Here is a 249,127-nt window from a genome sequence, read left to right as displayed (position 1 = left end):
CCGTCCCGGGGTTCACGCCCTTTTCCGCAGTGACTCAGACCGGGATGTTGCTGCCTTGCTCTTGGCGCAGACTCTGTAGGAGCCGAGGCGTTCACCTGCTGGTCTGAGCTCCTGGACTCTGGACTCGGAGTGGGTCTGTCGGAGCCGGAGACTAAGGCTGGCGCGGGAAGGAAGGAAGTGGGAACAGGCTTCCTAACGCAACGTGTTTTGTTTAATGTTGGAAGCGTTAAAACATATGTGTGTGTGCACCAGTTGTTGGAATTCCCCTACCCCTATTTCTTGATTGCTTGTAATTGCTAAAGAAAAATCCATGACTTTCTTGTGAACCTATGTGGATAGTGCATATCCACTTGCTTGTTGATGTGCCAAAAACTTTTCCATATCATGATAAAGGAAAAGTATAATGAGCTAATCCTTGCAATTACAAATATAAATAAGGACAATACCTTGTATGTGTACCTTTTCAGACAGATCTGTTTATAATTTCATTATTGAGGATCTTAATTTGGCTTTCCTCAGAATCTACTATCTTAAGCAACACTGCTTTCTGCAGGATAAAAATATAGTATTTTTATGGTTTATTTCTGTTATGAAAAACTCAAATGGTAATGTCAATATTATGAGTCATTTCCGGATTTAGGAATCCTGTGTCGGTAATTTTTACATTTGAGATTAGATATTTGCTGTCCCCACTTTTTTTTTCCTGCTTCAGAGGCTCCCAGAGCTCACCTAACTCCTGATAATTCTGCTGCTGCTAAAATTAAGCAGTCTATTCAAGAAGATGCTAGAATGACCTGGCAAAATGCGAGCTGCAGTTGTCTGGCCCCTCCTCGAGTTTGTCTGGTTGTTGTAGGAAAGTGAAATAAGGAGACAGGAAACATGCGGAGGAGACCCAGTCTTTGTACCCAGAGCCTGTGCTATTCCATTGGTGAGCTCTATGGGGGAAAGGCGGGTTGCCCAGGCTGCCTGTTGTAATAAATGGCACAGAGCATGTGCTTGAACACGTTAGAGGCAATAAGCTGCTCTGCAGCGGTGATGATATTCCTCCCTGCCGCAGTCACCCTTGTTTTATTACTCCCACATAGTCCCCCCTACTGACCCAATTGTAACAGTTGGGAAAATGCCAAAATACTTAGCAGCAACCATATGGAAGACCCACCAAAAGTGCACAGCAGGAGGCAAAGAGGAAGCTCCTTCATTACAATAAAGATAAAATAGAAATATGCACTGTTTAAACTCAGCACCCTGATGGCTTGATTCTCCCCTACATGGAGACAGACTGATATTTAACTGATACGCATCAGTCTGTCTGGCGTCCATTCTGACTGGTCGGGGCTCACATTGTTCTCAGACATGCCTTCACTCCTTAGTTCAAGGGAGTGATAGGCTTTTTAAATAGAGCTGAATTCACCAGAAAATGTAAGCCAGAATACAGCAATATAATAACCTTCATTTACTTATGATCAATATGATCACTTACAAATAGTAAGTCACAAATACTAGAAGATAAAGCATGTTCTCTTAAAAATGTTATTAAGAAATAAACTGGCATCCAGTGATCATATCATGATGACCAACACTCTTCTCTAATCTGCACAGACAGTAAAAAATACATATAACGGATCTCAGGACACATCCCATGTTATGCGTTGGGGTTATGCCAGTGAATAAAAAAATACAGTTCCTCTCACTTTTTATCATAACTAAAGTGACTATCAGCTCTTTTACTTAATCTTTATTCACTCATCTATCCATCTCAGTGTAGGAAAAGAGCTCTCAGAACTAGATGTGATCTTAGAATTATATGATCAGTTGGCTCTCTGATTCTATATACTGCTTCTGGTTGTATACTCTGAAAATACATAAACAATTTTCACAGTAGTGTATATTGAATCACATCAGACTTTTTGTTAAATAAAGCTTTCAGCATTTTTAACTTGAGTTTTTACTCAATCCCTCCCACTAAATAGTTGATTAGAAGGTAACTTAAATGCAAATGCAGAACTTTTTGTTTATCATATAAAGATAGCCACCAAGGCACCAAGCCACTTTGGTATTGATATAGAGACTTGTAAGGCGTTACATCTTTCTAAGAACACATTGATGGGAAATTATCAAAATTGTATTTAACTTTCAAGTTTAAGAGCATTCTGAATATTTCCTAGACAAATGAGCTTTTTTTAAAATCAATGTATGGTATACCTATATTATGTTCATATTCTTTCAGTTGTAGCAATCATAAAGATAGAAAATGAATTCAGTTTGGCATGATTCATGAGGAAATAATATTGAATATGATCAATATTATAACCATCTGAAACTTGATGATCGATTCTGTTTTTTGAAAAGCTGCAATATTTCTCTTGGTTCAGTCTTAGCTCTCTTGGGTTAGCATTTGAATGGTTCTAAATCTCTGTTTTGATACTTGTGAAATTTGTCCACTTTATATAAATACATTTCAAAAAATTTGGTAGTGCGTCTTCATTTTTTAAGATTGTATTTATTTTTTATTGGAAAGTCAAACATACAGAGGAGGAGAAGAGACAGAGAGGAAGATCTTTGGTCCGATGATTCACTCCCCAAGTGGCTGCAATAGGTGGAGCTGCGCCAATCTGAAGCCAGGAGCCCAGAGCCTCCTCCAGGTCTCCCATGCGGGTGCAGGGTCCCAAGGCTTTGGGACATCCTTGACTGCTTTCCCAGGCCAGAAGCAGGGAGCTTAATGGGAAGTGGGGTTGCCGGGATTAGAACCAATGCCCATGTGGGATTCTGGCACGCTCAAGGTGAGGACTTTAGCCTCAAGGCTACAGTGCCTGGCCTGGTAGTGCATCTTCTTTTGTCTTGACCATGTCACACTTGAGAAGACTGGATTATGGACACAAACTGTCCATAACCAATTCTGCAGTTTCTAGTTACTAGACATGGGGCAAGTCATTAACGGTCTCCGTGTCCACAGCATCCCTTGGGTAATAGGACTGACATTCACGTTAATCTGATACAGCCATTGGAGAGACTGTCAGTTACTACTTAAGTATGTGTCTAACACATCTCGTAGAGTATTTGTGCTGCTACAGCAGAATGCCACAAATACTACAGATAATTCATAGGCAATGGGATTGCATTTCTTACAGTTGTGAATCCTGAGAAGTCCAAAGTGAAAATGCTGGCTGATTTCTTCTATGGTAAGGGCAGCTCTCTCCAACCATAATGGTATCTCATTGCTTTGACCTCTGAAATGAGGAAGAATATGTGTTTCTGTGGTGGGAGAGGACAAAGACAATATAGAGGGAGGCCACTTGTTCTATGACTCCCTGATCCTGGGAGGCTGTGCCCTGATGACATAGTCATCTCCCCAAATCCATACCTCTAGGACTAGCACATCGATGGTTTAGTATCAACATATGGATTCGGAAACACATTCAGACCATGATGCATGCTAAACATTCCCAAAATATTAGCTGTTATTGTTTCCAGCTCTCTCACGTTTGTTTTCAGGAGAGTAATCTCTCTTTAAAATTCACTCACCTCTGCTAGATAAAATGTTAGTTGAAGATTTACATTTTGTAGTTCTGATATTGGTTGGTTCTATCACACATCTCTTCCCACAAATTAGGCCATTGATTTCTTCTTCTTAATTAAAAAATAAAGTCTGTTTTTCTTGTTCTTGAATCTTGTATGAGTTGGCTTATTATAAGAATGTGTGACTAACATTGTATTTGTTTTATGTGGAGGATTCATTTTTAGTTAGTTTGTATTGGTCTTTTCTGCTCTAATTGCTAATGAATCACCTTGGGTTCAAGGAGATTGTCTTATCAGACTTTTCAAATGTGTTCCTACTGGAATATTCACATCTAGTGGGGATTTAACAATGTAATAGCATTTTATATTGCCTGTTTTTCAATATTTTAGTTGAAAGTGGCATAATATCCAGTAGTATACATGTATTGAACTTGATGAAACATTTTACTCAAATATATGTATATCTTGGACTGGCATTGTTGTTCTGTTGGTTAAGCTACAGCCAGTACGCAGGTATCTTATGAGGGCAGTGTCCCTGTTGCTGTTACCGGGAAGGTGGCCAATGATGGTCCTTGTCCTTGCGACCCAGCTGCCCACAGGGAGGCTGTACTGGAATTATCAGCACCTACTTTCAGCTTGGCCCAGCATAGACTGTTTCAGCCTTTGGGGAAGTGAGCATCTTTCTGTCTCTCCCTTCTTTCTCTGTACCATTGTGCTTTTCCAGTAAAATAGTTTTGAAAAAACATATGCTTCTAATATGTGAAAGACTGCTAACATTACCTATTTTGATGAGCAGTATAAGTCCAGGGAGCTTAAATCAAAGTCACCAAGTGACTCTTGGCTCTTTTGGAGTATTTATTGTGGTTATCTCCTATTTGTTTGTTTGTTTATTTATTGTCAGCTTCATGTATGTCCAAATTTGAGCACAGTGGAAGTTATTTGGCTGTTTTACATACACTTTACAGCATATCCTGCTTTGTATTTAATACTTCTATGGTACAAAACATGACTATCGATAAATAAAATTAAGAATAACACATGTATTATATCGCATTTTCAAGTGGACTTAGGGATCTATGACAAAAGAATCACCACTTTCAAATTGTAAAAATCTCTCCTGAGGATGACCATTTTGATTATAAGATGCCTGCATCCCACATGTGAGAATATGAATTTGTTTCCCTACTCCAGCACCTGCTTTCGGCTTCTTGCTGGTTTAGAACCTGGAGACAGTGTGATGATCTGAGTAACTGGGTCTCTGCCACCCACATGGGATGTCTGGATTGAATTCCCAGCCTTTGGATGCTGTGGGCATTTGGAAAGTGAATGGAAGCTTTCTCTGTCTTCCTCTCACATAAATTTTAAATAAAAGGAATTGTAAAATTTAAAAAATAAGTATCTCTTTTCTGACAAGAACTATCATAGCCTAATTAGGCTGCTTTAACAAAATATAATAGACTGATTAAACGAAATTTGTTGCTCACACTCCTGGAGGCTGAAAGAACAGAATCAAGGGGCCAGATGCGTCTGTAATTCCTCACAGGCTGCACCATCTATGCAGCCTCATGTGCCTGGAGGTGTGATCAGCCTCCCTCTCCTACAAGGGCACTGCCCACTCATGATGGAGCCCTCAACTCCTTCTCTGCTCCCCAATTCCACACAGAAATTATACAGCTATGACCTCCCAAATGCTACAAATTTATTAAGGTGTTGCATCCAAACATCTGAGGATAGACTGTCACTGTGTCCATACGTCACAGCCAACAATAGTGGCTCAGACAATTCCCTTGTGATTATGACTAGTATAGATGAGACTCAGGTCAGGACAGTAAACGATATGCATCTACCTAAAGTTACCATTTGCAACATTAACTTAGTGGAATATAAGACTGAATTTTCAGAGAAGTTGTAAAAGAAAATCTTGTTGGACCTTCTTTTCCTATCTCCTATCTCTTTTTAGTATCTCAAAATAACACTTCCATGACCTTCTCTGAATTTGAACTTTAGAGTACATCAGCCACACTTTTTCTTCTGGACTGACTACCCTTAACTAAGGTCATGGCAAACATGTGTGTGATGTTTGTACTTTGACAGGCAAATATTGTCTGCAACATTTTCTCATGTTTCAGCAAATAAATATCAAAAATGGAAATTTTTCCACAATTTTGACATAGAAAGTCAGAAAACTAGTCTTATTTTTCCCTTTGTCCCATCTTGCTTTCAAAAAGCACAAGCCATAAAGAGTGAGTCAGACTGTTGAGACACTTAGTCAGTGAGGAGCTAAATGAGTAACCTAAATGTGTGTGGCTGCACATCATTGATTTTATAGTCTCAAAGACTTTATGTGTTATTTGGTACATGTAACAACATGATCCTTCTTGAAAAATAAACTAAACTTTGCCCTGAATTCCTCTCAGTGTTAATAGGAGTTGCACATGAGCAAATCAAAGTAGAATTTGTGCCCCCTGGCACAACACAGCATATGTATATATTTGCTCTTCCATTCAGTAAGGACTCTAGCGTGCAGAACTACTACCATTACAAAATAGAAATGAACTTAAATATGAGGGTAATAGATTTGATTCTTCAATAAAATAAATCTGTAATAGATATATCACTTTATATTTTAAATGAATGGAAATTAAGAAATGCTTTGGATGTTAAATGTTGGTAAATTAGTAAGCATGAATAATTTACTAACTAGTGCCATGGCATTACATTTTCTTTACAAATAGGATTGCTTTTTAATAATGATACCTATTTTCAAGCTACATTTAGGTGGCTTTCTGGTTTCTGTATTCAAGTCATGTAACAAATCCTCAAAAAGTGTCTACCATATGACATTAAATATGTAATGCTAGCTCATTACTCTCAGGTAACTAAAAATGAAATAGACATGGATTCTATTCCAAAAATATTAGACATCCATTCAATTTATTGGAGTTAGATCATCGACTACATAACACAAGGCCTCTTATAGCTTTACAACTTGGAGTCACCAACAAAATTAATTGAATATATGAACCCAGATTTTATTATGAAATCTTTCTGATCACAATCAATGCATTTATAAATACAAATTTTAGAAAGATGTCACTTCAATTTCTTTCTCACATAGATAAGAAAATTATTACTATGCTCAAGGATGTTTAATCTCATGTGAAAATTTTAAGCAATTAAATATAAGAAATATAAGAATACTTAAAATGTTTAAGTATGAAATTAATGATAGGCATAACAGTAATGTAAGTAATATGCAAATACACAGGTGATATTCACACTCTGAGAGAATATTATTTTTCAAAGTTCAAAATTAAATGTGTATTTGCACATTGGGTGAAAATTGAAAAGCTGAACATTACTTTTGTATTAGTAACTCATAAACACTAAATTGAATATTGCATTTATATTCTAAAAGTTTAACATAATCACTCACAAACACCTTAGCTGTCGGCTTGTTACAATATTGTTAATACATATTTACCACCATTGTGCATTGTTCTCTGCATAAGACTATTTTAAAAAGTCCTTACGATGATGCACAAATATATTTAGTGATGGCCTATTCTGTGTATAACATACGGAAGTATAAAGTAGTGTTAAGAGTATCCACCAAATGAAGAGTAATCTAACCACCAGCGCCAGCTAGCCACCAAAACATCTTGTACTAAGAAAATTATATTTGCAGCTCACAGTATTAGGTTTGTACTGTCTAAACAGATTCCGTGGGTTAAAACAGTTTTTATTGCAAGAATAGCTGCATTTGAAGATGTGAAGCGTGTGGGATGTCACTTTTGAGTTTAGTTGGAGCAGGGTAATGCTTTTTAAAGGAGGCAGTGTATTGTTTGTCCTTACCTCCCTCTTGAACCACTTCCTTTGCTTTTCTACAGAAGCAAGCTGCTTCAGTTTCCTGTTGCTGCTAGATAACAACACGCATGATGTAAAACACCCAGCTTTCTAATGTTGTAATCATGTCAGTCGAAAGCACAGACTTGGCCTCACTAAGCTAAAATGAATGTTTTCCCAGGACTGTGATCCTTCTGGGGCCAATCGGCTTCTGCTCTTCCCAACTTCAGAGATGTTCAGGAATTCTTCTGCATTCTATGGATGCTTCCATCTTCAATGGGAACAGCGTACATCTTCAAATCTCTTTTTGACCTCTGAATTTCTTCTTACCATTAAATATAATACCACATCCCGAGAATAGTCTGTGTACATCTCTGAGTGACAATATTGTGACTACCACACATGAGACAAAATTGATAAATATGAATTCATTGACCCTGGATAGCATACCTGGGGTTTAGCCAGTTAAAGCTTGCTTTTAGTATTTCTCCTATGCTTGAATAGGATACTGTCAAACTTAGTGACATGAATAAGCTATATTTTGCTATTCTGTACATCACAGATATGTCCAAAATATTTACCTATCCAACTTCATTTAATAGCGGCATTAAGCCTGATGGACTTCCAGAAAATTGAATAAAAACCTTTTGGACAAATACTGACATGGAATTTTTCATTGAAACAAAATGGATTTAATGCTTCATTCCAAATTCTGCTCTATAGATAAATCATTGATATAAAATAGACATTTCATGTAATTAATATTAAATTTTGAATTCAAGTCAAATTCATAAGACTGATTATCAACATATTTAAAGCATTTTAATAACTTTCTTCTCTGTTTTCAAAGAATATATTTTATGTTTTTCTTTCTTTTTTTTAAGATTTACTTTATTTTTTATTGGAAAGTCAGATATACAGAGAGGAGGAGAGACAGAGAGGAAGATCTTTGGTCCGATGATTCACTCCCCAAGTGGCTGCAATGGCTGGAGCTGCGCCAATCCGAAGCCAGGAGCCAGGAACTTCCTCCAGGTCTCCCACGCAGGTGCAGGGTCCCAAGGCTTTGGGACATCCTCAACTGCTTTCCCAGGCCAAAGTCAGGGAGCTTAATGGGAAGTGGGGCTGCCAGAATTAGAACCAGCACCCATATGGGATTCTGGCACGTTCGAGGAGAGGACTGTAGCTGCTAGGCTATTGCTCCAGACCTTCTTTCTCTTTTGTGTTTCTAAGGTATCTATAAAAAATTTTCAATGGGGGGAGATGGAAAAAGATGATAAAGAGAAACAGTTGCAAATATCTGTTACAGGTATGGCTGGGCCAGGCATAAGTTCAGACCTTAGAATTCAGTGAGGTCTCCTTCAGCTGCTGCCCCCACAGCTGGCACATTTGCATTGAGCTGATTGGGAAGCAGAGCCAATAATGAACACAGGACTTCTAGGAGAGGACACAAACACCCCAAGTAGCACCCTCACTGCTGCAGCAAACCCCTGCCCCTGTGTATGTATGGTCTGCGGGGTCAATTAACAATTGTTATATTCAACCTATATTCAGTTTACACTAAGCAAAAACTATAAGAAATCATTCCTGTATAATACCACTAACGTTTATTGTAAGAAAGAAAAACTAGATAGAACTAGACAGTATTTCTCAGAGATCATCTTCAGCCATTCATTTGTCCTTGCACTTCTGTCAGGATTCCAAGGGTTAAAGGGATAACAGACCAAGAAGACTTTTCCAACATAGAAACGAGAGTCAGCTAAGAAGTTAAATGAATACAAGCGCTTATTATGGTCATTTCACTCATTTTAGGAATTTCTGACATTAAGAAGGAGATCATATTTTTCTCCGTGTTTTTTTATATAACCTATTATGTGCAAAAGCAGATCCGAGCCCAGGGTGGCGCTACCAAGGGAGTGCTATGGACTATGTCCTCAGGGGTCACAAATAGTGCCTCCCATCTGCCCCAGACAGTTTAGGTGAAACAGGCCTAAAGTCAGGGACTGCATCAGATGATCTCTGGGGGTCTCTTCCAGCGTTTAGAGTCTCTGAGAGTAATTTCCAATCAGCATGTTAATGAGTACTTTAAATTTGTATTCTGGTTTCCTTGAAGGTAATTACCAGGAACACTAAGTAGAGAACAGTGTTTCCTCCTGCCTATTTAAAAGCAGAAAAAGAAGAAAGAAAAAGAAGCAGGGGTTATGCTGAATACAGATGATAACAAAAATTGACCCATTTGATATCTGAGAAAGCAATTAATTACCTGGGAAGTTAGTACATATGGTTCAGTAGTCTCGGTAAACTCCACGGGAGGGCAAGGCCACCAGACCCTGTTCTTGTCATGTCTTGTGATCTCAGGAAAGTCATTTGACCTTAGTTTGCTCATCTGAGAATGTGAGAGCGCAGGAGTTGTGCTTGGTTGACTAACATCAAGCTACATGAACTGAATGAAGAAAGGAATATCACCCAGGGATTTGACACTGCTGTCCTAATGACAGATGGGAATCATGAATTAGGTTGGCCTCTGTGCTTTGTTAATTGACAGAAAGATCCAATTTTTGAAAACCCTTAAGCATCGTAATTTTAGATATTCTATAGGTGACAACTATGGCAAAGGTTTATTTTGATTATTACATTCTGAAAATCAGTTGGGAGATATTACTGTATATTCAGCTAACTTAGTCATTCTAAAATTGGTACTGGAAGTAGGGGGAAAATACATACTCATTGAAGACAATAGTTTTCAGTGCTCAGTTTTCAGTAAGGAAAATAGATATCGATGTGCAATTGCTTCAGAAATAACATAGAAAGTGGGCCTGGCGTGATAGCCTAGTGGCTAAAGTCCTCACCTTGCACAAGCCAGGTTCCCATGTGGGCACTGGTTCTGTCGCTGCGGCTCGACTTCTCTTACAGCTCCCTGCTTATGGCCTGGGAGAGCAGTTGTCGAGGACAGCCCAAAGCTTTGGGGCCCTGCACCCATGTGGGAGACCCAGAAGAGGCTCTGGGCTCCTGGCTTCAGATCAGCACAGCTCCAGCCATTCCGGCTACTTGGGGAGCGAATCAATGGACAAAAGATCTTGCTCTCTGTCTCTCCTCCTCTTCTGTATATCTGACTTTCCAATAAAAATAAAATAAATGCTAAAAAAAGAAATAATATAGAACGTGTATCATTACTTTTTTTTCCTCTTTCTGATATTCCATTCTTTATTGGTAGCAAAGCAAGTGAAATTTGAATTTTCAGGTCTTTTATAATAAACAGACTAAGGTTTCCTAACCTGGCATGTGGAATTAAATTTTCTAAACAATACACTTTTTTCTTTCCTGCCAGAGAACTGTGCTGCTTTCCTAAAATGACTTATACAAGAAATCAAACAAGAAAGGCATTAAATTTAAGCATAACATTGAAAATATTATGCTGTGAAATCTTCTAAAATTATATCTGAGACAGTATCTATAGATTAATAATGAAAAAACAATATGGCATATGAGTGAATTGATGTTTTGTTTGTGACAAAGCCTGGGTAACGGATGCATCTTTCCAGCATATTTCAATAATATCTCTCTGTGTTTGAATATTACTTAAAATGAAAGACTGAAGCCCATTCAAAAGATGCGGTTGGCACTTGTATTTGAGATTGGAATTACATTCAGCCTTTTGTTCACAAACATTAAAGAGAAGACAAAGATATAGAACATGATGTTTTGCATGAGGTTTTGGGAACCATAAATTCTGGCGCCAACTCTGCTATCCACTTTCAGACAGCATTATACCTTCCTCTCACCATCTGCACAGTATGCATGATCATATTTTGCTTATTCACAGGTGAGCTGTAAAAAACAGGCAATGAAAGTCAACCGAATACACAACCACGCTCAGAGTCGAGACAATAAGGGAAACAAATGGTTAAGAGGTAAGGTTTCTTGGGTTGAATAGTCTAATGATGCACTAAGAGAATCATGTTTAACGTGAAGACAGAAATGTGTTCCAACAATATTTACCTGTCAAAAATTTCAGGTTATTTAAATTTATGCACATCCCAAATTCCATGTGGAACAACAAAGGAAAAAAGCCACATCCTGATCCTACGGTGTGTTTGGTATTTTACATGAGGGATCAGTTAATGGTAATTTCTTGGTGATTTTATGTTGTATGTAATATTGGATTGCATCTTTAATTAAAAGATTGAACAATATACTGTAACTGAAGATCAAGGACTAGGGCAACTGTAACAGATGTGATAAACTCTTTTTCTTCAAATATTGAAATTTATTAACAATGCACAAGTTAAATAAGCAGCAATGTATTGTGTGCATGTCTCCCTTATAAATATCAAACTCTAAGGATACCAAATTTATAAGTCCAACTTTAGTAAACTGTTTATCATCGTATATTCAGGTATATTCTAGTGAATTCACAGTACAAACATGGCCACTTAACACCCACTTTTGCTTATACAGTGGCTATTCCCAGATATGGAAAATAAGTATTGTGAAATCAAGAAATCCTTGGTTGATGGCTTCTAGCTAATAAAGTGTGGTAATCCTTTGGCACACAAGAAAAAGCTAAGCAAGCATGTTCATTTTCTTCTCTTTATGCTTGAGAACATATTTAGACCATTGACTGCCTGATAAATAACTTTCCATCTTAACCCCTTTACCCTCCATGGAAGAAAATGCTTTTGGAAATGCAGAGTTGCAAAGTTGTGTGCTTCCAAATGCCTTCCATTGTGTGACTTTCTGGGATAATCTTGCTTTCAAAATTACTGCTTTCTTTTACCACCTCTCACCCCCAGCCAAGACTCTTTGCAAAATTTGAGTTTCTCACCAGAAAAAAACCCAAGTAAGTATTTTATGTGCATTGTTTGGTGTTTGGAAATTCAGAAGGAAAGAGAATTTCAAGGATGGTTAGTCAAAACTGTTAGAGTGATGCAGAGTGGATGAGAAATCTAAAGCAGAGAAAGGCCATTTTGTTTTTTGATTATCATTGGTGACCTTCAGAAATGCATTTTCATTTGAGTAGGGGCAGAAGGTCAAATTACATTGAGCTAAGGAGGAAAGAATGCTAAGAAAATGGAGACAAGTAAAGAATACACTTCAAAGTTTTGAGGCTGAAATGAAGAGAATAGATTGTTTCCAAGAAGTTCCCCTTTATACCGCATAATTTCTGATGGCATGCTAACACTAAGAACACTTTTTTAAAGGTCTATTTATTTATTGGGCAGGCAGGCATGGTTACAGAGAGAGAATGAAAAAGGGAGAGAGTAAGAGAGAGAAAAGGAGAGGGAGAGAGAGAGAGAGAGAGAGAGACCTGTCATCTACTAGTCTACTCTGTAAATGAGTGTAATGGTTGAAGATGGGCCAGTCTGAAGTTGGATTATGTTTCTTCCAGGTCTCCTCCATGGGTGCAGGTGTCCAAGGACTTGAACTATTGTGTACTGCATTCCCAGACATATTATCAGGGAGCTGGATCAGAAGTAGGGCATCCTGGACTGAAACCAGTGCCCATATGCAATGCAGACATCACAAGCAATGGTTTTATGCACTATGCCGCGGTGCCAAACCCAGCAGGAACACTGTTAATTGTCAAACCCAAATAAGTACATAGCTTATGAAGAAAATAAACTCTCTTAGCTTTTATCCACAGTTGCTTTAATTGCATACACCATTAGTTTTAAATGGATGTCCTTTTATCATCTGTTATTTTCTCTTTCTTTTTTTTTTAAGATTTATTTATTTTTATTGGAAAGGCGGATATACAGAGAGGAGGAGAGACAGAGAGGAAGATCTTCCGCCCAATGGTTCACTCCCCAAGCGGCCGCAATGGCTGGAGCTGAGCCAATCCACGTGGGTACAGGGTCCCAAGGCTTTGGGCCGTCCTTGACTGCCCTCCCAGGCCACAGGCAGAGAGCTGGATGGGAAGTGGGGCTGCTGGGATTAGAACCGGTGCCTATATGGGATCCCGGCATGTGCAAGGCGAGGACCTTAACCACTACGCCATCACGCTGGGCCCTATTTTCTCTTTCTTATCTTTGTTCTCATTTCTCTGATTCTCACACGTTCCAGGTTAGTAGAGTACTTTTCAGTACAGGCAACCAATCCTGTTGTTTAGACTTTTGCTCAATTGTTTGGAGCATCTGAATAATTTTGAACATAATTTTAAAAAGGTAAACACCTCATTGTTAACAACAAATACCTTATGGGAAGTGAGCCAAAGAAACAGAAAATGTGTCTTCTCCATAGACATCTTTTTAAAATTGTTATTATCATTTTCTATGATACAATTTTGTAGGCATAGGGATTCTCCCCTCCACCTCCCCTCCTTCCTTCCCATTTTCACCTTGCTACTATTTCATCTCGTATTATTAGAAAAGCATAGCTCTGCTTCAAGAATCACAAGTCCAACATTCTGCTATTTAAGTGTATCATAGCATTGTAGTGTAGACAATGCTGGAAAATGTAGTATTATGCTGTCAAAGTACATTTAACAGCTTCATTAGGAGGTTTCCTTTTATTACAGAGTAGAGATCTTACTGCAACTTATCTTCACTTCCTGATATGCTAGTCTCCATCATACAATTCATCTATGAGAACATATGCATATACATGCTTACCTTTACATATATATACACATGTATATAGTATACATATGTATACTAGTATTTTGTATTACTGTTGCCATATATCAGAGAGACTATATGATATTTGTCCTTTTGGGATTGGCTTATTTGATTGAACATAACGTGTCTAGTAGGGACCATTTTGTTGCAATTGGTAGAAATTCATCTGAAATCTACTAACACCTGCTGGCATGGATGTGGGAAAAAAAGGTAATCACCATTTTTGGTGGGAGTGTAGGCTAATGCAGCCACTATGGAAGTCTGTATAGAGAATGAATCCTTAGACAACTGAAAATTGATCTATTGTATGATCCAGTTATTCCCCCTCCTGGTAATATACCCAAAGGAAGTAAAATCTGCTAATGAAAAAGTGACCTGCTACCCTATATTTACAGCAGCACAATCTACAATAGTGGAGACATGGAAACAGTCTAGATCTCTGTTGAAAGAGGGATGGATAAAGAAATGTTGGTACTTCAGCTCCATGGAATACTACACAGCCCATGGACATCATTCTAGCACATGCAACCCCCCAGTGGAAATGGGGGGTTGCTGAATTCCCTAGCAATAAGCAATATTTTTTCTGTTTATGAGGCACTCTTTTTCTAGAATTTTAATAGCTGATGGCAACTTAAATCATTTCTGGCTAAATTTTGATATAATTGCTGTTTTCAACACATATGGGAACTTCATGGCTATTCACATTGTCACTTAAATTGAGCTATGTGTATTGTTGAAAATGTCATCAAAGAAATTACTCTGTGATTATACATTGAAATAATAAGTTATTTTGCCCTCAAAGGGGCCTGGCAAAAGCAGCGGGGGTATAAATCTGATAATAATGAAGCAGGTATTCATCAGAAGAGAGATGGATATAACTTCCTAAATTCTTGCCCAACCCTAAAAACAAAAACAAAAACAAACAAGAGCAAAAACCAAAAAACCACAACCAAACCTTTAAGAGGATCTGTTCATAGAAGATATTCACGTTTATCATTGAGATTTTATTTATAATAGTGGCTGTCACACAACAAATGATGTAGCTGAAGTAAAAAGAAATTACTGCAAAATTGATTCATGAGTTTTAAGACATTGAAGAAGCCTTTGTGATCAATTCAGTTGTACTACAGGATTATTAAACTTCCAGTTAACTGATTAGTGCATGTTTACTTACAGCAACATTTAATTCAATTGGGGTTATAGTAAATTCAAGCATAGTCCAACAGGATTCTTGAGGAATCCTGGAACATTTTGCAGAACTCTTGTCCTGTAAATGCTAAGGCCACTAAAATGATCATGATCATGTATGTGAATGCAGAGAGACAATGCTGTCATGTAAAACTATGTGTAATTGATAATGGCAGAACAATTCCTCCATACTGAAGTTTTAACCTTGTAACACTTCAGAAGAGCATCTTTTCTAAAACATTACTCTGTGTTTGCACAAATACTCATTAACACACGAACACTAGCAAATACAAATACAATAACTGGGCTCATAGATTGGGTATAATTATCTGAAAAGACACCCAAGATCACTATTTAAAAGGAGTCAATATTTTCTTTTTCATCTTGGTAGACATACATCAGTTGTGTTTAGAAACAAGTTTACCAAAACCGAACAGCTGTTAATTTATTTTTCTACTTACTTGTTTTAGATAGAAAAATAAAACCAGGGAGGGGGGAGAGAGAGAGAAAGAGTGTGTGTGTGTGAGAGAGAGATGGAGAGAGAGAGAGAGAGAGAGAGAGAGAGAGAGAGAGCACTCTCACTCACAAGTTCGTTTTCCAATGTCTGGAGATAAACCATAGCCTAAACCGGGAGTGCAGAACATCATCCTGGTCTCCCACAGGGATGGCCAGAATCCGGGTACTAGAGCCATCACAGTTGTCTCCCAGCATCTACATTAGCAAGAACCTGGAGCTGGGAATTGAAGCCAGATATTCTGCGGCAGAACAGAGCATCTTAATCACTAGGGTAAATGTACCTCACATCTAACAGTTTTAAATCAACAAAACTTTTTGGGTTCATTGAAAAATACACGCTCGTTTGGGGAGTGAACCATTGGATGGAAGATTTTCCTCTCTGTCTCTCCTCTCTGTATATCTGACTTTGTAATAAAAATAAATAAATGTTTAAAAATATATATTAGTTGTGACTTATGGGAAGCTATCTGTTGACATCTTCTAATAAGGTTGACATAGTGTCAGATATTAAAACCTATACAACGGAGGCCAAAATACAGATGAAAAATCTGAGCAAAACAGTGAAGCAATGCAAAATGACTGCATCATCAGCAGATGGAAGCACAGGGAGTGATCAGCTTTAAGAAAATATGATCATTAATGAGTGAATCAAAAAGATTTGTAAGGTGGGACTCAATGTGAGTGTAATATAGGAATTCCATAATCAATTGAAATGGACATTTAGAAAGCACTATTACCTTTCCAAGGTTATACATTTTACCTACAGAAAGTGTTTTCACAGCATTCACGGAAACATGTAATGTGGAGAAACACCTACATGATTTCAAGTTTTTTTGCACCAAAATGAGCTTCTCTTCTTTTTTTTCTGCAAGATTTTTGAAATTCACTCGTGTTTTCATCTGAATTACAGTTAGAAGCTTTAATGCATCTAAATAAATCTAAAGGAATTTCTCATTTAAACATTTTATTTATTATTTATTTGAAACACATAGGACCAGATAGCTCATCCACAAGTTCACTAACCAAAATTTTGGAATAGCTGGTCTGGGTCAGTCAAAGCTAGGATTGGAACTCAGTTTGTCTCCTTCACATGAGAGGTAAGAGCCCAAATATTCAAACATCAGCTGCTGATACCAGAATTCATATAATTAGGAAGATAAAAATCAGAAGTGGAGCTCAGACTCCAACACAGACAATCTCTCCCAGAATACAAGCATTCCGACTTACAGTTTAACTGCTGTGTCCAACTCCTGTTCCCTAACAACTGTTTAAATTTTCAAAGAAATAAATCAATAAGTTAATTAATTAATTAATTAATCATCATATATAAACCTATAAACAAATACAAAAGTAGAAATTATGTATGTGTGCTTTTGGAAAATAGTATGTTACAGGTTAACTGACAGACTTTTTTAAGTAAAATAAAATCATGTTACTTGTGAGAATTGATGGCCTCTTAGATTAAACAAAATACTGTAAATTTTGTGCTTTCATTTTTCACATTTCTTCTTATTCATTGTCACCTTTTAAAAAAATTTTTACACTCAATAAGACATCCAAATGCAACTCATAATAAGCAGAGAATCAGTCTAAGATTTCTATTAAAGAAGAGGAATACAGAGGTTAAACAGTTATGCTCTTGCCCCGTATTAAATAATAAGAATATAAGTCACAATTTTGCCATGAATGTGTTCACAGTCTTGCTGGGGAGAAAAATCACATGACCAGTGATCAGCTGTAATAGAAGGTGATACCTGCTGTGGCAAAGGTGCGTATGGACTAGTAGTACTGAACTGTGTACAGAACAATTATCCTGGGAAAGTCTGTGTAAACTTAGCAAAGGAGAGATTAGAAATTGAATCATCAGTAAGATTAGACAAAATAATAAAAAAAAAACATGTTTTGGGTAAGGGAACAACATAGACAGATTCAAAATGTCTTGCAAAACATAATAGTGTGAGGGCCTGGAGCAGTAGCCTAATGACTAAAGTCCTCTCCTGGAGTGGGCCGGGTTCTCACATGGTCACTGGTTCTAATCCCTTTGACCCTGCTTCCCATCCAGCTCCCTGCTTGTGGCCTGCGAGGGCAGTCGAGGACGGCCCAGGGCCTTGGAACTCTGTATGTGTGTTGGAGACCCGGAAGAGGCTCTGGGTTCCTGGCTACGGCCATTATGATCGCATGGGGAGTGAATCATCGGATGGAGGATCTTCTTCTCTGTGTTTCCTCCTCTCTGTATATCTGCCTTTCTGATAAAAATAAACTAAATCTTAAAAAAGAAATACCTAATAATGTGAGGATCAGAAGACAGAAAACACATGGCAGAGGAACTTAGAGAACCAGTGGAGAACCAAAGACTATGTTATTTGTAATTATGAAGAGATGATCATCTTAAGAATCACTGTACAAATTTTCCTTGGATTTAGAATCCTTTATTTTATTTTTTATTATAGAAAAACATGCATGAAAATGTATAATTTATATATGTGGAGTTTCGTAACATTAAGTAAATTTCTTGTTGTGGCGTCAATCTTTGTTTTCTGAGAACATAATTTTGTGGAAGATAAACTGGGAGTAAAATACCACTCTAAGTTATTACATATTCTAGTATATTGATGTTGAACAAACATGAAGAAAAGATAAATGGTAAAAATACACTTTCAGACTTTAGATATTTCAAGCTGTTATGGTTAATAATACTATTTAAATATAAGTATATATTTAGGTTTTTCATTTCATTTTATGAGGAATTTTATATTGACTCCAACTGATATGTTAAATTCTTAGATGCTGCTATTGTTTTAAAATTCTATATTTCTAATGAATGATCTTAGAAACATTTTACCTAGAATATAGTCCTTGCACGACTTAAGAAAGAAAAGAGTAATATAGCAATTTTAGAATAAATACAATATTTTTTAGTATAAAAAAGGTGAATTAAATATTTCAGTGGAGTTATGGTCAGTTTAAACTTAGAATTGGAGAATAATAAATAGAGACATTGGGTAAAATATGCAGGAGGAGGCAGATTTGAAGGGGGAACACCAATGAGTTCCACTGTATTCATGTTTTCATATATGTATTTCATATATATATAATGTTACACAAATATATGCATAAAATATATTATATATTTATATAAACATATATTTATAGGCACAAATATATGAAATATATGTAACATATCTACATATAATATTTATACATTCATATTATTTATACTACAAATAAGTAACATAAATAGATGAATAGCTACATACATATACTATATACAGATGTATGATATATGAAATATACGTGAATTTGTTCATATATATTTATGTATGTGAATATATATGTGAATATGTTAGTATATATTTATATAATATATAAGGATGTATTCATATACATACACATAAATATACGCTTGTGTATGTGTATATATATATCTGAGACATTTGAGTGAAGCCCATCAGTACACACCTGCAAATACAGCTTGGCATTCAGGAATGTTAAGAAACTACAGTCATTAGCTTTGTTGAAATAAACTCTTTAAAGCAACATGCACGAAACCGAAGGAAAAAAAGACAGAGGGATGGAGGCTGAATGAGAACTAGTATTTCAAAGCACTCCAGGAATAAGGAGTCAAAACATAAAGCATTAAGGTAGTAAATGATGCTGAAGATGTATAGAAAAATGAAAAAGGGATTGAATTCAAAATACAGCTGAAATGACCATTTTAAGGGATTTCAGCGTGAAGTTGTTAGAAAGGGCAGGGTTAATAATCAAATTGTTAGCTGAGGTTAAAAAAAAAATTCAGTGTTGAGAGAGAAATCAAGAAATACAAACCAAAAGTTGATTGTGTGACAACCAGAAGCTGCAGTTTTTATGTTTTCCATGTTCCCTCTTGAAAAAGCTTTGCTAGGAATGAGAAAACTCCCAAGTTGAGTCATAAATAGTAACGTATGTCGGAGTTTTAAATAATTTGAATGTTTACTTCTTTTGAACCCCTGGATACTATAGTAACAGAAGAAAATGATTGTTAAAATGCAATTACACCTGCAACACGGGTATACTAAGCCAAATGCTGATCTCATGTTGTGACTAGGACCGGGAGCAGGAGCAGTTTCTCTCACTCCTGGTGTTGGAGTGTGCATATTGCTGCCACATTGTAGCAGCACCCTTTTGTCTCAGGTCATGTCTAGAGTTTACCACAAAGCCATCACAGTACTCCAGCACTGGTTATTCTATTCATGGTCAGTCACTGATGATTGGGAATCGTTTTTGAGTAAATTCTTTCATGTTTTTTGTGTCTGTTACTAAGACCATATTTAAGAATTTATCTAGCATCAATTTGCACAGCAGCATTTGCATGTCATTTTATTACTTTCTTTTTTCTAAAGCCTTCTTGCTCCCTGCCTTTAATTGCCTTACTTTTAAAAGGCTTATTTCCATGGCAAAATGCATAGTTGAACTTTTTTTTTTTTTTGCATAGTTGAACTTTAAGCAAATATCTAAAGCAACTCTCACAATGTTAGACAAAGTTCTGGGTAAAAAGGTATTAGGTTCATATCTCTGTCTTAAACAACCAACCAAACAAAAAAAAAAATGAGAGAGAGAGAGAGAGAGAGAACTATGTGAAAACTGAAACTAAATATCTGCATTTGTTGGTTTTCTTCAAAGTTAATTTACCATGTGATGACTCATACGTAGCAACGTGAACCCATACCATGCTTCCTCATTCAATATAAATGCAACTTAGCACAAAATCTTCCCCAATTTCCCTGGGTACAGTTAATTATTTCATTGTCTATGTTTACATAGAACTCTGCTCCTGTATGTCATTTATTGCTTGTGTTGTGCAGTTGGTTTACAGATCTGACTCTCCTTTAGACTTTGACTTACTTGAGAGTTATTTGCGAGGTAAGGCTATCTCATTTATCTTTAGTACAAAAGCATTGCATTCATGACTCATAACAGATGCATGTAACTGAAACTCCTTCATTACATTATGAAATATATAAACACAAAAACCTTAGGTGTAAAACTTCATGGATCACAAAGTAGATCCAACTGTGGCAGCGAAATGATTCTTCAGAAAACTCACTTCTCATTCCCAGGGTCTCTGCCTCGCTTTTGCCACCAGAGTCACTATGCCTAAAAATAATCTCACCGAGGCTTTTAACCATAGATCAGTTTTGTAGGAACGTGTAAAACACTATGTCCCACAATTCTTGGATTCTATGCATTTTTTAAATAAAAGTTTTTGTGATTTTATTGCTTCTTCCTATTATATGTACATATGAATAAAATGCCAAGCAGGCTGATTTTGAACTCAGCATGATATAAAATTAATCATATGATAAAATATCAAGGAGTTTTAATACCTAACTTGAAGACAAGGTGAAGAGAGACGTATGTGATATACAAAGAGTGATAGTAATTTCTCTTTTTTTCCAGGAAGGTAGAAACCAAAAATTTTCTCTCATCAGTCAATCAACATCCAATTTCTATGTAGAAACGTAATGGTTGTTATGAACTGAATATTGTATTCCTCAAAATTCTCTTGTTGAGGACCCAGCACCATGGCATAATCAGTTAAGCCTCTGTTTATGGGTTTGAGTCCCAGCTGTTCTGTTACTTGCAAATTAGTTTCCCACTAATGTGTCTAGAAAAGCAATGGATGACTGCCCAGATACTCACTTTCCTGAACCCACATGAGAGACCTGGAAGAAGTTTTGGCTCCCAGCTTCTAACTTCAGACCCACCACTTCCTGTGCTTGTAGCTATTTGGGGAATGAAACAGCAAGTGAAAGATCTCTCTTACTTTGTCTCTCCTTCTCTCTCTGTGAATCTGTCTTTCAAATAAAAAAAAAATAAATCCTAAAAAAATTGTTTATTGAAAACCTAGCCCCTAATCTGTCAGTATTTAGAGTTGAAGTCTTTTGGAAAGCAATTAGGGCTGAATAACTTCATCAGAGAAGGTCCTCCTAGTTGGACTGAAGACCTAGCAGGAAGACACTCTAGTCCGCTCTCTCAGCACTCCCACCTCCTGCTCATGTGAAGGGGTTCACTTGCGCACACAGCGAGGAAGGGATCATACAGGAGTCAGCAGATGAGCCCTCAGCAGACCACAACCATAGAATACTTAACTTGCACTTCCAGCCTTCAGAAACAGGAGGAATTAAAATTTCTTTTGTTTATTTCTTCAGTTTATGATATTTTGTTATGGCAGATTGAACAAAGAAAATGATAATTAATCATTTGTATTATACTCAGACTGCATGTTTTTCCATGTACTTGTCAAAAAACTTGATTTATTAGAATGTGTGCGGGAAAGACATGAGAAGCCCACTTCTGTCTTACTCTAGATGGTATATGTATTACTTTCTTAAATTAAATATTGCCATTTCTCTTCCAATTGTTAATGGTGTAATTATAATATTGCAAAATTTAGGTTACTTCTTTTGCTTACAACAATAGTTCTCCAAGAAAATAATGTTGCCCCACAACATTTTTGGTTGTCGTAACTTGTGGGAGTGTGTGAGAGAGGTAAGGAAGGGGACAGATCAAATTAGAAGCCAAAGAAGTTTTAAAATATCAGACAATGCATTCAGCTGTCCCTTCATAACAAAGGACTATATAGCCCTGACTCTTTATTGTGCTGATGTTGAAAATAATATGATAAAGGAATATCTGTAGAAAATATAAATTCTGCCTTATGTTAACTTTCTATGACCTAATAAAATTGGTTGGATTCTGTGATGTCTAATATTCAGAAAAAATTGAATGATGTGTGCACATTAATTTATTTAACTTTAATTTTAAGGGAGTGATATAATTTTGATGGAAATTTAACTAGAAATATCTGGAGAAACTCAGGAACTAAAAATGCTCAGACATCACTTCTGATTCTTTCTGTTTCATGAGTTTCCAGGAAGAGACTGTCTGGGTTTAAATATGCAAATATGCTTTGGGCTAAACTCCATATTAAGTAGATATCATTATGGATATTCTGAATCAGAAAGATGAATTCTCCAGCACTTACTGAAACAACTGTATTTTATTTCCTAAGGTATCATATCATAATCTATATATCATTTTGATTCCTTGCCTGTGAAAATTAACAATATTAAAATATCTTCTCCAATGAAAGGATACCAGAAAGCTTAGTTTCCAAAGTGTAAGTCATGGATTTTCACTGTTTGGTTTCTCTTTTAGCAAACGATACTACAAAAAGTGTGATTTTTTTTTTCATATGATTTTGCCAAGATAAAACTCCAACCATTGGTGTCCCTTTAGTAGTAAAATACTGCTGTTTACCTCTTATCATGATTTATAATAAGGCATGTATATTACTGGAAAAGGAGGGGAGGACAGGAGGCAGCAGAGGAGACAGGATTACGCAGGGTCTGTATATATTATCACCCCAAGTCAGTAGGGAAGGCTGCTAAATGCTCTTACAACTGTAATAGCCTATCTCATGTTAATTCTAGCCTGAAGGTTTTGACACTTTTTGTTCAGAGATAATGGGGACAAAACTGCTCAACTGCTCTGCTGCTTTTTTTTTTTTTTTTCCCAAGGATGTCAAATAAATTAAGCAGCCTATGCAAACAGCAACACAAAAGCCTTTTGCTTTGTGGGAATTCCCAGTAATAACATGCAAGAGTTATTACCCTTGATACTTAGTGGATTTTTTAATGGCTAGTAATAATCATTTTGATTGAATATTGGCTTATAATAGGCTTGTAAAGGAATTTAAGCACCCTTAACTGCTTTCAACCTTAGTTTCATATGCCTAGGGAAATCCTCAAAACAATAGATCTTGGAGTCATTAACATGGAAATATTTTATAAAAATGAAAGTTAATAATACCTATTGACCTTAATAGTGAACCAATTAAAATTGACTGTTTATATTAACTTTTATTAATTCATTATATTATTGATCTTTCTTAGTAAAATGCAATTTAATGTTCTTGGGTGTTCAGCTCCATCCTATACAAAGGTATTAAAAAATTTTACAATTTTTATATAAATCATATGGGACTATATTTAGTCAATCATGATTCCAAGTATTGTAGACTTTCTTAACTAGTAGGGGGAAAAATCAAGATGCTTATCAAAAGAAATTAATATCATTTGAAATATTATAAAACAAGATCATTTTGTTGGATATTTATGTCTCCTTCACCAGAATGCTTCTAGGCTCTACTGTATTTTACAAGATGCTCTGAATCAGAAAAACATCCCCCAGACTCTAATCTACTGAAAAATATATGAAGTGATTCCACTATGAGGAAAAGGAATCCAGTAAAGCTTAGCTTCCATGGCATGAGTGGACGGTGAGGGAAGCCAGTTTGAAGTTAGATTGGACTCTGAAGAATCATGAAAAATGATTTCTTACTTGTTATTTTATTACTTGCTATCTGTCAGAGCATGATGGTATTAGTAACTGAAAAAATACTGGAGACCCTGGAGTCTTATTGCCCAAAGGAGACCATAGTGTAGAGCTACGGCGAAGATGGCTATAAATTGAAAGGTCTGAAGCTGCCACTCTTTCCCAACTTTGTAGCTACTGTAGATAAAACTGATGAACTATCCTGCAATGCCAAGAATTTCCACTATTATATTTTTTTAGGTGACTATTAAAAATACTTATACATTACTCTTACTACTTGCTCATATATATTTTAATATTTCTTCAGCTTCATTGGTTCATGATTCTGATTCTATTCTTAAGGTGCAATACTGGAATGCTTACTATGTCTTTACATAGAGAAAGAATCTGATGTTTTCTAGCACATCCACAATATCGCCAGAACGTTAGGTTAATTAGGGTAGAAAATCATGTAATAGGCTTTCATTTAATAGTCACTGCATTAGTAAGGGTATGCCTGCATACTCTCACATATTTACACGGACTACTTGCTCAACATAATGCAAAAAACTAAAGTGGTAAAAAAACAATTGGTTATAATTTTAGGGCATATTTCTTAACTAACAAAATTAGTGGTGACGATCCACAATCAACAAACTACGAATGCTGAATTATGTACATGCTCAGACTATTAGATTGAATAAATCAAGTGTTCCAATATATTGAACCCAAAATGGATTATGCTTCTTCTATTCCTGATTACAAAAGCACATTTGAAAATTGATTCTAGGGCTGTTGGCAAGGAATAGGTCTCAACATTTATCCAGTGGGATAGGAAAGAAAAACTCAATGCACAATTTCACCTCATTAGTAACGTATTCTAAGCTTGGACTTAAACATAGCAGCAAATTTCATATTGCCCATAAAATGCATATTAATAGGTGATCACCTGTTTTCAAATATTCTTTCTTGGCCAGTTGTGCTTCCCCCACACCTCGTTAATGGCTTTTCCCTGCCACCCTGTAACTATCCTGTGACTTCAAGCCTGCCTTCTTACCACACAGCCTTTTCATGAAGTCTCATACCAGATTCTTGGCTGACACCTGACTAATAGCAGGGTTGATTATCAGCTCTTCTTAATTATCTTTCCCACAGCTCATCTCCATTAGCTTAGATAATTGGCTGTATGTGTAACAATCATAAGTGGAACAATGTGCTATAGGGAAAAAAATTCAGGATGAAAAATAAATCTTTTATTAGTATGAATTTAGCTGTATGGTTGTCAGATGTTGTAAGGCATCTGGAGTTTGGGGGAAGCATGTATTTTGCTTTGTTTGGGAAAGTCATTGTAAATTCATTGTGAGATTTTTCAAAGGATAGGAGGAAACATTGAGTGCATTTTTCATTGAGAACTATTCAAGAAAAAAGAGTTTTGATGAGGGAAAATTATTCTTTCATGAATGAAGCAGCAAATAATCATGAGAACTGATGAACAAAAAGACTGATCAGGAGTTTCAGAGCTGCCTGGAGGTCCAGATGAAATGACGCCAAAAATGCAGGGCAAACTGGCTCACAACAGAATCTTTAACAAATAGAAGAAAAGTCTCTTATCTACATTCCATGAGTCAGTTTTATAGATTTTTTTTTTCACAACTTTTGTCTCTAAGTCAGGTGTTATGCTTTCTAAGTGGACTCCGCCCACTCCCCCCCAAAAAACAAGAATTAAGTAGATATAAACATTTTTACTTTTATGATAAATGATGAGATTTAAATCCAGCCAATATGACATTAAAAGATGCTCTGGGATCCAGTATATCATTTGCATCATTTAGTCCAGATCCACTATGCCATTTACATCATTTGGGCTATCTCAAAAAGCATAGTTCACAAGGGTTTGCACTTTGGGATAGTAAGCTAATCCTCCGCCTGTGGTGTCAACATCCCATAAAGCACCAGTTCATACCCGGACTGCTCCATGTCTGATTCAGGTCTCTACTTCTGCCTGGAAAAGCAGGTAAGAATGGCTCAAGGCTTTGGGCCCCCACACTCACCTGGAGGATCCTGAAATTCCTAGCTCCTTGCTCCGGATCATCTCATCCCAGTTGCTGCACCCATTTGAGGAGTGAACCAGTGAATGGAAGATCTCTCTCTTGCATTCTCTCCATGACTCTGCCTTTCAACTAAAAAAAAAAATGACATAGTGTTTTTTTTTTTTGGACAAAAAAAAAATCTCCAGTTGTATTTCCTTAGAAGTAAATACACATCAGCCACAAAAATTTAAAAAAAAATCTTAAAATTTTTATTTATTGATTTTCATTTTACTTGTAAAACAGAAAGATAAATAAACAAAGACTGACTTTCCCAAGGCTTTTAGTAGGGAGGGCTGAGCCAAACCAAAGCCAGGGGATCCATAATTTAACCCAAGGCATTCAGATATGGGATGTGGATTTCCTGAACTGAGCCCTAACCACTGAGTCCCAAGGCATTCTGACATGGGATGTGGATGTCCTTAACTGAGCCCTAACCACTGAATCAAATGTTCACTTCATACATGAAACTTTTATTAACTATCTGTAAATAGTGAAATACCAGAAATAGAGGAATCGATCATGAAAAAATGTTGACTTAATTGCCAAAGCTTTTTCGTTAGTAGTCAAGATATCAGATAATTCAGAAATTTCCAGATAGAAACAGAATGAGAAAATTGTTAATCTGTAAAATAATACAAAAAGTTTAAGCAAAATAATATAGCAACCAAATAGTACAGCAAATAATAACAGCAAAAAAAAAATTTTGTTTTTCTGTTAGATTAAATAATAATGTAATTTTCTTTTCCACAGTATGATTTCACTAATATAATTAGGCTTTTAAAAATCTGTTACCCCAGCATTTAGATGGCCTACTAAGACTGCTTGGAATTTTATCACTGTGATACCAAGAGGAAAAACAGAACTTTGCTCTCAAACCTGTGATGAGTTGATGTTGAAAACAAACAAAAAAACATGTACTAAAAAAGAAGCCTACTTTGAAGTGATTTATTAACTATGCTTTGTAAGAGAGAATTTTAAAAATGCAGGCTTCATCCTGCTTTATTCACTTTCTGTTCTGGTTGAAGTGTTTAAAGTGGAAAGGTTTTCATTTGTGTTTTTGCTGACTCTTACATTTCATACAATAGGCCTTGTTATTAAGGGCCTGATCATGGTCACTGTAATTTGCAGTGTTAGCTAATTTTGAAAGTACTAGCAAATTTCAAATTAATTAGACTATTTTGGGTTCATTAGTGTCCATAAAGGATTTTATGCCTGTTCATTTGCTTTTAATTCAGTTCAGGGGACAAAATGTTTAAAAATGCTGCTTTTGTTCAACTTCAATAATAAAGTGGTTTCACTCTTCACCTGAAACATGAAGATAGTAATCACAAAGACAATAGAATCATAATTTAGCCATGATGGAGCATAGACTGCTATCCTATTTGTTTATATGTAAATCCCAAAGTATGGAGTAAGATCAATGTCTAATAAACCCTCCTCCTCACCTTCCCTTGCCGTCCTACAGAAATAAAAAAAAAAAAAAAAAAGCCCACAGGTTTTGTAATTTCATGCATCTTTACGTAGAGAGGTCAACATTCTCAGCATTCCTTGTAATCAAATAATCTATTAGGTTTGTGAGGTTAACTGCTTACAGCTACACAACTTGTAGCTTAATTGCTTCTCATAGTACAGGAGTTAGAAATGTCTTTCTGGCCCTTATCCCCAAAGCGGGAAACCCAGCCTGAGGCACAGAAAGTGAAGTACAGGAAACAGTAGGTAGCATAATTCAACCATGTCAAATTAATGTTGCTATCCTGGGAAAATAGATAGCATAATGAAAGAAGGATAAGGACATTTAGGAGAGGGAGTCCTTCGGCAGGACAGCCTTCTGTCTTCTATTCCTGTGCAGAAAATAATGATTTGTTCCTCATTAAAAACAATATTCTGGAAACTACCCCTTAGAGAATAGATGCACAATTTGGAATCATCCCTTCATTCTTCTTCATTTTAAATGTATGCTTTCCTTCCTATCATAGCTGTCTATGTTTTCAAAAAGTAAAGGTGTGTAACTAGAGGAAGGAAATAAATTGAGGCTGGCTTCAGCAAGACATACACTAAAATTGGAATGATGCAGAGAAGATTAGCATGGCCCCTGTTCACAGGAATCAATTGAATATATTTCTTCTGTGAAGTCCAATTAATAAATCTCTGTGTGTGAACTCTGCTCCTATGGTTGAAGTCATCCTCACTCCTGTTAGAAGATAGATTATCAGCAGAGAAAAACAGCAAGTTTCTGTTTGCAATGATAGATTAGGGGTTGGATGAAAGTATGCCCTGAACTTGGTTGAACAACCAACTAAACACATTTAAAAATATACTAGGTAAAGAAAGAGAAAATGCCCTTCCAGTGGAATCTTTTCCTTTACGCATAATCTGTATTTTCCAGATTTTGCTTTATATGAAAACAGGAACAAATGGTGTACCAACAGGAGTAGGAGAAATCTTTTTGTAGCTTAGAAATGAAGAGCTGAGAATTTAAGTGAGAAGCAAGCAAAGACGGTCTGTCTGCCAACACTGGGCCTAAGCAGAGGAAACTAGGATGGGTTCCATTACATCTGTTGCCCATCACTTTTGTCTGAGCAGCTGAGGGCACACATACAGTGTTAAACATCATTTGAAACTGTTTTAACTTGAGGAGGAAGCAGAGTCTTGGCCAAATAAGCAGGAAGACATCTCATCCACTGGTTCATTCCCTTAAATACCTTCAGGGTCAGGCTGGAACAAGAAGCCAGGGATTCAAGCCAGGCTTCCCATGTGGGTGGTAGGAACCAAAGTGCTTCTGAGGGTGCACGTTAGCAGGAAGAGGTGGGAAGTGTAACCCAGATCTTCTGATATCGGACATGAGCATTTGAATTAATGTTTTAATCATTTAGGTCAAATGTCAGCTCCTTTAATCATAATAGTTAAAATTTACTGAACATGATAGGCAGAAAGGGTAAGTGATGCCCATGAGTATAGAATGATCTAGGATAGTGAATAGAGAGAATTTTCCATTTCTATAATTGAAGAAATCATATTTTGTCCTGCCATGACAATATGTATGTGAATGATCTCATTACATTCAACAAAGTGCTTAAAATGCTATTAAATGAGAAATTATAAATTACTATTAGAAAACTACCTAAAGACACAAATTTCACACCAAGTTTTATACGATTCATACAACTTAGAAAATTATAGCTATTCAAGTATTAAAGTATTAGCTCTATTCCTGAAATAAGCTGGAATATGAGTGCAGAGATTATTAAAAAACAAGATAAAAAACCATCTTATCCATTATTTGTTTTAATCAGCAATAGCAAATGAGATATGACCTGTTCCAGATATTTGGACTCCTTAATGTGTTGTAGCAAACAGATTGTTGTTCATATTATAATAGATTGGACTCATTGACGGGAGGAGAGATTGCATTATAATTAAAATGTTGTTGAAGAGGTTATCAAACATTTCTCCAATGTTCTCTCAAGTTCCTCTAACAGGCCTGTACAGTGCTTTTCATAAACATTTTTTGTCATTATTGAGAAAACTTTTCAGTGTTTGAATGTTTGATTTCCTTTTCAGAGGGAAACACTTTTTTTTTTTAATGATCTATTTGAATGCAACTAATGTCTATAGCTAACAGGAGCTGAATTCTAGGATTCAAGGAAAAATCCAATGCTACAAGTGTATTGCATGTGATTCTTATACATTTCAGAGTAGTTTATTTCAACATTTAACTTAGAAAACTGCCTATTCAGTTTCTGAAACAGCAAAGTTACACTAAAATAACACATACACGCTTATTTATATTCAGGGAACTAAGGAGAGGCATTTGGAAGCATTTCTGTGTTTCTGGATTAAGTAACAAAGTAGAAAGTGATGCTACTATTACATTGAGACAATATGAAGAGGAGAAACCTTCAGTGGAAGATGGTGGTCAAGGATTCTATCAACTGCACAGCAAGACTTACATGTGCTTATACACTTATATGCAAGGAATCTATACTGGATTTACTGTATTCGTAGCATTTATTCTCTGTTTCTGTTACTTTTTAATGGATTTTTAAAACACATTGAGAGAAATGGATTTCACTTAAAATTTCAGGCAGGATTCTGCCCCTCAGGACAGAAAGCCGTAACAAACATTCTTCGAACATTTGTACAGACTTGACTGGCTTACTATGATTACAGACACATAGTTGAAACACTAATTTTATTTCATTTGTTACAATTTTTATTTGATTTGATTTCAAAGGCAGAGTTACAGAGAAAGGTGGGCACACGCACATACAGAGCTCCCAGCTGTTGGTTCACTCCCTAGATGACTGCAGTAGCCAGGGGCTTTTGCTAATTCTTCCACATGGGTACATGGGTCGAAGCACTTAAACCACATTCACTGCTTTCCCAGGCATATTCACAGGCAAAGAGATTGTAAATGAAGCAGCCTGGACTTGAACAAGCAGCCATATGGGATGCTGGCGCCGCGGGTGGAGCTAGCCCCAAACACTAACTTTGTAACACATGTTTATGCTGAAAGTTAAGAAATCAAATTAACTGAGTTCTACAGGTTGTTTAAAATAGATATCACTTTGTTTACTTTTGAAGTGACTACTCCCATTCAACTCACTAAAAAAAGGTAGAGGGAAGGATGTGATTTGCTGACATAGAACCAACAGGGTTCAGTTTGAAAATCTTGAGAATTAGCAAATGCTTCCTGTTATTTGTGACTGAAATTTTCTGGTTTTCTAAAGCCAAGTAGATTGGTTACTCTTTGTGCATTTCCATGTTGTAACTAAAACTAAATAGGCAAGATCTCAGACGTACGAACAGGTGAAAAAATACCAGTTAGTCAATGTTCTTCTCATATGTACATAGATCCCTACATTAGGTCTCAGTACAATTAAAAACAGTAAATTATTCCTAAATAATACTTCGTCCTAAATTACTCAAGTGGTTGTGACGTTTTACAGGAATGATCATTACTGTACTAATATATTCATCCAGAGGTAGAGTTTGTCTCCATTCGTTGGATCTAAGCTGACCTTCTAATTTACTTTGGCCAATACAAACGTAGAAATTATATACTCATTCTGAAACCAGCATCAAGTGGACATAAATTGGTTGGTTTATTTGCTTGCTCCTTTTTTTGTTCTTCATCGCTTTTGACTACTATGTGACTAGGTTAGGTTACTCTATACCAGGATGATAGAATGGTTCATCTCTCTTTGTTGCCCTGAGAAGACAGCTGATCAACATCCAGACGTGTGCTGTGTCATCCCAGATGTCAAGCACATGGCCTCTCCACTAGCTCACCAGTACATGCACAAAATCAGGCAAGATCAGCCAGGGCTGTCCTAGATCAGCAGAGGCAGTAGATCCAGTTGACCCCTCTGAATTTTGGAATGATCTAAAAGATAACTGACAGAGGAACAGTTTTAAATAAATTGTTATCGAGCAAAATTTGCCTAAAGATTTTACATTTGCTGTTTATGGAGTAACCGCAGATATTTAAAAGACATTTATGGGAGTCAGTGGCTTGGTCTGTTTTGTTCTGCCGTAACAAAATAATGCACATGGGTTTATAAGCAACACCATTTCTCGGCGCTCTAAAGGTGGAGAAGTCCTAAGTCAAGGAGGTGGCATCTGGTGGGAATCTTCTTCCTGGGTCATCCAGGCAAGAAGAAGTGGGGTTCAGGGACAGTAATATAAACAGGGTTGGAGTCCTGAGATAAAGGAATTAGTCCATCCAGTCACCCCCACTATCACGCTCTGGTCACTAATCAGTACTACCTACTCTCCCCTTCTTGCAATAGAGACTAATTTGCCATTGCATTCCTTTGGGGAACATTTTCAAACCATAGCAAGAAAAATCAAAATAAGTATGTAGTTCCAGTTATCCTATAAGCAAAGTACCCACATTTTAACCACAATCATAGCTTTTTTAATTTATGTTTTTCTTATATTTATGATATTTGGGATTTTTTTGATTAGAAAGATCATTTGGCTATTAAAGAATAGCAGTGTTACTATTGTTAAAAAGGGAAGTGGGAGGATTTACTCCGCAGTGGCTGGAGCTGTGCTGACCTGAAGCCAAAAGCCGTGAGCCTCTTCCAGGTCTGCCACACGGGTGCAGGGTCCCAAGGCTTTGGGCTGTCCTCCACTGCTTTTCCAGGCCACAAGCAGGGAGCTGGATGGGAAGCTTGGTTGTCGGGATTAGAAGTGGCGGCCATATGGGATCCTGGCACACGAAAAGTGAGGACTTAAGCTTCTAGGCTACTGCATTGGGCCCGCCTGTCCAATATTAGTGGTTCAGGTTTAGCCAGTTTCTACTGAGAGCTGCAGAGTAAAGTATAACTAATTATTAATCTACACTTCTGGGGTTGAGGTCTTATGGCTTTAGTTCAATTGAAATTATTTACTTGCAATAAAGAATGTTTTAAAATTGTTTAAAATTATCTTTGGACATGGCACTGTAGCTACTAGTTAGAGTCCTTGCCTTGCAAGTGCAACGGGATCCCATATAGGCACTGGTTCGTGTGCCCACATCCCTGCTTCCCATCCATCTCCCTGCTTGTGGCCTGGGAAAGCAGACAAAGATGGCCCAAAGCTTTGCGACCCTGCACCTGCGTGGGAGACATGGAAGAGACTCTGGGCTCCTGGCTTTGAATTGGCTCAGCTCCAGCCACTGCGGCCGCTTGGGGAGTGAATCATTGGATGAAAGACCTCTCCTCTCGCTCTCTCCTCATCTCTGTATATCTGACTTTCCAATACAAATAAACAAATAAGCCTTTTAAAAAAATATCTTTAATAAATTGACTAATTGAAACACTTCCTCCAGGCCAATGGGGCTAGGTCATAGCAACTGCCGGCGAGTGTTGGATTGGGGGCAGCCATGTTGGACTTGTCTGTAGCACCCTCCAGCACTTGTGAGGACTGGGACTGTGGCTGGGCCTTTTAGGGTGTATCTGGGGGTGCTTCTGTTAAACAATAGTGATCGCTGGTGCACAGGAGAGTCTGGGCTGTTTACAGTCCAGGCTGGGCTAGGCTGTAGCACTCACAGATGAGGACTGGGCTAGAGGGAACAGGCCAGGCAAGGCCAAAGCAACTGCCAGAGAATATCAGGGCTGGATGCAGTCAGAGTAGGGCTTCTTTGGAGTCACCCCGACTTATGCCACAGCCAGTGCTGGACCTAAAGGCTGGCTCAGCTGGGCTGGGCTGGGCCAGTCTGCAGATCTCAAACATGTCACATGAGAGCCAGGGCTGGCACAGGACTGGCCAGGCAGCTGTATACACTCCTATGTGCATTGGATGGCACAGGGGGTAGACTGAAACCACCCTGCAACAGCTCGCACACCCCAGAGCAAGGTCTGAGGACCTTCCAGGTGAGGCTCTTAGAGGGTTCCTCAACAAAGACCCTTGTGCTCAGTCCCTGGTACGGGGGAAGATCCACACAGACACTTGCTCTAGCCCTAGACCTGTTGTAGGACTGATTGCCTCGTTACTGGGCCAGGAATTAGCCAGCTGATCTAGAGCAACAGAAGACTCTGAGTACTTCATCAAAGATGTAAAGACGTTGAACAATACTAGGCTCTACAACAAGCACGCAGGCTGGGGGCACACTGATCTAAGCTGAAAACTTCTCAGAGCACTTAAGACCACTCAGGTAACACCCATGGAACATTTTTTCCGCACATCTGGGCTTCAAAGGCATCAAACAACCCCCTCCATCCTTGGGCATGCTGAAGTGGTGTGACGGTGAGCAGTGTGGTTTCTCCCACCTCATCGCCCCACAGACAGAGGAGGGAAAAGCGAAATATTGTCTCACCCAGCTTCTCCCTGTCCACCCCTCTCCATTCTAGTAAGAGGCCCCCATGGGTCTGCGACTGCCTCACCCTTGTTAATAAATTTTTAAATGATAGTAAAAATGAAGCTACACACTAAAACAAAAATCCAAAACAAGAAACACTTCCAAGCAATAATGGCTGATATTAAAATAAATACCCTAATTTTAATGAAAAACTATGTCTATTTGTGATAAAATGGGTAGTCCAATGGATTCATTATATTGATATTTTTAATATTTAGTAAAACTATTAATAGAAGGGTTTGTGCATAATTAGCATGAACATGTCTATTGCCATTTTCCACATTTTCAGGGTCAAGTGTCGTCAGATAAGTATAGTGTGTTTATTCCTCCTACTTTATTTAGCAGATACTGATATAATTGCTCTGTGGCACATAGTGTCATGAATTCTCAATGACTATTAGCGCCCGTAATCCTCATCATGGCTCCAGACATAGTGCTGGATATTCAGGTCACACATGTCAAATTTGAGACAAAGAGAGAGAAGAATGATAAAGAAATTTGATCAGATTACATGTATAATAAATAACAGAACGTGGATATTAATACAAGAAATCTAACGTTTGTATTTTATGACTATTCTATAAAATGTCTTCATTTTTGTATCAATCACAATAATTTATTTTATATTGAAGCAATATTAACTATTTGATCTTATCTTACATAAAATTGATACTATTTCTTTTCCAAAACTGTAGAATAATTCACCTTTATCTTTTATATGACATGACACTCACGGTATCCAGGGCTGATTTTCATGGCTTTAAAGGTGTAACAGGATATTAGATAAACCTTGCAAGTGTCTTTCAAATATCTCGATGTTAACTTGATAAGTAAGTGTTAGGTATAGAAAAGTTCTCTAGTGTTTGAGTCAATAACATTATCAGTTTGCTGTAGTATATGATATATGTATGAAAATACACCTTGATTTAAAGTGAAGTTTCACAGCACTGGAAACACTGCAAATGCTTAATATTCTGGAGCCTGAGACTCCAAGGGAAGCAACAGATGGAAAGGAGGATACAGACACCATCGCCAGGGGTGCTTGCTAATTACCATGTTCTACAGTATGCCCCAGTAGTGTATGTAAATTGTCAGTTGTATATAATATTTATCACTAATGTCATCCTTTATCTGCAGGCTATTTTCAGAAGCTAAGTACTCTGTCCAAACTATTAACCACTTCATTTAGCTCAAAGTGGAAAGAGGGCTTTTATGAGTAGAAATGTATGGAGGTGGCAAATTCATAATTTAGTAATGCATCATGAATCCTTAACTTTTCCATTTAAATATTCTACTTTGTGGGGAAAATATAGGTTCTCTTTCAAAAGGTATGGCTATAAAATATTATCTACAGAAAATAAAAAATTATCCTAATGTGGCATAGTATCAAGATATTATTTCTCAGTCAACTTTTAGCTATATTTTTCCTTAGGGCAATATTTATTGCTGCCATTATAAAGTATTTTGACAGAACATAATTTGTGTAAAGCCAAATGCTGCAAGCAATTTTTTAAAAGGTAAGCTCAGCTTTATTGCAGACAAAATCAAATTGGCTTTTTAAACATAGGAGGCTATACAAGGAAATTTGGCTTCTATCTAGACAAAATCAATGCAATTTGAGTTGAAATAAAATGAGCTATTCAATAGTCTATTAAGAATGCATTCAAATTGTGTATGTTCACATTGAAAAGGTAGCTCTGTGATGACTAGAAATACAAATGTATCATTTGGAAATTTAGGAATGAAAGAGGTAGTATTTCAGAACATCTGGTATGCTGGCAAGTGTTTGACACTCACTGGGTCACAGTAAGAGTGGGAGTAGGGGGTGAACGTGTGGCAGCAGCACAGTGCTGTTCTGTGTGTGGCAGAAACAGCCTCGAAGGGGCCGTGTTTGTCCCTGTGGCTTCTCTCCTGATTTACAGCTTTGAGACTAGACTCATGAGGAAAAAGGGAGGCTTGCTTATATTTAGGAAGATTATAAATTACAATAAGAGAGGAGTTAAATGGATTATCGGTGTTTCAGAGCACAGATTTCTATTTCTGGAGGTTTCTGTTGGGTACACACGGATCAGCTGTGGCATGTATGAAGTCAGGGAGACTTATTTGGAGGGCTTATGAGCTTATGATCTGCCAGAGCAGTCGATGACAAGTAATATAAATTCCCTACAACATTCTGGAAAGAAAATAAAAGCAATGTTATGAAATGCTTCAAGTGAAGACCTGAACCAGTATTATGAATAAGGCAGAGGGGAAGACTTTGGGTAATAAGGCAAAGTGAAAGTTTGATGAGTTATCAATAAATGCATATTTATGTGAATATTCTTTCTCTAGTTTTAATTTCTTGTAGTTAAATGAGAGAGCGAGAGAGGGAGAGAGAAAGAGAGAGAGAGAGAGAGAGAGACTACTTGCTAATAGATTTCCTAAATGTCCACAGCAACTAGTGCCTGGACATGCTGAAGTCCAGACTTGAGAACTCCACCTGGTTCTCCCACATGGCTGTCAGGCACCTAAGTACTGAGTTCTCACTGCTGAATCCTACGGTGCACTCTAGCAGGGAGCTGGATGCAAACGGAGCCAGAACTCAAATCCGGCACCCAACGCAGAAGAAGGTTTGCAAAGCAGTGTGTAAACTGTTGCACCAAACACCTGAAGCTAGTTTTAATTTCTAATATAATGAATAAGTTCACTGGATGTTAAATGGTCTTGACACCAAGAAGATTGAGAAATATTGGTGTAGTTTTAATGAATGCAAACTAATTTGTCTTTTGGGCAGTGCAAACTAATTTGAATCAAGAACCTTGAAAACAATTGTTTCCCTGATATTGAAATTGATCTTATGGACATCAAATCTAAAATAATTATCAGAGTATGTACTAAGTATTATTTGTAGTAATTTTTAAAAGATTTATTTATTTTTATTACAAAGTCAGATATACACAGAGGAAGAGATAAAGAGAGGAAGATCTTCCGTCCGATGATTCACTCCCCAAGTGAGCGCAATGGCCAGTGCTGTGCTGATCCGAACCTGGGAGCCAGGAACTTCCTCCAGGTCTGCCACACGGGTACAGGATCCCAAGGCATTGGGCCATCCTCGACTGCTTTCCCAGGCCACAAGCAGAGAGCTGGATGGGAAGTGGAGTTGCTGGGATTAGAACTGGTGCCCATATGGGATCCTGGCACATTCAAGGAGAGGACTTTAGCTGCTAGGTCACACCGCCAGGCCCTGTAGTAATGTTTAAATAAATATTCCAACATTTATTAAGCATAGGATACACTACATTTACTGGTTAACATACCACATGGGATATTACATCCTGTACCTGGGTTCAAGCGCTGACTGTACTTGCTACTGATGCTGCCTACGAAGCAATGCCTCAGGACATTTGGGGAATAAACCAAAGGATGGAGAACCTAACTTTTGCCTGTCAGTCTCTGCCTTTCAAATGGAGCACATTAAATAAATAAGACATTTTTAAAATCAAGGAAATGAATGGTTTCTGTCCTTGATCTTCCATTTTTTTAAACCTTAAAACAACTTAAATTTGAAGAAATTATATGGGTTATTTCCAGTGATGGAAATTAGATTCTAAAGATTCATGGTGAGCACGAACATAGTTACTAGCTAACCTTTTAAAGTGTAAAGCAAGAAGAATTAAAATAATTGTGATATCAAAAATAAAATTAAGAGGTAATTCCATGGTCATTAAATGAAAGTCATATGTCTGATTAAATAAATGACAGTGTTTCAAGCTTTCTGTAAAATAGTTTTCAATATTTGGAAGACAAAATGTTTCTTTATATCTCTGACAAGGTAGTTTTACTTCCAGAAATCTGTGACAAGAAAATTATCAGAAAAGTTTGAATGCATTTACACAAAAAGTTTTATCAAAAAACTGGCTACAAAGAAACAAATAACAAAACCAGAAAACATAAACTGATTGTAAGATAGCCATACAATAATCTAATGTTAAGAATTAAATTACATTTAATGACCCCCAAGGAATATGTGTAATAATAGGGAGATATTTATGATATAATATTAAGTAAAGCTTAGGCTGCAGTTGGCACAATTCATTGTCCAGGGACTTAGACATATGTATTCATTAACCATCCTGTTCCATATGCTGAGAGAAGCCCTAGAATGAAACACAGCAGCATTTTTATTTTCAGGCATTTTAACATAAGCATATATTATTTTAAAATTTGAACCAATAGAAACAAAATGGGAATAATGGTGGATGCAAAATTTGCCAGGAAGAATGTGATGTGATTTGTGTTCAGACTTAAAATGATCCAGTTCCAGTTCCCAAGACAAATATGGTCTCTTCAATCCTTCCTCCCTCCCTCCCTCCCTCCCTCCCTCACTCCCTCCCTCTCTCTTTCTCTTTCTCTCTTTCTCTCTTTCTTTCTCTCTTTCTCTCTTTTCTTTTCTTTTTTCTTTTTCTCCCTCCCTCCCTCCCTCCCTCCCTCCCTCTCTCCCTTCCTTCCTTCTTTCCTTCCTTCCTTTCTTTTTCCCTTTCTTTCTTGCCATTTGTCATTTATTTCTTACTTTAAAAATCAGGCTACACAGAGAGAGGGAGAGACAGAGAGCCTTCTGTCTGCTGCTTCACTTCTGAGGTTGACGGAGTAGCTGAGCTGGGGTATATTTTATCAGCTCTCCCATGTGGATAGAAGCAATTCAAGTAACTGGCTTGCGTTTCACTATATTTTCAGGCCATTAACAGGGAATTTGATCTGAAGTGGAGCTACCTTGACAGGATCCAGATCCCATTCAAGATGCCAACATTGCTGGAGGTTGTTCTCTCCCACCGTATTGCCAGGCCAGCTCCAATCCTTCTTTCATCATCGTCACAGCTAACAAACGTCCTGTAATAATCTTTCAAGTGTCTTCAAAAAGGCTTCCAATTTGTCCGCTTGCCATCTTGTGTTATCCTGTTTGCATAAGTTCATGTCCTCAGCCTCTCTCATCTTGTGGATTACAGCCAAGCACTCTCCCAATCACCTTTTCTCCCATTATCATCTCCAGTATGCGCCACAGCGTACCTGACGTGACCTAAGACACTTGCCCACTCACGATGCTGACTCACTTCCCTTCAAAGATCCTGATTACACCCAGGATGATGTTAGTGTAAGAAACAAGGCAATAATATTGACCATTTGATTCCTGTCTATTTCCCCAGCTTTGTGTCTTGCCTCCCTTGCCTGTCATCCACCAAAGCACTTACTTTCCCAAACAAGCCTTGCTCTTTCACACTTCCATGACTTTGTGCCACTTTTTGGCCCATCCTGGAAAGTGTGTCAGCACCTGCAGAACACGCTGAACTTAATTCTCAATATGAAGTTCCCATGTTTGCTTCAGGTAAAAGTCCCCTTCTCCAGTAATCCTGCTCTGAACATATGCTGTGGCAGGTATCTGATGCAACAGTTAAATGTCATTGGGATATCCACATCCCATATGAAGTGTTTGAGTCCTTGTATCTGGTCCTGGGAGATGATGACCCAAGTGTTTAAGAACCTGCCATCCATGCAGAACCGACTTCAGCCTGCCGCAACCCCTGGTATTTCAAACATTTGGAAACTGAACGTGCGGAGGGAATGCCTCTCTATGTCTATTCTTTTTTATCTTTCTGCCTTTCGAATAAGACAAAAATAAACAAAAATGTTTAAAATGAGTACAGTGTTTCTTTTGAATGTTCCCAGAACACCACTGTACTAATGGAATATTTGGCTGTGAACTTGTGATGATTTGCCGAACAATCCCCTTGCAGCACATTTAAGCTTCTTGATCCCCAGAACTTGGATAAGTAGCTGTCACTTTGAAGGTGCTCATAAAGTATCTTGCCCTCACAAACATTTCCATTTTTTTTAGTATCATTTCGCTCCCCCTCTGAGAGACCCCCTTTAGGAGGACCTACTATCCTAAGCACCTAGAGTGTGAGTTCATCATTAAAACACTGTAACTACCTTTAAACATGCAGACTGTCTCTGAGGACCAGAAACCAATGTACTGTGCTCTGGGGTCCAGAGAATGAGAACTCTGGATTTAAGGGAGACTGTGGTGTTTGCTTTTTAATATAGTCTCTTGGATGCTCCTTCTAAGCAGGACTGTTTTTAACAGGTGCATCTAAGCTACTTAAAATAATTCATCAAATTTTAGGTTCATAAGGATGTTCTCTGGTCAGATTTGCCAAAGAAATACCATACATTGCAAAAAGCTTATATGAAGTGTATGTTGAAACTCACACAGATTTCAACTTAAAATGACTTATTTATTTTTATTGGAAACAGAATTACAGAGAGAGAGAGAGAGAGAGAGAGAGAGAGAGAGAGAATGTCCATTCTCTGGCTTACACGCAAAAGTCCACAATGGCTGGAGCTCAGCTGATCTGAAGCCAGGAGCCAGGAGTCCACTTAATGCAAAAATTTGCATTAAGTCTCAGACACAGACGATGCCTACAGATCCCCCAGTTTTTACAGAACACCTTTGGATAATAATGAGCCCGAAAATGCCCACACCTTAATCTAGAGGAAGTAAAATTTCCTTCTCACAAAAGATTATAAGGATTCAATATATTTTGTAAAGATTTATTTTGACTGTAACATTTACATTAAATATTTTTATTTACAAACAGTTTGTATTGGTAATATTATAATAGAGGAAATTTGAGATTTTATCATTAAATTGTACTATCTTTCTATACTAATTTACATTATCATTTAAAATGCCACATATTATAGATACCTCTAATTGATATATGCTGTTTTTACTTTACATACAATATTTTTAGACATAAAAAATCAAGTTATAGGCAACCTACAACTTTTTCTTTATTTTTCTATTGGAAGGGCAGATATATAGAGAGAAGAAGATGCAGAAAGATCTTCTATCCACTACTTCACACCCAAGTGGCTGCAGTGGCCGGAGCTGAGCTGATCCAAAGCCAGGAGCCAGAAGGTTCGTTTGCATCTCCTGCGTGGATGAAGGGTCCCAAGGCTTTGGACCGTCCTCTACTGCTTTCCCAGGCCACAGCAGGGAGCTGGATGGGAAGCGGGGCAGCTGGGACATGAACTGGCACCCATGTGGGATCCCGTTACACGTGTAAGGCAAGGAATTAGCCATGAGGTTAACTCGCTGGGTCCTATAAAACTTCTAAATAAGGCAATCATATTTATAGGATACATTGTGTAGATTTAATATATTCTATTTTAAAAGGTCATACTGTTGCTGCCATTGGGAAAGTGAACCAATGATTGATTGGAAGAGCTCTAGTTGTTCTCTTTCAAGTAAGTAGATAAATATTTTTTAGTTATTAGAAGCTATGTTAAAAAGGAAGAATATAGAATATTGAGACCTTAAATAGTGTCAAATGCCACCAGTAACACTTCACATAGAAGAAAACGAATTACTAAATATGTAAAAATATATTGACCTTTATACCAACAAAGGAAACACATTTCTATAATTAAAAATATTTAAGTAAGACAAAAAAAATTTAAAATAACTAATGCTCTCTGTGTTCGTAAGAATAGAGTTTTAAAATATTTTAAATTGATAAGACCTTTGGCAAAGCAAGTCAATTTTTAAAACTGTTTTCAAAAAGTTGGAACTGCTTATCCAATATTCTGTCTTTATAAATTCCTTGTTTGAGAAGGAAAATAAAAATCTCCAATATGTAATATCAAATATCTTCACAATAGATGCCAATTTAAAGTGCTTATTCATTTTATTTCTATCAGACAAGGGGATTTCCTATTTTACTAATTCAATATCAAATCATTTCAGATATTCAAGTGTTAATTTAATTTTCTTGATAAATCCACGATGGAAACCATAGTCATATTATTCCTTTTTGTGTTTAACCAGTATACATAGAGTTCAAGCTAAGGACTACATCATTATAGTCTTGGCACTTTTGTAGCACTTTTTGTTCCACAGAGTTACATTTTGGATTAGATAGATATCCAGTTCAGAGAACAGAATTTGTCCTACTTACCTTAAAGTCTCTGTAAATAGCTATGTAGATGTCATGGAGAATACACGCAGTACCCATTTGTTGAAACAGATTCTAAATAATATATCAAAATAATATTTTCCATTTGGAAATTTTGCTTTCTATTTTCCCTTAGTATGTATTCTCTCTACATTAGATGGGTTGTTTCTATTTAAATACATTCAGACCCTAAGGGATTATTTCCACCTAATTTTACTCAGATGGTTCCAATCTTATAAACAAACATAATCTTTCAACTCATCTACCGTTACTAATTTTTGGCCATTTTCCATATTTCGTTTTCTTTGTCTTAACTTCTGGGAGATTCTACGGCCTAATTTTTCAAAGCTAAGGCAAAGCTTCCATGACGGAATGAAGGGTTGGGAAGGATTTTAAAAACTCGGTAGGCTAAGCATGCTGATATAGTAATTAGTTCTCGAATAATTTACTCACAGCTGCACAAGTAACTTGTGGCAAAGTGAGGGCTAGAACCCAGGTCTGGATAGCACTGCTTCATTCAGTCTTCTTCCCGTGACAATCTTAAATTTTGACTCTTGTTTTTCTAGGATTTTTTTTTCTTTCAATTGTTCTGTATTTCAGTAACCGTTGGAGATGAGCAGTCTTCAACAAGGGCAGAGGCAAAGGCCAGCACTTTATCTGAACAGACCCACTGGGCAGTCAGGCATGTGGAAATGTTCTCTCCCTTATGTGTAATATGTCTCAAGTCATTTTCGATTTGTTGTTTTGCATCTTAAACAAGCTGATTCAGCCTAGTGTTCAACAGAGTGCCTTCACTATTTTTTAAAGTATAACCTTCCCTTGAGAAACTTGATTAATTTATATAGCTGAAATTATCACCTTTGTGCAAGTGACATATGGCTTCATTCTGTTCTCTCTCTACTTCAGAGCATATTTTTGGAACACCAATAGATTTCTTATCTAGGAAGCCTCTTAGTGCTTTGACATTAAACATAGGCATTAAAAAGATGTAGCGGTGTTAATTGAGAATGGTAATCCGGATGTCACCACTGGGTCCTATTTTGTGTGAGTTAATGTAGCTCAATTACTTCTGAGGGCCTTAAACTGGAACCTGAACAATGAGCTATTGTTTTAATTTTATATTGTTTCTATCCTAAAGCTCTGCTATCTATAAATTTGCAGTATTCAAAGTTTTTAAGATATAAGTAATACTTAATTGCTATTACAGTTTATGTTAGCGTTTACCAACATTCTTGAGATTTTAATTTTTCAAGTCAATTCTTGGTAAAATATTTCTATGTTTTTTACAAATGCATACACTCCTCATAATTAATTTTTTTGTTAAAGAAATCCACTTGGCTTTTTGCTTGAAAACTTAATAAAATGTTTTTAATCACCAGCAATCAAGTAATAATTACTTGTAATAGCTGGCTACTTTAAAATGTATGTTGAAAAAATAGGTATGCGAATCTAACACTCCTCTATACCAAAATCATTTTTTGCTACCTTACACTGACTGTGGTTTACTGCTGTATCTCTGAAGTATAAAACTGGAGCCAAAGGTACAAATGTCATAGAAATGAAAAGGACTGTTCTCAAAAAGTGGCTAGCCTGTTCCAAGAAAAACCATCAGGGTCAAGGTTATTTTATTCTACAAGAATATCTTCCACAATCTGCATTTTCAAAATCAACACTGATTGATTGAATTGTGGGTACCATAATCACTTACAAAACTCTCTAACAGGCACATTTTGTCCCAGAGAATCATTTAGGAAGGGAATTTGCTAATTTCATTTGTCAACATTTGATTCTGGCTCACTTACATGTCTTTCTTCCTTACATTTTTGTTTGGTTGGTTGGTTTTGCTTTCAGAAGGGAATTTGTTTTTCCTACACTTAGGTTTTCTCATTGATCCTTTTCTTCCCATGATCTTGACATTTTCCTCTACTTGTTAGAATTTGGACTTGGTGTCTTCCTTTACTTGTCCCACCCAACCCACACAATTTTTTTCTGGCTCATCCTTTCAAAGACGTGTCTTGTTTTGTAAAGTTAGTGTATAAGATAAATATTTTATTCTAGTTTCTGGACTGTGTATTTCTTTGGAAACTTCTAGCTGCAATTTAGAGACCATAGCAACTCATATTGATTTTCCCACTATGGAATGAGAAGACGATTCCACATGGTTTAAGTCTATAAATCCAGTGGGGCCGTAGTATGACACGCTGCTCAGTCACACCACAGGTTCAGCAGTACATCACTCACAGTGTCTACTTCACACTCCTGAAGCAGGTTTCTTTTGTGCTTTCTCAAATAGGGAAAGCCTTTTAGGAACCACTTTCTGAAACGTCCTCATCCAACGTCAATTCACAAGTCTATGGCCAGTGAACATGGAATTTTCATAATTAATTTAGAAGATCCAATTGGTCATAGAATGCCTCGTCCCTGGACTCCTGAGTGCAGATAGCACTCATTTTTGTCTATATCCCAGCACCAAGCTAGTTCATGGCAGGTTATAGAAACCCTGCATTACTTTGAATAAAGATTTCAATTTCTGTGACTACTACACAGCCATGAACTTCAAAATGTGCCTGGAAAGACAACAAGAAACAGCTCATCACTTGGGCCTCTGCACTCAGGGGATGCCGGAGGAGGCTCCCAGACCCTGCCTTTGGCCTGGCCAAGCCTGACCATTGTGGTCATTTGAGGGAGTGAACTAGTAGATGAGAGATTTTTCTCTTTTTCTGTCCTCTCACCTTCTCTTTTTTGAGACTTTGCCTTTCAAAAAAATTACATCTTAAAAAAAACCTCTAAGAACATGTACCTATAATTTAATTTTTGTTAAAAAATATTTGAAATTTGCACATGATTTTTTTCACACTATACATCTTTATGAACTGATTGAAGCCTTTATGCATAAATGGATTTCAATTATTTTGCCCTAAAATAAATGTATGTTTGTTTTGATTTTCCATAAATTTTTTGAGCACTCTTTTATGGTAGGAAGTCAGCTGAAAGACCGTCTGGTAGTACTCTCCCTCTGCTTTCTTCAGGTCCTGCAGATCGCTGACTACGCTCTGGCATCACTTCGCTTTTGTCTTTTACTCCTCCATTAGCACAATGGAATTAATAATGCCTGCCCAAAAAAGGGCTTAGGAGACTTAGAAAACAACGTGTGCGTAGCATTTGACACATTGTCAGGCCTCTAGAAGGAACTTGATAAATGGCAATATTCTCTGAATTCTTTATGCTTGAACTAACCAAGATCACAATATTCCCTGAGGCTCCATCGTATCCCACTAGTCACAGTTATGGCTAATGTGACCTAAGACTCTGGGTCACAGGACCGATTCTTGGGCTTCACATTGTTTTTAACTTTGTGTGTCATTCATGCTCTAAAGATGTTATTGCCATGAAAATGTCTACAGCCAAGGTCAGAGCCGTACTCTCTATTGTGCTCAGCTTCTGATTTGGTTTCAATTTATATTTGTGTTTTCTTTGCCTAGTTCTTAAATTTCACTGAAGTGACTGCCTTGTTTTTGCCCTTTTGCATCAAATCCAGATGGTAATTGGGTGCCCATATCTGTGGAGTGACTTGTTGAAGTCTACTGTCTTGCTTCCTACTTGAGTGTCCATTTCATTCAGATTCCCTGTGCTTGCACAAATCTTTCTTGCTGGCATACCATATTTCTAAAGATTCAAACCTCTAGGCTGCCAATTGATTAAAAACTGCAATGCTTTGCAATTCTGTGATTTCTGTACCTTGCATAATGTCTAATAGCAGCTAAACTCACTTGTAGCACCCAGCCTTCCCTCTGGGATATTGCAAATGCCAATCTTTGGTTCTTTGAACCATTTGGACTGTTATTCAGGCATTAACTGTCCTAACACTACCTACTCTTTCCTCAAATGAGAAAAATGTAAAGAGTTACATTAATTGTATCTTATAGCTTATTTACTTAAGCCAAAATATGTAAGACTAAGTGTGAAAAGGGCATTGAAAGTGTTAAAGGAACAATAGGGAAGGAAGAAAGCTTATAGTTATAAAGCTTGTATTTTTTTTTAATTTTATTTTAAATTCATTAATTACATTGTATTATGTGACACAGTTTCATAGGTACTGGGATTCTCCCCACTCCTCCCCAAACCCTCCCACCATGGTGGATTCCTCCACCTTGTTGCATAACCACAGTTCAAGTTCAGTTGAGATTCCCCCATTGCAAGCATATACCAAACATAGAGTCCAGCATCTTATTGTCTAGTCAAGTTCAATGGCTTCTTAGGTATACCCTCTCTGGTCTGAAGACAGAGCCAGCAGAGTATCATCCTGATCAATTAGAAGCTCCAACATACCATCAGCAAAAATTTACATCACCATGGAATTAATTGACATAGTAATGAGTAACCAATATGTTAAAAGTAAATGCGAGTGCTTAACCACCTTCTGTGACCATCTCATTGACATTTCAATTTTGGTTTATACACAACATATAACATTCATAACATAACTTGTTATACATAACATCGTGTCATCTTAAATTAAGGCAAACATGTGGTATTTAACCTTTTGGGATTGGCTCATTTCCCTTAGCATTATGGTTTCCAGTTTGGCCCATTTGGCCACAAAGAACTGCATTTTGTTTTTTTTAATAGCTGAGTAGTATTCCATGGAGTAGATGAACCATAGCTTTCTTATCCAATCCTCTGCTGATGGGCATTTTGGCTGCTTCCATGTTTTTACAATTACTGATTGTGCTGCTATGAGCATAGGAGTGCATGTTGGTTTCTCATAAAACAAATGTTCTGGATATATTCCTAGGAGTGCTATTGCCGGGTCATACGGTATGTTGTATTTGAGTTGTTTGAATGTTCTACATACTGATTTCCATAGAGGCTGTACCAGCCTGCAGCCCCACCAGCAGTGGAGTCATACTGAATGGAGAAAAACTAGAACCCTTCCCACTGAGATCTGGAACAAGACAGGGATGTCCGCTTTCTCCGCTGCTATTCAACATAGTCCTAGAGGTACTTGCTGAGGACAGAAGACAAGAAAAAGAAATCAAAGGAATCCAAATGGGAAATGAAGAAGTCAAGCTTTCACTATATGCAGATGACATGATTCTTTATATGGAAGAGCCAAAAGGCTCAACACAGAGACTCCTAGAACTTATACGAGAGTTCGGTAGAGTGGCAGGGTACAAAATTAATGAACGAAAATCAACAGCCATAGTGTATGCTAACAGCCCCAAGATGGAAAAAGATCTAACCAGCAAGATACCATTCAAAGTAACAAAGGAAAGCATGAAGTATCTGGGAATTAACCTAACCAAAAATGTAGGAGACCTATTTGAGGAAAACTACAAACTACTTAAAAAAGAAATTGAACAAGATCTAGAAAGATGGAGTAACATCCCATGCTCCTGGTTAGGTAAAATCAATATCATTAAAATGTCTATACTGCCAAAAGCAGTATATACATTCAATGCAATCCCAATCAAATTGCCAAAAACATTCTTCACAGATCTGGAAACAATGATTCAAAGGTTCATCTGGAAACACAAAAAACCACGAATAGCCAGAACCATTCTCAAGAACAGGAAGTTAGCAGGGGGAATCACAGTCCCAGACCTCTGGACATACTATAGGGCAGTGGTTATCAAAACAGCCTGGTACTGGCACAAAGATAGAGAGGAAGATCAATGGAGCAGAATAGAAACACCAGATGGGAACCCACACAAATACAGCCAAATGATCTTTGACAAAAAGACAAACGACAACCCAGGCAAATGGGAAGGTCTGTTCAATAAATGCTGTTGGGACAACTGGTTGATAGCCTGCAGAAACAAAAAGATAGACCCACATCTCTCACCATATACTAAGATCAAATCCAAATGGATAAAAGATTTAAACCTACATCCAGAAACCTTTAAACTTTTGGAAGAAAATGTTGGAAACACACTGCAACACTTAGGGGTAGGCCCTCACTTCCTAAAAAAGACTCCAAATGCAGTAGAAATCAAGACCAAAATAAACAATTGGGACCTCATCAAACTAAGAAGCTTCTGTACAGCTAGAGAAACAATCAACAAAGTAAAAAGGCAACTCACAGAATGGGAGAAGATCTTCGCACACGACTTAGGTGATAGAGGGCTGATCTCCAGAATATACAAAGAACTACAAAACAACCAAAATGTCAAAACAAACAAGCCACTCAAGAAATGGGCATGGGAAATGGGCAGACACTTCACAAAGGAACAAACCCAAATGGCAAATAAACATATGAAAAAATGCTCAAGTTCCCTGGCAATAAGGGAAATCCAAATTAAAACATCAATGAGGTACCACCTAACGCCAGTAAGACTGGCCCACATGAATAAAAGCACCAACAACACTTGTTGGCGAGGTTGCGGGGAAAAGGAAAGCTTGTATTTTTTAATATTAACAAGTACTAGTAATCTCCAATTTAAAAATTAACTATTTATATCATTACTACTTTCCATAAAGCCCCCCTGTCTCTTTCCTTCTCCCTCTCTCCCTCATTCTTTGGAGGAGAGAATAGATACTGAAAGAAAACTCTGTTTATTTTTGTTCCAAACAGATAAGCTCTTCATAGTTAACAAGGAAAGCACGTTTGGGCCAAGTGCAGTTGACATGCCTTCTAACCAAACCATGCATCATCTGGTACAATGCTGTCTTAAAAACCTTTCTCCTCAAAGGTGATGATCATGATAGTTTATATACATCACCACCATTCGCCGTGTCTGCTGGTGTAATGGTTTGCACTCTCTGCAAAGCTTCCATATGCCTTTATTTTCTTTAAATAACTTGTGATGGATCTATTTCTGTGTCCAACTAAAATTATTTCTTGGAATGAAACTGACTAAAGGTCATGACGGAGTTTTAGGAGAATCTCCTACAAGTTTCATGAACATATTTTGTCTTAAAATACCATGAGATATTCTTATAGAACGTAGGCTAAAGTGAAAAAGTCATCTCCCTTGTTCTCAAATCAGGTGTTTTTGGTTTGTCCTTTAATGGAGTCTGAATAGAAGTCACAAATACTCTGATAACATAGCCAAATACATTCACATATATAATTTGTCATTTTCACCATATATATTTCTGTTGGCAAATCAATATGAGCAACATTTTGTGTGTGTTATATACATACATAATCTATATCCATATTTAATTCGAAATCTAATCTTATTCACTTTTGCAACCAATTTACTCAAAACTAAAATAAAATTGATAGATTTTAAGTTGCTTTAAACCTACATTTAAATTTGATCTTAGAAATAGTTTTCTTTCTAATAATCATAGCAATACTTTTGAGATTCTTCAACTCACATGCTTATTTTAGTTGATTAATATAAAGAACAGATTTTATGTATTTCGTAAATGAAATGATGATAACCATACTTCCTTTCCTCCCTCAATCCTCCGTGCTCCCTTATTTTTTTCCATGAGTTTTTAACTATTGATTTAACGCGCTGCTCACTATGATGTTCAACAAATACGAATTAGGAAGATCATCACACACAGGACTACAGATACGGGCTAAAAAAGCTGATGAAATAGTGTCAATTTCATTCTTGTACTTTCTTTGTCTTTATATTAATCAGCACATATCAGAGAAGACATATGTCATTTCTTTTTGGAGGCCAGCTTATTTCATCAAGCATCATGGTCTCTGGCTGCATGCATTTTTTTTTTTTTTTGCAAAATTAAGGATTTTATTCTTTTTAATGGTCATGTAGCATTCCACTGTGAATATAAACTACAATTGTTTTATTTAGTCATGTGTTGATGGATATCTGGCTGGTTTTATGGAAGAGCCTATTTTGAGGTTTCTGAGGAAACTTTATACTATCCTCCATTATGGTTGTAGCAATTTACATTACTACCAACAGCGATACACTTTTCCCAATATCTTTGCCCATATTTTTTGCTTTAAAAAATATAACACTGATTGTAATGAGGGTGAAGTAAAACCATATTGTGGTTTTTATCTACATTTTTCTGAGAGGCAACATTCCTTTTTCATGTGTCTATTGGTTATTTATACTTCACCCTTAGAAAAATGTCTGTTCATATATTTTGCTCATTAGTTGATCAAATTATTTGTTTTATTGTCATTGCGTTTCTCGTAAGAAAATATTTGCAAACTATGTTCCTGTATACTAATCCTTTATCACATGCATAGCTTAAAAATATTTTCTCCTACTCTGTCAGTTGCTTCTTCACTTTGTCGAGTGTTTCTCTTGCAGTAGAAGTGTTTTAGCTTGAGGTAGTCCTGTTTGTCAAAAGTTCCTTTATTGTCTGCTTCCAAGGTCTTATCCAAGAAATCATTGCCTATTCTGGTATCCTACGAAGCTTCCCTGTAGTAATTTGAGGTTGTATATTTAGAATTTTGATCCACTGTGTGTTCATAAGGTGTTATGTTTCTTATTTCTGCACACAGATCTTCAATGTTCCTTTCACTATTTGTTTATTTTTTCTCCAGGGAGTGATTTTTAGCTTATTTGTCAAATATTAGTAGGTTGTAGACATGTGAATTAATTTCTGGGGTTTCTATTTTGCTCCACTGGTATATATATGGTTTTTTGCACCGTATCAGGCTGTTTTGATTACATCTGCATTATAGTGTATCTTGGAATCTATATCGGTTTTTTAAAAAAGATTTGTTTTATTTTTATTTGCAAGATGGATATAGAGAGAGGAGAGACAGAGAGGAAGAGCTTCCATTTGATGGTTCACTCGCAAAGCGGCCACAACAGCTGGAGCTGCTCCAATCCGAAGCCAGGAACCAGAAGCTTCCTCCAGGTCTCCCATGCAGGTGCAGGGTCCCAAGGCTTTGGGCTGTCCTCAACTGCTTTCCCAGGCCACAGGCAGGGACTAGATGGAAAGTGGGGCTGCAGGGATTAGAACTGGAGTGCATATGGGATCTGGGCATGCTCAACACGAGGACCTTAACCACTGTGCCTATATCAGCTTTAATATAACTAACTTTTTGAAGACAGTGAGTCATTTTGTCATTCTTAGTGAACTATGTATGGTAAGTCAATGACTTCTTTGATTAGAATAACAAGAAAGTACTGTCTATGTGTTACCAAAGATTGGAAAGATGGTCAAGCATTGCTCTAATAAAGGAGAAGATTATGATTTACATATTTGTCCTCTGAATGAAATGATAATATTATTTAGAATATTTATTTTCTTTTTAAAGAATTATTTATTTATATTGGGAAAGGCAAATATACAGAGAGAAGGAGAGACATAGAGAAAGATTTACTGTCCACTGGTTCACTCCAGTTAGCAATAACCGCCAGAATCGGACTGCTGGGACATAAACCGGCATCCATAAGGGATCCTGGTGCATGCAATTTGAGAACTTTAACCACTAGGCTACTGCGCTGGACTCTGGGATATTTCTTCTCTCATGACAGACATTTGATTAGCAGCAAAACCACAAGGCTGCCAGTTTTCAGTGAGCTTTCAATGCCTCAGGATTCGTGTCCTGAGATATTTGAAAGAGTGACTGATTCTTAATTTTAGGTAAAATCTGGGAGCAATCTGAGACATACTTGATGGTTTATTAAAAGACTACAACCTAGCAGAAATGATTTCTGCCTATCTGCAGAGGAACAAAGTAAGGTCTTGCCTAGAAATTAGGCCATCTTAATATCATCAACTATACACAGATATAAGCTAATGTATGTTTTCAAACTACTGGTTTGCATTTTTGAATTTATGATGTTGTATCAATGTCTTCCCTAATAATGACTATGGCTTCAGAATTTGGAAAATGTGACTGTGTTTGGGAAGAAAATTACAACCCAATGTCTAACAGTAACTTCCGAATAGCAGAGCCAACATACATGCAAAACACGGGGGAGATGGGAGTTATGGTGTCAGTTAAGAAGAAAACAAAGAAACGGGTGAACATACTGTTGATATATTCAACTGCTTTTTGTACAGTGTTAGGGTATGAGTGTGTGTGTGTGTGACTTTAACCTGCAAACTTTAATTCTAATTGTGACACTACAATCAACCTGAGTGTTGGATTTTGTAACAGAGATCATACAGATCACTCCGTAGTGGAAACTTCATTGATTATTGTGTGTCTAATTTTTATCTTCAATAAAGCAATCTGGAGTTTCAATAACTTCTTGCTCACACACTGCTCAGCTGCTAATTTTATTGGCAGAGATCAATTCATTTTTTGTACAGACAGCTGATGATGCAGGGCTGACTGCACGCCTGTATTCTTGACATGTGGTTACTGCACCCTCTTGCTTTTATGGTTGAGGACATTCCTGGGCAGTCTACAAACAATTCTACTGGAATGAACACTCCATTGGCTCTCTGTACTTGATTTTAGTAACATGCCCTGATTCTAACGCAATGATGACATGTGGAAGATTAGCATGAAGGTGAGAGGGAGGAAAGAAATCAAGCTGGCCTTAAACTTGTGTGTGTGGTGAATATTTCATGGGTAACTGCATATGGGATTGTGTGCTTTTTAAAGTATGTGCAACATCTGGTTTCCTTTTTCACTGAAATTATATGCAGTGTTTTTTTTTCTACTTAAGAGCAGATTTTCTATTGTTTCATAAACAATTTTGCATTTGTACCAAAGGCATCTCTATTAGTTCAATATGGTGCCATAAAAGCATTTTGTGGAATGGGTTTGGCCATATCATTTATTGATCTCTCCACTTATTGGCTTTATGTTTGTCTTTTGCCAACTATCACATCACATTTCTTTAGTAATCATCTGGACCCAGATATTAGATATTGAAGAGGCTCCTACTATTTGTTTCTTTTTTCCCCCTAGTGTTTTGGAAAGCAGTAGGTGGGAGGGGAGAAACAGAATTCAAGGCCGGCTGCTTCATGTTTGTAATGCAGGAACAATATATATGCAAATGATTCTGCTGCTGCTCTACTTAACAAAGGAACAACATCATAGTATCTGAATTTGCCAGTCAATAATAGACCAACACAATTCAGCTCTACCATGAACTTGGTTTTATCACTCAAGTGGACATAAACTTGTCATGTAGACTTACTGAATATTTTTTGGGGGGGGGGGAACAATGTATTTGTTGCTGTATTTGGCAGCTACATCAATGAAAGATTTACAATGATTCCAGTACTAAGGTAACTCTGCCTTTTTTTTTTTTTTTTAAGTTTCTGTTCCTGTTACGATGCAGGGTAAAGATGTAAAGCATGATCCTGTCCAATGTCAGGACGCTGAAGGTGCTAGTCCTCGACCATCCTAAAAGACAGTACTTTCTATGTGCACTTCAATGCGAAACTTCTCTTCTCCCTTACCATTAACTTAGCATTAGCAACAACATTTTTTTTTTTGCTGTTAAACTAAAACTTTTTTCAGCTTTCCTCATGTCTTCCTAAGAGTATCCCACATGATGTCTCAATGACTGTGTTAGAAACCTACTCTGATTGATATCCTTTTAAGTTTATTTTTTACTATTATTATTTTTCTCATTTGCTGGATAACATGATAGGGAGGGAGAAATTTTAAAGCAATGGGTTCACTCACCAAATGTCTACAGCCAATTGAGCTGTGCTGGGCTGAAACAGGAGTCAGGGACTCCATCTAAGTCTCGCACATGGGTACGCTGAGCCATCATCTCCTGTCTCCCAGGGTGTATGTTAGCAGGAAGCTAGGTGACAGGAGGCAGTAATCAAACCCAGTGGTGAGGTATGAGATGCAAACATTCCCATAAACTGCTGAGCCAAATCATCTGCATCGACCCAACTGATAGATTTATTACTAATTACCTGAATGAGTATTTTAATACATTGCAATTTACTCAAGCATTTTTTGTTGTTCATGGCGGCTTAGTGATATAAGCTTAGCATTAATGGATTTATGCATTTTGTGTATAATTAAAATACATGTTTATACATGTCTACCTATGTATCTATTGATTTTTAATTTTGTATGAAGGTTGCTTTATATCAAAAAGAACATCATATGACATTTAACCTTAAGGGAATGACTTATTTCATTGAGAACAATGGTTTTTAGTTGGGACCATTTTGCTGCAAATAGCTGAATTTCATTCTTTTTAATAGCTGAGTAGTATTCCATAGAGTTCATGTGCCACAATTTGTTTATCCATTCCTTCTTTGATGAGCATCTGGGTTGCTTCATGTGTTCCTTTTATAGATCGTAATGCTATTAAAATTAGGGTTCCTGGTTACTTTCTCATATGCGGATTTCATTCCCTTTGGATATATTCCCAGGAGTGGGATAGACGAATCATATGGCATGTTTATTTGCAATTCTCTTAACACTCTGCATACTGATTTCCATAGAGGCTACACTAGCCTTCTTTCCCACCAACAGTGAAGTAGGGTCCCTTTCTCCCCACATCCACATCAGCAGGTGCTGTTTAGTAGAATTCCAAATGTAAGTCAATCTCACAGGAGTTAGGTGTAAGCTGAAAGTAGCTTTTGTTTGTATTTCACTGATAGCTAGGGAACCTGAGCATTTTTCATGTCTTTTAGTCATTTAAATCTGTTCTTTTGAAAAAAAAAGGCTACCCATTCTCTTCACCCATTTCTTCACAGCATTGTTTGTTTTGCTGTCATTGTGTTTCTGAAGCTTTTTGTAAACCCTGGATATTAGTCCTTTGTTGTGTAGTGTGTGAAGATTTTATTGCTTTCTATTGGTTGCTTCTTCAGTTTGTTGAAGCAACCAGCAAAATGGACAAACTCGAATGTCTACTATATGGATTGTACTTTCTACATATGCAAGACCAGCTTAATTATTAAAGTTCAATTAAGTTCCATTTTATTCATGCATTCTTAACTGACAGCCTAATTCCATTGTTACTTCAATGTAATATTTCTGTTGGAGTCACTTAGTATTATCATTTGTTGCTAAGAGTTTTCGTTTGTTTTTCTATTGATATATCGATTGTATTTAGATGATAAAATAGTGAGTGAAAGAATTATTTTTGAACAATCTCATGGCAATATGCAAATAGAAGATATTCCCTCAGTGTTTGCTGATGGTATAAGTGACCCTATAACTTCTGCTTTGTGACTTTGTGTCAGATGTTTTGTCAAATAGGCATCTGCACCCAAATGAACCTCGGTATGAAGACGAAGCAGGTCCTGTTCTCTGAAAACCTCTTCTGGCTTTTAACTGTTTTACCTTTGCTTATTACCACAATTATATTACAAAACATATTCTTAGCTCTCCTCTTGCCTCATCTTGAAGATTCTGGGGACTGAGGACATGCTTATCCTAACTGATTTGCAACATCATTGAATGCACATGAATCTTTATCTAGTTCTCAAATTTGTAGACCAATGAAAGTGTTGTGCTGTAATACAAGTTATCATCTTCGAAATTAATAAGGCTGTATTCAGAATCACAGAGTGTTCTCTATGTCTCCAGGAAAATCTGTGCATATAAAATGCAAGCTAAATGGCTATTTCATAACTTGTTGAACAAACAGCCAATTGAAGTGATGGAAACTGAGTTCTTTACCGTACATACAGTACCATATGTACTCTGCTCATGTGTATACAGCATGACTATGAGTGTTTTTTATTTATTATTTTTAATTCATTAATTACATTGTATTATGTGACACAGTTTCATAAGTACTTGGATTCTCCCCACCCCTCCCCAAACCCTCCCACCATGGTGGATTCCTCCACCTTGTTGCATAACCACAGCTCAAGTTCAGTTGAGATTCCCCCATTGCAAGCGTATACCAAACATAGAGTCCAGCATCTTATTGTCCAGTCAAGTTCAACGGCTTCTTAGGTATACCCTCTCTGGTCTGAAGACAGAGCCAGCAGAGTATCATCCCGATCAATTAAAAGCTCCAACATACCATCAGCAAAAATTTACATCATTATGGAATTAATTGACATAGTAATGAGTAACCAATATGTTAAAAGTAAATGCGAGTGCTTAACCACCTTCTGTGACCATCTCATTGACATTTCAATTTTAGTTTATACACAACATATTACATACATAACATAACATGTTATACATAACATCATATCATCTTAAATTAAGGCAAACATGTGGTATTTAACCTTTTGGGATTGGCTCATTTCCCTTAGCATGATGGTTTCCAGTTTGGCCCATTTGGCCACAAAGAACTGCATTTTTTTTTTTTAATAGCTGAGTAGTATTCCATGGAGTAGATGAACCATAGCTTTCTTATCCAATCCTCTGCTGATGGGCATTTTGGCTGCTTCCATGTTTTTACAATTACTGATTGTGCTGCTATGAACATAGCAGTGCATGTTGGTTTCTCATAAAACAAGTGTTCTGGATATATTCCTAGGAGTGCTATTGCCGGATCATACGGTATGTTGTATTTGAGTTGTTTGAATGTTCTCCATACTGATTTCCATAGAGGCTGTACCAGCCTGCAGCCCCACCAGCAGTGGAGTAGGGTTCCCTTTTCCCCGCAAACTCACCAACAAGTGTTGTTGGTGCTTTTATTCATGTGGGCCAGTCTTACTGGCGTTAGGTGGTACCTCATTGATGTTTTAATTTGGATTTCCTTTATTGCCAGGGAACTTGAGCATTTTTTCATATGTTTATTTGCCATTTGGGTTTGTTCCTTTGTGAAGTGTTTGCCCATTTCCCGTGCCCATTTCTTGAGTGCCTTGTTTGTTTTGGTGTTTTGGCTGTTTTGTAGTTCTTTGTATATTCTGGAGATTAGCCCTCTATCACCTACGTAGTGCGGGAAGATCTTCTCCCATTCTGTGGGCTGCCTTTTTACTTTGTTGATTGTTTCTCTAGCTGTACAGAAGCTTCTTAGTTTGATGAGGTCCCAATTGTTTATTCTGGTCTTGATTTCTATTGCTTTTGGAGTCCTTTTTAGGAAGTAGGGACCTACCCCTAGATCTTGCAGAGTATTTCCAACATTTTCTTCCAAAAGTTTAAAGGTTTCTGGATGTAGGTTTAAATCTTTTATCCATTTAGATTTGATCTTGGTGTATGGTGAGAGATGTGGGTCTATCTTTTTGTTTCTACAGGCTATCAACCAGTTGTCCCAACATCATTTATTGAACAGACCTTCCCATTTGCCAGGATTATCGTTTGTCCTTTTGTCAAAGATTATTTGGCTGTATCTGTGCGGGTTCCCTTCTGGTGTTTCTATTCTGCTCCATTGATCTTCCACTCTATCTTTGTGCCAGTACCAGGCTGTTTTGATAACCACTGCCCTATAGTATGTCCAGAGGTCTGGAACTGTGTTTTCCCCCTGCTAACTTCCTGTTCTTCAGGATGGTTCTGGCTATTCGTGGTTTTTTGTGTTTCCAGATGAACCTTTGAATCATTGTTTCCAGTTACATGAAGAATGTTTTTGGCAATTTGATTGGAATTGCGTTGAATGTATATATTGCCTTTGGCAATATAGACATTTTAATGATATTGATTTTACCTATCTAGGAGCATAGGATGTTACTCCATCTTTTGAGGTCTTGTTCAATTTCTTTTTTAAGTGGTTTGTAGTTTTCCTCAAATAGGTCTCCTACATTTTTGGTTAGGTTAATTCCCAGATACTTCATACTTTTCTCTGTTATTTTGAATGGTATTTTGCTGGTTTGATCTTTTTCCATCTTGGGGCTGTTTGCATACACTATGGCTGTTGATTTTTGTTCATTAATTTTGTACCCTGCCACTCTACCAAACTCTCGTATAAGTTCTAGGAGTCTCTGTGTTGAGCCTCTTGACTCTTCTATATAAAGAATCATGTCATCTGCATATAGTGAAAGCTTGACTTCTTCATTTCCCATTTGGATTCCTTTGATTTCTTTTTCTTGTCTTCTGTCCTCAGCAAGTACCTCTAGGACTATGTTGAATAGTAGTGGAGAAAGTGGACATCCCTGTCTTGTTCCAGATCTCAGTGGGAAGGGTTCTAGTTTTTCTCCATTCAGTATGATGCTGGCATTGGGTTTTTCATATATTTCTTTGATTATGTTGTGGATTTTTCCATCTATGCTTACCTTGGTTAGGATTTTTAGCATGAAGTGGTTTTGGATTTTCTCGAAAGCTGTTTCTGCTTCTATTGATACTATCATGTGATTCTTGTTTTTCAGTTTTTGGATGTGGTGCATCACATTTATGGATTTCCTTATGTTGAACCACCCCTGCATTCCAGGGATGAATCCTACTTGATCCGGATGAATGATCTGTCTGATGTGTTTTTGAATTCTATTGGCTAGGATTTTGTTGAGTATCTTAGCATCAATGTTCATCAGAGAGATAGGTCTGTAGTTTTCCTTCTCTGTTAGTTCTCTGTCTGGTTTTGGGATTAAGGTAATGTTGGCTTCATAGAATGAGTTTGGAAGGGTTGCTTCCTTTTCTATTGTTTTGAAGAGTTTGTAGAGAATTGTGGTTATTTCTGTTCAGAATGTTTTGTAGAATTCTGTAGTGAAGCCTTCTGGGCCTGGGCTTTTCTTTGTTGGGAGATCTTTAATCACTGATTCAATCTCTGCTTCAGTTATGGGTTTGTTCAGTTCATTTGTTGCCTCTGGGCTAAGTTTTGGCAGGTGGTGCGAGTCTAAGAACTTTTCCATTTCTTGGTGGTCTTCTGATTTGTTGGAGTACAGTGCTTTGTAGTAACTTCTAATTAAGTCCTTAATGGTTGCGGTGTCTGTTGTTATGTGGCCTTTTTCATCTTGATGCTGTTAATTCTTGCTTTCTCTTGTTTTTTCTTTGTCAGTCGGGCCAGTGGGGTGTCTATCTTGTTTATCTTCTCAAAAAACCAGCTTTTTGATTCATTGATTTTGTGTATGGTTTTTTTTTATTTCTATCTGGTTGATTTCCTCCCTTGTTTTGATGATTTCTTGTTTCCTATTGTTTTGTGTGGGGCTCATCTGCTGCTGCTTTACCAATTCCTGGAGGTGTGTGGTTAGTTACTGTATTTGGCGCCTCTCTTGGGCCTTGGCATGAGCTCCAATTGCGATGAATTTACCCCGTAGCACTGCTTTGGCCGTGTCCCACAAATTTTGGAATGTTGTGTCAGAGTTTTCATTGGTTTCCATAAATTTTTTGATCTCATCTTTAATTTCTTCCTTGACCCATTGTTCATTTAATAGCATATTGTTCAACCTCCAAGAGTTTCCGTGTTTCCTTGGGCATTTTGAATTGCTGATTTCCAGTTTCATTCCATGGTGGTCTGAGAGGGTACATGGTATGATTCCTATCTTTTTGAAGTTATTTAGATTTGCTTTGTGTCCTATCATGTGGTCGATCCTGGAGAAGGTGCCATGCACTGCTGAGAAAAATGTATAATTTGTGGTCTTAGGATAAAAAGTTCTATAAATGTCTACCAAGTCTAGTTGTTCTAATGTTTGTGTTAGCTCTGTTGTTTCTTTGTTGAGTTTTTGTTTTGTTGATCTGTCTACTGTTGTTAGCGGAGTGTTAAGATAGCCCACTATTATTGTGTGTATATCTGTGTCTCCCCTTAAGTCTGTAAGTAATTGCTTCACGTAGCTAGGTGCATTGGAATTAGGTGCATATATGTTCACGATTGTAATTACTTCCTGGTGGATCAATCCCTTCACCAATATATAATGTCCTTCTCTGTCCTTTTTGATGTCTGTCAGCTTGAAGTCTAGGTCATCTGAGATTAGGACTGCTACGCCAGCCTTTTTTTCTCATCCATTGGCATGAAATGTCTTTTTCCATCCCTTCACTTTAAATTTCTTAGAGGCTTTTCTGGTTAGATGTGTCTCTTGTAGGCAACAAATAGTTGGGTGCTGTTTGATGATCCATTCCGTTAATCTATGCCTTTTGATTGGTGAGTTTAGGCCATTTGTGTTTAGAGATAATATTGAGAGGGTGTGATTTTGGGCTGCCATGAGTGTGTGTAAGTGTGCAAGTGTGTATTTGTGACTATTAGAGTTTCTGATTGGTTGACTTTCCTTGTATGGATTTTATTGGGGAGGTCTTCCCATTTGCCATCTTTGGTTTTGGTTTGCATTTTTTCTTTCTGGGTTTAGCGCCTTCCTGAGGAGATTTTTCAGAGCCGGTTTCATGTTGATGTATTCTTCAAGTTTCTCTTTACTGTTGAAGTATTTGATTTCATTCTCAAATACAAATGAGAGCTTTGCTGGTTACATTATTCTTGGTTGGCAGTTGTTTTGTTTCAGGACTTGATAGGTTTTACCCCATTCTCTCCTTGCTTGGAGCATTTCTTCTGATAGGTCGGCTGTGATTCTGATTTGCCTTCCTCTGAAAGTAATCTTATCCTTTTTTCTTACTTGTCTTAGAATAGTTTCCTTGTATTCACTTGAAGGTAGCTTGAGGACCACATGTCTGGGTGACGATCTGTTTGGATCGAATCTGCTGGGGGTTCTTTGTCCTTCCTGGATTTGTGCTGGATTTATATTTCCAGTATTCTGGAAGTTCTCCTGTATTATCTCATTGAGCACCCGTTGCAAGCCTGTCTCCTTTTCCTCTCCTTCGGGAAGGCCTATTATTCTAATATTTGATTTTTTGAGGTTGTCTTTCATTTCCTGTATGGACCTATTGGCTTTCTCTAGATTTGTCTCCAACTGTTTGATGAGCTGCTGCCTTTCATTCTGATTGTCTTCCAATTCTGATATTCTGTCCTATGCTGTGTTCATTCTGTTGGTTAGGCTTTAAATTTTGTGCTCTAAATCGAGGATTCCCTTTTTGACTTGATTTATTTCTGCAATGACATAGTTTTTGAATACCTTGGACTCTTCCCAGCGCTTCTCACTGTCTCTGATGAATTTCATCACTAGTTTCTTAAAGTCCTCATCTGGTATTTCCTCTATGTCTTCATCTTGCATCTCAGATATTGAGATTAGTTTTTGGTTGTATTGGGAGGGAGTGCTTGATCTTTCTTCTGGGTCATTGCTTTTTCTGATACTTCTCCTCATTGTGTTTATGCTTCTTGTGGTTTTGGGATTTTAGCGTCTGACTTGTTCGTCCACAGCCTTTGCCCTCAGTGCTGTAATCTGTAGGAGGTGTGATCTAGCTGCTGCTGTATGGGGTGCTGGCATAAGCGTTATATTTCTTACTCTATTGGGGACAGCAGGTGATGGCGGGGTTGTTGTTGGGTTGCTTCGTTTGCACCTGGGTTTATATTTCTGCCACCTGGCTCCGCTGCAGCTATTTCGTTAGGAGTTGTCCTACGTGCACCACCACCACATCTCTGTCTCCATAAGGATGGGAGGGGCCAGACTTCCAGATCCTGTGCTTCATTTCAGCTGGAATCTCACCCTTCTCTGCCAGCAAACCTTCTAGGAACTCACCCTCTGGTTGCAATCTTATCTCTTTTTGGATGGAGAAAGACACTGTTCTTCTCCACAGTCTGGTTTACAATATCAACTATGTGTGTTTGAAGCCTTGAACACTCCCAAGAGGCTGATCAGAAACCTGTATTGAAATACAATGATTCAAAATTACAAGCTATTCTGCCAGATTAGTCTTCTCCATCACTATCGTCCCAGCCTTTCCTGTGACTAGACACACATTTTTTTGCATGACTTCATTCACTGATCTGTGCCAAAGAAAGACGACAGAAGGAGAGACTCTGTGTAGACAGCTATGCCAAATGAGTGTGGCGCCACTGCTACCCAAAACGTCAGTGCTAGCGAACCAGAGCTTTGGAGACAGCCAGAGTGGGCCAGCCCAACATAAATAGAGATAATATTTGTGGTTTGACTCCCACACAGTTATGCAGAAGGCATCATGGATTGGCTTACAACGTGATCTGGTATTTTTAAAATTACTAAAGCATAAATAAAAAAAACATGACCTAAATGAATAAATAAAGGTCTCTGTCCCCCATGTGCCTCAAAACTTACTCAGCATCTTAGGGCTAAAATAAACAGGATTTCTACCATGTGTTACAAATCTTGACTCTTACCCAATTTATAATTAAGCAAAGCATGGGCATTTACTAGCAAAATTAACCTTTTTTCTTCCCGTCTCTTCTCATTATAGCTTTAGGGCAAAGAAGATGAGCAATTGTTCAGTGTTTTTAATTGATACAACAAGTCAGTTGGGATAACTCACTGTAGAAAATTAGCATCTTTTCTCTACTCATAGAGGAGGAAAATTCTATCTGGAAAATTGCATACATAGAAGAAAATTTCACATGGAAGATAATTACTTCAGTTCTCCTTTTTAGTGTTATTCTACTAACATATCAACAAATTTTTACTGAGTAGAAAAATTTGTAAATAGAGAAAATAAAGCTACACACACCACACAACTCATGTAGAAACATGTCTTATTGTGAAGTTGTCTTTTTTTTTTTCTGAAATAAGAAAGAAGTCAAGAATGAACTGGAATAAGCTGAGGGTTTATCTTCAGTATCCATTAGGATTGGATTCTTACTGGATTTAAAGTTGATCTGTCAAGTGGTATTTATAAGTTTGTTTTGTCCTAAGAGGATAAGTGAACTAATTTCATCAGGAAAAATTCAAATTATACATGTAGTATCTTTAAAGCAAAACTGACTTTATGGAATTGGACCAGGTACAGTAGCAGTGCTACCACATGCTTTGTGGTATTCATACTTAGGTTTATGTATTAAAGAGACATGGCTTTGCATTTATTGATAAGTATTCTGTACAACTTAGCATTGGCATCTTCATGTAATGGATTTGATAGCTAATTACTGTAAACTGATATAACTGAAAGCAGACAAGTCATGCATCACAGTTAGAAGTTTAAAAGCTAATTTCATTTTGCAGCCTTCAGTGTACCATTTCGTTTTTTTGAATCTTAGTTGCTTATTTACACAATGAGGATGGTAATTTGGAGAGTTGTTGAGATAACTTATAAAGTGTCGTGCAGATGATAGATCTAGATAGCTGATACTTCTTAGTATGATTTTTTTAAATAAAATAGAATGATTTTGCAACTAATTAATCACTCCATGTGACAGTAGGATATGACTCATTACCCTTAATATATTGTTACTGCAAAAGCAACCACAAAAGATATTAATGCCACCTTGATCTCTGAGTTGGTTATTGTAACACTACAATAAGAACATAGGAATATGAGCTAATCACCTGACAAAGAATCCTATGTTAAAAGAATCCAAAATGGAACAGAAAGAAATTATATCATAGAATTGGAAAGAGTAGGAAATTATGAAGTTGAAGACTAGGAACTAATTTTAGAAATGGAATGAGCCAGTTTTTTATTGTAAAATTTAAAAGTTTCAGCAAATTATGCTTTTTCTTTCACATCCTTGTTTTTCTACTTGTGTCTTTCTCTTCCCTGTTTTCATGCCAGAGCAAAAACTAATGCAGTCATAGTTATATAAGCAATGTATAAGAAGTGAAACAAAATTGATATTAAGAAGGTGAAAATTTTGAATCATCTGTATTGACAGAAGTTTCACTGTACAACACACTTCTATACAAAACAACCTCTGAGCCATAAAAAATATAATTTGCAATTTCAGAATCTACATTCTACATGATAATGTTAGAAATAAAGATTTCTATTCAGAGACAATGGTCATTTCGGATCACAGTTATTTCCATCATAATGATTTTCATGACTTATAACTGCAAGCACTCCTCTAATTTCATACTTCAAAAATATTTCAATGGTGTACATACAAAAATGGTACCTTCTAACTATATCGTTTCCTAATGTTTTCAAATAACAAAGGCACTAATTTTATAAATATATGAGAAGCATTTCTATAGTTGATGAGATAAAGTGATTGGTAGAAAGAGATCTGTGCACTTATACGGCATGAAAGTGTCTTCTGAACTGACCAGATCAGCTAAGCATGCCTGACAGAATTCAGCCTGCTCAGAATTTGGTCATGCTTTCATTTCAATTGAGATGATGGGTTGTATAGCTAATACATTTTATCATCACTAAAGAAAATACATATTGTGAAACATCAAATCTCTCAGGTATGCCTTTAACACTTAGTGCTAATAGAACATGGCTTTTGCCATAATAATTTTGAAGTTGTTCTTATTTGATTCCTCTCGGTTGACATATTATACTATTTATATCAGTTGTTCTTAACTTATGGACAATTTTTCAACAGGGGAAAGCTTACGAACAGTAAATGCAACCTTTAATGGGAAAATATTTTTAATGTTGTTATTAGAAATATTGATCAAAATGACTATTTTAAATTAGCAACAGTAAAAAGGAAATCTCTTCCCTGAGGATATAGCAACAAGATCTGGTTCCTCCTTGAGAGCCACATTTGTAGATGGTTTAGCCAAAGAGATAGAGATATTTAACCTAGGTTGAACTCACCATTTCTGCTGTGTAAGAATGAAGTCCAATTACAAGTGTTGATGAATTATCCAAGGGAATTCACTCTCTGGAAGATAACAATATATTTTATTGTCCAAATCAGGAAGATTTTATGAGTCCAAGAATCCTAGTGCTGTGACACGTAAGTTCAATTTGCTGGTTGCCATGTGAGCAGTCCATACAGGAGTGCTGGTTCAAGTTACATTTGGCTTATTTCTACCCAGCTTCCTGCTAATAAACCAGGGAGGGCAGTGGCATATGGAGCAAGTGCTAGGCTCCTGCTATCCATGTGGCTGAACAAGATGGAATTCTTGGTACTGGATTTGGCTTAACCCATATGTGACTGTGCTGTCAATTTGCAGATTGAACCAGCAGAGGGAAGCTAGGCCTCTCTCCCTTTCTCTCCCTGTGTTGCCCTGCATTTCAAATCAACAAATTATTTTTGCTATTTAGGATGCATGGCTTCTCTGCAATGTGATTATGGGGATACTTGAGTTAATCCCATATTTACAACTTGATATATGAAACACTCAGGGTATATAAGCTATTTTCTTATCTACCATATAGTTCATGCTATTATGTTGTTCTCTAACAAAATAATGCTTTCTATATTTCATATAATCAGTCTATCAATTTAAATCGGTATCATTGTGGTACCTAACATTAAGTGAAATCACAGTTTCTAGTTAACATGTACTACAGATGAAGATCCCATTTTCAAAAACGTTACATTGTAAGTTAAAATGTGAATTGTGAGTTACATATGATCAGTAATAACATCAAATAATTTGCCTTTACACATTGATAGAACATGAGAAAATCCCACCTTAAACTTGACTATGTGTAACAGTCATCTGAAGGTATTTTCAACATGCAGGTTTTATCCTATAAAATCTATTTCTGAATTAGATTCTGATTGCTCTTGAGTCTGACTCTGAATTTTTAGCAAGCAATAAGGTGATAGCAAGCAATAAGGTGATAATCTGGGATCCCTAGGTGGAATTATAAGGAACAAGAAGTTGAGCCTCTGAGAGGATGATCAGTTTTGGAAGGTAATGTTCTCACGAGAAAGAATCTTACAGCAGCTAGTGAGCTGTCAGCTTTTCCTGCTTCACACCTGAGTCAGATCGTAACTTCCTCTCCTCCTTTCCCGCACCATTCATCTTTCTGCATCTCTGCCTCTCTCCATATTCGTGCTATTCTCTCTCTCTCCATCCTCCTTTCACCATTTCTGTCTCTGATTTCCTCTCTCTAACAAGCAGATTCATGTGCAATACAGAAATACAGTGAATCACAGACACTTTAGCTAGGAATTACATTGTTTTAACATTTTTCATCATTTGTGTCAGGATGTAAATGTGTCCCTTTTCTTAAAAACAGTAGAAATAAACAACGCACTGGGCAGAAGGAAAAAGTGGATTATAGCCATAACCATTTGTTTTGTTTTTGGCAATCTAACAAAATGTAAGGTTTATCCAAAACTAACTCAGTACATTGTAACAAGGGTTAACTTAAGCAAGGCAATGTTGACAAGAGCTGACGATATTTTGTTTGACCAACAGATGGCAGTAGCCGTCTCTTTTTCCCCCATTAATGGTAACAGAAAATTGAAGGAACCAAGTCATAAGATCCTTCTAAGAGCACTTATCAAATTTTTAATAGGTTCTTTGAGTTCTTTGCTGATTTCAAAACGTTATCTCTCTCCTTGAGTGCTGGACCACTTAATCAATCTTATGAAATGTAACCAAAATTTCAGGAGACATATAACCTACCAAATTCATATTTGCCTAATTCAAATGGAAAACTGGGAGAGCGTAACTGTCTCATTTCCAGAATGCATAATTTCTTTATGCATCTTGATATTTTGGTTACACTTAAATTACATTTCTTAAAAGCAAAAAGGAGAGCTTACAGCTGTGTAAACTGCATGTTTGCAAATGAGCTAGAGTAAATAATTTCTCTATTCTCCATCAATATCCAATTTTGAGAACTAGGCAATTGTACATGTCATGGAAATAAATTTCAGTCCACAGCGTCTCTAAGGATATTTGTCAATCTTATTAGAAAATTCTGACGTGTTTTTTTTATAGAAACCTGCCATATTTTTTCTCAAGCCTTCCATGTAATATTTGGTATAACTATGCTTCAGTGTTTGTAGGGAATTCTGAACAGGAAATACAGGAGACATCTTTTAATTCATCAATGTTTTGTAAAATACATGTTTATATTTTTGTTTATGTATTGATTTCTACAATTCTAAAATGCAGATACAATGCACACACGTATTTACAGCATTCTTGAATATTCAATACAATTGTAGAATATAGGACATAGATTATAATGTAATTGTGCAATTACAGGTTTATGCACATTCATACACATGATGTGGCTTTCTGTATTTAACAGCTACTAACTGTCACATTCCCAAGCATCATAGTTCACCAGAGATAGGGAGTTTAAGCTTACACTACCACTAATGCATTTAGTGGCATTTTTATTCTCTCCGTTAATTAATTCATTTTTATAATTCATTGTGACACTTTCTATCCTTAAAAACTGATAGAACTCTAGATTAGAGCTCACACTTAATATTTTTATTATCAACATTTGCCCTGGCTTCATGCATTTCCCTGTTTTGATTCACAAACTAAGATAATCAAACAGAAACTCTTGTAACTTTCCTTTGTGGATATGTAAATATGGAATAATAAATCTTAGAACTATCTCCTGGGCCCGGCATGGTAGCCTAGTGCCTAAAGTTCTCACCTTGCATGCGCTAATATCCCATATGTGTGTTGGTTCATGTCCCTGTGGCCCCACTTCCCACCTAGCTCTCCACTTGTGTCCTGGGAAAGCAATCGAGGATGGCTCAAAGCCTTGGGACTCTGTGCCAACATGGGAGACCTGAAGGAGGCTCTAGGCTCCTGGTTTCAGTTCTACAGGCTCTATTCTGTCTGTTGTGGCTGTTTAGGGAGTGAATCGGCAGATGGAAGATCTTCCTTTTCATCTTCCCTCCTCTCTGTATATATCTCTCTTTACAATAAAAATGAATAAGTCTTAAAAATGAAACTTAGAACTATCTCCTAGGCTGAAGCAAGGCAAGGATGTCCATTCCCACTCAATTTCACACTTCAATTTCTAACTGCAACCATAAGGCAAGAGAAAGAAATAAATGGCACACGGATTTCAAACAGAAGAACTTTGGTCACTTCTACTTTCAGGTGTTGTGATAGTCTACATAGAAAATATCAAGGAATCACCAGCTATTACTCTTAGAATTAATAAATGGGCTCAAATGACAGAATAAAGAATTAACCCACATTTCATAATTATTCCTTGAATGAGGAAATAAATATTAAAATGCATTGTCATTGTCTTTTCTAAGGAATATAGAGTACTTCCTTTATGCTAAAAATATGCATGCAAATGACAAAATACAGTGAAGGTTATCAAAGAAGATCAGAATAAATGGAGATATGTCCATATTCAATGATTGGGCAACTTACCTAGTAAAGATTTCTCTTCTTCCCAAATTAAGTGTGAGTTCAATATGATTATGTTACAGTCTTAGCAAATATTTTTCTTAACAATAGGCAAGCTTATTGTAAAGTTTTCATGGAAACGTTCCTATCTAGAATTGCTGAAAATCTAGAAAAGGGGGGAAAATAAAGTGAGAAAAAACACTCTGGTTGACATTAAAGCTTTTATATTGCCATGAGAATCAAGACTGTGCGGTGTTTGCAGAGGGATAAACACATAGATTGCACACACGCAGAAAAAAGGAGGATTAAGAAGCAGAGCCAAAGATGTGCTACACTGGCTTATGAATGAATGACGAAAAGTCACTACACAGCTACAGACAAGAAATGAAACCGGAGTAATATTCACATCTTACACAAAAGTTAATCCCAAATGAATTTAAATTGGAAAATACAAAACTTTTACAAAAGAGTAGATATAAATCTTTGGGATCTAGAACTAACAGAGATCTGAGGCAAAACCTCACACATAAACTATGAAAGAACGTGTTGCTGTTACTAACCTTATTCAATTTTAAATGCTTTGCTCTGCCAAAGACATGGATAAGAAGAAAAGCAACAGAATGAAGAATTACAAACCATAAGACTGACATATATCATATGTGGACTATGTAAGGTATGTGGAATTTCTTTAAAAAAAAATCTTAACCTTCAACAGTAAATACACAATTAAGCCTAATAAACAACAAGCAGAGTTAAAGAGCATGTTACTGAATATGTTATCAAATGGCAAACAGACAAAGGAAATTCTATTTGTTTATTTTTTCTTATTTATTACTTTTCATAATGATTATATGGTTGATCAGGGTGGGAAGGATCAAGATTTGGGAAAAGTGGGTGAAAATATTGTTTCCAAATTTGTCGTTATTTCTTCTTGTTGTTTCTTGGGAAAGGGGAAAGATAAAGGTGAAGCCTCACCCTGCCTCCTACATGTTCCAGTACCCAAGAATGAGGAACCACCACACAATATCAAGCCAGGGTCCAGACCTGTGTGATTGTTCACAAGGATCTACCCAAGTGGTTTGGATAGTTTTGAAATGCTGTTGATTTTGCCGATTCAGGGATGAAGCAGCCCTCTCAATTGTCTGACCTAGTCAACCTCATGTCTCCATTCACGCAGATTTTTCCTGTCGGTGATGTGGATGATGATGTGAGGTGAGTCATGCCAGCCTGTGAGGTGGGTGAACCCCGTGGGTGGGGGATCTTGTGGGTCTCTGCTCACTTGGCCTGGATCCTTGGGGCCACCTATGAGGTGGATGCCGGGCTCATGAGTCCTGGGGCCGGGGGATCTGATGGGGCTCAGGTCACTTTGCCCTGGTCTCAGGCCCCATCTGTGCAGTGGCTGCTGGGTTCATGATCCCCAGGGGAGGGGGATCCAGCGTGTTTCAGATGCCTGGCTCAGGAAATTATATTTAATATCATCTATTAGGAAAATGTAAACTAAAATCAGAACTATACATCACAGTAACCTATCAGACTAAAACGAAAACATACAGATAGTTATATGTACATATCTATAATGTTATATGTATAATATGTATCGCAAACATATATATGTGAATGTATCTGTGTATGTAATGGTTTAAAGAAAGCTTAACAAATGATCATACCAAATGCTGATGGAGTTGGGGTCACATTTTCCACTGACACATGAGAACACAAAACAGTCATTTCTTTTAAATTGCCATTAAATTTTGCCAGTGCAATCTTAGGCACTTATGTTTGAGAATTAAAACATATGGAAAAGTTTGTTGTTCTCCTATGTTAGTAGCAGCTCAATTCATAACAGATAAGATATGTACTAAATCCAGATGTCCATTAACTAAGGAATGAATAAAGAAAAGGTGATGTATATACACGGTGAAATAGTACTCAGACACAAAAAGGAAATCCTGTCATTTTTGTAATAAAACGAATTCAACTGGAGATCATTATATTGAAATAAGCCAGACCTAAAAAGAAAAATATCACAGCTTCAATTATAAGTGAGAGTTAATATCTATTTACATGGCCCTCTATCTACATAGATAGATACATTACCATAGTTTTAATTATCTGTGACTTTTAAAATTTGTTGTCTGTTGGATAAATGACATATTTTCAGTTTGTTTATAGCCATACATTCTTCACAAATTATTATCCTTTGCATTTTATTTGTTGAATTCCTTATGAAGCCTTTGACTATAATATAAAGGAAAAACTTATTATTTCAGGGCCTGGCACAGTAGCTTAATGTCTAAAGTCCTTGCCTACAAGCGCCAGAGTCCCACGTGGGTGCTGGTTCTAATTCCAGCACCCTGTTTCCCACCCAGCTTCCTGCTTCTTGCCTGGGAAAGCAGTCGAGGACAGCCCAAAGCCTTGGGACCCTGCACCCACGTGGGAGGCCTGGAGAAAGCTCCTGGCTCCTGGATTTGGATCAGCTGAGCTCTGGCTGTTGCAGCCCTTTGGGGAGTGACTCAGTTGACAGAAGATAAAAATAAATAAATTAAAAAAAAGTTATTAAAACATTACAAATGAAGGACAGGAAAAAAATGAAGAAATCAAGGAGGAAAGGAAGGAAGAAAATTAACACAAGAAAGAAATAAATAGGTGATGGAGTAGGGTAGTTTGATATTCTTAGAATTTTGTCTACAAACTTTTAAACTACAAAGTGTCTTGTTTGAGTCCCATGTTCCACTAAAGGGACATTCCATAGGATTTTGTTTCTTTGCATAACTAAGGGCAACTAATTATACTATTAAGGACCATTAAGAGCGACATGTTCAATTAGACCAGATAATTGCTACTTTTCAAGGCAGAAGTGCAAAATGATTTTATGAAGTTCCTAGCACAGACACGTAGTTTTCTAGACATGTGGCTTTGGTGTGTTAATCCTTCTGCTCTCCAGCAGGCTTAGCTCCTTATACCAACTTCAGGTGAGCCCATGTGCAACTGAAGCAGGCAACAGTCAGCTTAGACTGTTGTTATCTAATTGATTTTGAACATTTTGTTAATCATAAAGGGTAAGAATTACATCATGATGATCAAAAGTTAAGTTGTATATATATTGTTTAACAGATGAAATCAAGTCAAAGAAGGGACACTTTTGTTTGTTATTTTGTTTATAAAATTTTAGCACTTTCTACCTGTTTATACATAAAGGGACTGAGGTAAAGGTTATCAACATGGGTATTACTGACATCAGAAATTTATCAACATACTGGAAAAAAAATCACACAACATTGGAATTAAAATATGGTAACTTTGGTACACAAAAGTTTGAAACCCATGCACAATTTTTTATAATATATGCTTCTCATGAAAACTTTTTGTAAAACAATACTTTTCACATAAAATTTCCATTTGTCAAAGATGAAAATTATGGTGTATTGTCCTTGCCTTGGAATTCAGTTTAACAATACTTTCATACTAGCATTCTCTGTACAGCTACTGATAATGAACAAAAATGTTTCTTAAAAAAAATAGTTCTAGACTCAGGCACAATGGCTCAATGACTAAATCCTCACTTTGACTACACTTGGATCCCTTATGGGCAGCAGGCTCATGTCCTGGATGCTTCATCTCCCATCCAGTTCCCTGCTTATGGGCTGGGAAAGCAATAGAAGATGTCCCAAATTCTTGGGACCCTGTATTTAAGTGGAAGACCCATAAAAAGCTCCTAACTCCTGGATTCAGACTGGCTAATCTATGACCATTGCAGTCTTTTGGGGAGTGAACCAGTGGAAGGAAGATCTTTCTTTCTCTCCTCTCTGTAAATCTGTTCTGCTTTTCCAATAAAAATAAGTAAATCTTAAAAAATGATGTCTATGATAAATGCAGTTTTTTTTTGCTGCCAATGAACCAAAATTAAGAATTTCTGTCACACAAAAGCATTTTCAGAAGCTGTGTACTTTACTTGAGATGTGAGAATTTAACTATTAACATCAACCTAGTATCTGTAATGGTAATTAGGAAAAATACAATAAGGGTAATTGTAAGAAACAAAAGCAACACAGAGACATGATTAGGCTGGGGTAAATAAAATCTCTCTGTGTTGTTTTCATAATGTTTTCAGTTTAGGATAGGAAAAGTGCTACATAGCAGGGAATAAATATACTTCTTATCTAATGAACGCTAATATGTACATTTAGTCTAACTGTAAGTAAACCTAATCTAAAAATGTTTAGGAGATTTTGTTTAATTTGTAAGAAGAAATTTAAAAGCTAACTGAATGCAGAAGAATAGATAACCTCATATACCACAATGTTCTCTGGGGTTATCCTTGGGGAAAGAAGGAAGGAGGGCTGGGAGCAGAGAGAGAGGGAGGGAGGGATGGAGGAGCACAGATAGCACACGATTGCTGTAGTCTCATCTGGATCATGATTTTCTCTTCAGCATTGTCCCAGGACCAAAATGGCACTATGGTCTTGCTCTAAACATACTTTAAATTTATTTATTTTTATTTCAGAGCAGAGGCAGAGTTTCCTTCTCCTGGTCCTCTCCTCAAATTCCTGACATGGCTCCTGACTAAACCATCCAGGGCTCCGATATAGGGAGCTGGGATTCTAGAAGTTGGGCCATCAGCTAGTGTTTTACAACAAGTTGGAGATGAACACAGACCTGGGAATCAAGTATAGGAATTCTAACAAGAGATGTAGGTATCCCAAGCTGTATCTCAGTTGCTATGTCAAACACTCTAACCATTGATTGAAAAGATGCTCCCTGCATCTTTTTTGTCAGTTTTGTCACAAAACTGACAAAGTCCAACTTGAGAGCAGTTGAAAGCTCTTTAATGATTTGCCTTCAGGTGTGCAGTGAGATGTACGAGATGGTGACTTACATTGTGAGCTCATCTCATCAAAGGGAATCTCTGTCAGGAAGACATTGATTATTTTGTTGTCTGGGGAGAGATGCTGCTCTCAGCATAAGCCTACTTCCTTCACCTTGGAGCAGATCTTTATGCCCCCAATTAATTGCATTGCCCCTCTCCAGTGGCAAACTTGCCCCGTAGTGAATGCATCAGAAGGCTTTCTGTTTGACTGACCTGTGAAACCATGGGTTTTGGAGTCACGGGGGATGAGTCACCTTCAGGAGTAGGAGGAGAATTCCACTAAAAAATCCCCCTACCTTAGTCCTTGTACATTTCTCTGGGAAACTGGTGATCATGATCTGGTTCTATTGTCAAATTAGAATAGAAGAAAATATGAGCGTGTGTGTGTGGGGATGGGATGTTGGGACATAGATGGTGATAGTATGTGAACAAGGATAGATTCTGAGGAGATTTAATCTTTTCGGAATCCTTTTGCCCCCTAGAAGTACTAGGCGCAAGAGCTGAAAATCTCACTGTTAGGAGTTAAGGAAATATGATTCATTGCTCCAATGGTGTGGAGCCTGAAAGACAGAACACAGTAGTTTCTGAAACAGCTGCCACTGCCTAAGAGGTTAGTATAGGCCACGGAATAAAAAACTGGGCTTGTGGCTCCAACAGCCTGAGCACTCTCCTGAGCGTGGGAAGGCAAGGCTCCTCACGATGGTGTGTTTGTGGTGGTCCCTCACTCTATAGGCTCTGCATGGCGACAACATGGTGTGAAGAAGAGTGTAATGTTTTCAGTACTGAATTCAGACACATTGGTATTAGTTATACATCAACACCCATTGTCTGGCTATCACTTTCACAAATGGACCATGGAAGCAATGACTGGTTGAGATTCATAGCTGGGAAGAGCTGGCTTCTACCTGGGAGCAGTGCAGCCCTAGACAGAATTGAAAGACACCAGGGCTCTGACATTCATTCCAGCCTTGATTGTTACTGTGGTGGCCTCAACCTCATCTACTGCTGCCTACATGAGGTATTTCTAGACCCCATTTCCTAAGCTTTCTGTCAACAAGAGCTGAATTTTTTCTTTTTTTTTTTTAAAGTCTCTATTAATTTGTTACTTTCACTTTACTTGAATGGCAGGGAGAGAGAGGAATAGTCCATGTGCTGGTTCACACCCAGATGCCCACAGGGATGACCAGACAAAAGCCAGGAACACAGACTCCATTTTAGTCTCCCATAGAGGCATCAGGAAGCCAAACACTTGTTCATCAACTGCTACTTCCCATGGAAGCACATCAAGAGGAAGCTTGAATCAGAAGCAGAACAGATTGGATTTTGAAATTGCCTTGCAGTGTGGAATGCCAAAACTCTAAGCAGAAGTCTGCATTCTATACTGCTCTACTAAGCATGTTGAAAACAAAACAAAATGACCCCATTAAATCCTCAAGGAAACTCTGATTACCCATATTTAATTTCTTGTAGACCAGGTATTCTCACCTCTTCTTCGTTGTTGTCTTGAACCAGATAATTGTCCGTTGTGGGTGACTGTGTCCTGCATATTTACAGGTAGTTTAGCAACATTCTGCCCTCCACCAATCTGATGGCCAGGAGAAGCTCCCTTTCTCTTCATGTCGTACCACCAAAAATTATCTCATGAAATTGCCAAATGTCATCTGTCACACAGAATTATCCTACAATTGAGAACATTACCTTCAATGCATCACTGTGGCTGGCAATGTGGGATCATGTTTTATCGGCTCAGAGTACAGAGGTCAGATTTGAGGGAAAATCAAATTGTCAGCTTATTGTGAACAAGGTAGACCCCTCTGTTTTCTTCCTCTGCATCTCTTAGATCTTCCAGCTTTGCTTTTCTGATACAGGCTCCATGTGAGCTGTTGCACTAACAAATCTCCTGGTCTCTGTAGGTCTCTTAGTCACACAGGAATTTCTCTTTACCATAAAATATAATTAAAAGATTCGGGTAGAATGGGAATAAGTATCAAGACTGGATTCTCATTTTCGTAACATTTAACCACAATGAGGCATGTGTATTCAGACAATATTATCTCAAATGAAATATGTAAAGCCCTTGGCTGTAATTGGATTTAAATACTATCAATTTTTTTGAGAAAGTACAAAACAAGCCATTCATTATTTTTCTATATTTGTGAAATTATATAAAATCAGCGTTTCATTAATTAAAAACAGAGAGCATAGTAAAGCCAACATCCTATAATTTTGAAGGTTAAATGAAATCATTTTTATAATGTGTCACAGAATAAAGAGATATATGTTTATCCATAATCGGGGTAACAAATGCATATGATGTTTACATATTATTTTCCGTATTAGAGTTTATTTATTAAGTAAATTTTAAGGCCATATTTGATTCCAAATAAAGAAAATTTGCAAGTAAGTCTTAGGAGTCCACAAAGCATCATTGCACTGTGAATATTCATTAGTCCTTGCGCAGGTGGATGTAATGAGTAATAGAAAAGGGTTAGGACTGGAATTCTGGCTCACTGAACTTTATAGAATCAGTGAAAAAAATCTGGCCCTCCAGGAAAAACTCAGCAAATGAGCAGAGCATGTTTTGTCCTTGAGATTTCTGCCATTCTTTTGATTTATCAGCAGTCCAAAGAAGAATCCAATAAATTAAAACATATACTCCTGCATCTTAATTTTCATACAGACCCCAATGGTAGATTTACAGTTATTCAAGACCCACTCCATCATAATTAAATTGTACTTGTCAGCTTTTTATTGCTGTTCCTGGAGATAAATTCTTATCTCTGAGGTTCCCACCGTGATTCTCATCATGGCCTCTTGCTTTTATCACGGATGGGTGTCTTGACAGTGCCGTAATTCCTACAGTCTCACGTGCTCTACTTCCAGCTCCGGCTCTTAATCACCAGTCACTGTTGTTGAGTTACACAAAAACACTGATTGCTTTTGTTTCCTCAAAAATTTCCAAAGCTCTTTCCCCGTTATCCAAGGGTAATAAATATTCCTATGAATATGACAGGGACCTTCTAAGGAACAAAGCTACATATGCGATCTTTTCATCGTCTCTTTCCTAAAAGGCTTTTTCTAAGACTTTTGAGATAATTTAAGCATATTTGCAAAAGACTTTCATGCCTGAATATTAATGAAGGGAATCTAAAAAATACTTTGCTTTATTGTTAATGGTTATAATTTGGCAATTTATTTAGAAAAAAGTTTATAAACATCATCCAATTATTCCTACATATTGTACGCATTAATACAAACCAAAAAATAGAGAAAAGCCACTTATAGTAGATGTGACAGATAGCTGATGATATTCTTAATATGTTCTTTAAAAAGAACACGGGGTGGGTGTTCTGTCTAGTGGTGAAGGGCCAAGTTGGAATACCCTGATGCCATATCAAAGTGTCTGAGCTTGATTCCTGTCCTTGGTTCCTAACATACACTCTAGAAAGCAGTGGTGATGGGAAAAGCTATTTGGCTCTTTTCAGCTATATAACAGTCCTGGACTGAATGGCTAACTGCTGACTTTGGCCATTACTGGCATTTTATTGGTATTTGAGGAGTATATCAGGGGAGATTTCCCTTTCTATCTGTATTTGTCTTATTGCATCTCAAGTAAATAAATGCATTTTTGAAATAATTAAAATTTTTAAAAAGTACTAATGTGGGTCTGTCATGTTGGTATAGCAAGCTAATTCTCTGCCCAAGGCACAGGCATCCCAAATGGGTGCTGGTTTGTGTCCTGACTGCTCCACCTCCATTCCAACTCTCTTTATAGCCTGGGAAAGCAGTGGAGGGTGGCTTAAGTCCTCGGACCCCTGCAACTGAGTGGGAGACACAGAGGGGTTTCTGGGTTTCAGGGTCAACTGGAGAAGTGAACCAGCAGATGGAGCGTGTCTCTGTTTTTCCTTTCTTGTAAAATCTGCCTTTCAAATGAAAAAAATAAAATAAATATTAAGGAAAAAAAATACTTCTACTTCTAAGAGTTAATTTGCATGAAATAGTTTTGAATATGCACAGAACTGTATTCATGAGAATGTCTACTGTGTAGAAAAATTGAAACAAGTGAAATGTTCAATGGTGAGAAATGAGTTAAAAGAATAGTAAGATGTAGACAATAAAATACCATATACTTAATGAAAAAAGATGATAGAATATATTTTAAAGATGGAAAAATTAGCCTGAAAAAAATCATACTTACTATGGCATTTCATTGCTATAAATTTAAAGTCAATCCATGACTACAGACAAGACTGAATTTGTTAAACATGCTGTTAGGAGTAATGAGATAAGTTATCTTGAAAGGCATCTCATTTGCTGTATTGATGTAATAAATAAGGGTTTTGTAAGAATTGTGTTTTTGGAGACATTGATAATATTGGAGTATTCAATTATTTTGATACTCAGAGGCATACAGGATCTAGAGTGAATTTCATTATTCTCAAGAAGTACAACATTCAGTCAAGAAATGAGAAGTTGCATGTGCAAGAAATTTAGCTTTTATATGCAGAAACAAATAATAATAATTCAAGTTTGGCTGATGTTTTCAAAAGCATTGGGTTATATGCTCAATGTTTCAAAACTAGGAAGGAATATTTCAGAAATGAATTTAACAAATTTTTTTTAAAAATTCTAAAAAAATTATTTAATATATGTTAGTCTAAAACTACATAGCTTTTCAGATTATGTATTAATTGATTAAAGCCTGGTTGTGCATGAAAAACATTAGGATGTTTTCTTAGAAAAAAACCACAAGTTGAGCTTTGTGAAATAGCATTGGGACTAATTTTCCTGCTCTGGTAAATGCGCGACCCAATTGTTATCATTCCTAATATGCTATACTTTATTTTTATTCTACAGCTCTTTCTGTGTGGTCATGGTTTAGCATTATACTTTTTTTCCAAGACATATGAGTGCCAAACAAACTTCAATAGCTCCTCTTAAGACAGTGTTTCACTCTGCTTATTTTTTATCTCTTACGCTTAAATAATAAATCCTCTCATAGAATCAGGAAGTTGGCAATGTGTATTTTAAAAGAAGCCAAAAGAGGTCTCAGAAGATTGCCATAACATTTTTTTTTGCTTACAAATGTTTTATCTCATATGTTTTAGTAATTTGTTTCATGGGTTGCTGCTGTAAACTTCATATGATTTGTTCTTATAGTCAACTGTCTTCATAAGATGACAGTGAAAACCACTACTTCTCAATAAGCCTGACTGTGGTTTAAAGAATCCAGTGTTATCATACGCTCACACCAGGCTTATTGTATCGGCCCCAACAGATTGTTTCATGTGAACTGGTCATTTTCCAAGTGATCTGACTCATGATGTGATAGCTGAATGTCTTCAGGATGTGTAACTGCGAGAATGGTAGAGAAGTGTCACCAACACAAAGCAGCATTCCAGAAATGAAATAATCATTTCTGCCATTTTCTAGTCATTAGCTGTGATTCAATAAGTCCAGCTTACACTCTACATGCAACATTTGTGCAAGGATGTGAGTCCTATGCTGAGAGAATCATTGGAGCCATCAGAAAAGCTGTTCATTCTGCTAACCACAGTTTGAGAACATAGTAATAGGCAGGTAGCATTTAAACTCCATGTGAGTTGATTAAGCTTCTTCAAATATCGTTATGAAGAAATAAATTTCAGTGGCTAGATTTTAGGATCTGGCTGGTCACACAGAGATGACATTGTGCAAAAAAGCACTCATAGTACTCTGACCACTAAGGATGCTCAGGGAATAAGAACTCTCTAATATGCAGGCTTGGGAAGTGGCACACACAGACAGACTATGACTCAGCAGCTAGCACGTAGACTATCTGGAGCTTTAAGGGCAAGGCGACTTCCGACAATTCCATTTTTTCAGTTCAGAACAGGAGTGAAAAGTGAAGACATTGACCTGGGCAGGTTCAGTAGCTCAGCTTTGAGATTCAGCAAAGCACAGACACAAGTCATAGAACAGTGGCTTTGAAAGGTCAGTATCTTCATAGAAACCATAGATCCAGGTCCTGTTTTACTTTAACAACTCTGCCTCTCGATTCTTTGTGAATATGCCAGGTGTTCTAACAGTGACCAGAGTTTGAGAACCGGTTCTTTAGGAAGACTGCACCACTTACAGATAACGGTAATTATTTCACGAAGTAAATGAGCTAGCACTGAAGTCTCACAGAGTTCACATAGAAATATGAATATGTACTGTTGCAGACAGAAACAGAGGAAAAATGAGTATAACTAAAAGCATTCCAAGGAAAAGGCCAGTGCTTTTATGTTGGGAGAACAACGATGACTGGCACTGATTCATAGATTCTGCTCTCTCAGGCTGGCGAAATGTGAGAGAGTTTTCTTTGCCAGAAATAACAAAATGGACACCCCAGCCAACATCTGGAAATTATTCTTTAAGAAATGTGGCGTTAGTTAAAATTAGCGTAGTGGGTCCATCCCCATTCCATTGGTCCATGATGACCTAAGGTTAATTCAACTTAAACTAAAATCTTCATTTTGTTTTTCATGCTTGTCTTCTTGTTACATCATGTGTATTTCCAAATGTTTTTGACAAACATATATCCATAGCCCTCTGCTCAGACCTAGATGCTTCATGAACCTCCTTTACTATTTCATGAAACAATCTTAAGTGAGAAACATCCTAGCATAGAATATATACATTTTTTAAATTCCTAGAGGCCTGGCTTTAAATACAAGAGTGTTCACTCCTTGACTACAAAAACATAAGCAATTAACCCAATTTCTGTGAAGTTTCATATATATATATATATGTATATAAGCTAACTACTTAGAAAAACTATTCTCAGAATTACAAAATATGTATGCAAAAGTCCCAGTCCATGAAAGCACTATCTAAATCGTCTGCCTGGCTCTAGGAGTAACTTTCCTTACAATAACTTTGCTCAGAATTAAAATTTTATAAGTGATTCAATTGTTTTTCCTTCTTTAGCAGCACAGAGCAGTAGAACATTCTATGCAGTAGACTGTCAATATATGTAGTTAATGTAACAAATACACAAAGTGTCCATATATATTTGAGAGAGTAGTATGTTAATTAGCCACTTGTTTTACTGCCTTCTTAATCTGAAAGCAATTGGAGCAATACTTTTGGGGAGAAAAGCTTTGCAGGACATGAAATTTATTGTCATGGCCATTTGGGAAAATTTTGATCTTAGAATTGTGATTTTTCTCTTCATGAGTATATGATGGTATATGAGTATATGAATATTTTCTACCTGGTTGACAATACACCTGCTGTCTTGACACTGTTCTGTAGAGAGCCTTTCTCTGCTCTGTGTGTTTCTGAATATTCAATTTCTGAAACTTAAAAAATGATTGGGTGGCACAATAGAATCAACGTCAAGGAGCAAAGTTTTTCTGATGTCTGTACAGCCTTAGGGACAGAGTGCCATTTGCATTTGATCTCATAGCAGTGGCATGAACACTTCAAATGAATAGAAAGGGAAAGTGTAGAAGGATGTTTGGGTTCCCAGGGAAAGAACAGGCGTCTTTTTGGAGCTAAGAATTCATAGGCTTCTTTCTATGAACACTGCATAACCAGGTTCAGAGACTCCTGACCTGTAAGGTATGAGACTTGTCTGAACAGGAAAGTGGCAGAATTGGATGGGAAAGGTCAGGTCACTGGAAGGGCAAAATACTTTGATATTAGCCACAAATGATGAGGTGTGATTATTGGAAAAGGAGCACAAGGAAAGAAAGGAAAATCAGGAGAGTATGACAGAGGCCAAATGGATGGAAAGAGAAGTTGAACAGAGAGGAGTGGCAATGAAAAAAAAATGCACTGGCTAAATTCCACAGCTGCAGAGGAAAAGACTGAAAATCAAGGAAAGATTGAGAAAATGAAAATGCAGAGAATCGCAATGAAGGAATCATGACTGGATATGAATTGTACTACTGCAGCAATGTGGAGGAATCCAACATGGGGGGAGGTCCTGGGGAGGGGTTCAGGGAATCCCAGATCCTATGAAACCGTGTCATAAAACAAAAAAAAAAATAAAATAGAAAGTGCAGAGAAGGGAAATGCAGTTTGTCTCCTTTCCCTCTGAAACGACAAGACCTTGGGATATCATGATAGGACATTGAGTAATGCAGTGTATTCTTAATCCTTTAAGGACACATACACAGATTCAACAGAATAGGAGAGACAAGGACCATTTGGAAGAACAGAAATGACATACTGACCTAGTTATCTGAGGCTGAGTAGCATTTACAGTTCTCTATGAAAGCAATCTTAGCAATCAAAGCTATAATAACTCTTGCTTGATTTGTTTATAATGAAGGGTGAGGGTGATTTGCTTGTTCACTAAAGACAGCAATAATTTATCCTTTTCATACAATTGTGCCACTTTTAACAAGTTTCATTCATTGTACAAGTTTAAATAGAGTACTGCACCAACAATATTTGAGTAATGGGGCATATTTCTTCATGAGTAACTTCTACATTAAAAGCATGATGGACTTGGGAAAATTCACAAAAGACATCTATTGTGAGACAGGAGGGGAGAACAAACAGGAAGGGAGGGAACTTGGAGGAGGGGGAAGGGAGACCCCAGTAACAACTAAACTGTATCAAAAATAATAAAAAATAAGTAAAAATAAAAATTTGTGAAACATGTCTGCAGTGTGGCTCTGTGTCAGAATACATGGTGTGTTTGTAACAATAATCATGGATGTTTGCATTCCTGAAACTTTCCCAAGTGTGTTTTTTAGTATAGAGCTGTTTGGTATTACCAAAAGCTCTGTGGAAAATAAATATACTACAAGTTCCTTCAGATCCTTGTATTAAATTGACTAGAAAACACAATTGGAACATTGAGTTTTCTTTTAGTGATTCATGGCATCAATAGCACAGGAAACAATCCTGCAAAATATCTTTTGTTTAATACAGTCTATATTGAAGAGAACATTCAATGTGACTTTGACCAAAGTCTCATTCATGGGAAATGTTTTTCTTCGTACCTGGAAAAGTGCTAAGCAACTGGCTTGATTTCTTCTATTTTGTAGACAGTTAAATCATGTGTAATTGAGAATTTCTTAGTTTACTTTGGCTGCTACTGAGCTTTAGAAAGAAAATTATCATTCATTTAGAACAAACTCACCTAGTTCTTAACACACATTTGACATGATTTTTTTTCATTCTCTGTGACTTTTTTTTAAAGGATAATTTAATGCATTAAAATCTGTTAGGTGAACGTTTCCCAGCAAATTAAATAATCAGCATCAAGTTTAGGTATATTTGATTCATTTAAAATGTTTTTATTAATGGTATAAATCTAAAATTCAAGTGACCCAGAGGATCGATGAAAACCAAGTTAATAAAGCATTTGCATAAAAATAAGAAAGAAAAACAAAACCGCAGAGACTTTTAGTTTTATCTCACTGAACACCCTTGATATTGGAAAGGTTGCAAGTATGTGCTCCCCGTTGTGGCCTAATCCTAAAAGTGCAACCTCCTATTTCTAACAAACTATATGACCTTTTCATTTACTACAACATGCTCTACTTTCAAGTGCCCATGTTTCTTTCACCTTGAAAAAAAACCTAGCTTCTCTATAGCTTCTTGGAGATGCCCACGGTTGCCAATAATGAACAACAGGAGATACCAAATCGCATACCCACTTAGATTTGGGTCACCACTTTTGGTTGCTTCATGGACAGATTTTGAAGTGAATCTCTCCACTCCCAAGTGAGAAACTTCTGGGACACGGGGTGTTTTCCTGACCTGACCACCAAGAATCAGGTAGTTATGGATTAGAGTTCTATCTTGTATTAGGAGGGCATGGGAATAACCCAGCATTGCACTTTGCTTTAGGTGAGCAATATCTGACATAGCCAAGTCAATAATCACAGATGGAAAAATGTATCAGAGATCTGGATGTGCAATCAGGATGTCAGAAGGTAGGATATGTGTATATATAATTTCAAATGTAGACATATCTTTAAATCTTTTATAACATAAAGCCAGAAGTGTTGAGAAAGCTAGGGTTTTCTGAGGAAATGAAACAGAATCCAATCTGTGTGGAAAAGGGATTGTGGATCTTTGTCATATCACCGCACCCTGTCCATCTCAGCCTGGAGGAAAACATTCAAGCATCAGAGCTGAGCAAGATTGAACTGCAAGTCTGGGAGTATTTTCAGAGTGATTCCAAGGCCAAGAGCAAGGATTGCTATACTACTTTCAGCCTTTCCCAAAGATATGTACAACACTGGGTGCACAGTAATTGTATCCATTTCTGTTTTTTTTTATCCTCCTCTAGATAGAGGTACAAAATATAGATGGAAAGTCTAGAATTACAAAAGATCAGAATCTCTTCAATTTCCTAGGAAAAAAGAGGACGACCATGTATGGCGATATCCAGCAGAGTGTAGATTTCACTTGCTTGTGTTTTCTGCAGTCAACTTATCTTTATTCGTTCAGGAAGAATTTTTGAGCAAACACGATGTGACAGGCAGCGTTTTGAGTAGTAGCATACAATAACAGCAAAAATGAGATGTAGGGGAAATCGATAAAACACAAGTAAATATAGCGTCAGTAATAAGGTCTTTTTTTAAGGATTTATTTATTTGTATTGGAAAGTCAGATATATAGAGAAGAGGAGAGAAGAAGATCCTCTTGCCACTGATTCACTCCCCACAATGGCAGCACCTGAGCCAATTCGAAGCAAGGAACCAGGAGACTCTTCCAGGTCTCCCATGCAGACCCCAGGCTCTAAGCTACTGTGCCAGGACAATAAGAAGGTCTTATGAATGAAAATGAAACAAAGAGAAGCACAGGACAGTGAGACTGGAGCGACAAGGAAGTTGTGCCTGATAAGGTAATAGTGGTGTGGACACATGACTCAAAGGAGAAAGCAAATGCTGGGAACGTGTGTGAAGAGAATGTTCCAAGCAGAGACAACCTGACTGCACATGTACTGATGGTCAATCCTACAATAAATACGAGCACAGGGATGGCTTTCCACGTGGGTGTTTGTGTAGCTTTGTAGAAGATGATAAACTGAAAAATCTGTTAGTTACATAAAGAAAATAGAGCTAAGTTACTGTAAAATGAACATTTTTGAAGATACTTCATCACCTAAAATACGAGCATCATTTCCTTAATCAATTGTTTGGGTCTTGCATTTTTGAACATATAAAGAAGAAAAAAAATTACTGGGAGAATGGGCAATGGAAAATGAGAAAAAACTGCAGTATTCTGTTATTCTCTCAAATCGACAGCCCCAAGGCCCTGTGAATAGAGCTGCACATATGTCTGAAGCAACACTAAGTAACACTTTTATGAGCATCAATCCTTTTAGTTGATCTTGGAGAACAGAATCTGGCTTCCAAATATAGCTCTGACAGGGAACCTGCAGAGCTAAGTCACATTGGATACGTTACAGAGAATGATTTAAAATGCAATTAAGAAAATCCCGCATTTATGCAACTCATCTGGTTCTTCCTTCCACATTTAAGCTTAACCAACATAGCAGGATTATCTGCAGGGGGCCATGCATACATTATGGTTTGCACAGTGCATGCCTGGGGGTAGGAAGAGGAAACCAAGCAACAGATGTCTCATATCACAACTTACTGACTTTGTATTTCTGAAGGAGAGTGGTCACCCTGTTTCTTCAGTCCTGCTTTTCAGGGGCTCCCACATTTCTTCTAATTAGATATCCATCCGTCAGTTTGAGTTAACTCAAATTCCTATGATGTGGAAAAAAAGGCTTGGGAGAATTGTAGATAAAGCTATCAAAAGCCTGTTCACCTATGATCAGAGCTGAACGAAACTTGACAATTAAATCCTGTGGCAGATCTGCTGACAGCTCTCATCACGTGCACTGGCCTGCTTTGTTCTGCTCTCCTGAATTTCATTCCTAGCTGGATTCTCTTCCAAAACCCCATAGGCTCAAACATCAGGTGAATCTAAATGATGCAAAGTTCCCTGAAAGGCATTTGAGCCTATTTCACATGAATAATTCACATTTGTAATGCTTTAACTCAAGTGGCTTATTGAATTCTTTTAAATATACTAAAGTTCTCATGTACATGCCTTGACCCAAATGGATTTATCTTATACTACCAAAATAATCAGGATAAATGATTAAAAAGTTATCTCAAAATAAAGAAAAACAATTTATAAAAGACATATAAAGTCTTAGAATGAATATCAATTTTTTTCTTATGTTCCTTCATGCTTCTGTTTGTAGAGTAAATTGATTTTCCTCTTTCCCCTGTTATTGAAACTATTCAAATGTACTTCAAAACACCGATGGTAAAGGTGATATTCAAATATATTAAAAAATTAAAAAGAATTAAGATCCTGGAATTGTTTTCTCATAATGTGCAATTTTTGTCAGTTTTTGAAGATTTATTTATTCATTTAAAAGGTAGCATTTTAGACAGGGAGCGACAGAGACAGAGAAATGGCTACTGTCTGCTAATTCATTCCTTGAATGTTTGAAGGTAGAGGATGGACTGGACCAAAGTTGAGAGCCTGGAACTCCTTCCAGGTACAACAACCCATGGGAGCACAAGGGTAGCAGTGGCCCAAGTATTTGGCTAATGTTTCAATTTGTTTGTTTTTACCATGTTGGAAGTCATAGGGGTCCAAAGGAGTACCAAATGCAAGTAATTCAAATATAGAGTGCTTTTCAAGAACAGAAGTGTGCTATTTTTAAAATTAGTTTTTATTTGAGAGGCACACATACACAAGCAGCTACAAGGAGAGAAAAACAGAAAACAGAGAGAGAAAGAAAGAGAGAAAGAGAGATCCGACCCTTGACTAACTTACCAAATATCAGCAAATGGCTGGGCTGAGCCATGTGTCAGATATTTAATCCTTGTGGGGGCAGAAACTGCTGTCTGCAAGGGTCTGCAGTGGTAGGGAGTTGGAGTTGGGAGTGGGAGCTCTGCACTAAACACAGGATTACTGCCGCGGGATACAAACATCTTTACTGCTAGGGTAAGCACCTGCTTACAAATGTGTTATCAAAATTCACATGCACATATAAAATCACCTGTTTGGTAAATACAAGAGACAAGAAACTACAAATATTTAATTTTGCTCTCATTGGTCTCCAGCTTTACTCCATGATGATCTGAGGAGATGCATGGTATCATTTCAATTTTTAAAAATTTGCTGAGGCTTGTTTTGTAGCCTACAATGGTCAATCCTGGAGGAACTTGCAGGTACTGATGAAAAAAAGTATATTCTCTGTAGGAGGAAAGTTCTGTGTATATCAGTTAAGTCCATTTGCTCTAGTTTCTGGGTGATTTCTTTTGCTTCCTTGCTGAGTTTCTGTTCCGTTGATATCTCCATTGATGTAAATGGGATATTAAAGTCTCCCAATAGTATTGTATTGGAGCCTATTTCTGCCTTTAAATAAATCAATATTTGTTTCACATAGCAAGGTGCTCTGGCATTTGGTGCATATACATTTATTATAGTGATTTCTTCTTGCTAAATGGATCCTTTGATCATTATGTGGTGTCCTTCTTCATCTCTTTTAATGTTTTTCAGGTCAAAGTCTATATTATCTGATAAAGAATGGCTATGCCAGCTCGCTTTTTTTTTCCATTAACTTCGAATATCTTTTTTCCCATCCTTTCAGTTTCAGTTTCTGACTATGTTAGTTGGTGAGATATGTCTTTCGTAGGTCACAGATGAAGGGGTTTTGATTTTTGATACAGTCAGCTTATCTGTGGTATTTTATTGATGGGTTTAAGCCATTTACATTCCGGGTTAATATGGATAGACAGTATTTGGTCTTTTCATTTTGGCAATAGGTTGTTCATTGCTTGACTTTGTCATCTGTCGTCATTTAATAGCATGGTCTCTTTGGTTTTGGTAGGTGCCATTTTTTTGTTTGTCAAGATAACCTCTTAAAGTATCATTTGTAAGCAAGGTCTGGTAGAGGCATATTTTTTGAACCTTTCCTTTCTATGGAAGAATTTCATTTTGAAAGACAAAAGGAAGTTTTGATGAGCACGTTATTATGTGTTGATTATTTTTCCCCATTAAAATCTGGAATATACCACTCTGTTCTCCTCTGACCAGTAGAGTTTCCTGTGAAAGGTAAGCTGTGAATGTGATTGAGGTTCCTCTATATATTAATTGATTTTTTTCATGTGCATGCTTAAGGATCTTTTTCTTATGTTCAACTGAAGAGAACTTAATTGTCATACATTGTGGTGAGGATTGGTTTTGGTCCTCTTGGGAGTTCTGTGCTCCTCCTGTATGTTGTTTCCCAACTCTCCTTTGTATTAGGAATGCTTTCATTTATTATTTCATTGAATACATGTTTAAACCTAGCTTCCCTTTCTGCACCTTCTGGATCTCCCATAACTCTTGTATTTGGCCTTCTGATGGTGTCTTTCAATTATAGAATATTTTTTTCCACTGACTCAGTTTCTTTTCCAGCTTTTTGATTGTTTCCCCCATTGGGACAAGAAATATCTTCCAATTTTGAGATTCTTTCTTCTACCTCACTTATTCTATTATTGGGGCTTTTCACTGTAATTTTAATTGCCTCAATTGTGTTTTCAATCTCTAACGAATCAACTTTCATTTCACTCATTGCTCCTACTTCCTGTGCAACATATCCCTTAAATTCTTTGACTCCTGTGTGTGCTTCTCATTGTTGATAAGAAGTTTTATACAAGTTTTGCAAATTCTTTATTCTGTATTTGCTCAATATATTCCTCAGTTAACTCAGGTTGTCAAAAGCTTTTGCTTCTTTGCAGTGCAGGTACCTTCATTTGCAATCACTTGTGCCACTCCTTGCATCAAGTTTCAGTCCTGGTCCTTTGTGCTAAGCTTCTATCACAGTCCCTGTAGCCCTAGCACTTGGCTTACCCACTCTTCACCACCTATGATCCTGCATAGCCTTTCTCTCACTTCTAGCTGAGCATTGCCTAGGATTAGGGAGATGCCATCTGTCTTAAGTCATCGGCTGCTGGTCTTGCTGGAGCATGTTAGCTGTTAGGTCTGAGGGCCATGCAGACCTATTTTGGGTGGATCCCATCAGATGCCAAGTCAGTACTGTTTTGTCTGTGGGACCAGTGCAATGTGCTGAGCCAGAATTAAGCTTGCTCCTGGCTTAGTGCATGCACAGCTCACTGTTGCCCCTCTGGTCCTATAACCTTCTCCACCATACCCAAAATGATCCCCAATGTGTTATTGATAAGGGTTTGGGTTATTAAATCCACCCCATTACCGTACTGCTGCTTGTGATCTGCTACTCTGTCTCTACTTGTGGTCCGATCAAACCAATCAGCAAGACAGGCAGTTCTTTGCCTGGGTTCACCTTCTAATCTCCTGGTGAACTCCCCTTCCCACCTGGTCACCAGTAGAGCTCCCATCACTGATTGCCGACAGCTGACAGCTGCTGGGGTATCTGGTCACTGCAACATCATTCTATTGTCTTCCATTTAATTTTGCTCTATCATGAAAGCTATGCTTGCTATTGATATGCTCTTTCTTGTTTTACAAATTAGAACTAAAGAAATGAGTGATCTGTACATAATGTGATAAGTCTACATGAGCAGAAAAGCAATAAATATGGAATTGGCATTTTCAAGTCTGTACCATTAGCTCTAAATGTCTGTCAATAACTCAGTCATTATGAAGCTGAATCTTACAACTCCAAACATGAAATGAAACATAAATGTTAGCTAACTTCAGGTAAGCTCCAGCTCCCTATAATTGAAAGAGGCCTTCTGAAACTCTGCTGACACAAGGAAGAAAAATAAATAAATAACCACAGATACAGATCCTCCTGAACTTAAAAGAATTTCAGACAAGAGGCCAATTTTGGATTTGTACTGGAACTGACAATATGTCCCTAATATTGTTAATAGCTAACATTTATTGAGTTCTTCCTGTGTGCCAAACATTATTCTAAAAGCACATCATGTTAACCCATTGAAATCACAAACAGTTATTCACTTTATTTTATAGAAGAAGAAACTTTGGTCTAGAAAAGTTATACAATCTGAGCAACTTCTCCCCCTTGACGAGCAGCAGAGCCTGGCTATAGAACTGAGGAGGCTTTCTCCTAAGTCCCTTCCTATTCTCAGTCAAGTTCATCATCATTATCTACTGCCAAACTTTAAACTCATTTATTTCCCTGCATTTCTAAGATGGTATGGGTTTAGTCATCGCTTTGTCACTTAATTCTGAACTAGGTCTAAAGGCTGTGCAATATCATTGAAGGCAGGGGTTTTTGTCAATTCAGTTTGACTTAAATTTTGAATCCCTAGACTAGCGATCGGTGCATAGGAGATGTGAAATAAAGTTGTATTTGCTAAGCATAAACTGAAGCTTGGTTCAAATCCTTGCTTGACAATTTCTTGGACATACCTAACTGGATAAACCACTTTATCTCTCTTGGCCTCAATTTCCATGTCTGTGAAATGTAAGAAAAACAAAATTCTTTCTTCTTATGTTTGTTTTAAGGATTAAATAAGATGATACATATAACTACTTAGCACAAGGACAACTATTTCGTAGTTACTTACATTTAGCCTATGATCCAATAATCTCATCTTCGTTATTTTCCCTAGTTGAAAGCACACATAACTCCCCTAAGACGTGACCCTAATATTTATAGATGTCTTATTTGTAACAGCCACAGCCTAAAAATAATCCAGAAGTTCATCAAGAGGAAAATGGTTAATCAAATTATAATACAGCCATATAATGAATATTTCTCAACAGTTAGGAGCAAACTGTTGAAACATGTAACCATTATGCTCAGAGAAACTAACCAAACACAAAAAGCCATGAATTGTCTGACTCCATTCATAACTCTCGAAAAGATAAAATTTTGGGGACAGAAATCTGATCAGCAGTTCCAGGGTGTGTGTGGTGGAGAAAAGTGTGTCTGTCATCACAAGGGAATTTTTCAGTGTGATGGAAATATTCTGCATCTTAGTTTTGGTGAGAGTAGCATGGCTATTTATATTGTCAAAGCTCAGAAATGTGCACTCAGACATGGTGAATTATACTCTACATAGAGAACTTGATACTGTACACATTCAAACCTGTGAATGTATTTTGACTTCTTGGAGTTTTGTGCCTCCGTTTAAAAGGCTCCAGGAATAGGGGTTAGCCTGGTAGTTAAAACGCTGTTTAATTTGTCTTGGTGCCATATCAGAAGGGGCTCTATACTTGGGCCTGCTCCTGATTCAGCTTCCTGTTAAGGCAGAACTCAAGAGGTAGTGGCAATGACTCAGGTGACTGGGTTCCTCCAATCACAGAGATCTCAGATTCTCTCTTCAGCCTCAGCCTGGAGCCTTTGGGAGCATGGGAAAGAAAACCAGCCTATGAAAGTGTTCTATGGATTTCTGTCTCTCTCTCTCCCTTTCCCTGCATTCCTTCCTTCCCCCTCTATTTCCCTCCAAATAGCAACCATTTAATTAGAAGAATTACAAGACTTCAAATTGCTAAGTAATCTGAACTACCTGAAATCCTTCTTTATCTAATAAATCTATTTATTTCTTCAGGATGCACACTATGTTGATATTATTTAGAAAGTCCTTCTAAGAGTGTTCAGTTTAAATATGCTGCTCTACATTGTTGATCGTCTTCTGCTTGACATGATTCATTGACTAAGACTTCCCCATCATTCAGGCCTTCACTGTACCTAAGTTTATGTCTTAAGGAAACCTTGCAGAGTGTACAGTAGTCTGGGGCTAGTAGAGGCAAAGTTCTCCATATAACCAGTTAACTCTGAAAGGCTAAGAGGAGGAGATGGTACCTGGAAGCTGGTGAGGGTGAGAATAATTACCTCACTTCATACATCCTTGCTTTAAAAAAAAACTGTCTGCAAAGGATAAGAGGAGCATGGGATTGTTTCTTGCTGTCAAACTGCATCAGCAGCTTCTTGCTATAAAACTCCCAGGAATGAGAGTCACTTGATGATGTCTTAGAGGCTCCAATGTGGGAACAGGCAATTGATGTCCCCTGCTCATCTAGAGCCATCGTGTCTCCATGTGCATTTGGACAGCAACTGAGGAAGCCCAGTCCTGATACATGCACTCCAAGGTCAGACTACACATTCTGTGATTTTCACTGTGGCTGGGGTATGAGTCCAGCAGTCCAGTTGAGAAATCTCTCAAGAAACCTCACCTAGGGTAAGCTCAGACTTGACTCATGTGTACCAGCCAATGCAAGATCAGGTTTTGTCTGTCTGTTGCACCAGCCAACTCACATACCAGCGGATGCAGCTGCCTGGTCAGTTCTGCCACAGCCGCATCTCACACAAACTGACTGGTGCTGCAAGTTCAACCCAGCCAGCCTACTATAGTTAGGGATGGTCCCAATAACCCTCACCAACTCCGTCCCAAGATCCAGTTTCAGGGGAGTTCCCTAGTACCTCTACCAAGCACACAACTAACATTGGATCTCATGAATGCCAGAGGTGGCAGTGGCCCTGCATTGCATAATCTTCCCTCAGTCCCACAGTGTACATGTGCTTGTGGGTGTTGCATGCTGGCCCCATCAAACTTTCTCTCAGTCTCAACCCCAGCAAGGCTCAGGAGGGCTTCTGACAGGAGAGTCCTATGGTCCAGCTTGGCTGGGCCCTTCATTACCACCAGTTCTCTATGTAAACCAGCAGGTGCTATAGTTACACAGAAGCGAATCCACAATTTTCCTAAGCATCTCTCCACAAGATCTGGTTCTTTCACATTCTATGGGTGTTGCAGACCCGCCTGACGTGACCACCCCCTTTTCCGACACTTGTGAGTGGGTACTGCAGCCTAGTCCAGCCAGGCGTGCCTCACAACCTTAGCTTTTCCATGCACCGGAGGGTTTTGAGTGATACTCTTTAGTTCTGCCCACGTCTTCCTCATGGTAAGGCATAAGGCAGCCTAAGAAGTTGTTTACAGCTGAGAGAGAGAGAGAGAGAGAGCCTACAGATTTAGACCATGGAAGTTCCTGTCTTCAGAATAGGAGCAGCAAGAACGAATGGACTTGATTTGAGTTGCTACAATAAAATAACCCAGATATGATGGTTTGAACAGTAGACATTTATATCACAATTATGGGGGCTGGAGAGTCTGAGATCAAGTCCCTATCTGATGCCTGGTGAAGGCCCACTTACTAGCCACCTTCTGGCTGTCTTTTCAGATGGCAGAAATCTGAGAGAGAGAGAGAGAGAGAGAGAGAGAGGGAGAGAGAGAGAGATAAGTCTCTCTCTCTTGACTCCTCTTTAAAGGATATTTATCCCACTATGAGGGAAATATTTTGAAACATCATCATCACAAGGGAATTGTTTCGGTTAGTGTTTCAACATATGAACTTGTTGGAAACAGGGTAGAACATGTAAAGCATTCAGTTATGGTAGAGGGGCAACCTAATGGTACACATCACTCAATACTCAAAACTATCCTTTTTCACAGTTCTTTTTTCAGATTCATTTTACTATGCTTCTCTATATTGTGTATCTCTCCCTCTTATTATTTACCTATCTCTCTTTCAAGTGTTTTTATTGATCTAAAAACACAGCATCATTCAGAGTGCTTCCATTTTGGTCAAATGATCTAAACCAAAGTTTAGATGGTGGAATGTTTCCTATGGCTGGTCTGTGAATGTGGAAAACAGATTGGTTTCTAATGAAAGATAGAGGTCTTGGAAGGGGAATGATCCTAATAAGGAAAGGGAAAATTTATAATATTTAGAGAAAAATTGCTTTGCGCAAGTGACTACCTGAGTGGATCTCAGCTTTCTAAACTGTCAAAGGAGAAAACATCCAATGTACTAAGACAAGAACAGTGTAGCTCACAGTTTCAGCTTGTAACTGCATGTGAAATCTGGTTTTGTCATCACAAGTTTGTAACCTTGTTTCGATGATCATATTTATCAGAATTTAACTTATGAAGGTTACACTTTTCATACAGGAACCATTATGTAAAGACTTTTAGTAATATCTCCCACCTGGAGATAGGTTGTAATTGTTCTATTTCTTCAATTAATCAACAGTAACCTTAGTTCATAAATGTTGATTTAATAAGTGTTGGCAAATGATCATAAATGTTTGGCCTCCTGATTATTTGCTATCTTATAAAATGCTACAAATAGGATAAAACATCTTCAGGTATTCATATAATTATCACTAGAAATTTGAGAAAATGGGCCTGGCGGCGTGGCCTAGCGGCTAAAGTCCTCGCCTTGAAAGCCCCGGGATCCCATATGGGCGCCAGTTCTAATCCCGGCAGCTCCACTTCCCATCCAGCTCCCTGCTTGTGGCCTGGGAAAGCAGTTGAGGACGGCCCAATGCATTGGGACCCTGCACCCGCGTGGGAGACCCGGAGGAGGTTCCAGGTTCCCGGCATCGGATTGGCGCGTACCGGCCCGTTGCGGCTCACTTGGGGAGTGAATCATCGGATAGAAGATCTTCCTTTCTGTCTCTCCTCCTCTGTGTATATCTGGCTGTAATAAAATGAATAAATCTTTAAAAAAAAAAAAGAAAGAAATTTGAGAAAATGATGTAATTTGAGATAAGGAATATGTCAAGATTTAAGTGCTCTTTCATGGCAATTCTGTGAGATTCTATCAGCAGTGAAATATTTCCCTTTACAATGGCATGAAAATTTCCAAATAACTCACCATCTATCTCCCATATGGTAACAATAGAAAAGTGTATTTGCTACTATAGTACCCCCCTTTTTTCTTAACTAAAGAGCTATGACACAGAGCCCTGGAAATATATATATGCAATCTCCATTTTGGATGTTCACCTTTGTGCATCTCTCAAATACAATTCCATATAAATACATACACTTTTTGATGAGTTTCATCTTGGTGTTAATCATACAACTGATCTTTTTTTTTTACTTCTTTTAAAAATATTTATTTATTTATTTGTTATTATATTTTTGACAATCTTAACATAATTAGGGTAAAAAGTTTCAAGCACTACAGGAAGATGGGCAAAGCAATTAGTTCCGTATTGTTTCCTTAATATATCTCATGTAAAAGGGGATTTTAAGGGAGAAGCCCCACCCAGTCTCCCACCCCAGGTCCCAGATGTGGGGCATGCTTCGAGGGTCTTGCTCAAGTGGCTTTGATAGTTCAACAGTTATGAATTGCTGCCACTCTCACCACTCCAAGCACGATGAGGTTGTTGGAGAATCCACTGATTGACATAGTCCATCACAGAGTCTCTGCCCAGTATTTTCATTGCCAACATATAGCTGAGGTGGTTGACTGACTTGTTCTGTCCTCTGTCGTTTGATGGTTAGGGTTCTGAGTCCGGAATCTCAATTGGGGGGATCCCCAAAGAAACTTTGTCTGAGATGTTCTCAGACCAGATTCTTGTATATACTAGCAAGCACAGAACCCGGCACAGTTCATCACCCCAATCAGCTGGTGGTTGCAGTTGCTGGGTTGGTTCTGTTTCCATCCCTGTCTTCCACTGGAACCAATGGGTGTTTGCAGTCTAGCCTGGTTCTGTCCAGCACATACCCGGCCCTCACATAAACCAGTGGGAGCTGCAGCCTAGTTGGAGCGACCCACAATAACCTCCACCAGGCCTGCCCCCTCCCCTGGTTTGCCAGTATGTGTGGCAGACTAGTCCAGTCTGTCCCACATCCCCTTCTGCGCTCATACATGGCAATGAGTATTAAAACCTTATTCCATTTAACCAGCTCACAGCCTTCACGGATTTGTTGGGTGTTTCTGTCCAGCCACCACAGTCCCTGTCATAGTTTTCATGCCCTCCGGTGGGGGGTGGTAACCCAAGAGGAAGGAGCCCACTATTTCCCTCCCAGGCCACTCCCACTCCCAGATTATGCACTCTGCAGGTGGTTCTGTGGTTTAACTTGACAGAACTAGCCCCCAGTGCCAGCTGCTGCCAGCTGATGCTGAGGCTAAGCCCCAACAACCCTCACCCACTCTAATTGTAGATTGCACCAGCAGGAATAATCAGCCCAGCCTGGTTTTTCCCTGATCAGGTCCACATGAGGCCCACAGGTCATACAACTGATTTTAACTTTGTTGATACTTCTTAAATGGATTAATTCCTTGAATTTTTAATTATAGAAATTAATTTAAGGCTTTCATTAAATTTTCCAACAGTTTTCCCATCCTGTGAATTGACTTATAAATTGCATTCTATTTAATTGAACTGATTATAATTCATTTAATTAGTTAACTCCAATCACAATCGGTAAGACTGATACATTTCTGAAGAAAATGAAAATGTGATTCCAAGTTTAATAAATAAAAATGATGCTTCCTAGAAGTAGTCTCTTGACTTTTTTTTTCAAAATCTGCCTTATACATAGCCGATGAGTAAAAGATGAAACAATCTATTCAGAATTAAAGTGATGGAATTATTACTGATTTGGTGCTACTTGAATTATTGAGAGTAATTGGTTGTTGTAGTAGTTGGGGGTGACAATGACAGGGTAGACTTTAGCCTTGTGATTAAGTTGCACACATTCCATAGTGGAACACCCGGGTTAGATATGCAACTATGGAGTCTCCTGGCTCCAGTTTCTTGCTAAGACAAATCCTGCAAGGAAGTAGCGATGGTTCTTGCAATTGGATTCCTTCTATCCATAGCCATGACCCAGTCTCAGGTGTTACACCCCTTTGAAGAGTGAACTCAGTAGATGGGAGTTCTTTCTCTCTCGCAAATAAAATCGAACATATTATTAACAAGTAAACAGGAGAAGGTACAACAGCACATTCTATAGGTTTCACATACCGAAAGAATAATAGATGTTTTGTAAAGTTATTTCAAAGGAATCATTTTTAATTTGCCTTGGATAGTAGTGTATAGTAACATTATTTTGTGAGTTAAATATGGCTATAAATATCTGTGAATTAACAAGTTTGTTTCATTTGTTTTTCTCTTAGCACTCTAGGCATTTAAGTTGGGTTTTTGAAGTTCTGATATTAATTTAAAGACTTTTCATGTGGTATTTATAAATATCAATATTTATTTTATTTGCAATGTAAATTAGCTAACTTTGCACGTGTTTTCTAAAATATACACTCAAAAATTCATTTTTAAGTTTCTTTAAATGACTACAGATGATCTGCACCTGTTTTATATTTTCTAAAACAAATTCCAAAACCAAAACAACAATACAGTCTTTAGAAAACATCTTGTCTTCTGGGTACAGAAGAAAAAATAGTAACTTTCTACAAAGGATTAATAAGTTAAATTTTGCACTTCAAAAAAAATCACTTTATTTTAAAGTAAACTTTTGGTTTACTGCTTTCCTTTTTTGGCATTAGATTACATTTTTTTTTCACCATGATATGATGACATTTGCAATTAGGAGCAGGAAATTTCTTAAGTCAGTTTACCCCATGAACTGAAAATAAAAACTAATATCCTTTCAGCCTCACCTATAAGAAAATTCTTACACACCTTTTAGATGCCAAATGTTCTGAGTTAAGAAATGAATGGCCCTGTTTTGGAAGGGACCACAGGCTATTGGAGAAAGTCAACTAAGTAAGCATGGTAGAATTATTGACAGGATTTTAGGGGCCACCAAGAGCACAAGGAATGAGAGTGAAAGCTAGTGGGATGTTGAAGGATAAACAGAAACAAGCAGAGAAGTTAATCCTAGTCACTCCAGAAATCCAAGTCCCCTTCCCTTTCTCCTCTTCCCTTCTTCTTTCCCATCCCTTCCTTTTATTTCTCACTCACTGACTTTTCTTGCAATGTTCTTTAGTTCAAAGCCTGAGAGCTAGCAGTTGCTGAATGGTGTCTAATCTGTTTTTCTTGGCTCTGAAACAAACCTTAATGACATAGGCCAAGATCATCCAATATGCTGAATCAGGGAAAAGCAAGTCTAGTTGCTTGCAGTGTACTACTAACATTGTCTATGAATCTCATGTGTCATATTGACTGTTAGTAAATCTAGTTCCAAATTTCCTAGTCTTTACTTACAATGTAAATGTGATAGATAATTATGTGAAAAGCAGTCAGTGAAAAAAGTAGTTTGGCACAAATACTAAAACATGTCCCCATATATTATAAAATCAATCAACCCTGTTCGCCACGAAACTTTCCCCTTTAATTCCATTGAAAAATACAATTCTTTCCTTGGGGGAAGATGCTTTTCCTCATTCAAAATATGATAATACCACCATGTTAAGCATAGAGATAGTTGATAAAATGGTATTTTAATGAGACATTTTTATAATTAAACTCGCTTAACAAATTATAAATAAAGAGTTTTCATTTGAATTCTTTGCTTTGATTTAGCATTTTAGCTATTAGAATAATAATGTGTGGGGCCCGGCATGGTAGCCTAGTAGCTAAAGTCCTTGTCTTGAACATGTCAGTATCCCATATGGGCGCCAGTTCTAATCCTTGCAGCCCTGCTTCCCATCCAGCTCCCTACTTGTGGCCTGGGAAAAGAGTGGAGAACAGCCCAAAGCTTTGGGACCCTGTGCCCAAAAGGAGACCTGGAAGAGGCTCCTGCCTCCTGGCTTGGGATCAGTACAGTCCCCGCCATTGCGGTCACTTGGGGAGTGAATCAAAGGACAGAAGATCTTCCTCTCTGTCTTTCCTCCTCTCTGTATAAATGGATCTCCAGTGAAAATAAAATAAATCTCTTAAAAAAAGAATAATAATTGGTTAACGTAAAGAAATCCTAGTGTATTTCCAGAGAATTCAGTGTACTGAGAAATAAAACGAAAAAAGCAGCAACCAGACATCTAGAAGTTGGTCTGACAAACAGGCTGTGTCGTTCTGCTGTTGGACTTAAATAGTTTCATTGAACAGCAACACCAGACAGGGTCAATCACTCCGATATTATGAAAATGTGCGACAAAGCAACCATTTTGTAATTTTGTCTAGTCAAAGACAAAAATAAGGTCCGTGTAAAACACAAAATGCCACATATCTTCAGTTCTTGGATAATCACAGAAAGGTCCTGACTTCCTGATGGAATTCAATCTAGATCTGTGCTTCCTCACCTACTGCCAAAAGTCGCCCGTTCAAAGTCAATCATCTATTCACTACGCTCTTTCAAAAAACCTTGCACTGAGACTCCATGTTTCCCCATTGTGTGTTTTTTTCATACTTCAATGAATAATCAATCAAATTTGTCCTACTGCAAGTGTATGTCCTGTGGTCCCTGTGAAGAGTGACCCAGACCCAGTGCAAGGTAGGGACAAGTTACTACTTACTGAAACATTTTATCTAAGACCTTGTAGCAGTTTCTATTTCAGACTTTGAGGTCTAAATCCATATGTTTAATGATCACATTGCAACTTGACAAGTCACTGCTTGATTATGAATAGTGTTACACTCAAAGTCTTTTCATCCACAGAGTAGGGATAATAATGTTAATTCCTTTAAATATTTATCATAATTTTTAAATCTATGCATATGAGGTATCTTTGAAAAGTTCATGCAAATATGACTAATGGGTGAATAAAAAAAAACTATGTATGGATTTCAATTTATTTTGAAGCCAAGTAAACATCCTCTGATTCTATTTTCCATTAATTTTGGAATGATCTTTATGTCCAAAATGACAGTTTCTACATTACTAATGTTTAATAAATGGAACCAAGTAATTTTAAAAATTCTAAATGTTGAAAAAAAGAAAATCATACCTAAAATCAAATATTACAACAATGATAGTAAAGTGAAACTTTATTTACTAAATGTGTCTGTGTGAACATATGGTCATGGAGATGAAACTCAATACAGTTGAGTTTCATATATTCTTAGACATAGAGTGAAATAGAATATTCTATGTCAAATTGGGCCTGGGATTTATACATTCTTTGAATAGTTTTCATATAGAGTTTCTCTGTAGCTTTCCATGTGTTTTAATTTGAGACATGCTAACTAATCTTCAAAGATGGACCCCCCTCCTCCATTTCCCTGAGACATTCCTTACAGTCTAGTCCTTGTGTATCTCTGTCACTGACTGTGAGTCAGTTTTGAAAAGCAGAATATTATGACAGTGATGCTATGTGATTTATGAATCTGAGACACAAGAAACTTTGTCATTGAATGCCTGGTATCATGGAACACCTTTTCTTGAGACACTCTCCTTCAAAATCAAGTCATTATGCCGTGAGAGACTGTAACTATGTAGAGTAGCTGATCTAAGCACTCCAGTTAAGCTCAGCTGAATTTTCAGCCAACTGCCAGCATCAGCAATGGGCTTTCGTGGTTATCTTGTTCAGTCTTGGGATGAATACACCTACAACCAATATGGCTCTGGAATGCACTACAGACACTAGTTGAGACCAACAAGTTCAGGTGGTTCAAGCAACAGATTCATTGGGATAATAACAAACTGTTACGTAAAGTCAAACAATTTTTTTGTCTTACAGCAATAAATAACTCAAAATGAGGTATGTTTTTCACTCTGTTCCCATTAGAGTTTTGAATAGGGTGATACAAAGAAAATAGCCAGCTAACATTTTTGATGTGGTGACTAATAACCAAAACATAAAAACAGACACCTTTGAACATATTTCATAAGTACTTCCTTCGTGGTCAGTGTTCAAAGAGTTCCATTTTTACTCTGATATTTTAGGTTCTGGTATTTATTTTTTCCATATGGCAGAAAAGGAGCATATTAGCTATTGTCGGAAAGGGAAAAATATCCATGACTTAAGCAACACGAGAAGCTGCTTATCGTTTTTGATAGCTCTACAAGAAACAGATGTCACCACAGTGACTTCCTGCCAGGGAGAGAAAGAAGTGAGAGGGATTCTGGGAAAGCAAATTAGATAACAAGCTTTGTGTTCACACAAGTGTGCTAATGAATCAAGTGATAAGTTGCGTATTAATTGCTAATGCACGAAACAAATTCTTTCCTCTGGTGGAATAACTTTGATTGAAATATGAGTACTTCATGTCTAATGGCCTCAATCAACTTCATCTGTGCCTTTCAGACACTGAGGAAAGAAATGTACTCTGCAGATGTTTTCTAACACAACTGAACTTTCTCTCAAAACTGCCTCCTAAACTGTCCAATTCACTACCAAACACCATGATTTTTTTTTTTTTTTTTTTGGCATCAGATGCTACATAGATGGAAATATGGTTAAGAGCTTTCCAATGGTAGATTAGAAAAACCTCAGCATTAGGCAAATAGGCATTAGTGATACAAAATGGAGATATGTAAAGGGAATCATAACAAATAACATTTACAGTAATCATAACAGAAAGAGTTGATGCTGGGATGTCTGTCTCTAAAGGAAACATTTGAAAATGTGATGATAGGTAAATGAAAACTGGTGTCCATAGAGCAATTTCAAATATTTTGAAAGAAGTATTTCCTATCAGTTTACTTCCTGCATCTTTGCTGTGCATATCAAAATTGACAACCTTGTCCTCAGTCTCAAAGATTTCCCAAATCAGTAGCCTTTTGCATTCGAGCCTATCATAGATACCATTCCTCTGAAATAGTTCTCTCTCTACGTAAATCATGTTGCTTTAATCTAACTTGGTTTTGCCAAACAATATATTTATTTTCTTTTGGCTCACCTTGGATTCTCTACATCTGTGAAAGACTTTCCTGTTTACAAGCCCCAAGTATAATTAAAGGAACTATGGGTACTTATAAGGAATGTAGAAATCCTGGCTCCAGTTTCCAGTCATAGGTTTACTTCCCAGTCACAGTTATTCGTCACGTTTCTTCAATATTACGTGAGTGGTGATGTGTTCTTTTAAGGGGATCTTAGGCTGAGAATCTTATTCATGTGAAAATCACCAAGGTAATAATAAGGAGTCAGGCTTACTGCTTTGCAGGAGCTGCATGCCTGCACCCTTGCAGACGAATGGTGATTTTTATAGGATTTGGCAGCAATTACTTCTCCTCTTCTCTCCTTTCCCTCTTTATCACACCAATGAGCTTGTCCCCTTATTCCTTATTCCCAGGCCACAGGTCATAAAGACTGAGAAATGACACTGTTTCCTACTTTGGCCTAAATTATTGTTTCTTGCGGTAAGAAAAATCCAAACCCACACACCACTGGCAATTTGACCAAATTTATTTAAGCCTGGTCTTTTCATGTGTTTCAGGCCACACATGGCCTTAATAATGAAACAATTCCTGGCTTGATCCCTGCCACTGAAGATTAAAGATTCAGTCTCACTAGTAGACATCCCATTTTCAACCCTTCTCTCTTTGATTTTGTGTCCCCAAAGGAGTACTACATCTTTCAAAGCACATATTTACATTGTTTTGCATTATACAATTTACTGAATCATACAAATTTGAAGTTCATCCATTATCAATGCCTGAGATGTGTTTAAAAAGACTAAATACTCTTTTTGTTGTTCTTGCTGTGGCATTACTCAACTCAAAACCATCAAGTTATTTTCCTTGTAAATTCCCTCAGTGATCTTATTAAAGCTTGATACTTTTTTTTAAGATTTTACTTTATTTTTATTGGAAAGTCAGATATACAGAGAGGAGGAGAGTCAGAGAGGAAGATTTTCTGTCCTTTGATTCACTCTCCAAGTGGCCACAATGGCTAGAGCTGTGCTGATCCCAAGCCAGGAAGCAGGAGCCTCTTCCTGATTTCTGTGTGGGCTCTGGGTCTCAAGGCTTTGGGCTGTCCTTGACTGCTTTCCCAGGTCCTAATCCGGGAGCTGGATGGGAAGCGGGGCTGCCGGGATTAGAACTGGCACTGATATATGATTCTGGAGCGTGCAAGGTGAGGTGTTTAGTTGATAGGTTATTGTGCAGGGACCAAAGCTTGATATATTTGGGTACAGTTCATCTCTGTATTGTTCAATAGGATATAGTAAGAGTAAAGCCTGTGTTTTAAAGTATTGCGAAGGGATAAGAGATTCATATTCTTTTTGCTGTTGCTGTTGTTGTGTCTACTTGTCAAGCAAAATGTCTGAGGCCGACATGGTTGTGGAGAAAACAGAACTACATTTTGATCACAGTTCTGGAGGTACTAGTAGTATGGTGCAAACTCTGTAATTCAGTTTACCTTGTAACAAATCTGTGAACCAAGTGCTGTTAGTATTCTAGTTGTATTTATTAAAAAAGATAGAACTTGGATCATTAGAAAAAGAGCTACGATTTTAACAGGCTCCAAAGTTTTTACTTGCAAACACTACTCAATACTGATTATTCTGTTCCTTTATTGTAGTGTATCTACCTTAATCTACTTTCCAAGGTTCTAGTTTTGCCAGTGCCAAATACTTAAGTTACATAAGTTATTTTTATGTTACATAACTTACACAAGTTATTTTTCTATGAGTCAATGTATTTATTTCTAAAGATGGAATCATACCACCTATTGCAAGTATTGTTATGATAATTGAATTAATAAATCTGTTAGGTCTGAAGTAAATTCATTTTTATTTTTCAGATTTGTTTCGTTTATTTGAATGTTAGAGTTACACAGAGAGAGGTCTTCCATCTGCCAGTTCACTCACTAAATGGTCCCTACAGTCAGGATGTGTCTGTACCAAGTAGCCAGGAGCATCACTGGGATTGCTCCCACCGAGTCAGGAGCCTAGGCATCTGGGCTATGTTTGGTTGCTTTCTCAGGCACCTTAGGAGCTTATTTGGAACTAATGTCGCTGGCTCTCACAGCAGCACCCATATGGAAAGCTGTCATTGCAGGTGGGGGATTATCCACCATGCCACAATGCCAGCTCTGATACAGAAAATTCTTGTTGAGTATTCTCAATTAATAAAAGATGTTACCTCTTACTCAAAGGGTTTTGCTTTCTCAGTGTCACAAAGCTTTGTTTTGCAGCTATTAGAGCATACAAAAGGTTGCTATTTCATTTCCAAAAATATATTAGTATTATTGATTCTGATACAGCTCCTGTTTCATATTGACATTGCTTGAATGAAAACCCGGACAGGAGAGGTTTTGAAAGCTTTTCAGGTGATTCTAATGTATAACCAGTATTGAGAAGCAGCATTAAACACTTCACCAAATTATAAATCTTTATGTATCAGTTAACTCCCCCACAAATTTTAGATTCCTCCTATGTACATACTGCATTTAATTTGTTTTTGTATTGTTCTTGACAACAAGGTTGATTCCTTATCCACACTGGCATGATAGATATTTACTGATTTGAACTGAATTGAAATCTCGTATTATAGGTGTGAGTGGGAGTATCTTTGTCATTATAGTACTGAACAGGCATCCTAATCAGAAATTGCTAAGATCCAGGTAAAATGCATTGGATGGAAAATCAACAAGAAGGTAGTAAGGTAATATACATGGTACTTAGCTATTGTTTTCATTTTTGCTTGAGTTATTTGGGAGTCAGATAGACAAAAAGAAAGGGAAAAATAGACACATGTCTCATCTTCTGATTCAACACCTCAATGACGATAGCTGCCAGCACTGAGCTGGGTGGAATCCTATCTGAGTGTCGGGACCTGGTTACCTAAGCCTGCTTTTGCTGTCTTAAGAATCCAGGAAACTGGAATTAGGAGCAAAGCTAGGACTTGAGTTCAGGCACTCTGAGATGGGGTGTGAACGGCCACAAACGCATCTTAACTGAAAGGTCAAACTGTTCTCAGTTGTTAAAATAGTGTTCTACAAGCTTCATTGCACTTTATCATCATCTGTGAAGATTTGGAAAAAAAAATCTCTCTGAAAAATTCTGTTAAAATTCTGGAAGATTCTAATGTGAAATGAAGGCTGAAAACAATTGACTTAGGTAAATTGAAGTAATGCCAGGAAGTCCCTCTTTTTAAGGTGATATCTGAAAGTCAGATTCTGTGCTTCATTTCTAACTGGTGCTGTGAGAAGATAAGGAATAGGGGCATTCAAATATTTCTACATATGGAAAATACTTGGGATCAAGATGGTGAACTACTACACACATATGCACACATATACTCAAAAGCTTCTAGCTCTTAAGTTGCTTTTTATAACAATTGTGTAATAGAGAAAGGAAGATAATGTCATTCCACAGTGCAGTGTATCTCCAGTTGATGCTTTTGTGATTTTAGGTTAAAGTTGTCAGGAAGCTAGTTCTGCCAATAAAGTCATCAAATATATACTGAGTTTTTCAGATAGAACTTAACTCATATTCACCATATGATGATCTGACCCAGATCAAGATCATTGCAAATTGTCAATTACCTTAGAATTACATGTTCACATGCATGAGACACTTTTTCACATTCAGTTTTCACATACACGAATTTTTTTCATTATCATATTGGCCTTTTTCAATGTGCTTTGATATATAATCAGGGTTCAAGGCTTAAAGATGCAATATGAGCATGAAGCAAGAATTTAAATATCTGCTCTAATGTAAAAAGGTTAGTATATTTATGTTATTTGAAATAGGTTAAAATACTGCTCAAACTATACTGCTTATCATCTTAAATTCTGGTGAACTTTTACAAACTATCGCAATACTTATAAAATATTTTTTACTCTATATTGTTTTTAAAGCAACGTTTTATCCTTTTCCTTGTTGGAAAACACGAAGGGATAATCATAATCTGTCAATCATATTTTCTAGTTGTTTTAATTATACTTTTCATTCATTTTCAAAAGTATAGAAATACATTCCGAATAAAGCGATGATATTAAGATAACATCTGAAGAGGATAGATGCGTTTACTCTGATATTTGCTCTGATATTTGTCTATAGAGGGATTGGTTTGATTTCTTTGATCCTTCATCTTTCGGGGGATTTTTTTTTTCAGGATAAAGGAATTGACTACCTTTTATCCTGAGAACAAGAATTGTTAAGTCCTGGTGCTGGCAAATGTCTAGTACTCTGTTTTCAACAATTTTGCATTTTGGAATCTGTAATAAACAGAAATCATCAGTTCTTTCACTCTTTTACTTGCAAGCCCACTCAACCTCCTTCATTTCATGACATTCATCTCAACTTTCTTGCCTGATTTTATTCATGTCTTTAAAAATTCTATTATGAAGTCATAAAGTGAGATATCTGGGTGAAGGGTATGTAACAAAACAACTTAGTTGAAAGAGCACAAATGAAATGATTTGAGGCTGGATAATACTGACTTGTAATGGGATAGCCTGATCTGTTATCTACCCATTAAGAGCAAATGAAAACGATAAACTATAATTTGCAATCAACTTCCCCACATTAACTATTATTAGAAACAACAATATAAAAGTCACTATTTCTAATTTTTTTCCTTCTGTGTGTATTTCAAAGAACTGCCTGCCTCTTTTGTTTGTCCATATTTTATGCTTTTATGTGTTATTCTAATTCATCAAATTAAAAAATCCTAGAAAAGAGAGATCATATCTTAATGATCACTGAGTTTCTTGCAATCCCCAATGAAGTAATTTATGTGTACTGTATACACAATACATGTTCATAGATTTAAAACATAATGCAATATTAAAAGACAGTCACATTCTGCTATTTATTAAAGCAGTGTGGCTCAAAATATGGCTAACAGATGGACAGCTTTGGTGTGTCTGGAAAATTGCTGAAAATGTAGGCTCCTAGGTGTTTTGGAAAGCCTATTTAATCTGATTCTCTGAGGTACCAGGCATATATACTCAACTAGCAACTAGAGTCTTGGTTGTATTTTGAATCTCCTTTAAAATCAGATATATGTATTTTAAGATATTTGTTTATTTGTTTGAAACAATTAGGAAGAGGGAGAGACAAATAAAGAGAGATCTTCCATTCACTGCTTACTCCTCAGAGTCACAATAGCTGGCTGAAGTCAGGAGCCAGAAATTCCATCGAAGTCTCTCTTGTGAGTTGTGGAAGCCTAATCCATTTAGACCATCATCGGCTGTTTTCCCAGATGTATTAGTGGGGAGCTAGTTTGGAAGTGGACCATTTAGCACTCAAACCTGAACTCATATTGGATGCTGGTGCTGCAGGTGGAACCTTAACCTGATATGCCACATCCACATCATACTATACTCATCTATCAACTATGTATAACAAGAGGTAATATGTATGGAAATTTTCCCATGACTCAAAAACCTATACATGATAATAAACAGATAAAGCCTTCTCTCTCTGTATATTAAAATTATATATTACCAGAACAAGTAAGATGTTTATCATAATATTTCATGTGGATGAATATAAGCTCTTTATTTGTGAATTATACATTTGCTCAAGAGCAACTAGCTACAAAATGCAGATGACAAAATGGATACAAATATATTTCCTGCCATTGAGGAAGATTTATTTTAAACATAAAAGGAAATTTAGTGTGCAAATAATTAAAACACAATACACTCCGTGTGTCAGTTACTAAGCTATTGTCTCTCAGTTTCAACACTTCTCTCCATATATGTCTTAATAAGGCCCAGACTGGGGCTCTATAAACCGTGCTTCCTGTGTGACAAGTGATTTCTTGTTGGACTCTGTGAATTGGGATGTTAAAGGAAGTTTCATGTTAAAGCTTTTCCTTGGAGAAGCAATAAGGACTTGCAATCATCTCTGCTCCTGTTGGCTTTCTGTTGGTGTCAGGATCTCTCTGGCTTCAGTATTTCACCCAGCAGGGATGACTTAGGCATCTAGTAGCATCAGATGTGTCCAGTCTACATTTTCCCCCAAAGCTTACAGAACCAGCCTTTTCCCACTCTTCAGAAACAATTAAATCATTTAGCCAGATTCTCATTAGAGGTCTGAATTACACACTTACCACACTTACGTTTCTCCTATGAGCTAAGAATTAGTACCAGCTAAAAGACCCTTCAATGCAAGCTTTAACTTATTTTTTAAATATGCATTTATTTTATATGGAAATAAGGAAATATATATATAGATACATGATAGATAGATAGAGAGACAGATAGATAGAAATTCCTTTTGACTGCTCTCTCTCTCTTAAAGCTTGCAATAGTCCTGAGTTTTGCTGCATTGAGGTCAGGATCCTGGAAATTGACCTACGTGTCTCATGTGGGTGGTTGGGACACATGAACTCGAGCTATCAACAGCTACCTCCCATGGTGTGCATTAGCAACTAGCTGGAACTAGGAGAAAGGCTTAGGAACTGAACCCAGGTACTTTGATGTTGGACACAGCATCTTATCCTGTTGCTCTCCTGTTTGTCTCTCCACCCATGCTAGTGAGAGCAGCTTCCTAAAAGTCCAACCTCTGTGGTAACTTAGTATTCCATTTTTGTCTTTGCACTTTTATCAGCTTTAGGCATTTAGGAATTCTTTGTCTTAAGCTCTCTCTGATAAAATAACTGCTGAGGTTTCTTTTAACTGGATATTGATCAATGCAGTACTCAAGTGGTTACAGTCAGCAAATGCCTAGAGTTTCAGTCAGGTGGTTAAATCTAATTACGCTCTACAAACAAGTTTTAGCTACTGACAAGTTGGGAATTATTTCATTTATCCCTACAATTTGAAAATGGGTTTGTTACTATTAATACAAGCAACAAGGTCTATATCCCAACTGCCAAGGAGGCCACAGGGAATTGGATGCCCTCGGAGGCCGAGTACTCTGAGGTCACCCACCCCCAACCAGAGCTTCCGCAGGGGATGGAAGAAGTCCAAACACTACCGTGCAGAAACCAACGTCATCGGAAAGACAACCAGAAGCCCTGAGCGGTCCGCAGAAACAGAAGAACAATAAACGTCCTTCGGGACCAGGGAGGAGAGCTTTCTCTGGACCGAGCCTGGCTCCACCTCTGGACCCCCACCCTCCCTCGCAATGACCATCGGGATCGCTTCGAAAACCCCTCACAGCAAACAATCATACAAACTAAAAAAACCTAAAATAAATAGACAACCAACAGAAAGTAGAGCTTGAAATCTGACAGGAAAGAGCTGGCGTGGATTGGTTCATGCCTCACTGGGTGGGACACAAAGATTAGTCACTCCTCACCATGGTGTTGAGGATTTTCCTGCACACCCCCCCAAAAAATGTGTTCTGCACCTTGATTGTCGACAAATGTCTTGTTAGAGTTACAAGCCAGTCTAGATTATCCTAAAATCTGCCAAGATCAGCAAAATTATACTTCAACACAACAAATGGCTAAATACTAAAATGAAATAGACACGAGACAGCTGAATGGTACCTTATAGCTATTTTAAGGTATATAGCAGCCGGTCCTGGATATAAACTAAAATTGAAATGTCAATGAGCTAATCAGAGGTTGTGGTTAAGAACTTGATTTTTTTTTTTTTTTTTTAACATACTGGTTACTCAAAACCATGTCAATTCCATAATGTTGCAAATTGCTGTTGATGTTATATTGGGACTCTTAATTGACTGGGATGATATTATACCAGCTCTAACTTCGGACCAGAGATGGTCTCCCCAAGAAGCTGTTCAACCCATCTGGACAATAAGTAGCTGGACTCTATGCTTGGTATACATTTGCAAGGAAAGAATCTTAATTGAATTTGAACTGTAATGCTGCATCAAGGTGGAGGAATCCACCAGGGGGAAGGGGCGTCGGGAGGGGTGGGGGGATTCCCAGAGCCTATAAAACTGTCACATAATGCAAAATAATTAATAAAAAAAAAGAAATGCATTGACATTTAAAATGAAGGGAAAAGAGGTATAAATGTGCTTAAGAAAAATTGGAGTTCATTAAATAAAACTAAATTTAGCCCACAAAAAAAAAAGAAAATGGGTTTGTTTATGAAATGTAGAAAACAATGATATAATAAACAATACATCGACAGATGAAACAAAATGATTTGATGTTTTAATATGTAAAAGATGAATAATAGGATAATGGACCATGCAAGAGAGTCCAGCATTTTATTGTTCAGATCATTTTTTCAGAGAGAATGGAGCTAATATGTTAGAAAAAGAAGGAACTTTCTAAATAATAACCTTATCTAATTATCAGTATATGTAGAGGACCAAGTAAGGAGATGAATTTCTATCATAAGGTGTTATCAGATATTGTTATTTTATATTATTGTGGAGAACATTCTTCAATTGCAGAGGTCATTGAGTTTGATGAATCAAATTAACTAATACACTGCGGTTCTATGCTATCAGCATTCATGTATTTATTTATTACATTCTTTTTCAATGACAGAATTGTTTCCTGAAATGGATAGAACCTACAAAAGGAAGTAGGATATGATTGTAAGGCAACAGAGAAGGGCATTGGAAACTTGAGATTGACTGAAGTCTTCATAGGTAGCAAGGTACTGGAGCAGGATGGAATATTAGGAAAAAAATGTAAAAGAAATAAAAAAAGGCAAATATACTAGCAGAAATCCTTCCTACCCTGGCCCCTTCAATCTTGGTATTGAGCAAGGTCATAAGGTGCTGCAGCTGAGGTTGTATTCTTACCTTGTTCAAGGACAGCATGTGTGCATGAAAAGTGCTTTCAATCTAAAGTTTGTGTTGATATTTATTTGCAATGATTTTGAAACTTTGTTATATGGAAACAAGTTAAAAATGCTACTGACATTTATAACATAAATACTAGAAATGTTTTTACATCACCACTAGTCATGACAACAGCATAGGTAAATAGGAGATATCCAATTGATAATTTATTCAAACCTAAAGAGTACACAGTAGAAATAATTCCTGGTGTCTGTAAGCTATTAAGAATAAAAATATGTCAATAAGTATAAATAATGCTAGAAGCACAATAATGTAAGATGCACTAGTATATTAGGATGAATTGAAAATTCTTTAAAACTTTGATATTTTTCACATGTACACTTTTTAGAAAGATGAATTCATGTTTATGGGAACTGTATTACATGGCTTTGACCCAGGAGATTTTTTTTCATTTTATGACACAGTTTCATAGGCTATGGGCTTCCCTCAGCCCCTCCAAAAGCCCTCCCCCCATATTGAATTCCTCCATATTGTTGCAGTAGTGCAGTTCATATCTAGTCATGATTCATTCATTGCGGGCATGGACCATGCAGAGAGTCCAACGTCTTATTGTCCAGATAAATTCAACAGTTTCTTTGGGAGACCATCCCTGGTCTGAAAGTATAGGTGGCAGAATATCATCCTCTCCAGTATAAAGCCACAACACAACATCAACAACAATTTATAACATCATGGAGTTAATTGACATGGTATTGAGTAACAAATATGGTAGAATATGCAAGCTCTTAACCACATCCTGTGACTACTTCGTTGATATTTCAATTTTAGTTTATATACAACCAGCTCCTATACACCTTAAAAGGCTATAGGGTACTATTCAGCTGTCTCATGTCTATTTTCATTTTTATATTTAGCTGTTTATACTATTGAAGCATGATTTTTACTGAACTTAGTAAATTTTAGGATAGTCCAAACATAATTATAACTCTAACAAGGCATATGTTAACACTTGAGGTGCAGAACAGTTTTAGGAGGGGTGTGCAGAAAAATCTTCAATATCTTAGTGAGGAGTAACTAATCTTTGTGTCCTACCTAGTGAGATATATGTGAGTCCAAGCTGACTGTTTTCTGTCTGTTGTAAGCTTTTCTTATTGCTCTCTGTCTGATCTAATTTTTGGGGGGGTGGGGACTCTGGAACGACCCTGATGGTCATTGCAAGAGAGGGTGGGCATCCACAGTTGGAACTAAGTAAGGACCAGAGAAAGCTCCTCTCCTAAGCCCCAAAGGACTGTTCTGTTTCTGAGGACCACTCAGGGCTCCTGACCCAGGAGATTCTAAAACTTACATATTAAAAAGATAAGAGAAACAACCAATCACTTCAACTATTTGTCTAAACTATGTCAAATATCCTAATATTTAGAAATAAATGTTTTAACCATAATACTTACTTAAAGAACTGAATTACCATTTCATGCCTCAGGGCTTTAGACTCATAAATAAATAATTAATAGGCAAGATTTTTGTTTTTCCTAAGCAAGAATGCAGAAACACCAGATTTCTGCCACATGAAAGAAGGATGAGAACTGCTATCATAGGAGGAGAGTGAAAACCATTGTCTACATACTTGGTATTTATTCTGATATACATCATCTTTATGTCAATCAAATCCTATAACTGTACAAACAATAGTTGTAGGGTAATTTCATTTGTATAAATAAAAATGTAGTATGCAGAGGAAGAATTTTAAGGGATGCAGTTAAACATTGTCTCAACTGTCTTAAAGATGGATCAGTAGGTTAGCATGAAAGAAGCTTCTTCCATTTACTTGGAAGTGCAATGAATGTTCTGAAGTTTCAATGAATCAATATCACCTGGGTTGTGACGAAGACCTTATTGATTTCATTTCTTTCATTGTGTTACTTCAGCACTACTATCGCTATGAAAAGTCTTGTGAGATCAGGATGTCTTTGTCTTTAGGTGGGGATCCAGATAAGTGATTATATACTTTAGAGGTGCTAGTTATCTTATCATGATTGATTCCCAAACAATAGAGTGCAAAGGCTTTTCCAGGCTTTTCCTGAGTACTGATCATGATATTAACCATGGTACTTTGACTCCTATGTCAAATATTAAAGTGATGCATTATTTGATAAAGGTAGTGGTAGAATTAGAAATGTGGCAGAATAATTCTCTTAAGACAATACAAATACAATAAAAAAGATTGTTTTTCACTTTGTGATGGGTTCTGATTACAAAAGTACCAAATATGTTTACTTCTCAATGGGAGATCTGGTTTCCATGGGGACCAATCCAACCTCATCTGCTGTTTTGCAAACCATGCTCCATGCACCACCTCCACTTTGGCAGGACTAAAGAGTGGTTGAACACAGCTCCCCTGGCAAGTGTATGCAGCCATCTATACAGCAACTCCTCATTTACTACCCCCTTTCAACAACAGAGCCCAGGGGGTGCTTCAAGGAGGTGCAGCTTTCCTCCCACTTTCAAGTTGCATCACTTGAGATGCTCTTTGAAACTGGAACACTCTACACAATTGTGAAAAACATCCGCCATGTGTCACAATGTTTCTTCAAGTTAAGTGTCAAATTATCTGGCAGTCTAAATAGGGGTCTAATTTTTTAAATTATTGTTTTAAAGTCGTTATCACTGATGCTGTGCAGATCAATGGCATTTTAAAAATCCTTGTAAGGCACAATTTAATCAAATTATCTACCACATAATGGCAATTTACCTTAATTAATAGACATGTTACCATGTGCTCATCATGAATTATTAACAGCTTAGCATATGCCAACCTAAGCATATATTATGCTGAGCACAAGGGATCCAGGGAGAAGGAATAAAAGCTCTTATCACCAAGTAGATTAGAATTTAATGGTGAAGCATCTATCAGAAATGGTATTTGTAAATCACTGTGGTAAGTTAACGGTGTGATAGTTGCCCAGGTTGAATATAAGTAACTCCAAGGATTACTGTTGTATTATAACATTTTTTTTTTTTTAATTATTTATTATTTAACTTCAGTAATTACATTGTATTATGTGACACAGTTACATAGATACTTGGGTTCTCCCCACCCCTCCCCAAACCCTCCCACCATGGTGGATTCCTCCACCTTATTGCATAACCACAGCTCAAGTTCAGTTGAGATTTCCCCATTGCAAGCGTATACCAAACATAGAGTCCAGCATCTTATTGTCCCGTCAAGTTCAACGGTTTCTTAGGTATACCCTCTCTGGTCTGATGACAGAGCCAGCAGAGTATCATCCCAGTCAATTGAAAGCTCCAACATACCATCAGCAAAAATTTACATCATTATGGAATTAATTGACATAGTAATGAGTAACCAATATGTTAAAAGTAAATGCGGGTTCCCAGCCACCTTCTGTGACCACATAGCTGCCACCTGCAAAGCCAGCATCATATATGTACATCGGTTTGTGCTTCTGCTGCTCTACTTGGATCCAACTAATGGCCTTTGGAAAGCAGTGCTTGACCAAACACTGAGTAAGGAGCAGCAAAACAGCAATTCAGAGTCAGATAATAAAACACAGGAAATTTTCATTTTATCTACATTTACTTGTATATATATATACGTGTATATATACACGTATATATATAAAGAAGACAGTTGGTTAGCTGTGAGTTTAGGGTAATTTCACTGAAGACTGTGTAGAATATATATCTGTAGAAAACAGGATGTTTGCATAAATGAATGAACAGTCATTTGAATACTCTGGGCCAACTAGAGCCGTAATGAAACTTTAAATATCTAAAATTCAATGTTTCATTCAATGTAACCCATATGTTTTCATGTAATAGATGTGTTATATTTCTGTTTACTTCTACTTCGGAAGAAGAATGATAGAAAATAAATATTCTGAAAGTGTGCATGTCAGTAAAAGTTTCTGAGAGAAAGACAAATCTAGTATTTCCTGGGTCATGGACAGAAACCAGGCAGAAATCAGATAAGATGAGAATCAGGCTATCAGAAACAGTGAATTTCACAGAGTTAGAAGTCAAAAGATGGAAATCTAGAGATTGGAAGGGATTCGGGATATTGATTTAATTATCTTATTGTGCAGAAATACAAAGTTAAAATAAAATGACATGGGGGCTGGCGTTTGACTCAGTGGTTAACAGTCCGCTTAGGATGCTTGCATACCATACCCCAGTACATGATTATGTCTCAGCTTGATCTCTGATCCTGCTTTATGCTAATGCATATGCTGGGAGACAGGAGATGATGCCCCAAGTAGAGGGATCCCTGCCACCAATGTGGGAGATCTGGATTGGGATTCCTCCTCCCAGTTTGAGAATGGTCAAGCACTTGCTTTTGAAGGCATTTGGGAAATGAACCAGGAGATAAAATTCTCTCTTCTCTGTCTCAAACACATTCACATAAATGAGCAAAATCAGTTGTTCACAATGAAATCACTCATGGCTGGCATTATAACATAGGCAGTAAAACAGTCACTTGCCATGATAGCATCCCATATGGATTCTCGTTTGTGTTCTAGCTGCTCAACTTCTGATGCAGTTCCTTGTTGACTGTATTGGAAAAGCAGTGGAAATATTTCTTTAGCACCTGAAGGAAGCTCCCGGATCCTGCCAGCCTCTGAGAAGCAAGCCAGCAGATGGAAGATTGTCATCTCTCTCTCTCTCTCTCTCTCTCTCTCTCTCTCTCTTTCTCTCTCTCTTTCTCCCTCTTTGTAACTCTAATTTTCAAAATAAGTAATAAATGTTCTTTAAAAATGCATGGCACAATCAAAATCAGTTAGTCATTTGCATTCTGATTTGCATAGGTTTTTCCCAATCTGCCATGCAATACATAGTATCTATAGTAATTATGTTTGGAATTGGGGTTGCTGCAAAATAAGTCTTCCTATAGTTTTCCTTCTTTAAGTCTATGGCTTGTTAGAAAATACTTTTTAAAACAGATTCAACATAAAACATTTGAAAATGAATTTTGAAACCTGATTCTTGTGGTTAATACACTTGACATACACATTTTTCTGCTATCACTCCCACTGCCTTTTTTATATACAACCTTATGAACACATGAGAAATTTAGACTTCTTGTTGCTAAACATTTACTAAGGACCTGCAATGATAAGATTATTTCTATCCTAGAGGATAGTGTAGTCTAGTGGTGTGATCATGTGTCATTAAAATAAAAAAAATCCATAGATTTGGATATCGACTAGGTCATTCAAGAGGGTTTACCAAAATACTTTGCATTAATGAAAATAACAATCCAAGTTATAATATGGAAACATATTATTAAAGATTCACAGTAGTCTAAGAAAATTTTAAATGTTTGATGACTAATATTTGTAGAATATTAAATGAAATGAAATGGTAAAGCATTTGTCTTTCATCCGGATTAGTAATAATTATTATTCAATTTTTCAAGTTACAAAATGTGTGCACATTTGTGTGTGGGGGGGTGCCATTCAGTTCAGTCCTTAGCGATTGAAATGGCTAAATAACACCCATATGGTAAACAGCTTGGTACGCCCAGTATAAAGGAAAAGGTATTGGCAATAAATCTGTGAAGGAGGCATTATTATTTTCACTGACAGAGGTGATCTTGATGACCACTTTCAAAGGCTTTATATCCGTGTGTGTGTGTGCTGTGTTTGTATGTGTGTGCTGTGTGTGTGTGCTGTGCTGTGTGTGTGCTATGTATGTGTGCATGTGTGCAGTGTGTGTGTGCTATGTGTGTGTGTGCTGTGTGTGCCGTGCTGTGTGTGTGTGCATGTGTGCAGTGTGTGTGTGCTATGTGTGTGTGCTGTGCTGTGAGTGTGTGTGCTGTGCTGTGTGTATTTGCTCTGTGTGTGTGTGCTGTGTGTGCTGTGAGTGTGTGCTGTGCTGTGAGTGTGTGGGGTGTGTGTATGTGTGTGCCGTGCCTTTTCTTTCTTAGTCTGGAAATGTGTTAGGCTTTACCTTGTTAGGATTTATGTGGGTCATTCACAGAATGGAATATTTTTTGATATTAACAAGTATAAACAAAGAATAAAATTATTTTCCTTAGAGGGCATGCATGAGACAACTTAAATATTTAGTTCTTTGTATCAGGAACAAAAACCAGTTGCATTACAGGGGAGATAAAGACTTAAATATTATTTCTTTTTAAAATGTATTTGATTTAAAGGAAGAGAGAGAGAGAGAGGGAGAGAGAGAGAGAGAGAGATGGATCATTTGGTTCCTTCCCCCAAGCCAGCAAAAGAGATCTTCGCTGGGCTAAAGCCAGAGGTCAGGAACTCAAGCTTAGTCTCCCACGTGGGTAGAAGGAACCCTAGTACTTGATCTGTCACCTGCTGCCTTCGTAAGTAAACTTTAACAAAAGCTGGAATGAAGAGCCAAGCTAGGACTGGAATCTATGCACTCCAGTACAGCACATGGCCAGTCCAAGTTGCATTGTCACTACTATACCTAGTAGCCCATCCCAAAATATGATTTCTATATGATGAAAGTATCTATTATTTGCAGGAAAACATGACTTGTGAATCAAAGGTAACTGATATAAGACAAAATGGCATATTTCAGAATTTTCTATCTTACTTTTCTTAGGATACTTATAGATATTTTAAGAAAACATATTCAGACTGCACAAGGTAATGATACCTTTACTATTAGAATCACTTCTAAATATGTGAGAGAACATGCAATATTTAATGGAAATATGTAATTTTAAGATAAATCACTCTAAAAGGATTTACAAAACATGTTAAGGACATGGAAATCTTAACAGGGCTAATGTATTACTAGGGTAAGCAAAAAATAGACATTACATTTTCTATTACAGTTTCATCTTTTGATTATTTTACATTTAGTCAAAATAAAAGACTACCAAGTTCTAAATATTTCAATATTTTACATAATATATTCAAAATTGTGCTGCTTTTTCAGAATCTTGTGTTTGATACAGATCTGGAAACATCAAATAACTTCTAAATCAAGTCTATCAAAAATCAGGGTATAATCACTGAGTACAGAAATATCAGTATTATTTAAGGCATCTTTTAGTTGCCTAAAGGAGAAGACTATGATTTAGTTTGAGATGAGTGGCTCTCACTGAGCTTGTTCTCTGTATTTAGCCCTGGGTAAGTGAAGCTTGCCAGGAAGTGCTGGCAGAACAGTTTCTTCAATCTTCTGTCGAAAGGTAGATGTGGCAGAACTAAAATCAATATTCACATGTGGCCTGTGAAATTAAATCAATTCAAGGCCTTCCTTCACAACATTCACCATGGTAAAGGATGATTTATCAAGCTCCATAACTTCTGGGGACTCATACATTTAAAATTAATATTTTAATCTTCTGTACTAAAGAGATGTATCATTAGCTTGTTATGGGATTTGCAACCTGGGGGTCAGTGAATGGAATTTAGGGAACTGAGGAAAGTGGGGTCACCTTGAGTCTGTTCTGTTTTGTTTATGTGCATTTACCTGTGGAAACAGCCCTTAATTCATTGCATTCTTAAAGCAGCCTATGAGCACACAGAAATGAGAAAACAAACTACAAAAAATGAGGTGAGAGTTACCACACCAAGAGTAGTAGTGACTACTGCACAGCAGGTACTGGCTTGGGCTCTCAAAACATCACTTAGCACCATCAGTCTCAATACACAGATTAAAAATGCGAAGCAACTGGCTGTCCTTGTAGCCCAGCTGGATAAGCTGCTATATGTGATGATGCATTCCATTTCAGAATGAAAGTCTGAAGTTTGCTTCTTATCTAGTTTCTTACTAGCCTGCTTGAGAAATTAGCAAAAATCGCTCAAGTGCTTGAACCTGTATCATCCACATGGGAGGAGATCCAGGTATGGCTTCAGGCTGGCCCGCTGTCATCATTTAGGTAGTGAACCAACAGATAGAAGGTCTCTCTCTCTCTCTCTCTCTCTCTCTCTCTCTCTCTCTCTCTCTCTCTCTCTCTCTCTCTCTCTCTCTCACACACACACACACATGCACATGCACACACACACACACACACACACACACACTAAGCATTTTTTAAAAAAGATTTATTTATTTTATTGGAAAGGCAGACGTACAGAGAGACAGGGAGGAAGATTTTCTGTCCGATGATTCACTCCCCAAGTGACCGCAACGGCTGGAGCTGAGCCAATCTGAAGCCGGGAGCCAGGAGCTCTTACGGGTCTCCTACATGGGTGCAGGTTCCCAAGGCTTTGGGCTGTCCTTGACTGCCTTCCCAGGCCACAAACAGGGAGCTTGATGGGAAGTGGAGCTGCCGGGATTAGAACCGGCACCCATATGGGATACTGGTGTGTCAAAGGCAAGGACCCCAACCACTATGCTATCACGCTGGGCCCCATGCTAAGCATTTTAAGAGGCAGAGAGACATAGGTTCAAAACAGCCACTACTTTTCTACCTAACTGTTCAAGTGGAGATCTTCCACACAGCCATCAGAAAATGAGTCGCTGACTGATCCACTTTAGCAGGAAGCTGGATTCAGGAGCAGAGTGTGGTACAGGAATCCACATGATTGAGCCACCATCTCTCGTCTTTCAGGATGTGCTTTAGCAGGAAGCTGGGTTGTGAAGCCAAGTGGCCAGGTCTTTACTTGGCATGGACTAGGTGAATCCCAAGTAGCGACATCACCACTGTGCCAAAGGCCCACTCTGGCTCCATTATTCTCAAAAGAAATCTTACCAAGGCAGAAATACACATTCTGATGAATTCATCTCTTCCTATCCACAGCACCATCTTTACTATGTGTTCATTTGTTATGTCCACCATGAATATATCCAGAAGAACCTTAAATCTTCACCCACTAATTCAAGAATGTTTTGGGAGTCATACGTAGCTCTCTGATCTCCTGCAACTAATGTCTTAGATCTAAAATCTTCAAGATGTCCTAAATTGTGAAGTGCTTCTTTCCCAGGGAAGAATGATAGATATTATTTACTTATTTATTGGGTGTTTTGATATCACAGAAAACACTAAGTTGAGCAAAGTGCTGAGAAAAATATTTAATATAAAGTCATAAAAGGGAAAGAAATCCCAATATATGGATTACTTCATTGAAAATACCGTAACAGCTCACTGGGTGATTTTGTAATCACATAAGCCCAAGGGATGAATACGATCAAGTTTGTAACAGTCCATTTCTTTGAATGCAGCTGTATACAATGCCTCAGGAGATGCCAGAACCAATGAAAGTAGAGGCTCTTTTGATTAATAACATGTTCAGTCCCTGAAATCCACAGACAAAAGGCATATCCTTTCACCTTGAAAAAGATCCAAAGACAAGAAGAAGCCCCTTCTGGAGAGAAAGGGAAGTAGCTTAAAATCCTATTAATCCCATTCTTTTGTACTGTTTCCTTAAACTTGGCCTTAAACACTTTTTTATTTATTTATTTTTTGTTTTAAGCTGAGTTCATAGGGTTAAACTAAACTGTGATTTCTGTAATTGCAATTTCACCCCCAGTAATTTTATAGCCAACAAGGAAACATTAGCACCCACCGATTCCTTGAGGAAAATGATCTATTTAAAGACGCTTCTGCTGATTTTTTAAATGCTTCACTCCATCATTTAATTATGAAGAAATCTGGATGATGGCAGGGTTTGAGCTCCCAGACAATTCTCTCATTTCTATTTATTCTCCCCTGTAAGTCATAAGCCTCTGCTGAGAGCAGCCCCGACGGGTGCTAGGAAAGCAGTTATGATCCAAAACATGATGGGAATTTAAGATCTGCAGGATATCTGCAAATTTCAGGATCCTGATTCCCACATTTGTTATTTGGCTTCTTTCTTAGGATTGTGTATCTCTTAGTAGCTACTGTGTTAGTGAATATATATGTTTAGCCAACCTCTGTTGGCACTTAGGCATAGTCTGATTCAGCTCCCCAGTTGATTGTCATATTTTGATTAGGTACAAAATGTCTGCTATTATTTAAAAATCTCTTTCTCTTCAGTTAAAGGAAATTTACAGTTAAAGAACAGTGAACAAAGGAACAAGCACACTTACATGATTTTGCCGGCAAAAACTAACATCATTTTTTTTAAAAAAAATCTATATTTTTATTGGAAAGGTAGATTTCCAGAGAGAAGGAAAACAGAGAGAAAAAATCTTTAATCTGGTGGTTCCTTCCCCACATGACCACATGGCCTGAGCTGATCCAACGCCAGGTGCCAGAAGCCAGGAGTTCACAGGCAGAAACTTCCTCCAAGTCTCTTACACGGGTGCAGGTTCGCAGGACTTTGAGCCATCCTCTGCTACTTTCCCAGACAACAAGTAGGGAGCTGGATTGGAAGTGGAGAGACAGGGACATGAATTGGTATCCGAATATGATGTTGATGTTTGTAGGTGGAGGATTAGTATGCCAAGCCATCGCACCAGCTGCTAAGATCATTTTTCTTAATAGGCTAGTCCTTTGTCTGCTAGTGCTGGCATCCCATGTGATTGCTGATTCATGTCCCAGCTGTGTGACTTCCCATGCAGCTCCCTGCTTAGGTCTGGGAAAGCAACAGAGGATGGCTCAAGTTCTCGGGCCCCTGCACCCACATGAAGGGTTTGGAACTGGCTCCAGCTTTAGATCAACTCAGCTCCTGTCATTTCTGTCATTTGGGGTGTGGTCCAATGGATGAAAGATCTTTCTCTCTCTTTCTCTGTCTCTTCCTGTAAATCTGCCTGTTAAGCACAAATAAACAAGTGTTAAAAATAAAAATTTAACTTATTTAAAAGGAGATTTCAGCTTAAAGAAAACATAACTCCTATAGCTAAGGTCTTCATTTTACCCTTTTAATTGTGCTTTTCCTCCAATTGCATCTTTTTGTTTTGTTCTGTTTTCCAGTCCATCCAAAACTTCCATTTGCTTGATTCTGTCTTCCCTTTAATTTAGACACACTAAAATCCTTCAGGCAAGGAAAGAAACTAATCTGTGACTCCTCTGAATTACAGTCTACTATGCTTCCTGAAATATATTCTCTATTTTCTGCCTTCTCCTACAAGATATAAGGAAGCTATGTTTTGCTCTCATTCTCATACTGAAATAATTTTACAACTGTTGCCAATGAGCAGCAATTGCTGCTACTGGTAGCTTTTTTGTGTTTCCTGTATTTACCTTTTTGAAATACACAGCCTTTTTGCGGACCACTTCTCACTAGATCATGAAAACTACAGAAGGAAATCTTAATAGTTGTCCTCACAAACAAAGAAAGGAAGTATATGCTTTTGGAAACAGAAGAAATTTTTTATGGCTTTGATAAAAATAATTTCATAGGAAATTTCATGAACATAAAGATGCAGGAATGCTTGGAATGTGGCATCCACACATAATTTGGTGGAGTCACTTAGATGTGAAGGACATTTATTTTTATGGTTATTCATTCCATTTGTCTTCTCTTGGACATGCAGTGTGGGAGTTCAGTTTGCCAGTCCTTTGGTGTCTTTCCCTAATTTGTTAAAATGCAAATGTACATAGTTGCTGACAAACTTTTTTCAAATACTATATCAGTTAATAGATATAAAGTATTTATTAGTGATTGAAATACAGAAAACAATGAATAAATGTACTAGTTAATTAAAATATTTTTCATACAGTTCCGTGATACATTTAAATATAACTTTCAAAGACAAAGCAATGTAGAGTTTGAAGTACCATTGTGTTAATACAAGAAACCCTCAAACGTGCAGAACTTTGATCATAACCTTTTGCTTTATTTCCTTTTAGTTGTGTATTTCCAAAAAAGAGCAGATGATCTGATGTCCCTATTATTGGATTTGGGTAGAAAACCTCCCTGTGTAAGCCATGTATTTAGGGTTTGATCAAGTCAATGCTACAAATGTAATTTTACTGAGGGAGAAAAGGATCATGAACAAGTATTTCAACCATGACATGAAGTGCTAATTAATAGCAAGATAATACAAAGTGCCTCTCGTTAATTATCTTTTGTTTATTAAAAATCAGTTACTTGAAACAAATTATTACCCAAAATTTTGTGCATATAGTTCAATACCCAAGAAGTTCCTTGATCCCTCTTCCTATGTAATTCTAGAAAACATACAGTTGTAACATCTTTGGGTATTATTTATTCTTTATAAGACACGATACACTAAAGGACTTTTTGCTTTACCCTGTTTTCTTTCATAAATTCTCTAGCCTAAATGATTCAGTTGAGAACCTCTTACCAAAAAAACATATCAAGGCTTTGTTTATTTTTCTGTTGAGTATCCATCTATGCTCTTACGATTTCAGTTTTGTAAAGGAGCATGAGCTATTAATCAAATTCAGCTAAAATGGCCCTTCTTGGGGCCATCCCTTTTGGCAATAGCAAGTAAGTAAACCATAGAAAAGAAATCCATTAAAATCATCATACTTAGGAAACAACATGTATATAGCTAATTATAATAATGTCCCTTGGTAAGAACTTAATTTTATCCTTGAACAAACAGTAGAAAATGGTTTGGTGTTCCTAATTCTCTTTATCCATTAAAAGTCGGTTGGTGATTTCAAACCAACTTTGGTGCGCGTGTGGGTTTGAATGCGGAGATAAAGGGAGATTCTAATTTTCTTTCTTTTTTTTTCTTTTTAATACTTATTTAGTGTATCTGAAAGGCAGTGTTACAGAGATGAAGGGAGAAAAATCAAGATGGAGAAGGGTATTCCATTTGCTGGGTCGCCCCCAAATGGTCACAGTGACTGGGATGGGCCAGGTTGCTATCACAGGCAAGGAGCTGCTTCTATATCTCTCATGTGGGTTCAGGAAACCAAATACCTAAGCCATCTCCCATTGATTTTTCATATATCTCAGTGTGGGACCCTCAATCTCCTTTCTAACAATGTTTCATAGTATGTATATATTTTAACATTGTTTATGAGTTTTGTTTTTCAAAGTTGAGCACAAATCGTTAAGGTTTATATCACACGTGAGTGATGTTGAAAGGTTAAAGATTTAAGAATCTCTAATGCTGGTTTCAAAATTTGCACAATGAAATGTACTTTGCGTTTTCAATGAAAATGTCTTTGTTGTTAAATTGATATATTTTTATGAAATAGCCGACATAGAGCATATTAAGCCAATGGGTTTTAGTATTACTTCTGTTAGGGTAGAATGTGGTTGTATGTTTACAACTTAAATTTGATAAATTTCACTGTGAAAAATTTAGCAATTCTTTTAGACAAAGCAATTCAAATGGGCATAATAATTTGAAATTTAAGGTTCTAGACATGAGGCGCGAAGATGTCAGACCTTATTTCTGAAGTTCTCTTTCTTTTCAAAATATGTTTTGTGTACTAATAACCTATAGATCTTATTGAGTGGTGGATTGTGAATCCACATGTTTGGGTGGAGGTCTGAAATATATTAGGCCTCCAAATACTTTTGGTTATTCTGCTACTCATTTTGCATGGCGGAACAGCTGATTTTTCCTGTTACAATTATTTCCCTCTAGTTTTAATGCTATGAACTACTCTTTAACATCCAATATGTTAAGAGAATTAAGGCTATTTGCAATAACAGCTTACTCATTTATTAGATAAAATATATTTGTTTTCTCTTTTATTTTGACATGTAGAATTTAAAAACATTCTTATTAGGGGCTTTGACTCTTGATGGTAGACAATAAGGCAAACGGTGCTGAAAAATTCACTCCTGCCTTTGTTTTTGGTTGCCAGCAAGTCACCATATTCATCTAGATAGAACTTTCCTGGTGTATTTATGTATAGGTAGTGACTATATGTCACAGATGCCAAAAGTCCTCTCTGTGTGGGGCACAGTGTCATTCTGCCACTGACACTGGGCTAATCCTGACATCACAGCACCTGCAATATCACTATCATCCAAGGTTTAGATGTTAAAATTTGCTGTTGAAAAGCCCAACAGGTACTTTGGCATTGGTAGTTTTGATTTATTAAAGGGATACAGTAATCCTTAAACTGTTTTTCTTTATGGTAAAATGTTTTATTAACTTTGCACTTTATGTTGATTTCTTAAATATCCTAAAACTCATAAAATAATAGAAAGAGAGAGAGTCTTCTATGCACTGCTAGCTTGCTCTCCAAATGAACACAGCAACAAGGAGTGGATCAGGCCAAAGTCAGGAACCTGGAATTCAATCTGAGTCTTCCATGTGGGTGGTAGGGACATAATACCCTGAGACCTTGCAGCGTGTACATTAGCAGGAAGTTGAAACTTGGAGTAGAGCCTGGACTCTGATAGGAGACATGAATTTCTTTCAAAGCATCTTACCTGCTGAGCAAAATGCCCACCCTCTAACATCATTTTTAGTCCTGCATACATCCCTAGCTATGCAGATACTGAGATGAGTAGTCTAGATCTAACTCCAGACCAGCCAGATTGGTGTATCCTTGCTACCTGTATTAAATGCAGAAGAGAATTATAGAAAAAGAGAGAAATTGAAAATACAGTTTAAAAAGATGAAAAAGGGAGCTCCTTAACTTTCTATTAAAAATCCAAAAACAAGAATTTTTGAGAGCTCTTAATTCTATTGTCATGTTTGAGACAATTCTTATTTTTTTACTGAATGCAGTTTTGACTTATTTTCCCGTAATAGCTTGTTAATCGTGTACAACTGTTTTTAAGTGGTAGGAAATTTTCAAATTGTAGATGTCAATATACTACAAAATTTTTGCATTAGGCACCAGTTCATACACATTTCCTGAGAAGAAATGCATTGAAAAGGAACTGCCTACCCTCCGTAACCTTATCTGTGCACCTCCCCTGGTGTGTTCCCAGCACTGCAGGCCATACACCTGTGCTGAGCAAGGGGTTTCCACCTTATCATGTTTTCTCCCATTCCCCTCATATAAGATGTATAAAACTCCAGTGTTGTACTCCCGGGAAGGCCATTTTCTTCATGTGGTCAGCCCTCCCCAGCCTGTGTGGAAGTGATTCTGGCCATCCCCTGCAGGGAGATGGTCTGTCAGACTCTCTTATGACTAATAAAACCCTTTGCCTGGACTAAGGAACAACTCTGTGTGTCTCTAGCCTGTTCAAGTGCCTCTGAACCTAACTACCTTTTCAAATGAATAATACACACATTTATAATAAATAAACTGTACATGCAAAAACACACCAACATTTTCCACACAGCCTGACACATCACCTTTGTAGTGAAAGCAAGAATTACATGTGTTTGGAGGGTATTAGCATCTCTCTAGTTAATTATGGATTTCAATTGAGTTATAAAATAATAATACTAAATTGCATTCTCAGTTGGTATGATGCTTGCTCCTTCTGAAAACTTTTGAAAACAATGACTTTCAAGAGGGAATAAAAACTAAGTTACTGCAATTTTTCACTGATAAATGTACTATAGGTATGCTTAATTAGTTATCATTTGAGATAGTTGATGCAATAATTATGCAATAATGTGTGGTTCATGTAAGAATGGGTCCCTTGAGATCTCATAAAGTATGAAGCAATTTAAAGTATATTAAATAGATTCATCTTCCTAGTATGAGCAAGACCTAAGCATAAAGTAAGAATTGGTTCAGAAATTTATTGTTTGAGTAAGATTTCATTTTACATGTTCATTTCAAAAGATGACTGGAAGTGAAGCCGAGGAAACAAGGATAAGCATTGTGTTTTTTTAGTGGAGTAGCTACAATTGGGAATTACACGCAATTCTAAATATTTAAAAATAAAGTGTATTTGAAGCACTCAGTAGAAGTTTAACCCACTTGTCTCCATTTTCTGAAGCTTATAAAATCGATGTATTGTTGAGTAGAAATAGACTGGAGAAATTATGGTTATTTGACTGGATTTGGCACCTTGTTCAGTGCTGTGCATTTAGTTTTAGTAATTACAGGCTGAATGAATAAACTGATATAAAACCAACTTAGCCTCAGAATGCCTTACTATCTTAAACTAGTTGTGTGTGTGTAAAACATAATGTAAATGCTCTCGTATTTAAAGTTGACTTTCACAGTGCAAGCATTTAAGAGGGAAATATAGGTAAATTGGCACACAAGAAAATTACTTATACAATGCTTATGTGTGGAATTGAATAAGTGATTTTTGTTTGCAAAGACCTAGGAAGTTGTCAGGCTAGAGTCTGTGTCGGCTTTTAGTTTGTGTATCTTACGTTTGATAATCTTTATAAGGAAATACATACATTGAGCCCTTAAAAATAAAAAAGCTAGATCACATGATAACTTCCAAATCAAACAAAAACAAAGGAAAGAAGTTGCTTCAGGAAAAATCACTTCTGTGGATAGGGCAATAAGTAGATGGTTGTCAAGGGAAAAATCGAATACAAGATGAATGTGTATACTAATCCTCGGGATGTGTAGTGTTATTTTTTTTATTAAGACAGCAATTATATAAATCATCCTGTTTAAAACTGCTAACAATAGCTTTTGAATGCAAAATGGAACATTCTTTTCCATAAAAATACATCTGTAACTGGAGTTATCTTTCCAAAGCAACTTTGTTACAAGAATATATGTTGTGACAACTTTACAGGAGCTGTGGTGGCAACTTGTCGGCGAGCAACGATTGTTTATGGACTGACAGATACTGTACTTTGTTGTACAGCCTACTGATGCATAGTAAGGTACAATAAACTCAGTTTGGCAGAAATTGAGTTCAAAAGGTCCAGACTGATTTTGCTGACTATTTCTACATGACCAAGAAACATTGTAACATGTCAATAAAAACGAATTTTATATAAATTAAAATTTTATTCCAAAAATAACTTAATTTCAATATTTTAAATTCTATTGTTTTGTGTTATTGGCCATATTTAGCTGACCTTCAAAAACAATAACAGATTTATAGTATGAAAATTTTTTACCTAAATTACAAATATTTTCTATCAAAACAAACTTCTCTTTTAATTCAATTTTCTAGAGACTTTTGAAGTACCTCCTTATTTAGTGCTAAATAACTAAATATTGACTGAGTCTATATCTATAACCATTCTAGTAAAGTTTAAAATATAACTTATAAGACATTTTATTCATGGTTACCAGAAACAATCAAACAAGCAGAATGCTTCCACAAATAATTCTACAGAATGAAATCATACATAAATTATTATTTCAACCAGTTGGTAAGTTTTTCTATACTGATATTTACATGATCAAAGAAAACAAATATTTGATATTTTGCTAGGGCATCTGCAAGATGCAATATAAGGTTACATTTATTACAATATTTTAATAGAATTTCATTTAATCTAAGTTCCAAGTCAGTCTTACTTATTATAAAATATTACAAATGCACATGAGCTAATGCTGATCTGAAATGTGATCTTATTTTCATCCTTGAAAATGATATTTCACAGACGAAGATGCTTCAGGTAGTGAGATTAGTCTACTAACATGATCTTAATTGCACATATTTACCCTTGGAAGGATTTTATCAAATTTTATTAAGTTATTTTCTTGCTTTTTTATAACACATTGCATTACAGAGTAGTCATTTACAACAGAAATGTTAAATGGCAGCTTCTTAATAGGACATATGGAAATTCTGAATTAAATAAATTTGCTTTGTGCTAACTTTAACATGAGAAAGGGATTTTATTGCGGTATGACTTATGCCTGCTGCCTTAGAATGCCTATGTTCTGTAGGAACGCTGGTTCCATCTCATGTGTACACTGGGTGCTTCACTTTCTGTTGAACTCTGTGCTAATGTGCTTGGGAAAGCAGTTTGAGATGGTGCCCATTTGGGAGACAAGCACTTTTATCGTTCTCTTTCTCTATCCCTGTCTCTGTCTTTCTGTATATCTCCCTTTCTCTTTTCTTAAAAAAGAGAAAAATATTATTCTAGTTTGATCCTGGAAAATATATTTCTATATACTGTGTGAACAGAGATCTTCTCATCTTAGCATTGGACAAAATAAGGAATGATTAGAACAACTTGACATTACTAGTGATTCATGCAACATCAGTTATTTGAAAGATGTGTTGCAGTATAACTTCCTCTTATAAACATTGCTTTTCGTTGTTATTGCAGTTTGAGTTCATTAAGAAGCATTTTCAATTCTTTCTGTGGCAAAAGTCAATTTCTAAAACCATTCAACGATTGTTAATGTAGGCCAAGGGCAATTCTTTTCATTGGGAAAAATTTTCAATCTCATCCTTATGCTTAAAAATTTAATTAAAAATGTATCAATCCCAACCCATTACACTCCTGCGCAATAGGACAAATTCAGGACATTAAATTTCTATTGCTGACACAAAACAAAATCAGAAAATAATCCACCAGAGCAAATGAAGTTCATCTATAACAATGCTGGTGCAATAACACATGGCAGCTGAAAACATTTTATACAATAATGTTTATTGTTGAGTAAAATGTGAATAAATACAGATTTCAAACACCTTTTATTCTCACAATATTTGTAAATTTCCTTAAATTAGCTTTCTTCTAGCCACACATTTTTTTTCTAGCATCAATTGTGAAATCATAACAAATTCTTCTAAAACTCTTTTTGAATTAGGGTTTCCTAACTTTAAAGCTATTCTCACCTGTGATTGTTCTAAGCTGACTATTCCTAGGCAGTAGTTCTTCAGTCACTTAAAACTTAATGTTGATTCCTCAACAGCAAGAATGACCCATGAGCAGGCCTGACAGGATTGCAGCTCTGTTCTGCTGGGTTTTGTCCCTGCTCTCTGATTTTTGCCTGCTACTCCCACCTGAATTATTTGTAAAAGACCCCTGCTTTGACAAATTTCTAGAGCTTTCCTTTCTTGTAAAGCCACATCCTGATGTTGTGGCAGGAAGTTTCTGGCAAATTAATCTTTCTTCTCTGGCTGCCTGTCTGCACACTACCAAGATTGCCTCCGTTGTTGGTTTCCTATCACACCAGTAGCATTTGTGATTACTCCTCGAAATGAAGGAAATGTTTTGGCTTGTTTGTAAGTAGGTTAATGTTGATGCTTGAGTTCTTCAACTCTTCAAGTACCTTTTCTCTGGGAAAAAACAATTTATAGTATAAACATATAAGTTCCATGCACAGCTTTCCAACAGCACAAAAGCAATCAGCAACTTTCTCTGGCCCACTGGCTGCTACCATATGACAATGATTTTAAAAGATGTATGGTTCTGACACAGAGTAGACAATTCTAGAGTGACCACTAATAAAAAATATTCTCTATCTATATTCATATTTAAAATATAAGATAAAAATACATCACTATACAGAAATATCATCTATGTATGATATTTATACATGACAGTACATGTGATTTTTGGGTGAGGTTTTATTTTGTTTCATTTTGTGTTTGAATTCCAACAAGTATATATAAGAATGTAAACAAGAAATATGTCTGCATGAGGCAAGTCTGCAACTAGCCCGTTCCAACTGAACAGAGTCAACCATTAAAGTCATTGAAACTCATTCTTGAACTAAATTACATATATATATTATACATTTTTAAATTTGAAATACAGGGTTTCAGAGAGAAGGAGCAAAAGATGGAGAGAGAGAGAGAGAAAGAGAGAGAGAGAGAGAGAGAGAGAGAGAGAGAGAGAGAGAGAGAGAGAGAATCTGCCATTTGCTGGTTCTCTCCTCAAACAGCCACATTGGCCAGAGCTGGGCCAATCTGAAGCGAAGAGCCTGCAGTGTCTTCCAGTTGTCTCGTGCAGATGCAGTCCAGGGTTTTAGGCCATCCTCTACTGATTTTCCAGGCCATAAGCAGGAAGCTGGATTGAAAGTGCAGCAGCAAATCCTGCTTATTTATTATTTCAAATATTTATCTAAAGGGAACAGGTTCCTGTATTTCGTACACACAGTTTTAAGAGCATAATTATCCTTTTCCATGCTGCTTTTAAAGCCTGGGAGTTTCCATGGTTAGACCAGAGAGGAATGGGGAGCAGCTGGGTGCAGGTGCAGAGCAGGGGCCCTGGAGAGAGGAGCTCAACCCCACAGGCCCTCCTGAGTCCAGTCCCATCCATTGTCACCTGGGAAGGTTGCTGCTCAACACAACCTGCGCTGTCTAAAAGCAAAAATGGAAAAATTTATAATCACCCCAGCTATAGGCAACTGCTTGGGTTGCATTGTGCCTAGGCAAGTGTTAACGCTTCTGGGAGAAAAACAGTCAATAGTAGGCAGGCATCCTTGGCCTGGCAAATGACAAATTTGTGTTAACTATGCCAGTGTGTCAGCATAGTTGCCTGGTCTTTTTTAAAGATATGTGTGGTTGCACTCACCAGCACTCCATCAGACAGGGTTTGGGAACCTGCACACAAATATACATGGACACAGGGTATGCAGGCCGGGCCCCAGGCTGGCACAGCACACTGCCAGAGGACTGGGTATAGGGTTATGCATGCTCACAATAGAAGCCTGTGGTTTGCTCAGGGGTGCGTGTCTGGAGATGTGTGGGAAGTAGGACTGTTCAGAGCGAATGTGACAGGTGAGGAGTGAACTCTGGGATACTTCAACTAATCAGGCTAATGCACTTGCTGGGAAATGAAAGGACTGAGACAAGGTGGTTTAGAGGAGGGAAAGTAGATGAACTCTGGGGGCCAAGTCAGTACACCTACCCATGTGGGAGATCTGAGCTTGGATTGTTGGGGTTGACCACCACCTATCAGCACAAAAAAAACAAGGCTGGGGGACCTGCCTGGCAGGCTCGACCAAACTACCTGCCAGTGAATGTCGGTGCTGGCTGTGGACCATGGTAGACTGGGTCATGACACTAACCAGCACATGAGAGAACTGGGTCTGGGAGAAGATTCTGTGGGGTCTGTGGACTTTCCCTGTGGGACTGCCATAACAGCTGCTTTGCTGAAGGCTAGGGGTGGTGACAGACCAAGCTAGGTATGACCATGGAACTCATGGATACTCATGAGTACAGGGGTTGAGAATGGGCCAGACTGGGGCAGTATGTAACACTCATAGCCACAGCCAGGAATTGTGTGTGGAGTGGACTGGGTCACAACATTCATCAGCACACACAAAAGATGAGACTGTGGGACAGAATGTACCAGGTAAGGTTCTAGAACCTGCAGGCATGCATGAGAGCTGGGTCTGGAAGTGGGTGTGATGGGAGAGCTTTTGGAACTTCATTGGTGGACCATAGATCCCACTGGTGAGCATGTGAATCAGGGCTGGGTGTTGGTCAGACCGGGCAGAGCTATTTCACTTGTTGGAAGGTGTATGGGTTGGCTGGAATGGGTGGGCAGGATGGCAGAGCCGTTAAGCCATAGCACACTGGCATACATAGGAGCCAGGATGGGGTTTGGGTCATGCTGGACTAGGCTAGGCTATCACACCTACTGGTTTGCATGAAAGCCAGGAATGTGGACAGGATAGGCAGGGCTGGACTTCAGATGCCACCAGTGAGAGTTAGAACTTGGGGCAGGCCAGGCCAGGCTGCAGCATCTAATGCAAAGGCCAAGCCAGGTGATGGGTTATGTTGGGCTGGGTGAGAACAATCACTGAAATGTGCAAAATCTGCAGCTGGAAGCAACCCTGATTGGTAGAGCTAAGGGCTTGGGCCGGCTGAGCTGTGGTTCCTGCGGGTGAGCATGAGAACAGGAATGGGTGAACTGGGCTGAATATGGCTGCAGTATTCCTTGGCATGGGTGTGAACTGGGTCTAGGGCATACCAGACTGGGATAAGTCTTACACCTGCTTGTTCTCACAAGAGCCAAAGTGGATGTAGGACAGGCTGGGCTAGATATCAGCACCTGCTGAACCATGCAAGAACTAGGTCTGGTGGTGGACCAGGCAAGGCTGGGCTGTAGCACACAACAGAAAGAGTAGAATGAGTGTGGACTGGTCAGACAAGTCCACTAGGATGGGCCAAGAACCCACCAGTGTGCATAAGATCTGTGAATTGGAAGTAATTTGATAGAGGATATTGGGGAACTCATCTGTCAGGATGCAGTTCCTGCAGGTGAGCACAAACACCAAGGCTGGGAGCAGCCCAGACAAGACAGGTTATATACCCGCTGGCATGTAAGTGGGTCATGTCTGGAGACTGGCCAGGTTGAGCCAACTCATAGTATCCACTGGCAGATGCGAGAATCAGGATGGGGTGTGGGACAGGACAGGTGAGCTGCAATTCCAGCCAGTTCATATTAGGACAAAAAATTGGATGCTGACTGGGTTGAACTAAGTTGCAGAACCTGCCAGAATCAACTGAAACTAGAGGCCAACCAGGCTAAGCTGGACTCTAGCACCCACTGGTGAATGCTGATGTGAGGCAAGCCATACAAATCTTGGCCACAGCACTTACCAGTACATGTAAAACCCAGGATAGAGGCAAACCCAGCAGAGAGGCTGTAGGGCCTATCCTGTTGGGCCACTGCTGTGATTGGGGAAACACCCAGGCTGTGTAGGACTTAAGACTGTTGGATTGCATATGAGCTGGGTTGTGGAGAGAGCCAGGCTGACACTATCCACTGGTGCATGCATGAGTCAGAGTAAGTGCAGGCTGGTTGGCGCAGGTGCTTAGACTGGGGGTAAGTCCTATCAGGCTAGACTGTAACATCATCTGGAAAGTGCAAGATCCAGGAAGGCACCTAGGAAAGAAATTGTGCGTAACATTCTGATACGCTGCAGCTCCCACCAGTAATCATTAGAGTCAGAGCTGAGGGTGGGCCTGGCTGGACAGGTGGTGGCCAGTCTGAATGTAGGCTGGATTGTCGGGTCAGTTGGGTTAAACTCCAATACCCATTGATATTTTATGAGAACTAAATAGGATGTAGGACAGACTGAACCAGTCTGCTGTACATACCAGCATGCACAGAAACTGGGGATGGGGAAGGCCTGGTGGGGAGGCGGTTATTGGGGATCACTCTAATAAACCTACAGTTCCCATTGGTGTGCGTGAAGGTCCAGTGTTTGGTGGGTAGAGTTGCTTGGGCTGCAGCATCCAATGGTTTGCATGAGATGGGGCTGGGGATAGAACTGACCAGGTAACTGCAACTACCCATGTTTGTGTGTAGTCTGATGTGGATGATAGACTGGGTCAGACCCCACACTAGCTAGCACACACATTAATCAGATCTGGGATCACCTTGGGAGAGTTTTCTTTGGGGACCCTTGCCCCAGGTGGATCACTAGACTCAAAGTTTCAAACATGATGAAAATCATAGAATTTGTGCTCTGACTGTGGAGCCCAAGTGTCAGAACAAGGTTTACACAGTTGCTGAGACCTGTGCAGTGGATGGTATGCCAAGATACCTATGGGGACATGACAATCAGTTCATTGAGACACATAGAGTGCATATAGTACCATAGAGGGCAGAACAAATTAGACAGCTCTCCCAGTCAAGCCTTAACGGTGAATATCTGGACAAATCGAGACTCTAAGGTGGACTATGTCAGCCAATGGACCTTGGAAGGATTTCCTCAATCCTGAAGCAATGAAATCAATAGCATCTCAGAGCTATCAAAAGCACTTAAACAGTACCCTCAGAACATGCTCTACGTCAGGGACCCTGGGATGACACTGGCTGAAGAGTGCGTGGGTTTAAATCCTAACTCTGCTCTTGACTCCAACTTTCTGATAATGTGTGCTCTAGGAGGCAGCAATGATGGCTCAAGTATTTTAACTCTTCCTATTCATGTAGGAGACCTAGGCTGAATTCCAGGCTCCTGGCTGTGGATAGTTCCAGTCCTGGTGGTTGTAGGCATTTTATGAGTGGATCAGCAGATGAAAGGTCTTTCTCATTCTCTCTCTCTCTTTCTCTCTCTCTCTTTCTCTCCTCTCTTTCTTTCTACCTTTAAAGCATTGTGGCACAGCAGGTAAAGCTGCTGTCTGAGATACCAACATCCCCTATGGGCACCAGTAAGAGTCCAATTTCCAATCCAGATGCTTACTAATGGCCTTGGAAATTTAGCAGGGAAGGCCCAAGGATTTGTGCCTGGGAAACCCATGTGTGGAGCCTGGAACATGCTCCTGGCTCCTTAATTAGGCCTGGCCCAAGCCCTGAAGGTTATGGCTAGTTGGGGAATGAAGTAGCAGACGGAAGATCTCTCTATCTCGCACTCTCTGTAGCTCTGTGTAACTCGGCCACACGCTTTCCCTCTGTAAATAGCCCTTCCTGAAATAAATAAATGAAAACAAATAATTTCAAAACATATTAAGCTATAATATTAAAGATGCTATTAATCTTTTCAAGATTTTCACATTGACTTCTAACTCCTAAACTTTTTTTTTTCTCTTAAGTTTCCTTTTTCTTGCTTAAGTCATTAGAGTTACTTTCCACCATCAATGTTCCCAACCTGCTACCATGAGCTTTTCTCTCAAGGGAAATACACTGACATTGATACTCACAAGTGATTATTTCCAATTTTCTGGAAGATTTTGGCTTGTATTTTATAGTACCCAGCTCTTCACATGCATGGCTGGTCTTTTCAATTGCTTTGGAAAGATTCCCCTTTATCTGTCTTTATAGTCAATTCACTATAAATTGAATTTTCTTCATAAAATGTGTTTCCTTAAGCAGTTGAGGAAGAACATAAAGTTTCCGTTTGAACTTTAGCTTCTTACATTGTCGCTGTGATTTTTGATTGCAGCTAAACTTTTTTAGTTGTGGGGATTTTGCTTGTTTATTTTTTATATACTTTTAGTTGTTTTTTTGATAAAATTTAGTTTGCAGTGGTCTCTTCCCTCCTCCCCCTTCCCAAGTTCCCTCCCCTTCTCCTTGTTCTCCTTCTAGAATCATAATTTGTGTCCATCGTGAATTTTCCTAAGTTCATCATGCTTCCACTGGAGTATCTCCCATCCATGGAGAAGAATAACTTGTCGTTGTAGGTTAATTCTTGTATCCTGGGATCATAATATAGATACAGTGAGGATTAGACCTTCGTTTATGGGCCATACTAATAACAGTTATATGTGGACACTGACAATCACAGATGGTTATAAACAATCCACCTCTTGTGGATGGTTAATCAATGTATTACATCACAAGTTCTTGTTACATTAGGTACAAGTAAGTATGAAGTAACATTGATTAACACAGAGTAAGATTCATACATGATATCTCTAGATTTGACATCATATTATATTATATTAGAGCAAACATATGATATCTGACCTTTTGGGATTGACTCATTTCCCTTAGCATTATGGTCTCTAGTTTGGCCCATTTGGCCACAAAGTAATGCATTTCAATTTTTTTAATTGCCAAATAGTATTCCAGAGTGTAGATGAACCACAGTTTCTTTATTCAGTCCTCTGTTGAAGGGCATTTAGGTTGCTTCCGAGTTCTTGTGATTGTTGTTTGTGCTGTAATAAACATTGGGATGCATGTTGCTTTGTCAAGACTTTTGGATATATTCCTAGAAGTGATATTGCTGGGTTGTATGGTAGGTGAATTTTTAATTGCCTAAGTATTCTCCATACTGGATCCGTGGCTCACCAAGTTTCAAGTTCTCTAATGGTATTAGCTCTGGGTGCGGGTCACTGTCTTGAGGGGTTTTTCCTTCTCTTTTTTCTGGATTGCCCTTCTAGTTGTGTGGATCTTCTTGTTTCCGTGAGGTCCATGGAGCTTTGGACACCTTTCCCTGCAATTCTACACTTCCTGCTCTCCTGTGCGCAATTCTGTCCCTCTCTCTCTCTGCACTCTCCCCTACACCAACCCTCTGTGGTCAGCCATCTTAACTATCCTCTAGTTGTGGGGGTTTTAACAAGATCTCTAAGTCCATGGTTAGTTTTCTTCTTGAGTAATTTAATATTTGTTGGTTTATTTTCTCCAAGACTTTTTCTATAAGTGTGTTACCATGTGATTACTGACTTGAAACATGAATTTATGAGCTTATAGTCCAGACACCAAAGTTGGAAGTCCATTCCATGCAATAAGCCACAGAGTCCTCAGGGCTGTATTTCTGCCAAACGCTTTACCAGAGACACCATTCCTTCACTTACATAATTGTAAGAGGCTACCTGCATTCCTTGACTCATTGCCACATCATTTTAGCTTCTAGCCATATTATATAGTTTCCTTTCCTTTCCTGCATTGTTCCAACCTCCTTCTTACTACCCATGCAACTACAGTGGCCCACTCAATAGCTCAAGATACTCTGTCTTAAAATCTTTAAAGTAATCATATCTACAATGTTGCTTTTATCTTGCAAGCTAATATATTCACAGTTTTTGGGATGAGGACTTGGGCGTATTTAGTCAGATACAATTCAGTCTAGCCCAGTAGGTTTTCCTCAACTTGATAAATCTCTAAATTTCTGTGAGTTTCTTGTTTTCTATTAGACTTGTTTTATTGTATTCCAAGCTCCCAGTATCCATATTATCTTCTCAAAAAACGGCATAAAGCTTGCTCAGCATTAGCCAATGATCACCTAGAATCTTGATCAGTTGAACCTTGAGAACATATTTTGCGATACTTCTGAGTTTTGTGTTTAAGATAGTGGCTACTACACACTTTTTGTTTCTTCTCTTTGTGAAGTAGTTTTGCATTTTATTTAGATCAACCATTTGGGGTATGTTTGAAGTTGTGCTTCATTTTTCTAACGTGAAGGGAAAGTGATTTTAGTTGTAGCCACTCAAATCTTAAATATTTTGATGCATCATTTGATTTATGCATACTCCGATGTTCTTGTTACACATGGCATTATTCTACCTTGTTGCAAGCATTCAGGTTTCTTTCAGTCCTTTCTAAGTAGAAAAGCAGAGAGAGAGAGGGAGGAAGGCAGGTAGAGAGACAGAGAGAGAGAGAGAGAAAAGAGAGAGAAATCTTCCATTTACCATGCCACCCCCCACAGTCCCAAATGCCTAGAAAGCCAGGGTTGTACCAGTCAGAGCATCATGTGCTGCCCTCAGGTTCATTTAGCAGGAATCTGGACCAAAAATGGTTGAGCCTACAATAGTGTTGACATTCCAGTGTTTAATTGTGGTTTTTACATCCTGTGACACTCTCCAAATCTCTTTCTGTCTCTCTCTAATAATATGCCATGTATTAGACAACCTTTAGTTTTTTGATATATTTGTTTAAGTTTAAATTTAGAATATGAAATTCCAAGGCATTTGTTAGTGGTGTTCAACTTTGATATTTCTATTAAAGTGCTTTCTACTAAACTTGACTCAAATTCTGAAAATTCCTGTTTATGAGGCTATATATACCAAAGATGGACCCTTTTCTTTCAGAAAAACAAACTCCTGTAGCTACTTCTTTGTCTCTAATTTCACAAAGTAGTACTCCAATTAAAAAAAAATCCTACAATAACTGAAAATACCACCACCATGACCTAAAATCCACAGGTATCAAGTCCTGGTCTGCATCACATCAGCATCGCCAACTCCTGCTGTAGTGTCTCCAGGACAGACTTCAGTGATGCTGAACATCTTCATTATCAGTGGAATCACCATGATTCCATGGGTCTCAGCTGGACTCCAGCATGTTGCTAGGCACCACCCACGTATCTGGCAAGCCGGGTAGATGTTAGTGGAAATGGAACAAAAAGGAAAAGTACAATAAAGGAGAATGTTCTAAACCTTTGCAAATAATGTGAATATAGGTTAACATCATGTTACTTTGGGATACATGGACTAGGTTTCCAGACACCAATGAAGACACTGAGGACTCCCTCGTCTCAGGTCCATACCCAAGGACTGCTGGAGCATGTGTCTTGTCTCCTCATAAGCCATTCTAACTTAATAATTAGGATTTCCATCTTATGCGAAGCAATGATTGGGAGGAATATCAGGTTGCCAACATTACCCAATATTCTATGTTACTTTGATACGGATTCTGTTCTGTGATTCTTCTAAGCTGTCAGATTTAATAAATAAAAATGCAAGTATTCAATTGCTTGTATTTGAGTGTTACAAGCAATGGATACTATTTTAGTCTATGTGTAATGACTATATGTATGTGTCTCTTCCAATAATCATTACATAATTCTAATAAATTAGTTATTTACTGGTTACTCAAATTTAACAGGAGGTTTTATATTTATCAGACCATACGATAAACTATAGGAAACATTCTCCCTTCAGTGATGACAGAAAGCCCATTCCTTTTATTGCCCTCTTTGTGTTGTGTTTTGCCTTGAAGATGTACTAGGGAAGAAGAAGTGGAAGCTCCAATGAACTTTCATCCGTGATATCCTGAGACAAATTGCACCCACTGGCTCAAGCTGATGGTAAATTTTTTTTTTTCCGAATCCCGTGTTCAGCAGTGATTCATGTGTGGCATGAAACAATGTGGTATAGTTGACATTTACGCCGAAGAAATAGACAAATAATAGAGAGGACAATTGCTTCTGCTCTCTATCCCTAACGTTATGGTGAACTGGTTATTAAATACCGTAAACTCTGTTGGTCTTAGCAGGTGGAGAGAATATTGCTGAAGTCAGTTTTCTTTCCTGAGGAGAAAAGGTGAATGAGAAATGCCATTGCCACCAGAGGTCACTCTTAACCTCCTTGATCATGAAGCACCCAAGCTGCCGACAGAATTACCTGTTTCTGTGCACAAGTCAAACAAGTCATATTCTGTCCCATAAAATAAGTGAACTAAACTTCACTCTATGTGTAAACTTATTACTATGGAGTTTTCACAAACCATAAAATATTTAAAGCACCAGTAATACACATGTGAATGGTATTTTTTATTGTTGTTTGCTTATTGATTGTCAAGTATTTTACTCATTATAATCTTCTTTCTTCAATACTATCAAAAAAGCAACTATTAGGAGATGAAGAAAATGATACTTCATTAAAAGTATGCATACTCATTCTTAGAGATAAGGTGAAGTAATGGAACTGCGATTTCAGTAGAGGCAGGACATCTTGAAGATCAAATGAGCAATAAAAAGCCATTATTCATATATTTCATGCAATCTATTTATTAAGTATTATTTTAAGAAATGATCAGTATTTTGTGAACATTGCCTACAAAATGTAAGGAATTAATGAAGTATGACTATTCTCTGAAGTTAGAATCTAGCACATACATTTGCATATACTAAATGGTAATAGAGGCTTGAACAAAGTATTTTAAGAACTTGGAAAAACACCGGCTAATCATTGTAAAATCTCTCTTTTAAAGGTTTTGAAAAACATTAGTAATTTATCTACTTGAAGCAGTGAGATGAGGGGAGTGAAGGGAAAGAGACAGACTGAGCTCTGCCAACTCCTGGATCCCTCCCTTGAGATGCCCACAACACGCAGGGCCTCAAAGACACATCTACTGAAGCATCACTTGCTGCCACCCAGGGTGCACACGGGAGGGGAGTCAGAATTGGGAGCAGAGTTACAGTTTAACCAAGATACTCTAATACGCAAGATGGGCTTATTAATCATTACGTCACATGTCTGTTCCTTTTTTGTCTTTAATTTCTTGGCAGTTGTACACACTAGATGTTATAATGATTTTGAAAGCAAGATTTAAATTCTGTTGGGGAAGGGTATTAAACAAACAAACAAAAACCCAATTAAATAAATTAAGATAGTATCTGATAGCCTCAAGCACGATGAAAACACCACAGGCTTATGAAATGTGGGAACTAAGATGCAATTGGCATGACTGGATAAGACCTAGCTTGGTAGGAAGCTAACGTGATATCTGATGAGTTAGCCCATGAAGATTAAAAGGGGGTCAACATAATGGATGCTGATTTGAGTCCTAGCCATCTGGGGAGTAGGTCAGTGAATGGCAGATTTTCTCTGTCTCTCCTTTTCCCTGTAATTCTGCTTTTTCTCTTCATGGAAGAGGCTTCAATGGCCTGAAATGAGTCAATCTAAAGCCAGGAGCCAGAAGCTTCTTCCAGGTCCCCCATGTAGGTGCAGAGTCCTAACATTTTGGGCCATCCTTGACTGCTTTCCCAGGCCACAAGCAGGGAGAGGGAGAGGAAATGGAGCAACCAGAATGCAATCAGGCGGCAGTATGGATCTTGGTGCTTGAAAGGGGAGGGTTATCCAGTTGAGTTGTTGCACCAGAATCAATAAATGAAATCTTCAAAAAATTAAAAGGAAAAACATTATAGATGGAAGAATGACAGCTTTAAAAACCCATTTAGTGGGGCATTGTGGAGTAGTAGGTTAAGATACCACCTGTGGTAATAGCATTCCATATGGCATCTATTAGTGTTCCTACTGTTCCACTTCTGATCCAGCAGTGTGCTAATGGCCTGGGAAAAACAGTGGAAGATTACACACACAGAGGATCCCAGGATGAAGCTTTTCACTGCTGGCCTCTGCCTGGTCTAGCTGCCTAGTCATAGAAGATGTATCTGCTTCCCCCTCCCTTTCTGTAATTCGAATAAGCAAATAAATCTTCTAAACAAAATGTTCATCTAGTGAAAGAAAATCTGAGATCTTTCCAAGACAAGAATTTAGAAAAATAATTAAACAGAACACTCATTGGTCAGCATGCCTGATAGAACATCCTAGCATATGTAGTGATGAACCTATTTAATTAACATTTTTGTAATCTGGATTGGATGCAGTATCACTTCGCGATATGTAGTCAATCTCTCAGAGGCTGTGAGAGCAAACTCGGTTTTGTTTCTGAAAGGAAAAAAGAAAGGGCGGGGGTACTTAGAACAGCTTTTTCCAAATGTCAACACCTGAAGATACCCACGCTTATTTCTCTCTCTCTCTCTCTCTCTCTCTCTCTTCCAAGATTGATTGATTTATTTTTTATTGGAAAGGCAGACCAAATATACAGAGAAAAGAAGAGAGTGGGAAGATTCTCCATCTATTAGTTCACTCCCAAAACAGTCATAATGGCTTGAGCTGAACCAATCTGAATTCAGGAGCCAGGAGCTTCTTCTGGGTCTCCCACGTGTGAGTGTAGTGTTCTAAGACTTTGGACCATCGTGTACTGCTTTCCAAGGCTATATGCAGGGAGCTGAATGAAAAGTGGAGCAACCTGGGCATGAATCAGTACCCATATGGGATCCTGGCACTTGCAAATTGAGGATTTAGCAACTAGGCCTTAGTGCCAGTCCTGAACGTACTTTTTTCTTAACCATCATGGGGAGCCTTAAAACCATCAACATTCCCATAGAAACTATACGAATGAGTCGAATCTTGCACTGAAATTGCATGATGCTATAGTTAGAAAAAAATGTTTAATATTTGAAGTGTTGAAAGATCTTTAAATTTTGAAATCACTGCTGATATATAAATCTGTAAAACTGAAAATTAGCAACCATGTCAGTAGCTTTTAAAATATTTTCAAGATACATAAAAATGAATTATTTACTTTATTCAGGCTGAAGAGGTGCATTTTTCTTTGTGGATACAGTGCAACTTAACTTGTTTTTTAAAAAAGCTAAGCCAGTTTTGATGCATACAAACTTCTACAAATTCCACCACTCTGCTTATATGTGGCATACTGTGCAAATCAATTATTTTGTATTTGTTTTGTTTTCCATTATGGATGGATTGTAACGTCAGAAAGAGAATTCACACACAGGTGCATACCTAGAAAGAGCAGAGGAGCCATTGTAGGATCTGAGTATCTCTTTCCCAGTCACGTGCTGGCTTAACTTGACTGAAGTACTCATTTGACTTATTCATTCACATATCCATTTTGGAAAGCAGATTAACCCGAGCTCAAATTGTCATCCTTTTCCATATTCATTAGATGGCTGGATAGACGTTGTTCAGTTGTGAAATTTAGCAGTACCAACAGCAGACAGCAATTATTTAATGGTTGTTTTTGTTTAAAAAAAGAAAAAACACCTTGCACATTACGTACTAATACAATAGCCTCAGCCCACGATCTTAGTAACTGATTTATTTCCTTGACTGCTAACTTTATTATCCAAGTGCTAGTTTTTGGAAAACTGTGTGACGTTCTGGAGCAGAGGATATCAAAGAAGGGACTGCACATGTTTATAACATTGATATGCCATGAGAAAATTGAGTCTCAGATACACTTGTGACTTCCTTCTGGCCACATGTAGCCACATTGTCCACTGACTTCAAGTCTTGTTTCTCTTGTCAACTCTACTTGATTGTTGCTCCTGTTACTCCATTGGCTTTTTTTTTTAACCAGAAACTTATCAAAGCACATTTTGTAAGGTTGCTTCTTCCCTGAATACACATAAATTGGATTCTACATATTTCCCAGGAAGTGGAAGGCAGAACAAGATGAGAATTTGACCAGGATATTTTTAAAAGATTTATGTATTTTTATTGCAAAGTCAGATAAACAGAGAGAGGAGGAGAGACAGAGAGGCAGATCGATGATTCATTCCCCAGGTGACCGCAACAGCTGGAGCTATGTTGATGCAAAGTCAAGAGGCAGGAGCTCTTCCGGGTCTCCCACATGGGTGCAGGGTCCAAAGCCTTTGGGCTGTCCTCAACTGCTTTTCCAGGCCACAAGCTGGGAGCTGGATGGCAAGTGGGGCCACCAGGATTAGAACCAGAACCCATATGGGATTCCAGTGCGCTCAAGGTGAGGACTTTAGCCACTTGGCCACAGCGCTGGCCCTTGACCAGGATATCGATTACAACTTGATCCTTTCTGGATTAGGTTTTCTGGCCCTAATTTAATTTGGGTATTGAATAGCAATAATAAAACTCTATGTCGTATGTGTGTATATGAAACCAGATCAAGCACATTTCTCTCCATTTGTTAATACATGTTGTGCTTCTTTTCTCATGTTTTGTTACTATTTCCCTGTATCACCTTTGTGGATCTCTCTTCTCCCTTCACTGTTTTATTTACAGTCTTGGCCTCTTCATTGCTTCCTATACTAATTTTATTTATAACCAACATTTGAGGCCTTGTTCTATGAGCATTGGTCATAATTATGTATTTTTCAGTTAGCATTTTTCATTTAAGAAAAAGATTTATTTATTTTTACTTGAAACGATTGCAGAAATAGAGGGAAGGGAAGAGAGAGAGAGAGAGAGATCTTTCATCCTTTGATTTATTCCCCAAATGTCTGCAATCACCTGAGCTGGGCCAGGCTGAACCCAGGAACCAGGAGCATTTTCTGAGTATTCCACGTGGATGCAGGAACCCAAGGTCTTGGGCCATCCTCCATTGCTTTCTCAGGCCATTTTCAGGGTACTGGATTGAAAATGGAGGATCCAGTACTAGAACCAATGCCCATATGGAATGCTGGTGCTATAGGTGAAGGGTTAGTTTGCTATGCTATCGCATTACCGCCCCTCCTCCCACCACCAGCTCTTATGCTTGAAACAACATTACCCATCAGTTTACCAGCACTATTTTGATGAGTGACCCAAGATCCAAAAAGTTAATGTGATAGAAAATACAGGAATTAGAGATTATTGTGGTACAGTGAGGAAAGCTGTGGCATTCAATGACAGCATTTCATATGGGTGCTGGTTCAAGTTTCAGCTACTCTACTTTTGTTCCAGCTGCCTGCTAATGTGCCTGGGAAAGCAATGGAAGATGGCTCAAGTACTAGGTTCTGCCATCTATGTGGCTGGCTTGGATGAAGTTTCTGGTTTTGGTCAGACACAGCTCTGGGCACTGCAGTCATTTGGAGAATAAAACAGCAGGTGGAAGAGATTGCTCTGGGTGCCTCTCTGAAACTTTGCTTTTCAAACAAACTTTTTTTAAAGAAAAATTACAAAAAATAGCACTTTAGAACTAATCTGACTGTTCTTTCTCCAAAGATTCAGTGTTTCTGTTGTATCACCTGGCACGTAAAAATTGCACATTTCTTAGGATTACCAAAGATTGCTTTACACTTACTATTTCATGCTCCCCAATTTTCACTTAGGCACACAGATACTCAGTAAAGTTAGAGGCACTTCTTCAAGTTTCATAACTAACTGTTGCAGGAAAAAGATTACATTCCAATATTTGATTTTATTTTGATGGAGTTGTGGTACTTCACATTAAATTTTTCTCAAGGTATTAGATTTACTTGTTGCATGACATATACGTAGTTTAGTTATCGTCTCCATACTGAGGAAGCTATTTTTGAATGTTACACTTTCTTGTATCAAAATATAGCACCAAAATCACAGGTAAATGTCTTATCACAATATTTTTCACAAACGGAGGTCATTTGATACAATGGTTATGGGACTTTTGGGATGCCTGCATCCTAAGCCTGGCCCTAGTCTCAGCTCTGCTCTTGATTTCAGCTTCTTGGCTATGCTCAACTTTGGGTACAGCAGGGGATGACTCATATACTTGAGCTTCCCTCACCCATTTGGAAGACCCAGATTGAGTTACTGGCTCCTGCATTTTGTCTGGTTGAAACTTGGCCACTGAACATTTGTGGGAGTGGACAGACCCATTGCACACGGAAGTCACTGGCAACTCCTGCAGCCAGTGACGAGCAGGGAAGTACCATCATCCCAGGACAAAATGAGAGTAGTCCGCTGCATCCCACAACACTGGATGCTTTAGATGTGGAAAAGTTTTATAGTGCCCTCCTGAGTCTAGCCTGGGGAACTGGCATGGGGTAGAGTCCATTTAGCTGCACTACTGGAGGCAACCGTTACTTCCTTCTTCTTACTCAAGTGTCAGATTGCTTTTTAAAATGAATCTAAAAGCAACCTCTATCCTAACCTGCAGAATGGCAGGTGCTTGTTCTGGGGATGGGATAACTCACAGGACAGAGAACAGATCCCCTGTACCCTGTGACTCAGTCCTGTGACCATGGCAGCTGTGCATGGTTGCAGAAAGGGAAAGTCATAGGATGTAGCTGGGGTTGTGGGCACTCACACAATCTGACTCTGGAAGCTTTGTGTTCTCTGAGTGTTGCAGATGTAGAGGACTTTGTGTCCATGCTACAGAGCTCTGTGCAGTTCGCATGCCTGAGTGGACAGGGTATGGAAGCATTAGCACTCTAGAGGGTGAATCAGCTGGCTTGTCACGGTGTAGTGAGAGACTGAGGCTGTGAACACACCAGGTGGCATCAACAGCCCCTCACCATACTGAGTATAGAGGATATCCACATTCCTGTCACTCTGAATTCTTGCTTCCCTACCCTCCTAACTGGTGGCCAGAGCTATCTGGCCCCATCCAGCACACACCTCTAGATCTTTGGTGTAAGTTGCAGGCATTCCCCACCCCCACTCCCAGTACAGGGACATGTTTCCAAGAACAAAGTCTTCAGATGATATAGCAACAAATGATTCACAGCATGGATAAAGATCAATGCAGAAATACAAGAAAGATGAAAAAGGAAGGCAACTTGACTCCCCAAAAGGAACACAATAATATATAAATACTGGACTGTGAAGACAGGGAGACTGATAAAATGCCTGAAAGGGATTTTAAAAGAATGACTATGCCAAAATACTAGCTGTACAAGACAGCTGAAAGAACTCAGTAAGACACATAAGAACTCATGTGAGAATTCAACAAATTTACAGGATATAAAATTAACACATAATAGAGACTATCATATCAGAAGGTGAAAATGCATTGCAGTATATATCTCTACTACTGAATCAATGATGAACTCCCAATGAAATTGTTACATATATTTTGACAATAGGATGGTGGACTTTCTGCCATTGCCCATACTTACAATGTCAGGATACACTTAAATAGCAGAATGATGGACTTGTGACTGTAGTCATAGAACTATACTATTGTAATGATATGGGGAAATAGAGAGGAGAGGGTGCTGAAAGGGGAAGGAGAAATCCATGAACCTATGGAACTGTAACATACAATAAACAAAATTCTTAAAATGGGTATGTGAACCAATGAAACAGAACAGAAATTAGTCCATATATCTACAATCAGTTAACTTTTGAAAAGTGAACTAAAATTCCTTGCTGAAGAAACAACAGTTTCTTCACCAAGTGGTGTTGTTAAAATCGGATCTTAGCATACAGAGTGTGAAATAAGATCTCTACCTTACACTCTGTGCAAAACTACTCACACTTGATAAAAGACTTGATATAATTAAATTACCAGAGGAACTCTGCAAAATATTGGCAAAGGCAAAGACTTCTTGGATCATGCCCAGAAGTTCAGAAAATAAAAACAAATATAGACAAATGAGATTTCCAAACTGAAATGCTTTTACACATAAAAGGAAATTCTTCACAAGTGAAAATGCACCAGACAGGGCCCAGCGGCGTGGTCTAGCGGTGAAAATCCTCGCCTTGCACATGCCAGGATCTCATATGGGTGCTGGTTCTAGTCCTGGCGGCTCCACTTCCCATCCAGCTCCCTGCTTGTGGCCTGGGAAAGCAGTCTAGGATGGCTCAAAGCCTTGGGACCCTGCACCCATGTGGGAGACCCGGACGAGGTACTTGGTTCCTGGCTTCGGATCTGAGCAGCACCAGTCATTGCAGTCACCTGGGGAGTGAATCATCGGACGGAAGATCGTCCTCTCTGTCTCTCCTCCCCTCTGTATAGCTGACTTTGTAATAAAAATAATAAATAAATCTTAAAAAAAAGAAAATGCACCAGACAGGGAGACAGTTTTGGAAAACTCTGCATCTGACGAAGAATTACTATCCAGGATATATAAGGAATTGAGGGAACTCAACAACAAAATACATAATCCAATGTAAAAAATGGGCAAAATAAGTTTTAAAAAGATTTTTTAATTCTACTTTTATTGGAAAGGCAGATATACAGAGAGGAAAGACTTGCAGGAAGATCTTCTAACTGCTGATTCACTCCCTAAGTGGTTGCAATGGCAGGAGCTGAGTAGATCTCAAGCCAGGAGCCAGAAGCTTATTCTGAGTTTCCCCATGGGCGCAGGGTCCCAAGGCATTGGGTTGTCTTTTACTGCTTTCCCAGGACACAAGCAGGAAGCTGGATGGGAAGTGGGACTGCTGGGACAGAAATTGGCACCCATATGGGATTCTGGCACATGCAAGGCAAGGATGTTAGCAGCTAGGATACCACACTAAGCCCAAGAAATTTTTTAAAGATTGAATACAAATGGCCAACAGACACATGAAACAAACAATCAAACAAACAAACAGCTCAGGATCATTATCCAATAGTTAAGTGAAATGAAAGCTAGTATGAGACATCACATCTCTTCAGTTAAAATAGCTATTATTCTAAATTTTTTAAAAAATATAACAAGTGCTCACCAGTATATAAGGATAAAGGTACTATAATAGACTATCTAGAGGATACACAGAGGTCCAATCATATGAAAGACAGAATGGAAATTTCTCAGAAAATGGATACTAAATATGGAATATGATCTAGTAACCCAACTCCTAGGAATATACCTGAATGAAATCAACATATAAAACAGTTACCTACATTCTCATTTTAATATTAGCTGTATTCACAATATCTAAGATATGAAATTAACCTGAATGTCCAATAACTAATGACTGAATAAGAAAATTATATAATAAAATAATTAAATATTAGCCTTATAAAGAATAAAATTTCCAAATTTGCAACAAATGGATGTACCTATTATCATTATGCTAAGTGAAATAAGTCAAACTAAAAGACAATTACTATGTTTTATTTGATTTATGATACCTAATAAAGAGAGTATAAAAATTTAATGTATATGAGTGGACTTGGCATTCTGGAATTTACCAAGTTTGTAACCCTTGTCTGTATTACTCCTGAACAGTGGTTTCTTTACTTGCTGACACTTAGTTCTTTTCAGAAGCATTACACTTATCATAGGTTAAACATATTACTACATAAATTTTTTAAAAAAAAGAGAGATACCCACATACACAAACTGAGAGAGGGAAAGAGGGTAGGAGGGAGGGAGAGGAAGAGTGAGAGAGATTGGCAGAGAGTGAGAGAGAAAGAGAGAAAGAGATAGAAAGAAAGAAAGAAAGAAAGGAGGTAGGGAGGAAGGGAGAAAAACAATATTATAGCCTTAGAATTTTATCTATGAACAATATGAAGCCTGTTTTCTATTTTTTTATATAACCTTGCATAGTTGATTAGGGTTCAAAGGGTCAAGGGCTACAGGAAAGTGGGTAATACCACTGTTTCACACTAATATCATCATTTCCCTCCCTGTATCTAGGGTCAGGGGAGAAACAAAGGGAGGAGCCCCACCCAGCCTACCACACCTCCCAGGTCCCCAATCTGAGGCATGCTCCGAGGGTCCTGCTCAAGCAGTTTTGATAGTTCAACAGTTCTGACTTGCTGCCAATCTTACCATTCCAATCATGATGAAATCTGTTCAGAATCCACTGTTTGACATAGTCTCTTCATGGTTGGGGTTCTGAGATCAGCAGTTCAGTTGGAGGGATCTCCAAAGAAACTTCATCTGAGGTGATCCCAGACCTGACTCTTGTGTGTGCTTGCCAGTACAGGGTCCGGCACAGTCCGTCGCCCCAATCAGCTTATGCACATGCTGGTTGTTGCAATTGCTGGGTCAGTTGTGTTTCCAGCCCTGTCTTCCACGTGAACCAATAAGTGTTGCAGTCCAGCCCTATCCTGCCCACTTCATACTCAGTCCTCACGCAAACCAGTGGGAGCTGTAGCCTAGTTGGGACAACTCCCCATAACCCCCACCAGGCCTGCCCCCTACCCTGGTTCCCATGCTTGTCAGTATGTACCGCAGACTTGTCCTGTCTGTCCCACATCCCATTTAGCTCTCGTACATGTGAATGGGCATTGAAACCTAGTTCAACTCAACCAGCCCTATTATCCAGCCCACACACATGCTGTTGGGTGCCTTTCTGCATAGCCACCCCTGCCCCTGTCCTGGTTTTCATGCTCTCCAGTGGGATTGGTGTCCCAACCTGCAGGACACAATGCTCTGGGTGCACTGGGAATGCCATGCTGCTGGCCCAAGAAACACACAGACACATGTACTTGGTGGAAAAGAGTGCCTCCTGCTCTTTATTTTACTCCTCATATATATATACCTTATTCTCTAGAGGAGGAGAAGAAGGGGAGGGGTTTCCTGGAAGTTATTATCTTCATTGAAGCAGGGAAGAAACTAATCATCTATATTGAACCAGGGGAGGAACTTAGTATCTATATTGAAACAGGGGAGGAACTAATTATTTGAACAGGAACAAGGGTGGAGGTTCTATTCTGCTTGCTCTACACAGGATGTCCTGGCCTAATATCCTGCTTGCTGTGGCCCTGCTTGCCCAAGGCAGGCTTTGCAATACAACAGGCTGTCAGGTAGGCCAAGACTAAGGCCGGTAAGTCTGTGGCTCTTAACAGAGTGGTAACCCAAGAGGGAGGTGCCAACTATTTTCCTACTAGGCCACTCCCACTCCAGGCAGGGCTACAACACAAGTGGGCCTCATGTGAGCTAGATCAGGGAAAAGCCAGGTTGGACTGACTGTTTCAACTGGTGCAAGCAAAAATTAGAGTGGGTGAGGGTTGGTTGGGCATTGTTGGCTGGCAGAGGTTGGCACTGGGGGTTAAATCTGTCAAGTTAAACTCAAGAACCACCTGGAGAGTGCATGTGTTGTAGCCCTGCCTGGTCTGGTCTGCCCCCATCCCAACTCATGCTCTCCAGTGGGAGTGGTTGTCCAGCAGGGGAGCCCACATTCCCCCTGCCGGCCCTGCCCCATCCCTCCCTAGTTCTCATGTGTACTGGAATCTGTTTTCTTGATATTAGAACAAATGTCAGAAAAAATTCCTACTGGGCAGGCAATATTTTAAGTTATTTACATATAACATAGGGATCATTATAAACTGCCCTTTCTCAGATAAAAATAACACTTTTCTAATATCCTAGATTTTTTTCAAAGTTATACAAATGCTAAGTGATAAAACCATGTGGTAATTGACAAAGTCAGGATTTCAATATTGACAATCTGTTTCTAAAACTTGAACCAAACTCTTACTCTATGCCTCCTCAGTAAATGTGGTTTTAAAATAGAAAAGATCACAGATTTCTGACAAGTTACAGAATTAGTAAAAAGGGTTCTCACATGCTTTGCCTCCTCTTCTCCTGAATCATTCCATTTGACAAAGTCGTGTAATATGAACTGGCAATTGTATAATGTATATGTGTAAGAATGTAGCTGCTGTACGAACTTATCACACCATTTGATTTTTTTTTAGAACTAATTTAAACACATTTTTATAAGTAATATATAATAAGGAATAGATGTGTGAAGTGATAACCTTTTGGAATAAATATATATAGGATCTAAAATAAACACTTCATTTTGATGGAGTTTCTAATAATGGCCATTTTGTTTAGCTCTATCATAATCTTTTACAGTTTGGTGTTTATTTTGTATAACATCTTAAATGATCTGTTTATTGTTTATAAACAGAGAAACAATTTGATGTGCTGATGGGAAAGAATATAATTTAGCAATCAACATTCAAATTCATTTTAAATTACTTTTCCAGACATGGGGAAATATTAAAAAGGAATTAAGAATCTCACTCCATTAGAGCTTTCGTTAGAACCACTTCATTAAATGACAGCTTCAAAGTAAATATTCAGGCAATTATCTGTCTTCACTAATCACACTGCCTGGTAAAATTGCTTCTTTTGCTCTCATTTCCAGTTAGCTAGACAAAATAATGTTATCTGTAAGACAATTCTTCCAACAACAAAAAATGAAGAAGCCACATAAGCAAATCAAATTGCCAGCAGCATTTATACCTATAACAATGTATACATAAAGCAAACTAAACACTCAACAAGATGAATATGCAGTTTTGTTTCTATCCGGCTATTTATCTTTTTCTTTCTTGGTAAAGGGATAAGGCCCTTATTTGAGAAAATTAGTTGACTCACCTTCAGAAAAGCAGACACATAGACTCTGCAAGATGAACAGCACTGCAGACCGTGCGCAGCCTCACACGTACGTTCCATGCTCCTGAGATGTCTGGAGAAAGGAACAGAGTGAAACAAAGAAAACGGACAACAGAATGTTAGCACTTTTCCTGTACATTCCACAAATGGAAAGATAATTTATTCCTCCACATAGAAAATGAACAATTGTATCCATTTGTATATCAATCAGATAGATAACTGACAACAAAGACAATGAATTTAGCTCTTTTTAAAAAAAAAACTTTATTATGAACAGTTTGTTTGTCAGAGTCACCAAAATCAAATCCTCTTATTTCATTTATCATTTGAATTTAGCTGTTCTAAATATTCCTATGCATCAAGGATGCTTAAAAAAATCCTGTGGAAGATAAAAATCAAAAGAATGGTATTTTAATGAGAAAAATGGAGAGTGAACTTTATTGTTAAATATAAGCACAGGGTTATCAATTTTGTTTAGCAAAAATAATACATAAAGGAAAAATAGCATTTTAGTTACGTTGTTATTTAAAGGAAGGGTAATCTAAATACAATGTGTTTTTCTGTGTAATATTCAATTCTTTCACCTTGTACATACTAGGGAAATCATGAGTGCACACTGTAGTAGTAAGAATCTTAAGGTTTAACCACCATGTCTTTAGTTATTGTAGCCAAAACCTCTAATCTATACAATCACTTATGTAAGATTTCATTTTGATTCAAGAGCCTTTCTGAATCTACACATAGCTTTTGTAATTCATATTTAAATATTTTGTGTAAATATTTTGTTGTGTGATAATGAATTCACACTTCTAGCTCCATGAAATTTTTGCAGTACTTGAAACAGGGTTTTGAGTGTCTTGGAGAATAACATAGAAGATGAAGCAATTGGGCGCAGCACAATGGCTCAGTGGCTAAATCCTCGCCTTGCACACACTGGAATCCCATACATGAACATGTTCTTGTCCCATTTGCTCCACTTCCTATTCAGCTCTCTGCTTATGGCCTGGGAAAGCAGTAAAGGATGATCCAAAGCCTTGGGACGCTGTGCCTATGTGGGAAACCTGAAAGAAGCTTATAGTTCCTGGCTTCAGATAACTCAGTGATTGCAATTGCAGCTACTTGGTGCATAAACCAGTAGACAGAAGCTCTTTTTCTCTGTCTCTCCTTCTGTCTGTATTTCTGCATTTCCAATATAAATAAACAAATCTTTAGTGAAAAATAAGTTAAAGCAATGAAGGTCAATGTGAATATAAGACCTGTTTCCCATTCATATTTTAAGACAAAGAAACCAACCAAAATGTCAGTCAATCAATACCAAAAAAAGAAAAAAAAAAAAAACATGGCACAAACTTTCCATTGAGGAATTAACCACACTCACTTATAAAAATGGATATTTTCCTGTATGTGCTATACTTGGTAAAGCAAAGTGTTTTGAATTTTCCCTCCAGGATATAGTTAATTCATACACACATGGAAAATTAACTATATAATCACTAGAAGAGATATATTCCGATGTATCAGAGCCAAGTAGTTATTAAAAAGAATGAGGGATGGGCTCAGTGATGTGGCCTAATAGCTTAAGTCCTCACCTTGAACGTGCTGGGATCCCATGTGGGTGCCAGCTCAAATCCAGGAACCCCACTTTCCATCCACCTTCTGCTTGTGGCATAGCTCCAGGCATTGAGGTCACTTGGGGAGTGAATCATCAGATGGAAGATCTTTCTCTCTGTCTCTCCTCCTTTCTGTTTTTCTGACTTTCTGATAAAAATAAAAACATCTTTAAAAAGATAGTGAGGGAAAAAGCCAACATAATAGCTTTAGATAAAATATAAATGAAATCGATATTTTACATTGGATTATTTTTTATAGCCCTTGCATATACTCCTGCTTAACTATGGTCTTTTTACTTTATTATTTGTTGAAATCTTTTTTTTTTTCAGATTTGTTTGTTTTTATCTGAAAGGCAGATTCACAGAGTGAAGGAGAGCCAGAGTGAAGTCATCCATCCACTGATTCAATATATCATTATCCCCTGAGCCAATCTGAAGCTAGGAGCCTGAACCTTTTCTGGATCTTCCATATAGGTGCAGGTGATAAAGGACTTGAGCCATCCTTTGCTGCTTTCTCAGACCATAAACAGGAAGCCAGACATTTCATGGAGCAACTGGGACTTGAACCAGCACGTGTATGAGGTAACTGGCACCACAGGTAAAGGATTCGCTTGCTTTGTCACTATGCAGATCCTTGTCGAACTTCTTTCTATTTAGTTATTCTTTAAGCCTCTGTGTAACTGTTAATTGAAAATATCTCAGAGAAAAAAATAAAAATGGGGAAAAAAGTGTTCACTGAGGTAACTAAGTCCAAATGCTTCGTTATATAGGTGAGAAAACAGTAATTCAAAAAGTCGCTAGAATGTATCTTGATTAGAACCCAAATTTTTTAGTATCTTGACTGCTGGGTTGATATGTTTATTGTGAAGACTAAATGAAGTGTAATGTATAAAGTCTTTGGCATATAACAAAGTCTGAAGCAACATCTTGGAAAAAAGTCTGCTATGCTGGAAATAGCATGAACTTGGAATAAAACTTACTTGGCTCAATTTTTCATCTCTTACTAATTGGCATTGGACTTACCCTGGCTTGATTTTTGTACCCTCTTTAAAATACAGATGATGATTTAAATATGGTCATGAAACTATATATATATATATATACATATATACATATAATTTATCATTCAATTAAAATTCTTATTTGTCATATGATTTGTTATATATTTAATCATTTTATACCTAATAGATTTTGGTTTTTTAAGTTTTACTTTTTGTTGTTTGCTTAGTTGACAAGGATTCATGTCCATGAAAACCACTGATTTGGATGGGGAGGTAGAGGCATGGGGGAGGATGGGTCGACACATGCTTCTACTTTTATGCTTCTTCCCTTTTCTCCTATATCTGGGTAGGAGGGAGGCTGGTATGGGGAATGCCTACTACATTTGCAAAACGGATTTTGTTTTTTGAAAAGTAAAGCTTTAAAAATATTTTGAATTCAAAGATGATATACCTAGTGATATAATAAGGGAGAGTTAAATGGTATTCATGAAGACAAACTGATGACTATATCTTCATTTCTAATATCACCGAAAACTGATCAGAGAAACATGACAACACATCAACTAAAGAGCCCTTAAAAGTATTGTTAAAAATTTCATGGGGAAGAGAATTAGTGGAACTTGCTTATGTTTTGCTAAGATGTGAGCCATTCTTATAGTGGTAAACTCTTAGCATGGTGCATGATATATGTGCATAATTGTATTTTTGCTTTTGTCTTACTGGGAATTAAATAAGTGATCAGGCTTTACAATTGAGTTAGGGTGGAAAAGAGCATAGACACATACATGGAAACAGGACCCTGGAGATGGTGAACATGAGCTCCTTTGTATTTATATATTCACATATCTATCTCTGTATACCTTAGGAACACAGACATCGCCTGAAAGAAAGTGAAACATATCCGAAATAGTGTCGGTCCCAGGGGCTGGGATCTTTTCTCCGGCTGTCATACTGGTGCAGGTTCCTATTGCAGATAAATAAGCTCCTTTAGCAGAAACAATGTTGTATTGGTTACTCTAAGCATGAATGAGTAAATGGATCCTGGGATGGTGTGGATGTTTTCTTACAGTGAAGAATAAAAAAAAAATGTTGCTTTTATTACATTTTAAGGGTCATTTTTGTGATCATAGAATTTCCAGGCAGCTGCTGAGTCCATTAGTGAGATAAATCACATTAATAATTTAGCCTTGACCTCTGTGTTTGGTAGATTGGAAATCCAGCAGAGGTGGTAGTCAGATAAGATTTGTTCAGGAGAATATCATATGGCAGAGCGTGTACCTGACTTTATTAATATTTCTACCATAGGTACTTATTTCCCATGAAATATGGAAAAAGTTTGAGTGATATGCTCATGTTGGCTACATTGTTCATCTGGTGAATACAACCTTTCTCTGTAATCGGCATTTTAGTGAGCAAGGAGAAATCTGGCTGAAGCGTGTATAACATCCCATGGTCATTAAGATTTACCAAGAGGTTCAGTTGAGAGATGGGAGAACATAGAAGCAGATTTAGGAACCAAATATGCCAATGCACTTTGTTCATAAAAAGCTCATGTAAAATGCATGGTACACACACACACACACATATATATATATATATTCATATAAACTCATGTATATATGAGTTTCAAAATTGTTTACAGTGGAATTAAACTTACATTTTATTTCCATTTTTTATCTTATATTTTGAAATACCTTGCATAGTCTTCTCCTACATAAGGGGAGACGATTCTCTGTTTTTAAGAACCCATGGCATTTTTTGGACCTCTTTGGAAGGTTAATTTATTTTTTAAATTATTTATTTATTTATATTTATTGAAAAGGCAGATGTACAGAGAGAAGGAGAGACAGAGAGGAAGATCTTACGTCTGCTGATATACTCCCCAGTCGGCTGCAACAGCTAGAGCTGTGCTGACCCGAAGCCAGGAGCCTCTTCCCGGTCTCCCACGTGGGTGCAGGGTCCCAAGGCTTTGAGCTGTCCTCAACTGCTTTCCCAGGCGACAAGCATAGAGTTGAATGGAAAATGGGACCATTAGATTAGAACCGGCACTCCTATGGGATCCCAGCATGTGCAAGCCAAGGAATTTTAGCTGTTAGGCTACCACACCAGTCCTTGGAGGGCAAATTTAATCACATACTCAAAGTCCTTTCTGTTAACCAATGTAACATTTATCATCTTTCAAGGGATGTGGACATCTCCAAAGGGCCAGTATCATGCATAGTATCAAAACTGCTCTTTGAATGACTCAGCATCACATATTCTAAGACATGCCTTCAGAAAAGCTATGAAAGCTCACCAAACATTATGTGTTTCTCTGTGTTATAGAACTATAAGGCAAAAAGACTTAGGTTTCATATTAAAAGCGATGCATGGCATTTCTTACTTTTACTGTATTCCTAGAAGATCATAAAGACGACTGAATATTTGTGCTGTTCATCTCTTACCTCAGGCAAGCACGTGTCTCAGCAACATGTTTGAGATATTTGCTGTTTCCTGCTTAGCAGGTCTGACTAGGTTGAGAGCATGAATATATTGGGTCAGGGTAATAACCTGGGTACAATGACTGGGTGCCTGAACATTGCAGTTCATCATTTCATTATCATGGCATATGATCAGAAACCTGATATACTCCTGAGGTCGAAGAATGAAGTTTTGCCACTGTCTATGTGGTTAGATAATTACAATTGCATTGGGAGGAGGAATTCTTACCAGAGCAAAATCTGCATGCTTAATGAGAATGGTTTTGTTATTTTGCCATAGAGAAGAGGTTACACGTGAAACTTTACCTCTTATCACCTAATTATGCACAAAGTAATTTGATACTATTGTCCATGACCTGCATTTTTACAGACTGAAGTCAGATATATGGTGTTTCTTTTAATAATGTGATAGAAATTCACTCGTTTCAAATCCAATAAAATCAAGGTCATCATGATAAGTAGGTTCACATATACGTATCTGAAACTGTTTATCAGAATTATGGAAAGAGGTGAATATTTCGACTAGTAGTTAAGATGCCACCATTCCACATCTTAGTGCCTGGGATGATACTGGACCCATTTTTGTCTCTACCTTCCTGACAAGGCAGACCCTAGGAGACATCCACCATGATCCAAGTGATTGGATTCTAGCTGCTGAAGTTGGAGGTAAGGTTTGTGCTCCTGGCTCCTTGCTTTGACAACCTGGCTGCTGGAGAAATTTGGAGAATGATTGGGTTGGTGGGAATGGTATCTTTGTGTGTGTGTGTGTGTGTGACTGTGCCCGCACGCATCTTGGTCACTCTGCCTTTTGGATAAATAATAAAATAAACTGCAATAAATAATGCTATAGATGTATCCAGGAAACAAGGTAGACTTAGATTCAAGGTCCAATGATTTCTTTGAGTGGTTGAATATTAGTTCTTCTGAGTGTATGGTAATCCTGGCAAATGTATACAGGTTTCCTTCTGAAAAATCAGGACCATAATTTACAATAGGTACTTCTGGTAGATTGTCAGAGTACTTATTCAAGGACCTTTAGGTGTATGAAATGGGTTCAGAGAGGCTGAGACTGTCCATTTTAACAACTCAGAGTTTGCACACTGTGTCTCTTCATGATTACACTGGACATGTTTCTTTTAGAGTCAAGTGCTAATCATGGTTCTAGAGATAGCGATTGGGGATTGGTAGATCTTTAGTATATGGGTTCTCTTATGAGCCACCTGCTTCAGAAGGGAGGTAAGGAAGGATTTGTTCCCTTATTTACAAAAGAAAAACCTGTTTACTTCAGGAAAAGCAGTGTAAATTTAGATGTTCAAGTTTTGAGGATTCAATGAAGTCAGTTGAAATGTCCCTCTCCAGCTTCCCATGTCTTTTCCCCTATTTTTTCCAATGATAAAACTTTCAATATGAAATTCTGTTAATACCTAATACAATTTACATTGTAATTTTTCTAACTTGATTAAATTTTCAATCTGGCTTTTATCATCTTGATCATCTTATCCCTTTCAAACAAGATATGAAAGATTATTTCAGGCCAGTCATTAAAATATTTCAGTTTTCTGCTTATAACTTGAAAAGAATTTAAAACCCTGAACTCAGTTTTCCTTATGGCATTAAAGAGATAGAGTCCATTGCTAAGCACTTGCTCTGGTTCACTCATACTCTGGGGGATACTTTGTCTAAATGCCATATGCAACCAACACCCCTTTTCTCCTGGACATGAAGTCATCGTTTTGTTCAAACTCATCCAGAACAGAAAAATCACTCGCAGATTCCCCTCTTTGAGGACATAGTTCCTGGAAGAAATTCAGGACAAATATTCTGTATCAGTAAGAGTTTTGTCAGGGAAATAGAAATAAATCTAAATTCCAGATAGAAAGACTTAATACTAGATTAGATGCTTGCAATAATGCTGTTTGATCATGCAAAAAATATTTGAAATCAGACATACTTTTTTCATTATATACATTTTCATGAGCTTTTTCATGCTCATGATTCATATGCATCAATTAAAAATTATGTTTACATCCACATAAATTTACTTTTTGCATACATTTTCCACGATCATATTGAAGTACCTTTCCACATTTTACATACAAAGATAGCTTCTTGATGTCACTTAAACATGCAGTACTTATTTCTGTGCTTGCCTACTGATCAGTACTTGTGCCTTTGCCTTGGAATAATCTTCCTTCATGTTTAGATTTCAAGTCATTGTTTAGATTTCAATTGAAAACTCATATTCAAGATCTTCTAACTCCTTTATGCTAAGCTTTCATAGTAAATTATAAAGAATTTGCTGAATTATCTCTTTTTCATATCAGAACCTAGGCTTTTTCCACATGGCTTCAAAGAAAGCTTTTTGTCCTGCTTAAAAACATTTGTGTCTTTAAATTATGAGAATAAATTTAACGTAGTCTTTTAAAATATTATTCCACTGCCCTATATCAGTTATAGATTGTAGTAGATTCTAATTAGATAACTATTTTTTTCTTCTAAGCTGTAATTGCATTTTTTAATTTCTTAAAATTTTATGTATTTATTGGAAACAGTTACAAGGGAGAGAGAGAGAGCAAGAGGGAGAGATATCTTCTATCCTCTTGTTCACTTCCCAGGTGGCTGCAATGGTCAGGGCAGAAGCAGGTTAAAACCAAGAAGCAGGAGCTTCTACTGGGTCTTTCATATGATTTACAGAGGCCCAAACCCTTGAGTCATCCTCCATTGCTTTTGCTGGACCATCAGCAAGGAGCTGGATCAGAAGCGCAGTAGCTGAAACAAGATCTGTACTATTTCCAATGCTGGCTTCACCTGTTATGCCACAATGTTGACCGCTGCTGTTATTGTGAACACAATGAGGATAAAACTAATTAATTTCAATTATCATAAATTACAAATTTTGCAAGAATCATTTAATGTGTTAGTTTAAATATAAAATTAAGTGTGATATAAACAGGTAGAAGTTGATAATGTAACAACCAACAAGAAGACTACTAATCAGTGGTAAATTTGCTTGGAAAAGATTTCAAAAGTCCATCTGAGGCTATAAAAGAATGATCTAGAATATATTAATGGCACATTACAGATCATCCGATAACGTATTTACTCATGATTCTTAACTTTCTCCATCATTTTAGAATTAAACGTGCTATTAAAATTAATCTGTGTGCTACAATGTCAACTTTAAACCACATTCTTAAAAATTTGCATTTAAGATTCTAGTAGTATATAACTGTATAACACCTTTCACCTTTATTTGAAAAACTTTCTTCTTCATAAATACTTAGATCTTAGCTCACTTCTGATTCAGGCTTCTTTTTTAGTTTCTCCATTGGAAATTATTTTTTCTCTTGTGGGAGACAAAAATGTTCTATAGGCAATCATCTAAGAAAACTATGGAAAGTTTGAGAAAGAAAAATTTTATGAACTAGAAGGCAATCAGGGATAATGAGGAGGACAAAACAGAGTAGATGGAGAGATAGAGTTGGGAAGAGAAATTTAAACCATGAAATAAACAAGATATTATCAGACAACACGTGGAACCTATGCATTTATTCTTACAAGTAAATGATATTTAAATTTCAGAATTGTATGTTGTTTGAGGAAACTGTTCTAAACTTTACTATTTCTCAAAAGCAATTCCTCCATGTTTTCCCTGAAAATTAAATTTATGCTTTTTATCTATCCTGTAGAAGTTGGGGTCCTCACATACTCATTTTCAATAAGCTGCTAAGATATTCTTAAAAATTCAGCTGTGTATTTTAAAAATTTTACTATTTTATATGTTTTATGTTTTTTAGACATTTGTAATAAAAGTTAAAGCACTATCCACAAAAGTAACATTTCTATAGCAGATGAAGAAAGACTTACTAACCTGTCACCAGGGATATTTCCTCAGTCTAATAGAGTTGAACACCATGAAAAACTTAGGGATATCTCATTTTAAGATCTTTAAAGAAAGAAAATGTATCATGCAACCCCAAGCTACTAGTAATCTCAAAGTGTTTTCTTGCTCACAGACTTGAGAGCTATTTACATTCTGTAGTTACTAGAATGTTGAACAATTTATGATTCATTTTCTTCTCACGGGGTTTCCTTTTCCCAAAAACAACAATAAGCAAAACTATATTTTAGCTAAAAAGATGCTGTTACTCCGTAACACTTCTCACAAGTCTCAAGGAGGTTACAACTAAAATCTGAACTCAGGATCACTCAAGGGTATATGTTACACTCTTCTTCCTCTCTTTTTAAGATAAAGGTTCTAATCATTTTTTCTGACTCTTGAAATCTCAAAGGGCAAAGGGACCTTCTGTATTAAGGCTTTGTCCCCTCTAGTTGGTCTATTATTGTGCAATCTATCTCACTCTTATGGCTTTCAGTGAGGTAAATTTTCCTTAATAGCCAAATTAAGTGATTTTGATTCTGGTCACATTTCAACTATAAGAAATTCATATGCTTCCCTAATAATTTTTTTTGAACTCCTGGAGATTGGGCTTACATATCCTAGTTGTTACTTGTCCACTCTTGTGCCAAAATCCTGGGTTAAGTTGCTGTCTCCTTGATCATTCTGCCTAGCATGCCCCTATTCCCACATACGTTTCCAACCTTTCTTCCACTGTATCCCAAAATACAAATGTTGCTTTTATCCTCCAGTGTCAGGGGATGGAAGTCATTTCCAAAAGAGTAATTTATAAAGTTTCATTAAAGATTTCGGACTAGGGAAATTATAGCAAAGAATCAGAAGCTTCTTAAGATTTCTAATCACAGAATTTCTGGGAATTTTAAAATAATCACTGTGTTTCTTTTCTGGGTTTAACATGAACCCATGCTGCTAAAATCACCTTATCTTGCAAAATACACTCTCCTAGTTTTTCAATCTATCTCTGACCTTCTCAACCACTGGATCCTTTCCTCATTTCCATCCTAGCTCTAGGCAAGCTGCAAAAGGAAAGAAAGGAAGTGTGGAAGGAAGCGAGGGTATGAGGGATGGTGGGGGAGGGAAAGAAGGAGGGAGAGAGAGAGGAAGGAAGAAACAGAGCCATGGAGGAACGAAGGAAGAAGGAAGGGAGAGAAATAAAAGGAGAAGGAGAGAAAGAAAGGAACGAAACAGAAACAAAGAGACAAAAGGAAATGGAGGAGGGGAAGAAAGAAGGAAGGGAGAAGGGGAAGGAGGAAGAGGCAGAGAGCTAACACACACAGAATAAAACCAGAGTAACAAAAACATCAAAATGTAAAACTTCAAAACAAACATACACAAGAAACTCATAAAGCTTTCCATCTCTGCCTATGAATTTATTTGTTCAACACTAATTTATTTTACCTTAAAGTAATGGTTTTATATTAATAAGAACAAACATCTTTGCCCTGCAAAGTAGTTAATTACATTTATCCTTGCTTTCTCATTCAAACTCCAAATTCTGTCTTGTCTTTCATTGCTGGGAAAAAAAATTCTTAGAATGGAAAACATTGTTTCTTACCTAAAAGAAATTAAATGCATTTTTCCCAATCCAGAAAATGATATGCAATATTTTCCCTCCATTTTAAAATAGCAGTATTTTCTTGTAACTACAATGAATGAATATACTCATTTCTTTAATTCAGAATACAGAGGGTGTAATGAAGAGAGTCTGTTACAGAAAAAGGCACATCTTGAATTTGACATGAGCCTGTGTCTGGGTTCCTTCACACCTTTCCAGAACTCAGAAATTCACAACATTTTCTGCTCATTAGAATCACCTGAGGAGCTTTAAAAACAATCCAAGACTTAGGACCTATGCCAGAATTATAAATTCTAATCTCTGGGGCTGGGACCTAGGCACCAGTAGTTTTACAAGCTCATCAGGTGATTCCAACAAGCAGGCAAAGTTGAGGATGATCAGTCTTGGAAAAAACTGAGGCAATGACAAAGCATGGCCAGGTAGTTGCTACGAGTGACCTTTCAACAGTACCTTAAAGATTATTTCAGAAATAATCTGGTGATGGGAGAAGTTAGAGAAGCTTACGTCCATCCATAATTCTTAGAAACAGTAGTTATTTTTTTTAAGGAACACCTACAAATTTAAGCAGCATATAATACCAATGAAAAAGAATTAAATAAGATATTGCAGATAGATGGTGGAGGATTTACCACTTGGTAGGAAAATGTAGTTTGATTTTCTTCTTTCTGAGCATGTTAATTTTATAATATCATTTGAAATTTTAATTACTCTTTTTTTTGCAATTGGCTCTTAAAAAGATTTATTTATTTGAAAATCAGAGAAATAGAGGGAAAGAAGGAGAGAGAGAAAGAGAGATAGGAAGAAAGAGAAAGAGAATTTCCCTCTGCAGTTTCACTCCCTAAGTGACCACAACAGTGTGAGGTTCCACACAGGAGCCTGTAACTCCATCCAGGTTTTCTGTGTTCGTGGCAAGAATCCAAGGACTTGACCATCATCTGCTGGTTTCTTAGGTGTATTAGCGGGAGCTTAATCAGAAGTAGAGTAGCCTGGGCTGGAACCAGCATTCACATGGGTGCTCTTCTAAAAGGTGGTAGGTTAACCCACTGTGCAACAATGCTGGCCCATTTTGCTTGTTCTGAAAGACCTCAGAATCATTGGATTTTTGGTATCAGTTCTGGAAGACACTTTTCTAATAGCTTTTCACTCTTGTTTTATAATACAAAAATATGAATATGAACTCACCATAGGATGAGTTTCTATGATAATTACATTCAATGTTTACATGCAAAACTATCTGTTCAAAAGGGAGAGGGACTGGCATTAAGCCTCTATTTGTATGAGTTGGACATCCTATATGTTTGCGGATTCTGAAACCCACCTGCTCCACTTCCAATCTTGTGCTCTGCTATCACTCCTGGAAAAACAACAGGACATTAAATGCTTGGGCTCCTGCATCTGTGTGGGAGAATGGGAATAAGCCACAGGCTTCTGGCGTTCACAAGGCCCATCTCTGGCCATTTTAGCCACTTAGGGAATGAAAGAATGGATGGATCTTTTTAATTCTTTCTGTCTTACCTCTCTGTAACTCTGCCTTTCAAATGAATAAATTTTAAAAAATGTTAAAAAGAGATAGTGAGAGAGTAAGTGTGCCCCCATTCATTGCATCATTCTTTTTTTTTAACATATATTTTTATTGCATTTCCTTTTTGTTAAAACTAATTACATTGCATTATGTGATACATTTTTTTTATGCACTGGGATTCCCCCCGCCCCTCCCAAAACTCTCCCCCCACGGTGGATTGCTCCACCTTGTTGCATTTCCATAGTTCAAATTCAGTTGACATTCTTTCATTGGAGGTATTTACCAAGCATAAAGTCCAGCATCTTATTGTCCTGGTAAGTTCAATGGTTTCTTGGTGAGACCATCTCTGGTCTGAAGGTAGAGCCGGCAGAGTATCATTCCAATCAATTAAAAGTCCCAACATAATATTTCCAACCATTTACAACATTATGGCATTAGTTGACATGGTATTGATTAACCAATATGTTAATAGGAAAATGCAGGTTCTCAACCACAACCTGTGACTTCTTCATAGACATTTCAAGAGGTGGCTGGAAGGATAGGCGCCCACACCGACAGGGGCACCAGTCCACTGGAGGGCAGGAGCCCTGAGAGGAGGCTACTGGACTGATCATAGGGGGCATCATCACCTGCAGAAGTGGATGCATCATTCTTTAAATACAACAGCCAGGACTGGCTTGGAGACAGTCATGGGGGTACAACTCAAGAACTTCCTCATGGGTAGCATGAGTTCAATTATTTGAGTCATCATTGCTGCCCCTAGGGTCTGCATTATTATTAGCAGAATCCAGATATCAGACCCGGGTTCTCACATTTAGGATGTGGACATATATTATTTTAAGTCTGATTAATTTTTATCAGAAAGGCAGTTGCACAAAGAAAAAGATTTTCCATCCTCTTGTTCACTCCCCAAGTGGATGCAACGAGCAAGACTAATATCTCCCACATGGGTGCAAGGTCCCAAGGCTTTGAACTATCTTCCACTGCTTTCCCAGGCCACGAGCAGAGAGCTGGATGGGAAGTGGAGCAACTGGGGTTAGAACTGTTGCCTATATTGGGTCTTGGCACAATGCAAGGTGAGGACTTTAGCCACTAACCTACTACACTGGGTCCTAGATTGTGAACATCTTAATTAACAAGCTAAATGTTTACTTTAATATTCCCAAATGAATAAGAAGTAAGAAACTATCCATATTCAAATAATTCATAAATAGAAATGAAGTTAGATTCAGAGTGCCTTTAAAGCAGTATTCTATAACATATACCCTCAATTTCAAACAACTTTTTGTAAGTATCTTTTCTTTGTCTCTCTTTGCAAAACTTAAACATTCTGATTATCTATTATGTTCATACAGAAGTTCTATAATTTTGACTTTCAACTCTGACTTAATAAGCTCCCATTATGATCATTTTATAGAAATTGAAAAAAGAAAAGACTGATAAGATTAATGTATTAGAAAGTCTTAGCCTCACTACCTGGGTGAAAAAGTACTAATCAAATCATTGGAAATCACTGTTATTCTCACATTATGGCTATGGAATGAAAATAGCATTAAAAATGGGAAGTGTGTGTTAAGACAATGAATAGTCTATTCAACTTTCTGGTCAAGCTATATTTATTTGAAAATTCAGGTGATATCCAATAAAGCCTACACTTAATTCACACAAATGGTGGAATCATTGCTAGTCTACAGGGATTGAGTTAGAGCCAGGGGCAAGGGCAACATAGGGGAGGTTTGTGTGTATGTGACAGACAGATTGAGAGGTGAAACACAAAAACTGTTCTTTAATTCACCTGATAAAAGAAGATATTCATAATAGGGGCTTGGCAGTAACTATTGGAAAGGGTGTTGTAATATAGAATTGTGGCTCATATTTTGTCATATGAATTCCCATCAAAAGTTTTTGGATTTCTATTCAGAGTATACTACTTATTAGTGCTGCTATTTTGTACAAATCATTCATTCTTTCTTTACCTCTGTTTTCTCTTCTGTAAACTAGGAGTAAAGCAGGATCCCATATTGTGAGGCAGTGGGTCGAACCACATGTGATGCTGGCATCCCACATGAGCACTAGTTGGGTCCTGGCTGCTCTGCTTGCAATTCAGCTCTTATGGGAAAGTAGCAAAGGGGAACCTAGATGGAATTCCAGGCTCTGGCTTTCACCTGGTCCGGTCCTTACTATTTGCAGTGTTTGGGGGCAGTGAACCATCAGATGGAAGATTCTCGATCTTTCCTCTTTCTCTCTGTGTAACTCTACCTTTCAAATAAATTTTGAAGAATTCAAATCTATTTGGGTTAATTTGATGAGTGAGAGTATATATCTAGAAAGTTCTCTACATGCATATTGGTTTCTCTACACATCTAATATGCTTACAAAAAGCTCTTAAACAGTATTAGCTATTGTTGTATATCAAAATGTTTATGGGTGTACAGCATGATTCACACTCTATCTATTGTAAGAAGTGATCTGTTCCATATAAATAAACGTCCATGATGTTGAAAACAGACTGTGCTATGTGTTCTGCATTAATTTTGAGATTGATGTTACACTTGTGCAGTTACCACTTTTCTGTAGTCTAGTATGTGAGTTGCTGCTCAACATTTATTTACTTCTAAAAATTTATTTCAAAAACAATGACAGAGTTCCCATCCTCTGAGTCACTTCTCAGATACCTGCAGCTAAGGCTGGGAGCCAGAAACATAATTGAGACCTCTCGTATGTGTGGCAGGAACTCAATTAGTTGAGCCAGCAACATTGTTCACCAGTATTTGCATTAACAAGATCCAAAGTCAGGAGTTGGACCCAATTGGGTATCTCAACCCCTAGGCTAAACTTGTGCACCAGTTGTTTGACATATAAAATGATACTTGGAGCACGTGCGCGCTCTCTCTCTCTCTCTCCCCTTTTTCCCTCACTTTAAGAGTGGAGAGTTCTTGGGCCCAGCGGCTTGGCCTAGCAGCTAAAGTCCTCGCCCTGAACTCACTGGGATCCCGTATGGGCTCCGGTTCTAATCCCAGCAGCTCCACTTCCCATCCAGCTCCCTGCTTGTGGCCTGGGAAAGCAGTTGAGGACAGCCCAATACCTTGGGACCCTGCACCCGTGTGGGAGACCAGGAAGAGGTTCCAGATTCCTGGCTTCGGATCTGTGCAGCACCGGCTGTTGCAGCTCACTTGGGGAGTGAATCATTGGATGGAAGATCTTCCTCTCTGTCTCTCCTCCTCTCTGTATATCCGGCTTTCCAATAAAAATGAATGAAATCTTAAAAAAAAAGAGTGGAGAGTTCTCATGAAAAAATAAAGCATGGTTTTTGGATGCACCATATCTTGATAGATTCAGATGCCAGGATCACTCAATGTTTGCACATAATATTAGGAAAGAAGATTGACTAAGTTAATGCTTCTAAGTTTTGAATCACCGCTAGTTGTAACTCTCCAGGGGAATCAGGCTTTGGAACTGTTTATCAAAAAGCCCCTTTAGGGTTGCCTGTACCTGTGTGAGTACAGGAAGTCATCAAAACCATCAACCCAGCTAGAAGATTACTCAGTGTTTGAGCATCTCCTCTGGCAAAGAATTCAGATGTGATTCCATTAGTATAGTTGTCTCAAGATTTCTGTTTCTATAATTAGAATACATGAGCCAACATGAGTCTTATTTGTATACCCAGAAGGCTTGTAAGGCTATAATGTGCAAGATGGAATGAAGGAGCAGAAATTAAATGCGCTTAGGACAATAATGGTAAATGCTAAGTCTGATAAAAATGCATCACAAATTGTTCACTCATGATGTTTCAACATGAAGTATCTTTGTAATTGTAAAACAGGGAATATTTTTCCATTTATCCACATGTTGGTGACTATAAAAAAAACAAGCAGGTATTTTCATGACTAGATCTCAAATGGTCTAATGTCTGTTCATTTATAAACTTAACATAGAAAACTCCTCTTACCCCACATCTAAAACACCTCCCCATTGTCGTCTATTCCATTGTTCTGCTTTGATTTTCCTCATAAGAGACACAGATAAATTTGTAAAATAGATTTAATTGGAGTTGAATAACTAATCATAAGTAGAGCTTTTAAAATATTTTTCACTTTTAATTGCATACAAGATTTTATGTTTCATGGTACTGCATGATATTTTGATATATGTATAGATTATATAGTTTCTAATATGGTAAACATACTTATTTCCTGAAAAATCTATCATGTATGTGTGGTGAAAATGTTTAAATCTTTTCCTCTAGATTTTATATTTTTAAACCATATTATTCAATGCATTACCACTATTCTTCTGTGCTGTTAAACACCAGAACTTTGTGTTTCCATCTGACTTTTAAGTACCAGTCAATCAATCTTTCACCATTTCTTCCTCTGGCTTGTATATCCAAAGTACTGGTAATCATCACGTAACTTTAAGCTTCAGTGAATTGAGCTTCGTTAGATTTCCCATATGACTGTGAGCAGATAGTTCTTGTCTTTTCCAATGCCTGGCTTATTTCATTTAACATACTAACTTATTAACTCCCAGTTCTATCTACATTATTTTAAAATGTAAGATTTGATCCTAGCTGATGTCTAAATAATATTTTATTGTATATATGCACCACACTTTATACAGTCATCTGCTGAAAAATGCTTAGCTTGTTTTTGTTTCTTGGTAATATGTATGGTACTGCAGGAAACATGAAAGAATGGATGTATCTTCAACAAACAGATTTCATTTTTTAGGATATAAACACCTAGTAGTGGGCTATCTGAATTACATGTTACTTCTGTTTTAGTTAGTTTTTTTTTTTCCTCAGGAAGTTCTGTATTACTTTTCACAATGGTTACGTTAATTTACATTCCTACTAGTAGTACACAAGGGTTTTCTTTCTCCATACCCTTGTTGTCAGTCTTTATTTTTTTCAAAAATTTTTTTCAGCTTAGCATATGCATCAGTTGTAGCTGAACATCCTTGTGAATAATTACTTGTATAACGTCTTGAGCGAAGTGTCATGTTCCTTGTGCATAAGGGCAAGTGTGTATCTGTGGTAAAATTCTACCAATGAGAATGGCACACAATAAATGCTAATTAAATCTTCTGGGATATATGAAGAAAGAAACCAAGGTACATTTCTTTGTGCTATTCACAATCTAGAATAATGCTAATCTGTTTGGAGTTAGAATAAATTAATATAAAAATCCATGAAACAAGAGGCAAGGCTGTCCTAGTTTATCAAGCCAAAGTTTTGGTAGCAACAGCGTATGCACTGTTTTGCTGCAGATGGATTATTGATCAAAATAAAAAAAAAAAAGAAACCCTTATATTGAGATAGCCAGCTGAAAGTAAAACCAGATTGGGTCAAATAACCCAACTGGCTCTGAGCACATGGCTGTCCAAATGGCCCCAACCCTCCAGACTCAAGCCCCACTGCCTGGGAGACGGCCGCCGGAGCAGGCTGGTCCATCCAGCTCCTAGCACCTGCCAGGCCAATGGGCCCACGCCTTCAAACCTGAGCCCCACCCACAGGACAAACCGACTCACCTGGCTCCAAACTCATGGCCACCCAATGGGCCTGAGCGAGCCTCCAGACCTGAGCTCCACCATCTGAGAATCAGCCCCCGGGGCAGCTTAATGATATTATTTTAAAAATATATTTCCTATCACTCCTGTTTGCATGTCTCTAGTGACTGTCACTTAAACTCAAATAAAACTCAAGTCCATTACTATGTCCTGGCAAAGCCCTATTTAACCTACTCTTTCAGACCTCAAGGGTAAAAACCACTACTAGTCCATCATTCTCACTTACTAGGCTTCCAGGTTACAGTTTTCTTTTTGTTCCTAAAGTAGATGAAACTAACTTCCCCCAATGCCCCTAGTGCTTGTTGATCTATTTACCTGCAAGCATTCTGCTTTCAAATTATTGACTGGCTGTTACCTGCCAATCTACTCTTGCTTGTTCAAAAAAGCATTCCCACTCCCAAATAACTTCTTGGGAATTTGTTCTTACCCTACCAAATTTCCATCCAATTGTACTATATAATGTGTTCCATAATTCCTATAATTTTCTCAAGTGACCTTGTTTACTTACATAAGTATCAAAGGTGCCCAGTCCATCTTGGTTAGTGAGGAAAGTAAGTGTATCTCTACTGCAACTGGTCACTTACTTCTTCCTTGTATATGCATCCATTACTGCCATAAATTCTTTCTACTGAGGTTTAATTTCCCCCACAGCACTTATGAAACAGTTTAGTCATCTTCCCCTCCCTTTCAAGTACTTTTGACTCACAGCAAATACTCAATTATTGCACACCCCAACACACTGAAGGAGTGCAGGCTGCTCTAGACTCCACCTGTTACCACAAAGCAGCTAGTGAGACCTTTCATCTTTTACATATCCCTATATGGGACAGACTCAAGTGTACCAATCTAAGCGTTCCAAAACTAAAGAGCAATAACAATAACATCTGATTTGTTTCCTTTGAAGAGCCTTTTGCTTAACTTGAAATGTATAGGGAAACAATTCAATCATGCCATCTTTGGGAAACGGGGTTACATGCAGAGAAACCTAAATGACTTCTCTGAAATTCTTATTTTCAATTGCTGGCATTTAGCTGTACTCACTGCAGGAAAGGTTTTCATGAGATATGCAAGTAGATTTCAAAACCATTTTTGCAAATTTCATACCCTATCACCTTGGAACAAGATGTTTATATTAATGGTGCTCCATCCAGAATTTCCAGTTCAGTAACACGCTCTGTACACATAATTTCAGTTAGTACCTTTTATATTCAGCCTGACATAACCATCTACAAATCAAGATCTGAAAACAAATGATAGAGGCATGCCATTTCAGACCAGGTACGTTCAGCATTCTCTCTTCCCACTGGAATCTACTCCTAAAATCAAGGAGTTTGATTTGATCACTGCTGTGCATGCTCTGCACGAAAGCAAGGAAATATCTGACACAGATGATCAATTTAGAAAGCAGCTAAGTGAACTAAATGAATGTGAAAAGATAAACACATTACAATAAAGAATATCAGATTAGTATCTACTACATTGAAAATAATTTCAATGGCACTGATTTGTACAGTCATACATGTGAATATAGTAAAGCTGGATTTCAAATTTAGGCAACCTGACTACTATACAGTCTACTTATTGTATTAGGCCATTTAGTGGTGGTAAAAATGTTAGGTAGAGGGTGCAGATTTTAAACTAAAACATGTTTTTAGTTTCAGCAATTATAGATGGAGGGTAAAAGTATTCTACACTAATGATACAGAAAGGTTATGGGAGGAACAAAAAGATTTAAGGCAACGTGCATGCAAAACACAAAACAAATAGACATAGATGAACAAGTACAAATATATTTTTACAGATGAATTGTATAATGGAGGCTAGCATCGTAGGGAGTGAAGATACATTGCAGTAGGCATCTCTGTTCTGCAAAAAAAAAAGTTAGACTCCCAGTGAAAGTTAAATTTATCTTGACAATATAAAAATAGATTTTCCACATTTGCCTATGTCTACAATGCCATCATGCACTTGAATGGTGGAATGTTCAACTTTGGCCCATAAGCTTGTGAGGCTAGCTGGGCAGTTCCATCCAAGGGAGGAGCAGCCTGAAGGGGGCTTGGGTGGAATTCCTAGGCCCTTCTTTTTTTTTATTAATTACATTGCATTATGTGACACAGTTTCATAGGCTCTTGGATTCCCCCAACCCCTCCCGAACCCTCCTCCCATGGTGGATTCCTCCACCTTGTTGCAGCATTACATTTCAAATTCAGTCAAGATTCTTTCATTGCAAGCATATATCAAGCATAGAGTCTAGCATCTTATTGTCCAGATAAATTCAACAGTTTCTTGGTGAGACCATCTCTGGTCTGAAGGTAGAGCTGGCAGAATATCATGCCGATCAATTAGAAGCCCCAACATAGCATCAATAACAATTTACATTATGGAATTAATTGAATTAATTTTTCCTTCCTATATGTGGGAAAGGGAGGAGATAAGGGGAGAAGCAGCACCCAGCCACCCAGCCTCCCAACCACCTCCATACCCTGGAATGGGGGACAGCCTTCTGATGCCATGCCAGAGTTCCCAGTGTGAGGCATTCTCTGAAGGCCCCATGCAAGTGGTTTTGATAGTTCAACAGTTTTGAACTGCTGTCAGTCTCACCACTTCTAGCATGATGAAATCTCTCCAGAATCCACTGGCTGATAGAGTCCACCTTAGCATCTCCATTTGGCCAGATTTTCATTGCCAATGCTTGGTTGGGGTAGTTGATCATTTTGTTCTACCCTCCATCCTCTGTTATGGAACCAGGTATCCTCTTCAGGCTCCAATGGACTGCCATAACCTACATGTGCAACTGGATATGCTGTTCACTGCTGTAAGCCATGGAGGATGCCCAGCTCTGACACATGCACTTCATGGTCAGACCATTGAATGTGCAATCCTCTCCATGGTTGAAGTCCTGAGTCCAGTGGTTCAATTGAGGGAATTCCCAAGGAAATCTCAGGTCAGGTGATCCCTGACCAGATTTCCTGTGTGTGCATGCCAACACAGGATCCAGTACAGTTCATTACCCAAATCAGCCTACGTGAGCATGCTGGTGGTTGTAATTGTTGGGTTAGATCTGGCTCTAGCACTGTCTTCTATGCAAACCAATGGATGTTGCAGCCAGCCTGATCCTGCCCATCACACACTCGGCCTTCCCATAAACCAGCGGGAGTTGCAGCCCAGTCAGAGTGACCTCTAAAAACCGCTACCAGGACGACCCCCTGCACCCCGCCCCCCAGTTTCCGTGCTTTCCAGTGTTTATAGCAGACTAGTCTAGTTTGCTCCACATCCCATTCAGCTTTCATATATGTCAATGAGCACTGAAACCTAGTTCAACCCAACCTGACCCAGTCCACACTGGTGCCAGTGGGTGCCAGTCTCTGTCTAGCCATGCCTGCCCCTAGTTCTGGTTCTCATACTCACCAGTTGGAGTGACAATCCAAATGGGAGATGCCCACAGTCTCCTGAATGTGCCCACTCCCACATCTTGCACTTTCTGTGTGATTCTACAGTTTAGCTTGACAGAATTTGCCTCCAGTACCAGTATCTGCCAGTTGATTCTACAGCAAAGCCCAGCAGCCCACCCCCACTATGCCTTATGCATGTACCAGTACGTAGTCAGTCCAACCTGGATTTCCCCTGCTCCAACTCACATGCAGACCAACAGGTGTTATAGCCCTGCCTGGCCTGTTCTGCTCCTGATCCCAGCTCTCACACTCAACAGCAGGAGTAGTGGCCCAGCAGAGGGGGCCCTTGGAGCCCAACTACTAGGTTTTTTCCTTTCCCCTGGGGTCTCAGGTGTGTTGGTTGGGCACTGTTGCCCAGTCTGGCATGGCCTACCTCACCTCAATATCTTCCAATGGATGATGTAGCATGAGCCAGTTGGGCCTATCCCTAGTCCCAGCTCATGCTGGTGTGAGCTACAGCCCAGCCCAGCCAAGCCAGCCCCCAGTCCTGGCCCTCATGTGAACTGGCTGGTACTGTGGCCCAACCCAGCATGTCCCACACACCATTCTGATTCTTGGATCTGACAGCAGGTGATATGAACTGACCCAGCCTGGCTAGCCCCAGGCATGAGCCAAATGTATGCTGGTGGGTACCACTACCTGGCCTAGTGAGGGCTGCTCCCAGCCTTGGTTTTTGTGCTCACCTACAGGGAATGTGTCCCGACAGAGGAGTTCCCCAAGCTCCTTCATCAGAATCTCTCTCAAATGTTTGATCTTGTTCCACAGGCCATCCTAACATTCCACCTTCTGTACTAGCAGGAACCGTGGCCTTTCCTGATCTGCCTTCACCTATTCCAGTTCTTACTGTTGGGTGATGCAGCCAAGTCTGGTCCACACCCAGACACAGCTCAAACATGGGTCAGCAGGGGCAGAGACCTGGCCCAACCTGTCCTATACACACACTGATTCTCATAAGCACCAATGGGTGCTGGAGTTTAGCCCAGTCTGTTGCACCCCAAACCCAGTTCATATTCATGCTGAGGGACACCACAGTCATATCCAGACCAGATAGCAACCCCCACTGCAGCCCTCATGTTTACCAGTGGGAACCACAACTCAGTCAGGGTATTTCCTTAGCTTCCCAACCAGGCTTGCTCCCAGCAACAGATCTTGCATGTGTCAGCTGGTGATCTGACCCAGATTAGCATAACCCCTTACTTGTCTTGGCCTTTGCCTTCAGATGCTGCAACCTGGCCTTGCTCTTCTGGTTCTCAGTCCCAACTCTCACTGGCATGTGCTGCAACCTGTTCCTGCTCAGGATGCTCCCATTCCTGGATCATGCAAATGGGTAGATGGGATAGCCTAGCCTTGCATGACCTGCACTCCAGCCTGACTTATATACTTGCCAGTGGGCTAAGGTTTGCTCAGCCTTGCCCAGACCACTCCCTTCCAATGCTAACCCACAGTTTTGCCAACAGGTGGAGCTACCTTGCCTGGCCTGCCCAACACCCAGGCCTAAACCATGTTCTCACCAGTGGGAGCTATGACTCATCAGAATCCCAAGCTCCTGGAATATGTGCTGGCCTGGTGTCTCATCCCTCTACACACCCAAGATCCAGGCCCATTGAAGTCCTCTGCACCTGGTCCACCAGCATACCAGGACAGTGTGCTGACCAGGGGCTCTTCTGTCTCTTCCCTTCATCTTGCACAGGACCAAGCACATGGGGAAATCCCCAGGTTTGCTCCATCTGGCTAGAGGTGAGCTCCCAGGTCCCCACCTGCCCCATCAGTGCTGTGCCCCTAGCCACCTCCCCCCAACCAACCCCAATCCTGAATCCTTAGGTCCCCAGAAAACATTTTACTAGAGTTAAGTAGTTTTGATTTGCATTTTCCTGATGATTAGTGGCTGTGAATATTTCTTAGTGGACTGTATATATATATATATATATATATACAAGACTTCTTTTGAGAAATGCATTTAGTTCTTTTTTTGGACATTTTATTTCAGAATAGTTGTACATTTACAAAATTTAAAAATTGCAAGATATTAATTAATAATTCTAATACATACCCTTGCCCCATTGTTGTGGGCTAAGGAGTTGATTAGCACTCATTGAGCTGGGCAGGAACAGGAACTGGGCTTGTGGCTAAAAACACCTTGACTAATTGGACTCATTTGTATCCAATATCCTGCTAAATGAGGATGTAGGGGGAAGAGTATATAAGTAGAGGTGAATGAGCAATAAAGGGAGACTTCACAGAGACTTCTACCATCACTGGTTTGCTGTCGGTGCTTCATCCCTAGATTCTCTTCCTGTCCACGCTACTGGCTCTGCTGGTTGGAGCAAACGATGCCTAATGTGGGGCATGGCACGAGGGACAATCTGAGGGATCTCTGGACCTAAGAAGGTAAGGTTAAAATTAAAAATTTTTGCAGGGGCATAAGTAACTTCATCCCCAGACCCTCTCCCTGTGCTAGGGCACGAGGGACAATCTGAGGGATCCCTGGAACTCAGGAGGGGCATTAATGATTTCATCCCCAGACCTTCTCCCCATCCTGGGGCACGAGGGATAATCTGAGGGACCCTGGAAATCTGGAGGTAAGCTTAGAATTAAATATTTTGCAGGGGCATAAGTAAAATTTATCATGGGGCAAGAACTCGTGAAAGTGTAGATGACTAAGGAAATCAGAGATCTGCTCCAGTCACAAGGCACCGACACTAAACTTAAGGCCTGGCAGAAGTTCATTGAAACTGTCTGCATTGAAGCTGGTTTGCTCTCCTAGTAGCCACCTTTTTCCTCTGGTGCTTCGTAAAAAAATGCTTTATCATCCCCTCAAGTGGTGGTGCAATCCTTCCTTGAAAAAATGTTTGCAAGAAGGGTCAGGGAGCCGCAAACCAGAGTAAGAATACAGAGGGGACTCCAAACCAGGGTAAAAAAGGAGAAGGAACCCCAGAGCAGACAAAATCTGGACAAACTGCGAAGATCACAGTCCTCTTCTGAGGAGGAGAAAGGGGAAGAGAATGGAAGTGAGTTTGCCGAAGATTCTCCACCTGTGGAGCATGTACCCATAGAGTGTGTGCCGAGCAAAAGTCTCCTTTGGACAGGCCAAGAGCTCTCTGCACTGCCTGTGCCATAGGCACCATTCAATCTGAGCGCAGCGGTGAAAGATTTACAGGAGCAACTTCAGCGTCTCTTCCTTCAGTGGGGGCAGGATTAGCTATAGCCCCAGACAAAACACAACTTGCTTCTCCATTTAATTATTTGGGATTTCATTTTTTTCAGAATTGTATTAAAGCCCCCAAAATTTCCATAGCCCAGATATTTTTAGCTATCTTTCAAAAGGCATCCAAGTATTCAAAAATTTCATATTCTAGGGTTTCCCTTGGTATTCTCACGAGGCCTCCAGAATGTCAACGAATTAATCTGTTTTGTGGAGACAGTTAATCAGGTTGATTGAATTATATTAAGATTATTGCCAAATGGACGTGACACATGTCCAAGAGCTTGGGACACTAAGTATGTATTGTCGATACTTGCTCTGGATTTATTCTAGTGACTCCTTATACAGGGGAACATGTCAGGCACGCTCTAGCCCATTGCCATGCATGTTTTTCCATATTGGGAACTCCCAAAGTTATTAAAACTGATAATGGTCCCTGCTGCATCAGCAGTAAGTTTTCTGATCTTGCTGCCTCCCACCATGTACAACTAATTACAGGTATTCCTTATAATCCTCAAGGACAAGGTATTGTCGAATGTGCCAACCATGCTAGTAAGAATTACCTTATTAAAACAAAAAAGGGGGAGTCTAGCATTCACCAAGATCATTTGAACCATGTATTATTTAGCTAAAATGTTCTAACATTGGATGCTGAAGGATGGTCTGCTGCAGATCGTCACTGGAATCCATCTCAGAAGCAGAAGGGTTACGTGATGTGGAAAGATCCCTTGACTGGTCAGTGGCAAGGCCCAGATCCTGTCCTTATATGGGGGCAAGGATCGGTTTGTGGTTTCCCAGGAAATGAAAATGGCCCACAGTGGATTCCTTAAAGGCTTGTCTGGCAAGCTCCTGCTGCTGAGTCTTGTGAAAGCTTGGGTACTGGCCATGGTGATGGCATTTGAGTCGAAAGATTGACAGGACAAGCAAGTATATTGGGCCTTTATACATTACATAAGTATATTAGCATATTGTTAAGCACCCCTCTTTTTTCTTCTATGAGCACAGAGGTCCTGATACTTCCCGCCTTTTCCATGTGGCAGCTTTGTGGGGACTGGGCATGCACTGAATGCCACTCCCTTTTTCTTATTAAGGGAGGCAATTAGTACTATGGAAATTATTAGTTCAATTACTCCTCTGGATTTGAGGACTTGCTCACGTGGGTGAACCTTAGCTCCTTGTATTTTAAGCCCGTGTTATCCCCCTGTTTTTCTCTTACATACAGAAAATGTCCCTGAAGTGAATTGCATTGAGGTCAGCTGCATCCTAACAGCATATTGGAATGGCAATGGTGATACTGCTGTTGTCATGCAGCTGTCCGGAATCCTGCCTGTGCCTATTTGGGCTAATGGAGAGGCCTCTGTTGGCCTGATAAGGCGTAAAAGACACTTTGACATAACATTGACCATCATAGCCAGCGTTGCCCTGGAGCAGCAGCAGTGACCCTAGGACACCCTACAGCTACCACTGAGCCCATGAACAAGCTTGCAGAACTGACTGCCTGAGCTATGGAACAACAGAGCTGTATAGATGAACATGTGTGGGTGGACATGCTTATGTTGTAAAAGCAGGTCAATTTTTTGGCAGAGGAGCAGCAGATGCTGTGGGATATGGTCAGGGCCTCTTGTTCCCCATCATCATGTCTTTATGCATGTAACACCTATGCAAGTGCAAAATGTTTCCCAAGCCTGGAAGCTGGTGTCTGCTCATTGCTACTGAGCTAAAGATATTCCTAGCCGTGGAACAGGGTTACAGCCTCCGCAATTATGGTTTGTACAGCTGCAGCAGTCAACGTGTTGAATGGCAGCCAGTGACAGATAAGATGGACCAGGCACTGACCAACCTGAGACAGGGGCTCAGTCACGCTTCGGAGATTCCTGATAACCGGTAAGGCTGATAACCTGGGAGTTCACAACCTAAGACTGGTGCATTCAAGTCTGCTTTAAAACAAAAAGGGGAGCCTGCTGTGGGCTAAGGAGCTGATTAGCACTCATTGAGCTGGGCAGGAACAGGAACTGGGCTTGTGGCTAAAAACACCTTGACTAATTGGACTCATCTGTATCCAATATCCTGCTAAATGAGGACGTGGGGAAAGAATATATAAGTAGAGGTGAATGAGCAATAAAGGGAGATTTCACAGACTTCTACCATCACTGGTTTGCTGTCAGTGCTTCATCCCCAGATTCTCTCCCTGTCCACATTACTGTCACTGCTGGTCGGAGCACCCCATTTTCCCTATTAACATCTCATATTAGTATTCTTTTTGATCAATTATATGCCCAACTTCCCATAAAATATATTTAATTTCACTTGCATTCATTTTGACTTTACTTGTAATATTCACCTTTAATTATGCTTTTGTTATTCAGTTGCTCAAATTCATTATATATGCTGAGTATTAATCCCCATCTAATACCAAGATTGCAATTATTTATTCCATTCTACAAGTTACATCTTTACTATGCCTATTGCTCTATGCATTGCTCAAAAATCTCTGGTTTGATGAAATACCATTTGTTTATTTTTGCTTTGTTTCCCTTATACTTTTGTTTCCTGTACTTTTGGGATATAATCCAAACAAAGCACTTTACGTGTCTTCTGTCATGAAAAATTTCTCAATGTTTTCTTGCAGCATATTCATAGTAAGAGTCCATTGATCAATTTTCAGGTGATTCTTACACAAAATGAGAGATCAGAAGCTTCTTTCGAGTCTTCTGGATATGCAGATCTAATAGTCCTAGAAATACTAATGAAATGATGTTTTTTTTCTCCAGTTCATATTCTCATCTTTCTTGAAGACCAGCTAGCTGTAGATACACAGATTTATTTCTAGGCTGTCTATTCTGTTCCTTTAGTCTTTGTCCTTTTTGCTCAGGATTTCTGGAATCTTCTGTTTTTTTTTTTTTTTTTTTCAAATTCGAGTAATGTTTCATTAGGGATTGCATTAGATGGCTGATAGTATCGGAAAGCCATTAAAGTAATAGTAATTCATTCAATTCATGAACACAGTGTATTTCATGCCTTTTGTATCCTCTTCAGTTTCTATAATGGTAAATGATTCATGAGATTTTTCATCTTTTTAGTTTAATATATTCATTTTTGTAGTTACTGGAAATTGGATCTAACTATGTTTGTCAGGTATTTTGCTATTTATGTAGTGATACTACCAATTTTTCACATGAATCTAGCATTCTGAAAATTTACTGAATTTACTTATTAGTTGTCATAGTAGTTTGAGTGAAATCTTTGGAGTTTTTGTAAATAAAATCATGTCATCTGAAAGCATTACCAATTTGATTTTCTTTACTCCGGTTTGGATGCTCTTTCTTCACTTGTCTGAGTGATCTGGCAAGAACTGTTAGTACTACGCTGAATAAAAATTATGAAAGCGGACATTTTTGACTTGTTCCAGATTTTAGAGAAAAATCTTTAGTTTTTTCCTCAATTAGTGTGCTGTTAGCTCTTGGCCCATTATATACAACCTTATGATGTTAAAATAGTTTACCCTCTTTTTGTTCAATTTCTAACATAGCAGCATATGAAGTATTATCAAATGCCTTTGCAGCATCTGTGGAAACAAACTTTTGATTCTGGTCCTTAACTTTGTTAAGGATTCAGGTCCCATTATTGATTTGCTAACTTCTGACTATCTTTGCATCCATTGGATGATTGTCACTTGCTCATTTAAAAACACATTCCAATGTGAGTTTGAGCTAGTATTATAACTTTTTTTAAGACTTTGGCATCAATGTTCATTAAGGATGTTGGCCTGCAACTTTCCTTCGTGTTTGATTTTGGTGTCAGGATAACGCTGACCTCATATAATGAGTTTGGAATAATTTCCTCCTCTCCAATTTTTTTTTTTGCACTAATTTAAGAAGATTGCTATTTGTTCTTCTTTTAAATGTTTGGTGGAATTCAGCAGTTAAGCCATCTGGTCCTGGAGTCTACTTTGAGAATTTGTTGTTACTGATCCAATTTCATTACTCATTATTGGTTGGTTTAAGTGTTGTATTTCTTCATAATTCAGTATTTATAAAGTATCTGTGTCTGGGATTTTTTTGTTGTTGTTGTCTAGGTTATCAAATTTATCAGTGTATTTTTTCTTTTTCTAACAATTTTTAAAAATTATTTTATGATACTGTTCAAAAGGCTCTAGGATTTCCCATACAGCCTCTTCAAATCTTCTCCTCAGACTGAATTCTCCTGTATTGTTACAAAAATATAGCACTTCAGGCCCGGCAGCGTGGCCTAGCGGCTGAAGTCCTCACCTTGAATGCCCTGGGATCCCATATGGGTGCCAGTTCTAATCCCAGCAGCTCCACTTCTCATCCAGCTCCCTGCTTGTGGCCTGGGAAAGCAGTTGAGGAAGGCCCAAAGCTTTGGGACCCTGCACCCACGTGGGAGACGTGGAAGAGGTTCCAGGTTCCCGGCTTTGGATCGGCACAGCACCAGCCGTTGCGGCTCACTTAGGGAGTGAATCATCGGACACAAGATCTTCCTCTCTGTCTCCTCTGTGCATGTCTGACTTTGTAATAAAAATAAAATAAAATCTTTAAAAAATATATATATAGCACTTCATAAACATCCATAAGCCTATCATTTTGCTATTTAAGTGTATATTGACATTGTAGGTATGGACAATGACAAATTAATGTATTTAATTGGAAATTTAGATCTACGGAAAGCAGGAGACAGAAATACAGATCCTCTCTTTCCTGATTTACTCCCCATGTGGCTGTGACAGCCAGAGCTGAGCCAAGCTGAGGCCAGCTTCCAGGAGCCACCTCTGAGTCTCCCAGGAGAGTACAGGATGCCAAACCACTGGGTCATCTTCTACTGCTTCCCAGATTACAAATATGGAGCTGGATGATAAGTGGAGCAGCCAGACATGACCGGACGCTGTATGGGATCCTAGTGCATTTGAGGTGAGGGTTTTAGCCACTAGGCTATGGGCCTGGTCCTATCAACGCATATTAATTCATGATAATCTCTACTTTTAAAAATTCATTTCTGCTATTGTGTCTCCATATCCTCTTCTGATGCTTTAAAAAGATGTATTTGTTTATCTGAATGTCAATTACAGAGAGGGAGGAAGAAACAGAGTGAGGGAGGTGGGATTCAGAGAGAAAGATTTTCTGCCTGCTGGTTCAGTGCCTAAACCATCCAAAAGCTAGACCTGGGCCAGGCTGAACCCAGGAATCAGGAGCTTCTCCTGGATGTATTTCATGGGTGGCAGGGGTGCAAGAAATATGGCATCTTCAGCTGCATTACCAGGTGGATTGGCAGGGATGTGGACTGACAGTGGAGGACACAGGACATTAGCTAGTGACCATATTGAATGTTGGTATCACAATGACTTAATCCACTATGCCACAGTACCAGAATTCTTCACATCAGATTTTAAACATACACTGTATTTTACATTTTCACTTAATATCTATGTTTGTCCTTTAGGTGAAGTATGCTTCCTGTCAACTGGATATACTTGGATATACTGTATATATATTTATTTAGCAATTTGGCACATTTATACTTAAGATAATTATTAATATTTGAGATTATTATTATAATTTTGCTTCCTATATTTTGTAAGATTTATTTTTATTCTTGGAAAGTCAGAAGATCTTTGTCTCTCTTTGTCTGTGTAAATCTATCAGTTGGTTCACTCCCCAGTGGCCACAATGGCTGGAGATGAACAGAATTGAAGGTAGTAGCCAGAAGCTTCTTCTGGATCATCCACACAAGTGCAGGGTCCCAAGGCTTTGGGCCATTCTCTGTGCTTTCCCAGGCCACAAGCAGGGAGCTGGAAGGCAATTGGAGCATCCAGGATATGAAATAGCACCCATGTAGGATCCTGACAATGCAAGGTGAGGACCTTTGCAACTAGACCACCACACTAGGCACTTTACTACCTATTTTCTATGTTTTATTAGAATTACTGCTTTTCTGTGATTTTCTATATATTTTATTTCATTTTATTTTAGATATGTTTGCCACTTAACGTCTTCCTTTGTTGCAACTATGAGTCCTACAAACGAATGCTTGTATGTTGTGCCGTTTTTAAATGCACATCGATTACAGATACATTCAAACAACAAAAATGAAAAAAACAAAAATACTTGCCATCCACTCTTCCACATTGTGAGCTGTTCACATTTCATTTTACCTCTTTCTGTATTTCCCATGTCTTGACAAATTAATGCAGTTTCTATAGATCTAATTATTTTGTTTTTGGTTGCCAATTCTAAGCATATGAATAACTTGTAAATCATGTTTGTAACACTACAATATTATCCTTCTGAATAGTTACTGTTATCAATGAGTTTTCTACCTTTTGAGATTTAGTTCTCGTAGAAACTTTATTTCAATTTATGGAATTCCCTTTATCAGTTTGTACAAGAGATAGTTGATGTTGATAAGTTCTTTTGGTTTTTCATGGTTTACAGTCTTTTTCTTTCCATACTATGAAAATCTCATTTCATTCTCTCTTGGCCTGTATACTTTCTGTTTTCAAGTCTGAAGTCAATTGAATTATAGTAACTTAATGTGTGGTTTCATTCCTCTTGAAGCTTTGAGACTTCTCAACCCTTAGATTTAAAGGGCTTCATTCTAACATGTGTTAGGGTACAGATGGGTTGAATTGAATCTGGATCATAGCCCTGAGGTTCTTGGATGTTCCTGGAAATGACAGTTGTGCATATCTTTCTCTAGTGTTGGGAAGTTTCCTCTCAGTATTTCTTTGATATATTCCTGGCACCAATTTGAATTACGCATTTTATTAATTCGGCATTCTCGGATTAATGGTAATCCACTAACCTGGACATTTGGACCTTTCATACTATCCAAAAGTCCCCCCAGCTTTCTTCATTCCTCTTGATTCTCTTTTTATCCCATCAATTATCCATTTCAAAATAGCCAGTCTTTCAGCTCGTAGTTTTACTTTGATGTTTATTATTCTTTTAAAATTTTAAAAAGATTTTTGTTGGCAAAACAGATGAACAGAGAAGAGTTGGGGATAAAGATATTCTGTCCACCGGTTCACTCCCCAAGTGACTGCAATGGCCATAGCTGAGCCAATTCCAAGCTGGGAGCCAGGAGGATCTTCTGGGTCTCCCATGTGGGTGCAGCATCCCATGGCCCTTGGCCATCCTCTAATGTACTCCCATGCCACAGGCAGATGGGAAGTGGAACAGCAGGGACATGAACCAGCACCCATTTGATATCCCGGCACATTTAAGGTGAGGATGTAGCCACTGGGCCATCGTATCAGGTCCTTAATGTCTAGTATTCTAATGATAGCTTCTGTTGTATTTTTGATTTATGCAATTTCCATTTGAAAAAATTTCGTTTGATTTTTAAAGGTTACAATCATCTGTGCTACATCCATTTCTCAGAGTATTAAATTGTTCCTCCTTAATCTCTCATTACTCATGGACTTTCCTTAGAACATTTTTTTTTTCATTTGAGAATGTGCAATTGGCAATTACTATCTGTTGGCTTGTGGCATATTATTTTATATATTAGGTAACATCATGATTCCCTAAATGTTCTTAAGCTTGTTTGGTGTATGGCGTTGTTCGTATATTGAAGAACTAGGCATTTTTCCTGTCCTTATAATATGGATTTTTTTTGTATGTGTATGTATGACAAAATCCCTGGAAGTTCTGAGCAATCCTATTTTATCTGAACCTGTAAGAACTTTGGTAATTTTAGCTCTAGATATCATCTTAAACTGAGAATTGCCCAAATATACTGTTGATAAGTTGTGAGTCCAACAGAATGTGCCAGTTTGTCATGGATCTGCAATTGGTGTGTATTTCAGAATCAGGAACCTAGGATCAAACAAAAAACAAAACAAAACAAAACAAAAAAGCCCAAGCACCAAGCCTGTGGCCACCAATACTATAATAGTCAATCACACTTGGGTCCTAGGACCTGTTGAGACCAGCAGCACACCGAGATAGAAGCAAAGCCTACACTGTGATGGGCTATTTGCTGCTTATGTACTGTTACACCTTGATCTCACCAATCAGAGGGAGGTGTTGCTGGTGTAGTTAGTAAAATGAGGCTATGAGATTCCAATCTGAAAACACTGTCCTGGGAAATGGACTATTAGAATCTGTACTATTGTGCATCTCCCCCCACCCTGGCCCCTCTGCCAGACTGAATCCTATGACACAGTCCTATGCTTCCTAGCTGTCAAACCCAAGGTTGGAGTAGAGCTGATAAAGGCAGCCTCTTGGCCATTCAGGTTGGTACTAAGTTGACTCTTCAGAGCCAGTAAACCCTGTAGCAGTCTCAGGGGTTCACACAAATTTCATGTGTAGCTGGTTATAATACATTTTGGTTGGATGTCCTTTCCGCTGGGGTTCATGTCATAATCTTTTGCCAGAGCAATTGTATAAGTTTTGTCTGTGATATGTAGCATAGGGATAGAAATCTTTGGACTTTATCAGGAGATGAATCTTGCCACATAGTCATATGATTTCTTTCCTGCCTTATTTCCTATATGTGTTTTGCTACAATGCCTGCAAGAAGCATGAGAAAAAATAATGCAAGTACTCCTTGGCTGCCTTATTAAGAAGCCTCCAAATGTTAGGCCCACAGGTATGTTCTGTATCAGCTGATTTTGGGACCTTTCAGATACTGCTTTTTTTTTATTGAGGTTTACCTGGTACTCAATTTGAAGTCTGAAATTTAGCCTTAATTCCATCTCCTTCCCCAAACAAAAGGTGAAGTGTTTCTGCTCACCTTGAGTTGTTGATAGAGAAGTGATTTGCATTTCTGTCAATTCATCTTTTATTACTGTAACAAATTGTATGTAATGTCATTTCATCTGACTGTCTTAGATCTTGTGAGAATGACTTATTGAGTGAGTAGATATTTGAATAGTTGTTTCTGTATGGAAATGATCACCCAATCGACTTACGCAGCCATCATCTTACTCCATCTTTGAGGGTCTTGGTAGATAAAGGATTGGAGATGATTTTGTTCAAAAGATTAGAAATTATTTTTCTGAGAATATAATATTTGTAAAGAGATATGAAACTTGAGTTGGACAAGCAGCAATTAAAGATGTAGAAAGTGGAGCATTCTGGTAGATTGAACAGTTGATGCTATCATGGAAAACAAAAACATAACACACAAGTCAATTGTTCAATGGCTATATTCTAAGAATGGTATTACTATGTAGGGTTACAGTAGGAATGCATGGCTTTATACTAAGTTTGAATTCTGGATTTCACTGGCTTTTTAATAAGGTATGATTTAAGCAATGTCTGTATGATTTGCTTGCTGACTCCAGGAATGATAGATGAGGGTACAATGAATAGAAGAAAGTAAAATATAAACAAAAGGAGAAGGCAAGAATTCGATCTCATAAAGTCCCAAAAAACAGCATTATTGTTTTTATTTTATCTTATCATTTAGCACTTTACGTGATCTTTATTGATGTTTTACATTAAGTTAATTTTTCTTTGTTCAATTAATTATATAAGTATAATCAGTTATTTTTTATTCACTATGGGAATTCAAATGTAGCATAAATACAAAATACATGTGATTTAATGAACACTCAATGAAGCATTTTTCTTTTCTGAGGTGTTTCTGTCTGACTGTATTCCAGATGTCTTTCACTTCTCTCCAATAATGTTACACCACATGATGGATCTTGTGACTCAAGTTTGTTGTGAATCAATGAGCTGAAGGTTCAATTTCATTAGACATACATCACCAATACAAAAGTACCACCCATATCTCTCAACACATTGGAATGTGTACCTTTGGAAAAAGCCTTGGTTCCTTCATCTTGGGTGATCTTTTTCCAGCAGTCAACTTGTATATGTACATGATGTTAACTTTATTCTGGACAGACTGCATCATCATTCTGTGTCTAACTGTGAAAGGGATAGGACACCAACCCTGTAACTGCTGTCACACTCTGGACAGTCATCCAGCTCAGACTGATGTGCACATGCTTGGGGTCAGGCAGCATCCCTTTGGTAGTATCATAGACTCTGACGTAGATAGTTCTGTAGATAATGATGGCGTGGCCAGAGACGTTGAATTCCTGGTAGAGACCCCTCAAGTCATCAGACGTGAAAATCCTGGTGAAACAGTAACCCAGATGACTGAACTCATCGTGGGCGATATTCTTGTCCACATCAGCAGCTAACCTGGTTCTAGCAATGTCCAGTGGATAGATGGAGCAAAGAGAGGTGGACACAGCTGCCCTTCTGGAAGCTAGGTTACCAGGAAAGTATTACCAGAGCTGCTTATGCTGATGGATCCACACCCATCCCTACTCTATCCCTGGGAAGATCTGCTTATACGTGTCCTTGAAGGAAAAGTTGAGTGCTTTGGTAGGGAAGTAGTGGATTATTTTAGTCAGTTTACTCCTCCAGAACGAGAGAAAGCCCTTCTCCCTAGAGAATCTCACCATGCAATCAATGATGCCTTTGCACCATTTCCCAGCACTGTTTGTTGGCATTCTGGATCTGCAGTAGCTTTTTGATGGGGATGACCACAATCTTTAACGCTGAAGTGGTGATGCTGCCTGCCAGGAAGACGTTGAGGAAGCTCAAAGTCTGATCACTCATGGTGACAGCTGCATGCACACGATATGCAAGGAGTCATACTTTCACTCTCACGTATGTTTATGCCTACTCTAGCCAGGCACCACTGTGCCAACCCCATGCCTGCAGCAATGTGAAGAGTGCTGTTACTTTTTTAAATGCTTGGGAAGATGGAAGGTGACTGAAGTCTTACAAGCCAAGGGTCATGTAATTTCTTTTTATTTTTTTTCTTAAACCAATAATTAAAAATAATTTTAATTTTTTATGATACAGTTTAATAGGCTCTGGTATTTTCCATACCCCTCCGCAAGTCCTCCCTCCCTATTGATTTCCCCTCTAGTAGTACAATGGGTGGTCCTTCACTAATAGTCATAAGTCCATCATTCCACTATTGAAAGGTTTCATGACATTGTAGGCATGGACAATATCAGAGTTTACAGCATCCTGCTGTCAGGATATTTTTAACTGTTTCACTGGGAGTCCATTTTTGGTCTGGATGCAGAGAGACATACTGTATTTTGTCTCCACATCTGGGGATTCCATGGCATGTTGCGTAACTTCTATTTTTTAAAATACATTTTGTTCTAGAATCAAAATAGTTTGACGAACTCAATGAAAGAGAATAATCAACACATGATGGTGAATTTTTGTTTTGGTTATACAGCCTACATAATGATGGGGCAAAGAAGAAGAGACAACATGGAATCCGGTTTTGTGAGCTAGGGAACAGAACGGTGGAAACTGATCAAGGAAGAAGGAGAAAGGTGTTCTAAAGATGATAGGTTGGAACCAAGCTGATTAAATCACTGAGTTTCCCAATGTCTCAGGAATCAGGCTTTTCAGGTTTTACTGATGTAGGGATAAAGAGGAGAGTCTAACTGGTGAATGAATTGTACATTTTTGGTCACTGAATCCTCATAGCCACTCCTGCAGCAGCAGAAGACTGGCATTCATTGATTCTAGAGAAGTACATATAAAACAGAATCAGAAAGATGCCATGGACAATTGCAGGGATTGGATAGAGGTGGCAAAATATCTTCACAGAAAAGAAAACAGTAAAACTAACAAAACAATTGGTGTTGAAACCCATCATCCTTTCTTAGAATTCTGTTAAGCTGCTACCAGTTAAGCAGTTAAGGTGAGAACACATCATTTTGCAGTCTGACAAGTCCCAGGGGAAAAACCTAAAGAGAGTTGTCTAAGAGGTTTCCAATAGTCTCATGTCATCAGATTTTTTTCTACTAAATTCACCCTAGCAATTCCCCACCAATACTCTTGTAATAGCATTTAGTTCTAATTTCTTACTGTGAGCAGTTAACCAAGAATTACCAGATATCTGAAAAAACCTCTTTTCCTGAAAAGTGAAAATCACAATAAACAAATAAAATCCAACAATTTGGAGACATCCAACCTGTGCCAGGAAAGGCCAGCATTGTGGTGGAGGGAGTTAAACTACTGCTTACAACGCCATCACCCCACATCAGAGCACCTGTTAACAGCCCAGCTCCTCTCTTTGCATCCATTTCTCTGCTAATGTGCCTGGGCAAACAGTACATACTTAGGATGGAGATTGCCAGGAAAATCCAGGATCCTGGTTTCAGTCTGTCCCCACCCTGGAAACCGTTTGTGGAGTGCACCAAAAGATAGATCTGTTTCTCTCTCCCTGTCTCTGTCATTTAATCTTTCCCTCAAAACAGATAAATCTTAAAAATAAAATAAGCTATGCATTGGATCCCACCTGGTAGTCCATCAGGCTTAGTTCCCACTGCCAGCACTAGCATCCTACATGAACACTGATTTGCATACAAGCTGTTTCACTTCTCATCCAGCTCCCTGTTAATGCGCCTGGTAAAGCAGCGGCAGATTACCCAACTATCTGGGCCACTGCCATCTTTGTGTGTGTCTTGGTGGAGTTCCTGGCTTCTGACATAAGTTTGACACAGCCCTAGCTTTTGAGGCCATCTGGGGCGTGAACCAACAGAGGCCATCTCATTATAATTCTGCCTTTAAAATATATAAATAAATGAATAAATAAATATGTAAATAATAAATCTTGGTTGTCCTCAGTAAAAGATATCTTCTATTATTAAAACAAAACAAAATAAAAACTCAAGTAAGGGAACGCAAATGATAAAAATTAAAGTTAATAGTTTGAGTTAAAATGTATGTAAATATGAAATACCAAGAGGATTCCATTAAAGAATAAATTAAGAGCCTAAACATTTCCAGAGAGAAATAGGTGACAAATTTGAATAAACAATAAACAGAAAGAACATAAACAGGTAACCTAGAACCAAAATAGATACAGAATCCTCAACAGTAAAACGTAGAAGTTTAACAAACATTGTCATAATGTCTTCCAATTCTGAAGGACAATTGTATATGAAAAGCAAACACAACAAATTGCTAGGGAAAAATAAAATGTTAAATCATTTCTTTTTGGTGAAAACTAACCTCATAGTCACAATTTCTAAAGCAGCCACTTCATGAAATGCTCCACTAAAATAAGAAATGAAACAGGAATTGCTCATTAAAAGTAGAAATTCACATGAATACAGACAACAGGAAATACAAGAAGAAAGTGAAAGGAGTACCCAGAAGGCTTCAGGAGGAAGATGCATGTCAAGCATGGAATTCAAGCGGCCAGACCAATGAACTGTCAGCTAGATCAATGAGCTGTCGGATTCTGCAGGATACACAAGTGGAAACACATTGATACATCACTTTATATGAGTGTAGATTTAAACAATTGGCAAATAGTTTGTGCTAAATAAGAAACAAGCAATTAAAAATTAACACTTGAGAATTATGGGTAACAAAAAAATGTGCCGAAAATTAATGCTTCATTCTGAATCATGAAAAAAAAAGTGCAATTGTTTGTAGAGTTCTAGGGCTAAATGCTAGAAAAATTAGCCAAAATCATTGGAAGATGGCAAGTGGAAATGCCAGTTTGGCATGAGTATGTATGTTTGTGTTTTTGCAAGCCTTGAAAATAAAAATTGTTGGAATCCATGTATGTGTAACTGATAAAAACATGAAATTACTTTAAAATCCCTTTTGGTCCTTGAAATTATCCAGAGAAGAAATCCCAGTTGCTTGGGCAAGGGTGGTGATGGTGAAGATGGAGGTGAATGGCTGGTCTTGACATGGAAGATAAGGAATTTTTTTAAAAGATTTTATTTATTTTTTATTGGAAAGGCAGATATACAGAGAGGAGGAGAGACAGAGAGGAAGATCTTCCATCTGATGATTCACGCCCCAAATGACCACAACAGCTGGTGCTACGCCGATCCGGAGCCAGGAGTTCTTCCTGGTCTCCCACAGGGGTGCAGGATCCCAAGGCTTTGGGCCATCCTTGACTGCTTTCCCAGGCCCTAAGCAGGGAGCTGGATGGGAAGCAGGGCCACCAGGATTAGAACCGGCTCCCATTTGGGATCCTGGCACATGTAATCCAAAGGCTTTAAGCACTACGCTATCGCTCTGGGCCCCAAGATAAGGAATTTTTGTTGTTAAGAGTAATGGTTAAGTATCTTCACAAACAGTGTGATAAAGAACACTAAAGGAAGAACAAGATGAAAAGCAAAAATTCTTTTCCATAAATATAAATACTTAGCTGGAGGTGACAAGGATAAATTAATGGCTCTGTATGAAATGCTGAAACTCAAAGGAAAATCTAAGCTGCAGACAAAAACCAGGAGTCCTGGGCACTGATGTAGCTCATTAATTATGACTTCACCATCTGGAGCAGTGCACATGTAGAGTCATTACCAGAAAAAAAAAAAAAAAGCGCAAACAAAGAAAATACAATCTTCCCATTAGTTGGTCTTGAATGCATGTGGTCTCCCTTCATTTCCCATCAACATGTACAATGCCAAGTGGTCTTTTGAATCTCGGGGCCTCTTTGGTCCAGCTGTTTGTGGCCCTCAGAGTTATAAAAACGCTGATTCTTGGCAACATCATGGTACAAATCTTGCTGTCTGCTCCATAAGAGCGCATTTAGGCCTTTCAACTTCTCCAGATTAGAGACTAAGTTAACATGGTTTACTCTTATGATTCTGATGCATCGTGAGTTTGAAAAAGTTTCTGTCTCTTTTCCTCAGTTTTATTGACTTCCTCCCCATCAGTGGCAAAGAAAAACCATTCTTTGTGTGAAATGACACTAAAGACTCCAAGTTAACTTGGGTTGACACTTAACGGTGAAAACAGAAAAGAATATAAAAACAATCCTGAAAGATTCCAACATTGACATTTTGGATGGAAAAGAAGCATTCTGAATAGTAGCCAATGTAAAAGAGGAATTCATGTCTCTGAAACCATGGTAAGAAGTGGTTTCTAAGAAAGAGAAGCCAACTATTTGGAAATTGGTGGGAATTTGTTTTTGAAATGAAAATAGAATAGTCTTGAAGAGATTATGGTAATGAGCGATTTACTAATCAACTTTAGTTAAAGCATTCCAGATCTCTAAAACTTAATAGACTGTCTTCTCAAACTTTGGAATTTTTATGACAATTTGTGAAAATTTAGCACACATATGAGACCTGGTTAATATTTCTTTTAAAAGCAAGGAAAAGTATGTAAACTATACCTTTATTATTTTTTAATTTTAGTTCTTTTTATTATTATCATTTTATGATACAGTTCCATAGGCCCTGAGATTTCTCCTATCCCATCCCAAATTTCCTCCCCGCCATTGAATTCCCCATATCATTACTATAGTACAGTTCTTCATACATAGTCATATGTCCATCACTGTGGGCATGGACAGCGCCAGGGAGTCCAGCATCCTATTGTCAAGATATAGTAAATAGTTTCATTGGGAGCCCATCTTTAGTCTGGAAATAGAGATGCATACTGCATTGTATCCTCACATATGGATATGATGGTCTCCATTACATTGTTGCTAACATCACCTTAAATCAAAAGCCCCAATACAAAATCAACAACAGGAAGAAAAAGAGAAATTTAAAATATCATGAAGTTAAATGACATGCTACTAGATATGATAGTCTCCATTAAACAGATACTATACATCCCCTTAAATGAAAAGCCACAAAACAAAGTCAACAACAGGAAAAAAAGAAATTAACAGCACAATGAAGTTAAATAACATACTACTGAATGACTAATGTGTCACTGAAGAAATGAAAAATAAAATAAAATAAAAAAGAGATACTTAAAGAGATACTTAAAGAGATACTTAAAGATACCCACCAAAACAAAAGGCAAATGTGATGAACATTCCAGTAACATAACAACAGAAGACAATCAATGAGCAACCCCTTGCTAAAATGACGGAACCAAATTACCACCTATTTGTATTAATCCTGAACGCAAATGGCTTAAACTCACCAGCCAAACATCATAGGTTAGTAGACTGGATTAAAAAACAAAACCCATCTATTTGTTGCCTACAGGAGACACATTTCACCAAAAAAGAGCAGCGGAAACTGTATCACATGGATTTTGATTCTTTTATTAGTTTCATCTCTTCAAAACACTTTCTTCTGATTAAAATCTTCAATGACTCATAGATCATACAGATGCATCATTCTCTTCAAGAAGGTTCTTTATACCTTTATTTTAAATACACACACACAAACATACCGATGATAGTGAAATAAAATATTTTAAAATGCAGAAGAAATTGTGTTTTCTATGTATAGCAAAATAAGTTTACTTCATTTACATCATGCTAATGAAGTATTTGTTTTTCTATGAGTTACTGAATATGACACAGAAAATAGAATTTTAATTTAAGAATGATAAACAAATATATTTTGATGTAAGACAAAAAGAGAACATTGTTTAAATGAAAATGCCTTAGTAGGCCCCTGGCTTTACCTTCAGTTCTCTGGTTTTATCTGTGTGATATTCTTACAAATAGAAGATAAAAACTGGCTAATGAATGGAATTAGAGTGAATCCCAGTGACATTGCTTTTGAATTTGCAAAGGTTATTGTATAACATTTTCATTTGTAAATCAACAACGCAGATCTCATTTCAGTGAGAATCTGGAAGCATTCAGGTCACATTGCCTTCAGAATCAATTGAGATCCTTCTATTTGAATAGTCTTGGCCTGTGTTAAAAGTCTTCAGTCTCCCTCTGTGTACATTGGAGGGATGCTAAGCAACCTTGTGCTCTGAATATTTTTGAAACTGTTGGGTCAATTTCAGTGAATATCAATTCAATAGCATGGGTCTTAAGAAAGTTAATTTACAGCTTTCCATTTAAAATAAACTAACCCAGGGTTTTCAGGGTTCAGGGAAAATGTCTCAGTACCTTTAATCTCTTTCCTCTACTGTGTCTCCTTAGGCAAACTCCAGAGTTCTAGGGCGAAGTAGGCAGCCCCTAAGTGTCATCCCTAAAGATATATTCTTAAGCATTTGAAAGGGCTTGTTATTCTGTTTTGAGCATCCCTGGAAATGTTTTCTCCATTTATTTCAGCTGATTCAGCAGGGTCAAGGAGGGTCCTGATTGACCACTTTCCATTCAGGCTGCATCAAGTAAACATAGCAAACAAAGAGGCCTAGAAACAAGCAGGAAAGCTGATTTGTTTTTCTATGACTATGAGAATTGAGAACAGTTTTTTTTTTTTTCTTTTCCACTTACAGGGTGGTTATAAGGGGAAAAACATTGTAGTGGCACTAAGCCAGCTATTACTATTTCTCAGATATGTCTAGATCTTTAAAAAAAAAAAAAAGAAATGGAAAGAACAGAAAAACCTATGTTAAGGAGAAGGGCTTGTGGAAGAAGCATATAAACAGCTTGAGATAATTGAAGAGCATAATATCAACCTGTTTTTCATGGCATTAATATGACCCTGGGACACATCACTTCTTTGGTTGGAACTTTTTGCATCAATCACAGGAGAAGTTTCTGCTGGCTCCAGCTCATCCATTGAACCTGTATTTTCAAATACTTGTTACTATCGTCTATGTTGGCTCTAGAGCTCTGCATTATTGCAAATTGCTGTTGATGTTATATTGGGTCTCTTAATTGACTGGGATGATATTCTACCAGCTCTAACTTCGGACCAGAAATGGTCTCCCCAAGAAACTGTTCAACCCATCTGGACAATAAGTAGCTGGACTCTATGCTTGGTATATGTTTGCAAGGAAAGAATCTTGATTGAATTTGAACTGTAATACTGCTTCAAGGTGGAGGAATCCACCAGGGGGGAGGGGAGGGGGAGGGGAGGGGTGGGGGGATTCCCAGAGCCTATGAAACTGTCACATAATGCAAAATAATTAATAAAAAAAACCAGACTATTTTACTCTTCAAGTTGTATGTAAATAAAATAATAAAAATTGGAAATTAAAATGTAAAAAAAAAAAGTATTATTTGATTGATGTAGACCTAAAGAAGAGAGTATTGAATAGAGCCCCCCCGTGGGGATTCAGTAGGCCATTAGGGTCTTTGTTGGCAACGCCCGCGTCGCCATGTACCCTGAGCTGAGCTGAGGGACTAGGGTTACAAAAAAGACAAGACAGAGAGACAACACAAGGCAACACAACACGCAGTACACCGAATGCCGATCGATGATATATTGATTGATCTTTATTGCAACTCCAGGCTTTCTTTTATACTCTCCCTAGCTCCTCCCAGTGTTTATCCAGTCCTCAAGTGGCCACCCTAAATCCTCTAGTTCCTCCCAGTAGTGGCCACCCTAAATCCCTTGAGTTCCTCCCAGTAGTGGCCACCCTAAATCCCTTGAGTTCCTCCCAGTGTTTATCCAATCCTCTAGTGGCCACCCTAAATCCCTTGAGTTTTATCCAATCCCTTGGCAGATAACTTGACAAATAGGAAGCAGGAACTTGCGGTTAAGCCAGTGGCTAGATGTATCAGGCCAAAATTACCAATCCTGTTATGCTCTGAGAAACAAGCTAAGCTGTGGAGTTAATCCTTGGGAGACCGGGGCCTGCAGGTCTTGACCTGGAGTATTCCCTTACTTAGTATTCATACGAATATGTAACAAGATTGGATAATTTGTTTATGGTCTGGAGTAATAATTTCAATTTTTTGTCACACACCTGATTTTTTTTAAAGATTTATTTATTTTTATTGGAAAGGCAGATATGCAGAGAGGAGGAGAGACAGAGAGCAAGATCTTCCGTCCTATGCTTCACTCCCCAAGTGTCAGCTACAGCTGGAGCTGAGCCAATCTGAAGTCAGGATCCAGGAACTTCTTCCAGGTCTCCCACACAGGCGCAGGATCCCAAGACTTTGGACCATCCTAGACTGTTTTCTGAGGCCACAGGCAGGGAACTGAGTAGGAAGTGGAGCCGCCGGGATTAAAACTGGCACCTATATGGGATCCTGGCACGTTCGAGGCCAGGACTTTAGCTGCTATCCTATTGTGCCAGGCCTCACATACCTGTTTTTATAGGGTTAAAAAAGCTTATGATTTCCCCAAATTTAACCTACTTCTCTGCCAAGTGTCATTTAATTTTAATAGTGGGAAGTAAAGCCTTTAAATATATAAATGAATCATAGATTTTATATGTGTGCAATGGTACTTTTTATGTATTTTTCATTTGCAATAAGATGTTATGTAAGACACATTGAAATATTATAGCAAAACTTTATACAAATGTGGTTTTCAAAAAATTTAAAGGTTTATTTATTTTTATTTGAAAGGTAGATTTACAGAGAAAACAAGACAGAGAGAAAGATCTCCCATCTTCTGATTTACTGACCAAATGGCCGCAATAGCCAGACTAGTGCTGATTTGAAGTCAGGAGCCTGCGGCTTCTTGTAAGTCTCCCACACAGATACAAGGTTGCAAAGACTTGTGCTATCCTCTGATACACTTTCAAGGCCAGAATCAGAGTGCTGGATTGGAAGTACAACAGCTGGAACACAAACCAGTGCTTATAGGGAATGCTGGAGCTGCAAGTAGAAGATTAGCATACTGTGCTACCACACTGGCCCTTTAAAGCATATTTTTTAATTTTCATTTTCTTTGTTTCAGGGAGAGAGGGAAGGGGGAGGGGGGAAGGCAGACAGAGAGCAAAGTAGCGAGCGATATTTCATCTGTTGGTTTTACTCTCCAGATGCAAACAAAGGCATCCTGGGTGGTTCAGGCTGGAATCAGCACCTTAAAACTCTGTCGAGGTCTCCTATGTAGGTGCTGGTGACTAAGGTACCTGAATCATCACCTTGCACCTCTAAGTCTGTGCCGAACCGGAACTTATAATCGCAAGTTGAGAAAGGGCACATATCCAAAAGATGCATGTGCTTAAGTGGCTTCTAAATCATTGCAGCAAATGCCCACATCTATCTTGTGACTTTTAAATGATGAAGATTTAGAGGCATAGAATTAATTTCATGAAATCTATTTGGATATAAGATACTTCAAAAAGCTCCTGGAAAATGCAATTAAAAGATGTTGATTTGAATTCAGTTTTTTAAATTTCTGCATAGTTCTTTTATTATATTTCTTTTTTTTCATGAATTTTTGAAAATTTTGATTATGTTCCTATTGCACAGAGCTTTCTTTGAGCACTTAAAGAATGATAGGCTGCAGCTATTGAAAAGCGTCACAGTGGCTTCATAACACTTTGTGTCATAAAGGTGCTGTCTCAAGGGTGCCCATGCTGTGTTGTTAATAGCAGTAGGAGCTGAAACAGAACTCTTTCCTCTACTCTGTAAATCATAATTGTTTTTAATCAAAGAACATTAAAATGAGCTAGTTGCCACAGGGGGATGATTCAGTTTAAAGGGAACAACCTTACACGGTCAGATTGAGGGGAAGCCACACTTAGGTGCCTGAAGACTCTTTGTTTTATGTAGGCAAAGATTTGCATCATAAATTATGTTGGAGCAAAGTTACTTCCATGAGCATAGGTAGAAGAAAATTATTGCACATTTAGAGAACAAGGGAATACACATAGAGAACAGGGGAACTATATAAGTCTCATCACTGCCCTTCTACTATGGGCATGTGCTGTACAATGCAGTTCAGTAGTGAAGCACCTACAAGCACACAGAATCGATGATGTTTAGGAATGAGGTTATTGTTACCACATTAATGTCTGCCTTGTACATAAACAATTGCTATTTTTTGGTATCGGGATTTTATCAATGTCTTGAGCAAAGCACAGTTATAGGGAGTGAGTTTTTTGCACACAGGTTGGCATGACTTGGGTCACCTGAATCCAATGCCAGAATACCTACTTCAAGCCCCAGGCCTTTTGCTTCCTATTCAGCTTCCTGCAAATGCACAGCCTTGAGGGCTCAAGTAGTTGGGTTTCTGTGACACATGTAGGGGCCTGGCCTAAGATCCCAGATCCTGGCTTCCACGTGCTGGAGACCAGCTTTTGGACCCTGGCATCTGGGGAAGTCTACCCCAGCAATGGCAGACCTATTTCTCTTTTCCTATATCAAATAAAATGAGAGTAAAAATTTAAAACTAGCAAAAAAAAAAATAAAATGTTAACAAATAATAAATGTTTAGAGTTCATTAACTGTAAAAATAGAAGTTAAAAATCTACCATAAAGTTCAGAAGAAGGTGTAAGTCACCTTAAATCAAAACATCACCTACATATGGAAACATTCTAAGTATTTGAATCAGATATATGTGTGATTTATTATTTATCTTTTTGCAGCTCCTGGTGCATTTGTGTTTAGGCAGATATCAATCCCATATAGTCCACACATCACTTACGTCAGTTGTTTCTAATGTAACACATATGATGGATGGGTGCTTATTTCCTTTATGCTATAGAATATTAGAGATATCAAATAACAGAACACTGTTTTAGGTCATTTTAAAAGTCATTAACAATTACATTAATAATGAAAACACTCACCAATATCACAGCAATATCCAATGGCTGACTTAGTGCTGAAATAATCATCTAATGCTACACAATATAAAACTGAGGCCTTTTCACCATCTTGAGCCTGCTGTAACTTTCAGAATTAAGTAGGTGTTTTCTTTCTTTTTTGAAAAGTGATTTCTGATCTATCTCACCACTCTAGCAATCTCATGTGAAAATCACAAAGGAAGCTTAACCCAGGTTGTACCTCAAATTCCCCACAATTCATGAGAATCTGGTAAAATTTTGTCCAGCAGCGTATAGGAATGATTCTTCCTAACTACATGGATGAAATTCTAATGTTCAATGAAGACTCTAATGATTCCATTATGGACCTATGTTAAAAATGTTGGCAGGAACTGGCAAAGACATGCTCATTGATCAGCAGTTGCTCAGAGGGCATTTAGGAAAAGACATATGCTCACAGAGCAGCAGTTCAGTTCTCAGCACGCTGCCGTCATTACATGCCTCTGTGTGTGTGCTCAGTGACAAGAGGAAGACCTGCCTCAGAGAATAAGGGGCTGCTGGCTCAACAATACCCACTCCCAAGTCTTGGAATTTGATCCTTTCCCAAAGAAGTTGGTGCCATTTCAGAAATGTCTTCAAGAACTCATTGTCATTTCCTGCCCTAAGATTGCTTTTGTTTACTGAAAAAGCATGTTTATTGACTCTCAGAATATGTTTCAATGGATTATGTACCCATGTAATTGTGGGGTCTGGGAATGCTAAGTTGGCGAGTGACTGGATAATCCTATCCCAAAGAGACCAACCAAGGAAAGAGATGAAGATTACACTGTGAGGTCTTTGAAAGTGTGCCGTTGATCACCCCTTCCTATCCCAATTTTCATGGTATGTCTGATTAACATGTTATGTTGAAAATCTAATTACTCACAGAAACTCAATTTCCCTAAGCCTGGGCTCTTACCTCTCTTCTTTTTTTCCATAACCATTATTATTAAAGTATCTGATATTGGCGCATTTTTGTTTCTTAGGTGAATTTCTTGTCCTGCTCATAGTGGCTAGCTTCGGATCCCTCTTGTAGACCTCCTGCAAAGGCTTAAATCTAAGTTTGATTCATACTTCAACCGGTCTCCCATTTGTGCAGTAGAGGCTCAAGGACTTGAGCCATCTTCCGTTGCATACCCAGGCATATTAGCAGGGATTTGGATGGGAAGAAGAGCAACTGGGACACAGTGTTGGCCTTAGTTTTCTTCATACTTACGTCATCTTTTGTAAAAAGGAGTGTTTTGGGGGTCTCTGAAAACCTGAATTTGATCCCACTCATACAGATTATTATAGTAGCACTTCAAAATCTGAGACCCAAATGCTTCAAATGCAGCGATGAAGTTGTTGAAAATGAATTTCAACTGTGTAGCTATATGGAGCAAAATTCCTTTCCTAATTATAGAATCAATATTTTTGCTTCTATATATTGGTATCGCAGTGGACTAAATGCTTTCCTGCTTCCTGTGTCAGTATGACATGGAAGTTAACAACGGGTTTTACGTTTTAAATGATTGAAGAAAATATCGTGTTTTGTAACACATGATAATTTTTTCAAGATGTATTTATTTTAATGAAAGGCAGATTTAAAGAGAGAAAGAGATACATAGATAAAATCTGATATTTGCTGGTTCACTCCCCAAGCGACCGCAACCACTGGAGCTGACACTATCCGAAGCCAGCACCAAGAAATTTCACTGTGTCTCCTACTTGGGTCCAGGGTCCCAACATTTTGGGTCCAGGGTCCCTTTACTGCTTTCGCAGGCCACAAGCAGGGAGCTAGATGAGAAATGGAGGAGCTATGACGTCATCTGGTGCCCATATTGCTCTTAGAGATGAATATTAGCCGATTGAGCCATTGTACCACGCCCAACACATTATAATTTCATGAAATTATTTTATAGTGTTTATAAAAAATGCTTAATGGATCCAATCCTGGCCACAATCATTGCTGCTTTTGTATCACAGAGTAGAGTGGTTTTAAGGCCATGTAGTTAAGAAAGCTAAAATGTTTATTTTCTAACCCTTTAGAAGAAACATTTGCTTATGCTCAGCAAGCTGGCAAAATAAGTGTGTTTCTTTTTCCTTCGATAGAAAATCTTTTGGGGGTTGGTGCACTAGCATAACAAACTAATCATTTGCTTGTGGTGCTGGCATCCTGTAAGGCACAGGTTCTTGTCTAGGCTGCTCCACTTCCAATCTAGCTCCCTGCTCATGCCCTGAGAGAGCAGAGGAGAATGGTTCAAGTCCTCAGTCCCCAGTACCTATGTGGGAAATATAAGAGAAAGCTCTGGCTTCTGACTTCGGATTACTTCAGCCTGGGCTCCTGTGGTCATCTGGGAAGTGAACCAGTGGATACAAGATCTCTCTCTGTGTCTCTCCTCTCTTTATAAAATCTGCATTTCAACATATATCTGTATCTGTACCTATCTATGTATCTATTTATTTATCTATGCTTAAAAATTCCAATTTTCTCTCTCTCTTCCTCTCTTCCCGCCGTTATCTTTGGCATAAAATATTAAATGATTATATTTTGCTTTTTTAAAAAAACTGAATTATTTATTTGACAGGCATAGTTACACAGGGAGAGGGAAGGGATAGAAGATGCAGAGAGAGAAAGAGAGAAAGAGAGAGAATTTCCCAACTGGTGGTGTCTCACTCCCTAAATGGCCACAATGGCTAGACTAAAGTCAGGAGTCTGAGATTCCCTATGTCATCTGAGAGGGCAGGAGCAAGAGGCCTTGGGCCATCTTCCATTACCTTCTCAGGTGTGTTAGCATGGAGTTGGGTCTGCAGTCAAATAGCTGGGAACTGAACCAGGCGGGTTGCAATTGAAGGTGGTAACTTAATGCAGTCTGCCAGTATACCAACTTCTCTTTCCTTTTAAGTTGAGGATTATAGAGGCAATCCTCACTTTGTCTTCACATTATTTAAATTGGGATTAAATATAGACTCATACAGTTTTTAAAAAATAAAATAAGAGATTTCATGGACAATTTGTCGAGTTTTCCCTAAATAGCATTTATAAAACTGAAAATAACTATGGCATTATCAGGGTTATTATTCATCAGTCTTATCAAGATTTCCTAAGTTTTTCTGTAACTCGTTTGTATATTTGTACAAGTTTATAAGTTCAAATCAAATCCCATCATTTGCTCACCATGCTCATGCATTAACCATTACAGATAATATATTGAATAGAAACCAGTATTGTGGCTTAGCAAGTAAAGCTGCTGCCTGTGATGCTGGCATCTCACAAGCTGATGTGATTCTTATAGAGGCGGTTCCATTTCCAATCCATTCGCTTGCTTATAAAAGCAGAAGGAGATGGGGGCAAGTGAAAGGATCCTTACTACCCATATGGAAGACCTGGAAGAAGAATCTCCTGACTGCTGGTGTCAGCCAGACCCAGTCCTAATTGTTGTGGCCATATGCAGAATGAACCAACAAATAGAAGACATTTCTCTCTGGGTCTTTCCTTTCTGTTCATCCATTCTTCTCTTTCTGTAGCTCTTACTTTCAAGTAACTATATACATCTTTAATGAAAAATATAACAGATTCATTTATCCAATTTTTTAAAGAACCGCTTTCATTTAATTTGAAAGGAAAGAGGGAGAGTGACATTTCATGTGCCGGCATATTCCCAAAGTGTCCACAACATCCCACAGTTGACCAGACTGAAGCCAGTAGCTTGGAACTTAATTCTGATCTCCCAGATGAGTAGCAGGGATACAAGTGTATAAACCATCACATGCTGGTTTTCAGGGTGCACATTAGCAGGACACTCAATAAGAAACCACACCAGGACCTTCAGCAGGCAGTATGATATGACATGAAGGCATCTAAGCTGCTGTGCAAAACCTTCTTAAATCTTTTTAAATTTGAGTTGCTTCTCAGGAACATATTGTTTGAGGACCTCTATCTCCTTTGTTAACCTTTGATAATCTTGTGGTTTATTGAGATCTACTTTGACATGTTTATTTCTACCCCATTATATTGCTCACTTAAAGTTACAAATTTCAATTATTTTTAGAAATTACTGTTGAAGATTAAGAAAACATGGTAAAATACAACTCAGGTTGCATTAGTAGGTTGCACTTGCATGGGAGAACCAGAGAGAGGTTCCTGGCTCCTGGCTTCGGTTTGACTCAGTTCCAGCTGTTGGACTGCTTAGGGAGTGAATCAACTGATGGAAAATCTCATCAATCTCCATCTCTCCTCCTCTCTGTATGTTTGACTTCCCAATGAAAATACATAAAATCGGGCCTGGCGGTGTGGCCTAACGGCTAAAGTCCTCGCCTTGAAAGCCCCGGGATCCCATATGGGTGCCGGTTCTAATCCCGGCAGCTCCACTTCCCATCCAGCTCCCTGCTTGTGGCCTGGGAAAGCAGTCGAGGACGGCCCAAGGCTTTGGGATCCTACACCCACATGGGAGACCCAGAAGAGGTTCCAGATTCCCAGCATCAGAACTGGCACGTACCGGACGTTGCGGCTCACTTGGGGAGTGAGACATCGGATGGAAGATCTTCCTCTCTGTCTCTCCTCCTCTCTGTGTATCCGGCTTTCCAATAATAATAATAAAATCTTTAAAAAAAAAAAAAGAAAATACATAAAATCTTAAAAAAAAGAGAGAGAAAGGTTTACTACTTTTCTCCCTGTTGTGGTTCGTATTAAATGGCTTTATTTAAAGGAATGCATAACGGAATTGTAGTGGAGACTGATATGTTCAGATGTGGAGACAGAGCACAGTATGTCTTTATGAATATAGAGCAAAGATGAAATCCCAGTGAAATGGTTGAAGATGTCCCAACAGTAGTACAGAAGTTGAAGACAGTAGGCTCTCCGACTTTGTCCGTGCCTACATTGTCGGGAAACACTTCAATAACAGCATGATGGACTTAGGGCTGTTCATGAAGGACATTCATTGTAAAACTAGCGGGGAAATCAGTGGGGAGGGGAGAGGGATGAGAAACCCCAGAGTCTAATAATTTTATCATAAAATTTCTAATCAATTTAAAATTTTTTTCCACATAAATAAGTACATTATGTGTGTGTATATATATCTAATGTATATATATACATTATATATATAATGTGTGTGTGTGTATATATATATATATATATATATGTATATATATAATGACTATGTTTTGGTACAATGGATAAAGTTGCCACCTGATAGGTCAGCATGTCATATGGGTACCAGTTCAAGTCCTGGTTCCTCTGCTTCCTATCCAGCTCCTTGTTAATGGCCTGGTTAAGAATTGTGAGACGTCCCAAGTATTTGAACCACTGCACCCACATGAAAACCTAGATAAAGCTCCTGGCTCCTTACTTCAGCCTGGCCGAGCCCTGGCCAATGCAGCCATTTATGAAGTGATCTAGCAAATGGAAGATATCTCTTGTTCTTGCTCTTTGTGTGTGTGTGTGCGCGTGCGTGCACGCGCCCAAGCGCGTTTGTGTGTGTGTGTTTTTCTTTCTGTGTAACTCTGGCTTGCAAATAAGCAAACAAATAAATAAAAAGCACAAAGGGAGCATAGACACTCATAGTATTTTGCAGAATGGAACTTTCCTATGCTGAGTAAAACTATGAATTCTCATATTAAATTTGTTCATGATCAATATTATATTCCAGGTAATAGCTACAAAACGATAAACCTATACCTGGGTGTGTAGGGGTGACCTTTTTTGATTTTGCAAAAAGCAACTCGATGAGTAAGACAAAACCTTGAAATTGTCTAGGTATGTACATAAAATCAATAACTAAAAAGTACAAAACATCAGGTAAGCTCAAAAATATAAGCAGAAAATGTTGTGACAGAATAATTGTGGGTTGGTTAAGTCACTTACTAATAAAAACATAAACTGTCCATACGTGTTTTCTGAATGAAAAGCAATTTAGATATATTCCCTTTGTGTTTGAGCAATGCTTAGTAACAAATACAATTCAAAATCATAACATTATGATGTAGAAACAGTTTGTGATCCATATTCCGTGCTATTTCAATTTCTTCCATTAATTGCTTTTGCTTTGGTAAACCAAGCCATAAGTTCTTGGTTTTGGTTTGTTTTGTTTTACTGGAACAACTCCAGGTAATAGAAATACCGTCTAAGGGATATAAAATAATATTCTAAACATTTTCTAGTGTTCATTGGTTTAACTATAGATTTCCACTGATCAGTGTCTTTGTGTTTCTAATTATTCCACACACACACCCTCTCCACTCCAATTTGCCCTTTACTTTATCTCAGCTAGTATTCGATTCTTGCTCCCACATTTCATTTGTTGGTTTCCCTTTTGGCTCTTCGAATGAGTAGCAGTGGTAATAATGGTTCTAATGGTTCATTGTTTTTTTTCTTTTATTCTTGTTTCTATTTTTGGTCATTCATGACGTTGGCACTTTTTTCAAGTATTGCCTAGATTTTGTAGCTTACTCCTATAGGTAATTCTGAGGGATCAACTAGAAAGTGCTGAAGAATACAGAAAAGCAGGTGCTTTAGTCTGAAAAATGTGAAAATGAGATCCATCTAGTGGACACAAGATTGAATCACACAGTAACTAAATGCTACTTTTTGTGAATGTGTGTAGAAATATGTAAGTATATACATGTATCATTTAGAATATATCAGTGCAGGTTTTTTTTCTTTGAATATCCTTTTGAAACAAAGAGTATGAGCAAGTTTGTAATCCATTATAGCTATCTAATGAGACGAAACACAGATCCAGAAAACACTTGTCTGAAAGTGATAGCCTCTACTCTTATGAGAATTTAAATCCAGTATTTGTTCCTTTATGAGTGCTTCTAACGTTTTGTCAGCAACGTGTAAGGGTCCTGGCCATTTACATGCATTTTGATAACTGTACCACAGGGTTTGGCGAATGTCTGGCCAGTGTCTGACAATGCAGGATATTAGGTTAACTTGCTTTCATTTCAGATAAGGAGCTCTCTGAACGGAATTGAACATGTTCGCAAATTTGTTTGCAAAGTCATTTTAATTCCTCTATACATGGCAGCAAGGAGAGCAAGCAATTCTTTCACTCAGTGAAGAAGCTAAGTGAAAAGCTAGAACAGATTCCTTTACTTTGAATAAATATCTTTTGGTGAACTATGGTGCACTAAGCGAATGGAGTCTTTATTTACAAGACCACTGGAGTCAATTTTACATTTAAAATCATCTCACTATACACAGTATATGAACAATGGATTAAAGGAAAGGAATCATGAAACACAGACGGAAGAAGCAAATGGAATTGGAGGCCATTCAAGTAAAAATCAGATGAGGATAAAAAAGCATTTTGTAAATAAATAAAATTTCCCCTTCAGCTAAACTCCAAGTGCACCTTCTGGTTTCATTTACATTAGATTTAGCAAAGGTACTTTTCTGTCATGAAAAATCATTCTTTTTCCATTTAGTAAAATGTTTAAAATACAAACTACAAGATATCCGTAGGCTCTTCTAGACTGTGCAGCTGGAAAAACAAGGACATTTAAACTCTAATGGTTGGTTCCATTTCAAGGTTTTGTTCTTGGCTTTATTATACATTGGCCAAGAAGTTGCCCTTGGCCTCTAAATTTAGGAATGACAATTCAAAAGACTCTAATATTTAAGTGTTTCAATGTCACATATTAAGTATAGCACTATTCATTTTATAAATAACTGTAATAAAGGATTACAAATATATACATTACCAAATATTGATGACATGTAGCTCTTTTCCTTGGAAAATTGATTTTTTTCCTAAACTTGGATCTTACTTACAATTACATCTTTAAGCACATGATTTTTTTTCTAAAATTTGCTAATTTTCAGGCTGATACTCTCCTTGCGGTTAAAAATATAGAATGATCTGATATGTAAGTATTTAAGACATCTGATTAGTGTAGTGTAGATAGTACACAAAAGAATGTTTATGGAGTCATATGGTAATAATTTGAAAAATTTTATTATCCTCTGTATCCATGTAAATCAATCCTGGCAGCTGATACTTGGCAGTTAGAAAAGACCCACAAAATTATTCTTGCAAATTATAATGAGTAACTGAACCCACAGCGACCCCTGGTACAACTGGATAACAAGTTAGTCAAACAGAGAATTACTAGCAATTATGTCTTCTGATTGCCTGCAAGCAGACAACAGAATTTGCAGTCGATATAGTCTTAGGTATGTATGTCTGCTTTCTTGGCTAGCTTGTCAGTCTAACCCTTAAAGGCCCACAGACAGAAGAAACGGGCTTTGCATTTTTGTTTTTTCCTCTTTAGAATTCAAATCTGCCTTTGAACATGTCCTTTTCCTTGCCCCACGCTGGATATGACTGTAACTTTTGTACTGAATTATTCATCAGCATCAACTGTCCTGAATTCAGTCCTATTAAATGTTTAAGTTGAACGACTAAAAAAAAACTGCTAAGGAAACCTTTTCTGGAGGCAAATTTATTGAATTTAGGAAAGTGGATGTATTGAAATGAGGAGAGGAAAAGCTGATGAGACAATGGAATAGATGTGATATTCAAAATTGTTATTCCGTTATACAATCTGGCTTATAACAGCCTTGGTAGAAAACCAGTGGTTTTATACTCTGCCACCAGTTTCCTTGCCAGTCACAGTGGTAGCGTTGGGCAGGAAAGTGCAGCGAAGTTATAAACTTTGTTTTCTTTTCCTTTTCAACTGAATTTAATCTTTCCCCTCTTCCCCACTTGAACAAAGAGGCTTTGCTACTATTTCAAGGAGAAAAGTATTAAAACAGAAAAACTGTGACTACAAGAGCCATAACAACAACACAAACTTTAAAAAAATGTACATGCCACTGTGGCCTTGGTCTTTAAATATTTAAAAACTTTCTGTCACAAAGAGAGTTTGAGGTATAAAAAAAAATATATGGTGCTTCCCACCAACCCTCCTATTGAGAGAGAGAAGAAATCTGGAAAAGACTTTATAAGAACAGAAAGGTTGGAGAAGGTAGTTAATTGAAAGAGAAGGAGATTGTATGCTTCATGTGTCTGATAAGATTGGTATGCAATTGATGTTTAAGACCAGAAGTTTTAGACATAATTGTAACAATTCTTCTGGCCTCAACATGTCATGGAAACATCATGTTAGCAGCAAATGGCTCACTTAAGATGCTCAGAGTAGAAATACCAGCATTGGCACAGAAGTCTGATAAGTTAAGGATCATGCAGAACCAAGAGTGAATGAAGAGTCAAAGCTGTGTGTCCCTATTCCTAAACACTAGGAATCATTCAATTTCCTACAGCTTAAACAGGAGTCCTGAATTGACTTAAGACAGTTTTCTGCAACACTGATAAAGGGATAGCCCCAAAATAAAGTCAAATTTTGTTAGGAAAAGTAAAATAGTCTTCGTTCGTAACAAGTCCTTGCATATTTACTAAGCTACAAAACTGCAATCAACACACGCTTAGCAAACACCCTGAAATAAGGAAAGGTCTCCCACTATTTGTAAAGTTGGTAACATTTGAGCAAAATCTGCCTGTGTCCTGGGAAAGCAGTAGGGGACAGCACAAAGCCTTGGGATCTTGAAGGCTTATGTGTGATCTGGAAGAAGCTCCTGGCTCTTGAGTTCAGATTGAATCAGCTGAGCTCTACAGCTGTAGCCACCTGGGGAGTGAAACAGTGGACTGAAGATCTTTCTTTCTGTATCTCCTTCTCTCTGCATATCTGCCTTTCCAAAAAAAAATAAATAAATTAAAGATTATGTGGAGGACAAATATAGAGACAACGAGTTCATTATTGGAAAAACAGGGTTGTCTAGCTGCAGACATTTCTGAAATAAAAGTGGATTGGAGAATTCAATAATTTCTTTTTAAAGAGTTACTTACTTTTACTTGAAATGCAGATTTTACACAGAAAGAGAAATCTTCCAGCTGCTGGTTCACTCTTCAAATGACCCCTTTGGAGAGAGCTGAGCTTATCTGAAACGTACAACTAGGAATTTCTTTTAGGTCTCTCACATGGTGCAGCATCCCAAGGGCTTGGGCCAGCCTCCACTGCTTACCCAGGCCTTAAGTAGAGAGTTGTATTGCAAGTGGGGCAGCCAAGACGTGAGTCAGTGCCTTTATTGAGTGGTGGTACTACACAGCAGAGAATTAGCTTGTTGAACCAAAACACCATCCCTGAAATTTCATAGTTTCAGAACACGATTCAGCTAAACCTAGACTTCCCAGAACAATCAGCCTTTCCCATGCCTTGCCATGTTCTCTGACATCTGTTTTCATAGTAACAGAATCTGATGGTTTTAATGCTGCTGCTATTTGACATTGTCTGTAACTCTGCATTCATATTTGGTTCCATTCTTCCATTTATCACACTATTGTTCTACTGGATTAATGCTGAAATTTTGTACAACTGAAGTATGCCGATACTCCTAGCACAGAATGATTTTAAGTGACTGTGTCTTGCTTTGTGGTAAGAAATAGGCAACAAACCACTGCAGAAAAATTGAAAAAATGTAAAGTAGAAGATGATGTATTTGTTGACACTGTACAAAGAAAATTCCCCTGCCAATGTACCAAGGCAGCATTAATTCATCAGCTGAGCAGGTGGTGGCTACATAGGGGGCATCAACTAGCTGTCAGATAACCTTGTTGCACTAACTTTTATAATAATTGATAACACTTACACAGGAATTTATTAACTTCAGGCTCATTATTTATGTTATATAAATTAATTGAATCTTGCTTAATTCCCAAGAATTAATTGACATCATTATTGCCATTCTAGTAATGAAGAAGCTGAGAAACAGGAAAATTGCATCAATATCATCCAGACCCATGAATTGAAACCTAGAGAATTCACTGTTATTTAATATGCAACATGCTTTTTCAAAAAAAATTATTTATTTTTATTGCAAAGTCAGATACACAGAGAAGAGTAGAGGCAGAGAGGAAGACCTTCAATCCGATGATTCACTCCCCAAGTGACTGCCATGGCTGGAGCTACACCTATCTAAAGTCAGGAGCCAGCAGCCAGGAACTTCCTCCAGGTCTCCCACGCAGGTGCAGGATCCCAAGGCTTTGGACCATCCTAGACTGTTTTCTGAGGCCACAAGCAGGGAACTGGGTGGGAAGTGGGGATGCTGGGATTAGAACCAGCTCCCATATGCAATCTCCACACTTTCAAGGCGACTTTATAGGCAACATGGATTGTTCTGCTTATAGCTTCTTCATCTTTGAAGTCACCGACATAATGTGTTCAAATCTCTCTATGTCATCATAGCTCCTTCTCTGACTCTAATTCTTGTCAGTCTGTTTTATGAAAATGTTTGCTTTTAAGTTGGTATCCTCTGGATAATTTAGGGTAATATCTCATGTTATTTATGCCCACAAATTTATTATTTGATATAGAAGGTAGCATAGTTAATGATTTTAAGGAAAAAATGTGGACATTGGTGGGTATTACTGTTTTGCTATTTTTGGTATTCTCAAAGAAAGTGCAGTTATCTTCTCTCTGGAATATATCTACGCTCATCTTATACTTTGCTGCCACAATTTTTTTTTATAAAATACTATAACCAAACAAATATATACCCTAACACACACAGTACATAGTACACAAATTTTCCAGTATCATTGGTCTTTTCTGTGCCTTGAAATGTTCTATCATCTCCCTTCTCCAAACTTGGATCCAGCTATAAATCTGGCATTTTAAGTGCTTCTAAGATTTGACATTTTCTGGAATTCTGTGTTTTATTATACTGCCATTCTATTGATCTAATCTTGATATATACAGACACTTGTGGATTCGTAAGATATAATTTTCCAGCATAGAACAAAGAATTTTCATTGATCACATGAAACAACATTGAAGATGAGACTTGGTACTCCATGTTGGTCAACTCTTACATTCTTGCTTAGATACCTAATGACCAGAGGAAAATTCAGTAAGCACCCAGTATGGAGGACTAACTTCAACTGCTTATCTGAGTATATGTTATCACAACACATCTCCTGAAAGATGCTATGGTTTATTTTTTATTTTCTACAAATTTGTGTCACAAATATTTTAAGTGATGAAGGTCCTGAGAAGTTGAATCAGAAATCTAATTTTGAGGTATTTTGTGCTATTCTCTTCTCCTTAAAAAATAATGGAAAATATCAAAACAATTAGTGGTTTCACATTGTTTTATGTTTGGTTCCAGAATTCCTATTCTTTGAAAATAGAAAGATGTATCAAGATAATCATTGCAAGAGGGATAATGTTATAGCATCCAGTTGAGGCTATATTTTATAGGCAAATGATAAGATTATCGAGTCCATGTCCTTTTTGTTATTCTAAATAGCACTTACCTGTCATTTTTCTTTAAAAAAATTTTAAAATCCCTGAAGTTCTCAGTGAATTCCCAGATGAAGTAGAATATTGAGATTTGCATTTAAATGAGGCTGGTAAATCTACGTTTTAACAAGTTTTGTTTTATATAATGCTTCAATTTGGAGATATTTATGAAATCTTTAAGTGTTGCATTTTTCCTTTTTTGCATAAATAAAGCAAAATAAATTACTTTGAGACATTATTTTGGTGGTAGAAGCACTAGATTGTGACTCTCTGAGTGGTTTCCGGGCCTGGGCTTTCCATTCATCCTCCTAGAGGGCTTTCATCCTTCTGCTGCACATTTTCCCTGTGACCTATTGACACAAGTGGGAACAATCTTTTTTCTTCCTTGTTTTGCTCTTCTACTGTTAGAATAAAAAACAGGAGGTTTCCATAAATGAACATATTTTGTTCATGTCCATTTTTTCTGGCAAACTAGTACAATCCCATGTTATTTTAAACTCTGATTCCTAGAATCTACTTATCCATTCTGAAACATTTACAAAATCATTCTTTTTATAGATCAACAATTCTTACATCCACACTGATTTGATACCTACTTGGAAAAGCAAACGTCAAATCTGAATCTTTCATACTTTCATGATGTGACCCGTTGTATATATTCCTGTTGAAAACAAGTATCATTTCTAACTAAATGGAGGACAACTTTAAATTTCCATTTGGTGTAAATAGTTGGGAAACAGACAAAGTAGGGTTTCTTCACAAACTGTATAGATTTAAAGATATGTTTTAAATCCAGCAAAAAGAGATTTTTGATATTATTATTTGTAAAGATTTAAGAAGTTTTTTTGATGTAGAGTAAGCGAGAGAGGAAGAAAAGAGGTTTACAGTGTGGAAGAGGAGGAGAGGGAAAGGGTGGTAGAGCAGGAGGGAGAGAGAGACAAAGATCTTTCATCTGTTGACCGCTCCCCATATGCCAACGACAGCAAAGGCTGGCTCAGTCCAAAGCCATGAATCAAGGATATTACATTGAAGTCTCCAATGTGGGTGATACAAACCAAAGTTGTTGAAACATTATGGGCTTCCTATGGATCTATTAACAAGGAACTGGCTCAGAATTAGAGGATTGACTTAATGCCAGCCATTCAAATAAAGAATGTACATATCTGAAGTGCCCGTGTCACTACAATGTTGATCAGCTGAGGCATTTCCTACTAAGAATAATTCTACTGCAGAAGATACTAATGATATACAAATTGGGTTTAGTGAATAAACCAAGCTGTTGACCATGCAGATTGATGGAGATGAACCTGCCAGTTCTTGCTTTTCTTCTAGGAGGTAATCAAACCTCATTTTAGAACTGCCACATACATACTTTAGCTGAAAGAGATGCTGAGAGGTTTCTAGCCTCTGACAAACCTTCAGACCCAGCTTACCTGTCTTCACTTGCGTGAAGAAGATAACTTGTGAGCATTGCAAAACAGTACAAGTTTGGCCAGATTCCTTTGAATTGCTTGTTGACCAAGTTGTTGACTGAAGGCCCAACTGACACTGAAAATATGATTAGAGATTTGGAAAGAATGATCAAGAATGAAACGCATGGGGTTACTAAAGATTGTGCTACTTAGAACAGAATGAAACCTCACACTTGTTCTGGACTTAAAGTTGGAGGAAGTGCAAGAGACAATCATCAATTTAAGAAAAAAATGACTATTAGGAAGAGAATGTTCTCATTGTGAACTGGGCTGTATTTGGCACTGACAGAAAAGAACTGAACTTTAACAAACCTGAAACTAGTCAAGTTGTAGCTTGGAGTAAATGTCTCCTCAGTGTTCTGTCTAGTTCCCAGATTTTGCAATTCTGTTTGTCAGTCCCTCAAAATAGCTACATTGCTGAAAATAAGCATTGGCACTCCAAATACATCATATTCCCCATCATTAAATGTTAAGATTGATATTGCTTTGATTCAAAGTTCTTCACAAACTGTTTAATGAGAAAATTCATTCACATAAATGAATACCGACATCTCACTCAATTGTGAAGTAGATAATATGTGTCCTTTCAGGCATTCACTCATCTGTTCTTCAAACATTCATTCAAATGCCTAGCATATGTCAGTCATTTCAGTAGAACGGAGATATGGTGATGGACCAAAACCAAACACTCCCTCTCATTTTCTTATAAAAATCAAATTCCATTATATTAATATGCTTTGGTAGGGCCTTTGAGAAGTAAATTGTATAACCAGTTCGGGCAGTATTGATTACCCCTGCTCTTCCAAGTCACACAGCTCAGGCTGGTACCCTGGCATAGTGAGCAAAGCCTCTGCTTACGGTTCCAGAATCCTATATGGGCACTGGTTCAACCTGGTGCTTCACTCCTACTCCAGCTCCCTGTTTATGAGCTGGTTAAGCAGGTGATGATGGCTCAAGTCCTTGGGTCTTTGTGCTTAAGTGGGAGAGCTGGAGGGAACTCCTGGTTTGTGGCTTTGGATGGACTCAGTTCCAGTCATTATAACCATTTAAAGAATGGATCCGTGGATGGATGGAAGGTCTTTGTCTTTCACTTTGTAACTCTGCTTTCAAATAAAAAGTAAATGAATAAGGGAAAAAAATCACACACCTGGAGTATACACACTTTCACCCTGAGGAGATAATTTATTTTTAAGCTAGGCCACCAAGAGTCACAAATAGTAAATAAAGATACTCTGCAATAATAAAAATCTGCAGGGCCCGATGCAGTAGCCTAGTGGCTAAAGTCCTCACCTTGCACGTGCTGGAATCTCCTATAGGCACTGGTTGTAATACTGGCAGCCCCATTTTCCATCCAGCTCCCTGCTTGTGGCCTGGGAAAGCAGTCAAGGAGGTCCAAAGCTTTGGGATTCTGAACCTGCATGGGAGACCCGGACTAGGTTCTTGGCTTCTGGCTTCAGATCGGCGCAGCACTGGCCATTGCAGTCACTTGGGGAGTGAATCAGTGGATGGAAGCCTTCGTCTTTGTCTCCCCTCTCTCTATATATCTGACTTTCCAATTAAATAAAATAAATCTTTAATCTTTTTTTAATCTTTAAAAAAATAATCTACAAATAGGTACTTAAAATTTGTTCATTTACTTTTTTCTTAAAGAAATTCTGTACTTTATTAGGCTGAGATGTTTTTTTCTTTTGGTCTTGGTGGAATTAGTTCTGCAGTAACTTGTTTTTCAGTTATAGGGGGAAAATGTTTCTTACTGACGCAAGTCCTTTAGGGATACCACATTGAAGTAAATATTTAATTCTATCTGAAATGGAAAACTAAAGTTTGCTCTATTTAACAGCAAAGATATAGAGATACTTCTACACAGCCCATACTCCTGGAAATGAATAAAAACACAAAATAATTGCATACAAATGTGGGTTCTTGACAGAGATATGTGGATGAAAATAAACTCAAATGTTGTCTGTGTCCATTGTATTTTCACTAAAGATATCCAAATGTGGCTTTACCAATCATTTTGGGTTTAGGAGGGATTTTAGCACAGTTACAGATTTCTGGACTTCTCTTGCAATGCAAAGAGTTATGTTTGCTCTGCAATCCTCATTTAGCACAACCCAGAGGGGAGTTCAAAGTTGTGCTCATTACTTTTTTGGTTCGTGGAAGAACTTTATAGAGGATAGCAAAATTCCTGAGCCATGAAGCTCAGCCTACAGAAGAGGTGGACTCCAGGAAGGTGTGGTATTGCTGTCTGAGTCTTTATAGCTCACAAGTGAAATAAACCAACGCCTTCACATAAAACAAGTGTGACTACAGATATGTCCATGCTTTTCTTCTCTTTAAAAATAGTTTATTACGGGCCTGGTGGCGTAGCCTAGCAGCTAAAGTCCTCACCTTGAAAGCCCCAGGATCCCATATGGGGCGCCGGTTCTAATCCTGGCAGCCCAGCTTCCGATCCAGCTCCCTGCTTGTGGCCTGGGAAAGCAGCTGAGGACGGCCCAATGCATTGGGACACTGCACCCGCGTGGGAGACCCGGAAGAGGTTCCAGGTTCCTGGCTTCGGATTGGCACAGCACCGCCCGTTGCGACTCACTTGGGGAGTGAATCATCGGACGGAAGATCTTCCTCTCTGTCTCTCCTCCTCTGTGTATATCTAGCTGTAATAAAATGAATAAATCTTTTAAAAAAAAGTTTATTACGGGCCCGGCGGTGTGGCCTAATGGCTAAGATCCTCACCTTAAACGCATACGGATCCCATATGGGCGCCGGTTCTAATCCTGGCAGCTCCACTTCCCATCCAGCTCCCTGCTTGTGGCCTGGGAAAGCAGTCGAGGACGGCCCAAAGCCTTGGGACCCTGCACCTGCGTGGGAGACCCGGAAAGAAGTTCGTGGCTGCTGGCTTCGGATCTGCGCAGCACTGGCCGTTGCGGTCACTTGGGGAGTGAATCATCGGATGGAAGATCTTCCTCTCTGTCTCTCCTCCTCTCTGTATATCTGACTTTGTAATAAAAATGCATAAATAAATCTTTAAAAAATAGTTTATTGATACATTACATTTTCAGTGTCTCAGGAAATGCATGATAATTACTATAGCATGTTTAATTCTCAAGTTAATGAGGTATGAATATAAAGAGAAAAGATTTCATATAGTTCATAGACAAAAGTCTAAGGAGATAATAAAACTTGCTTCCCTCCCTCTTTCTTTCTGGAAAGTGAAGAGAAAATTTTAAGGAATCAATTCTCCTTTCTTGAAAAAGTTTAAGGGAAAAGTTGATGGTATGTCATGGAAAGCTAATAATGATTACTATCATTTATAGAACTTACCTAGTATGGCATGTATTATTTTAAATTTTATAATGGATCACTGATCCACCACTGACTCATTTAATGTGATAACAATTTACTCCCTTAGTAACTCCATGAGTATTACACAAGACTTCCTCTGCCTAAGTCACAATGAGCACTGGAAATACAGAAGGAACAAAGCAAGATGCCTTCACAGAACTTGCAGCCTTGGAACTAAATGATACATTCCAACTCTCTCTCTCTCACACAACAATTAGATAAGGTAAATGACTGTCAGCATTCACATTTGTGAACATGGAACCTGAAACTTCAAGAGGTTGAGCAATTCTCCCAAATACCTTGCTGGTTGGTTGAACCCTGAAAGTTTGAACTCTGCCCATATGATCCTTAAGCCTATCTTTATAGTCTTCGTCTCCTTAAAGCTTAGTATTTAAAAAAAGTAGTGTGATTCAGATTTAAGATTGAGTTATTGAAGTATCTTCTTATTGATTAATCTAAAGACAAATGAGAATTGAAAGAGTGGATAAATATTGATAAGCACTAACTGTTAATAATTTAATCCATGCCTGTACAGGGACCAGGTAAGGATAGCAAAAATAATTTGAAACTTACGGCAGGTGATGATTGACTTATTCATAAACCAATAAAACATTTTCTACTAAAATGTATTTTTCCTCAAAAAAAAGTGAAAAATAAATTAAAAATACATTTGGCATCACAAGAATTTCTAAATAAAATTTAGAAGTATTGACAACCTTTTGATTCTTCTTTCTTTTCAATGAAAAAACACAAATTCATGAATAAAAAAATTGAATTTTTGGACATTACTATTTGTGGATATAGTTTTTTTTAAGTTGGAGAACATATATTATCAAAATTTAATTAATATTGACTTTTAAATAATTTTAATTAGTTTGTTTTGTAGATCCAATGTGATTTGTGGATACAATTCTAACATGTCATTTCCCTTTCCCCTCTCTTAATCTCTTTCCTTCTTCCTTTTTTTCTTAGTTTTTGAGATATTTTAAATTTACGTTTACATGACTGTAAAAAGGCTTAATACTTCATCAAATAAGTTTAACAAGTAAAATGAAGCAAAAAGTCTTTAGTGGGGATATAGACAATGACTATTGAATGGAAAAATGAACATTTCACCCATATACAGAAACGTTACAGTGTTTCTCATAAAATTGTGAAAATGTGGCCAAAAGGGAAAAATTAGCCATATTTCATGGAAAGAGGAGTGACATGGAAAATTTTATGTACACAAACATTGCATTTTTAGGAAAATTGAGTCCATGTGCATCACAGTTTTCCAAAATATGGAAACTCAGCCACTTTTCTGGATATAAATTAAATGCAGAAGAGGAAAATTATTTCTACTCTACCCCATTCCTCTTTATGGTTTGTATAAAACTAATTTTAAGATTTTTATTTTGTTATAATTGCTTGCTAGCATTAAATAGAAGCACATTTATGCTTCAAATTTTGTTGATAGCTTCAAAATAACTCTTGTATTGGATCTATTAATGCACTAGATTTTTTGGGAGCCATAGTTTTATGACCTGACATTAAAATTATAACTTAAATGTGTATCTTCTCTTGCCTGAAATGGAATCAGGAAGTATCAGTGTTAAACTTGGTCATGGAATGCTCTTTCTTATTGTAGCAATAAATCCTAAATCCAAGAAACAACCAAAAAATTTCACTCGTGTTATAGATCCAGTTCAAGCTATCTTCCTTCTGCCAGTCACTACAAGAACGGATCAGAGAAGGAAGAGAGGGGTACTTAAGTGTCCAGCATTGACAATAACATTTAACTACTTTCACTAAAGTCAGCTGGCCATAACATAAGTCAGCCTGATGTGGACCTGATAGGTAGAGAACCATGAAACTTAGGACTAGTGCAGAAGGGCTATTTAAAACAGTGACTACTATAGGAGGAAAGTTAGTGATCACCCAGTTCCTATTCATTTTAAAGACATGGACATTTAATCCTAGGACCAACTTAGCTTAAAAGCACAAGTTTAATAAATTGAAAGTAGTGATGTTACCCAAAACTCTCTTTAATTTGCTCTAAATTTGTGTTTGTTCAACAGTTGCTAGGTGCCAGATTTGGGTTATGATCTTAGAGTTCCTAAGGGAAGAAGAGGTCCGTGTGGAGTGGAGGGACTTGACATGTTATCAAGTAAAATGAAGATGAGATGGAAACACAGTATGCAGTAGTATCTATACAGGAGTCACCGAAGCAATTTTCTGAAAATAGATGACTTCAAGCTTATATATTGGTGGAAAAATTAGGATTCAGAAGAAAAACAAAAAACAAAGGTAAGGGAATGAGAAGAGAAGCATGAAACCGCCATGTGTTTTCTCTGAACCACAAATTACGAAGTATGGATGGGCAGTAAGTTGAAAAGGAGGATCTTCCGTGGAAAAGACCCTAAAGTCAAGGAAATACTAAGTACTGAAATGTATGTGGTGATTGAATAGTGAGAAATGTAACGCTGTTTCAAAACTTTACCTTACTGTCAAATATAGCATGTAATTAAATGAATCAGTTCTTCCCAAGGGCATCAGTTCCGCTCAAAACTGCGTTCTGGGGTCTGCTCCATGTGCTGAGGACAAGACACTTGGGGCTGAAGCTGTCTTCCATGACTACATGAGTTGGCATTTCACAGCCTGGAAGAATTAAGTGATTCAGAAGATCAATGAGGCTAGGTCCAGATTCCAGTCCCCAAACAGGACTCAGCAGAACGGGAATGAACACCCCTGCCATTAGGCTACAGGCCCTGCAAGCTCTACTGCATTCCGAGCCAGAGGCCAGCCAGGCATGTGTTTAACAAGTTCTTAGGTGGCTTCCTGCAGCAACTGCAGTGTGTGTTTGGTATCAGAAGGACAGCAGGGTTTGATTTTCCTCTGCAGACCTGCACCCAGTTGGTATTGATGAATTCAGTAACCCATTTGGAGGAGTCTCTCTTCATTTCACTGTATCCCAGCCAAATGTCAGGCTGAGAGGGTGTCATTGATTGTTTTAACAAACAAGAAAAGAAGTACACAGAAAAATGTTAATATCAGAGAAATAGACAAATTAGTTTATGGTACAGTCTCAGTGAGTCTGATTCTCCATAAAGATTAATATTCACAAAAGGTATTGTTCAGGTCTTTCTTTCTTTCAGATCCAAAATTTTCCTTATGGCAGGTGATTCTGAGCATTTGATGATGTGGCACAAACTTTAAGAAATAAAGCAACCAAACCAAACAAACCAAAAGAAAAATTTCTGCAGCAAACACCCTGAACTACAACAAACTTTAACTCTGACCACATGTAAAATGTGTTGCGTGGAAACCCACACAAAAGGGGTTGCCCAGAAATTGGGGTCCCACCTGCTATGCTTCTGACAAAACCGAGGTTGCTTCCTGGAGCTATAAAGGAATGGAGAATTAGGAGTCATCTGTAAGAGGACAAGAAACACAACATGAACAGATCTGATCAATTTGACTTGTGTTTAGCGTTTGAGACTGAAGCTCTGACTTTATTTTTAAATAACCTGAGATTAAAAATCACACCACTTGTGCAAGTTTAAGTGCATGGACTAAGGTCCCTGTGGGTTAGAAGCTAGTCAGTCAAGACACTAACTTTCATAAGACACGCCAGGGCAGCCAATGTTAGGATGCCACTTGGGAGTACTGTATTCCCTCCAGGGGATTCTAATTTAGGATGTATATACTCATTTTTGTGTTCAATGTGATCACTCACTCAATTAATCCTCCACCTTGCCAGTGCTGAGATCCCATACAGGCACCTGTTCATGCCCTGTTTTTCCCCTCTGACTCCATCCCTGCTAATGGCTTGGGAAAGCAGAGGAGTATGGCCTAAAAACTTGGGAACCTTCACCCATGTGGGCAACCGAGAAGAAGCTCCTGGCTCTTGTCTTCTATTTGACCTGGCTCTGGCCACTGTGGCCATTGGGAGGATGAACCACTGGACAGAGGATGAATCTTTCTTGCTCCCATTCTCTCTGTAAATTTGCCTTTCCAACAGAAGCAAAACTTTGAAAAGTATTAAATTTCTTCTGGTGCACATGCTGGGAGATAGCAAATTATTATTTGAGTACATGAATTCCTGAGACATATGTAGGAGATCCAGATGGAGTTCTGGCCTGACACTGGTGTTATGAGCATTCAAGGAGGAAGGCATCAGGTGGTCGTTTTCTTTGTCTTTATCTCTGCCCTTCAACCAAAAATGTAAATAACCGAAAAAGAGACATGTCAAATTGATGCTGTGCTTAATTACATTTATTACTCTTAAATATTACCTAATAATCCCATAATATAGCATGTATGTTATTAAACATTCCTATTATCTAACTAACATTAATCATAACTGTGTCCCAGATGGAATAAAACCAGATTATGTGTTTTGTAGAGTAAGGGCAACCATAGGCCATCTGTTTGATGATGATCTCAGAGTTTCAATCACAACGACATCAAAAACAGAGAAGTTTTCTAAAAAACATATTTGATTTTGTCATTGTGCTACTTGATAACTGCTATTGGCTCACCAACAAAAACACAATACAATACTCTTCAGTGTAGCCTATAAAATGCTACCATTGCTTTCCAAAACTGAGTTGTTTTCACTGTCTTCTGCATCGCTGATGGCTTTTCAGACTTCCAAGTGCTTATTCAAGCTGTTCTCCATCTCTGGATTACCCTTCTCCTGCTAATCAGACAAGCACCTGTTTACACTAGAAAACTGGCTAAAATCCTTTCATTTAGCAATACAGTCTTGTTTTGTTAGGGAGAATCATTGCTAACTCATATTATAAGCCAAAGTCTTGGATCTGGCCCCCAAAAAGAGGTGCTTAACATATTTTATTAACTTACACATGGAGAATAAGAGTCATTTTCCATTAAACATTTGGTTTTCAAATATACGTTATATTCTAGTCAGAATTGCAACTTAATCACAAATGAATTACAGTTCTAAAGTAGCTTTAAGGAAGAAAACTCTGGCATAGCTACACTATATCATTACTTTTGTGCTTATTTACATTTACTTTTTGGAGTTTTGGTCTCTGTAAAGAAGTTATGACCTGTCCTCACATTAGCGAAAATATTGCATTTCAGAGTATGATTTTATTTTCCTTTGAGAAGCATATTGGGCTAGTCCAGATATAAAACAGATCATTCAAATTGACTGTAATTGTTTACGTACCGATTATGGTTAATTCAATAAACATGCATGAGAAATCCATTTTTACTTATAAAAATGATCAGGCCATGTGGTTATCTGGTAATTTTTGTTTGCATTTGAAGTGAGAATTCTCGACCTCCAGATTAACCTCATGCACCCACATCCTCCCACCAGTCCATTAGACATTGTCCTGGAGTGAACTAACACTACTCCACAGAGTTATACAAATAGAAATATTACTGACTTGACATGGATCTTATCCTTTAAATGCAAACTACATAAAAATAATGTGGATAAGGTGTCTTCTTCAACACTACCCTTAATGTTTATAAAGTTCTGACAGATATTTATTGAAAGAATGAATACAAGAATTAGAGGATTAACACACATATTAGTTCTCCATTTCTAAACACTATCACACAGTTTTGACATAGGAAACCTGGCTGTTTATTATATAGAAACAGTGTAATTAGAAGATGCATCACCAATAACTATGCCACCTACTTAAGCATTATTTCTAAATTTCTCACATAAGCGGGTTTTGAATACCTATTGTGTGCTGCTTGTAACTCCTGAGCAGCATGGAGATATTGTTGCAGCTACAATAAGTAGCCGCTTGTGTGCTTAAAAACAGCTTTGTAAAGTACAAAGATTTTTCAAAGTTTATTTCACAGCAAAATAGCTACTGTTCAAAGCATAGTTTTGCTTTGTTTTGGTTCAGATGTGAATAATGCTTCTATTGAATCTATATCCAAAAAATATAATTTCATTGTAACAGTTAACTGCTCCCAGGTTTGCAACGCTCCTGTTCATAACATCCAAAATATGTATCTAACTACATTATGAATGTGAAATTATGGACCTTTGTAAATCTCCTTGGTATGAAAACACATGAATATGTAAACAATGGGGAAATGACACTTACACGCACACCACCACTCTGGCTGGAAGACCAGTTAAATTTTTGTGTCCTAAGAGAGTGCTGCATTGTAGATAATCAGGTGAGGTCAAAAGAGAGGGAGGGAGAATTGATACCTTTGTATCTCAATAATGATATCCCAGAATTGATATAATTCTAGTTAAAATATTGAAATGTTAAAGGATAGACTGTATTTGAAGAACCTCAGAAAAATGTAACTATGCTAGAGGTAGTGAGATGATATTCAGCACATTATGGGGAACCGTCCTCTACTTTTGATTCAACAAAAGAGTCTCCCCTGCTATTGAGATGGGAGATTCAGGTGAAGCTTCCGGCTTTGGCCTGGCCCTAGGGCTCTGAGACTATTTGGGAATGAACCAGTGGATAGATAAGCTCTCTCTTTCTCTTTCACTCTTCTCATCTCTGACTTTCAAACAAATAACAATTTTTTAAAAGAATGAACAAAATGATTTTTCTTTTAAAAATTCATTTATTTCTATTCAAAAGGCAGATAGGCAGAAAGAGAGACTTATCCTGTCTGCTGGTTCACCACCCAAGTGGTCTCAATGGCAATATATGAACTGATCTGCAGCCAGTAGCCATGAGCCTCCTTTAAGTCTCCCACAGCGGTTGAGGGTCCCGAGGCTTTGGGCCATCCTCTACTGCCTTCCCAAGCCACAGCAGGGAGTTGGATGGGAATTAGAGCAGCTGGGACATGAATCCCGAACATGCAAGGCCAACATCTGGCCACTCGGCCTGTATAAAACTATTCCAAATAAAAAGTTTAGGGCCCGATGCAATAACCTAGTGGCTGAAGTCCTCACCTCGCACACATTGGAATCCCATATGGGCACCGGTTCTAATCCTGGCGGCCCCATTTGCACCCAGCTCCCTGCTTGTGGCCTGGGAAAGCAGTCGAGGATGGCCCAAAACTTTGGGACCTTGTACCCCCTTGGGAAACCCAGGGGAGACTCTGGACTCCTGACTTCAGATCGACTTGGCTCCAGCCGTTGAAGCTGCTTCGTGGGTGAATCAGCAGACAGAAGATTTAACTCTCTGTCTCTCCTCCTTTCTTTATATCTGACTGTCCAATAAAAATAAATCTTTAAAAAATAAAATGAATATCATAATGCTTAGTTAACATTGTAGATGTTTATTACCTACTCCCTTTTATTTGGCAAAATATTCTGCTTATCCATTTGTAGGAAGACACTAAGATAAACACATCTAATATATTAAAAGTTTGTAACTACACTAAATACCCCAAAGACTATGAGGTCAGCCAGGCTACTGAACAGGAATTATATGCTTAACATACCTCCAACAAGTAAGCATCACTTTCTGAAATGCTTGATGAGGGAGTGCAGGTGCTTGGCAGTGGCCTTGCTCTGGGATGCATGGCACTCCAAGTACATGGTGTCCTTTGCCTCAGACATGGAGCTCATTGTGCCAACAGGGTAAGACGTCTGCCTGTACTTATAGACAAATTCTACCACTACCCCTTCCTTGGCATCCAGGCCAATGGTTGCCAGGACTTTCTGTAAGGGATGCTGCTCCTCTTTGAAGGAAAACCAGAAATCTCTGTGGTCTGGCAAAGTAAGTCATTCCCTCTGTGTCCTGGGACACAACAGAGTGGCAGAAGACTGTGTTCTGTGCATTTGTGCAACCATGCATTTTTTTTTTTTTTTAGCTTGGAGCATACTCCCTAGCCTCTGGGCTCCTGCTACCACTGGTGACATGATGTCCGAATGCAGACACTAGCTTATGTCTGGTCAAACCAAGTGTCAGCTACTTTGGACATGAAGAAGGTATTTATTTGGGGATTGTTCTTAAAAGTCTAGAGAGTTTACCTCCTTTGCCTTTGAAATGTGGGTCCATAAATATAGGATTTGTTCAGATGAATAGCATATTCTTTCAGTGCAGACTTGTCAATAGACACATTAGTGTTGTCATTCCTCCTTTCATGAAGCTTGACCTGGAACTGGCAAGCCCAGGACTTACTAATGTTCATTAACCACATATTTTTTAAAAGATTTATTTTATTCTGGGCCTAGCAGCGTGGCCTAGCGGCTAAAGTCCTCGCCTTGAATGCACCAGGATCCCATATGGCTGCCGGTTCTAATCCCAGCAGCTCCACTTCCCATCCAGCTCCCTGCTTGTGGCCTGGGAAAGCAGTCAAGGATGGCCCAAAGCCTTAGGACCCTGCACCTACGTGGGAGACCTGGAAGAGGTTCCTGGTTTCCGGCTTTGGATCGGCACAGCACCGGCTGTTGCGGCTCACTTGGGCGGTGAATCATCGGATGGAAGATCTTCCTCTCTGTCTCTCCTCCTCTCTGTATATCTGACTTTGTAATAAAATAAGTAAATCTTTAAAAAAGGATTTATTTATTCTTATTTGAAAGTTGTGTTTACAGAGGGATGGAGAGAGTGGAGGTGGGGGAAGGTCTTCCATCTTCTGGTTTGCTCCCTAAATGGTGGTAGCACCCGTTAGAGGTGAGTTGATCCAAAAGCAGGAGGCAGGGGCTTCTTCTGGGGCTCTCGTTTGGGTGTATCCCAAAGAAGTAGAAAATCCACCACTGATTTCTATGGCCATAAGTAGACAGCTGAATCAGAAGTGGAGCAGCAGAATTCAGACTGGTGCTTGAAGATGGAGGATTGGACTATGATCTGAGGCATTGGAAGCGAAATTCAGATTTTTCCTATGACATTGAAAGTTCTTAAATCATTAACTAATGTGCAATAAAACTAATGTGCAATAAAAATTGTTATAACTTATTGAAGCTTCAGTACTTTCATGTCAATCGTAATAGACACGAAATCCCTAGCTTCTCTCAGAAACCTGAGGGTTTACAAACACGATACATGGTTTCACATTAGGATCTCTGAATTTTCCCAGTTGAAAGATATTAAAACATTGAGGACATACATTTCTTTGTAGATTCTGCCATTTCCTAGGATTGTCAGCTTAGTCAGAGTTAGGTGAGGTGGTATTTTATAGTGTTAAAAACGTAGGATCTAAATTTAACATACTTGGGAACGTAAATCAGAGTTACCACTTGAGAGTTGTACAATTCTGAGGAAGTGATTTAATCTGCACCTCTGTCTTCTCAGGTGTGCAAAGTGAATTTTATAGGACGTTTTCTCTTGGTAGTGCAAATAAAATGAAATAATCCATAGATAGCATTTGTTGCTGTGCGTGACTCATAATCAGGGCTCAGTGAAGAGCAACTCTTGTCACTTCTGTCAGCAGCATCTTAGCTTTGACAGAGTCAATAAAAACACAGGATGCTTAACTAATCTTAAAATTCATGTAAAACACTGGTAAGTTCTAGTGAAAGCATTTCCAGTGTTGTACTGGGAGGATACATAGACATAATTTATAAATGATAGTTTATCTGGCAACTCTAACCATCATGGTGGGGATGGGATGCACAAAGCTGTTTTCTTGAAATATTTGTGCTTGGATATGGTAATGGCTCTGTAGCCCGGCATTTTTAAAAAAATAATTCCGTCTTGACACATTTTTGTATATAAAATTTGCTCATGTGCTGACTTTGAACCTAAGTGAGTAACGGCAAAACACACATTTATTCAACTAAGAGCATACAGTCTTGAGGTGACTGTGTTGTTGTTATAGAAATAGTGAAAACAACAGCAACAAATAAAGACAAGTTAGCCACATAAGTGATATTAAATTAAAAATCAGTATAGGACTATAAGTCAGTATAACCTTGTGTGATATATTAGTGATATAGAATGAAAGGTCCAGGCCCGAAGAGCTTCATGACTCAACAGCTAGCAAATCTCAACTAAGGATATGTAATATACCTGAAAATGTTTCCGCAGCTGAGATAAGTCTATTGTGTTGAAACCTAAAGGAAAAAAGTTGTAACAATCATATAAATGAGAAAAAAGCTGTTTATAATAAAAGCACTGAAGGATGGATAGGTGAACGGTGCTACAGGGGCATGTAATACTTTTGGTTTTGCTCAGAGATGTTAAGAAAGTTTCTCTGAGGGAGTAATAGTAGAGTTGAAATGTGGAGAATGAAAATGCAGTTAACTAGGAAGAGAGAGAATAAGAGCATTCCAGACAGAGCATACTGCAAACACAAACCCCTAAAGTGGCAGGAAGCTTGCTATTCCATCGTATCCAAAGACTATTGTAGCTAGGGAAGAGAGAAACAGATGATACAAAATGAGTCTGAAAAGGTAGGAAGGGAACAGCCAGTGTAAGTGCTTCAAGGCTTTGCTATTTATCTTAAGTATCCAACAAGATAGCTTTTAGAAGCAGATGATGGATATATGTTTTTATAATTATTTTTATTTTTAATTGTACATATTTATGGGTTACAATATGTAATTCAATACATGTGTAAAATATATAATGGTTAAATCCAAGTAATTAGCATTTCCATGTTCTTAAAGATTTATAAGTTATTTGTATTGGGAAACTTAAACTTCTCATAATTTTGTAATAATATATATAATAACTTCTTGTAAATGATAATTACCTTGCTGTGGATATCTGGTTTTTAAGGTCATTTTGGCTGTCTTGGTCTTGTGGAGAGTGGCTAAGAGAGGACAATGGTAACTAAGTGCAAATACCATAAAGCATTCCTGGAATGGGTAGGATTTCAGAGGATTGCCCTTGGAGAATTTAGTGATGGAAAGAAATAGTATGTAGGGCCCAGCACTGTGGTCTAGCAGCTAATGTCCTCACCTTCAATGCGCTGAAATCCCATATGGGCGCCGGTTCTAATCCCAGCAGCCCAGCTTCCCATCCTGCTCCCTGCTTGTGGCCTAGGAAAGCAGTCAAGGACGGCCCAAAGCCTTGGGATCCTGCATGGGAGACCAGGAAGGGGTTTCTGGTTCCTGGCTTTGGATCGGCACAGCACCGGCCGTTGCAGTCACTGGGGGCAGTGGATCATCGGATGGAAGATCTTCCTCTCTGTCTCTCCTCCTTTCTGTATATCTTACTTTCCAATAAAAATAAATAAATCTTAAAGAAAAAAATTGGATGTAAAGGAAAGAGGATGTTAGTGTAATTCCCAAAATAAGAAATATATTTGCATAGCTGGAAGTCTGTTCCTTTACTCAATGGAGTAATGGGAGATGTTGGTAATGATGAAAAAGTCATAGGTGTTATCTCAGAAAACAACTGAAAGCACATTTTTAGCATACGTCAGATGATCACCTTGATACTATCTGTGATGGGTAATGCAATACTTCAGTAGGAGCCTAATTTGGAGGATTAGTTGTTTATATTATGTTCATCTAGCATCACAAATATATTTTCTGGCTTAGAAGAATATTGATTCAAAACCATATGACTTCTTAAACACCTATGGCAATAGGGTTCATGTGTAAAGGTAAAGGTCCGATCTGCAATTTTGGAAAGAATGAGAAAATAGTAATAAATCTAAGAAGCGGATACCAGAAAACAAACAAAAACACTTAAAAAAGCAGCAAAAAGTCATGTATTAAATTCAAATGGAGCTTGAAATTTGTGGGATGATAAGAACATTCTGTGTTCCTTTTTCACATTTCATAAAATTCTTTTTTCAAAGGGTGAATTTTGCAACATACCAGTTATTTCTCTGTGCCCATTGCTAAAAATTGGAAATTATGTTTACTTTCATCAATTGTTACTTTATACTTGACACACACTTAAAAACTAAGATACTCAGAAATATAAACTAATACCACAAAGCAAACATGACATTCATTGAGACAGTTTTTGGAGAGGGCACAATGCTTCATAAATATACATATGTATTTATTTATGAAATATATATATAAAGCTTTTGGTAAGTAATGCTTATATATGAGATTTTTGTGGTTAATACATTTATATGACTTTTATTTCCTTCTTAGAAAAACCATCCTTGGCTATCATGGATTTATGACCTGTATGCATTACAAAAGAAGTTGACACCAGTGGGTAATTTTAAAATACTTTGAGTCATTCCCACTCCCTAAGAAATAGAGCATAATCAAAATAAGGAATGCTACAGTTTAATAGGCATAATATTTTAATTTGGTAATTGCACAAAACTCTGTTCTGGCAGTTTATAAATTATATGAGCATATGCAAATTTACTAACATGCATTATTCAGAAACAAATAATTGTCTGGAAAGATGAGTGGGGAAAAATGAAATGTAGTCGTTTATCTTTCTCCATTTCTCTTATCTTTTCTGTCATTTAAATATGACATAATAAACCACACAAAAAAGGGAAAGTATTATTTCTTTGTTTTCTGTAATAATCCAGTTAACTGTAAAAATAAGTTCTGATTCTTTAGGGGAAAATAGTTTGAACCTTTGTTGTTAGTCATAAATGATTTGAGTAGTTCAAATGGAGGACTGGAGAATTAAGGAAAATATATGGATTGATTGTTAACTCTTTTTAAGCAAAAAAGTAAAATAAGTACAATCTGTTGCTTACTTTGGCATTCCCTGGGAAGGTGACATGGAGATTAAATTTAACAAGGACTGCCACACATTTGATATCTGTATAATCATATTGTTGGACCATACTACATCTTCTAATCTACTCTGAATCTATGGAAAAAGCTTATTGCTGAAAACAATTTCTATTGTTTTATTGTGATTCCAAAGATCACAAGTCACACTACAGTTCTGTATCTCTCCATTGTTAAGGACTTTTGGACTATTGCAACAAAAACATTTTTTGCTTTGTGTCCCATATTGATTCTATAATCACTTGCAATGATGCAAAGCATTTTTGTGAAAAGAATCATGTCTTGTTTGAAATCTGTGATTAAATAGATTCTCTATTGCTGATGGGGTCTCACAGCCCTTCCTTATCTAATCATTGAATACCTTAATAATGAACATTATCAACCATTTGACACCTGACAACATGTGTATTCTACAGGCACTCAAAGCTTCTATTTTCCACTTGTACTTACTAAATCAAAACCTCTCTGGCATATTTGAATTTACCAAAGTCTTCTTGTATCCAAGTGTTCTTCAGTCATTTCATAAAACAAAACAAAACAAAAAAAAAAAAACAAAACAGAACAAAAAAACTGGTAGCAGAACAAGACCAACGTGAAGAGTGACTATATATATATATGTATATATATATATATATTAAGATTTATTTATTTTATTACAAAGTCAGATGTACAGAGAGGAGGAGAGACAGAGAGGAAGATCTTGCGTCCGATGATTCACTCCCCAAGTGAGCTGCAATGGTCGGTGCGCGCCGATCCAAAGCCGGGAACCAGGAACCTCTTCCGGGTCTCCCACGCGGGTGCAGGGTCCCAATGCATTGGGCCGTCCTCAACTGCTTTCCCAGGCCACAAGCAGGGAGCTGGATGGGAGGTGGGGTGATGGGATTAGAACCGGGCCCATATGGGATCCCGGGGCTTTCAAGGCGAGGACTTTAGCCGCTAGGCTATGCTGCCGGGTCCGACAAAATATATTTTAAGTGGATCAAATTCTGTTTTATGCCAGTAACTTTTGGGTATCAACCTCATAATAAAGTCTGTAGTCCTTTCTTGCTACCAAAATTACACAAAATAAATTTCTATTGTTTATAAACCACCCTGTTATATAGCAAAGAGAATGGACTCAGACACTTTATGTTTTCCTCTGGAGACCTGGAACTTTAAGATCACAGCACTGACACATTTGGTGATGAGTGAAGCCCATTTCCCAAGTTCATAGATGATAATTTCTCATTGTGTCCCCAGATAACAGAAGAAATTAAGCAACTCTTCAGGGCTACTTTTATAAACACACTAATTCCATTCATGAGGTCTCTACACTGTTGACCTAATTACTTTACAAAGATGATTACATTTCTAATTAAGTTTAAATATATCAATACTGGAAGGACAGATATTCAGATCCTGATATTCAGAATTGAAATATATTGCTGAGAAAATTGGAATGATGTTAATATGTTATTGCTCCCAGCTGAAGTCCAAGTTGAAAGCAAGAAATGGTCAAATTTCATTGCAGTCATTATAGGACACTTGGTTCAAGTTGAGTTTCATGTCCAGCACAGCTCCTGGATATTAGAATGGTGCTTCTAAATGTTTGGCTTCTGCTTCCTTGTGACTGAACAGAGGCCCTTCTGAAAAGCAGACTCACTATAGAGTCATGCTGATAAGCATTTGACATTGAATTTCTACATTACTCCACTTTGTCTTCCCAAACTTTCAATTTCTCAAAGAATTTTCAATCACATTTATTTGTTCACTCATAAATACCTAAATTATTTTTGGCCCCCTTTCCACTCTTGATGAAATAATATGACTCTTGCAGAGGAAAATAATAATTTATTAGAATAGAAATCAAGTCCATTATCAATTTTTTTTAAAAAGTACCCTTCCTTATATATAGAGAGAACTTTGCCACAAAAAAACCCCAATGCTTACATTTGGTTCAGCTTCCAGCAAGGGAATTAAATACTTCAGTTTTATCTAGGAAGCACGACCCTAAAGCCAGAAGAAAAGTGGTTCCACTTAATGGAAGGGAAATTTGAAGTTTCATTTCATAAGCATAAGTGGAGACTTTATATGCCATTATGTGTTAAACAACTGCATGTTAATTCACTCATCTCTCTTTAAAATTACTTCTTTATTCAGCATTTTACTTTTTCTGCTCTTTTTCCTTCCTCTGTCAGATTTGGATAAAGTATTCCAACAAATCAGTTTAAAAATATTCTGATTTCATCAGACTGCTTATGTTCAATATCAAAGAACTGTAAAACCCAATATACTCTTAAGACCCCAAGCTACTCAGAAATGGGGCGGGAGGGCACAGAAGTCTTGCATCTCCTTAGAATGTGTGAGGAAGATGTAAAGTATAACCTATCAGAAACATAACAGGTAATTCATAGACAACAAACTCAAATCAGCGTTAAACAATAGTTAAATCACAAAGACATATGGGGGAACCAGGAACAATCCTGACAACCTCTTAACAGGAGGTCATATGCACAGAGCAGAGGAGGGACCCCAGAGTGGAGCAGGTGGACAGGAGGAGGCTTGTATCCCAACCCTGAAGACTCGGATCCTCACCAAGGGCTATCAGTATGGGCACCAAGGACTACATCCCAATAGACAAGAAGAACATGGGGAATTGGAGTGCCTTCAGAGGCCGAGAACTCCGAGGTCACCCAGCCCCGTCTGGATCTACCACCTGGGATGGAAGAAGCCCAAATCCTTCTATGCACGACCCAAAGTCATCGGAACAACAGCCAGGAGCCCTGAGTGATCTGCAGAAATAGAAGAACAGCAAACTTCCTTCGGGACTAGGGAGAGGAGCTTCTTCTTGTCCTTAGTTCCAACTTTGGATCCCTACCCTTGCTTGCAATGGCCATCAGGATCGCTCTGGAGGGCACCCCTCCAAATAAAACAACATAGAATAGGTAGTCAGAGAAATACAAGGAAAGCTTAGAACCAAACAGGAAACGATCAGCGTGGATCCACATATACCTTACCAGATAGGACACAAAGATTAGTTACCCCTCACTAGGGGATGGAGGATTTCTCAGCACACTGCTCCTAAAACTGTTCTGCACCTCAACTGTTGATAAAGGCCTTGTTAGATTTATAAGCCAGTATAGATTATCCTAAAATCTACCAACTTCAGCAAAATTATGCATCAACACAATAAACTGCTAAATACTAAAATGAAAACAGACACGAGGCAGCTGAGTAGTATCCTATAACCACTTTAGGATATATAGTAGCCGGTTCTGTGTACAAACAAAAATTGAAGGATCAATGAAGTAGTCACAGGATGTGGTTAAGAACTTGCACTGTTATAACGTATTGATTACTCAATACCATGTCAATTAATTCCATAATGTTGTAAATTGTTGTTGATGTTGTGCTGGGGCTTCTAATTGATCGGGGCGATATTCTGCCAGCTCTGCCTTCAGACCAGAGATGGTCTCCCCAAGAAACTGTTGAATTTATCTGGACAATAAGATGCTGGACTCTATGCTTGGTATGTTTGCAACAAAAGATTCTCGGCTTAATTTGAACTGTAATACTGCAACAAGGTGGAGGAATCCACCATGAGGGGAGGGTATGGGGAGGGGATGGGGGAATCCCAGAGCCTGTGAAACGGTGTCACATAACACAACGTAATTAATAATTAAAAAAAAATTTTAAAAGGAAAAAATATTCTGATTTCTTTGCTCTAAAAAATTGTGAGAGGAATTTTGAAACTTCACATTTTTGAATTTCAAAATTTCGATTTTATATTTTGGAGAATTTTTGAAATTTTGGAGAATTTTTGAAAATGTCCAAATGACAGAATATTAAAATAGAGATATTGTACTCCTATTTTTTATTTGGTCAAATTGCTCAGTTTCTTTAGTTATCAATAACTTCATTTGAAAAATCAAAGAATATGGCTTTAAGACTTTACCATACAAAAATCAACCTGCCCTATCCCCAACTTTTTCTTACCCTCAATCACTCTACTAGCCTGATAATACATAAAAATCATTTCATTTATTGACTTCAACAAATAAAATATTGCACTAATGCGGTTCAGACACACAGAGAGGAGAAGTGACAGAGAGGAAGATGTTCTGTCCGCTGATTCACTCCCCAAGATGCTGCAATGGCTGGAGTTGTGCTGATTCGAAGCCAGGAGCCAGAAGTGTCCCCTGGCTCGCCCATGGGAGTGCAGAGTCCCAGGGATTTGGTCTGTCCTCCACTACTTTCCCAGACCACAGGCAGGGAGTTGGATGGGAAGTGGAGCTGCCAAAATTAGAAATAGCGCCCATATGGAATCCAGGTGCATGCAGTGTGAGGACTCCAGTCACTAGTCTACTGCACCAGGCCCTTTTACTCTGTTCTTTAAAAGATGTAGACTATTATAGTAATACAATGTAATAGGATTGAAGTGGTATGTGTAACTTAAAAGAAATCAAAGATGAATGAAGAAAGATTCTGGGAAAATCATTCAACATTCCTATTGAAACGATTCAATGACAATTATTCTTGCAAAAAATTCAATGTGTTTACAATAATATATATAAGATAACTCTTGACTAAAACAATCGCAGGCGTGTATCCAAAGATGGCTTGTCAAAATTCAGAAAAAGTAAGAACTGAGAGAACACATTGGTATAAAACATGGCCAAAAAATTAGTCAAGGTATTCAATGTGGTGGTACAAGAAAAGATAGAGGAAGAGAGAAAGAAAGGAGAAGGGAAGGGGTTGTAGGAAAAGGAGAAGCAGGATGGAGAGGATACAGAAAAAGGAAGAGAAAGATGGAGAAGGGAGAAAAAAGAGATTGGAATATGGGAGAAGAAAAACAAGAGGGTCTAGAAGGAGGGATAATGGATAAGAGAAAACCAAAAACAACAAATACAACCATAAGAATGTTTTTTCAATCATTGGTTATTCAGTAAAGACAATTCCATTTTTAAAAGTGATGATTATAAAAAGCAAAAGGCAACCTGGGAAAACTGTAATAATTTTTTTTAAAAAAGCTAAGGTTCAAGGGCTGTTCTGTGGTATAGTAGGGTAAGCTCCCATTGACAACCCATACTGCTGCTCATGTGGCAGCCTGTTGGTATTCCGGTTGCTTCACTTCCAGTCAAGCTCCCTAATTATGGCCTGGGAAAGCAGCAGAAGGAGCAGAGAATGGTTTAAGTCTTTGGACTCCTACATGCACTTGGGAAACCCAGAAGCAGCTCCTAACTCTTGGTTTTGGATATGCCCAGCTCCTGCCATTCTGTCCATTGAGGAGTGAACCAGTGAATGGAAGATCTCTCTCTGTCTCTGTCTCTCTGTGTCTCTTGTCTCTGTCTCTGGCTCTGTCTCTCTCTCTCTCTAATTCTATCTCTCACAGCAATTTAAAATTAATAAATGTAAGGCTTAAAGTGTGATGAATACTAGCTAAAACAATCATCTCCAAAATGCAGGGCAGAGCTATTTGTCTGCTTTGTGTTATACACTGCTATATGTCCAGTACCTTAAATGGTGTGTAGCATATAGCAGCAGTCACTAAATGTGTATCGTGTGGATTTGATTCATAATAATTTATTTATTTATTTTTTAATTATTTATTGTTTAACTTCAGTAATTACATTGTATTATGTGACACAATTACATAGATACTTGGGTTCTCCCCACCCCTCCCCAAACCCTCCCACCATGGTGGATTCCTCCACCTTGTTGCATAACCACAGCTCAAGTTCAGTTGAGATTTCCCCATTGCAAGCGTATACCAAACATAGAGTCCAGCATCTTATTGTCCCGTCAAGTTCAACGGCTTCTTAGGTATACCCTCTCTGGTCTGATGACAGAGCCAGCAGAGCATCATCCCAGTCAATTGAAAGCTCCAACATACCATCAGCAAAAATTTACATCATTATGGAATTAATTGACATATTAATGAGTAACCAATATGTTAAAAGTAAATGCGGGTTCCCAGCCACCTTCTGTAACCACCTCACCTATACTTCAATTTTAGTTTATACACAACATATAACATTCAAAACATAACATGTTATACTCAACATCATATCATCTTAAATTAAGGCAAACATGTGGTATTTAACCTTTTGGGATTGGCTCATTTCCCTTAGCATTATGGTTTCCAGTTTGGCCCATTTGGCCACAAAGAACTGCATTTTGTTTTTTTTAATAGCTGAGTAGTATTCCATGGAGTAGATGAACCATAGCTTTCTTATCCAATCCTCTGTTGATGGGCATTTTGGTTGTTTCCATGTTTTTGCAATTACTGATTGTGCTGCTATGAACATAGGAGTGCATGTTGGTTTCTCATAGAACAAGTGTTCTGGATATATTCCTAGGAGTGCTATTGCTGGATCATACGGTATGTTGAATTTGAGTTGTTTGAATATTCTCCATACTGATTTCCATAGAGGCTGTACCAGCCTGCAGCCCCACCAGCAGTGGAGTAGGGTTCCCTTTTCCCCGCAACCTCGCCAACAAGTGTCCTTGGTGCTTTTATTCATGTGGGCCAGTCTTACTGGCGTTAGGTGGTACCTCATTGATGTTTTAATTTGGATTTCCCTTATTGCCAGGGAACTTGAGCATTTTTTCATATGTTTATTTGCCATTTGGGTTTGTTCCTTTGTGAAGTGTTTGCCCATTTCCCGTGCCCATTTCTTGAGTGGCTTGTTTGTTTTGACATTTTGGTTGTTTTGTAGCTCTTTGTATATTCTGGAGATCAGCCCTCTATCACCTAAGTCGTGCGCGAAGATCTTCTCCCATTCTGTGGGTTGCCTTTTTACTTTGTTGATTGTTTCTCTAGCTGTACAGAAGCTTCTTAGTTTGATGAGGTCCCAATTGTTTATTTTGGTCTTGATTTCTACTGCATCTGGAGTCTTTTTTAGGAAGTGAGGGCCTACCCCTAAGTGTTCCAGTGTGTTTCCAACATTTTCTTCCAAAAGTTTGAAGGTTTCTGGATGTAGGTTTAGATCTGTTATCCATTTAGATCTGATCTTAGTGTATGGTGAGAGATGTGGATCTATTTTTTTGTTTCTGCAGGCTATCAACCAGTTGTCCCAACAGCATTTATTGAACAGACCTTCCCATTTGCCTGGGTTGTCGTTTGTCTTTTTGTCAAAGATTATTTGGCTGTATCTGTGTGGGTTTCCTTCTGGCAGGGATGGTTCAACATTCGAAAATCTATAAATGTGATACACCACATCCAAAAACTGAAAAACAAGAATCACATGATAGTATCAATAGATGCAGAAAAAGCTTTCGACAAAATCCAACATCACTTCCTACTAAAAACCCTAACCAAGGTAGGCATAGATGGAAAAATCCACAACATAATTAAAGCCATATATGAAAAACCCAACGCCAGCATCATACTGAATGGAGAAAAGCTGGAACCCTTCCCACTGAGATCTGGAACAAGACAGGGATGTCCACTTTCTCCACTACTATTCAACATAGTCCTAGAGGTACTCGCTGAGGCCATAAGACAAGAAAAAGAAATCAGAGGAATCCAAATGGGAAACGAAGAAGTCAAGCTCTCACTATACGCAGATGATATGATTCTTTATGTAGAAGAGCCAAGAGACTCAATACAGAGACTGCTAGAACTTGTACGAGAGTTTGGTAGAGTGGCAGGGTACAAAATTAATGAACAAAAATCAACAGCCATAGTGTATGCGAACAGCCCCAAGATGGAAAAAGACTTAACCAGCAAGATACCATTCAAAATAACAGAGAAAAGTATGAAATATCATCTGGGAATAAATCTAACCAAAAATGTAGAAGACTTATTTGAAGAAAACTACAAACTACTTAAAAAAGAAATTGAACAAGACCTCAAAAGATGGAGTAACATCCCATGCTCCTGGATAGGTAAAATCAATATCATTAAAATGTCTATACTGCCAAAAGCAATATATACATTCAACGCAATCCCAATCAAATTGCCCAAAACATTCTTCATGGAACTGGAAACAATGATCCAAAGGTTCATCTGGAAGCACAAAAAACCACGGATAGCTAGAACTATCCTGAAGAACAGGAAGTTAGCAGGGGGAATCACAGTTCCGGACCTCTGGACATACTATAGGGCAGTGGTTATCAAAACAGCGTGGTACTGGCACAAAGATAGAGAGGAAGACCAATGGAGCAGAATAGAAATGCCAGAAGGATTCATAATAATTTAAAGGAATTTTACATTAATGTGATAATGGTTTTATGTGGAGATGTGAAATTAAGACTACAATTGTTTTTATAATTGCCTGAACTTTTCTTCCCTTCTTACACTTCTCTCTGTAAAGCTGTCCTATTGCCATGTAATAATACGTATTTTTCACTCTGTTTTTACACTAGTGGATTGGATGTCACTTTATGTTTACAACCTAGGAAAAAGAGATCATCCTATAAAGATAGATAGTAGAGAAAGAAAAAAAAATGCCTTTTTTTTTCTCAAAGGAAAAATGAAGATGTACAGTGGTACCTCCTTTGTGGGGCAACAGCCCTGTCTCTATCCAGGGATAGCTCCATAACACAGAAATGACTTCTCTCTGTTTCAGCCATGAGCTAGATTTTTCCATTGTGCATTTATTCCACAGCTAATAAAACAGAGCATTCTACTTGTTTTTAATGTTCTGCCAGTGAACATACTGCTAAGAACAATAAGCATGAAATAAATTCTCGTATTTTCAGAGAGAATTAGTATTTCACCATGAAGTCTGGCCAAGCAAGGCGAATTAAACCGAGACAGTAAAGCTTCAATTAGATGTGTTACAGCACAGACTTACTTGAGGAGTCCCTGAGCAGATTGCAGTTGTAGAAATCAACAGATAATATCACAATGTGCATTAGCCTCTGGTTTCCATCTCTTTTTAGCATATGTGAGGTCTGAGGACAGAACTGCACTGTAGACAAAGTCATAGTTGTAGCCTGGTTCAAATAACTGCCTAGGTCAATTTCCTGTTTCATATTTGTTCAGGCATTTGTTCATTTGGTTCTCTTTAACACATATTTTTGTTTGCTTGCTTGTTTTTACATTTGTTTATTTTTATTGGAAAAGCAGTTTACCAAAAGAAGGAGAGACACGGAGAGAAAGATATTTCATCTGCTGATTCACGCCCCAAGTGGCTGTAACAGTTGGAGCAGGGTGATCAGAAGCCAGGAGCCAAGAGCCTCTTCTGAGTCTCCCACATAGGGGAAGGTTTCCAAAGTATTGGACCATCATCCACTTCTTTTCTAGAATAGAAACAGGGAGCTGGATGGAAAGTGAAATTCTGGGACTCAAATCAATGCCCATTTGTGATCCCAGTATTTGTAAGGTAAGGATTTAGTCATTGAGCCTTCATGCCAGGCCCATGATTTATTTATTTGCATCTGAAAAGCATATTTATTGAGAGAAGGAGAGAAATAAGATAGATATTTTATTCACTGGTTTACTCCCCAATAAGCCACAACGGGAAGAACTAAAACTCCAAAGCCAGCAATCAGGAGCCTCTTTCAGGCCTCCCATGTGAGTGCAGAGGGACAATGACTTGAACTATTTTCCATTGCTTTTCCAGGCCACAAACAAGTAGCTGAATCAGAAGTGGACCAATTAAAACACAAACAAGCACCTATACAGGAAGTCGGTGTTGCTGGTGACAGATTAGCTTTGTGTACCGGGCCCAGATTGGTGGCCTACTGGCTAAATCCTCACCTGGGAACTGTCAGAATCCCATGTAGGTGCTGTCTTGTGTCATGGCTGTCCCATTTTCCATCCAGCTCCCTTCTTGTGGCCTGTGAAGCAGCAGAGGTTGGCCCAAGTTCTTGGAACCTTGCACCTGTGTAGGAGACCTGGAAGTAGCTCCTGGTTCCTAAGCTCTCAACTGGCTCAACTCTGGCCATTGCAGACACTTGAGGAATAAATCAGCAGATGGAAGATCTTTTTTTTCTGCCTCTGCTTCTCTCTGTCAATCTGCCTGTCCAATAAAATAAATAAATAAATACCTTAAAAAGGAAAAAAAAAAGAAGAAGAAGCTTTGTAAGCCATTGCACCTGTCCCAGAATCGAATATTTTACCTTGAGAATAATTGAACATCTATTGTTTGAATCATATGTAAAACTATATGCATAGTATTAGTATCCTAATATACATTTTCTGTGAAAAGTTTGAGGTACTCTTGTATTATTTCAGGTAGAAAATGATGCCTTATGATATAGAAAAAGCACAAGATATTAGTTAATACCATTGCATAATACAGATCATTTATTTTCCTCTTACAACCACTTGTATCAGGAAGCCTGCATTCCTATTGTTTTTTTCCATTTCATGATGTCTTAGGAACTGGGATTCCTTTTTTAAAAAATTTTTCTGAAAATGCAAATTATCCTCTTATTTCTTAATTCCATATACTTTTTGTTTAAATTTTATGATATAATACCTAGGCTCTGGGATTTCCCTTATTCTCTTCTTAATCCCATCACCCGGATTTCCCGTATATGATTATTATAGTATAGACATTTATAAACAGTCATAAGGCCATCATTCTGCTACCTAAGTGAATCCTGACTTTGCTGGTATGGACAATAACAGACAGTCCATCATGCTATTGTCAAGATATGTTTAACAGTTTTATTGAGAGTTCATCTCTGATTTGGAAGTATGGATGCATACTGCATTAAATTTTCAACTCTGGATATGATAGTCTCTATTACAAATGTCCTATACATTGCCTTAAATAAAAAGCCATAAAACAAAATCAAGAACAGAAAAGAAGTTAAAAAATTTACAGCACCATGGAGTTAGGTAACAATTGGGGTTCTTTTACAATGTTTTCGTGTCAAGGAATAAACCAAAGAAATGCTATATTTGTCATAGTCAATTTCAATAAAGGTTTCATGAACTAAAACCATGAATTCTTCTTTTAAAATCTCTATCTCTGGGCCCAGCACTATAGCATAGTGGTTAAAGTCCTTGGCTTGCACGTGCCGGGATCCCATATGGGTGCCGGTTCTAATCCCGGCAGCCCAGCTTCCCATCCAGCTCCCTGCTTGTGGCCTGGGAAAGCAGTAGAGGACAGCCCAAAGCCTTGGGATCCTGCACTCGCATGGGAGACCTGGGAGAGCTCCTGGCTCCTGGCTTCAGATTGGCTCACCTCCAGCTGTTGCGGCTGCTTGGGGAGTGAATCATCGGATGGAAGATCTTCCTCTCTGTCTCTCCTCCTCTCTGTATATCTGACTTTCCAATAAAAAAATGAATTAAAAAAATCTCCATCTCTATCTATCTGTATGTAGATATAGATACACATTTCAATAGTTCAAGAGAGGGACAGAGATAGAGGGAGACATATACTCCCACTTCTTGATTTAGTCTACAAATGGCTTCAATGAAGTCAGAGCTTCATCTGAGTCTCCCATATAGGTGACAATAGCACAAGAAGTTTAGCCATCTTAGGCTGCTTACCCAACTGTTTAGGAGGAAGGTGGATCAGAAATGGAGCAGCTAGGAAACGAACCTGCACCCAAAATGGATGTGAGCATCTCGAGCGGTAGCTTTACTAGTTACATCACAATGATGTCTACAAACTACTTACTCTCATTCTGCTCTTGGAGCAAACAAAGACAGAAATAATGATGACAATTTTTTATTCATTGTTCTGTACAAGGGAAATACCAAAATAATTACATCCCCTTAGTCTATCTTTTCTTGGGATAATTATTTTAAATCCTATAATCTGTCCTCAGATACTCAGAGGAAATCCTTCTTAGATTTGCCACCATTTTATTCTTTCTGTGTAAGGATCTCTTAAACTGTCAATAACATGTCAAGAGTGGAACTGCGAACTGAATTCACAAGCTCAAGATACAGTCAGATGAAACAATTATATTAACATTAATTTCCTATCATTTAGATGCTCTAAAGAGTTCAATGCCTCTGGAAATTTATAGTATCTCATGAGAAAAATATAACATTAGGGAACACAATGTTTTAAAATACTAACTGAGGCTTGCTTCTCTTGTTTTGTTCCATTTTATCCAGCCAGTTCTCCGCTGCGTCCACTCTACTCCAAGCAGGCCATGCCTTAAGGCAGAGTAGCAACTATAAAAACTGGAAAACAAAAGCCCCGAATTCCTGGCTTTCAACTTTCAAAAAAGCACATACGAATACTTGGAGATCAAGTTTTCCTTGTCTTTGAAGAGATATGAACCCTCTAGGAAGAGATAGAGAGAAAACGAAAGTTATGCTTTGATGAAGGCATCTAAGTGGTTTCTCTGCCCTGTCTTCTTCTCCCATCCGCCCATTCAAGTTGATTCCTGAGAAGGCAGGAGGAGGATCAGAGGAGCTCTGTGGTGAGCGGGACTTGAAAACACTGATAAATATCTGTGCTTCTGCCTCTGGTTGCTGGAACAGTCTCCCAAGAGAGTTTCAGCATGAGGATGTGAAGTCTAACAGTATGAGGCAATCATGGCTTCCCCTCCTCAGCAGCAGCCCACAAGTGCTTCGCCCCTACTCCCAAATAGCCCAGCAGGAGAGGAAGACAAAATTCTCAGTTGCCTATTATGATTGAAATTGCTGAGTTTACCAAGAAAATGTTGAAGAAATCCTGAAATAACTGAACTTACTTCTATGTCACTAAAATGGCACTTTTTTTTGGTGGGAATGTAAACCAGCATCACCATTGTGAAAGACGGTATGGAAATTGTTTACATACCTGATAATGGATCCACTATATGTATATAAAAAGGCCAATTTACAAAGAGGTACATGGAGAGAGATTTTCCATCTGTGGTTCATTCCACAAAATGGCTGCAACAGCTGGAGATGGGTTGGTTCAAAACCAGGTTGGTCTATGAGCTTCTTCTGGGTCTCCAACATGCATAAAGGGCCCTAAGCACTCTGGTAATCTTCTACTGCTTTTCCAAGCTCATCAGCACGGAACTGAATTTGAATTGAATTGAACTGAATTTGAATTGAAGCAACAAAGCTTGAACTGGTTCCAATATGGAATCTGGCGTTATAGACCCACTATGCCACAGTGATAGCTCCCATTCTGTGGTCTAAATATTAGGTTAAAAGATAAGTAATTTCATATTTGTAGTTTGATATTGAATTTAGAGAGACATTCTTGTTCAAAGATATAGGAATAACTTGGGAGGCTTTTACTAAAATGCAGATTAGGAATCTAGAGTTGGACCTAGAGTTGATATCCACTTTCTAATCTGGAGGCTGACAATATTGCTAGGTCATAGAACATTTGGTGAGTATGGTCATAGAACACATGGTGAGTATCAGTGTTCTAGTTAATGACTACTTCTTTGTAAATTCCCGGAGTTTGAAAAAAAAGAAATTAATATTCAGTATCACCTCACGTATTTGCCTAGAATAGTTACCACATTTCTGCATCTTTCCCATCTGTTTGTAGCAAGTTCCTCATATTCTCAGCATACGTGAAGTTGATAATGCCATGACTTGATTATAAAATGCTCTCAAATTACTTCTAGAGTTTTTTTTTAAATATCTTTAATCCATACAGAACATGATGTGCTTTCAGGGAAAGCATAAACAAGCAGAGAATTTATGAATTTAAGAAATTTAATCTCACAAAGTTGGCAGCCAAAACTCCATTATTTCAGCTTTCCACGTGTAAGAAAGAACAGATACTGTATTTGAGTACCACAAATAAGAAAACTGGACAAGTGCTGAGGCAGTAGAAGCTCTGCTTTATCTTCATTGTTTTGTTTATGTTCACCTCTGAAATTCCAAAAAATGCTTTTTCTGATGCAGATCTTTGGCAGCTCGAGGACAGAACATTGTTGTAGACTCCAGAGAAGGCATTTGTTCAGATGTCCTTCTGCCAAGAAGAACAGCAACAGGAGAGGGTGGCTTCTTCTATTGGAGTAGGCAGGATGATTTACACTGCTAAGTTATACTTAAGCTTTCTTAAACTCATTTCTTCTTCACTATTTTCACTATGGGTATGGGCTACTAGAATGGATAATGTTGAGTAAATCACTTGCCCACACAATGCCTCCATTTCCTAATCTGCAAAATAGGCATACTGATGGCTGTTGGCTCATGAGGTCTTGTTATCAGCTGAGCTCATATTTCAACAAGCATCAATACTGCTTCAAACATTTCAAGTAGTTCAGAGGTTAATAATTATTCTTGTTCTTTTTCTGTTTTTGTGCTCTCTCATCCTGACCAATTTTATGTCGTGTTTGAATCATTTGGAGATCACTGTTGTTCCCTATACCACAGGATAAACTTAATTTTGCATTTCCTAAAGACAGTAACATAAGAATAATGAACTACTATCTTTTATATTTTCTTGTGATATTATGTTAGAACTTTCTGCTGAAATATTAATGGATTTAATATTTTTTCATCTGTTTCAAATCTGTACTAAGTAAATGATACAATTAAAATATTCTAAAGAGTTAAGAAAACTATTACCTAGCAATCCAACATTTTTGTCATTATCCTATATCTTAAAATGATAAGCTGAAGACAACATTCAAGTCATCAAAAACAAAACCTCTCAAATCAGGCTAAAATATAAGCTTGTGTATATTCACCAGTAAAGCTATTTTTCTTCTTTTTTGGCTCAAAGAGATCTGTTCAAGAATATTTCTAAATTAATAATTGACAAGCTCTACAGATCACAGAAAAGGAAAGTGCAATTCAAATTAAATGTAGCAGGTTTGCACTGTATCTACATTTGGTTGTTTATGCATCACTGCAGAATTATCTAACTCTACCATTTCCCTGCGGGATTTTCTTCTAAGGGAAACAAGTATGATAATTGAAATGTTCAGAACAAAACGAAGAACAACAAAAATTTAATTTAATCAAATATCCAGCACAAAGGTGTGGGTACTACAAATTATGATGGCACAAAAGTCGTCAATTTTCCAGTTTGATTCACTTCAGAAAGAAAGTGCTACATACCATGGATCTTGAAAGTATGTGGGAGTTTGCAGATATTTAAAGCCACGGGGACCATAGTGTTGAGACTTCTTCTCCAGTGATCCATTTCTACAAGGAGAATAAAGTGGCCATTTGGGATGCGACTTAGTTACTTTCAGGATCTGAAGACACATGCATACCTCATCTTTGGATCAAACACACAGATGAAAATCTGGAAACAACAGTAGAGGAGCAATTTTTAATGAGAGGCTTTCATAGTTACTAAAAAATAGTTTTCTTGAATACAAAGCCTCTTTTGTATTTATTAGAATAAATTATAAGAATTGTGATTGCTCTTCAATGTTCTCAGCTAACACCTCTTATACAAAATGAGAGAACAGCTCCTAGTGCCACTCTGTGCATAGTGTTGGTTGGAAATTCATTTGGGAGATCTGTTCCTCTCCGCTCTCTCTCCTGTCAATGACAGCAGCATGGATGTTTGGCTCCATTTCTTCTAAAATATTTAAATCAAATTAAAATATTAAAAATGGGAAAGAAATGCAAACCAGATCCTTCTGGCTGCTGTGATTTATTGGTTCAATTCGTCTTTGTCTGTGGCTAGTTAGCCTGGTGGGTTAGAAGAGAGTGCTAATGATGCCAAGATCAAGGGTTTAATCCCCTTCTGGCCTACTTAGCTTTGTTCCATTCCATGGACAGATCTGTGCTCATACCCAGGCCAGACGTCATGTGAATGCATTCTAGTTGTCAGAGGCTAACATGCAGAATAGGTTACATTAGCCCAGCTCTACCATTGCTAGCAGAAAACTGGTAAAGAAATAAACAACATATTAAAAACACACATTCAATTAATGATCTCTCATTGGCTTCCATGAAGCCACATGATGCTACTATAATGTTGATACCTACAGTAGAATAAGCAAAATCCAGAAAAACAAATATCACATTTCCTCTGGTTTTTAAAATTAATATAGCGTATAAAAGTTGTATGAATATAGCATCGAGTATCCAGTTATAAATATTGCTTCTCTCAATCATGCCATATAAACAACACGCTGTTCCTTCCCCAACCTAATGATTACTGTCATGACTCCCTCACGCTGTAATATTGATTCTGTTTTAAAAAAAATACAGTATGTATGTGTGTGTGTGTGTGTATGAGCATGTCTGTATTGAAAGTGAATGTGACAAAATGTTGAAAATTGTAAAACATAAACAAAAGAAAATAGCAAAAAGAAGGCATGTGCTTAGGTGATATTTTCATCATTAAGTTTTTAATAACACAAGGACAAATGATATGTTTGAGTATTTGCTAAACTAATGTGATTGCTATATTATTCTGTTTCAAATTGACAAATAAGTGTAAGTACTCATGGGATACAATGTGAAAATGTTTGGATGCACAATATAGAATGGTTAAATTGAACTCATGAGTAAACCCATCATCTACACTTTACTGATTTTCAACATACTGGCTAAGTGTTGTGACAGTGTTTCACACCACCTCACTGTTTCCCAAATTAAAATCTTCTGTGTTCAAATACATATAAATTAGGCTAGATAACAAGGGCTTGAAGGTCTCATATCTCCAATCAAAATTACAAGATAAGAAGTAGATCACTCAACTCAGAGAGAGTATGCTTTTTAAGGAATGTTCATGGGATAGATGGAAGTACTAAAAGCAAAAGTGAGTGCTGAAACACACACTTGGACTCAAAGGCAACAAGAAACTGTGAAGCAGCAGCTTCCAAAGACAAGAGAGGATGACAGACCAGCCTCAGGGGCTCTGCACATGAGCTTCACAGATAGTTAAAAATAAAGAAACAAATAAAGGAACCACTTCATTAGGTATTGAAAAGGAATCTCCTTGAACTGAAGTACAAACAAAGCTCAGGAAGAAGTATGTAAGAAATTATTGCATTGTTGTTTGTGAAAACTTTTAGAGTTTTATTCATTAAGTTTTAAGAATCAGCAAAGAGTAAAAGTCAACAGGTGTGTGCCATATCTAGTGTTGTTCCTGAACTCACAAGACTGGATGGATTGCTTTAGATGTTTTTGGAAAGAACTCTGAAAAGATATCCAAATTATTTTTTTAGAAAAGTTTTTAGCTGTCCTTTGATACAGTTTGTTCTAGATGATTGTGCCACACATTTCCGAGGTAGAATTGGGAGAGGGACATGTACTAACACATTGAATGTCACATAGGCTGGGTTGCATCATGTGAATTTTATGCAAGACATTTCTAATTCATAAAAAATTCTTCTGAATACTACTGTCTCCACTTAGAAATGAGAAAACTGCTGTTTGGAAATTTAAGTTTGTTTCCTTTCCTGTTTCTCATGGAGCGATTGGCCAATATATGACTTTCCTATTCAGCCATAAAGATGAATGTCTGATGAAGGCGGCCTACCTCCCTAGCAGTGCCTACTCAAGTCACTCTCTGCCACATAGTTTCCTAATTCTCTCCTCTTGCCTACTCTGGTTGCTCTTACTCCATTCAAATTTCCTGAAACTAAGGTCGTGTTTCTGTTAGTTTCAGTAGTGTCCAATGTTAATGAATTATGTAAATAAAGGAAACTGTAAGAAGAAAATTAAATAGAATGTACACTGAGAGAAAAATTCTCAGTTCCATCCAAAAGAAAATTTAGCAAGTCCTCTAATCATCCATTGCCTTCAATTTTTCTACTGAAGCCATGCATTTTCAGGAACTTCTAATTCACTTATTTCCAAACAAATTTGAAAGCCAGAACAATCAGACGAAGTGGAACATTTTTATTTATTTATCTATTTTAAGATTTCTTTATTTAGTTGAGGTGCAAAATTGCAGAGAGAAGGAGGCACAGAGAGATCTTCCATCAGCTGGTTCACTCTCCAAAGGGCCACAGCGGCCAGGGCTGGGCTGGTCCAAAGCTGAGAGCCTGAAGCTTTTTGCAGGAAGCTTTTTGAGTGAAGACAGAAGCAAGGAATTCCATCTGGATCTCTCATTTAGGTCACATGTGGATAATTTTCTTGGCTCTCCTGGGCCATGAGTAGGGAACTGGCTTGGAACTGGAACAACTGGAACTCAAATTGATGCTCTTGTGGGACGCCAGCATCACAGTCAGTGGCTTAACATCAGCTCCACAGTAGAGCATTTAAAATAAACTGATTTATTAGACAAATAATGGATCAAGAAAATTTCTTCTGTAGTTTTCTACCTTTAGTAAATTCAGCCTCTGAACCTCTTATACACATTTGAACTTAAATCTAGTAGACCCAATATATCCACAGGCCCAACACTGATCAATTTGATGAACTCCAGATTGAAACAATGGAAAATGAGTTACATCTGCAGTGAGTGGATACTGGCTTATTTCTTGTCTCTATTCCCTAAAGAGTACAGCAAATCAACATCTATACAACATATACATTATATTAGGTATTATAAGCATGTAGAAATGATTCACAACATACAAAAATGTGAATATATGTATATACTTCTTATTTTACGTAAGAGAAATGGGTATCCATGGAGGTTTTGAGAAATTAAGTATTTTGGATGTGATGCACCACAAACACTACAGGATAACAATATATCTAATTTTTGCTGTATTTAGCATGTAATAATTACTACACAATATGGTATATATTTTTTATAAGGCAGACATTTTGACATCATGTGGGAGACAAATACTTCCTGAATCACTCACTAGTTTGATGACCCTTTGGGTATTTAATTTCTGTGATCTTCAGTTTCTTCATATCTAAAATAGTGGCTAAAATAACTTCCTAGGGTTATTATAAGAATTAAGTGAATGAGCAATAGAAAGTCTTAGCCTACATTGCTGGTATACTGCATATATTCATGCAATGTGAGTTTGCTTTATCATTATTCTCCCCATGAAAACACAATGATCATAAACAATGGGTCTGATAGAAATCTCTCTTCAGTGTCATTGCTTATTGTTTTCAAAACTGCGTTTAAATCATTCAATATATCTAATACCTATGGTTCAGGTGTTGAAAATTTGTTTATGAATGCAATATATTCCTAAACATGTGCTTAAATTTAATTCCCAACAAAATTACCATTAGAGCCTGACATGATGGCTCAGTTGCCTAAATCCTCTCTGTATCTTCTTTCTCTGAAAATAAATATAATCTTTCCAATAAAAATAAATAAATCCTATCTTAAAAAGAAAAAAGAATTACTTTGGGCCAGTGAGAAGGCTCAACAGGCCTTCATCAACAGGCTCAATGTCTGCAATGTTGAGTCCCATTGGGCAGCAGTTCGTGCCCCACCTGTTCCACATTCAATCCAGCTCCCCGCTTATGGTTTTAGAAAAACAGCAGAAAATGGTTAAAATCCTAATGCCTGTACCCGTGTGGGAGTCCTGGGAGTATCTCCTGGCTCCTGGCTTGATCTTCAGATCAGCTCAACTCTGGCTATTACTGTCATTTAAACATTGATGCAACATTTTAGGATGATACTATAGAACAAGATGAGAAAATGACCTAGGACCAAATCCTGAAAAGCTCAATATTTAAAATCCAAATGAAAGAAGAGTTAGCAAGGAAACTAACGAAGAGTAGCCAAAATATAAGGATGTGAGAATATTGAGAAACTTTAAAAGAATATTTATCCAAAATGCAAACATTTATTAAGAATAAATTAAGATGAGACTAATGAACTTTGAATTTGTCAGCATTTCCATATTTCCATTAGTAGTGTTTGTGATGTGTTTTGGCAGTGTAATGACGGTAGAATATAGTAAATGGGTGAGAAGAAAATGGAGAGAAGTGAATTTAAAGGATCTGACTATGATGGAGAAGATAAGCAGTAGTTGGGCAGGACATGGGGAAACACATTACAGAACATAGTAAAGCTAGCATGTTACAGGACATGGTAAAGTTACTAGGTACCAAAAAAGGGCCCATTTAAGATAGATGATTCTGAGGAAAATGTAGGAAAAACAATGGTCTTCCTACCTTAGCTGTGCATTTGACCTCTAGTTTTTACTTGGATCCATAGTTGCTCTCTCTGGCCTCTCTTCATTGTATACAATTGTGCCTCTTCCCATAGGAAACTGTAAGGTAAAAGGAATTGCACACTCAAAACTGTAACATCAAACAATCTTACCTCACTAGATCCCAGCATATGGGTTTTCCTTTGTAACCAATTACCCCAAATTTAGTAGCTTAAAATAGCATACATTTGTGACCTTATAGTTCGATGTAAAGTCCAAGGTGGGTCTTGCTGCTAGATACAGGGTTGTGGTCCTTTTGGAGGTGAAGGTGGAATTCAGTTTTTTTTTTTTCAGTATGTAGAGGCTGTCTGTGCTCCTTGGCTCATGACTCCATTTCTTCTTCATAGTCAGCAATGCCCCATGGGACCATTTTCTTGCTTTTCATGAATGCTCTTCTGTTCCTCATTAGAGAGATGCACCCATCACACCCACATCATCAAGATTGCTTTATGCTTTAAAACTCACTTATTAGGAGTTTTAATTCCATCTATCATCTTAACTCCCTTTTGCTACATGATACATTGTTATTATCTATAGGTTCCAGGGATATAACCATGGACATCTTTGGATATTATTCTGCCTGGAGCATCCATATATGCATACTAAAGACCTGGGAATTACATGAAGAGAAGTTGCAGGTACCTTTCCTCAGAAGTTGGATTCCTAGAGCCAGCTGCAAAATCAATAGACCTGGCCGATGTAACAAGCCTTCCTCAGACGGTTTGTTGCTGTGGAGTTTGCTGGACAAAAGATTCAGCCACACAGGTTGACTTATCTACATGCAAGTATGGCAAGCCCCAATGTTTTCATACACTGGAATCCAAAATTAAAGGAAAAATAAACTGTTGTTACTCTAAAATGTATCCTCCTCATTTTACCACATCCTATCTCAATGGATGTTTTTATAACCATCTCAAGTTATCCTCCAAAGGAAACCAGTTCTAGGGCATATCTGTATATCACAGCTTGCAAATATTGAAACATTTTAGGGAATTTTGTGGATATAACTGAAAAATACAATCACTATAAGCTCTGAGTAGGAAGAGCTAAGGACATGCAGAGTAGTTCTTATATTCTGTTGGGATCATGCTGGATAACATAAGAAAAAAAGATGAGAATAAACACTAAATTAGTAGGGTTGTGTTCTATCAGGACCAAACAAGAAGAGAGATGGGTAGTGTGAGAAAGGAGGAGAAGACATGAAATCACGTATTTGAGGAATTTAAGCCCAAAAGTTCATGCAGCCAAAATTACATTCCACTAATTTCTCAAGGAATTGTGAGAAGTTCACATTATACAAATAGCAAGGAGTGTTTTATTGTGCAGATCCCAATCACTGATCTGAAGGACTCATGTTACTAACTATAATTGGGGCTGAATCAAACTCTCTCCCATACCCCTCACCAAGCATACTGCTTTTCTCTAACTCCTAGAGGATCAAAGAAGGATCATTTTGGCTTGATTACAATTGACTATGTTCCCAAAAGCTGCATATGTTAGAAGCTTGGTCTTTAGTGTGATGGCATGAAGCTGGTAGATCTTTCAAGAAGTGGTCTGGTGCAAGATTACTAAACCATTCTAGCATCACCTTTGGAAGGGATTAACATAAATCTTACCGGGAGAGTGAGTTCTCAGAAAAGCGAATTGTTCTCAATTTCTCTTTCTGTTTCTATCTCTATCTTCCTCTCTTCCTTCTGTTTTGCTTTTCCAATACACAGACAAATGAATAAATCTTTAAAAATAAATATGTGGCATGAATCTGGAGGAAGACAAGCATGCTTGCTCTCCTACCAGATCTCCAACTTGCTTTTCTGAAGAGCGATTATCCTTATTTTTATCAGCAAGCCAATTAGAGCTGGACTGTGATATGCTATTTTCTGCCACTGTCTTTAAAATTATAATTCTTGGCAGAATTTGCTGCCTCATTTCTTCTAACAGACAATGTTGATATAAAGGGGTGCATTTTAGAAAGGTATTGTCATGTAGGGAGATTTTGCTGAATAGCCGCAAACTTAGATGTGCATGCATTTTGGCATCCAAGAACCACATTTTTTTTTCATATAATATATGGCTTCCAAAAAGGTAGAAGCAACAGTAAACACACGGAAGGTGAAACAAATGGGTAAATGGACATGTTGAGTCTACTCCTGGTTTTTTTCTTACTCAAAAAACACACTGAAATATCCCCAGTGTTAAATATAGAGTGATTAAGACACAGATTACATTTGCATCAGGGTTATACGAGACAGATATTAAACACACGTATAATAATGAAAGAAAAAATACTAGCTAAGATGTATTAAGCCAATCTGAGAAAATATTGGAGGTATTCAGTGTTTTCAACAGCTGATGTTCTGAAGAAAGGCTGTTCCCACGTATTACCTTTGTGGCCAAATTCAGTCACTCTACATTCTAGAATTTCTGACATAACTGGGACCTTGTCCTTTTAATTCATAATAGAAATCCTGAAATGGAAGTTGTTAGAGTGATAGCAACAGCATTTATTGAGAACAAAGGCAGTGAACTTCAGCACAGGCTTTACTAACGAGTCTTTGAAGGACAGTGTGAATGGTGGTAAAGATGCTTCCTACGTCTTTAAAAATGCATGGCGATTTAAATTACACACTCACGCTGTATACACATAGATCCTTCCTTCAATAAGAGATCATTCACATGGCCACATTCGCAGTCATTGTAGACAGTAAAAATTAAAGTTTGGGACTATGGGGATTTCCTGTGATTTTCTTAAAAGACAAGAACATCGGTATTCTGTTGGATTTGCAATAGTTGAGGCATTAAGAAATGGAAGTAGAGTTATGAAGAATGTGCCAGCAAAAGGTTGCAACTGGGGGCTTAAAATTGTCAAGGAGTCTTACAGGTGTGGGTGACAGATAATTCATGAAGTACAGATGAGTGGAGAGTCAGTAGAATCATTAGAAATGTAATTTAGGATCTATTGAACTCCAAGAGCAGATGTGGGAACTGCAAGGAGTACAGAGAATTTGCACATTGCCAGCTGTGCTCCTGGGGGATGGCACTGCACCTGGAATGTGGAAGAAGAGGAAGAGCCAGTTGAGGTGGTGGGGAAATTGAAAATATATCAGAAGTGTACATTGTCTTGAAGTCTGGTTAGGCTAAAAATCCAAAAAGTTCTAGGCCCATGGTCTTGCCTCTGTGCCATATACATAAGTATATGTATGTTTTTCTTCTTATAAAGACACGGGTTTTATTGGACTAGGGCCTCAAATGTATGGCCACATTTGATCTTAATTATCTCTTTAAAGTCCCCATTTCCACATAGAGTAATTTATGCTGTAGAATTTCATCATATGACATTCTTTGAGGAGGGGGACAATCTGGTCATTTGACATCAGTACATGTAACATCAGTGCATTTGACATCAGAATGGATTTTTTCTCTGAAATTGTGAGATGACCTCGTGTCATTGAAAGGGATCTTTATAGTGAGGAGACAGGCTTGTTAATGTCAGAGGTAGAGTTTACTTACTTATGCAGAAAATCCTTTTCTATCGACTATTATGGGATGGAATTGCATTCCTACATGTTTCTTTCCTCCATTTTGGAGGCAGTTATTAGCCATTTGCAAATATATCAATCCTTCTTGATGCAGTAACTGAATGGATTTTATTAAGAATTTTCTTCTGCTTTGTGGAAAGCATGGGACAAAAGCCAGAAAAGGTGGACATCCACATGCATGCCGTGCCACGGAGGTATAAATGTAAAGGGGAGTTTGTAGAAAACCATGTTGCATTCTTAGCATGTGCACACTTGCAATCACGTTGATTTTTTTTTTTTTTAACATGGGAGTTAATTCCGGCGTATTCGGTGTCTGTTCGGTTTAACCTCTTTGCAGGACTACACTTGGCTTTCCTTCAGCCTTTGCTTTGGAACTGGGGCTCCCTGAAAAAGGATGCTGAGAGTTGGGGATCCATCCTCCTGTCTGCCAGGTGAGACACTGGATGGGAACTCGCCAAGCTCAGAGGGCGTGCAGCCTCCTGCATACCATTCCCCTCCCACCACCATCTCAGGCCTGGAGGCGGAGAGGGCAGCAAACTTTGCTCCAATCCGCAGGCAGCCCTACCCGAGGTCCCCCTGCTGGGCGACACGCCCGCGTCGGTTGGAGTTGGAGGAACTTTGTGAATCTCCGCGACCAAGCCTGGGGAGCCAGCGGTCTCTCCTCCTTCCAGGCGTCCCCCTCCCCACCCCCGCCTCCCGGCTCCCGCCCAGCCCGCAGTGCTGGTGATAGGACGAGCCTTGGGCGTGCGTTGTGTACATGCAAACCAGCCTCCCGGCTCCCCCAGGCTGCGGGACTCGGGTTGCGGCTGCGGCTGGCGCTCCTGCCTTTGCCCGAGCCAGGCACTGTCATGCTTCCGCCGTGCCGCGGCCGGCTGCGTCCCGGGGCCGCTACATAGGC

At 38.0% G+C, this 249,127-nt stretch overlaps 1 long non-coding RNA gene and 2 pseudogenes across 1 annotated transcript; 2 read left to right on the top strand and 1 right to left on the bottom strand.

The window, feature by feature from the left end:
- The first annotated feature begins 15,825 nt into the window (after window positions 1-15,825).
- On the top strand, window positions 15,826-151,584 carry LOC131479911 (uncharacterized). The gene is made up of 4 exons (XR_009245167.1): window positions 15,826-15,951; window positions 20,533-20,579; window positions 21,329-21,465; window positions 151,339-151,584. It is a non-coding gene; the product is annotated as an uncharacterized LOC131479911 (long non-coding RNA).
- LOC118758976 (U6 spliceosomal RNA) lies at window positions 28,161-28,248 on the top strand (annotated as a pseudogene).
- Window positions 151,585-183,446: 31,862 nt separating the features above from the next.
- LOC101529988 (ADP/ATP translocase 1-like) lies at window positions 183,447-184,326 on the bottom strand (annotated as a pseudogene).
- Window positions 184,327-249,127: the final 64,801 nt, after the last annotated feature.

Source organism: Ochotona princeps, chromosome 3 (genome assembly GCF_030435755.1).
Source record: "Ochotona princeps isolate mOchPri1 chromosome 3, mOchPri1.hap1, whole genome shotgun sequence".
Taxonomy (NCBI): Eukaryota; Metazoa; Chordata; class Mammalia; order Lagomorpha; family Ochotonidae; genus Ochotona; species Ochotona princeps.
This window is presented reverse-complemented; position numbering and strand designations above follow the sequence as displayed.